This window comes from Triplophysa rosa, linkage group LG2 (assembly GCF_024868665.1).
Source record: "Triplophysa rosa linkage group LG2, Trosa_1v2, whole genome shotgun sequence".
NCBI classification, from domain to species: Eukaryota; Metazoa; Chordata; class Actinopteri; order Cypriniformes; family Nemacheilidae; genus Triplophysa; species Triplophysa rosa.
Genome location: NC_079891.1, coordinates 4,332,714 through 4,569,196, shown reverse-complemented (window position 1 = coordinate 4,569,196; position 236,483 = coordinate 4,332,714). Strand labels below are relative to the sequence as shown.

Genomic DNA, 236,483 nt, shown 5'->3' with positions numbered 1-236,483 from the left:
GGTGGTTTGAAGTCCCGGTCCTCTTTGACTTTGTTTCTCATTGAACATAGGAGAAACTCCCCTGACAGCAACATTCTTAGTTGTCATGAATGCACATATAGTGAAAAACAATTAGTTTGATCCCTGCTCACAAGCAACATTGTTTGTCTCATCGAGCACTTATTTATATTTAGAGAGACATGCAAAAATGTCAAGGCCACACACACTTTTTGAAAGTAAATTACTACGAGAAAAATGACTTCTGTCAGTCAGCTATTACATTTTGATTTGGACATTTACACCTGAAGCTTTGTGCCCTTGAGGCGATCACTTTTGCAAACATGTTTACTGCTTCTGTTTTTTTTATGCGGAGCCCAGGATTGCGCTTCATGAAGCCCAGTAGTACCCAGCTTTCTTTTTTTCTCAGAAAATCCCTCAATTCCTGCTGCTCGTACAAAGTCATAAGCAACCTTCTGGACGTCAGGTCTTATTTGGGGAAATCCCCTTTGAGAAAGAGTGGTGAGCAGGCCTGCAAGCTCCTTTTCAGACTCCACGGTTTACGCCCAGACATATGGTCAGCACCCTGTACTTTATTTTTGACTCTCCTCTGCAGGGTGCTAATTGGCACATTCCATGCCCTGGCTAAGAAGCGCACATTAGGATTTTTACCTAATGCCTCCTGCTCCCTGAATTCATTAACTGCTCCTCTCATCATATCTTCATTCCATAGATTTATTTTCATTCTTCGCCTTTCTCTCTGCTTTCCATCTCTGACCTGATATTCCCGACTGCACACTAATTTTCCTGTAAATTACACATAAGGATCATAAAATGACCCGTGAATGTCAATTTATTTAATGAATGAAGGTAGAATTTTAAAGATTATACTTGCCGCACTTTACCTAACACATTCAGCCAAACTGAGCCCGCAAAATGTTAACGTCTCACAAGAAAAACGAATGATAGTTTTTTCAAATAGTTTTTACATTTTAATCCCCGTTACCTGCAGCAACACATACAACAAGTACTGTCACAATAACATTTGTTTACCTTTATTGAGAAACCTTAAAAGTTGAAAATGAAAATCTGAATGATAGAGGGCTGACTGCCTCTACATCCCAGCAGTGTTGACAATTGACATGAGGGAGTCCTTCTTTGACTTGTGGCACTACAATCATATTTCTTTTCTTTTCTTTTGTTTAATGGCGGTTGGCAAACCAGCTTTTGGTGCATATCCGCCAACATGGAGTGTGAAGATGAAGGAGGAGGAAATGGAAAATACTACCAGGCTAAATCATCTTAAAAAACAAAACAAACCTAAAAATATTAGCAAAATTTATACTATTTCCTTATAAACCTTTATACATATGTATATTTAACAACCTTAAATTCTGTGTAACAAACGTGACTCTCTCAGAAACAGGCTATACTCTAGATTGTTTCTGTGCACTCTGGAATAACTTTTTAATTGTTAGTTGGACTTTCAATTTTTTAAGATCTTCAACAAGTTGAGCTCTCTCACTACTATATTACAATCATATTGCAGCAGCCAAAACTATTTCACTATTTAAAGAAACAGTGTCCCTTCAAAGGTCCAGTCAGTGAAATCTAGCGGCAAGCTTGCGAATTGCAACCAACCGCTCACTCCACCCCTCCCCCTCCCTGTCAAAACACTACGAGAACATTGCGAGTTACATACAAGGGGACCCGCGGTGTATGTAGATAGAAATAGCTCATTCTAAGGTAATAAAAAGATAACGCTTCATTATGTAAGTTCTTTATACACCTCTGAACACATAGTTATGTATATTATATTGCATTTCTGTCAATAGATCCTCCAAAAAATTACATTCTGGACCTTTAAGATAAGATAATTAATTTGCTCAAATGGTGTATACTCTTTCAGCACAATGCAATCAAGCTTATGGCCCACTTTACCTGTAATCAAATTAATCTAAATTTTTAAGAGCAGCAGATTTGACATTCTGTTTATAGAAAAAGGACCGCATTTCTGGGACATAGTGTTTTGTGACAGCGCCACCTACTGGGTCTGGATGACTAAAAAAGAAAAGTGCAACCAAGTTAGTATTCCCACTATATACAGTACACAATGACGTTGAGTCAACGTAGAGAGCATTTGATTTGAAGCAGAGTTACATGCATGTTGTGCTATACATTCGTTTTTTTACATTTTTATTAGTCGGCGCATTATCAGCCAAAATCTCAACTGGATGTTTTAAATGTTGGAGAGATAGAACAAGAGTGAATCTGGGGTCACATTCAGGGCTGTAATGTGGGCTATTTTATAGAATAATATATAACAATGAAACATCCAAAAAAGAAAAAGGCACATTTAAAAATACAAGGAGAACATGCTGACGCTTCACAGAGTTTTAAGCCTTTTGAGTCAGTCTGGTCTCAAACCTTTTTCCTGTGAGGTAACAGTGCTACCCACTGAATCAATGTATTTTGAGGGATCATCATTTTTGAGGACTCGTATTCCCACAAGATATGGAATAATGACAAGAACTGTTTTCAAATCAAGCTTTATTGAACTTTTTTCAGATAAGGTTTGCAGCTTCAGATTTATTACGTTATACCTACAGTAGTAGTTTCCTCTGCAGTAACCTCCAGACTTCTCCATCTGCTGCCAAATGGTGCTCTTGACAGAGGCCTTTTCCTGTACAAAGTCCAGTCAAGTCGCATCAAGCTATTACCTTAATCCCTTCTCTTAATTCAGCTCCACAACAGAAGACTGTTAAGAACCAGAGAAAAAACGTCACCAATCTGAAGACATCAGACGCTTCATACACATTCTTTTCACTTTCACAGAAAATATTCATTTTTTTGCTCTGGACATTGAGGATCTAACTGGAATATGGCAAAGCTTGTGACAGTTTTCTTCGCCACCTCACAAGTGTGTTTATTTTCTTTTCTGCCCATTGAAAGGACTATCAGTGGAATATGACAAGCGAACACATTACGTGGAGTGACATGTTGAAGACTTTAAATTGAAGAAATTAAGAGTCTTTTTGCATTTTCTTGGTTAGATACACCCACCAGGTGAGTTTTATGTTTATATTTTATATGTCTTTTATGACTTAATGCTTAATTCAAGTTAAACTAAAATTTCTTTAGGCTAGTTCACTGTTTTGCATTGTTGCAGCAGCTTTACCGTAAATACAGTTCAGCCAGTGGATCATATATAGAGAGAGAAATATATAGATTATATGGTATAGATTCATGGTATTATTGGTGATTTTTTCATAAGTTGTACATAAACGTTTGAGCTATTACTATTTACAAAAATGCTTAATATTACGTTGATCAATTAAGACATAAAAGTGTAACCAGCCAAAGATTTATTTGGACTTTGTTTTTAAAAAAGTCATTACAATTTGTACAAGAAATATGTTTATAAGGAAACTTGTTTTCTATTCGTTTGGAATTCATAAACATTATAAAAATAATAGTCTTATTTCTTTCATTTAAATAAAAATGAATAAACATGTTAGTAACAATTAAAAGATGCATTCCTTAAATAAAAAAGCAATGACTAATCTGTATATGTTTTTGCCACCAGCCTAGTGTATTTGCTTATATGTTAAAATTGTTTGTGATGTCTAAGTTAATGATCCTAGGTATTCAGGGCACTTTTTTAATAAATATAGCTGAGCCCTGCTGATGATACGTTGGTTTTCTCCAGATAGTTTCCTATATTAAGGTTTGTTTAGAGTCAGTGACAGACTGAAGCGTCGGAGCTTTCACAGGAACACAGGTGTGTGTTGACTTAGTCTGGTCTGTAAAGATGAGGATTGAGACCAGTCTGTGGTCAGTGCAATAGAAGAATGAACTCAGATTAACTCACTCTCTCCATCTTCTTAACATACACAACAGTGTGACATTTGTTGGAGTCTGTGTTCATGTCAAAAGCTCTGCAATATGTTGATAACCTTTTTACCATTTTAATTGCCATTACCATTCTATTTGCTGGTCTGAGTTATTTCTGTTATATAAAAGAACGTAATAAGGTCTGAATTCGTCTTACAAAAATACACCCCACCTCCACCCTATGAAAACCAGATGAATAACATTCCATTTCATATTCGTATAACATAAATTAACAATATTAACCATTTATCAATTGAAAGCTCTCAAGAATATAACTGTAATGATGAGCTTGGTCAGGTGGGATCTAGTTGCAAATAGTATTTAATTCAAACGTAAAATACAAGGCCCACAAAGGCAGAGAACAAGGCACACCGACCACATCACAATATGAACAATACCGGACAACTCACACAAGAAACACAGGCACTATATACACACACACACACACACACACACACACACACACACACACACACACACACACGCACACACACACACACACACACACGATAACAAGACACAGGTGAACGCAATGATGGCTGACGAGTCCGGGCAAAGGGTTATGAGAAATGTAGTGTGAAATGAAAGTCCAAGTGATGAGGTGAGTGCCCTCTTGTGGAGCACGAGGGCACTGCGGCTGACAGACGTTACAGTAACTGTATATTTAACCAATCTAACACTTTAGTAAGTATACCATAATCACTTTATTATATTCAATATTTTCCGTGACTTGCATTTAACAGAAAAGAAATACTGAATTACGTTTTTGTTAATTATGTCAAACGTTACTTATTAAACAAATGTTATATGTTATTTACGTAATGAGAAATGTATTTTCTTTCTGTCTTCAGTTGAAGCTATGGGGAGTGGGGTGACAAAAACAAGTGAATTCAATAAAAGATATGACAGAGGTAAAACAATTATTTTGCCACTTAATTTGGCCAGTGATGTTTGCAGTTTTGTTTAAATAAAATTCACTGTAAAAAAATCCTGTAAAAAAATAGTATTGCTTGTTCTGTCAAATGACAGGGTTTTTTTACAGTGTAGGCTATATACGGAAGCAGTTCAAAAAGTTTATGTGGTTTAAATATAATTATTGAATCGTCTTTTTTTATAAAACAGATGGAAACGTCATCCCAGGTGAGATTTTACCAGTCCAAATATTATTAACCTAGTTTTTTTCAAATATTTGTAATTTGTCAATAAATATGAGTAACACTTTTATATGTAACAAATGTTCATGTTTTTCTTTATGCAGCGGCCTTAAGTAAGTAAAATCCTACTGTTTTAAGCACTGTGACATTTGTGACATCTCTCACTGGCAGGAACAGCATGTTGGCACCATAGCTGCAGCTGTAGAAAATCCTGATAAAACATCTGTTTTTTCAATAGACCTATTTCAAAGTACAAACCGGAAGTAGGGTAAACGCTTGTCCGGTCAATGCTCTGGCTCCGTTCACTACACAGAACAGTTGCAGAGACTAGAAGAAGTTAGGCATGTGGCGCTCCCTTTATGCTGATTTGTCTAACATATACCAAACCTTGATAATAAATAAATCACTAAAAAACAATGTTTTTGTAATGTTTGTTTTCCCTATTTTTACTCCCAGTAAATCATCTCCCAGTAAACCATGAACAAATCTGACAACATATCCTACTTTTGCTTTTGGTAAATAAAATGAATGCCTGTGAGAAAACAAGCTGAATGAGGGAATGAATGGCTATGGCAGCAGTGCGGCCGGAAAACGTTTTTCCCTACTTCCGGTCTCTGTCGCCATTTTGTGAAATAGGCGAATTGGGGCCTGTGGTTATAGCATCTCGAACTGAAATGACTGCACTGACAACAAACAAATTTTACTTATAAACCATAGTGGTGATGGTAGTTCTTCTGTTCTCTTAAAGCAATGAAGGCTGCAGTGATGATCCAGCGTTGGTACAGACAGTATGTGGCCCGTATGGAGGTGAGACGCAGATATACCTGGAACATCTTCCAGTCCATAGAGTACTCAGACCTTCAAGACCAAATCAAAGTAAGAATTCAACAATGAACTGGTGACGGATGGACGGATTATCTTTATGAATACTGGGAAAACTGACATAATGTGATCAATTATTTTGTCATTTCTTTACAGTTATACAACTTTCTCGGTTACCTGGTGGATAACTTCACTCCATCCAGCAGTGAACGTAAAAAATCCTGTCACACACAATTGACACAGCTCCCACCAAAAACCTCTCTGTATAAACATATCACACATATTCTTTCCTTTAGGAAACCTGATCTCACATATCTTCAGAGAGAATGAGGTGTGTCGAGATGCAGAGTGGGAGAGATATTTCAGCTACGCTAATATTGAAGTGCCGGACATCTACTCTGGCCCACGGTTATCCTTTCCACTTGACATGGCTCAAGTTGCTAATCTTGCAGAGGCCTTCAAAAACAAACAGGTATTGATGCTTTTCTAAACATTTTTACATCAAAATCTGCCATCGTCCTCATCTTTAACCACACACCCTTCTGGCTTCTCCAAGCAGCAGCTTCACTCACGTTACGTCCTTCAGCTTCTTCTGGAAACGTGGAAGCTCCTCCGGGTGTTGCCAAACATCAACCGGGTCTCCACATGCCATAGCAAAGAAATCACAATCTGTGGTGAGTGCCTGAAACATTCTTTCAACTATTCTGTCATAACATTATGAAGTGGCACTTCTGAATCTTCTGAGACCTTTATTTCAGGTGATTTACATGGACAGTTAGAGGACTTGCTACTGATATTTTACAAGGTAAGTTACTGAACTATTACACACAGCTAGGAGCCTGAAACAAACAGTTGTCTGAAGATTTGGATTTGTTTCTTCCAGAATGGAATGCCATCACTGGAGAAACCTTACATTTTCAATGGAGACTATGTGGACAGAGGCAAAGATTCAATTGAGATTCTCCTCATATTGTTTGCGTTCCTACTTGTATATCCTGGAGATGTTTATCTTAACCGAGGAAACCATGAAGACCACATTATTAATTTGAGGTAATTGAGGTACAGTATTTGAGGTAAACAAAAACATGTCGAAAAGAGTGTCCAACAACAAGTTTATGTGCATAGAAGGTGTAATAACACTATTATTTCGTAATAATAGGTAATTATTTTTACCTTACTTCTTGACTGACTTTCAAATGATTCATTCCACAATTCATCTGTCTAATCCCCTAGCCTAGTCTGATGTGATTGGTCAGATGGTCTAGTCTGCTGTGATTGGTCTACCGCGAATGAGGCTCACGAGCTACAGGTTGCGTTCGGAATCGCATACTCAATGAGTAGGTACTTAATTTCAGTAGGTACGTACTCAACAGGGCTAAATGGGTACGTACTGTGTTCCCTGAATGGGTGTAGTATGAATGCGATCGGCCGTTGTCCACCATATTGATGATCTTCTTTTCCTTTTTAATAGCGGGGAGCAAATTACGTTTGTGGTGCATATCCGCCACCTGCTGTACTGGAGTGCACATGGGCCAGAGATTAACTATGCGACGTAATAACAAGCGCAACAATTTATGTTATGAGAAACAGGTGCATTAACATCAGTAATGCTATAACGTTACCATCCATGAGTTTTCCCAGCATTTGCAACATGTTTGTAATGCCTTCACAAAGGAGACGTCGGGCAGCTGCTCGACGATCTCGCCTTAGGAGAGCACTGCTGATTTTATTGTCAAGGAATATAAGTATTATTGCTTATAAATTAAGTTTACCCTAGAAATGCATTGCTAGCCAACACCTACACTTGTGCACAATATTATTGATAAGTGCTGACCAATACTTATTATTTTTTTCCTGAAAATGATACATTGTATTAAAATAGGCTACTAAATGTAATTGTATTACTATATGCCATCTATGCATTAATACATACTACAAAAATGTGAATGCAGACGTTTTCAGTGAAGCAATGACATAATACATGAAGTAATGTAATATGTTTTATTAACAAATTAACAAAGTTTAACTTTAACAAATGCGACTGCAACGCAAAGAAAAGCATTAATTGTTGGCTAGTAATACTCATATTTGATAACACCTGCCTCGCAGTTCTCCTCCATGCTCCTGTATGAACTTATCCTGTCCCGTTGGCTCATGGGATAGATAAGTATCCCAAGTATCTGTCGCTGGGTGCTGAATGTGGGCGTAACCAGTAAGCCATCCGGGAATTTCTCACCTACTCTTTTATGAATACTGAGGATTCGGACATACTATATTGTTTTCTCTTACTATATAGTAGGTGAATTCGTACGCTACATTAGTATACACATACGTCCAAATCTCACGAGAAATAGTGCACCAGCCGGGAATTTCTCGCCTACTGAAGACCGAGGTTTCGGACATACTATTCGTTCGCCTACTGCTTTTTGCCTACTGTATGAAAGTATGTGATTCCGAACGCAGTCACAGTGTTTGGGGGGAGAAGAGTGAAGTTTTCGCGGGCAGTCCTAGCAAAACGTAGGCGGTGACTATATGTAGTGATGGAAATCCGCGGCGGTTCGCGAATCGGACTAGGGACGACTCGTTTGAGTGATTCAGAGTTTTCCAAGCCAATAACTTTGTTATTCATTCACCTTCAGATTTACAACTTGGCAGACTGCTTATTTCAAACACGGCAACATTACACACTGCATGAAATGTCATTTTCATGATCTCATGTTATGTACTCTTAAAACTCTTAAAAAAATAAGTATTTCATTAACAAATTATATTTTTAATATACACTTAATATTTTTGGTGAATTCCAATAAAAATATTGTAGTTACACAGATTAACTTATATTTTTTACTTACAATCAATTTAAACAGTATATTTAAATGATTTTACAGCTTTAAAGTTTACTCAATTTTTTTGAGTGTAAATTGTTTAAAGTAAAATCGCAGTTAAATGAGTGTACTCACCTGAATATTACAGTACTTTATAGTTAGAATAATACTTAGAATAATTTAAAAAATACTTGTTTTACATGCAGAACTTCCAAGTAATAGCTTTTAATAGTTTTAATTACTCTTTTATCTTTTATTACTCTTTATTATACTGAAAATTTGAATTCATTTTTAACACATTTTTGATTATGCTTATTTAATATTATGTACTTTCCAAATTGAATATTTCAACTTTTATTTAAAGGTATGGCTTCACCAAAGAAGTGTTGAAGAAATACAAGGTAGGATAATGTTGCCATATTTTTCTTACAGAAAAGAAGTTTATTCAATGTGTGCTATTCGAATTAGAAAAAATTAAAAACAAGAAAGATTTTTAGTCTACTCTTTGAAGTAGATTAAAATGAAGTAGGCCTATACTAGTTTTGTAAGGGTTATAATTCCCGAGGTTTCATAAGGTGCTTGTTTACGATGTGGTGTAGTTCATCTCCATTATGAAACATTAAGGGATATCCCAACCCTTTCTTTCCACGAACAGCTTCTATTTATTGCAAGTGGACAACTCGGGCATCAGGCTTATATCTAAAAGAAGAACCTGTTCAGCTCTGTTGGGGTTATTTGTGCAGACATGTGGGTCAGCCTATGATAAGAGGATTACACTCATTACGACAAAAAGACAAGTTATTTTACTCATTAAATGAGTAAAGACAACATTGACAATACATCAAAAGAAGAAGAAAATTAATCTGTGACCAGAGTACACTGTAAAAGAATCCTGTAAAACAAACTGTAATTTTTCGGCAGCTGGGGCACCATGCGCCGTCTATTTGTTAGATATATTCTCTGAAAATAACACTACCAGAGCTATTGGCCAATCATCATCAAGGAGCAATTCAATTTTAATTCATTTTTCACAAGCTCTGTTCTTTAGATTCTTTTCTGTTCTGAATTTCACATCATGTTTGAAATGATTTGATTTCAATATCTGTACATCCGTTAAGATGCACGGCAAGCGTATCCTCAAGTTACTTCAGAAGATCTTCAGCTGGTTGCCGTTAGTGACGGTGATTGACCACAGAGTGCTGGTGGTCCATGGAGGGATCTCAGACTCCACTGATCTCTCTCTGATAGCTCGAGTCGACAGACACAAGGTGAGTCACATAAATATTCAGTCTTTGAAACCCGAACCTATAAATGTGACCCCTTGCTTTCTTTAGTACGTCTCTGCCATGAGGCCTCCAAAGAAGAGCAGTGCTTCCCGCACTAACCTGTACAGACCTGCTGTCTACGATGAGATGATGATCTCTAAAAACAGACGGGGTTCCCTGATGTTTCCCAAACCATTGGGCTCTCGAGACAGTTTCCAGAGACGCTCTCTCCAGAACTTCTCATCAACCATTACTCGAACCGTCGAGGAGGAGCTGGAGATCCGCCGCAGGCAATCAGAGTTCAGTCTCTCCAGCTTCAGCAGGTCTCACCAAATTCTCAACTTGTCTCTGTCCTCCGAGTCTGAACCAGATTCCTCAGAATTCACGAATACTAACAACGATGAATGGAAACAGGTAAGTTATATGTTTCATTGCGGTTAAAGGGATATTTTACTCAGGTCATTCAAGATGTGCAAAAAAGTCAATCATTTAATATATCGATTGACGCCTATAAAATCAATAACCAAGAAACATTATTTGTACAGCTGATGGTTGGTTTGCATTCTGTCTGATCAGATTTTGGACCTGCTGTGGAGTGACCCCATGTCTCAGGATGGTTGTATTCCCAATGAGATCAGAGGAGGAGGATGTTACTGGGGTCCTGATGTCACAGAGGACTTTCTGAACAGACACAACCTCCAGCTCATCATCCGTTCACACGAGTGCAAGCAGGACGGATACGAGTTCTGCCATAATCGTAATGTGAGACATGGATTAGTCTTTTAAAACTAAAATAATGACAGTGTATGGTCTGTGAAAACGGGGTTAGAAACTGTTAAATACAATGTACATACTGTTTAGTTATTTAACTATTAAGTGTTGATTTAATGTTATTTTAGCAGACTAGATCTGAAACAACTTCATGATTGTTGGTGCAAACATTTCAATATGAATTGTGGAAATTATATTTCCTATTTTAATTTCGTGTTCTTTTCACACTTACGTCAATGTTAACCAATATTTGAGAGAATATTTTCTACTATTTTGTTTTTTATTTTAGCTGATTGTTAGAGCCATTTCGATAATTCAAGTTGAATCGATTTTGCAGCTGACCAACGAATGCTACTAAATTCAGGAAAGAATTAGACAAATATATTTATTACTCGTGTTACATAAAAACATATCATATCAAATAAATATCAAAAGAAAAGTGATACACAAAATGCCAGTCTATAAAACGCAACTATCTTTTTATAATGCACAAAATTGAACAGATTATTATAACAGCTATTTACAAGATTATTTACAAAAATAATTTTGTTACAAAACATTTGTAAATTAAATAATTAACTGGATTATAAAACAAAATAAAATACATGTTTTTACATGCCCCCAAATATTTTTTTGCACAAAACATTATTTTTAAAAAAATGTGTCACATAAAATATAATATACTAAAACAATATTTTTCATGCACAAAAATATTACTTTCTGTTGCACATTTTTTTGTTTATGGACAAATTTGCCGCATCCCATTGTCTCTGTCACACCTGCAGAAATCTCCTAGAAACACAGACAATCACTGATGAGTCACTACACCAACACAACACACTCAATGTAGAACACCAAAGCCCACATCCAAATATTTCAAATCTTAAAATAATCTTCTCCAATAATTAAATGTTGATGTGATGACAGACAGCACGAGGACTGACCTCAGAGTGCAGAAGCGCAGGAGATCATTGGTGGTGGGGCAGCTTAGACCTCTCAGACTCCAACAACCGCTCGGCTTATTGAGCCAAAAACCACAAAGAGTTCTCTGTGATTGTTCAGAGGAACTCACCTGCTGCAGTAGAGAAAGTCATATGTGAGGACACTTAGAGCATCAGAGAATAAGACGATTCATTTATTTGAACATTTTAATGAATTATCATTATTGCTTTCATATTTATAAAATAGACTGAAACAGCTGTGAAATCTTTTAGTACCTGCTGCACATCAGCCCGTGTCATAATGTCAGCTCTGACAGGTGAGATGTGCAGCGTTTGAGAGGCTAATTGCAAAAAAAACACAACAATCAAGAACTCTCAAAACTAGACGTGTAAAACCACGAGAGGAACCCAAACTCACCCTTATGCAGAGAAGCCCACGTCTCCTTCAGGGTGGTCAACACTGGCTTGATGGTAAATGGAGCTGAGGGCTGGACTGTATCGGCCACAATTTGGTCACCTGACCAGGAGAATGACATTGATTGTCTTATCAGATCTTAAACTGTGTGTCTGATGTCATGTGGAGAAAATGAAGAATGGGATTACTCACTCTCAGGAACAGCCTGTATTGCCAGACGAGGGCTGGATGTGTCCTCAGAGGTCCTCCTCGCTTGACCCGCAATCGTGTTAAAGACGAGGAGCCGCTCACCTTTGGCAGATAAATGAGAACGTGTCAGAATAACGCAGCAGATGTACAGAACTGAAGTGGAAGATGGATGGAGACTCACTGTAAAGAAGAAGATCCTCCTGGATTCTCACGATCACAGTTATGGTGTCATCAGAGGAGCAGCAGAACACAGACACAAAGGCACCATCCATAACCACCATCACCTGAGAAGAGGACAGATGCGTTGTATGATTGCTTTTCAAAACCACAATTATTTCTAAAAGGTTACACGCGTCAACAACAGTGAAATCCATGACAAATGAAGAGATTTCTCCTACCTTGGAGGTGTTCATATTTCTAGTCACACCCAAACCGTTACCAAACCTGTCGTGAACCGCAACGGCACCGCAGGTCTCCGACACTCCAGGAGCATCAGTGGCTTGGTCAGGCGTCATCTCTGACATTTCCAGTTTACCAGTCTAAAACAACAAAATCATGAATTAAATATGACGCAACAACAAATGACACAATTATTGTGATCATTCGGTATCTGACAGAGGAATTGGATAAGCAGCACTGACCGGCATGCAGGGCGGCTCCGAGTCAAACGTGTCTGACAGCAGTGGAGAGACCAATAGGAGGAACCTCTCACCTGTGACAGTAGAAACACATTCCGTATGTCAGAGAAACTACTGAGAATATGAGCAAAGAATGATTTTACTAATAACTATAAGAAATATAAAGACTGAATCTAACGGACCATTCAGGGATGTAAAGAGAAGCTACTCACACTGTGGTAGGACACCATCTGCATACCAGCGCCTGCTGGACACAAGACAGGTGGAGAGATGGCCGAAGAGATGCTGACCGGCACTGTTACGAGTCTGTGCAAAAAACACATCATTGAGATATTTGTTCTCTTATACAACCAGAATGAGTATAAAACCATTTACATTTATTCCTTAAATACAATTACATTTATTCAGTGGACACAATGATACCGACTGTGACTTACAGTGAATTCAAATAGTCAACCCCCTGACTTTTTGACTTTAGCTACAGGAACACCATGTATATAACTTCACATCTGACCTTCGGAACAACAGCACCAAAGTCTCCAGATAGCGGAGAGCTCAAGGTGTCTGATGTTCCAGAAGCGTCAGACGTTAATTCTGGCACCTCCTGGTTCACACTCTGCATGTCGGGCACCACTGAGTCTAACAGCAGCGGAGAGACCAGCGGGACAAGACTCTCGCCTGTGACAGAAGAGACCAAAGAATGACGCTAACAGCAGCAGAAACATGAGGGCTAAACTAACCCACCATCATTTAAATCGTTCTTACACTTAGGCAGGAGACCCGCTGCATCCCGACGACAGCTGGACACAAGCCGAATGAGGCTGGCGAGCTGCTGACCAACATTGCTGACAGCCTGTCAAACACACAGAATTATGATCAAAACATGCACGAGGATTTGTTTCATTATACATTTCTGCTTGATATGTTACTGTGGCACATCTGACCTGTGGAACAATCCCAAAGTGTCCTGAAGGAAGCAGCGACTGGTTTTCAGGAGGTGATGCACAGTCGCTGACAGACACTGGCGTATCCAGGACCCGAGAGAAGGCAACATTCAGACGTCTGTTGGCAATGACACGTCCGTCCATTGCCGAAACGGCTCGAGCTGCAGCTTCGGGGCTCTTGAAGCACACAAAGCCAAACCCTCGGCTGCGCCCGCCGTTCCTCACCACCTTGTAAACAGTCACCGAAACATCTGTAAGTCACATGATGTATTTGATCTGCTTTAAACGTAAATCCCAGATAACGGTACTGAGTTTAAACTCTGTTAAATGTCTCCCGTTCCTTTAAATAATAAGCATCGTACTGTAGCATTGGTGACGGCCCCGAACGGGGAGAACGCTCTATGCAGCTGGTGGTCCGTCCAGCTGTAGGGCAGATTGTTGACATAGAGATGCACTCCCTGAAAACACAAGTCAAATGAGTCTAATGAGAAACATTTCACGTGCACTAAAGATCTGATCACGAATAAAGGGTTTCGTGATTAATACCGGGAAGAGGCTTTGGTAGTCCTTCTTCGTGCGGTCAGGTTTGGATTCCCTCTGTGCCTGACGCTCCTGGAATGATCTGAAGTGGCTGATGGACCTGTGGACACAAACAAACACTGTTAGTCTATCACATTCAGTTGAAGAAGTTTACAAATACTGTTTACTTTACATTTGCCAGTCAAACTTACACTGGTTGATCATTCAGCATCATCCCATTGAGTTCCTGAATGGCTCTTTCAGCGGCTTCGTAGGACTCAAAATGAACGAAACCATATCCTCTGGAGCCATTCTCATCAGCAACCACCTTAAGGATAAGAGACATTTGTCCGGATAAGCATCAAACTTGGATGGTTAACTCGGAATAATAGAAGGTAATACAAGTCGGTTACCTTGCAGGATAAGATGGTGCCGTAAATAGAGAAGGTGTCGTGAAGTGCCAGGCTGTTGATGTCCTTTGCCAGGCCCTGAATGATAACGTTGCCAACGCCGGTGGTCCTCAGTGTAGGGTTTCTATCGGCCCACATGATGCGCATGGCCTGACCCACGAGGAGACTGAACATTAAGATCTCCATTGCATGTTCAGCTAAAAGAAAACAACGATATTCTCCTGATTAGATCAGTTCAAACATGCTAAATTATGTACATTGATCTCATTTAACTTACCGTCCGAGCGGTTGACAAAATTGACATATCCGTAGCCCAGAGACCTGAATGTGTTTCTGTCTCTACACACTCGGGTGGAGTGGATCGGGCCAAACGGAACGAATCTGTCGTACAGCATGACCTCTGACACCTCCGGGTGAAGATCACCGACGTACAGAGAGGCCACGCGAGCAGACGCCGATCTCATCTTCAGATGTCCGGTAGAAATGTAACGTCAACTGGAAATATGTCGATGGAAGAAATATTTCGCAGGAACTCTAAATTCAGACGTCTTGATCAATGAAGAACGAGATTGAATTAATTTCGAAGAGAAACAATATAAATCAGGAGATAAATCGCACTACAAAAATCTGCGAGCAGCTGATTGATTGATGTGGCGGTTAAAAAAGTTTAAACGGTTAAATTTCGAACGTAAATAAAGTGACGTCACCGCTGGTGCCAGTGCGATGTGCGCCCGTAAACAAAAAATACAATATTTTATTTAAGCCTAATCTAGACGTGTTTAATATTAGTTCCTAACTTTTTTGTACCCTAGCTGTAATGATAATAATAATAATAATTCCAGTAATAATCTTATAAAAAAGTACCTGTCCTGAAATCCGTCAAAATCTTTGCACTTTTTCCTGTGGAATTCCTTTTAATTGTCTAACATTGCTGTAATTACATCAATTTAATGAGTTTAGAATTTCTCTCAAAAATCTTAATTACAGATATGGACATTAAAATGCGCGTGAAAGAGAGCGCTGTCTTGCACGAGCCTTCACTACCCCACGGCGTGTCGTGCTCGTGCAGTTAGTCGGCGCTAGGTGGCAGCGTTTCACTGTTTTTACTAATGCAAATACTAGTTTCTAATGCAATGTACCACAAAACTTTCTTTAAACATAATTCAAGTGTGTTATTTTGTTTGATTATGTTATGCTTATAATTCTTTATAACCCTCAATGTATCACTTTTTTTAACAAAATAAAATTAAAGGGGCCTGTTCAACCTCTATATTTTTTCTTCTTTTTGGGCATGTACATTTTTTTTCCACTTTTGTTTCTCTTGTCCAAATATTGCATTATAAACATGAATGTCTCACAATGAACAACAGTCTCACTTATTTGACAAATTGTCATGCATGTGATTTTCAGGTCCTCACCATTTTTTCAGCCTCTAACTACTATGAGGTTGGCAGCAACAGAGGAGCTTTTATCAGACTTGGTCCTGATCTAGTGCCTTACTTTGTTCAGTATCAAGCCACCGGTATGACCCGCGGCCTTAGCTTTTCACAGAGGTAACAAAACAGATTATGATGCCTTCAGCCATTTGACAAAGGATGTGATTTTCTTTCAAAATATATATAGCGTTTGGGATGATGTTTCTTAATTAAAGATTAAAGTGGTTTGTTTATCTTCATATCGTGTGTTTTATGTCAATACTGATTTGCTGTACAGTTTCATTGTCGTTTCAGCTCTTTCTGCCTTGTATTGTTTCAGCATGAAACGCACAGAGCACACGGCTCTGAAAGTCCTGCGAGAGCAACTGTTTGCGCACAAGTCTGATCTCATCAGTGCCTTTCAGGTGTTTGATAAGGAGAAGACAGGTACAGATACTTCCTAAAATAAAGTTTTATTATCTATGGTTTATAAATAGTGTTTCAAATATTGTTTTGCATTTCTTCTCTAATGAACAATCACATGAAATCCATTCTGATCTGTGATTTGGAAGAAATAATCGTTGTTCTCGCAGGACTGATCTCTTTGGACAACTGGGCCGCTGCTATAGAGCGTGTTCTGCGCTTGGATCTTCCCTGGCTTGTCCTCCATGCCCAGTTAGTGTCCAACACCTCTGACGACCTGCTGGACTATCACGCCTGGTTCCGTGACCTCGCCCTGAAAAAGCCTGGATGTGAGGTAATGAATGTATTTCCCTTTATTATACAAAAATGGATCTTCTGAGCTTTTGATTGACTGTTTACTTTCTTACTTTGCAAAAAAGCACATTGAACAGACTTTACTGGAGGCACTGTACAGACATCGATCCACCATGGAGACCATCTTTAGAATAGTGGACACAGATAATTCAGGTAGGGAAAATGTGTTTTGATGATAATAATACAGCAAACTTATTTCAAAAGAGTAAATTTGTGATTTATTGGCTGTGTGTCTAAAAATAAGGATTGCAAATGAAAAGCAATGAATTGCAAATTGCATGTATTACGTTTTCACTCTTTTGAAAGTTAGAATTTGGACTGAAATATTAGGCAAGATTCTCCATTTTCCTTAATCGATATTAATAAAGGTAAAAAAAGATTACGTTTTTTTTTTACACGAGACAAATATTCTATGGCCTGGAGAAACTACATGAAGCGGGTCCTGATGCTGTAAAGATGTTTGTGTCTTGTCTTAAGGGCTGATGCTTGTGTATCTCACAGGGTTCATCACTTTTGAGGATTTCCGCCAGACGTTGAAACTGCTCAGTGCCTATCTGAACATTGAGATTTCTGATGAGGCCGTCAATGAGCTGGTTATCAACACAGACACGAATAATGACGGGAGCATTGACATCGACGAGTTCATGGAGGCTTTTCGACTGGTGGACAAAAGCAGGCTTGAGAGAGGCAGGAGTCTATTAAAGTTCAAGCAAGAAAATCAGGACCTGCCTCAAGAAGAGCAAACCCCACAGACTGCTGAATCTGCAGCTTCACAGAATGTTCAATCTCCAGATCCAAAGACTTCAGATTCTTCAGATCCACAGACTGCTGATTCTTTAGATTCACAGACTAGAGACTCTCCAGTTTTACAGAGAGCCGATTCTTCATATTTACAAACGGGAACTTCTCAAGATTCAAAGACTGCTGAATGTTCCGCTCCACAGACTGCAGACTCTCCAGGTTTACAGACAGATTCTCCAAGTTCACAAACTTCAGATTCTTCAGGTTCACGTACCTGAAGAACTAACAGTAACATTTCTTTTGTAACAATTATGCTACAATAACTGTAAAAAAAATGACACTGTTGTCATGTATACTTCCAGATGGAGCTTTTCTTACTTTTCTCACAATCTGGACAGAGTTTTGATGCTCTTGGCTAGACAGAAGCTCAAGATCATGTAGTTTCAGCAATGGGTCAAAGACATCGTTTTTTCGTCTAAAATGTGTGACAGCATCAAGCTCAGGTTAAGATGTTCTTTAGTCAATTTAATCAGATTATACATTTTTTACATCTTATTTGACTGCATGCATTACCAACTTCAAACTATTGGTCCAGGATTATTACACCCACAAAATGTCATGTGAATGTGTGCGGGCTAAGAAAATAGTAAAAATCAAGATATGTTTTCATTAGACTTTTATCATTTGCATCTGCAAAAGAAGCAAATACTGTGAGCTTTTCCGTATCGAAATGAGTTGACCACTCATATAAGAATCTATGTTGTATTTGATTTCTGTGTAAATGTGCTGATCATGCAAGTTAGGATGTAGCTGAAATTCGTGTCAAGAGATTTTTGTAATAAGACAAGGGGCGTTTTGACATTGGGCCCTGTACTATTACACAAAACAAATTCGCTCTATAAAACAGACCAGACAAAAAGCCATGCCACATGCTGATGTTTTTTTTTGTTATTAAAAACAACAAAAGTGTGTCTGTTAGATGGTTTACGGTTTTCATTGCAATATTTGTGCAGCTTGCATTACTGAAAATGATTTATCAGGATGTGCAGTAGTTGCTGAATCAGAGCAACATTTTGCTTAGCCATAACATAATAGAAGGACGTTATAAGCATTTATCAGTGGTGGAAAATGTACTCAAGTCATTTTTCTGTGAAAAAGTACAGCTATTACACCACTATAGGCTAGTACTATAAATGTCACCTATTCAATTTTAAGTTTGTTTTAAAAATACTTAAGTATCCAAAAGTTAAACTATGAATTAAGTAAAATCTGAAATTCAAATTCTAAATTCTGATTCTCTACTTTACAAAATATTAAGGAAAAACAGTAGCACTTTACAGCAAGATTGTGCCCCGGTTTCACAGACAATGCTTAAGACTAGTCAGACTAAAATGAATTTTGAGCTCTCTCAACTGAAAATAACTTGCCCTGACATATCTTTAAATATGTCAGTGCCATTCTTTTGTCTCAAGATGCACATCAGTAATGTTTTTTTTCTACGGCATTTTAATAAAAGAAAGTTAAATAGCCTAAATTAACTAAGGCATAGTCCTGGTTTAGGCTAAGCCTTGTCTATGAAACTGAGCCTGTATGTGTTAACATACAGTATGAACGTACAATAAACACAAACTTTTCAATGCTGCTTAAATGTTCCATAAATGTATTTACACACCAATCGCATACCTAAATAAGGTATATGTTTTACAAAGAAACAGAGAAGCCTAACTGACTGCTTCCCCCTGTCATGCATAAGGCGTGGGAAATGTCCTATTGGGCAATTCAGCTGTGCTGAAATAATGGGATTATAACACCTAGACCCGGTTTCACAGACAAGGTTTAAGGCTAGTCTCAGACTAAAATGAATGTGTGACCTGTCTTAACTGAATATAACTTGCCCAGAAATATCTTCAACTATATCGGTGCCATTGTTTTGTCTCAAGATGCACAACACCAGTAATGTGTTCTTCTAAGGCATTTTTATAAAAGCTACAAAAATATCTTAATTCAACTAAGGCATAGTCCTGGCTTAAACTAAACCGTGTCTGTGAAACCGGGCCCTTTAGTCCTATTAAGCGAATCTTTGTGCAGAATAAAGGGTATTTATTTGGGGGAAAAAAGTAGCGTAGGTTCAATCAATTTAAAAAGGTAAAATATGTGCTTAAGTACATTAACGACGTCATTTCTAAACTTTTAAAAATAACTTTTTAAGATTTTAAGTTGAACTGCAATTTTTTTCTATAATGACATAACATGTTGTTCTGTATTTGTAGGTTGGTTCGGCCTCAGTGATTATACTTTTTTTGTCAGTGAGCACAGTGAGAGACAGACAGCACAGTGTGTGGGCAGGAAAAGGTCTGAACAAGTTTAGGGCAACATCAAAGCGCACATGTCCTCACGAGCACACCAGTCCTCACATGTCTGCTGAATCATCATGGGAAAACTTTTCATTCTTCAGTTTCATAAGATCTCTCCCTGATTTCTCAGGTAAGATGAGAATCAACACACCTTAGTGTAGTTATGACCAAATGAGTTAAACGTTACATTCTACATAAACAATTAGCCTAATACTAAAGAAACTCAATGGACAGGTTGAAATTTTAGTACATTTAGTACACACCTACACCTCTACAAAAAGTTTATTCAAGTGTGCTGCTAGTACCTCTTTAAACAAAAAAATAAGAAAGTATACTTTTAGTCTATCTTTTAGAAATATACTCAAACTACACTATTCACATGGTTACAGAAAAGACTTTGACAGAAAAGCAACGGCAACAACATAAAACAAACGTTATGTGGCCCAAACTTTAGGCTACTTCTGGTAGACCTCAAACAATCAACAACCGTAGGTTTTAATTCAATTTAATATATTAAAATGCCAGAAAATGTTTATATACATTAATATAAATGTAAAATAAGATTAAATAAATGCACTATATGCACGCGTTACTTCCGCGTTTCACAGGAAGAACCCTACGCAGTTTCCGGCTGGTTAGACTTAAAGCAGAGAGAAATGGAAAACTGAGAAAACAGTTAAATTTAGCCACACCGCAGTGGTATATAGAAGTGCTGTTCTACCGTATTTGAAACGATACTTCAATAAGTTTACATGTCGTTATAACTTTAAAATACGGTAGAACGCCACTTCTATATACCACTGCGGTGTGCCGCATCTGCTAAATTGAAGACTTTTCTCAGTTTCCAATTTATCTCTGTTTTAAGTCTCCCCAACCGGAAACTGCATAGGGTTCTTCCCATGAAACGCGGAAGTCACGCGTGCATAAAGCACATTGTTATATTATAACCAAGCACAAACCGGAAGTTAACTTCGGGCCAGGCGCGTACATCTGATGAAACGGTCTTCTAGCTGTATTTAGTCTTTTGACCGAGTCGCCTTTTAAATTGTTTGCACTTTTTCCCACTACTGGGAGTATACCTCAGAGTGTACTTTCCTAAACTAAAAAAAGTATTGAACTAGTAAACTAAAAATACTCCTATAAGTTCAGAACAAGTTAAAGATGCAGCCGTAAACTAGCAGTGTACTCAAAATGTACTACTGTTACATAAAGTGTACTTTTATAACCTAAAAAGCGAGTAATTTAGACCCAAGAAGTAATGAAATAATACTATTAATGTTAGTATCCTTACTACAGAGAATGTTTAAAAATGTATTTGAACCTCATCAAGTATACTTGTAATGTAAACTTCACATTTAAAGTTAAATCAACTACTGCAAAGTAGTATCTTAAAGATGCTGACACAAACAGGTCACAAAGAAGCCAAAGGGCAGGACATTGACAACATGACAGGATTTGCAAGATTTTCATAATTTGTTTATTTTCGAAAATAACACTAAAAATAGTTACAAAAGCATTGTAGAAAGATTTGTGCAGTGTAAATTATCATAAGTAAAAGTGAACATTACTCGAAATGATTCTGCACCTAACATGACACAGGGATTGTCATTCTCAGCAGCAAAAACACATCTCAGGAGAAGATGAAATGTTCAGTGTTTTTAAGTCCACCCTGAAAGATGCCGGGGCGCTAAATTTGCCAGCTCTGAAATGAACGCAGAAAGAAATAATGCTACTAAAGCAAATGAAATAAACAGGGTGGTATGGCACCAACCGCTCATGCCTGTAGGAGGGCATCATTCATCTAAGATAAAAGAGGTTAGATTGCCAAGGAAACTTCCCTTGTTCCGATGTGGCACCACAGCAATCTCCCTAAACAGAAGTCAAAGACACTCAGCCTTCCCTTTGTTATTCCAGTTGGACAAAACAGTGAGCTTGAGAAGGTCGTATAACATGAGATCATTACACACGATCGGCTCAAACCCCACAGTTACAACACAAGCCTTTCTCAAAATTACAATTTCACCAGCATGTACACTGTTCAATCTTGGATTTAGCACAATATTCACTTGGTACTACTTCATAAATCTGTGTAAGAGGAAAGGGAAGAAGGAAACAAATGTGCTTTAGGACCCCACTTGAATATTAGAAAATAATTAAAAATATATATAGAAATGAAAAGGACCAAAGGAAAGACCTTAAAAATTCTGTTAATGTACATACCGTTGAACATATGAATACATAAATATTGTTTGTCTGATTACAAAACCTTTTTCACTTCATTATAAAATTTGCTTTGTACATATTCTTGTATTGCTGTGTCAATACATAATACTGAGAGTTTATGTGCACACTGTGGCAACACTTTATATTTTAAGTTCTTTGCAGTATCTAACATATTATAAACTCACATAGTATGTCCTGGAAAATATCGTGTGACTTTTAAATCACATCTTTTCCCAATTCGCCCTTATAGATGATGAGGGCCGTGATGCGTTTGTAAATGGTAAATCGATGGCACTGTACATATCACTGTGGAAAGTAAACAAACCAGTTATCTACCAAACCAATGTATCTTTGGTCAAGCGTATAGGGAGGTGAACAAGGGGCAACACGTTTCGAAAGTCACCGAAAGGAATCTGGTAACCGTGCAGAAATGGCTCATGTTGTAGATCTTATGTCACACGGTCCAGCAGAAAGCTGAACAACAAAGCAAAGCCATTTTTCTACCAAATATATTCCTGTGTGCTAACAGCAAGATTTTGTAATTGACTGGAGGTCAGTTACAATAAACCTTGAACTACTTTTCCTCCGTTTCAGTTTTAACCTTATGCTAAATATTTACGATTAGAAAAACTGTGGCATGAAATGTGTGCCACAATGTGCGCCGAGATCCACAGAACCCTCGACTGCGGCACGTAACAGATCATTTTACGTCAGGTAACTACAAATCTTCATCTTTCTAACCACTGCTTGGCATCGGATTTGTTTTCAATGCTTCCAAAATACACACATTTTCAAAACAATGGCCATAAAATAACATGGGTCATGGCAATGCAAAACAAATGCATGAGCGTATAAAAAGTGTGCAGTCATCACATCCTTTTGATGTATATATGGCCTCAATGCATTTAGAAGCAATAGTCAAGGCTCTGATCGACGCAGACGGCACGAAGAAAACTCAGATGCGCGTAATTCAAGTGCTAAAGTCTCTTGCCCAGCGCACAGAAAAAACATGTGCAAACGTCACTGATAACTCTAAACCTGCTAAGTCTTAACCCAGGGCTCAGTGTAGCTGTGCTCTCAAAACAGACGCTTTTTGCTGTAAACGGGAGGCGCGTTTCTTGACATCGATTCGCAAAACCCTTCTGTCAGAGGTAGGCTGACGTTTTTCTTCGATGCGATTTCGAAAGAGTTCCGTCACGTGCCTTCCGTCGCCACGCAGCAAGATCACATTTTGTGTTCGTAAGTGTTTTTAAGGCAGAAAAAGATTCAAGTCCACTTGTGAGTTTTCTACATCTGATGTTCTTTCATTACAAAAAAGACGAAACGCCAACGCATGATGACTCTAGGTTTTGCAAAGCTTCTAGGTTGAGGGAATTCATTTGGCGCTAAACGCCACTGGATGTGACACGCGAGGGTGAAATGAAAGACCGCTCAAGTCACTAGTGTCCACTTCCTGTCACTCTGCATCATGCAAAATGGCGGGCCGCGACCCACCCGAGCAGTTCACAACAGTGTGACAAAACATGCAAGCATAGACATTGCCTGCTAACATACAAATACAGCACACACACTGGTATATACAATCATACACACAAGTCCTGGTTTGGACCCAGGTTTTTTTTAGCATATTAGACCTTTTATCCCTCTAAATACACCTAGAGGTGGTAAATCGATAGTTTGCACTTATCCGCTCATTATCAAAGGGTTTGACAAATAAAGAGCTTTGTTAGTTCAATGCCCGCCTGCGCAGACAAGCGTACAGTAGTGTGGGAAGAGATTCGCTTTAAGAGCGTAGACGGTCCTAGACATGAGTGTTTCCAGCAGCTCCAGTGAAAGCCCCTCCAGGGTTTATGACCCCTTAAGGAACTCTGAATTCTGTGAGCGTGCAATGCATATTGGTTCTTTTTGAAGGCAAGAGAGCTTATCGAGGCCTCTCATGAGTAGGCAACAGATATATCCAGAAACTGATTCGGGATGCAACTTTTTGTTTGAAGATATGGCATGTTGGAAAGGCCACGCTCAAAAAAGTCAACCTTATGCTGAGTGGCCTTCAGCAGACGTAGGTGGGTGTTTGGGGACTGGCCCCCGAGGACAAATTGCACAGTGAAAAGTCACATAAAACGAGTCGAGGATCTTCATCAACACTTTTGGGCCTCCACTGGCGACATGGCGATATAAGATCCATTCCTTAAAGGCTGACTGCGGTTCTCGGGCGACTCCTCCGTTTGGTTGCTGACCTGGGTGTAAGCCGTTTCGTCTTTCGCCGTCTGAGGGGATATTAGAACAGGAACATTAGCGTGTACGCCTGCGCTGTACGTCTAATCATAAGAATGGGTGAATTTCAACATAAAACACCGCGCTAAGACACCACAACAGTATTTTGTCCAAACAATGCATGTAATACACTGGAAAATGTACAAAACAATAACCATGCAGGAAAAGCAATAAATAATGATAGGTGTCAACAAATTCATGTTACTGTTCAAAACAATAAGAATGGCATTTGTATGAGCCAAGTATGCAAAACTTGATTAAAACGAAAGCTTCAATAATGACATAACAGGCAAATCTCAGCAAAATGAAAGTAAATGTGTGTGTAGGGGAGAAATAAGGACTTACAGCAAAAGAATGAAAAGCCTCAGTAAAATCAATACGTTTTACTTCGTTCTGAATAGAAACAAAAAAAGGGGAGGAAAACTGTTACTGGAAATAAAAACAACTGCAATAAGCAATGGCAGATTTCATGTAATAAAAATAAACTTTAGATTCATCATTAGTATATAGTATATAAAACAATAAAACATTTTCATGTTAAGTCAAAACCAATCCAAACTAATAACTACTGTAAACTGCAAACACAAAGTATATAAAATAACACATTTCATAAAGTAATACATGCACAAGAGATTAAGCGCATGCAGGTGCACGTGTTGAAATTAAAACTAAGGTTAGTGCCTTTCAGGATAGTGACATGTCATAACCTTTCCAGCAAGTGTTTAAAGATAAAAATGTGTTTGGTATTTTCGGAGAATATGAACCATAATGATCGTTTCAGGAAAAGGTGTTGTTAACCTATGTACACTTAGGCCCGATTCACATTTCGCGTTATTTTAAATGCGCAAATAGGGGGCGACGTGCACATTTTTGCGAGGCGCGTCATCGAGATGGAAATAGTTCAACTTTTCAGAGTGCTGCGCACGCAGCGCGGGTCATTTGAAGAGAGAAAGCGGCGCGTTTTCCGCACGGTTTTAGACAGGAAATGTTAATCGGGCCTCTGTCTTCCCTCCATTCATTGCAAATACAGGAAAGGGAAGATTTTTAATTACCTTTCTCTGGCGGTTCCTGCAGACCAGGAAGATCAAGACGAAGAGTAAAATGACCCCCAGCCCCACAATGATGACAGGGAAGTTGGACACCAGCATTACGATCAACAGAAGCGTTCTCATCTGGTTAGCAGACTCGTCGTCAATAGTTGCCGTCTAGAAATAGAACAGAATTCCAGAGCAATGAAGCAAATGCTGAGGACTGTGAAAACATACTTTGTAAATGAACAGGTGCTAGACAAACAAGAAAACAAAACACTCACCTCATTGACATACATGATGGGGAAAATCGTATCATTCAGGAATTTTGTTTTACTGAAAAAGGAAATTTCATAAGTTTAATATTATTCTCAAAGGACGACATTGTGGTTTCGATAGTTTTGGGATATGTTTTACTTACGGGAAGCCGCTGACTCTTTTTAGGATGACGTTAAGCTGAGCTCGTTTGCAGGCACGGATCGGAACCCCTGTGGTCTGCAAAAAAGCACAATTTTCCATTAAATCTCTTATAATATTTAGAATATTTCACATACACTTTCATCAATTCCACTAGCAAATGTGTGTTAATATGTTGGTGCTAGAAACAGGATGCAAGTTACTCATTGGGGGAAGTTTTCATCACAGGGAATTGATTGTGGCTTTGTCACCCAGTTTACAAAACCACAATGAAACAAATCAGTGATCCAAAACATACCGGGTTGATGTCGAGGAAGGTTTCGTGCTCTTCTTCGTTTGGGTTCATTCCTTCAATGGCGTTGATGTATTCCTCATCAGCTTGGTAGAAATGAGGGAAAGACACAACAATGGGAGCACCTATGCATAAAACAGAAAACAGAAACGAATTGAGTAAAACATGTTTGTTGACCATCATTTCTAGAGCGCCTGTCTTGTCACAGTTGGGAAGTGAAAGGGTGAATGTGAAGATGCAAAAATAGTAAAATAGTCCTTATTCCCTTCACGGTGGGTCATTTACTAAAGAGGAGTAAAGTCCAACACAAATGCGCTTTTTAGATTTCACATGTCAACTTTTTGAAATTCTGTGTGCTCTAAAATAACAATACTTGCAACAGTATTTTAGGGAGTTTCAGAAGACAGAAGGGACAGAAAATGAAACATCCTCTATTGACAGTGACAACAGTTCCACAAACGGCCACCAAATGCACAATTGCTGTTATTATAAATATCATGTTATCTTAATGTGTAAGACCACTAGTAAAAAAACTGCTTCCAGTGCATTTCATATATCAAATTTAGTACATTTTCTTTTTTTCTTTCAAATAATATTATCAGCACAACAAATTGCCTTAAAAGATTAACAGTAAAATGTTCACAAATTCAATCCTTTCTTAGTATTTGGTATGGCCTCATTTTGCTTCAATGAAAGCATGGACTTAATCTGACATGGACTTTACAAGTTTGTGCAAGCCTGTTATCTCAGCGTACTTTGAGAATGCAAAGAAATCTGTCCCGAAATAACAGTCAATGTCACAAATTCGCTCATTTGATTAGCGACCTAGAAATAGGGCAGAAATTTAAACATTTCATTTTCATTTTATGATATACACTTTAGGGCTTTAAAAATCGTAACTTGTTAATATCCACGATTTCAACTGGATTTTGCATTTCAGATTTCAAATATTTTCTAATTGCATTTTAGGACGCTTAGACTTTCTGAACTGTAGCATGCAAGTATCCCATTGCTTAATAATGTAATAAATATAACCATTAATAACCCCTTCTAGGAAAGATGACTAATCAAAGCATGCGCAAATATAAACAGCTGCGGAATGTTAGGAGTAGTCGGAAGATAACAGTGAGAGTTTATGATGGTTCAATAATAATATTAGCTGAATAGTTTATGGCGGAAGCAATAGAGGTTGATATAGAGCAATTTGTTGGAGGTCACCTAAAGCCAGTCAAGTGATTAAGTCATAAAATTTTACTAAAAGTTACTCATTAAGCACTAACCACTGATATCTCTTTCATAGTCCAGGAGTGAGCAAACAAAAGCAGAGCTATCTATCATGAACCTGAGTTAGAAGGGTCACTATCGGACACCCAGAAGTTCAATTCTATTTACACACGCGGTTTATTTGAGTTAAACATCAGTCTAGGTCGCCTATTCAGGTCACTGTAATGTCTAGCACGTGATTTATGTACCTGAAGATGTAGAAACCCCTATATATTCCAAGCAAAAGCAAATTCTCTGCACCATAAAACGGTTTATTCTCTGCATCGTAAAACCGGTTGGGACTAAACGTTCATACCTTGTCGACAAACGCTGACTTTCAGGACTCCCTTTCCCAGGCAATCCCCGGCAGGTACGCAAAAACCGGCGTTACTGGGGTTCTCAGTGGGGGGGGCTAAAACATCTGAAGGAGGAGCGAAGCGGAAGGCAGGTATCCCCTTTACCTCTTTGTCGCTAACGTATGACAAATGAATGGACCTGCCGATAAAAAGGTATGAGTGTGCGAGCAACACAGTGGCTGAGTTACTTGAAAGAATTTAAACACGCTGCATACCGGCACAGATCGGCAGCAAAGATGTAGAGGAGCTCTTTCCTGGACAGGAAGGTGTGGAAGACGCTGCCGTCGGTACCATTGATCATGTTGCTCTGGTTAGAGGACCACCAGTTCATCTGCCTGTGGGGGGCAACAGTAATAGATGGTGACCACGTTGTTTATACCGTGTTAAACAGGGAGGTTGCTGTTTGTTATCAAAACTAAAATAGAGAATTCTGCATGGTTAGCGATTTGACGCAATGAGGACTGTGAAATGCAATATGACCTACTTTTAAAGTATGCAAGTCCGTTTAAGAGCATTGCAGTGGCTGTTTTAATGGACTTCACGCTCTGTTATTGACCCGTCCACCACCGAATGCAAGCGTTCTGTTTGTGTGACCCAATTTTCAAAGACGCTCAAAAGGCAAGTGAGTGTGCAAATATCCTCACTGTGTCAGTAAAGCAAAGCGGGTTATGCAAGAATCGTACCTTATTCCATTCCACGTGTCAATTTTTCCATAGTCCATGTAGTTCTTCTCTCCGGTGTGGAAGACAAATTCTCCCTCATGGGTTCCATTTTTCTGTAGCAAATAAACACACATGGATTGAACACAATGCTAAAACTCCCACACAAAATGTATCTGAGCTACTGGTTGCCTAGAGGTAATGGAGCTAGCAGGATATGAATGCAAAGAGAGAGTCGAAATGTTGTATTAATGAAAACCAGAGTTCAGTGCAATGACACTGCTCCAACCACTGCACAAACTAAGGCTCTTTTTCTAAATCTAATTCGATTTTTAATCCCTCAAGAGCATTTCCAACCCATCACAGTAAACCAGGCCACTGAGTCAAACCTGGTAAACTGGTCAACATCTGCTGTGACTGACGGATCATAAAAAACGTCACTTGCTTATCCTGATATTTACACACTAGAGGTTATCTGCATATCATGCCTTTCGTTCAGCACATAAGACCCTAGGTGAAAAGGGCTCATATTCTCAGGCAAAATATAAATATTCAGACTTGTTACTAGTTTGAATTACGTTTTCATTTTCATCTTAATTGGCAAAACCGTTATGAATAGGATTAATCTTGCTGTCTTACATTGTACATAAGGCCAAAATACTCCTCCACTTCTGGTCTTAGGTTGTGGAGTTTTGTCAGCAGCGGATCTTTGAAACCCCAGAGCATCTCGTGGATGGTACGATTCGTGAACACCTCAATGCCCATGGAACCCAACATCATAGACACGCCACTCCTCAGGAAGAAGTTGTAGGACTTCAACTCGTTCATCACGGCCTGAATGAAAGCAAGAAAATGTAATCAAATTCATTGCGTTCAGAGTTTAGAAAATGTCAAAAATCCTACGAACAGAAAAATGTTCAATGATTCTTACAATATAGGGAATGTTAACTGTTGTCACATGGTCAACCTCGGGATCTCCCACGGACATGTTTCGCAGAAACACAAAGCTCTTGGGATTCGTGGCAAAGATTTTTGTCCCGTTTTCAAGGAAAGTAACATTTTCCCTTGGTCGATATTCCCTAGAAGAGAGAAACATTTGATTTAATGTTAATGTTAAAAATTGAGTCTTTAAAATATCAAAATAAAATAGAAAATGCTTCTACAAGTGCATCAGTAATATTTGACATTTCACTTAAATTGGGTAGGCCAACATTTCCTGTTTCCTATCTTCTAAAATGCACGAGTCACTTCCTGAATGTGGCGCCCAGGTTGTCACTGACAAGACCGTAAAATTCAGAAAACAAATGACGTCTGAACAATTTAACAACAGAATACAAAAAGCAGATTTTTATCTGTTCACCTGTACGTATACGGTCCCATCTGAGTGACTTTGGGCTTTTCTCTTCCAGCCAAGAACTCGTCTGGATTGGTAATATTAAAGAAGAAATACTGCATGTAAACGGGAGGCGGTGGGTTCATCCAGCCCTCCAATACTCGACTGTTCTGACCCAGTGTGATCTCCTGCAAAACAAACAAAATCAAAGATCAAAAAGAGCTTTTCCCTTAAACCTATAGAGTCTGAGACATCTAACTTTCACAAGTTGAGACGGACACAAGCTGAGGTCACACTTTGAGCCTCTCTGTCACTGTTTTTCTAGGGAAGAAGGAACAGAAAATCGTGAAAATCTGTTGAGAGCGGACTGAAGTATCAAGTGAAATGTCAATGACCCAGCATATCAGAAAAAGAGCAGACGTAAAGGGAAAAAAGCTGGTATGAGGGGAAAAAGAGCAAAGCACTCATCTGAGAGTCGGCTGATTCATAGTTAAAGAAGAAGAACAAACAACATCATCAGCATTCCTGGCCAGACAGAGTAACGCAAACAAACACGTTTTGTATCAAAATGAAGGTTCAGCAGTTGCACTTCTTAATTCTTGAGCGTCGTCATCTGAATCTTAAAGGTGGAACAAACAACGTATAAAGTACATCAATGTTGTTTGTGACTACAACATAGGTGCATATAGCAATGGACAAAGCATGGCTCCAAAGAGTGACTCGAGATAAACTCATAAACAACCTGAAGGTTTTACCTTGAAATGCAGATAACACTATCTGGGATCAGGAGCCATGGCTTTAGCCACCTTCATAGGAGTTACTTTTATTAAGCTCTTTCTTTTCAGAAAAAGTATAATACTACAATTAATCAGCATATTTAGAAGGACCTAAAATTCAAGAACTGTTTTCATTTTGTTTTGAAATCAAATTGTTCAACTACTAGCTAATCCGCGTCAGTCACATTATTAGTCACAGAAGCATCATTCGAAAGTTTTGCAATATCTGTGCCGGGAAATAGAAACTATTTGCGAATAAGCAATTCACTATTGTCAAACTTATATCAGTGTCTTATTATAAGAGCAAATCCATATCAAAGTGTCCCATCTTTGTTAAAACACATCAGATCACCTATTAAAAGGACACCTGTTTTTTGAACTGAAGAATTTGTCACATGAATGGGATCTTTCGGTGGGAGTCACCCTGCGCTCTCTCTAAACCCAAAACAATGCTGAAGAAAATCCAAAGCTATTCAACTTGTTCGACCATGTGTGGTAATATCAGACTATAGCTTTACTTTAAAGATAGATTGGGTTGCGTCACGCTCATTGATTCAGTTCTCCGTTTCAGCATTTCTGAGATGGTTTGTCTGGGATTTTTGAAACTACTGCTCAGCTTTTAACTGTTTCTGATGCGAAAAGAAATTTTTGCTCATACAATTAATGACAATGAATATTCAATAGACTAGAACCAGCACACTGACACCACACATTTTATTTTTACATTTTATGGTTACAAACCCGAAGCTCCTTTGCAAGCCCAAACATTTTCCTTTTTAATGCTAATAGTTGAATAGCCAGCGATTTGCTGTCCAGGAATAAAAACTGTTAAAGAAGAAATGTTCCTAAACTCTTTCATTAACCTTCTGTACTTGACAACCTTGAGAAAGGACGACTTTGAAGGTCCTCGCTGGACATGAAACATTTTCAAAGCCTTGATCGAAAAACTAGAGCCAAGGTAAGAAAAACAAAGCATGTTTTTAATTTGATAGTAAGGTTGTTTTCCTTTGTTGTATACGTGTCAGTCAACTGAATATAAAACATTCCCTATAGTTACGTAAAGATACCGGCCGCAGCAGAATTATACGTTTTATTTAGACGCAGTTTACACTTTTACCATTACACTGACGGACGGGGCTCCAAATGCTGTTTGAACTGAACTACTTTATACCAACAAGAAATAAATAATAAATAAACTCATTTACAAGACTATATCAAAAACTGCTAAAGGCAAGTAAAGATGTTAAATCGTCACAGTCTTTTGTAGAAAACTTGCCTCACAGCTACATACTGTCGGTCACATGTACAGCTCTAAAAACACAGCAGCCACTCCACACCCTGCTTTAAGACACGCATGACCGGAGGGCACGAAAAAGTTGTTTCGTCAGGTCTAACAGATCCTTGTGACGAGTTTGTGTCACTTCAGTGCCAGAGAAGATAAGAAAGTGGTTATATGAACAAACACACAATGTATCATAAAGGTCAATTCCTAGAAGTCTTCATAATGTGTATATAACATGCAACTACCAATGTATCATCTGTCAACACCTAAACATAACAAAATATAAACTCACTCCCTCAATTACAGGTTTGAGAAGTTGACCAGTGAATGTTGTACCTGGTTAAAAATACTGAGGGTCAGAATTCCAAGTATTTTTTCCAAGGAGAACCGACTGAGACCCTCCCCCACATTCACAGTATAGCACCTACCCCCCCACCCTCACCCTATACGAGCTTATGTGTGAACGTACAACATGAAATAAGAGGGATTGATTCACTGTCAGTAACTTGAGCATTTCATTCACTCGTTCTTACTAACGTTAGTACAAAGGTGCGTTACGGAAAGAAAGCATTTTCCGCAATATGATCCGATGATATGTGGCTTGGTGGTCAGTGACCAGCCCACTTTTACTAACAAAACCACATTTGCATCACGGTAATGTGATATCACGTTTTTACCACCTACAGATCTAACCTTAAGGGGGAAACATAAAATGCCCCAAAACATTACGATCTTTGCGTAAAATGCGGGGCGCGTACACCAAACAATACAACGCGAATGCGTTACCTGACAGGAAAATATGTAGCCCGGCTCACACCTTAACAACTTTGCCATTTTTAGGACAACCATATGACTGAAAGGACTTTTGTGTGGCGATAATTTTGACTTGTTTACTAGAGATAAGATTTCGCAACCGTTATATCAACTGCCACGAGCAGCTCCGCATGACGCTCCACAGGAAATCTCGTTCATGACATTTTTGAAAGCCGGGTACGCGTTTTAATGTCAGCTTTGTGTGCAAAGAGGTTGGTAGAAGACTTACTTTGAAGAAATCTTACCTTTTTTATCCGTTCTTGAATCATTGTTTGGAAGACTTGAGCCACAAGCAGGGCGATTCCCAAAATGAGTAGATGCGCGCACACGATGCCGGTGGCGTAAATGGCACAAGAACTTCTGGTCATTATTGGCGGTTTCAAATTGGCAGATTTATACCGAAAAATACTGCGATACTCCTGTGGCAACTGTTCACCACCCGGTCTGTCTTTCTCCTCTGAAAGAAAGCTGACGTTAGAAGCTACTTGTTCTGAACTTCGCTAACGTTACTTGAGAATCCCTCGATACGTCTCCGTTTATCCGGTGGTATTTCAACTACAGTCTTGTTTCCCCCTCTATCACCGATCCCAATGATGTCCGGTTCACGGGAGTGTTTCTCGGATGCTGAGATAGACTATCAGCTTCAATGCCGAGAAACAGGGGATCTTCTCCTCTTTCCTGACTGGATTCAAATGAGCCAGTCATGCATGAGAAACACACTTTTTGATCCGAGGGGCGTATCCAACTGGCATCAGAGCTGAGCTCATATAATTAAAGGGGGTTTAAGGCGGGTTAACATATTCAAATGCCCGAATTAAACATAAACTCTTTTTGTGGAGTCGATTTATAAACAAAATAAAAAAGAAGACTACGGAGATGATTAAGTATTACCAGGAAAAAAACAGGACATGGTTATATTTCATGATGTTTCATTGCTAACTAGAAGTAAAGTCCAGCTTTGTATTATGTTACATTCTGTTCAAGTTCTCGCCATAGTTCGCGTCTTATGCAATACATGCATTGAGATCAAGTTAAATAGTTAGATGCATTTTGAATCATTCATTTAAATATGAGTGTTGTTGAAACACGTGTACTTTAAAAGTGTACAAAGATTAAAATTGCTCTAAATCAACACACTGGACGGACGTTACGACACAGCGGTGCGTCTGTGTTTAAAAGGCTTTGACACGCAAAACCGTTAAGTCTCTTATTGTGCGTTCCGCTATCTCCTTAGTGTCTCCTTAAATTACTCTTCAATGGCGATGAATAATGGGCGGAGCATACGGTACACGATGATTGTCGCAAGCCTTTTGTTCGAGGAACTCCGGATTCTATTGGATGACGTCTTCCCGGACCACCGTTCTGAGACCACCCCTTGATGAGCGTGATTGGTCGACCGCCGGAGAGTGCGATGCTGAATTTGATCGACTGATTTCGGGGCGGAGTTTATTTAAAGGCGGCTTGACGCGCCGCTGCGCGCTGCAAATCTCGTGGTTGTCTTGCACAGAATGGAAGGCTTGAGTTTGATGGTGTGTTTTAGAATTTACAATCGTTACCATGGCCAAACTCACATGTTTAACACTGGGAAACATTTTGATATGGTCAGATTTTATTCTAAGAACAGTTTGTGTCAAATCTGTTAATATTTTACTTTAATGAGTCTTTTGACCCTTATTTGACATTTAATGCCCTCACACGTTTTTGTTTGAATGGCTATTAATTAGCAAAAGCAAATAAAAACGATTAGGATTCTTCTTAGGAAACACATATTTGGTGCTTAACAAGCTAATATCATGATAAATAGGTCTTAACTCAAGTCCTCACCTGTATTTTACAGATTAACAGTAGAAATGCAAATGACTAAAGTACACTTCTCAGAAGAAAAAACTTATCGAAGGTTCTATACGTTTTGACAGATAAAGCAAAATCATAAAGTCTAATGATTACAAAGTTTACTCATGTTTAAACCATTGTGAACTTTACTGCTAGTTAACAATATGTAAAAGTGAATGAAAAAAACTGGGGTGAGCAATTGAGTAGATATCTTTTGGGGGGATTTTAGGGATGCTCAGGCCAGAGAGCATCTGTGTAAATAAGAGAAGTGAAAACAAACTATTAAAAGCACCAGGAGGTGGAGGGGAAATAAGTTGAGTTTCTTTCTATAATGACATCTTTTTATGAATGTGTGGAAAATAAAAATGTTCCAATCAATTTCATCATTGTTTTGTCCATTTATCATCACTGCATTTAGCTATTTGCCACAAAGCAAAACATTACATGCCAAAAAACGGCTTGGTCACCAGAGAAAACAAACTCTTTTTGTAAAAAAAAAAAAATATTGTTCACAAAATGTGAGTACTGATGTGCATATTGTGTGACACCGATGACGCAAATACAATTTGGTTGCATCCTGTTGAGTGCAGGAAAAGGAACTCTCTTATAAGTGTTTGAGCAGGTTGCGGTAAACATTTCCTAATTAAACATAAAACGTCACTTATTGACTTATTTTTGTTTTGCTTTGTGTTTTAGTTTTGGAAGATAGTAGAAAACGAAGAATACATTACCTAGCTGTGACCTCACCGGAGCTGAACGAAAGTGTTTCCTTTTCTTGGAAAGTAACTCCAAGTAACTTTCATATCTTGCATGTTTACCATGCAAAAGAAGGAAACATTGTTTTACCACCTCGACTATAGCTGAAATGTGAACGAATCAGCAAAACATAAAGCAAATGAAAAAAAGCTTAATATCATATAATAATAATACATAAATCAGAAAAGTTAAGAAAAGTTATGCAAAGAGTTTTTCCAAATGCAGGATGAGATTAATACAGCTATTCACCAAATACAAAGGTCTTTTATAAAATGAGTTTGCTGCTATGATATCTGGTTATGATTACACATTCTCCGCCCGTTCCTCCCTTTACAAAAATGCATTTTTTCTCTGTGTACTACACCTCCGCATGAGACAGTCAAGATAAGTCTGATGATAAAAAAAACACAGCTATTAAATATTCACTTTTGCACTAAATTGTGCGCTACTTTTCTCGGAGGGTTTGTGGTACACGTGTCATTTTTAAGACTGAACTGAAACCAGCGCTTTACCCCGGCTCATGGAGAAAAGTGTTAACCTATAACAGAATCTAGTTAGTGTGCATACAGGCTGTCCTGTTTTTGTTGCATAACAAACACAGTGCACCAGGGGCGGACTGGCCATCTGGCATTCCGGGCATTTTCCCGGTGGGCCGCTATCGTTTGGGGCCGGAACGGATGCTTTGGCCGCTCAGACGGACGTATTATAAATGCGAATGCACGCAACGTGAATGCAAAAGACACGTATGCATTCCACCCCCATCCCCGTCGACAGATTTAACTATGCACCACCACCAACACCCCCCCCCCCCCCCCCCCCCGTCAACAGAAATGTTGTAGGGCCGATGTGGGCCAAAAAATGCCAGGGCCGATTTTTCTTCCCAGTCCAGTCCAGCCCAGCCCTGCAGTGCACTTTATTCCATTCTTTTTTTAATTATTGATGAAGGGAGGCAAAAACAGCCAGTTTGGGCATCTGACAGCTGGAAAGTCTTGGAGAGGGCTAGGAAAACCGGTCCCTCCATTCAAATCATTTGGTTTGTAAATGATAAAGAAGCAAAGTATCATGCAAATGTGAGAATTGTGTCATTCATTCATCCTTTAACAATCACGTATACTTTAACCTGATCTGCGTACATTGTCTATTTTTGTCACTGCACGTGTTTAAACATTCTATTGTTCTAGTACCAAGAAAAACAAAACCCTGAAGACGCATCAATCCCATTGCAGGCATTAGGAAAGAGTGGGGCGATGCAGCTCTGTACCGCATGGTACAGTGTGTTTGTTTCTCCAGACAGGCTCTTGGCAGCATCCAGGATGGGCCGGTGCAAGCCCGTGTTCAGGAATGATCGTGGGAGTACTGAGAAACGCTAGACCTTTTCAGGAGATGTGATTGATGCCACCTCGGGCCGTTTAGTACAATGTGAGGAAAAGTACACTTTATTTATATTTGTGAGATTCTATTGTCATGCTCACCAAGGACACAGAGTGCAGTTTGAGAAAGCATTGGAGATGATTTGAACTAATCACAGATATGGTTGAAAAACTGACCGAGAGCAAAAGATCAAAAATATTCTCATATGCGTATAAACAAATGTAAGTTGTTTTGTTGTGTTCCAAATCTTAGAACTAAAAGACAAACAACACAAATACAACAAGGCATTGCTTTGCATGGAGGTGAATGAGCTTCCCATGGGTCCTAGAGTTTGGGCGAATGTGGGCTGACCTAGTGTGCTTGTCTAATTTTGAGCTTTATTTCAACAAAAAAGTCGCTTCCCTGGGGAGAGGTGCATGTTATCATAAGTTAAAAGTCATGCCATCTTGAATGCTTGGAAAACCGACAAAGTACATTTCTGAAAGGAGTTTAAACAAATGTGTTTTGTTCGTTCCGAAATTTAATGTTTCCTTTCTTTGTGTATACTGACAGACAGTCCTCTCTAAAGATTTGTGTTATCCTGTTATTTTGTACTTCTGTGTCTCTAAATACCAAAGCTTAGTTTAATAAACGAGAGATTTCAGGGCCATCGCTAAGACTCCCAGGGCTTAAATATTTATGGGCGGGTTTCATCTCCATAAGGCCTGATGAGGTGAATCATGTACTTTTGCCGGTATCTATTCTAAACTTGCTGACCTTTTAACATGGCAGCCATCAAAGGGAGCATTCCTCTGTTGCATGCTTTGTCTCAAAACTTACATAACGCATTTGTCTTTGTGGGAAACTGGAGCTCCCCAGTTTCTGGCACATCACATGCTCTGATAAATGCTTTTCATGGGGTTTGGCTCTGAGGAAATTCTTTTGAGTTTGTAGGCCTATTTCTACCTGTCCAGGGGCTGTAGTGTCCCTGGGGGAAATTATCCTACAAACAATTACCGGCTTTGAACAATGCCCTCTGTTTGCTTCATTTCTCCCGAATCTATGCTTATGGCAGAAACTTCCCACTCAGGGGAAAATTCTCACATAAAATTAAAAACTTGCTCTTTCTGCTCAACGTTTAAAATGAAGGCATGCCACATGAACATGATACAAAACTTAATGAATCCCCAAGGGGAGATTTTTATGCTCGCTGCTATCAATCATTATTTGGAGTCAGGTCACACGAACGCGCCAAATGATGGTTAATAAAGGCGTGTAAGAGTTCAAACAAATGAATAAACTATTTAGTAAGAAAGATTGATGTAATGTTCAACTCCTGTAAAGGAGTCAACAGGCCACACCCTGAACACACACAGATTCCCGGCAACAGTCACGCCATCACGTTACTTCTGAACAGTCATCTTACCTCTGAACAGTCTGTATGTTACTTCTGAAGTTTGTCTTCAGTGTGTACAGAGCAAATATAGCACATTTAAATTTGTGTTTATCTCACAAATGTTTAAACGAATTGCCATTGCAGATATAACACCCAAGTATGACATTATTGCGGAAAGCAAGGCGAAATGAGTTACACAGTTATTGTGGTTAAAAAGCTTGTTTAATATCACATGCTGCATATTGCAAATATATACGATATTTTACATTACTGTAATGTATGTACTGAATCTTGAAACATTGATGCTTTGAACACAAAATTAGAGATTTTGGATTAAAATGTAGCTTTTAGTCCACGTGCATGGTGTACTCTTAATCGTTGACTAAATTAACTTTTAACTTTTTCTAAGATGTAAAAAGTAAAATCATTCACTCACAAATTGGCATCACATATTGATGACTCATCAATCAAATGCTTTCTAGAATATAAATGTAACAAATTATGGTTAGTTGCTATTTTGTAAAAAGAAGACATGGCCGTTGATATGCCCCACCCAGACTTCATGTCGAAACAGGTAATACATCAACACAAAGTTTGTCATGGGAATTCAAGGCGTCTTTAAGTTAATTTATAAAATATGAATATAATCATTGTACTTCATATTCATGGTACTGACTTGTGCAGTTTTTAACATACAAAATTATCCTGTGATCTTGGAGCATAAAACACATTGATTTTAAAGGAAAAAGAGGTTGTTGGCTCCAAAGAGCTCTGACTTATTTTATTCACTCTCATTGCGTCATTTCAATATATGTATATGCTGGCTTGTTGCCAGACGTGTATGATTTCTTTATGATTTAGATTTTTCAGGATTTCTTGGACAAAAGGTTTGGGGTTGATTTATTCAGAAAGCTTTAATTGTTCTAAAAGGGTGTTCTAGAACAAAAGTTCAGAACGGCTCATTCTAAGGACATTACTGTGATGTTTGGAACACACGGACAGTATTTTTCCACTTTAACTCTTTAGCTATTTCATAAACAGCGAGTTGCCTAAACAGAGCTCACTCTGTGCCTCCTCATTCCTCTCTGATCATGTGTAAACTCAGACCACGATCATGTGCACAGCTTATACATACAGCTTTTCCAGCTCGACCGAGCCGATGGGTCATTGGTTTAATTACATTTTCAGCTTGTTACAAGAAAAGGCAACGACGCAGACAGAAAGTTCCTTGACAGAATTTCAGTGTTGTCGTTACCACGTCCTGTTCGCAGCATATCATTCATGCATAAGGCAAGTCACGCCACCCAATGAATGCAAAGCTATTCTCATTCTACACAAATCTATAAGGCAAAACATTCTCTTTGCATGTAAATACCATTGTCTTCTCTTCCTGTCCTGTCCCTTACCTAAACAGAAGGGGAACAGTTCCAGGATGTAGGCTAGTACAGGCCCAACGACATGTAGCCTATGGAACGAATCAGTACTTTCTTCTCATATTTTTTGTTTAGTCTAAGATTAACAATAATATAAATAGAATTACAATGGCATAAGATTTATATATTAATGTTTAAAAATAAAAATGCTAAATAAATAAGAAAAAAGAAAAGGGGTTTTAGAATCAATCGAAAAGCTGAGATTATAGCATTAAACTCTTACAAATTGTTCATTGTATCTTATTTGATAACGTATTGTCTAAGCAAAGCAGGTTGTGTGGCATACTGTTAAAATAGCATACCTCGGATTAATATCCCAGTGGCTTTGCATTAGCCTAATGCTTCAGTGTAAATGTACAAAAAAATGAATGAAATAATGTTATATTTTACTTCACACTATTTAGCACTGACCAGAAAGATCACATATCATTTTATTAACACTGTTACAATCACAAAGCGCCCTCTTGTGGTGAAAAGGCGCAAAAACCGCAACCTAGAAGAACCTTGAGAATTACAAGCACCGGAACAATGTCGTGTTGCTAGCAACGAGCCACGCGCTGCACCTCACTCGAAATCCCGACGAGAACTTTCATACGTTAAGCACAATGATGTTAAGTTCATAAAACGTAAGCATTTCTGATTTAAATGATTAATATAGAGGAGTGAAATGTCTTTGAAAACTGGACCGGTGGAAAACACCAAATTCCCGTGGTAAGTTCGGAACTGCAGTTATTTTACATTTTGTATTTTACATCTTATAGCAACATCTTTCGTTTCCTTTCATTCCAGAGTCAATTAACATTAATTGGATATTTACATGTTACCACGCTATTAAAACGATTTGTCATGGTTTAACTACAATAACCAGTCTTTTGGTTTTGTTTGTAGTTAAACCATAGTAGGCCTATTTTTTTTACAAAAAAAAGTTGAATCAGTTGTGCTACTAGTATAAGAAAGTGTCATTTCAGTCTACTTTTTATGTACTTCTCAGAACTTTTTTTAATATTTAGCTATATTGTTTTTTATAAACTAAAAAGTGGGCCAAAGTAGTTCCAAGTAGTATTGAAATAGTACACTTACAAGTATACTAGTAGTATTACTTACACGAAGTATACTTTCAAACAAATTTGTACTTTGTATGCATGAAATTCATTTGATGGATACTTATTTTTGTATAGGTTACCACAAATTTACGATGGTCTTACCACAATAATCATAGTTAACCATGGTATTTGTAGTTAAACTATGGTAATAAAAAGGGTACACTTTTACTACTTTAAAACCATGATTAAATTTCTTATGGGTGGGAATACATGTTTTAAAGTACCTTGATGTAGGACGCATAGCGTAGGCCTACTATAATATGGTCTTTACATTGTCTTGTATCACGGAGTATTTTTGTAAATTATTTAAAGGCACGAGAAAGCACTCATAATCAACTCGAATCGAAGTTCTCTTTGTCCTCAGGTATAAGGAAAGACTACAGACCAAATATCTTAGGGATCTAAGCAAAACGCAACAACTATCTGGTGCATTAGATGGTCGAAGGTGGCGTTTTCTGTCTCCTGGGCTGGATGATTTTAGAGATGGGTATCCTACTGTTTATGAAGAGCTATTTACCCGGTGTGACTGTGGAATGGCACCTGCAGTCTTCGGGATGCCGAAGCACCCGTGTGCTGTGAAGTTACCGCAGAAGACGTTAAGTAAAGATCATGCGTGTTACTCAAAGCAGAATCCGCAGAGTCAAACCCAACGTGAGTTCATCGATGCTGTAGAGCACAGACTGAAAGAACACCCTCTGGCCCTTTATCCTCATCTGGAGAGCGGTATGACACCAGAGGTAAACACATTTTAATTTAAGTCTAATTTTATTTGGGAGAATGAAGAATGTTAATTAGGTTTTGATCCAATTTTTCCATTAGTTATTTGATCAGGTGTTGGCAGTCCTGGACCCCGATATGTGTGTGAAGGAAGATTTGTCCACAACCTCTCCAAAAAATGAAATCCATCTAGAAGACAGCAGACCACAATGTGAACTTTCACCTTCAGTGCTCCTCAGTGAGACTGTCGCACCGTTCATCAGCATCAAGTCATTTTTCTTTCTCTAAATCTTCTGGATTTAATCAGATAATTACATAAGTACATAATGTATAATATCATTCCTGAGATAACATTTCCTACTTTTCCCAAGACCTCAAAAGGAGAAATGTAAAGACAACAGACCAAAAAATATCTATAAATGGCAGAAACCTAAAGAGACTCGTCTGAAAGATCACATGACCGATGTTAAACACCTGCAAGATGATGTCAAGCTGAGGATTACCAGGCTTTTCTGTGAATGGATAAATTCACTGGTAATATTTTAACATATAAAACAACGATCATAAGCTTTAGCTTTTAAGTGTGTGAGAGCATTTTACATGTTTTCTCAGGGTGGAGACACTGGTGATCTGACAGAGTCAACCATCCTGGATCTATTCAAAAGTGACTATGAGAAGAAACCACTATTGACCCTTATTAAAAATAAAACTCCAGCAATACTCTACAGCTCTGCCGTGGACCTGCGTCCTGATGCATTTAAGCTGAGCAAGGTTGTTAATGTTATTGTGTTTAACATCTACAGTCTTAATGCAGAAATAATGTAGAAGACTATACAACTAGATGCACACATTTTTTCTAGTAATATAATTTGGAAAATACATATTTCATGTATAAAGACACAAAGGCTTTGTTTATTGAAAACTGTGTGACTGTCTGTAAAAATCCAACTTCGAAATGTTCTCCCAACAAAGGTAATTTAAATTTGAAGGATTTTTTTAGTAGGAAGAATACGCTTATTTATTAGTCCTCAACATTTTGCTAACAAAGATTAATTTGTTGACCGGACAAAGATACTTAATTGTTTGTTCAAGTTACATTAAACAAAGGTTTTCAAAGTTCCAACTGGTTAGTATTTCATTAAAATGAGTTACAAATGAACAAAGTTTCGATTATTTTTAAAGAGTTTATTTTTCATATATACAGTAGAGTATTTTTTAGATTATAATTCTAAGTTGCTTAATTGTTTTAAATTTAACACACATTGTAAGGGCGCCGGCAGAAATATTCCGTAAAATAAACAAAAAATTCTACTACACTTTTCCCCTGTTTTTCTGTAATTTGACGGTTATTTTCCAGCATCTGGGGCACCAGAAATATACCTGTAAAATGATATTTTTCCTGTTTGTAAATTTGCAGTCTTTTCTGTAAATTGACAGTATTTGACCGTATTTCACAAATACGTGAAAAATCTGTAAAAAAACAGTAAAATTATGTAAAATTAGCTACATTGTATTACAGTATATTGTCTAAAATCTTGTCCATGCCTGTCTGATAGGCCTATGAACTCAACAGACCTCAGACATCCCAAACCTGCACAAAAAGGGCTGCCAGCAACCTTTTGAGAAGTCCGTCAGATATCACAGATAGCCTGGACATTGAAGGACAGTTGAGTGAGGAGGCGAGTATCAACACACATATAGCTACAAGCAGATCTAAATCAGTGTTGGGTGTAACTAGTTACTAAGTAATTAGTAACTGTAATTAAATTACTTTTCCCTTGAAAAAGTAAAGTAAGGGATTACTCTGATTTTTTCTGTAATTTAATTAGTTACTTCTGATGTAATTAAACTAAATACTTTGTGTAATATATGTGTGTGCAATAGTGGAATTGACATCAAAATTCAAAGTCTAACTTTGAAATCCGTGCTTTAATGTATAATTCTCACATTTGTAATACTTTGGTCAGTTAATAATACTACTTTATGTAGTTTTATATTATTTATTTGAATGAATTAAGAGCCGTTTCATATCTATCCTTGAATCACTTAACTAATCAAGGTTGATATAGGATATAGAAAGTAATAAGTAATTCAATACTTTTTGGAGAGAGTAATTTGTACAGTAATCTAATTACACTATTGAATATGTAATTAGTAACTAATAATTAATTACTTTTTCAAAGTAACTTGCCCAACACTGATCTAAATACATATGGCCATCCATGGGACTAATGATCGTGAAGCATAACATCACCCGGCAACAGCCTTGGATACTGGTTATAAAACGAGCAAATAATGTGACAGAAGTTGTATTATATTCCCATCTCCATTTAGCTGCTAAAGTTCCATTCTTGTTTTGTTTCAAGGACAAGGAGCTAAAGGAAAGGTATGCCATTCAGGCATTCCGACAGTACATTATCAACAAGAGATTGGAAATGCCGAGGGTAACCCTTCATAAATATGTATAGTAAAATAGATGTATATTTAAATACAGCCGCAGAAAAAATTAAGAGACCAAATGTTTATTTAATCAATATTTCTAGATGTATTGTGGTCATTTCAGTCCAGTGTGAATTTCAACAAAATCAAACCTCAGGAGTGACAAAGTCATCCAACAGCAATGTGAAAGACTGACAGCATGACAAGACATGTAATCTGACATAAACATCCAGGATATCATAAAATATATAAATTTTTTACTTTTCTTAAAGACATGTAGAAATATTACTGTTGTATTGCTTAAAAGTCGATCTGAACTTGTTTTCTATTTGAGGTTTGAAAAAATACAGAGCATCTTTTATGTTATTTTGACCTGTTTCTCCAGTCTTCATTTTCTGCTAATAAATGCAAATAGAAACACTATTTTTATTTCAAATTTGGGAGAAATAGTGTTAGCAGTTCACAGAATAAAACAAAAACAATCATTTGCAAAAGTAAATTTAGAAAAACAAAAAATTGTTTTAGAAGTCTCATAATTTTTTCCCGGCTGTATATCTTTTTTTAGACTTTGTTATGATCTGTTATGATGTACAGGATTGTTTGTATCATTATTTTGTGTGTGTTCTCCTGCAGTTTCTCAGTGTTCTGTTTTCTGAAGAGGAACTGAAAGACAAGATGAGAGATTCAAACTCTACTGGTTCCATATTAACATCTAAAAGCAGAGCCTGCCAGTAAACACCTTAAATAATCGAAATAAATACTCGCATGAATGTATCATGCTGGGTGTAAAGCCACAGTTGACTATTTTAAAGTTTAAAAGACGTTCCCCATTAATAAATAAACAACAATAATAGAAGCCACCTGTATTCTCTTTGTTAGTCCACCAACAGCTTTTATAGTCCCAACTAGTGCAACATTTAGCATGGTTCGCTTTTTCCATTTTTTAATTCATTCATAAAATCTTCATTGAAAACAAACATTCAGCATCGGGGTGGGAATTTCAAGGGCTTTCTTGAGCCTTTTTATGTAAAAAGAACCAGCATGAAATGTGTTGTTTTAATGAACAACAAAATGTCAACAAGATTAAGATCAACATTGTTCTGTAATAAAAAACAAAACCATTTGCTTGGGGAGCTCTTTGTCCAGCCTATTCCTTCATCAGGTAGGATCAGAGGTGAGGAGAGCATGCACAGGAGACCTGCGTCCACAGAACACGTCCACTCCAAAATCGAATGCGTTAACTGTATAGAAAAAGTCATTAAACATTTACTTACAAGCCACTAAACAATGAAACCATAACATCAAATCTATACAAGTTCAGGTTTGTTTCCCAACATTGATCTGTGTAGCAGCAAAACTCACAGTGTTCTGATAAACTGCTGCTGGGATTCTGCTGATCAGGTTTAGCGCTTCTGAGGGAGCTCGGCTCACTGTATCAGCACACATGCAAAACAAGCAGCACATGCATTAAATGCGACTCGGAGCGCTGACGGAGGCAAGGGAGCATTAATCACTGCAGCCAAGCACTTCAGTGTTACAAAACAACTTTACTGAAGCAAAGGAGCTTGACGTGCCAACATGTGTCCATGCATGAAACTGCCAAACTTTTGAAATTTTTAAACGAAGCTCTCACGGGTTAGATTTGCGTTCTTCCTCTGATTTCCCCAAGCCATTGTCAGCGTGTGGTCCGTGTTCTTCATCAGCCCCACCACCCTGCTGTCTTGCAAAACTCTTCGGCTCCACAATGGGGTCATGGACTCTGAGCTGGAGAGATTCCAGAGGAAAATCCATTCCAGCACATCCTGTCAATTCAGTGTGTGGGTGGAAACGGGACGGTATTCTTGCTTCCATTAGGCCATTAACATGGCACTGATGGAGACCGGCTGGAGATCTGGAGACATTACGACGGTTCTGGCTTTGCAGCTCCTTATCAAAACATGCAGTTACATACCAGCAAAAGCGTAAAAAAGTTCAAATGACTACTATAATTCAATAAACATTTTAAAAACTCCAATCATTACCTTTAAATCTAAAGCGTGCTGCAGTTTCAACCTCATGATCTCCTGTTCTTGCTCTTGAATAAAATCTTGGCATTCAGCAAAACTGTCTGACATCTGTACAAGATAGAACAAAACACAATGTTATGGTTTTTGCATGATTCACATCTTAAAGAGGCAAAAAGTGACTCTGGTAAGACACCTTGTATAACGCTGCCTCCAGTCTCTCTGCCCTGCTTTTCAGCTCTCGTTCTTGTGAATAAGATGCCTTCACTTCAGCCTCCAGTGTTCTTCTGATCTCACTCTCTGACATCAACTCTTGTGTCTGCCTCTGAACCTCTAATGCCTGCTGGTGCTTGTCCTGTGATACAGAGAACACACACTTAAGCTGGGGCCACACCACAAGATTTTTTAAAATCTTATAAGAGTTTTAAACTGAGAGACCACAAACATGAGGAGAAAAAATCCTAGATTTAATCGTTTTGCTCCTATAATGTGTGGTGCGCCGTGATGGGACGAAGACAGCACACCACACACGAACAGATTTTCAAACAGAGTCCTGACTGTGAACACAGGAAATCTCGCAAATTCTCGCGAGATTTCAGAATAAGTTTATTATTATTTCACTGTAGGCTATAGCTGTTTCTGAATTCGCCCCCTATCTCCTATATAGTGAGTAAACAATTCATTCCCTACATTTGTCCACTACTTTTTTAGGTTACACTTTATTTTACAGTGCCCGTGTTACAGTGTAATTATACATTTAAGTACTGAGTAATAAAAAGCAACTACATGTACTTACTATAGGGTTAGGATTAGGGTTTGGGTCAGGGTTAGTTACATGTAATTATGCATAATTTATAGTAAATACTATAGTAAATACATGTAACATGCGTAACAAGGGCACTGTAAAATAAAGTGTTACCCTTTTTTACCCACAATGCATTCTGATTTTGAGTGTACATCCGATACTTTAATTTTTGCAATGTTACGTATCTAATACATGCATGGGCAACTTATAACCCACCAAAGACACAGAAAAACACGTATTGGCACCATATGATCCCTTTAAGTAATTTTATTAAACGTAATAGTAAATAAACGTGGCAAACATTTGTTTTGTTCTCTTTATTAAAAACAAATAGCCTACAATAAATGTGACAAATAATGTAATAATGAACTTTACCATTTCACAAAACAATCCATAAAGCCACACAGGTGTAATATAAGCGTTATGAGGAATGTCCGCGACAGTATTGTCAGACACAGGTTATATTACGTCAGTGTCTGAAATTGTTCACTCATTTTTCATTCACTTCTTCCCCATATAGTGGACTATTTACCATTCGCTATATAATGAATAGTGCATGAGTGAATTCAGACGCAGCTATTTTATTATACATGTGTTTATGTGATTTTAAAAATATTATTTATCATGGGAGAAATTTCTCAAGCAGCGTTGTCTAAAGCATTTAAGCAATGTAATTTTATTGCAACTCAAATATTGTTGTATTTATGTCTTCACAGTAATTCAAAAAGAATATTAATACTGTTTTCTATAAATACTATTTCTATAAAATAGCTGCTGACAGTATCACCTGAAAGAGTCTACTGGCTCCACTAGCTCCACTGGACCTATTTTTTCTGTTCTACCTTAATACATCCGCACACTCGGACTCCTACCACTACCGTCACTTGCACATAGCCTGTTTTTTTTATTGAAATTATTCGCAATTGTGATAATAGTGTTTTTAATGCTTTTGAAAGAAAATTGACAGATAAAAGAAAAGGGTTTGGTTGAAGTCATGACAACGGTTGTTATGCTTCTGTCAGCTGGCTTTCTGATTGGGTATTGTTTTGTTCCACGTGACAATCAACGGAGTTCTTGTGCGTTTGTCCTCAGGGTTTCCCCCACACATCAGGATTTCTGATCGTGTTGAATATTTACGATTCGCGATCGGGGCGGCTCCGATGTTCTTCCGATGAGGAATCAGGATCTTCCGTTCATTCCCTCTTAACACACACCACACCACAAGAAAATCTGATGAGATAATCTTTAGAGCCGTTTAAGATCATCCTAGGATCAAGACCTAGGATTGTCGGAAGGGGAGAAATCGGCCTGATTATCTTGTGGTGAGGCCCCGGCATTGCACATGCATGCACACAGACACAAGGCGGCTCTGCCTACCGTCCAATAGCTATGTGTTTTGATGCTAAATCCATTTTAGTTTATTAGCAAAACACTTTACCAGCTTGAGCTTTTCTACACTCTCCTCCAGCTGCTGAATCTGGACCTGCAGGAAATCAATCTGCTCCCTTTTAGCAGTGATCCGTCTCTGCATCCTCAGCGCAACCTTAAGACCTAAAATGCATATAAAACACACTCTAATCACTCATGACAAATAAATAACAATGTTTACACTTCCAAATCTAAGTTTGATTTTCAATTGGTTTTTGTTAGAAGGATAAATACTTAGGTCACAAGCAGTGTTGGGTAAGTTACTCTCAAAAAGTAATTAATTACTAGTTACTAATTACATATTCAAAAGTGTAATTAGATTACTGTACAAATTACTCTCTCCAAAAAGTATTTAATTACTTATTACTAATTACTTTCTATATCCTACATCAACCTTGGTTAGTTAAGTGATTCAAGGATAGGCATGAAAGGGCTCTTTTTATTCATTCAAATAAATAATATTAAACTACATAAAGTACTCTTATTAACTGACCAAAGTATTACAAATGTGAGAATTATACATTAAAGCACAGATTTTAAAGTTAGACTTTGAATTTTGATGTCAATTCCACTATTGCACACACATATATTACACAAAGTATTTAGTTTAATTACATCAAAAGTAACTGTAATTAAATTACAGAAAAAATAAGAGTAATCCCTTACTTTACTTTTTCAAGGGAAAAGTAATTAAATTACAGTAACTAATTACTTAGTAACTAGTTACACCCAACACTGGTCACAAGCATTGATGGTTATTTTCTCATTTTTATGCCAAAACTGTGTTTGGCCCAGTGTGTGAAATTTAGCAGCATCTAGCGGTGAGGTTGCAAATTGCAACCAATGGCTCACTCCACTCCTCCCTTTCGAAGCACTACGGTGGCTGACACAGAACTAAGATGTCATCACGTTTTCGCTTCTTTGCCAAAGGAGAAACAATTTTTTGTGAACTATTTCTTTAAAATGTTCAATGCATTATTACGGTTTCACTCTGTATGTGAAGTATTTGACATTTCATTTTTATATTCGTTATTATGTCAACTTCATCACAACGCCACCAGAAAATAACGTCCTATTCTGGCAATCTATTGTCTGCTATTCAAAAGGCACGTTGTCTGCGAAACCAATGAACTGAGGCTTACGTCATATGGGACCATTTTCCCATTCTGCGCTCCTCACAATTGAATGGGACAAACAAACAATAGAGGTTTACATAGGTCTGGCCTGAGAAATCATAGCCACATTATCTACCAGCATGCAGTGAAAACAAATGTTCTTTGACAATATCGTCATACGCTGATGTCAAACAGCTGAGCGCATACATAAATGTAAAAGAAATACTTTGTGCAAATCATGTAATGGAAAAGTACATAGTGGCATAACAGCAGGTCTATGAACTAACATGGTTCGGCTCTATAATCTCAGTATGCTGTCTTCCTGCTATTATCCACAATGGCGAACAAGTAAAACATGGCCACATGCTGGCTCTCCTTAAAGAAAGTAAACCACTCCAGCAACATAGTCTTCCGTCTTTTATTTTATATACGGTTGGCCAAGTTTTGTTTGTTCCTGCGGAACACTGTGCACTATGGAGGATGTAAAAAATCCTCTCTTATCACTTATATATCAGTTATGCTGTGAATGGACACGGATGTCTATATTTGTATTTGAGCGTAATTAGAACTTTCCTGAAACTTTTTCAAAGCTTTGATATGTGTAAAGCTGAGGTGCCGGTCCTGTGAGGTCACCGAGTGCATAGGCGGGTGCTTAAAGTGATAGTTCACCCAAAAAATGAAAATTCTGTCATCATTTACTCGCCCTCGGATTGTTCCAAACCTGTATGAATTCCTTTGTTCTGCTAAACTCAAAGGAAGATTTTTGGAAGAATGTCAGTAACCGATTCTTCAAAATATCTTCTTTTGTGTTTAGTTGAACAAAGAAATGTATACAGGCTTGGAACAATCTGAGGGTGAGTAAATGATGACAGAATTTTCATTTTGGGGTGAACCATCCCTTTAACCAGCAGAATAATTATTTTATCAGCTTGCTTCGTTTTAAATGTGGTCTTAAAATATCACTGAAAGAAAACGTTTTCTGTGTCCGTACCATGTCCGTCAGCTCCCTCCAGTGTACTCAAAGAACTCTTGGTGTGGGCGAGCTCAGCCTGTGCGGCCTGCAGCTGGGTCTTCAGTTGAAAGTTTTGCTGTTCCAGGTCTCCGGACTTACTGCTCAGCAGCTCATTTAAAGCATCACGCTCCTCTGATTGAAAACACAAGTCATACCCGTCAAACAGAAGACAGAATATTTATAATAGAAATAGTTCACCCCAAAATTAAAATTCTGTCATCATTTGAATGACATCACAAGAAGGTTGGTAACGTACCCATTCACTTCTATTGTATAGACACGAAACCAATGCAAGTGAATGGGTACCACCGTTGTTTGGTTACCAACATTTTTCAAAATATCTTCTTTTGTGCTCTGCGTAAGAAAGAAAGTCATACAAGTTTGAAATGACAAGAGGGTGAGTAAGTGATGAAAGAATTATCATTTTGGGGTGAACTATCACTTTAAGATGTTGAACTACACATGTGCTTATTCTACTAGAACTTGTGAATATATCCATTAATGACAACGGGCCAAATTTTACGAAAAGGTTTAATATTTTATTTCTAATGCAATTAACCCAAACCCTAGCCACAAGATCTGAATTTTGTGATCTGCATCTCTGTACCTTTCAGTCGAATAAGCTGCTGTTTGGCTGCTGTGAGCTCATGAACGGTACAGATCTTCTCTGAGAGAGAGACCTGCTGACAGGTCCGCTCTCTCTCTATTGTGCTGAGTCTGAGCTCTGCTTGTCTCAGTGCAGCCTATTCGCACAAACCGTTTACAGAAAACACACAAAGGAACATTTATGAGTAGATGTGTGATACAAAACCCTCAGCTTACAGCAAAATCACTGTGTCATAGCCAGGTGTTATTTTCCGGGTCTCACTATGAAGCGCATGAATGGGGTAATTTAATCTATAATGAGTTCTATAATTTCGGCACAGAACTCACAACAGATCACTATAAGATATTGTGATAGTAGGAAATCTGTGGAGGTCAATGTTGAGGACCGGAAATTTTATTTCACCTTCAGTTGTTGATTTTCCACTCTAAGCGAGTCAATCTGTTTGGTCAAGCAGTGCTTGTCCACACTGAGGCCTGCTCTCATCTTTTGGTCACCTTCAGCAGACCCTGAGCATCCTTTTAAAGACTGTTTAACTTAACTCCCCAGCACTCTCCTCCTGAATCACAAAACACTAATGAAGTCAAAGACATACTGTAAACAACAAAAATACAGATAACGCCAAGCTTTTATTCTTAGTAAAAGAAATAAAGCATATGCTGCTGTTTATAACTATAAATTGGCTATGGATGTGTATAAAAATCCCAATCTTTTGGGCTAAGAGGCGTCTCCCTCTCATGGCCTCACACCTTATGAGACAAAACAAATAAACCATTGTCAGACTTATGACCACAATTTCTTAGTTGTTTCTTAGCCTCGAGCTCACCCGTGTGGTTTTATCACCCGTTATGTTTCTCAGTCGATATCACCCCCTCCTGGTCATGACCAGTAAGTGCTTATTCTTAATGACCGTGCAACTCAATGAGAGGAACACATTGAGACAAGAGCATCGAGAAAAATCACACACATTCGCTAGAACTAAGGAGAGAAAAAAATCAGAACTTATACGATTGGAATGTCCATCCATGTGTGTAGTTTACATTACATTAACAGCCATTATGTGTTTATTTATTCTCACATACTATTAGCTACTGCAGCTCATTTCTGACATGTTTTCTATCTGTCTTCTAAAGTTTTGTTTGCTTGAAAGCAGATTTAACCTTTTCAAACAAACAAAAATTTTGCTAAGGAATTTAGCTCCTTGTCCAATTTAAATATGCTAATTTAACCCATTTTTTAATTGTCCCAACTTGTTTTTTGGAATTGTGAAAACTGGGCAGAGGATTTCCAGTTCCCAGAATTTGTGTTAGATGGCATTAGGGGAGTTATTTTTAAAATAAAGTGTGATTAACTCATTCGTGTTAAGGGTTTGAGTTTTACAAGTTATATATTTTTATACATTTTTTTCTTTTTTTTTTTGTTGAGTTTTTGTTCAGAAGAGTGGTGCTTGACTTGTGATTAGGCTGTAGGAGGTTAAGTTTAAAACCGTAAATTCTGTTAACTTTGTCTTGTAAAAGATAAATGAAAAGTTTAAGTCACATAAAAATCTGAAAGTTCTACAAAGGTTCTTTAAAAATCATGTTTGTTTAACAAACATAAATTAGGAAACTTGAAGATATATGAATAATGTTAAGTTAACATAACTTTTGTACAGTTTTTATGTTCTTCCAACAGATTTTCAGTGCACAGGGGTCACTACAGCTATTCAAAGATCCACCTCTTGTGTATGCATGGGTTTTAATGGCATAGATGAAAATCATATGCTGGTGACATTTTGAAAATCTCTTTGGAAAATGTGTATAAAAAATCAAATCATATAAAAAAAATCTTGTCTAACAACTGACCTCTCTGAGCTGCTTTTCTACAGCTAATACCTGTTTTTTATTCTCCACTATACATTCTCTGAGATGCTCTCTGCGCAAATTGAAGATATACACTTCAGGTCAGACTCTCTTGTAACATTGCAGAAGAAATCCATGTGATTGCAAAACTCCTTTGCAATCAAAACATCAAATGCATCACAGGAAGACAGAAGAACTACCAACATCATCTTGTGAACATGCACCTGCACCTATCTTCCTCTCTATAGTGTGCTGCTGTGACCAGCTTACTGCAGTTTTCCTCACTTTAGCCTGGTTACCCACCCCCCTCCATGAGTTTAACATTAGATTTACTTAAAGAGCCAAGGAGAAATGTTTTAAACAAATTGTGATCGTTGATCGCAACTAAATATCGCAAAAGGTGTGTGCAGTATAGAATACATTTAACTTACGCTTCTTTTGCCTGCCACGCAGTCATTAAGATATAAAAGAAATCGCTGCATAATATTTACACACGACTTTTACAGAATATGGAGAGGCTTAATACATCTACAGACAATGGATGAAATAGAAGAGAGTTCATGTTAATACAGCTAGGACAGATTTACTGATACTTGATAATTGGACAACTTACATAACACGTTTAGAGGAGTTGATCCGCTTTTTGAAAGATGCTTATTCACAGGTTTACTATGGGTGATTCTCAATTCTTATTTGTGTATTCTTGTTTCCTCTCCTCGCTAACTTTCCTAGCGTCTTAGCTCCACCCCGTTTGTTCGCAAACCACGCCCACAGTCATGACTCGTGTATCTTGCTCGATTTCATTGGTCAACTCTGTCACGTAGTCACCTGAGAAGTTTAGACATCAAATCAAGGCCGTTGGTATTGTATAAATGTAAAAAAAACCTGCAACGACTTTTATCTGCAAATGTAAAATAGACAATTAAACCGAACCATATTTATTTATTTGTGTTTTTTGTTGTTGTGGTTTCTTTATTTCCTCTGGTTGGCTACCAAATCAAGCCTGTTGGACAATACTGTAATAGCCTATGTTATATAAATGTAATAATAAAAAAGCCACCGACATGCCGCGCCGCATCCAGTGTGGGAAATTTTAAAGGGTTCTAATGTCTTTTGTCGCGTGTAGACACGGTGTTAAGGACTTGCAATATAATCTGCAAATGAGAGTATGCTTGTTCTGGCTGTGATGAAGACATCTTGACAAATACAAAATTCGAATTCAATTGATTTAATGTAACACTTATAATTTTTATTTGAATAAACTTGGTTTACTGTTATGTGTAAAGGAACGTTTAATAAAGGAAAGGGTGAAAAAGGTTCATGCATGATCAATCAGCGCTGTGATGTAGTCGACCAATGAAATCGAGGCTGAGACGTGAATCATGGATGCGGGGTGGTGTTTTCGGATAAGGGGCGTGGTTTGCGTTTACTGGGTTCGGTGAAAAAAATCACGCACATTATAACGGTGACGTATGTACAATCAAGTTTTATAATAGTAATTTTGCGGTTGCTCTAAAATTAGACACATTTTTTTGTATATATGTGGCCAAAACTGACGTGCAAGCGCCATTCAACATTTAATATATTATCCAATTATCCAACAATAATGTTAATTTATGGCACACTAAATAAAGTTTACAATAAATTCGCTAGATTGCGTTAGTTTCAAGGGAGCGGGGCGTGTGTTGCCTTTTCCCACGCACGCACCCCTCCCCCGCCCCTCGCTCAGTTAAAAAAAAAACATGTGAAACTAAATCCGAGCAGCAGCCAGCAGGTCATAGAGACTAGTTATTTTAAAACCAATCTCAACTACCTCGCGAACATGGAAGACGCAGCGAACACCTTGTTTAAAGAAATAATCTTCGCGTTGAAAGATAACAGAGTAAAATGAGGGAACGGCGCTGTGCTTGTTTAACGCTTGTTGTTGTTTGGCTCCAATGTCTCTGCCCGTAGTGTTGCCCGGATCTTGTTGTCGTTTGTCGGGGGCCGCTTTGGCCCATCATTTCGCAAACAGAAGTCGCAGCCGGTGCGCGACTGCTCTTCCTTCCCGCATGTCTGGAACTCAGACGCGGCTCATCCCAGCGCTGCTGCCCGCTCGCCCGCTGCTCTCACTCGGCTTAGTGCAGCTGGTGCTCGGCTGCTCCATGGTGGCGCTCTCTTTCGGGGCTCTGTCCCTTAGCAATTCACCCCCGATCAGAAACTCCTGTCCGTTCTGGGCCGGATCTTCAGTGAGTATTACATTGCTGATTGATTAATCGTAACATTTTTAATTTTACGCTTCAAACCGCACATTACACGCGTGTACAGAAATAGTCAGATCGCATCAAAGCGTAACTTAATATGTCACTATGCAACTCGAATGGTTATTTATTGACCCGCTCTGAATTTACATGTAAGTTACAGTGGAGAACTTTATTATGGTCTGCACATTTTTACACCCTGAGATTAAGTGGCATGAATTTTTCTTTGTGTGATTTCACTGTCTGTATAGTCTGTATTTAAATATCCAAAATGCAACATGATCAGATCACAGGTCTGTTATTAATTTGCAAATGTTTGCTCAACAACTAGTAAATGGGGATCAACAGATGACAATTGGTTACAATAATTTACAGTTTTAAAATTACATGTCAACGTTTTTTTATGCAGTAAATAATATCCCATATTACGTTGTTGATTAGGGTTCAGGTTTATGTAACATTTTGGGTTAAGAGCACAAGGGTCATACTGATAAAATGTATATCTTGAATGCATAGTAAATTGCAATGGATAATGCGGATAAGGAGATAATTCCTTCCAATTACTTACGAACGGTTTGTGTTCGGGATAAACTTGAGTGTGACACTCAAAATTTGTGATTATATGTAGAATTCATTTAAGGTGTTCTGCATGATCGCTGTGGCGTTGCTACAGGTGGTTTCTAGGGTGTTCTGGGTGATCGCTACGCCGTTGCTAGATGGGTTCTGGGTGTTAGAGATGGTTGAATGGCTTTGCTAGGTGGTTTCTAGGGTGTTACAGGTGGTCACTACACTTTTACACCCTGTCAACATCAGACGAGAGCAGCGTGACGTGATACAACAAATGTCTTGTTCTTAATGGGTTTGTCATGTTGCATCACGCCGCATCCAGTGTGTACAAAATCTTAAACTTTCTAGGGTGTTCTGGGTGGTCGCTATGGCATTGCTAGGTGGTTTCTAGGGTGTTCTGGGTGATTTAGGTCCGGTTTCACAGACAAGGCTTAAGGCTAGTCCTAGACTAAAATGAATGTGTGACCTGTCTTAACTCAATGTAACTTGCCCAAAAATATCTTAAAATATATCAGTGCCATTGTTTTGTCTCAAGATGCACACACCAGTAATGTATTCTTCTAAGGCATTTTTATAAAAGCGACATACTTTTCTTAATTCAACTAAGGCATAGTCCTGGTTTAATATAAGCCGTGTCTGTAGCACAAATTACAATTTGCAGAAAAAAACAGGTTGAACACAACCATACATTCAATCCCTTAAACTGTTTATCTTTTGTTAGGTATTGTTTATGATTAAAGGGCATGATAATTATAATTTGTGTTAGCTGCCATATTATATATCCACCATCCACCCACTGGTTACCAAATCTGTTGTGTCTCTATGCAAAAACTGGTTTTCAGGAGGACAATAGGATGCAGTTAACACTAGTTACCATCTTTAGAAGCTGTTTGTAAATTCTGTTTTAATACACTCACTCACAGCCTTCTGTTTGCTACCTCTGAAAAAAATGAGGCAAACATAAAACTTATACTGCAGTGGCTCTCCCACAGCGTTTGGTGTAATCGACAGGAAGTGGCAGGAAATGCAAGAGAGCCAAGTGTGGACAGTGGTATTTGAATGAGTCAGTCAGCAAGATTACTGGATTTAAAAGTATTGTAGGCCTTTGTGAAATTGTTTAGCATCTTCTGGGTAACAATAGGCTCATTATCTGTTAATCCAGTAGTTCTCAAACTGGTGGCCGTGGCCCCTGGGGGGGCCCCGAGATGGATCCATGGGGCCACAGATTTTGTGGCATTTTATGAAATATAGAAATTGATCATAGATTTTATGCAATCAAACATCAGAAAAATAAGACCACCAGATAAAAGAATTGATGTTTCAGCATTGTATAACCGAATATGTTTTTGTTTAAATAAAAATGTTAAATTTAAGATTATAAGTCTTTATTTGGGGGGCCTCAAAGCGACGCACTCTACACAAAGAGGCCTTACAACGAAAAAGTTTGAGAACCACTGTGTTAATCTGTCTGTTTGTCTCTGTGTTTGCTGTCTGCAGGTTATTCTCTCTGGCATCATAGGGTTGACCACATGGAAACGGCCGATGCTTCTGCTGGTATGTGTGTCTTGCCAATCTCAGACAAATTTTTTCGTTACTTTAGGATAAATGGCCTTGCAAAAATTCTTGTACATAATACGGATAAAGGCAATTTTTGTTCCCGATTTTGCTGCATACATTATTTTTGTGAAAGTCGTTCAGTTAAGGTCTTGATGGCCTCAGGCTAACCTTGGTCTTAGATTCTCCCTTTTGCCATTTAAATAAAAGTCCTTTTGCCATTCAAATAAAAGTCGTTTTGTCATTTCTAATGAGTGAAGCATAAATACTATGTTTACTGAGTGATATTAAGGTTTGTCTGTACCCCTCATACAGGTGAACCTGTTTGTATTGCTGTCAGTGGTCTGCATTCTGCTAAACCTGGCGGGGTTCATTCTCTGCTGTCAAGGAGCTCAGCTGGTCTCCAGTACCATCAACTGCCAGCTGGTGAGAAATTGGTCCACTACTTGCAAGTGAAAAGTGGCCATGAATGAATTTTTTTCAGTATTTTTTCAATATGTGAAAGAATGATCTTTCATCAACTTCAATTCTCATGAAAATGTCTAGACAATCTTAATTCTTTATATTGCATGCAGTGGTGGAGTATTTATTGCACATTGTCATTATAGGAGTCTTGCTTCTGTGGAACATAAAATAAGATATTTTGAGAAATGTCTCAGTGGTTTTGTGTTAAACACAATGGAAGTCAATGGGGTCCAATGTTGTTTGGTTACCAGCGTTCTTCAGATATCCTTCTGTTTTGTTCTGCAGATGAAATAAGGTAACATGTTAAGTTAATGATAAAAAGCACTAAATGAAATAACGTTTGTGTTTCAGAGTGAGCAGGGTGACCTTTGTTACTGCTGTTCGGAGACCCCAAGCACCGAGTGCCAAGAGGAGAAGTTGGTAAAGATCTATGCAGGCCATGCGTGTGGCACAATGAGAATCCTGCTCAAGGTGTGTGTCTGTGGTCCAAAATCTAATCTATGAGTTTAAAAAGGCTGAAATCATTTTGCTTCTCATTAGTAGACAGCACACAGTTTTTCTCTTTCAGAAAGTCCTCTTTGCGTTGTGTGCGCTCAATGCTCTCGCTACAGCTGTGTGTTTGGTCGCTGCGGCGCTCAGATATCTCCAGATCTTCTCAACCAGACGACCCTGCATGGTGAGGAAACATGTCACACAGTAAATAATGTGTGATGTACATCTTGGTCACATCCTGAGGAATCTGAATTTCCTCAAACCTTGGAGCTTGATGTACTATTTAATTTTAAGACGGAATGATGGCTGTCTGCTCTGGTGCGTGCTAACATTGCTGTGATTGGTCGTCTTTGGTAGGAAGAAGCCAGGCCGGTTCCAGAAGAAGTGGAGGTGCACACTCGTCTCCCAGACCCCGATGAGTTTGTTGCCCCTGCGCCCCCACCCTCTTACTTCTCCACCTTTTACTCGTACACCCCACGCCTGGCCCGCAGGTATCAAAAACACAAACCTCTCTGTCTGTAGTCAAACAGTCTTCCACACTGTTAAAATATTTTGTCATGTAGCCTAAAATAATTAGCTTGTTAGTAAAGCAAAATAATGTGCTAGTATTAACATTTATACATTTGGCAGGTGCTTTGATCCACTAGCAAAAGTTGTAATATTATATACAGTATTGCTTAACATAAACAAAATAATTCTTTGGCCAGGTCAAGTTAAATAGTTCACCCCAGAATAAAAATTGTTTCATCATTTACTCAAACTCATATCATTCCCAACCTGTTTGACTTCTTTCTTCTGCAGAACACAAAATATATTTTGAAGAACATTGGTAATCTATTGAAGTCAATTGGACCCCATTGACTTTTATTGTATGGACACAAAACCACTGAGATATTTCACAAAATATCTTTTTTTTTCCCCACGGAAGAAAATCCTATAATAAGTTTTGACATGAACATGAATATATCATGACAGAATTGTTACCTTAAGGTAACATTTTTTCAGATTCACTTAATAGGAGTAGGTGTTATAATCCCACTATTTCAGCACAGTTTAATTGCCCAATAGGACATTTCCCACGCTTTATGCATGACAGGGGGAGCAGTCAAGAATATGAATAGAGGAAAGATGGCCCGAGGTTCCACTGGGTTCGTTGGGTAAGCATCCTCTGTGTTTGGGGGATAAATGATTATAGAAATACATAGCATATTTATACTTACCTTTCCTTGCTATTATCAGAGAGACATCTTATGAGATGTGTGTCTGATCCCACTTTCATCACATCCATTATCCTGGGTGAAAGATGCCTTTTAGTGAGGTGCTGCTGATAATGCCCTTTGTATGGTTCCCGACAATGCGATACATTGTCAGTTGTGCACCTCAACCTCATTGGGTATTTCGGCCCTTTTCACAAGACACCCTCAGCCAAGGGAGGTCCACCGCAGGTTGATCAGACCTGGGCGTCGCACTGTTACATGGTCATTTGGCAGCCCATGCTGTGTCCATACACCTCAACCACAGCCAGTGGCTTCTTCTTTCCGCACCACTGGCCAGTTCTTGATTATCCTCCACTGGACCTGTCCTCTGAACCCCACTTCCTGTGTCAATTAGCTCATCCAGATTAGTGGCTGCAGCCTCAACAACACTTGCTTTGCTGGTAGCTCGGTGGCATCACACCTCAACGCAACCACACGCACCAACCCTTTGGCTAAGGCTATTCTAGCCACACTGGCACCGTTAATGCATGCTCAGTACCCCTTGTCCCGTATGGCATAACATTACAACACAACACACAACACCATTTTATTACGTGGTCATTTGGCATCCCATATTGTGTCCTTCTTCTCTCAGCAACAGTGGCAAGTTTTTTGACTATCGTCCGTTGGGCTTGTCTTTTGATCCCCACTTCCTTAAGCAGCCTTGTAGTGGAATTGGAAACAAAGCCCCTGCAGCCCACTTCCACCGGGAACACTTGCGCTGTCCAGCCCCAATCTTCAGCCTCCGCTGCCAAGTTGGCATACCGGAGATTCTTTCTTTCAAATACTTCATTAATGGCTTCTTTCCAAGGTACAGTCAACTCAACTATGATGACTGTCCTACTGGAGCTGGACCACAGAACCATGTCCGGCCGCAGATTGGTTGCTGCGATTTCCAAGGGGAAAGTAAGTATGTGCTTTAAATCAACTCGCATTTCCCAATCCCTGGGTATACTCAGCAGACCTGAATCTGGAGATAAGGGCTTGGTGCACTTTTTCTGCCCCTCCCGAATAAAGGGTTGCCTTTTTAACGAGTTAGCCTGGGCGTTTTGGGGGATGGCATTTGCTGCCACTCTCTTGGTCTCAACTGCTGCAGTCAAGCACTTTAGTACTTGATTGTGGCGCCATGTGTATCTCCCCTGTGTCAAGCTCTTCTTACAACCCATACGAATATGTTAAAGGTTTGCTGGAGCTGCACATAGGTGGCAGGCTGGATCGCTGTTGCTGGGTTCCATTTCCTCCCTGTCGCTACTGTTGGAGAAGCATCTCTTACACAGGGATCACAGGATTCTTTGAGCGCCATCTCCAGCCTGTTTTGGAGCATTTATTTTCCTCCACAAGGCTTGAAATGTGAAAAGAGAGCAGTCCATTCCCTTACACCCCTATGTTGCTGAGGCATCTTGGTAGCCCAAGCCATTTCCTCACTTGTGTACTCACCTATCTCTAGGTTCTTGGCGTGAGACACCGTGAGCTCATACATAGGCCACATCAGGCATGGCAACAAGCCAAATTGGAAGCACCAGAGTTTCAGCTTCCCAGGAAGAGCTGTATTATTGATTTCTTGAGTCCACTGACTGTCTCTTGCCTGAGTTGTTCCACCTGTTCAAGATCTGTTATAGGTACTTTAAGGGTCCCACTTTTCTCCTTGCTAAAGATGCTACTGACGAACTTGTAAGGATCTTTGTAGAAAGCGGTCCTGGTTCGCTCCTTTTTCTCATGTTGCTTTCTCAAGCTCTCTGCTCTTCGCAGCGAGGCCAGGCGACTTTTAATATCGCCTTGTAGTGCCTCTAAGCCCTTCCTTTCCTCTTCTGTGGCCTTCTTCCTCTGTTTTCTCAGTCTCCTCTTTTCTCTCACAACTCTGTCAATCTCTTTTTGTCTCCTGGACTTAGGTCGGCCAGTTGTCTACTTCTGTGACCTTGGGTTCTTGCTTTTCACTCCAAATCTCTCCACCCTATAGGTGTAGATGATTTCCCTCATCTTCTCCAGTTTTCTTTCGACATCTCCTTTTTGGCCTGCTAATAGCTGGACGAGATCCGAGTCAATGGTTGCCCACTCTTTGTTGCAGGATTTAGGCCAATATATCTGAGGTCTTCCATCCATTTTCTTTTCTACTGCTTGCTGCGTTAACATTTATACAGTATAATCTTTCTTTCTTGAAAAAACAGTCCATGAAATTGTAATTACAGTATATTTACCACGTATTTATCCTCATCTGATCCATATCTTGCATAAAGAGTGAATTTTTCACAGAAACAAATGCGCTTTGTCTGGATCTCTTTTAAAGAAAAAATGCGGTAGCATTTATTAGATGCGGTATGTGGGTGGCGGGTTTCAGGTTTGGCAGGCAACCAAAATGTTCTGGCAACCAAAAACAGGACTGAAGTTTTCCTAAAAAGCTTGTGGGAGCCATGAATATAATTTAATGATTTTGAACCCATTTTATGAGATGTTCTGATCCTGCTTTAATGGATTTAACTAGAATCAGTTGGTATTTACTGTAGTTGTGTTTTCTCATGGGTTACTAATAGTGTAAACGTATGTGTTTTGGCAGGATGTTTGGTGACTGCACGATTCCTCTTCCTCATATATATGGCGCCAGGATTAAAGGTGTGGAGGTCTTCTGTCCACTAGAACCTCCTCCACCTTATGAAGCTGTTGCATCACAGCCAGCAACACAGGTATGAGAAAAAATACGTCATCATATTCCATTTGCTTTTATGATGCTTTTATCTCTGTACTGAAGGTATAAAGAATACATTTAAGATTGTATTTACACCGAGAGTGATTTCATCACTGGGGTCACCAGGTTTCTGTGCTGTTGGCCTCATCTGTATAGATCGGATGCACGCGACTTGCCTGAAGTTAACTTCCGGTGTTTGGTTATAATAACAATTTTTGTTTTACATTTAATTTAATTTAACAATTTTTGTTTTATATTTAATTTATACTAATATTTATTGAATTCATATTAATATTTTATTGTGTATTATTAGTATTAAAGGGTAAGTTCATCCCAAAATCAAATTTGTGTGATTTTCACACCCACATGACGTTAAACATGTTTTGAGACCTCCCGGCGTCTTCGGAGCACAAATAAAGATATTTAGGTGACATCCGAGAGATTTCCAGGCCTCCTCATAAACATGATGGTTATAGTTGTTGTCAAGGTCCAGAAAAGTACTAAAGACATCGTTAATTTGCTCCATCCGCTCATAGTGGCTCAATTGAATTTTTTTGAAGCGACGACAATACTTTATGTGGGAAAAACAAACCAAAATAACGACTTTAATCGATATATTCTCCTCTGGCTTGTCAGTCTATGGTGCGCGTTCACGAGAGCACTTCGATGCAAGTGCAAGTCTTCCTCAAGATAAAAATCATCAGACATTTTGCGAAGATCAGCTTATATACAGCGTGCGTCTGCTTGTAAACACAGAACGCCGGCGTCTGCCCTCACCGAATGCACATGCGTCGAAGTGCTCTTGTGAAGGCACACCATAGACTGACCTAAATATCTTTATTTGTGGTCCGAAGACGCCGGGAGGTCTCAAAACATGTTTAACTTTATGTGGGTGAGTAAAAAATCACACAAACTTGATTTTGGGATGAACTTTCCCTTCAAATTAAAACTACTCAACAGTTATTGATTCTTTGTGGAGGTTTACCGGAAGTGAAATTTGGGCCACATAACATTTGTTTATGTTATTGCTGCTGAAACCGCCTATAGCCATACCTGTTACTGTAACATTATTGGTGGGCCGCACAACAGATCATAACTATTGGAACAAGATGTACGGTAGAGGCCAAAAGTGATGTATGACTTTGGACAATTGACATCTTTGCTCTTTATTGAAATATTTTATTAAACAAGCATTGCACATTTTGTATGAATGTTGCATTGGCGTGTAAACTGAAGCTCAGCTTTGAGAAGAATTTAAGGAGGCTTGGCCAAAAAACATTTCAACATAAGTCCTCCCCAAGGCACTGGAGAATGCCTACAAAATATTTTCACAAAAAAGGATCAACAAATATTAATATAAAATAAAATGATTGTCAATGTTTGTTTTTTTCTATGCATTTTTTGTAGAATAAAAAACATATTCCCAGAGTTAGATTTTGCCAAATAATTTTGTCCAATAAGTACTTAAAAGCTTTAGTGTTTTGTCTAATTTGTACCCATACATCTCATATTTTGATAATTTAATTGAACCTGAGGGGACATTAAAGGCCAAAATTGTACAAATATGCCCCCGTACATCACTTTTGGTCACTATTGTGTTTTGACTAAATTGACATTTAGCAGGGGAAAGTTCTCACATTATAAATAAAATAATCAAACTAGCGCCGATTTTTATTACGTCGTCTCTCTCCTTTGCGTGGTCGGCACATCACACTGATGCTCATTTGCGTAAATTAAGCATTTTCTCAACTTTGTGTCATTGGTTGTTGATGCTCTATTCTCGGCAACAACAACTCAACTCATTGACTTCTCGCTGACTTCTCAACGTCACTTTAGGTTGCAGGAGATTGATTTAGAATTTGACCTTGCTGAGCTTGCATCAGTGGACATGCCTGACTTTGTTCCTGTCTAACAAGCATGACGTTCTGCGGCTTACATTGCCTGCAGCTCAGTCAGATAAAGTCTCCGCCTGCCAACTGACTCTCTGTATTTCTATCAGGTCCAGCAGGCTGAGGTGCAAATGTCTGACCTGACAGAGGTCCTCACAGAGGCCACAGAAACAGATACACCCACTGATGGTATGAAAAAGCTGTATTCCTACTTTTATACTTGTGTATAAGATCAGTTTACATGATCTGTAAAATGCAAGCATAAAGTCTGCTAAAACATTACTGTTGTGGGGGAAACATCATTGTAATCACTTTTATGAATATAAAACCTCCCTCTGAAGAAGTTCTGAAATGAAATGATGAAAAGTTCACTTGACACATCTTGTAAAATCAGTTGACTGGCCTCTTATAAATAAACTCAAGCCCCCTTACAGGCGTGTCAGTTATCCATCCATAGTTATGTCATCTGTATATTAAAAGATGTGTATTTTGGTGGCATGGGTTCGAGGGTTCAGTGTCTTGTGTGTTCACCAATGAGGGATTTATCTTTTTATAGTCTGTATACTTCAACAGATTAAAAGATGTTTTGTGTTTTACAGACAACAATCTTTCCCCTCATCTGTTCATAGCCATTTCAGCTTGGTAGCTGACAAAATATTTGTCAAGGCCAAATGATGTATGTAGCAAACAAATGTATTACGTACAATAGATCAGTTTTTATTTTGCTTTAATGCCCAGAATTAAATGCATAGTTCAGTCAAAAAAACAAAATTTTTCATCATTTACTCACCGTTGGCACCCATTGACTTAAAAACCAATGACAAGTCAATGGGTACAAAGGTTGTTTGATACCAACATTCTTCAAAATATATTTTGCAGAAGAACATTATACAGGTTTGAAATGACAAGAGGGTGAGTAAATGATGACAGTATTTTTATTTTTGGGTGAACTATTACTTAAAATTGGACATTCACAACATTAAGCTTATAATAATGATTTATACACAGTCGGGTACACTTTCATGCGATATGTCTGTGTGACATCATTTGATTTTAACCCATGTAAAGAAAAGTACGTAAAATAACCTGCAATTTTGTGTTTTTAACAGAGATGGCGATAGAGAGTTATGAATCGTGGCAATAACTAAAATAGTTCTGCTCAAGTAAAAAGTGTATTGTCTTGGCTTAGTATTAGGGCTGTCAAACCATTAATTGCGATTAATCGCATCCAGAATAAAAGTTTGTGTTCACATAATATATGTATGTGTATTGTGCATATTAATTTTGTATTCATAAAAACATACACATACATCCATATATTTAAGAAAAATCTAAAAATGAATAAACATTTATCTACAATTTAAATTATTGGTATATATAAATAATAACATTTAAATATTTACTAAATATGTATACATGTATGTGTATGTGTTTATAAATACAAAATAAATGCACACAGTACAGACATACAGTATGTAACGTAAACACAAACTTTTATTCTGGATGCGATTAATCGCAATTAATCGTTTGACAGCCCTAATACTAAGACAAGACGAGACGATTTATCGCGATTATTTACAGTTAGTATGTACTTTATTTAATTTGTCTGCCTGTTTTATTCAGACAGGTGCCGTCAGACGGCCATACTGAGCTCCACCCCACCATCACAGTCCAGACAGCCTCACACTGCAGTTTCCCCATCCAGAAGACCTCAAAGAACCTGCCTCCGCAGGTCCAACAGTGACCCTGTCCTGCTGGACCTCACTGCCAAGGGTAGGCCAAGACATTAAGTGTACTATATAGTCCACGTGGACTGAGATATTCTGTTTAGTGCAGTGGTTCTCAAACTTTTTCGTTGTAGGGCCCCCTTTGTGTAGAGTGCATTGCTTTGCGGCCCCCCAAATAAAGACTTATAATCTTAAATTTAACATTTTTATTTAAACAAAAACATATTCGGTTATACAATGCTGAAACATCAATTCTTTTGTCTGGTGGTCATATTTTTCTGATGTTTGACTGCATAAAATCTATGATCAATTTCTATATTTCATAAAATGCCACAAAATCTGTGGCCCCCCTGAATCCATCTCGGGGTCCCCCCAGGGGCCACCGTCCCCAGTTTGAGAACTACTGGTTTAGCGACCTTGTCTGTCAGCAGCTAATATAAGAGCTTTTTAAATATAGGGCTTCCTCTCATAATCACGCATGGGCGGCCCAGGGTGCTTTTCAGATATCTGCAGAGATCTTAAATACATGAAATTTTCAGTTTTCACTGGTGTTTTCCACAGCAACATCATTGTAGACATATTTTAAAAACAATGCATTTCTTCTGGTTTGGGCTGTTCAACGGTTAATCGTGATTAATCACATCCAGAATAATAGTTTCTGTTTTCATAATGTATGTCTCCTGTGTACTGTGCATATTACTTTTGTATTTATAAACACATGCACATACATGTAAAAAATATAAAAATGAATAAATCTTCATAGATAATTGAAATGATATATACAGTACATATATATTTGTATATGTATGTTTGTAAATACAAAATAAATATGCACAGTGCACTGACATACATTATTACGTAAACGCAAACTTTTATTCTGGATGCGATTAATTTTTGAACAGCCCTACATCAGGTTCAAAAGTGTGGAAAAAGTGCACCTTTAAAGGGATAGTTTCCCCAAAATGATATTTTCAAGAAAATTACATAAAAGAAGATATTTTGAAAACTGTTCAAAATATTGGCCCCTATTGACTTCTATTGAATGGACACAAAACCACTGAGACTTCTCCAAATATCTTCTTTTGTGTTCCACAGAAGAAAGAGTCATATACAGGTTTTGATTGACATGATGATGAATAAATGATGACTATTTTTATTTTTGTGCGAATGATTCCTTTAAATAACTTTGACATACAGTGCTGAGTTTGTTTATTTTTTTTCTCTGTCCATTACAGTAATAAGTTGTGAGGCAGCTACACAGACAGAGTTAGGTCCAGGTCCCGCTCCTGGATCAGTGACAGGAACGGTTACGCTACGACGGGAGCGTGGCAAACGGAAGCCCCGCCCTAACTCCATGGTGGACTACCAGAGCTATAAAGACACGAAACTGCTGGTGGCACGGTTTTTGGAGCAATCTGCCTGCAGCTTAACTCCTGAGGTACAGGAGCTGGTCAATAGCATTAAAACCGTGCTGCGCTCCGATGAGGAACACATGGAGGAGGCTGTCCGATGTGCCAGCTTCATTGACCAGGCAAGTGACTTCCATCAACATATGAGCTTGTTACAGGGACAGTTCACCGAAAGCATAGTTCCGTCATCCTCATGGTGTTTCAAAACCACACAATTCACCTTCTTGCATAGAAGACAGAATGTCCAAGCAGTTCTTTACAGTACCATGAAAGTGAATAGAGACTGGAGCTGTGCCCCAGTTCCCATCCACAGTCATTGTATTACATTTCTTTCCATCGAGACATATGTAATAGATAAAACATGAGCTAAGTTCTGTTTTGTTATCATCTGCAGGCCATCACTGTTTCAGTGACGGCACCGGCGCAACCCACCCGCAGCAAACACGTGCAGATAGAGCCCGCCTCCAACACGCTGCCCCTGCGTAAGCGTCCGGGCATCCTCCACCTGCTCAGCTGTGGCGACCTCAGCTCCTTCACTTGGGCGGAGCTTCAGGGCGTGCCGGAACGCAGGCCGGCCCCTTATTCCCGAACAAACTCCAGGACGGGCTCTCGGGCAGGATCCCGCCGCCTGGAACAGGAACGTCCACACAGCCTTATAGGAGTCTTCAGAGAAACCGTCCTCTGAGTGACTCAAACATACTGTTACAGTAAGAGGGGAGAAAATAGACTCCGCCCCTGCTGGATGATGGTAAAGCACCACAACATTATGGATGCACAGCAGTTTGTCCTTCGATTGTATCGTGCCTGGTTGTGGTGTCAGTGACTACTTTTCTGTTTTTACATTTTTAGTTGAATTGTCTTGGATTTTTAACAGTCTCGATGTACTGTTGCTTTTATTAACTATGCATTCTTATAAAACACTGGAAAACTGTTTTATTTACCCTATGCTACCTATTTAAAAATATATAATTTACTTATATAAAAATACAATAAATAACCATTGTACAAAAAATGTAAAGCCTTATTTAGGTTGATTTGCTGTAGGGAATTAACGACCGCTGATTAAATCAGCATATTGTGAGGGAGAGGATTTTTTATTTTCACCATTTTAGGTCATTTTACTTTGCCCAAAGGTGCATTATTAGTGAATGAGATGAGATGTTTCTGTGCATTCTATGAGTTGAACTTACATCACAGAAGATTCAACTTCAGTCAGAAAATCTTCATTCAAAAAACCTGTTTGTTTTAAACCTGCATGTGAAAGCTTCGCAGGGAATAGATGGTAAATAACTTGTAAAACACTAATTATTCAAATAAATTCACCACGGCTTCAGGAGACTAGGAATATTTGCACAAGTCATATACTGCAGACTTTATGAAACTTATGGAACTTAAAGAAAAAAATGACAGCACACTATAGATTCAGAATAACTACGTTTTTTGGGTGATCTGCTCCTTTAACATGCAGAATAAAAAGCTTTCTATCAAAATGTTACAAGTTGTGTTTCTTTTAATTACATATCAGCACAAGTTCTGGATGAGTACACAACAGCCAGTTTGGATGTGATGAACAACTGTAAAAAAATTGATATTTGCTTTGTGTGAGATTAAAGAGACATTCTAGGTTTGTTGCGCACTCCGTAGTGTATTTAATGTTGTAAATACTGTTACAAACATTCCTGCTATGGTGAAGGAATGTGTCTAAATAGTTGAATCACAGAAAAGCTTTCAAATAAATAAACAATTTTGCTTTACAGAAAGTGTGTTTTTTACTGTAGACATTGACAAACATTTTAATTACATTCAGAGCAAGTGCATTATAAATACTAGACAAACCACAACATTGCTGAGGCCTTCTGTTCTACAGTCTTGAGGTGTGCATCTGTCATACCCATTCTGTTTTACATACAGTGCGTACATTGATATTTCGTAATTGGTGTCATTTCAATAACACAGTAAGCCACTTGTTTTGCTTCTCTGATGCAGAATATTTTTAATTTTTCAATTTTTCAATTCAGGGATAGTTCACCCAAAAATGAAAATTCTGTCACCATTCACTCACCCTCATGTAACTTCATAACTTCATGTGTAAATGGCACTGTACTGATGAACACAGAACGATATTTGGAAGAATGTTAGTAACTTTCAGTTCCGGGACATCGACTACCGTAGTAGGAAAAATTAAATGGTAATCAAAGGTGCCCCAGAACTGTTTTTTTTTTTCTAAATTCTTCAAAATATCTAATTTTGTGTTCGACAGAACAAAAAAATACAATGTTTGTTGTAGTGTAATGTATGATGTCCCAGAAATGAAAATTGCTAACATTCTTCCAAATATTAGAACAAAGAAATTTACAGGTTTGTCACAACCCGAGTAAATGATGACAGAATTTTCATTTTGGGGTGAACTGTCCCTTTAAAGCTCGCAAATTAAAATACAGAATGTCCCGTACTGTATAGTGCAGAAATCTCGGACACTAGATACTGAGATGTACAGTTGATACGCGGTCAACAGAGTTTGCCTCTCTTTACATTTCAGTTTGTTTTACAGTTTAATGAAACCAGATTTTGCTGTCAGAAAAGAGCATGACAATAGCTGACCGATTACGCTGTGGCAAAAGCTGCAATGTTATTTAGCCCAAGGAAGCTGCTTATGAACGTTTCGCAGTTGTTGAAGACTTCTGCACAGTTTGCCTTCATTATTATGTACGTTATATATTCATCAGATATATTGTGTATATGATGCTCTATTTAAATAAATAAAAATATATTTATATATACCGTATGTATTTATATGAAAATGTTAAGCTGGTTGTATGAAGTCATTTGTAACCACGTCACCCTCTCACATGAATAAATAGCAAAGCAGACCATTGAGAAAAAATACCATGCTTCATCTAAAAACAAAGAACAAAACAACAAAACGTGAATCCCTTCATGTGTGTTTACATTTCAGTCAGTAAAATCAAATGCAAATGAGGTCAGAATGGGATTTGGGGGTAAAACACATTTTAAGCAACAAGAAGTACTTTTTCCTACCAACTACAGGTAAGCAGCGACTGGAAAACTAACGTCTCAGATTTATAATACCAGGCAATACATAGCAATAAGATTGATCACAATATTTCTGTATCGATACAGATGTAACACTGTGGTGATGTCCTCGTGTTGTGACATCATCTATATTGCTGTACGATTCATTTGATGGCAAGCTTTGCAAAACGGTGTTTCAATAGCGGGTGTGTTTAAAAATAGAAGCATTCCAGGCAACACAAGTACAGTTAATGGTAAGGTAGGGGAATTTGGTCAATAAGCATTGAGAAAGCTTCTTCTCGTAAGCCATTTACTGATTCTCGGAAAACAGGCATGTTTCATGACCGAAGAACGAATTTATAATGTAATATTTTAGAAGGAAGTAATGGAGAGAAATAATACTCTGTTGATTAATAGTTTGTGCACCAGTTCATGGTAAGATTCGTAGTATTGTGTATTAGTATGTGAATTACACAAAATCACCCACGATGAACATCCAAATGCAGCATACAGATGGGTGAATACGGTTTTAAGACACATTCTGTAACGAGTGAAAAAGTAGCACACATGAATTAAACATAGATGATAAAAAAGACAGTAATGACTTGACTTCATAACATCCGGTGAGGTAAATTGAATTCATAAAACTCCAACACAAGATATCAACACAAGACCTCTATTATATCCCCAACAAAAGTTTCACATTTTTTTTCAAGTATGAATCGTTAAAAAAATTTGAATGCTAACAACGTGAGAATATTTAATTTGCAATATCATTTTGCAGATGAAATATTAAGTCAAAAAGGGGAAAGTTTTCAGTGCATAAAAACGAAGAATGCAGCCATTTACAACAAATAATATATTGCACATCAACGTCAATTAAAAGATAAAAACAGGAAAAGAAAAAACACAAATATGATGCTTAATTGTTATGATGTTTTCTCCTCATTAACTGAGTATTTGCGTTATATAAGTTTAGGCCCATAATTCAATTATTCTGTGATCTACAAATTTCCTAAATGTAATTTTAGTTCACCCCATTAAGTCTGAAAAATCCTAAATCCTTTCACAATATGGCATCAACATTCTGTAAGGCATTATCTCTATTTAAATGTGCTCTAATACATACAGTACCTACAACACACTTCTAGATATACTATTTTGATATTGTAATTGTAATTGTGTGTATTTGCATGACATTTGCACCTTTGACGAACCGCAAAACTGTTTTGGTCCATTTCTATACACCAGTACTTCTGAATTTTATGCATAAACATCAAGCCATGTTTTATAGTCAGACTCTTCTGCCACTCATCGGTTGCTTTTGCACTTGGAGGATGCTGGAGATTTCTCAGTATTTCAACTATAAGCAGGTTGAAAATGTTTTGAAATGTGCCTGAATGTTTTTTTGTCGAAAAAGGAGTTTCAGACTGACAACGTGTCATCCAATCTCATACCAAGAAATCTCTGCCCTCCCACAAGTGAGGATAGCATTTGGATGGTTGACAAACTGTGTCTACCAACTAAAAAACATGTCCAGATGCTCCAGGAAAAACTCGTCTACAAGACATTCCACGATGCCCCTACCATTCCACCATATTCCTAACTGAGTTGAATCTAAACGCTACCCAGCTCAAATAAATAACAGCGTACAGTACAAGTACAGTAAGGCAAACTCCTTTTTCATTTTACCGTCACATTTTTGTCAACCACGAAGCGTTGTGTTGTAAATATAATGTGAGTACAAATTTGGTTTTAATAGTTGAATAGTAATAAAGATCCCCATGCAATGGGTCTCTACATTTTTCATGCCCCCTTCTCGCCATTCGCTCCTGTCCTTTACTTTCACAACCAAGCTGAGCGCACACAGAAGGAGGTATGACACGGCACAGCATACTCACTCACAGAAACAGAAAAAGATGAGATGACGGGAGCAGTGAGGAGAGACCGAAAGCGTCACGGAGAGCCGCGTTTAGCTGGATTCAATCACACAGTCACCAGTCCACAGGGCTCAGAGTTTCACATCAACATTAAGGTTATATCTGGTGACAACAGGGCAGGAGACTTGAGAAAGCGTTTAGATGTAAACTGGTTGCTCCTGGGCTGTTAACAAGCGGTACATGGCAGCCGGCATAGTCTTCATGTGAATCTGTTTGGAGTGAGACGAAATTCAGCGATCAGCTCACGTTTATCCAATGCGACTTTAAGGCACATGCAGTTTTATTACTATCCAAACTAACTATGACTGTGTCAGCAAGACTTACCTCACCGACCGCATTTGACAGAATGTGTACAATCTTCTCATGAGGCGTGGCCACAACACTCTGACTATTGATTTCAATGATCCGGTGTCCGACACGCACCCCACCGCGCTCCGCTATACCTCCTCTCATGAGACTACAGATCTGGAGAGCACCAAATACATTCACATTCTGTAGATCACAGTTTCACAACATGTTCTCAAACATTTCAAGTTGTCTCCTTAAAATACCCACAATGCCGTTCTGCACACTAAAGCCCAGCTGATATCTCAGGTCTGGTCTTCTGATGAGAACGGTGGTCACGGGGGGACATCGGACAATGTTCAACTTTATTCTAGATTGGTTCTTCAATCCCTGAGAGAAAAGAACAACATCTTGGATATAAAATGCGTGTATTTGCTATTACAAATAAACGTCGGCTCTTCGTTACACGATACACTTGTACCTTGATAATGCTCTGACAGGTGGAGAGGGGTAATCCCACCAGGCTGGTGCCGTTGATAGACATAATCTGATCCCCGATGTTCAGCCTTCCGGACTTCTCCGAGGGACCGCCGTGCATCATGTTTGCTATGATAACAGTGGGCAAGATGGAGCCCCAGCCCGACTCCACGATCACCAGCCCGAGAATCTCTCCCTTCTGCTTCTCTATGTAAACCTGAGAGCAGACAAACACCACGGTTACATCTGTTCAAACACTACTGTTAGAAAACGAAGGCGGAAGAAGGTATATGACGTCACATGAATGGCAAAATCGTCACTTTTGTCTCTTGGGTCTTCAAAGCGTGGATTGTCTACTTACATCTTTGCAGTTTTCAGACTTTGAGAAGTGAATGAGGTCATCATTGTACATGTCCTGTGTGTTGAGTAGGTCGCTGTACTCCTTCTGGCTCAGATCTTCTGGATTGATGCCGTTGGCACGCAGGAACTCTTGGTATGCCACACTGAAGGCCTGGCCGATGGATTGTGCTATGAGCTGAGCCTGACGAACACAAAAAATTGGAAAAGGTTTTTGCAGACATATTGCAACTAGTACACAATGAAGCAGGGTGTCTAAACTCATTATAATGTGTAAAATATCTTCTTTTGTGTTCTGCAGAAGAAAGAAAGTCATACAGGTTTGAAATGACAAGAGGGCTAATAAATGATAATAGAATTGTTATTTTAGGTGAACCATCCCTTTAATTAAGGGATGTATTTATGTATTGTGCTTATATCAGTATTTTACCTCAACTTCTAATGCATTTATTATTGTTTAGCTCATCTGATTTGATACAATTTAAAGAATGATGCAATAAATTAAAATGAGGTTACCAAAACAGCTAGCAAACCAGGTAAGGTCAAAAAGCATGTCATGGATCTGGCTATTTCCTGCTGAGATGAGACTTGTATGAATGCCATGCTCTCTCAACATTTGATAAGGTCACCCCTGACTGAGTTAGGATGAAAACTTCAATTCAATTCAATTCAATTTTATTTATATAGCGCTTTTCACAATGTGCATTGTTCCAAAGCAGCTTTACAGGAGCAAATAAGAAAAACACAGAAAGGTAAAACACAGCACAGTGCATGGTGTTTATAGACCAAGCAAGATCATTATAATAAATAATATCTAATAAATAAATGAATAAATAAATGCAGTCTCCCGGTGAGCAAGCCAACACTGCACTGCTCTGCTGTGGCGAGGAACCCAAACTCCAATGATGAATAATGGAGAAAAAAAACCCAGCCGAAAACTCACATCTTCAGACTCAAACACGTGGCAGATCATCTTGTATTGGCGCTTCTCATCCTGGGCTGGATCAGAGGCCTCCATGTTCTCCTGTGAGTCAGAACGGGCCATTCTCCTCCTCGCCATCAGCACCACGATGTTCCCGATGTCGGCGATGTACGAGATGGTCCTTAAAGCGTGGTCCATCATGGTCTCCTGTCGATCAGGAGGGGGAGACGAAATGGTGAGACAACTCATGAAAGAACCATGAAATGCTTCGGATGTGTTGGTGGGGCACCTGTGAGTCTGCATTGAGAACTTTGATCCTTTGCGTGGAGATGAAGAGATCCACTTCGGTCATGGGTTGAGCTTCTCCTTCAGGAGCCTGAAGACACAAAGATCCACCAAATGTCAGATGCTGAGACAGAAAGAGCTATAAAGAGAGAGCTAGGCCCAGAGATACCATGAAGGAGCATGACACTCTTTTCAGTTTGCTTTAAGATGAAACTCAAAGATACTTGTCACCATCAAGATCAAATGTTAAAGACGGAAACAACTTTTCCGTTTTATATGATCTCCTTCATTGAGAACTCTGTTTTGTTCTGTGTGTATTTTTCAAATCCAGCTTGCACGTGGTTAGTTGGTTAGTTTTGTTCTTCATTTTAAAAAGACTTAGCGAGCGAGAGAGACAGAGAAAGAAGAACAGAGATGACTTTCAGACACCACCAAGCGATGTATTAAAAGTGTCAAACATGCCGTGCCAGAGACACACCTTTAAAGACAACCACAAACACGGAACCTCACAACCAAAAAGATAAAGAATAAGAAAGAAACGCTTGCATTTTCTGTATCCAGCAAATAACACTTTCCCGTAATGACCTCAATCCTAAATTCCCCCGTCTATGCGTACGGTTTGGTGATAAAACTGAGGTAATGTTCGGTGTGGAATGAGCGATGACTAACAGACTGTGCAGACAAACACAGGCACGTGACCAGTTGCTGGATTCAGAAAAATGGCAAGGACCGACAAGAATTATGAAAACACCAAGTGCTGAAACCAAGCAAAACTAGACGAAGAACAAAAAAAAAACACCAAACCCATGAGCGGTTACTGCACCTTCTTCCTGTTTTTGGCTAATTTCTGGGCCGTCTGCTCAGCATGGAACAAACAGAGACAGGAACATTGTTAGATAAAGCAAAGCTCAGCACGCCGGACACGAATCACATTCTTGATCCACAGTGGATCTTTCACGAGACCTCTTGAGATCTCTTTTGGCTCAAGAAGCTGCACGTATGTGATTTTTATCCACGAGGGAATGACTTCATATGACATCAAGCCAAAAAGCTGAGGACACCACCCTGCTACAATATGTCGACCTGATACATGGGAAGCTGTTTTTTATTGTAATTTGCACTGTTGTCCACCAGGTGGCATGTTTGTTCTTTTATTATAATATATTGAATATATGTGTGTTATATTACTGTTTAGCGTTGATAAATTGTCAACTATAAAAATGAGAAAGTGGCTCTGCTGAACATTAGATTAAGATTTGCCATCACACTGTGAAAATGGATCAAACTGGCCATCAAAAGAAGACCTACGTCTGCTGAAGCAGGGTGGACTGACTCAGATGTGGATTTTGGTCTTTATGCTTGTTTGAAGGTGATGCTCCATTAACAAATCCCAAAGTGTGCCAGTGGATTTAAGTCTATAACGTTATATGTTTAATAATGTATATATGTTTAATAAGGTATATATAGAGAACCACACCTAAAATTCAAAGGCAGAATTTACCTACTGTATATGCAAAGTGACATCTGAAGATCAAGTGTGTATACATAATAAAAATAGATTTGATTTATTTGGCCCACATTGAACTTTCATAAATATATGAAATCTTATACAAGATTCAAGAGAGCAGTGTTAGGTGTAACTAGTTACTAAGTAATTAGTTACTGTATACTGTTATAGTAGTGCTTTTTGTCCTTTACTGAGGACACTAATGGACTTTTTAAGCTATACGGTTGAAATACATTTGTAACATTGTACATTTGTTTGAGCGAATCTAGTTTCAAGAACTTGACCTGCTTGAACTGCTCCCACCAACATGTTGTATTATTTTAAATGCAGGTTGCCAGGTATTTACCAAAAATGAAAATTCTTTCACCATTTACTTTCTTATTTGTGTTTCTTCTGCAGAACACAAAAAAGATATTCTGAATAATGTTGGTAACCAAACAACATTGGCCGCCATTGACTTCCATTGTATGGATACATTTCTCAAAATATCTTTTTTTGTGTTCCATAGAAGAAAAACAGTCAAACAGATTTTGAACAACATGAGGGTGAATAAATGATGACAATTTTTTTTATTTTTGGGTGAACTATTTCTTTAACAAGCAACCAGAACAACATGTGAATCTACTGTATTGGTAGTGCGTAGGTTTCTGTTTCCTGTCATACGATATTCTGTTATTAAAAATGCCATTTAAGGTGTTTAGACAAAATATTTAGACAAAATGTGTTCAGTGATGACACAGCGAATTGCAGAAGGACACTAAATGGACAGGTATTGGGTTCACTGCATTTTTTAAAGGTGCAGGTAAAAAATGCTGAGTAATGCATCTGACATGGAGAATGGCTGACTTATGCTCCAGGTGGATGAACAGGAGGCAGTAAATGCTTCTATTCCTTTACAAACAGGAACAGGATAGCTTCCTACTGTACCTAAGTGTTTTATTATTGCATTCTTAAGCATCCGTCTTTATCTGTTCACCTCGGCCAACATTTGAATATAAATACCAAAAAAACACTTTCTGTTTGAAAAACGCACCTTCGCCTCGTATCCGAGGAATGAAACACTTGTGCAGTAAACATCATTTATGCATATTCTGAAGGAAATGCCGTAGTAGGTTAACAGATTTAAAGAAGCCGGGCTTTACGGAATAGTTTCACCTCACCTTAATGCGACTCACAGCCTCCTGGGCCTGCATCATGCGCACGTTTTTAGAGGGCGTCTTGTCTGAGAGCAGCTGGGTGGATCCCAAGTAGTTAGCAGCGAAAATAATACCATCTATGAGATCCTCTGGATCACAAGGTCCTGGTACTGAGAGATGAGAGAGGAACATCCTACATCATTTTAAAACAAATTTAGGATTGAGTGACAATTACAATGAACTAAATTGTGCAAAACCGAATAAGCTCAGTGACAATCTCACCTTCCACATATGTTGGAAATGAAGCGAGACTTTTCCTTGACTGCACATACAAGAAAAAAATCAAGCAGTTACTATAAAAAAACATAAAATGGCAATATTCCAGCAACTGGGGTGCCAGAAAAACATAATATAACATTTATGTTTGTCATGTTATTTTACACCCCACATGTAAATTTGCAGTCTATTTATATAAATCTGATATGTTCAAAAAATACATGAAAATTCTGTCAAATAAAACTTTAAAATTTTAATAATATTATAGTGTTTTTACAGTGTAGGTTTGGCATATGCATGTCACTTATATTATCTTATATAAAAATATATATTATTCTTACATATTACATATTAAACTGTGTATATTTTCTATGCTTCTTCACTGCCCTTTAACTGAGAAATTAGTCAGTAAAGGCTGTTAATTTATTGATTAATTTTTGCTTTTAGGATTTTCGTATTTAATCATTTTTATTGTACATTTCATATTCCAACACCCAATATTTTTTTAAATCAAAACCTTAATATCAAAATGTTTAAAAAATAGCATTACTATTTTTTATTTATCATGCGTCAATTAAAGTTAAAATTACCATACAAATACAGTATATAATGTATTTAAAGCCCAGAACAAACTTTAAAAGAAAAGAACACTTTAAGTAATAAATGAAGAGTTTGCTTCCAAAATGAGATAACTGTTTTTTATTAAGTTATCAAGTTTTTATTGTGTTTTATTGTGTTAGTTAGCTGTATTTTTTGAGTTATTATGGCTTTAAGTTTAATCAAAACAAAGCAACTGCAGTTTGATTGATATTAATTGGAAAGCACAATAAAAAACCGAATTATTTTAGTTATATCATTTTGGAGCCAAACACTTAAATTTTTTGTTATAGCATGTGTCCAATTGATTTTTTCCTCTCTTCAAAAGCATAACTCCAGCCATATGGCTAAATCCATGTTAAACAAAGATTACGGCAAAGGAGAAATACACCGTTTTAAATTTTAATCTGTTCCAATTTATCTACTCTAACGGTATGCTAGATAATTTATAACAGCTTTTAAATCACACTGAGCACACACTGAGCCTGAAGTCTAATTCTAAGCATAGTATTCCCAACACTAATAAAGAACCATCCAATTTTAGCCGATCGCATTTCAAAGGCTTTATTGACAGCCCCCTACCTCTTTACTGACTGGAGACGGAGACTCAAAGCTGTCACTCCCCTCATGTGAAGGCAGGTGACGACTGGAGGACTCCGCCCCCTGCGGGGAGGTGGAGCCAGAGCCTGGAGACTAGAGAAAAGAGGACATTAATATTTCATGCTTCACGGTCTTTTGTGAATACCTGAGAAATATAAGCAATTACTGTACGTATATGAATGTTTGCAATATATTCTGTGACATTGAGAGATGTATCATAATCATAACATGAACAAATGAAAGAACAACATTTGAAGTTTGAAAGCAAAGCAATATGGGTGAAACAAAAGAGAGTGATAAAATGAAAAGATACTGTGCATGCATTTTATACTTCATGAAAGTACTAAATATTGTCAGAGGGATTTAAATGACTGTTGTTGGCAGTGGGTTACGATAACACGTCAAAAAAAGCCAAGAAATCTCCACAGAGAAGAACAAAAAAAGATTCTTTAGCACAACAGATTTGCTCATTTCAGCGTAGATGCATAACTGGCTCTAAAGTAAGACTCGTGTCTCAGAAGAGGCCACGTCTGAATCATAGAACAAGTGACTCATACCCTTAAAATCTAGGAGGAAGCAGGACAGAATTATATTAAAAGATATTGCTCTTGATTGTCATAACATATAAAGTAAACCATATAACACGATGCCATACTAAAAAAAACAAAAAAACATTTCACTTCATACATACAAATACAGATTTTTGTTATTCTACAAATTCTTTAAACACAAAATGATCAAATATCTAAACCCTTAACTCAACTCCTCACCTCATCACCATGGCGATGATCTACCTGATACATCCAAAAATTTTCCATATCAATGCACGCTTCCAAAAGATCAGATAAAAAAGGCAAACAGAACAGCAGATGTTGTACTCTGGACACACAGACGAGTCACTTCTTCTCTTGTCAAATGCAGAAACGGTCACAAATGGCCCTAGACAACAAGATAGGACACAGCTCTGGTTACATCCCTACCTGGGAAAACTGTTCCTGGAACAGCTGCCCTCAAACGTCACAGTGACCTGGTCCAAGATCAAACAGCTACACAACATCACATAGCACCAACATTTGTGCTAGCACTAATAAACTTAGAGTGACTATTAGTTATTCCTACATTTTTCACTTTTTGTCCTCGACACACCAAACACACTGAACGTAAACAAATGTAACACTTATTGTAAATAAGTAGTGCGAAGTGCCTTAAGCATTAATGCAGGCCAGTTTCTTCTTCTCTGGTGTTATATGAACCTTACTGAATTATTTACAGGCCGTTTCTTTCTGTGTCTCCCGACTGCACTAAATAAATCATATTGTGGAGGGGAAAAATAACAAGCTTCCAACAAATCGTCAAATTCTGAGAACAACAGCGAATGACAGCCGGCATCACAACGCTGATCCAAGTTAAGCAGATCTTTAATGGGAATTGCGGTACGTCGAGAAGTCTAAAGAGGCTTCTGGAGATGAACAATTGTATAAAACTCCATGTTGAAATCTATCTCTAGCACCTACTGAGAACGGAAAAATACGGTCATCGAAAGAAAAGTTTTAAGGGGATAAAGTTTCAAAAAATGAAAATTCATCATTTATTCACCTCATGTCAAAGCAAACCTCTGTAGAACACAAAAGAAGATATTTTGAAGAACGTTGGTAACCAAACAACATTGAACCCCATTGACATCCATTGTATGAACACAAAACCACTAACACATTTCTCAAAATATCTTCTTCCACAAAAGAAAGAGTCATGTACAGGGTTTAAATGACATGAGTGTAAATGACAGAATTTTCGTTTTTGGGTGAGGGTAAAAAAAAGCATCTTTAAGTATTATTAAAAAAAGTGTGTTGTACAGGTAACTTGTTTGTGTGTTCCTTGTATAAAAAGCTACAGTCTAACTAAATGTATAAAAAAGTCAAGCAAAAGAAAATCCAGTTCTAACCTGGTTTAACTAATCTGGGATATAAGCATAAAAGCATGAATCTGCACAATCATTTACACACGCAGCTGTAATTGTGGCACGCGGTGGCTTGTGTCTCATTTAAAAGCCATTGGGTGTTTTCAATTCAAGTGCAATTGTTTCTCTTTTTCTCTAAATGGCACAAAGAAGTTTCCTCTCGTCGGTGAGGGAAAAGCCCCAGTTCCCAAAGAACAGCCTGTGAATGAAGCCCTGTGCTCACGAATGCTTCACAGACAAACAATGGTGATTAATTAACGCCACTGAAATAGGCGACGGAGGAGTCTGGTTTTTAATGCGCACCGTGGAAAAAGTTGCTGTTTGTTCAGCGAGACAGAGCGTGTGTGTTTTTGTAATTTGTCGGTACAACGTGACTGATTCAGCCGTGATTGATCGACTACAATTATGCAGCACGGAATCTATTAATTATGCAAATGAACAAAAGAAAAGCTATCAAAGATCTCAACCACACAGTGTGAGACGATAGCATTAAGTCAATACCAACCGTGGGCGGACTTGAATGACATCTACTCATTATTTCAATAAAAGGGTTATACTTATCTAGGCTAAGGGAGGGACAAAAGAGGATATCTAAAAAATGTAAGAAGTGTGAAATAAGTAGAAAACGTAGTCTTTATTTTACTCATGAGGTGCTCATCTACTTCTCCTCAGACCGGGTGTGTTGGGGTTGAGGAAAGCTCAATTTGCACGCTCATGCAGCTTTCACGGAATACAGATGAGGCCTTCGGGCCGCACATAAGGAGAGCTGTTCTATGAGTGCGAGCCGTTTTCATTTCCCGCTGACATGCAATTTGTCGGTCGCAGTGACAGGCGCCACTCATGAGAGAGAGGCTGGCGTGTGCCGTCGTCCTCTCCAGAAAAGAACAGTGATAGAGGGGTTAAGTCACGAGCGGGGGAATGATGCGATTGGCCATGTGAGGAAAACAACAAAGCAATTGTGCGTCCTTTCCCTCAGAGATTTTTGTTAGTAATCTGTTGCACCTGCTACACAGATTGAACAATGCACTGTGTTACAGCGTAAATATAAAAAGATATAACATAAATTCAAGCTTTTGTAATTGAACGAAATTTTTAATTGTTGAATCATTATTTCACGAGTTCACCTGAGCAGATAATGAAGATAGCAGGGGTAGTAAAAAGTATGCGTGTTTGGCGTGCTGTCCGGGGAGCGGGTTCCGAGCTTGGAAACGGCCGAACCGGAGTCCTGCTATCAACAAGAGCTCAAGTGGAGGGGCCGGGGAGGTGGTGGGATGTGTAATCCTTTAGAGATGGCTTCAGGTAAGAATCTTTGTCTACTTATGTGCTGGTTCGCTTGAGCTGATAGGGTAGAGTCTATGATTGCTGATTGCGAACCAGCCGGTCTTAATTATATGCTCTGGCTTCTCCCGAACTTTGTTAATCGTTAGTCAACCATTAACATCATTAGTGGCCAACTTTTTTCAATAGGCAAAAACAAAATTACAAAACAAGTCAACTTTTATGCCGTACAGTATAAACAACATCAAGCTGGAATCTTTTTGGGGTTAAAAATAAACAAATAAGTAAAAAGTAAATAAAAATACAAATACAAAAAATAAACAAAGTAAAGAAAAAATAAGTCTGCCTGCAAAATACACCACCAGCCAAAAGTTTAAAATAACGTTATTGATTAAACCGTTTTAAAGGTAGTGTTCTAGAGTAACACAAGAACAGAAATGTAATGATTGGGGTGACAACTGAATTTTTTGGCTTTCAAACCCTTGTTACAATTTGTTTAATTTGTGATGGCTAAAGAAACAAATAATGTAAAACATCAACCAAGCAATAAAGGGCGAGAGCGGCCACTTCTGTCAACTAGATAAGTGGCCACAAGCATTAGCAGATGTTAACAATCTCAAAATGACAAATATTGATAGTGACAGTAGGTCAATTTGTGGTTAACATTTTTTTTTGTGCTTGTAATTAAATTTTAACCATATAATGGTTTCGTGAACAAAAATAATTAAAAAGAGCAACAAAACAGTGGACATGGTAAAAAAAACATAAACTGAAGCAAATGTGACATTCTACGCATAACGGCTCATACTCACATCGCCTCCTAGAGACGGCTGCACGTCAGATTCTGCTGTGGGACTCAGGTCTTGTCTCATTACCCAGATGGGTTCTTTGGGCTCGTCGGGTGTGTAGGGCGAGCGAACCGTCCTTGTCTTCACCTCCTCTATTGCCTCTTTGATGTCTTTAATAGCTAGTGAGATCGCGTCTCTCTTGTCACGACTGCTCTTTACCGGACCCGACTCCTCTGAGGGGCTTTTGAGGGGCTGCTCCCTGCCCTCTCCTTCACCCTCTTGCTCTGGGGGTTTGATCTCCTCCATTTGACCGTGGGACTGGTGCTCAGACTCGGGCCAGTCTTCTTCCTCCTCCCCGTCTTTGTCTAGACCCATGGCAACACGCTCCAGGCTTTGCGAGCTAAGACTCTCCTTCACCTCCGCCACGATCTGGTCAATGTCCTCGTCCTGCTCGCAGCTATCCACACGGGGGTAGGGGGCGAACTCTGCTTCCTTCTCCGGGCTGTCCGACTCCCCATCGGATCGCTCGTCGTAGTGGTGGAGCCTGGAACCGACAGCCTCCTGCTGCTGGTACAAGTCACGCTCGAAGAGTCTAAATTCCGCTTTTCGTTGCTGAGGCGTCTGACCCTCAGCTTTGGACACGGGGGCGTCTGATATCTCTTCATAAACGTGCTCCTGGACTGAGTATTCAGCATAAGGTTCAGAGTAGGGCTCGTCTTCTGTTGCTCCACCCTCGCAGGGCTCTCCTGCTCCGGCAGGGTTATGGTACACGGGTTGAGTGTAAACATAATTGGAGCAGTTGGGATTTAGCGTCTCTGCATCGCGACTGTGTGGTCTCTCTGCATTGGGCAGGGGCTCTCGAGGTAGAGGCGGAGGCTGAGGTGGGTACTGGGGCTGGGGGTAAGCTGGACCACCATGCTGTTGCTCCGATTCGGCACTTTCTGTGTACTCCTCCGCTTCAGGGCGAAGCGGGATGCCGTACGTGCTTTCGTCCTCTGGCTCGGCATCCATGGCCATGACCGCATCTCCTTCTGCTCGGTCGGTGTGGTTGTGGAAGCCACTCTCAGTACTTGCAGATCGGGCCAGCACGCTGCCTCCTTCCCCGTCGTCCTCTTCGGCATCCTCCGGCTCTTGGGCCGACGGCAAAGGCTGCGTAGGGGAGCTGAGACTCTGTTGCCTGTGCTGTTCGGCTCTTTCCGCATCTCTCTGCTGCCTCTCCCGCTGCCTCTGTCTCTGCTGCTGCGCCCGTAGCCGGGCCTCGTTGTCCCCCTGTCTGCGGTAACGCGTCACTGCGGGTCTCGGTATGGGCTGCTGCTCTGCACTGCCTTCTTCAGTCTGCCTCCTCGCAGCACGTGTGCGGTTCGTTCCTCCGTTAGATCCCTCATACCTACGGTAGCGTTGAGCCCCCTGCTGTTGGGACTGGTAGTGGTTATTCTCTGTACCGTGATTGCTGTGGTGGTTACGGGTTCGACCGGATCGGGAGCTGCCATCTCCATTGTCATGGCGTCTACGGTGGGATGAGGGAGGCTGCTGGCCCTCAGGGCCCCTGCGCTCCAGATCGGCCTCAGCCACCTCTCTCAATTCCTGGCCATGTGGCGCCTCCTGGTGGCTCATGGTTGGGACTGGGGAGGGTCTACACGCAGAGCATTCCTTCACCCAGATTGGGCTCCACTTTTTTCAGCTCAAGCAAAACCTGCAGTAAATATAAACAAAAACAGAGATTAGCTATAAAACAGCAACAAATGTTGGACTAAACAGAGGTTTGTTACAAAGCCAGTTGCATTTCCATTGCGTAGTATTTACATCGTATATTGTATCAAGTATCTGTCTTTAGTGAGAGCTCATGACACCTCACCATACACAATCTAGAAATGGGAAAGAGGTCTAAAAACTCTTAAACATCCTATTTTAGAATTGTCTGTTGTGCGCAATGCTTGTACGTACTGTCATCCACATTGCATGGGTGTCTATTATTTGTGAGGATTTATAATTTTGCACAATAAAAGCGATTGATGTTTTGATGTTTTTCAGCATCTTATATCTAATTATTTAGAGCTTCCTCAAGATTGTGACTAGTTGACTATAAACGTTGTCAAAAGTGATGTTCAAAAAATGCATTTCTGTACAGTATTTGCTTTTAATGACCTCTATTTTCGATTAAACCATCATAATATGTGATGTATGGTATAAAATGGAGAAAACGCAAAAAAAAGGCATTTTTTGACAAAAAATAATGTGGCAAAAAAGCTAATTATAGAGTATCACGGAATATGGGCTTAATATACAAATAAATAAACAAAACACATAACAAAAAGCAAACATTGAGGTTTAATAATTTATTCTAATTATTATTTGTTGTTGTTTCTCTTGTCTCTGACTACAGTAGTCATTCACATGTATTGTGTGTATGTTTTGCCAAGCCTCTTTATATTCTCTCAAACCTTCAGTCTACACTCAATTCTGCAACATATAACATTTTCATGATATTTTAAATAATGCATTTAAATAAAAGGCAAAGATATACATTTTTAGACATTAATCACTTTTGGGCACTTGTGTTTTCATTCAGACAATCCACTTACTAGTTGATTGTAAAAGTACATAGTTTTGTGCATCCCAACTGATGGCTAGTTAAATAATTGACGGCCCAAATGTCATTAATAAATACCAAAGTTTTGACATTTCTGGAGCATCTCCGCTTGTGATGGTTGACATTTTGCGGCAGACGCTTAAAAAAAGCGCCGATCTTATTTTAATCAGCACAAAGAACTGAGCCTGACAGCTCGTCCGGATGAACAACAGTGTGTCTGAGCCTCACATCTCAACCCGAACAGAAGAGCAGAGAGGCGATGGAAGCACACAACAGTGCACAGCACACTAACAACATCCACGGCAAACCTGATATCTATTTCCATGCATGACGATATGTGGCATGTTGGTAGAGATATCATGTCAGAAAGAAGTCACACAGTTTTTGTTCTCGTAAGGTGGGATCAAAAGCGACAGTGTGCATATAGACGCATCAGAAGGCAGCAGTAATTGGTCTAGACGTAACAAAGTGGTGGAACGCCAGAGGGTGTTAAAATGACAGTCTGCCCACCCCCACCCAGAGGACGTTTTATTGCTCATTATAGTCTCAGTTGCGTTTCCTTTACTGTAAGTATCAACCCAGTCTCAGATGCTTCTCCTAAATTACTTCGTAGAAATACAAATAAACTAAATGAGACAATAGTTCAAATACATTAAGAGTTTGGAATGAATTATATAGGTAAAATAATCTGGATAATCTTGATTTGATGAGAAATGTTTGAGTTCATACTGAGACCTTCAATAATATTGATATTTGATTGCAGAATTGACAAATCTGAGCTCAGTTTGTGACATTGTTGAGATGTCTTCTGAAACTTCTGAAACCCTAAATTTGTGAGATTTCTGGCTCTTATTCTCATGAGAAATATCTGGGACGCAAAAGACAAGTTTCCATTTGTACTTCAATTAAAAACACTGATATAGAAGAGAAATAATTCAGATATTTAAGAGACCTCATCTGTAATTTTTCTTTCGCACAGACACCACAGAGCATCAAAAAGTGAATGTTTTTTTAATCACGTTCACATCTATGAAGTAAATTGATGTCTATTGGCTATTGAAAAATTACCCAATTTCCCTTTCAGAGTTCCTGGAAAATCCCCTTTCTCAGCCTGATAAAAACGTTAAAAATCTGCAAAAAATATCTACTCTGAAAAACGTCCAACACCTCCCATCTGTAAGCAACTGACTCACCTGGGCTCCTTCCTGGAGACATCCCAAGGAGATGAAAGAGAGTATTATTGGCATTGGTGAGTCAGTCGAATCAATCAACAGAGTGACAGACCTAACAATGTGATCTCAGGGGGGCGACTGTTTACCATTATTGATTCTGCACGCACATCATCTCAGAGTCACAGGGTAACTCCTCCCTCCAGCAAAAACACATCTCTTTTAGAGTATGCCAGCATTTTAAGAAAATATTAAACAAATTAACAACCCACACGTAGCAAGAAAATACAGCTTCCAGAGGAAGAACATACGCACTTTTAAGGAAAAACGTACTATCAACGTATTTTCAACACAGAACAAACCTACTGCACTGTAGAGGGCTAAAGTGTGCTGTGCCAACACCTGCAGATACTATGCAAATGAGTTTTCTAAAATAGCTCCATGAAAAGGTAATATCAGCTGTACGTGAATCGTGGGCTCAAATCAGCAGGCCGTGATACCTCACATGAGCTGCAAAGAGACAAGGAGAAACAGAACTGGCCTGATAAAGATGATGAAGGTCACAGATGAAGGAGGAAAAGCTGGGACACGTTACAAAAAGGGTGCAAATAAGGAGGAACACTGTGTCATTTTCCATCTGTCTGGTTCGTTCTTGCACACATCGAGGTTCTCACACGTCGAGTCTTCAGCTTGTGGGGAGCAGGTTTAATCAGAGGCTGTTCGCAGAAACCAGAAACCAGTAGAGGTCTCACTCGTTGGCCTACCCACAAGCCAGCATGTTGTCTACTGCATGTGTGGAGATCTGGGACAATGCAAACATTGTATTCTTAATTACTGTCATTGTTTTGTTCCAATTTCTGTTTGTCTGCCCTGTCTGTGGATGTGCAAGTTTGTCTTGTAATGCATAAATTCAAAAGTTCTGAACAAAAAATCAGCCATTTAAACAAGAGTTGTTTGAATATATGCAACAACAGAGAATACTTAAAAATGATGAAAAATTAACCGAATTATGTAATATTGTTTAGAGGGATAGTTCGTCATTAAAGTTCTGTCAACATTTGTTTTCTCTGATGTCATTCAAAACCTGCATATGACCCTTTTCTTCTGTGAAACACAATAGAAGATATTTTGAGAAATGTCTCAGTGGTTATGTAATGGAAGTCAATGCGGGCAAATGTTGTTCGGTTACCAACATTCTACAAAATATATTTTGTGTTCTGCAGAAGAAAGAATGTCATACAGGTTTGAATGACAAGAGGGTGAATAAAATGATACATTTTTGAGTGAACAATCCATTACACCAATCCATCAACACACAGTAATATACAATACCAATGGTTCCCTTTCTGTCGGTCTCTCGACGTTATGTCGAGCCGACAGATGGGGTTCGTCCTTGAGAACCAATCGCTTCCAACTACTTAGAAAAGGCCAATGAAATTGGCGAATGAAATTTGCATGCCGGACTCCACCCCCAGATATCCGGGTATAAAAGGGAGACGGCGTGTCTCATTCATTCACCTTTTGTTCTTCGGAGCCTTCGCTCATGAATTGCAGACCTTCGCTACTACTTAGCAACACAGACTGCCGGTTCTACGACGTGGTGCAGCGGACTGTCCCTCCTGCGCCGACTTCCCCTGGGCGTCTCGGTGGTTCCAGAAGTGTTCGAATTTTTCTCTAAAAGAGCAAATTTCTCCAGCGTGGCATGTCCTGCTGTTCTCGTGGGTGCAACACACTCATCGAGGAGGGGGACGGACACGAGGTCTGCTTCCAGTATGCTGGGGCAGCCCTTGTGGATACGTCCTGCCCGCACTGCGGGTGGTTGACGATTCAGACGTTGCGTCATGGGTGGCTGTGTTCCCACGAGACTCAGCCACCACCTCGTCTGCTTCCCGTTCCGTGACAGCAGTGGCTACGGCCCTGCCGTCCGCTACGGCGAGCAGCGAGGGTGATATGAGGATTACTGTGAGCGCTAATCCGTCAGCCACCGGTTCCAGTTCCATCACCCTTTCTTCCCTCGATGGTGGGGCAGCTAGAGGATACATCGATGTCCCCCAGGGGCTCGACCTAGACTCCCGTCCAAAGCTAGTGTAGGCATGTAGGTTTTTCGGCATCTTAGGTGTCGGGAGCTTACTCTGCTGCGGGCCAAGCTGTCCCCTCTCTCCACGCTATGGCCATCAGGCCAAGGCGTTGAGAGAGCTCCACGAGGGTAAGACCGACCCAGCGCTTATGCAGGAACTCCGCGCTGTCACCGACCTCACTCTACGGGTGACCAAGGTGCTGGGTCGGGCGATGTCCACACTTGTGGTCCAGGAGAGACACCTCTGGCTGAACCTTGCACAGATGAGTAATGTTGAGAAAGTCCGCTTTCTCGACGCACCCATCTCGCAAGGGGGGGGGGGGGCTGTTTGGTGATACTGTCGAGCCGCAGTTCTCGACAGTAAAGTGCGGGACCCAATGTCGAGGATAATCATCAGCCTAAGCACTCTCAATAGATGGTGCCTTGTGCTACATCATCGCCAGGCAGGTAAAACAGCAGAGCCGATCTCCTCTCCGGGGGCCCCCCCACGGCGAAGGATCCGTACTGCCAGCCATCGAACCACCCCCCGGGAGTTCGATGAAGCAGAACGTACCCCTAGCCTCCCTGTCTCGGTCCCTGGGAGCCTGACAAGAGCTTCCCAAACCGTCACGGTGACTACGGGATACGGTCCGTCTCGGCTACACGGTCCAACTCCCCAGACGCCCGCCCAAGTTTTGGGGCATCCTCTTAACCTCAGTCAGAGGCAAGGATGCTTCCGTGCTTCGGACCAAGGTCGCCACCCCTCTGGAGAGGAAGCGATCGTGCTCGTCCCTCTAGCCGAGATGTTCAACGGGTTTTACAGCCCGTACTTCATCGTCCCAAAAAAGGGGTTTGCTAGATCTGCGTACCCTGAACAGGCACCTACTCAAGCTGCCGTTCAGGATGCTCACGCAGAAGCGCATCCTGGTATCTATCAGATGTCAAGATTGGTTCATGGCAATTGACCTGAAGGACGCTTACTTACATGTCTCAATTCTCCCTCGTCATCGCCCGTTCCTACGGTTCGCTTTCGAGGGTCTGGCATATTAGTACAGAGTCCTCCCTTTCGGTCTGTCCCTGTCCCCACGAGTCTTCACAAAGATCATGGAAGCCGCCCTCACTCCCCTCAGAGAGAGAGTTGTGTGCGGGTACTAAACTATCTCGACGACTGGCTCATTTGACACACTCGCGAGATCTGTTATGTACACACAGGGACCACAGGTCAACCGGGAAAAGAGCAAGCTCTCCCCTGTGCAGAGCATCCTCTTTCTTGGTATGGAACTCCACTCTGTCTCCATTACAGCGCGACTGACTACAGAACGTGCTCAGTCAGTGTTGAACTGCCTGGAATATTTCAAGCAGTCAGCAGTCCCCCTGAAACAAATTCAGAGGCTCCTGGGCACATGGCATCCACATGGTAGTCATTCCATTACAAATATTGTGAACCAACACTAATTATTCATTTAGCTTTGTTTGCTTTGCCACAACAAATGTATCTTAACACATTATCTCAATGGCCAAAGAAAACCTAACTTATAAGTGAAATGTAACGGTCAAGAGCCCAACTAAAGCAAACACTGATCACAATAATGGTGGATTAATACGTTTCAACATTAATTGCAGGTGCAAAAGTGATATTGATTCAATGCAATTATAGAGATCACCGGAACATCAAAATCAGAAGTCCAGAAGACGTCATAAAAAGACGTTGTAAAAACTTTCATTCTGGCTCCTCAGGGGACGTCTCTTCTACGTCACCAATGATGTAGAAAAGACGTCATTTGGACATGCCTTTGTTTAGTGGGAACAGTTCACCCAAAAATGAACATTTTGTAAATGACTTTGTTCTGATGAACACTGAGAAAGACACCATTGACTACCATAGAAGGAAAGATGCTTTATAGATTTCTTTGTTCTGTTGAACATCAAAGAAGATATTTTGAAGAATGTAGGAAAGCACTTTTGACTACCATTGTGATTTTTCCTAATATGGTAGTTAATGGTGGCCAAGAACTGTTTGGTTAAAAGCATTTTCCAAATATCTGTTAATATAATAATTAATGGACTAGGCAAATGAAATGTGAAGATGAACAAAACGTGTCCGTTACAGCATTACGTTCACGTTTGATCACGGTGCATCAAAGATTTTATCCGTCTTCACAGCGCTGACCATCACAACCAATCATACACATCGCATGAACGTGATGACCAATCAGAAGTTTAGATTAGTCACCGGCGTAGTAGATGAGTTTTGTTGCGGCTCGCTCGCAAAGAGCAGATACGATCAGTCAGACCCATTTACGTTATTATAACGTGAGTTTGATGCAGTCCGTTTCATCCTTTATAACGCGAGATTATAACTGAAGTTAATAACTGTTTTTTGCTCGCTTTCTGTTAATTCCCAGATTAAATAAAGGTTTCTTTGAAACATATGACATGATCACATGCTCCTCTGACTCAAAGACATCATCATCAGTCTTAAAGATGAAAATTCTGTCTCAGCATTACTCACCCTCAGATTGTTCCAAACCTGTATAAATGTCTTTGTTTTGCTAAACACAAAGGAATGTATTTGGAAGATTGTCAGTAACCAAACAGATCTCATCCCCCATTTACTACCATAGGGAAGGTATTTGTAATCAATGGGGATGAGATCTGTTTGTCTTTATCATTTATGTTTAATGTATAACTTGCACTTTCAATTATGATTAAATACATTCATCTTACATTATGTAATATTGGTGTAAATATGGCACATTTGACCAGCATTAAACAGTATGCTGCTGCAGTTGAAAGATGGCTTTTGTTGATAACATTTTACTGTCTACAGTTTGTCATTATTCTTATTGGTTGAAATAACTGATTAAATTTAAGTATTTGAATACAATGCATATAAAAGACAAGCTTCTAAGCCAAAGCTATCTAAGATTTGGCTACCTAAAATTAAGAAAAGTACTAGAGATGTATTTTAACATTTCAGTAATGTTTTACACACACAGCTTGTCATACGTGCTCAGGAATCAGGACAATTTCTACAACCATGCTGTATGTGTACACATACTTGTTTGGGGCCAATTTTCTTTTTCTTTTTGATACATAATTGTAAAAATATATAAAACTAGTTAATGGTTTGTTAATAGCGAGAATTGCCCCCTATACTGAAGTGTTTTATTTGAATTCATCTTTTATCAGATTTACCAATTTGTACAATTTTTATTTGTGCTGGTCAATTAAAAGTAAAATTAAACTGTTGGAAAACCTTGGGAGAAAGAGAATTTGGTGGGGCTCAGGGGCCGCTGCTGAAAATTTGATTGGCTCCTCTCCTAACAGATGTGATCTCACTCCAAACTTTTGATAAAATTTGAGAGCCCTGAGCATAAGTTTGATTTCCACCAATAACTTCACTAAAGTTTTAATCTTTGACATGTTCTTATTCAGTCAGTATTTTAAAATATCAAGGTTATATTTTCACAGAATGTTCTTTACATTATGTAGAATGATTTTATGTAAAAAACAGCAAATCAGCAAAAATGAGAAAAACTCAAGTAAACTAGATTCAGACTTTAGAGACAGCATAACATCACATCTAATGATCTAGAACAAATTCAAGTGTGCTTTAAAAATAACTAATGAATCACCACTGAATATTTAATGACTACATAACTTAATTCTTAAAAAATAATGAACATAACTTTTTTTAGCTGCTCTAGCAGATGTTACCACACGCACAAAATTGTGGGATATCATAGGCACAGAAGGATGCCCACAAAAAGGCATCTTAAAGGTCCAATGTCTCATTTTTTGTGGAGGATATTGACAGAAATGCAATATAATATACTGTGATGCCGTGACTGTATAATAACGTCATCACTGGAGCGCGAGCTCAACGCGGCTCTTGGTTTAGAGCGAATTTTAATACCTTACGGTGTCATGTGGAATTATTAATGACTTCTACATGTATTACATCTACTGTGTAAGTCATATTCCTGTTACAGTAGGATATGGTTTTGTGTGATGTGTATATATGATTTGAAGAGACATTTAGTGATTGTTTCACGTCTTTATTTAGAAGTATTCTTGCTTTCCGAAATCGTCCATGTGTGATTCCAGGTCTGCTACGAGACTGGTAAAGTCAAACCATGACTTTTATGACATTGTTTAGTGTCAGCAGTTTTTCTTTCATTGTTTAAACATACGTTGTTCGTTGAACATTTGTTTTGTTACTTTTATTATTTGTTTAAATTATACCATTTGAAAATTTCTTTAGATAACTTACATCTAAGTTTGTTCTGAGTCGTCTCCATTCTCCCATATATATACATTTACATACATATATACATATACAAGCTTATTGCTTTTATAAAACAGTTATTCCATATGCTTAGCAAGGTTTCATAAAATAAAGTAAATAAAATGATATTTAGGCTATGTGGTGCGGTCAGCCGTTATATATTGGGGTATTTTATAACGGCTCAGAACTCGGCTCAGCCAATCAGAATCAAGGACCAGAACTGACCGTTTTATAATCTGACATATACATAACTATGTCTTCAGAGGTGTATAAAGACCTTACATAATGAGGCGTTATGTTTTTATTATCTTAGAATGAGCTATTTCTATCTACATACACTGTGGGTCCTCTTGTATGAAATTAGCCGTGTTGTCTCTACAGCAGCCCTAAACGGACAAACTTATCTTAGTCCCGTGTCAGCCACCGTAGTGCTTCAAAAGGGAGGGGTGGAGTGAGCCGTTGGTTGCAATTTGCAACCTCACTGCTAGATGCTGCTAAATTTCATACATTGGACCTTTAGTACATGTTATGGAAACTTTCGACATGCCTTGTTGCTCTCCCACCTCACTAATAAGGGGGCATTTTATTGTTACCAAAACTAGCATGTGCATGAAAAATTCGCTGAATTAAAGTTTTCTATTTGCAACAAAACATGAGAATCTCAGACTATACAATTAGTCACAGCTTCTCTTTAGACACAATGACCGAATTATCAGCATTAGCATCTCAATGCAGACAGTCAAATCAGATTTTCTCAATGGACTCCTCAAGGCTGGAAGTGAATTAGAGCTGTAATTCCAACCAATATGAAACCAGTGTGACTCTGAATAAGATTATCAAAAACAACACTTTACGAGTGCACTCCTGTACACCAGTTGCTTCCGACTCTTTTTATTGCCTTATTACACAAGCATGCACTAAAAAGCGCACAAATACACAGCCAACAATGAATAATTTCTCCAACCGGATTACCACTGCCAGATTTAACTGATGTAGTATTGGCAGACGTGGTTGGTGGAGGAGAGGGAGGGATGGGCGTTGGCAGAGCGAGGGAGAGAGAGAATGCATAATGCACAATAGCGCTTTCAGTATTCTGTCAATGGTAGACTGTGTTTGGGTGCGACGTGCCATTAAAGGTTTGTATCTGGTCATACAAGACCATTCAAACCAGTCAAACTCCTCACCCATTGATTTACTGATTCAGGCTTATTAAGGTGCATCGCATTTACACTGACAGATGGCATCACGCTACGACACAAACCGATGTCAGCTGATTTAAAATGTGCTGTATTTAGCAAGCCAAACGAATGAACAGAACCGACTGTCATATCACTGCTGCCACCAACCTACAACATCACATGTAATTTCTCCGCTAATACATTTTAATAGGCACAGTTATGATTGTAAAATGCATTTTATTCCACGCAGATTTCCCAAAAGGGCGATCTATTAAAATGACAGGGTTCTCCTTCATTGCAACTGGTGTCTTGGGAGACTTTAAGAAAAGACACAAATAACGACGTATTAGCATACATCTCTAACGCGGCCAATCAATGGTATGGATCTATCCTCCCCCACCCACTCACGTCGGCCTCCGGCAAATCAAATTTGACCTGTGACTCACTGTAACCGGATCAGCCAATAAAAACCCTCACAGCATCTGAAATAATTTGATTTGGCAGAATAATGAGGGACGGCGTTACGGTGACTCAGTAGGTCAAGGACATGATGGTTTCTGCAGAACTTCTATTGCGATTTTGAGAAAGCTGCCTACTTACAGCAACAAGAATGCATTTTCATCCGTACAATCCCTTGTTATTGGATTTACAGACTTAATCAGTGTTCAGCGGGGTAAACATTAAAAAATAAAGATGCTTTCTATCATGACCATTACGGCTGAAGAGAAATGTAAAAAAATTTCGGAATGCACCGAACATTATTTTTGCTGCGCCTCTCTAATTATTTAACATTTCTGGAGAGCTGGTAAGACCTTATTAATCCTCCCCTCACTCTGGATTTACAGTAGTTTTTACTCAGTTATACAGCCTTCAGTACACACGGGAAAGGTCACTTTTTTGGTCAGGTGTATTATAATTTCTCTTTTTCTGCTTATCACCTGCAGCCCCCTGCACCTTGGGAACTGACGTAAAATAACCTGCAATTTTTTGTTTCAAATAGAGATAGCGAGAGAGACAAAAGTTATGGATTGCAGCTTTAATGTTCAGTCTTGAAACGTGTTGAATGATTTCAAAATTGATCGGACTTATTGATCAAAGCTTGTGATCAAACAGACTCAGGATTTTTGCTTGGTAGATTCTGAAGATACATCAAGTACAAAACTCCCATATACTGTATATATGAGGCAGGGAGCTGAGCCAGATCGAGAGCCCAAGATATTATAAACTCTTGGGATTTATACCTGATCTAAGTAAGCAACCAATCAAAACACCATAACAACCAGCTAGAAATGTGAACAGCAACCATTTAAAAAAACTCATAACATGTTACTAATAGCATTACTCGTAACAGCAGCTGCATAGCAACGCCCTGGCAACCACCTAAAACCCTATCACTGTGGAAGAGTTTTGGACAGAAAATCAACACTTCCATTTTCTTCATAAGGCGTACTAGTCTAGTTATCTAAAAATAAATTTGACTATAGACACTTTATATCGTTTCAGGCATGGGTTCTCAGCCTTTTTGACCCCAAGGCCCCCCATTGTATTCAGCAATATTTAAAGGCCCTCCTCTACCCAATTTCTTCCCAATAAAATATGCTTAACGTTAACTGGAAAATGTTTTATTCATTATAAAAATGGCTAAATAATAATCTTGTTATATCGTTATATCTTGTTTTTAAGTCTACTTTTAAAATATTGGTCATCTTGAGGCCCCGTTGGAAGTCAGATGTGGCCCCCTTATGGGCCCCACCCCACCTATTGAGAACCACTTGTTTTTAGGAAATTGAAGCAACAATTTTAAAATCCACCAATAGACAAATTCCAGTTTTTCCTTGATCACATAATACAGCTGAATCTCATGTGACTTTTTCATGTCATCTAATTTTCAATGTCAAAACACAGACTCCATAATGCTCCTCGACAAGTGAATGTCCCATCTTGAGATGAAACCTTTCACCTTTTAAAGTAAATTTCATAAAATTCATTATATATATAATGTGAATAAATAATGTACAGTCATCTTTCAGGGTCTGCTGTGTTTAAACCTGTAAAAGCTCTTATACACTAAAGATGTGCCCAGTAGGAATTCAGGCTAGTGTGAAAGATAAAAATAAAACAATGACACAAACCCTCCAGTGAAAGGCAAATGGATGCTCACAAGACCTGATGTAATTGAGTTTAGTGACTATACCCCTCTTATGAAAATGGTATGTTCCTTGTCTTCTGTATACTCACTATTTATACCACACCACAATGCACAGCTGTTGCAATGACAAAAAAGGAAAGAAAAAAATGACACAATCTTGCAGACAACATATCTCCTCTCTAAGCAGAGTGGAAATCAGAAGGATAAGAATCAAAACCAAGCAATCTGATAGAGCAGATTAATAAAGCAGATTAATAAATACAGAGTATAAGGAAGAAACAGCATGTGTCTGGTGATATTATTCACAGACTCTCATTGCTCAGATGTACATCACACCAATAATATGCATAAGGATATGCATTTAATATATAACATTTAAGTCCACAATCCATAGATTTTGCCTCTATATTAACCAAATGACATCAAAATCTCATCAAGTGTTTTGCGTTTCAAATATTTTGTACATTGCTTGCAAAATAGTGACTGCAGCAATAAGCATATTTTTCTACTTCTTTTCAGACCATTAGTCAATAAATCCTCATTCAACACTGCAGGTGTGATCAAGGTCACGGGCACTTTGAAATGAACCCACCTAAGTGCACACGAACAACCTGCTTGCTCACAAAAAATGTTTCAAGCCATTTTAGATTCAGATTGACTTTACCCGGAATAACAGATTTTAACCCAAAAATACATCCAAAATATAAAATTTACTCACCCCAGAGTTTATCCAAATCCGTATAAATTTCTTTGTTGTGATGAACACACAGAAAAAGATATTTGGAAGAACAGTTCTTGGACCCCATTGACTATCATAATAAGAACAATTACAATAGTCAAAAGTGCCGCAGAACTGCTCGCTTTCCCACATTCTTCAAAATATCTTCTTTTGTGTTGAACAGAACAAAGAAATTTATAAAGTAATTCTTCCTATAGGGTATTCATTCAATGGTGGCCAAGAACTGTTTGGGTTCATCATAACAAAGACATTTATACAGATTTGAAACAACCTGCGGGTGAGTAACTGATGACAGAATATCCTTTAAGGCCTCAAAGAAAACTCTAGGAGCTCAAGCTCACTGATGTAAGGGATGCATACAAATTTCCCATTAGAAGGTATTTAGGACATTTTTTCTTCACTTCATGTGGTGTTAAAAAGCACAGATTCAAGCACAGATTTTACTCAAGCAGTGGAGGAGAAAGCTTTCTTTGAAGTTTCTTCCATAAACTGTCAGGAACACGCTGAAAATGTTCTCTCTCTCTCTCTCTCTCTCTCTACAGTCCATCTGTTCACTTTGCACTTTTAAACCCTTGAGTTTTCACGTACGGTAAGAGTGAGATACGACAAGAACGTCTACAGAGAATCTGAGGACTTGAGATATTTGATCTGTCAGTTACAGTGTGACAGGTGCTCACCTCCCAGGCTCATCTATCTTTAGGGATGAAGGATGGGTGGCAGTAACAGGGTAGAGAGAGATGTGGAGGTAGATGTGCTTTTGGTTGCTCCCCTGACCTGGAGGCAGGAGAAGGGGGATGATGAAGCAGCTCAGCTCCAAGTTGGTGCAGGGTCAGACGGAGCCAAACATTTCACTGTGAACACAGAGAGTATGCGAATATACATTTTTATATTTCACATGAATACTTGAGATAAAATTCTCAAGAAAGTAAGTCCAATCTAACTGATGCCACATAAGCAGAACAGACTGAAAATACAACGATAATTTGTCAAAAAAGTGATGTCAAATAGCATTTGTTCCTGCATTTTCTATTTCTTTATGTTGAACAAAGGGACAAATGTGCAAAATTGATTGCTTTGTGTTCTACAGAATGAAACCATATGGGTTTCGAACAATGTGAAGGTTGACACAATTTTAATTTTAAGATCAACTATTCCTTTAAGAGTTTCCTCCAATCTTTCGAAAACAGATCTGGTTAGAGGGAAAAATGCAAATAGTAAGACACAGCTCTAAAAATAGCACAAGATGTACACTCAGACACAACACTAAAACGGCATCCTCCACAATTAATGATGCACAAGGTGGCCTGAAGCACCTTAAATGCGAGTTTCACTCATACAGAATGAAAAGGGAAGGACCGGCTGCGACTACATTCGAATCCACAGTCACACCAAACTGTCAAAGCAATCAAGAATGCAAGAGACATGCGAGGAATTTTCAGACGCTGATCCTAAAAGCTGACTTTGCTCACGATACTTTTAAGGTAAATCCCCAAATGATCAAACAGATAGCTTGAAAGTGCTTTTAAAATGTGTTCTGCATTGCATTTCATATTTGAGAAAGGTTAAAGTGGCCATTTGTGCTGATCTTTCTCTTGGATAATTTGGAATATTTTGCTGCCCGGTTATTTGACTAACTATGTATATATTACTATATATTTTATATCGTCGCTGTCCTCCCAAAACGTTGTATCTCCATATTTTGTGATTTTTATTTGTTGTCATAAATCATTGATGTTATTATACACCCTATATGTTTGTCACTCAGTTCTTGCAAAAATCTAACCATTAAAAAGTCAGCTTTGTCAACTATTTTTTAAATGAATAAATACTGTGTTGTCAGTATTTTTTTCCATTTCCCGAAAAACAGCTAATTTTGGACATATGAGGTTTCAGAAGGACAGCGACGATATGTTATTGTCCTTTTGTAGTGAACCATGAGGCAAAAACATCATAGCATATAATCGTACGTAAAGTTTCTGGATCTAGCCCCACAAGGAACAATGTCATTACAATTGAGCCCTCGAGCGAGGCACTTCATGTTATGCTTCAGGGGATAGTATGTGTAGTCAAGTAATTTTGTTTGGATAAGAGCATCTCCTAAATCAGTGTTTTAAAATCTGGGGCTGGACGATTTGACTTAAAATCAAAATCTCAATTAATTGAAGATTTTATGTTGATTACGATAAATGAACAATTAATTTTTTGCATTGCCTTTTTGTCCTCACAGTTTACAGACTAGGGCTGTGTCTGAAACCGCTCCCTATCTCCTATATAGTGCACTATATTGGGTGTCCGCCATTTTGTAGTGGTGTCCGAAACCTGAGTGAACTACTTCATTCCCTACATTCGTTCACTCTTTTTTACCCACGATGCACTCTGATTTTGAGTTTACATTCGACGCTCACTCACTATTTCCCATGATGCAACACGCGATGATCGCTTGATTAGAATCAGCCGGAGGAGAGTGACCGTTAATGCTTTGGTTCTTGTTGACAGTTATTTTCGTGTTTTTTTAGAATAAACAGATTAAATGAATGTTATAGATAGTGGTGCTTTATTTTGAATATATGAAATAATTTTATTAAACGTAATAAATGTTAAAGTAAATAAACGTGGCAAACAGTTGTTCGGTTCTCTTTATTAGAAACTGATACAAAAACGTGACAAATAAGGTGAAAATGAACTTTACCATTTTATTAAACAATCCATGAAGCCACACAGGTGTAATATAACCGTTATGTCGAATGTCCGCGACAGTACTGTCAGACGCAGGTTATATTACGTCAGTGTCCGAAATCGTTCACTCACTTTCAATCACTTCTTACCCATATAGTGGACTCAAATGTCATTCGCTATATAGGGATTACTAGTGAAGGAGTGAGCGAGGGAGCGGTTTCAGACACAGCATAGGTTTATACTTTATGATCAACTAAAGGTGGGTATTTTTTCTAGTGAAAGAGTGCATTTCTTATTTTAGTTATTTAGAAAACATTTCCTCTACTGAAGATGTGAACATTATTGAATGTGTCGTATCTTTTACCATGTAATGCTTTAAGCACACAGATCCTTTTAACAATTGCATTTGTATTAAAAATTCGTAATACATAATACATACAAACAATATAATGTATGTACATTATAATACATACAATAATACATGCATGGGCAACTTATAACACACCAAAAACACAGAAAAACACGTGTTCGTGCCATATGACCCCTTTAAAATCACCACCGGAGTCACAATCTTTTTTCTAAAGTGAAAGTAAACCCTTTTCTCTCTGTACCAAACCGATCCGATTTCAGCTGGTTATGTGTCAGTTCATACACTGTATGTGTAATGTGTAACACTCTGGTTCTATGAGGCATAACATTTCTTTCCTAAATTACTCCTTACTTATCAGATAAATAAAACCCATTCTCCAGTATTCAATAATTGACAGCCTAAAGAGAGTCCCTAATGTAACTAACACACATCGGTGTACGGTAATGTCTCTAGACCACTGTCAGTATCTAGGCCAGAAGGTCCGTCATATCTGTCCTCAGCTGACATTCGCCGTTAAATTTGTGTGATGTGAAAGCCTCTCCCAGGCATTTTTTATTCACCAGTTAACAGCACCGCTACCTCGGGGTGTGCGCTTGTTTGTGTGCACACGCGTGTATGTGCGAGTGATGGATGGCGTCATGCTTTCCTTCACTATCTGTTCTCATCCAGCGCTGTTATTTCGTGGATTCCCATTGCTCAGCTACCAGGAAAAAATATTCCTAATAAGACATGACACGTGCGGGGTGAAAATTGGGTTTTCTCCTCATTTTATCACTTATGTACTGAACAAGGGAGCAGTAATCGACTGAAGGGAGTTCCATCCCACATGTGCTTATTATGATAAAAAGCCCCTCAATGTATATAAATGCAAATATTTTAAATAAGATGGGATTTAGAAGAGTTTGCTTGGAGCAGCACTGCTTTTTCAGATTTTGAAGAGAATGTATTTGCATTTGATCGTCTTGAGTATTTATTCCACAAAATAATCATTACGTTTCTGCTTCTTCAGTTGAAACATTCATGTCAACGTTGCATGTGCTAATAATGTACCAATACTGTCAAGAATAAGCAGTATTTAATGAAAGGCAGTGTAGTCACTGGTGATCTATGAATACGCTCTGGAGACGACAGAGAGGGAGGGAGTCTATTCGACATATTTTATTTCGCTTATTCAAGCGTGTCAGATTGGTCTAACACGAGAGGCGGAGAAAGCTCAATGTAGAACGATATTATACAGTATCTGGAAAGGCATTTGCCGTATCTCATTTTTCCAACAACACAAGCCGACGGGAAATCGATGGCTGTGTGTCTCTTTAAGACAAGCCTGCATACAGTCTGCATTATCTTGTCGAGTTTCTAGGATTTGAGGCCACACAGTCACTTTATTGAACTCTTGTGACATTATGTGTTATCTGACACTAATGAGTTATAAAATCTTTATGTTATGTCATGTCTTGTCTTGTCTTCAAAGCATGAAGGATGAATTTTGAAAGGGATAGCTCACCTAAAAAAAATCTGTCATCATTTATTTACCCTCAAGTAGTTCAAAACCAGAAAAGAAGATATTGTGAAAAATGTCTCAGTGGTTTCGTGTCCAAACAATGGAAGTCAATGGGGTCCAATGTTGTTTGGTTATCAACATTCTTCAAAATATCCTCTTTTGTGTTCTGCAGAAGAAATTCAGACAGGTTAGGAATTACACAAGGGTAAAAAATTGATGAAAGAATTTTCATTTTTGGGGAAAAAACACATGTCTGTTGTAAAAGATGATAATGGCAACGGTAAATATTTCAAAGATACGTGGTGCATCATCACTTTCACACACAAATTGTTTAAAACAAATGGCGAAATGTTAGTGTATGATTGAGGAACAAAGGTCATCACCCATAAAGGTTTAAATGTATATTCAAAAACAACAATTATAACTACTGTAATGCACAGAATAAATAGAAACCTGGCCATTTCATTTGTTCATTTTACAGTATGACACAACCTCCCTTTCCTGAGTATCCTACAGAGCAAAGAGCCACAGTAAAGTGAGAGAAATTACTGGTCCAATTTAAAAACTGTCAGAATAATATTAAAACGCATAAAACAGAGAAAGGCAGCATGTGTCCCAGCTGAGGGTGTTCTGTGTGAAGAGGGAGAGGGTCGGACGAGAGAGGCGTGGGTGGTCACGCTGGTCTATAATTACTCCCCCCGGATCTGCAGGTGAAGAGCGATGACCTTTCCACACACACACACTCTCACACACACACTCGCTCACACACACACTCACTCACGCACTCACTCACGCACGCACGCACGCACACACAAATCACCTGACATCTCATACAGAAGACAGACATATCATGTACAATTTCTACAGTTGAATTATGATTTGTTTATTACTGGCACATGACGTCTGCATTGTTTTACTAAAGGGATTTCCTGAATCAGGTAAAACATTTATATCTATGCATTTGGCAGATGCTTTTAAAAATTGTGCGCACTCAATCTATGCATTTTATTTTATAAGCATGCATGTTATTCAGGATTGAACTCATGATCTTTATAATACAACGCTTTACCAATTGATATAATAGCACCAGCACAATGATCATTTAAACTTACTCTTGAATTGTTTACCATCAGTTTTTATCAGCCTGAATTCATAACATTTCGTATTAATCCGTACAATGTGAATCATACAAAAACATACAATTAGTAGAAAAAACAATATTGAAGTCCCACCTCTAAACATAACCGTCACTGGTGCGAAAGCAAATCTTACTGAAAAGTATAATGAGATCTCACAAATTCATATGAATTACTTTGCAAAACAGTTACGAATTGCAGTGAGATTGTGACTTTTTCATTAAACACAGTTTGGTCCAATCAGATTGGTCTAGTTATATAAAAAAACAAGGTGTGTTTGCATTGGTTTGGTAAAGTATTCACAGATTCTTTACTTATTAAATGTAATGAATTTTACGTCACGTTTTCATTGCTCAATCTGGATTCCTTATGGACTAAACACTAAATCCAGTTTTCACAGAACATGTTTTCTCAGGGCTCCGCGAATTAAACTGGGCTAATCTCTGCTATAGTGGCTGACTGAGCCACCACACGGCCCTAAAATCTACTGAGCATCTCTGGATCCCAGACAGAGCAGCTCTCATGTGGAGCGACCTTCAAGTGCTCGTGAATTAACACAGCGGGCTATAAACACAAACCCGGACACACACGCTATAGCTTCGCTGAGACAATGACTCGCCAGCCGTGAGAACTTGGAGAGGCAACAAAGAGAAAACCCGGCTTTTGTGTAATTCATACAATCCAACACTGTTAATCTCGAGGCCTGTATGTGTCATGAACAAAACCCATACAACAATGTGACTGTCAGATGGTCTAAACCGAGATCAGTGTGCCAAACATCAGAATTAGTCTCTGGTGAGAGGAGAATGACAACCAGAAAATGTGCCAAACGTAAAATGAAATTGAGTAAATAGAGCGGTCACATGGTGATTGTCAATGACTGCTGTCTTCCCATCAGCCTTGTGCTGACAGTAAAGCAGAGACGGAGATATTTTGATCTAGAAAAATCCAGGACACCTGTCCTCCCAAAAGGCTCATACAGCTTTATAATCTGCAGTCAGATCGCTGTGCTGCTAATGTCGCTGTTAGATGCTATATGATCATTAAAGGTTCAGTGTATGAAATTTAGCGGCATCTAGAGGTGAGGTTGCGAATTGCAACCAACGGCTCCCTCCACCACTCCCCCCTCCCTTTCGAAGCACAACGGTGGCTGACACTGGACTAAGATGTCGTCACATTTCCGCTTCTTTGCCGAAGGAGATAATGTATTTATGAAACGCTCTCTGTAGAGCAGTTTGTCCGTTTAGGGCTACTGTAGAAACAAAATGCCGAATTCCATGGAAGGGGACCCTTGGTGTATGTAGATAGAAATAGCTCATTCTAAGGTAATAAAAACATAATGCTTCATTATGTAAGGTCTGTATACACCTCTGAAGACATAGTTATGCATATTATATTGCATTTCTGTCAATAGATCCTCCAATAAACTACACACAGAGAGCACTTTTAACTCTTTTTATTGTTCATGCGCATTGGTGGATGTAAGAGATTGTTATGATTGAATGCCTATATCTTCTAAATGTTGTCAATGTTTTGGACCACACTAGTTTATAGATATCCTCAAGGTTAAGGTATTCATACTTCATTTTTTTTCATTCTTAAGTCTAGACTGTCAAACCATCTTATAACATAAAACTCCCCCCTGCCTGATTTCCTCAATTAATTTTGCTGCAGTGCCTTTTTCCTCTAATAATACATTCATTACAATTCTATGCAAGGAAATGAGAATCTAATCATGGCCAAAGCTCTTCTTACAGAAGCCTCCGTAATTTAATGACTCCCCGATAAACAAGAATAGGAACAAACACACCACTGCCAGACGGCGGTTTTGGCTTTTGATAAGAGAAACTGTCACGATCCTGTCCTCCTAGTAGTTTCTCTTGTTTTGGCTGACAGGATCATGATAATCCCATGTCTTGTGTCTGTGTTGGAAGCACATGGCCATTGTTTGTGTCTTTGTGCCATGTGCTCTCCTGTCTTTCATCTTAGCCCTGCCCCCTTGTTTCCTTATTCATTATCCTGTCATTATTTCACGCCCTACACCTGTCTCCCTCGTTACCTCCTCTTAGTTTCTTCCCTATTTAAAGCCCTTGCTTTTGCTGTCTTGTGCTGCACCGTTTTGTGACCCCTCCTTCATGTTTTGTCTGCCCCGTGAGTTGGTTTAGTTAAAGTTGAGTTTTGTTTTTATCCTGTCATGTTTCGGTTCGGTTTCCCCCCCGAGGGATTTTTAGTTGTGTTATGTTTTCATGTTGATTAAATAAAGACTTTTTGGCTACGTGCTGTCTGCACCTGGGTTCTGTCCCTCGCAATCCTGACAAGAAACCTTTTATCTCTGAAAATTTCCATCTAGGTCTTTCATTCGATAGATACTGGACAGCCCACAGTTATCAGCAGACTATAGATTTATTTATGATTATATAATAATTATTTAAAATAATTTTTCACCCAAAAATTCTGTCATCAAACATGTATGACTTGATTTCTTACGTAGAGCACAAAAAAGATATTCCGAAGAAACTGAACAGCGACAGTACCCATTCACTTCTATTGTATGGACACAAAACCTGTGCATGTGAATGGGTATTGTCGCCGAGTAAAGGATGACAGAATTTTTGTGTGGACTTGCATGTATTTTAAATAATTATTATATAATCCTAAATAAATCTGTAGTCTGCTGATAACTGTGGGCTGTCCAATATCTATTGAATGAAAGACCTAGATGTACCGGCACTGTTTGGTTACCAACTTTCTTCAAAAAATCTTTTGAGTTCTGCAAAAGAAAGAAAGTCACACTGGTTTGAAATTACAAGAGGGGTTATTTTTGGGTGAACTCTGTCTTTAAGGTTGTCAAGTCATAGATTTAGTGCTTCTATTGAAATAACCAACAGCCATCAGTTAAATGATGGAATGAAGTACCACTGGTTCTTAAAAAATTGACACATTGTTTAAAAAAACAAACACATTGTGAATTAACTTTGAAAACATAAAAAAACTGATCTCACATCAGCATAAAGGGCATCTGTATCTCCATTTATGACAGCATGTGAAATGTGCTGTCCACGGCCACACGCCCATTACAGCTTCTGCTACTTTCACGCTGACATTTAAATCACGTCAAAGCACTTCATTAGTTTAAATGCAGTGTTTCTTTACGCCTATAATTCACTAAATCACTTCGCTGTAATGAATAGCATTTATTAACCTTCACTTAGTAAATGTCTGAATATGACTATTGATAAAAAGTATGAGAAAACAGATGGCGTGTTGACACAAGGTTGTGACTTCTAGCAATGGAGGTGTTCATGGTTCGAATACTCCTAATAAAATACTTTTTCAGGTGGGGGGACAGACAGAAAATATGTTACTGCAGTCTGTTCTGTCCATGCCTGGGTCCATATCGCCAAACATCATTAATCACTCTGTCAATTTCAAATCATATTTGTTTCAAGTTATTTAGACACTACCTTGGACCAAAGCTAGTCTGTTTTGGCCCTAATGGAAAAAGTCAAGAAAACGACTCTGAAAGCAGTTTAAAATTTTCTCTCACTCTGGTGACAAACTTTTGCTGACTTGAAAGGCCACACAAGACAAATAATGCATGAGAAAGCCGGCCCAAGGCCACCGGTCTGCTGATACTGGTGAAGTGCAGCTGTTTCGTTTTCAAGATTTCATACGAGGCCATTTAGACAAAACTCAACAGATACAATGCTTAAAAATAAATAGGTCCCAAACCCTGATGCCAGCTGCTTCCTAAGTAAGATATACTGTACATACCCACATGCTGTTTTATCATTTTTCTCCAATGTTTTTACACGTGTATAGTGTGAATTTAAACTCTGTCTTTGAGAGCAGGTGCAACACGGCACTGGTGATGAGAGTTTGAGCTGTAAATGCATTTCGCTGCTGTCATTCTGAAACCTCGCATCTCCATATTTCACGTCTTTTATTTTTAGCCATAAATCATCATTAATATTTACCCTTTATGTTTTTTACTGGGTTTTGCAAATATTTAACCAATATAAAGTATTAAAAAGCACTTGTCAACTTTGACAACAAAGTATTTAATCATTTAAAAAGTAAAGTGTTTTTCCATTTCCCTAAAAACAGCTAATTCGGACATCCAAGGTTTTGTAAGGACAGCGACGATATATGCATGGAAAAAAATAATAATAACAGACATAACAAATTAAAATTCATATAGACTTTAAAATATGCATAAATACACTTCTAAATCTAAAACCTATAATCTATGGACTAAAAATATTTATGATGTACTTCAACATACTCGTTCCTCTCATTATTATTCTACTCCCAAATAACATAGTGTAGAAATCATGGTTCACAATGCTTGGTCTTGATCTATGGACTATTAAAAATACATCAACACAGAAAACAGATTGTTTTTAATACACAGTATATAAACACATAGGAACTCTGGACTTTTTAAAAAGGAGCTTTACAGCACCATAGAAGGACCATTTTTGGCTGAATGGTTCCATTAAAGGAGCAGTGTGGAATTTTTTGGAGGATCTATTGACATAAATGCAACATAATATACAAAACTATTTCTTCAGAGGTGTATAAAGACCTTACGTTATGTTTATATTACCTTAGAATAAGCTATTTCTATCTACACACAGAGCGGGCCTACATACATTGAAATCGCCATGTTGCGCCGCCATTTTGTACAGTAGCCCTAAACGGACAAACAGCTCTACAAAGCGCACTTCCTCTCCCTCTACCCTGCGGTACGTAGTCCGGTTGTCCCTGATTTTACAAAGGGGGAAAACATCTACTAACTTACTCCTAACTGCTATCTTGCTGTCAGATCAAACGCCTTTAACAGCGTTGCTATTTACTGTTAGCTAGCTCTGCCCTCAAACATGCGGTGCAATGCAAGCATGAAATGCTTAGCTTTATTATAGCTTAGACCACGCAAATAATAATGCAAATGAATAAAATAAGCGAAGATGACACAAGTATATACAAGCAGCACACTGGTTCCAGATAAACAATGATGCTCAAAACTGCTCCGTTACACAGCTAATATTACGACAACCTCATATCTTGGTTCTAACAGAAAAAACAATGTTACTCACATACTTATCTGGATCAAAGCAACCTCCTCAGGGGTGATTTTTATATGATCTTTCTCTCCAAAGTCTCTCTGCTGGAAAATATCTCCAAAGATATCTATGAGTATCTCCGCTAAAAGCCGTAGTACTAAGTCCTTACGCGTCTCTGCTGGAAAGTCTTTATAATATTAACGCAGGTCCTTACTTTTATCCTTCTTTTTATACTTAAAATTATGTAATAAATAAGACATTGCTCTTTCTACAGTCTTTCTAATGCCCGTATGATCTCTTCCCTGTGTCAACATGAGAGAAGACATGCTCCCTGCATTCCAATTCGCCTACTTATACTATGCCCTAATAGTAGGTACTGTTTTTGTGTTGGAATAGTAGGTACTTTTGAGTGCATGGCAAAGGAGATTGCACACACTGGGACATATTAACAGGAAGCGGAAGTGGCCGTTGTTGCCTAGACAACATTGTGGCCAATAACTGTCACACACATCAAAATACAGCTCTTCTTTACATTAAGGTATTTATTCATTCATTATTTCGTATGTAATGTTTTCTGTATACTTACAGAAAACTTTGTTAATTTAGTGATGCATCAGTTATATAATTTATTAATGCAGTGGAGCGTCACTAAACTCGGCCTACTCGCGGTGAGTTGTGGTTATAATTCTGCACTTCGAATTTCTACTGGACGTAGTAGACCACCCGGGAATCTTTGGAATACTTTTTTCAACATACTACGATTTGGGACATAGTAATTCTACTTTCGAATACTATTAGGACGGATAGTATGCGGATTGGAACGCACGGCAGGTCTCAGCCGATGACATCTTTGTGTACTGTGGTGGCCACCGTCCTGTTTTTAAAAGGAGGGGCCCGCGGAGGACTGAGAGGTTGGTTGCACTTCTCAAACTCACCGCTAGTGGCCGCTATAAATACCCCTCTAGACTTTTAAGTGACCTTTCTGTTTCACGAAAGGTTCTTCTTTGTAGTGGAAAATGGTTCTTTACACCATGGGTTCTCAACCTTTTTGACTGTATTCAACAATATTCAAAGCCCCCCATTTCAGAGCTTAATACGAACTAGAAAAGAGTTTATTTAATATATAAATGGACAAATAATACGACATATCTTGATTTTTTGTTGTTTTAAAATGTATTCCAATGCTCGTTCAGTCTCATTTTAAATTAGTTGTCATCCTGAGGCCCCTTGGAAGTCAACTTGGGCCCCCCTGTTGATTTATACTATAAAAAGTTAAAAAAGGTTCTTATAACAACTTTTGAAGTACCAAAAAATGGGGGAACCAAGATTTTTGAAGAACCTTTTGAGGCACCTTTATTTTAAGAGTTTAGAGAATCTGCCTAGAAAGTCCTGATGCCCAAAAAGAGAAAGCAGTATCCAATAAACCCATAATATTCAAAAAGAGCCCTTCTGGGTGGAACATTTCCCATTCTCTGCTGTTTTGCTTAAAAGACAGCTCTCTGCATTAATTCCACTCACCAACAAGAGCTTATTCAAAGCCATGGCCGGCAACAGAGAGATAAAAATCACATAGTGTCTCTAGGGAAATTCAGTTTAGAATCACCTTTGATCCCTTTTCTCCATGTGCAGTATACCCACATGCTTGAAAGCGTCTACAGCAAATAACCTCTAAAATGTCTTTTAAAACAGCCCAGCCGCAAAACATTTTACTGCAGGTCGGCACGGCAGATGAGCAAGAGAAATTGATGTCTGAAAGGCAAACAGGAGAAGGTTTGCTGTTTCGCTGTGGAATAATAAGAGATGCTTGTTGTACAAACCCTTCGCCACAGAACATTGGCTAAAGATAGTCAAACATCTAAACCAAATCTTCATATCCTTTGGGTAACAGACTTGCAGACCCTGTTCTTGAAGCTAGAAATAATAACTACCCATCCTCCTCCTTATTCTGCGATCAAGAAACAAATAAAAATTCTTTAACTGGATTAAATGATAACTGCCCTTTAGATCCATGTACCCATTTTCTAGATCATTTTATTGATTCAAGTGTGGCTGTGTAGACTAATGAAACTCAATACAAAGCATCCTATTGTGTAAATGCACCTTTAAACATCAGATCTGTAGAAATCGGAACATTTACCGATCTATAGCAGGATAAATAATCTATATTGCACATAACCTCTTCATTACATATTTAATGAAGATCAAATTGGCAAGTACAATTCACCAGACCTTGACACAATGTCTTGTCAAAACAGGCACAAATCTGCATCTGACAGGTAGTAAAAACCGAATGCATTAAATGCTCCAGTACAGCGATGCTCAGCAACTTTGTGCAGGACGCAATCACAATATGTTACGTTCTAACAAATGCTTGCCTTATTTTCACGAGTCCATCTTCACCTGAGCATTACACATGATTTATCGCTGATGGTGCCCGAGAGAATGCACAGATGTCAAATCCATCCTCTGGTGTTGTTGCTGTTATTTGCACAGTCATGGCTTGAGAGTCGTTTGAGAACACTCCCATCTCCCCCGGTGTCTCAAAATTTTGAAATGACAGCATTTTCCTCATTAAGCATTGAGCAAAAGTCTTCCTGCTCTATTATATATTAGTCAAGGTGGGGTCGTTACTATCAAGATCCTATTCCCTGCATCCCCGACGTCCTCACAACAGCGTACTGCGACACAGACCACGACATTTTCACACAAGTGCACTGAAAACTAAACATACCAGTCATTCGCAAACTTAAAGCGCATACATTTTCAAAGTTGCAGCTGAAACGAATGCTCGGTACGCATCAAAACATCAAAGCGATGCGCGTTTTCGCAGCCCTACCTGCATAGACGCCAGCATCAGCATCACTCGGAGAGTAAAGGTGTGATACTGCAGATGAATGTGGCATCTATCCCGCGCATCTCTCTGTACCGTCTATAAACGACGACTTTTTAATATCAACAATCTACGAGACTTGTCCTGTCGTCTTCTTTCCAATCGTCTCTCCCACCTGCGCAGCATCCATCAGCGAGTCCGCATCCAGGGCATGCATTTGGCTCCGTGATGCCTAGAGCGCAAGCGTATTCACAGGACGCCATTCAACAGAGCACTGTTTTACAAAAATAGCGAAGAAAGAGATGCAAGGGGGTACGTTTACAATAACACACATATATAAATATAGACCACCGTGTGTTGCAATAAAGACTGCACAGTGAAATGTGGTTTGGTACAGTTGCACACCCTCCCTACACAAACATTTGGATCATACAACACGAATGCACGCGCATATAGAAATAAAGTTAGTTAGTTAAGCGCCTGTCACCTCATCTGAAGAGAATGGCACTGATTGATTTTGCATTCAGGAACTGTTGCTGAACTTTACCGTTACGCCGTCACGTTTCGTCTGTATCGCATCCGGTATCAGGGTGTGATAGTGATACAGCACAAACATCGGCAAAGAAAACGCATCGTCTATTCGCACCCTGAGCCAAGTCTGTCTTACAGGAAGCGCGCCACCGCAACGCATTAAACGCATCCAAACCAACAATGTTCTTTCTCATCATGTGTCAATTCGAGACAACGGTTTACTCAATGACATCTCTTTTAATGTATCCCACCTGTATTGAATGCGGTTTCCAGCGATCTAACGGTTCACCCGATGTGTGTCTGATCCACCATCTTCAGCTCCTGCCTTTCAGCCCGAGAGCAAACGCGACTCCTCCCATCACATATCCAAACAGCCAGACCACACCAAACCCTGGATGATTTCTCAATGAATAAACTGCTACTACAACTAAAACATGGCAAAATGAAGCACCACCTTGCTGAAAAGGAAAACAATATAGAAATTCTAATGCTTATCATGGGAGTTGTATTGGTTTAAATGGAAACTATAATGGTCTCTTTGGATATGGTAATGGCTTATATATCTTATGTGGCTGATGAGAACCAACGGAACAATATTAAATCCTACTGAAATTAAGGCCCACAACACTATACAAAAGGGGACTTTGGAATAATTTTATTGGTAAACATTACCAAGAGATTTTTTGGTGCATATTGATGCAATCTAGTGTCATTTTTTGCCAGAGCCCTTTCAGCAAATGAAGAGCAAAAAGCACAATGGCACGAGGTAAAACAAGTACACTGGTCACAAAATGACCACAAAGCCTCTCACGCGAGAAAGAGAACAAAAAAAGGAATGAATAAACATTATTATTAAAATGGGTTTTGAAGTTTAAGCTACATATTTTGTACGTAGTCTTTGTTTAGGTGTTCTGACCACATTGCTGATAAAGCTGTCGTTCTCCTGAGAATCCTTCCCAAATCACTAAAACGCACGACACTGTTAAAACATCAACAGAACACAATGGCCATGAGTGCAAAATGAAGAAATAAAAATGAGATGGACCTTTTTCACCGATGCTTTATTTCATGTGGTAGCGATTGAAAAACTGCTACGCTCAATACAGTTTTTATTTTAATACAAATAGATATAAATACATAATATATAGGATGCTATTGGTTATTGTGGCTGTAGAAAGCTACAGTACCTAATCATTTTATCAATACATGAAAACAATGTCATTTGTTCTTTCTAGCTAAAGCTTAATGGACTGTAAGACGCTTCTGCATTGACGTACCAGTTTTTAAGTTCCTTATTTTTGCTGTACTGTGAAACTTTTGGTTTCACACGAAACATGACCTTTCACAAGAAAGAAAATTGACTTGAGAGAAACACTGCTTCCTATATCCAATGACACCTTTAAGCCGCCTATGTTGAAACCAAGCAGCTATTAATCCAAATATCTGGTAAAACCGTCTGATTTAGTTAACAGATAAAATAAGGATTCTTACTACAAGCATTGCTTGCTACTTTCTGCGTGTATGAGTCATGAAAAAGCAAATCAAATACAATAACAACATGAGCTTGATCCCTATTTTGACAATACAGTAAAATGTAATAAACATGCAAACAGATGATCAAAGAGGCATATCATGGATACGGGAATAACATTAGCAAATGTTTTTATCGAATATATATGCACACATTTAAAAAAGTGAGCACCAAAAGACCAATTTTACAAGGAATTCTTTGCTCTAAACATTCATTCCAGTTTTATTTTTCGGCCTCTATCTGAATCAGTTTAACAGCAGATGGAGGGAAAAAGATGCTAAAACTTTGCAATGATGCCATCTTAAACAAGTACACACATTTGCATGTACTAGTGATAATTGTTTAAAAGCTGTCAGTTTACTTATATTTTGTCTATACAGAGGAATGCCGGGGGAAAAAGCTGGATTTATATTTTAAAGAAGTCTAATAAAAAAATAACACACCCCATTCTGCGACTGCACCTCAAAAACCTAAGCATTGCAGAGAGATCTACTCTGAAACTGTACTGGATATAGTCTATCAGTCGCACTAGAATTCATATTACTGAAATAGTTTCATAAATCTAGTGCTTGTGCAAAAAACGAAGGACAATAATACACGTATAAAGTGAAACTTAAGATTGAATTCTACAAGTCTTGTAGATATACTAAGACATGGACTTATAAGTTCTGCTACACTGTTGAAACTTATCTAACTAAAATAGTTGCATATATAAAACAGGAATTTCCTGATTTAAGAGCACACTATAATCTATGTGAATTTTAACACCTTATAAATAAGTTGTGAATGAATTAATTTGTCAATGCCAAATGAAGCCTGTAAAACTTGAAAGTTTATTACAAGTTAATAATTATGAGTAACAGCGAGTCAACCATAACTGTCTTAATAGCTTATTAGCTATCATAAATCATGACATAAGTGAAGCTAACAACATATTACTGTCCAATTTGCATAAATATAAATTAAAAATAGTGTTAAACAAAAAGCAGCATTTGTAAACCCAGTTCCCCAGTGCAGAGAAAAAGCACCATTCTGCACCAGATGGCCATGAACATGGCAGCTTGTTGTTTCTTCAGCCACGATTGGGCCAAGCTGAGAATAAGAACGACTCTTGCTTCGGAAATTCCCTTTCATCATGAAAACCCACGCATCTGCGAGACCACCTGGATGAACGCTAAACCAAAGTTGTGCTTAAAAGCTGAGATATGCTTCACTTTTATTTACGATCGCTTCGCTTGCCCTTCGCTACTGAAATGAATGATGAATGTGCTTGAGGAGCATTTATTTATTCCTAAACATCCACAAATAATCGCCATGAACGGATGAAAGACTGATCTCGCTACGGGTGTCATATTGTTTTATCACAATACAAAAAGCCTATTCACCTACAAATTTTTCATTGGTTCGATTCATTTAAAAGTCTCATGAAAAGATCTGTCTTCAGCTCTAAATTTTCTTATCCAATGGCTCTAAGAATCCTTAGTTCAGTGATTGTGCTCACGTTACCAATTGTAGCAAATCATCTAGATATTTGTAGTAAAATGTCCATGCGTCAGTATAAAAGTTCAGAGAGGAAATCGTACGCACGATTCAGAGCCAGTCTGGCCTCAATTAAACAAAAGAGGGAAACTGGGTCAGAATCACATTGGGCTCTAAGTGCTCTCCTTAGTGCGCACCACAGCGTGCATTTAAGACTCCCGACAGGAATCATAAAACTGCAGACAGCATGACGAGTACACACTGTAATTGTTTTGTCGTGGAAGACTTTAAATGATATAAAAAAAAAAAAACACAAAGAAAACAGTCGTAAGGACCGTAAGATAATACACAGACCTGAGATATCCAGTACCTGAACTAAAAGACCGGTCATGGGTTTTCATCACGAGGTGGAATTTACTCCAGCAGAGCGCCTCTAACAAACCAGCCATGGAGTCCAGCCATTTCAGAGACCAGGACGTGGGTGGTTGGAGCCAGAAATAAATTGACCTATCACAGCTCTCCCACCTCATGGTGGGCGGAGTGTTCCTCACGCTACTGACCTATAACAGAGTCCAGCCACTTTCTGTAGGCAACGGCAAAGCGGCTTTGCTCGGGGCTTCGGCAGCCTGTGAGGATTCTAGACACGAACGTGTGCTCGGAGGAAAGTCCAGAGTAGGGAAAGAGGGGACCCCGCTTTAGTCGCTTGCTGTCCTGCGTGTAGCTTCCGTGTTTGCCCCCATCTAGAACGCAGTCAATGTCCATGGCCTGGGAGGCACTGCCGTTGTCACAGGTCTCCTCGCTGAGGAGAACGTCAGTGTGGGTAAGAGGTGGGGAATGTGAGTGCACCCCCAGATCCTTCCTCCACTGATGCCACAAGTAGAAGACATGACGCCTGATGAATTAGAAATGCAGATGTTTGTGTTTTATGTAGAAAACAGAAAAAACACAAAACATCACATTAGTTAATGCACACTGAACGAAAACGAAGATTTGTAAAACAAAGATTGCATCAATAAATTCATCTCACGGTTTTAGAGGGGTCCACCAAGATTTACTATAACGCCTCATGCTCCCATTTCCTAATCATTAGTATTAAGTACGTTGAACAAACACAAATTGCTCATCTCTTCAAACTAACAGCACAACTGTCAATGAAACAGATCTGCTACCATGATGCACTTCATGAGGAAAACACAAGCTAATAACATAAACACCATTCAGGGAACAGCTGCTCCTTAACACATCCACAAGGGACGGGCTGGTGAGGGGGAGTGAAGGAGCTAAAAAGACAACTAAAGAACCGTTCGGCTCTCCCTCTGTGCACACTGCAGAATAGGACCATCCATCATTTCATAACACTAAGCCATAAACACATCAGACCGTCCAGCTGAGGGCCAAGGACAGACTTTTGGCAGACCAAATCACTGTGCTCACACCTGGCAGCGCTGATGTTGACTGATGCAGTTGGAAAGCTTCAAGTGCTCCTTTATTCATCTCACCTGTGGCACCACAGTGCCTCGTGCCCCTGATACGACTCGATGAGGTCTGTGCAGAGCTCCATCTCTTCATGGAAGAGCTGGGGGATGACATCGCTATGGGGACGATCGTCAGACGCGGTTGCCGTGCCCTCTCTGTTGGCCTGCTGGTCCCTCTCTCCAACCTGGCTCAGCTCTCTGGCCAGGGTCTTCAGCAGGTGCTGACGGTAGTGGAAGCCGCTGTGATCGGAGACGTGCATGGACACCCAGAGCCTGGTGGAGGACAGCTCATCGTGCAGAATCTGGAGCGATTAAAAAAAAATTCATGTGAATAAGGCTTGTTCTGTTGAGATGTTAACATTATGCACATGATGGAAGACAATGTTAGCATACAGCATTTAAAGGTCCAGTGCATGAAATTTAGCAGCATCTAGCGGTAGTGGCATAACGGCATAGTGCTGTAGATGCTCTTCCTGCATGTGCTGGTTGAGAGCAACGTGATCGTGCTGCTTTCGTATGCAGTGTAAAACACATGAAATACATTCTTGATGTGCCAAATTCAGACATTATCACTCACAACGGGCATGCAATAAAGCCGCTAGGTTCTGGTGCTTCCGATGGCCAGCCCGCGTCTCTTCGTCAGCATTATACTCAACATCACGTTGCTTCTCGTGTTGCAGGCAGCCTCGTTTCACCGCTCGACCACAACTCGCCATTAGATATTTACTCGTGGGGATGCATTTGTCTATCTCAGCGCACAGACATCCAGACAAACAGAGCCAGTTCAGAGAGTAATTAAGCACACGGAAATAACTTAAACGCAAAACCGCAATTCAGTTACGTGTATTGAACAGTGGAGGTCGTACCGAACGGTTCAATATTATATTGAGAATTGTAGCATCCCTACTTTATACACCTCTGAAGACATAGTTATGTATATTATATTGCATTTCTGTCAATAGATCCTCCAAAAAATGACACAATGGACCTTTAACAGTTTAACAGAAAAATAGTTAATGTGCGATTTCTCAGTAATATCTGGTTCTGAAAACAGTCCAAGTGCTATAGTCTAGATCAACAGGGTCTCATAATTATTCATGAAAAGCCTTCATCTATGAGAAGAAACTGCCTCATTAATTATTCAGACACTGTGTGACCTTTTCCTATGACAGGCATTTCAACCGAGTTGATACCAGATACTTTACTGAAACATGGCTCTCGTCATTTGCACGGTTTAAAACCACGGCATGTTAATATAAAATGATACATTTGTGAACTGCAGCGTTTTAACAACGTTAACTTGTTTTGGGAACAGCAATGACATGACAAGACGAATGGAGTAAAAGCAGAATGCACTGGGAGCGTGAAAATATGATCAACATTGGAAAAAATACTTTACTGTAAAGTGACTTAAATTACGATCCATAAATGGAACAGAGAGAAATATACCACCAAACAAGACCACATGGATTCAACCCGAAAGCCACATTATTGCCCTTTACTGTAAACCAATTACCTAAAACAGCCTATGAATGGCTCAGATTTGGCTTAAGTTTGTTTTGGATCATTAAATCTACAGGCTTATGCTTTTATATGAGGGATTTAAGATCGGATTGAGCCTGGCAACATTTGCTTCATTTCGCATCCAATTAAGAAAGGATAAGCGCACATCAAAGGTCTGGCTCTTTGTGACCCGCTAATAAGCTCTCCTGAATAGTAGCACTCACATCCAGCTGCCCGTAGTCTAGCAAAAACTGTAGAGTCTGCTAACTCAAAATCAGCAGCCTCATAAATAACCCCATGTCATGTTGCTTTCTTTCGAACACGGAGATGGATATCATTCCAAACAATTATCAAAGTAGCTGATCTGAGATGTACACAAAGCCATCTAGCAGACACACGTGTTTAGTCATTATGATGAATTACAGTGAAGCAGTACAGTGAAGGTCGCTCTCTACCTTCAGATTGCCTTTAGCCATATGCTGCAACACCCAGATGCGATGGGACCAGGCATTGTAGTTGCTAGGGTAACGGCTGGCTGCATCTCCGCAGACCCTCATCTCTTCCTGCAAGGCTCTCTGCAGCCGCTCGCATTGCCTCCTTTCAGCGTCTCCCCTGGATCCAGAGGGAGAACACTCCTTCTCTAGCCACTGCAACACCCATCGCCTGCATCCACAACACAAGCACTCAATAAACTTGATAATTTACCTGCTGCTGACAGTTTAGCAAAAATCAACATGTATTAAAAACAAAACAAACCAAAAACGAATACAAAGTCCTGCATTATCAAATATCAAGAGCAAAAAATTTCCCTTCCTTAACAGGTCTGCACTAGCCTGAACCCATTTATCCTAAAATATCTTATGATCTTCTTTAGTCTCTTTGTTACAAGCACCATTATGGATTTAAATACGGATGTCTCAGAGTTCTCTTTGATAGCGCTGTGGTTGCAGACACATGCAAGTTCTAGTTCTAGCCTTTGTCCTCACAGCGGTGATGAAATTCTGCTTCGGCTTGCATGTTCACATATTGCAAGAGGACTGCAACAGTGTCATTTCATGGTCTCCCGGCCACTGCTTCCATTGTTTCTGTACGTTTGCAGACCATCACAGCTACTTCAACTTAAAAGCAGAACACATACTTTATCCTGTACTGAGAGTTTAACCATTCCATTAATATTTTTAAGCCTACTTTATTATTAGTTTTTCCTCTTAAGATCACTATTTGAATATTCAGGCTTACATAATCTAATGGTGAACAACGCTCTTAAAACTAGAACACTCACAACCGTGAAGACCTCATTGAACTCTAGCCCCTCAAAACAGAAACACTTCTACACAATGATCACTAAAAATCTTCTGCCTGTATTGGCTTTCACATCAATGTCATAAGAAACAGTTATGCAACATTCCATCAACACTTCACCTTGATTAATTCCTCATATTCATTTATTTCAATGACTAAATTTTTTTTAAATGGTAATCTTCTGCATGTATTGTTATACATAACAGCAGACAGCACCATTGCTAATCTATCTCTGTTCCTATATCCATTTTTACAACCTCTACAATGACTTCAGATGACCCAAAACTTGTGAAGAGATGACACCAACCTCTGCAAGGACTTCATATGCCATCAATTTCGATCAATACACAAAACTGCCCAATTTTACATACATTGTAATCATTTTGATCACAACATGTACTCATTCTTCTATTGCGGCTATTCTGGGTTTGAAATATAGAAACATGCAATTTCTGTAAAGCAGCTTTGAAACTATATAAACTGTGAAAAGTGCTATATAAATAAATGTGAAATTAAATGACTCCTCTCACCTGTGGATCCATGTTTCTGGGCTTTTCGGGTGCTTTGTTAGGGCTAGTTTGCCCAGGTAGAGGTCCTTCTCAGGATTTAACACACCACACTGCAGGAGCTCTTTCCTACACAACAAAATGTTCATCAATATCAAGACTCATTTACTCCAGTGGACATAAGGTATGTATAAAAATCACCATAACAATGCGTACAGCACCACCTCCTGGACAAATGTTTTCCCCACAAAACATTATAATAAAGCCATTAAATTTAGATTTTTGTGCAATTTTGTATCATTCTTACAAATATTATTTGTGCAATAACATATAATTTTACCAAATCATTATGTTGGAACTTGGAAGAGTAGACTAAAATAGGCAATAATTACAAAATTCTACATGGGTTAATGGATCATTTTTTTCTAAGTGCTAAATGTTCCCAAGGAGCAGGCAATGAATATTTAATCTCTTTATGGAATGATAAAAACAACAGTCAACGTTTAATGTGGCACCAGTTTTCTGATGTCCTTTTCTTAAATTAAACTTTCTAAAAATGGCAACAATGACACATTCAGAGCAATAATGACACTGATGCCTAACATCAAAAATACAGTTTCTAAAAATACAGAATGAATATCAATTGAACATTAGTTGTGCATAAAAAAACAAAAATCAGAAATAACGTGAAGGTTAAGTCGGCTACAACGCATGTTTGCTCAGGTAATGCAAGTAAAACAAAAAGAATCTGTACCTGACATTCCAAGCAGTGGTAAAGTCTGGATTTAAGAGAAGCAACGTGCAGGTTATATCTACCAGTGCTGGAGGAGAGAGAGAAAGAGAGAGAGAGATTGTTTGCCACTGTTCTATGAGCAGTCATCTTTCAATACAGACTAACAATGTGAGCTGCCTTAAAGAGATAACCCAATAAAATATTGTCCTACCTTCCCGGTCTAACCATTGCTTCCTCTGCCGGTAGAGCAGGAGTTTATTATGCACATAGGGCAAGAGAAACTTGACACACCAGCTCTCCACTCCCAGCTTATTCGCCACCAGGACGATGGGGCTTCTGTTGTATCTGGCCTCCGGGCAGGGAACGAGTCCGATCTCATCACTGCCAAAACATTGCAAAAGTACAGAAAATAAGGGAAGTCATAAAGGCATTGACATTGTGTACTGTTGAATAAACAGCAACATTTAATGATCAAAACATCTCAAATATCGCATTATAGACGTGCTGGTACCTTTTTGGCAAAAACACAACACTGTCATAAGCGAATGGTCAGATGATACCTTTGGGACAGGGCACTGACCTTCACGGACAGTAAATTCATGCATTGTCACTGTAGGTCACCGACCTTTTAAAAATCCTCTTCAATCATTTCCATTTGTGAAGTAAACCACCCATTGCAGTGATACATTTAGAGCCAGACCTGCAATACCTGAACCTTTCACCGTTATGCTTGCAGCAAAAAACAAGTTAAAACGAACATTGGCATAGAGTTGTGATTAAATGAATGTGTGCGACTGGTACATAATACGCTCTTACGTTACTGTCCGGCGATTTATAATAATTTACAGTAACTCTACAAGCTAATAATCGTATAACGTTACTTTCCCACTCCGGTAAACTTAAGAGCGCTGGAAACGAGCAGAAAACAGCCTCAACTTTAACAGGCAGCACAAAACAGTTAAAGAGCCCAGGGCCATATTTGACATAAAAGCGATGCTGCTAAACTGTAGGACAGTGGGTTAGTGATGGTTAGCTTAAATAAAGTTTAGCCAGTTAGCCAGTCAGTCAGTCAGTCAGTCAGTCAGTCAGTCAGTCAAGCGCCGCCTGCGCGAGTTAAGCGGGTTTTATTATCCAGTCCTTCGAATGCAATTATGTACATCGCTGAAACGCGTGACTAGACGGCGTTGTGACAGACAGTTACGAGAGGTCGCATACGTACATGTTGGGGTTCCTTTTGAAGGCGTTATTGATGTCTTTCACAACTCTCTGGACCAACACATCCACCTCCTCTTCCGACTCGGCCATTTTCAGAGCGCGAGTGACGTCAGCCCGGGTGACTCCACCTTATCCGGGATCTTCACTGGCGCCTGTTGCGCGGTAACCGTACAGCGTCGTCTGACGCATTGTTGCGATGTTAAAGCTGATTTTTTTCTTTCTATTTTTTGTTAAAACCGGCATGAAAGGGAAGTTGTTGTGCCGATGTATATCTGCGTGAAACTCAAGGGGCAATCTTCCGGTCTCTCTCGTGAAACCAACACGGAAGTGACTAAAACTGCAATTCATCGACTGGCCGCTAGAGACTGGCTCCAAAACAGCAGAATCTCTTGAGCCCGATGTTAAAATGGCCAACTTTACAGCACAAAAAAACATGTTTACAGCCTGGTACAAAAAAATATTTTGGTCTATATAGGTAATTTTACCCTTCATGACAACTGTGAGTAGGGTGATTTTTGTATAACTCACCCGTTTAACTTATATTAAGCCTTAAAATTCTGCAAAATAGTTGCGTGGCCACTTGAGTGACAAGTGGTTTCAGCCAATCGGGCGCCTCAGCTCCAACCACGTCCCGCCTCTTTGCCCATTTACGATTATCCGGGAGTGACGCGCGATGCCAAGATGGCGACGACCGGCTCCGCCTACTTTAGGTTTCATTTTTCCTGTTCACAAACCTACGGGTGACGTCACGGACAGTACGTCCATAGTCTACGGTGAAACTGCTTCTCTAATAAGGACAATGTAGGGCGGGGCTTATTTTCGTCCTGCGGGAACTGATTGGAGCATTGAAAAATTTAAAAAAAATGAAGGAAGAATGAAAAATATATGAAAAGAATGACATATATTCTGTTTGTGGGTAGTGAAAAGTCAGGGGAAAAGAGGGTAAGTGTATTGTTACATCTCGAATCTGCCCCAAAATCGTAGTATCTCGCTTCTCTCTTTGAAATGTGTCATGTTTTGAAAAGATGAAACATGGCATGTTTTACAGGAATGACAAGAAAAGATGCATGTCACAGAAAACAAGAGTAAGGAGAATCAAGGGTAGAAGGTGCTTGTGTTTTGTGTGTCTATGGCAAGAAACATATTTTACATAAGCACATAAACACAGATGTGAATTTGTTCTCATCACATCTTGTTAAAGGGATAGAGATTTCTGGGGCACCATTGACTACAACCAGTGTTGGGTAAGTTACTCTGAAAAAGTAATTAATTACTAGTTACTAATTACGCATTCGATAATGTAATTAGATTACTGTACAAGTTACTCTCTTCAAAAAGTATTTAATTACTTATTACTAATTACTTTCTATATCCTACATCAACCTTGATGAGTTAAGTGATTCAAGGATAGACATGAAACGGCTCTTTTCATTCATTCAAATAAATCATATAAAACTACATAAAGTATTATTATTAATTACAAATGTGAGAATTATACATTAAAGCACGGATTTTAAAGTTAGACTTTGAATTTTGATGTCAATTCCTCTTCAAACACACATATTACACAAAGTATTTAGTTGAATTACATCAGAAGTAACTGTAATTAAATTACAGAAAAATAAGAGTAATCCCTTACTTTACTTTTTCAATGGGAAAGTAATTAAATTACAGTAACTAATTACTTAGTAACTAGTTACACCCAACACTGACTACAACAGTAGAAAGAATTACTGTTTATTCTGTTGAACACAAAATAAAATATTTAGGAAAAATTTAGGAAAACACCCTTGTCAGCGATGTCCCAGAAATGTCAGTTGCCAACATTTGTACAAATATTTTTTTCTGTGTTCAACAGGACAAAGACATTTCTATAGGTTTGGAACAACTTAAGGTGAGTAATTCGTGACAGAAGTTTCATTTTTAGGTGAACTATCCATTTAAAAGGAGACCATTTGAGTTGCTTTCAAAGCTTCATTTTTTGCTGTTTTAAATAATCATTAATAATAATTTCTTCATAAATACTAAACAATAATATTTTTGTTGCATTAAAACAGAATTGTAAAACATAATGCACTCTTTTGTGTTTTTAAAACTATTAGATTCTTCCATTTACATTTTTTTTCAGCAGAATCAGCACCACACAATGAAATCTTAAGTGGTCAATATCCCCAATATCCTTCAGTTTAAATTATCCCAACATACTTGTGTCATTGAGAGGTGGACATATGGCGTGATGTTGGATCCTGATTGTTTTTACATTTACTGCCAGTAGAGGGAGGCATGAGTTTTTTGGGTCTGGTGTGTTGAGATGGTAATCTGGAACACAAGTCTCAAAGCCATCAAATGTTATAAAAATAATTAATATAACAATAAAAAAGATAATGTGATTTGAATTATAAATACCTCTGAATAGGCTACATATATTATTCATTTTATAAACAAAAGAACCTTAAATTGTAACATACATGTATTTTGTTAAATCCCTCATATTTTAGTGTTTAGTTATATATTTTTTCTTGACTTGGAAAAAGTGAAAACTTCCTGATGTTAGAGAAAAGTTGGACATTTATCATCTCGTATATATTTAAAGGCAGAAGGTTTTTTATGAACATGTTTTACTTATTTCATAAGTCACAGGAGGTTACTAAGATCCTGCACTCAGTTTGGCTGACACATTTCTTTTTGTCCTGTTTTTAGGTCATCAGCATTTGAAGGAGTTATTTCCTGACAAAGAACATTATTACACACTTTAAGAGCTCAATAAAAGATTTTTTAGTTAAAGGGATAGTTCACCCTGAAATAACAAAATGTCATCATTTATTCACCTTCATGTCATTCAAAACCTGTATATGACTCTTAAGGAAGATCTTTTGAGAAATGTCTTCTTCTGTAGTTTTGTATCCCACACAGTCTTGAAAATATATTTTGTGTTCTACAGAGGAAAGTCAGGAATATATGAGGGTGAGTAAATGATGAAAGAAATTACATTTTTGGGTGAAATATCCCTTTAAGACTAATTTTCATTTGGAAATTGGAAAAATCTGGCATCACCTCAGCAGTAGTGAATCATCTCAATCAAAGGACAACTTCATCTGGAAGCATTTGCTTTTATCTTTTATTAGATTTTACTCTATTGGATCATCTCCTATGGGCAAATTTTTTTTTTCGTTCTTGTAATAGTATAGTGCCCTAAATGTGGAGCTTACCTTGAAGCCCCAAGGGACAGTATCCGCTCCAAACAGTTTCTCCCAGAGCTTCTTCTCATTTTGAACAGGAAGTTGAGATGTGGAGAACTGGACTGGGAATTTCCTGTGTTCATTTGTAGGCTATTCACAAAAACAAGCATTCATAGATTATAGAAGCTGTCAGTGTTTTTTTGTTATATAAATGTTTATGGAGTTACTCTTCATACAGTGAAAATCCTGTCTACTGAAACCTGGCCGCTCATCCTTCTTTGTTGACAGACCAGACAGATCATTCGTGATGGGGCGGAAACAAGGCTGAATGTGAACTAGGGCATTTGGGGCCACTGACATTCAGCACTGACCTAAAAACCTATTTTTGCAACCCTTTTTCACATAAAAAGAAATATTCTTTTTCAGGTAACATGCTTTTTTAATTATAGATGCTTAATGTACAAAACAATGTTTCCTGCAAAACTAATTTGACAAATGATTCAAATTAAGCTGCACAAGGCTGCAATGTAATGTCTAAACATTAATAATTTACGATAAAATTGGATCTTGTTCTCATTCCAGACAAATGCAAGACATCTACTGCACATTTCCTTTGGCTTTGTGTCTTTTTTCTGTACAGGTCTTTTGTTGCTATGGCCGATTTGTTGTGCGGCAACTCATCGGGAGCCATGACATCATTTTCCACTGCATTTCACTGGTACGTCTTTTTTAAGAGAAAGACACAATATTACAGTGGAGACAACCACAGTATCCTGACTCCCTGTGAGTGACCCACATACAGGCAAGTGTGTCTGGCGTTTTGGAAGCATCATGTGCTATAACTGTTTCAAGCTGCATAACTTAATGAAGTATACAGTCCTCCTGTATAAATCAGCGTCTCTAGTTTATGTCATATCACCTGAGGGTTGGCGTTGAAAGACAGCTCTAAGCAATAAAACAAAAAGAAGTTTGCCTCACTCTGGACTCTTTGCAAAGAGAAATGAAATACTGAAATACTACTGTTTACTATGGTTAGTGTATTTTAAACCTAATTGCTCAAAATTAGTTATAGATTTAAAGGGAAAGTTCACTAATGAAAATTATGTCATGAATTACTCAACCAAAAGTGGTTCCAAAACTGTAAAAATGTCTTTGTTCTGTTGAACACAAAGACATAAATGGGTGAAAATGGAACGTCTAAAAGTTAGAAAATGGTGAGGAATGACAGAACAAAATAATTTTCACTGTATATCTTATATAATTTTCTTGCTGTGGTTGCATTAATCATCCGAGACATTACTTCACAACCATCGATTTTGTGGTCAACCCAGTTGAATGAATCACAACATGTAAAAACGCCTCTGACCTGCTGGAGACGTGTTGATTGAGATCATATGGATTGAGTGTACAAGAGTTGGTAACTCTACGTGCTCAAGTTTTTTCGTGAATACATCACTGTAATACTTCCAAAGTAAGGAAGGAAGGAGGCGGGAACCGGCGAACATTAAATAAACTTTTAATAAAATAAACCAACAACAAATGAAAGTAAAGGGCCGACAGCTACCTCACGGTCAATTGCCACACAAACATAAATAAAACTTAACACAATGTCCAGGCCTGGTCCTCTCTCGTCGTACCTTCCTGTCGCTCCTCTTCTTATGCTTCCGTAGCTCCTCCATGAGAGATGCGAGACCGGTGCAACGCGCAGCTGACACTCATTATCACTCGCGTCACCGGCCTCGCACCGTTCCCTCACGGCTCTCGTCTCGCCTTCCTCGTTACAATCACAAAGCTCAAAAAGTTAATCTGACTTCACCTCAAGATATGCAAATGTTGTGTTTCTGGTGCACAATAATTTAGTCCAAATGAACTACAAACACTTAATAAGATAACATTTTGATAATGGCAAACATGCACATTTGGTTTGTGTTAGGCACGACACAAGCAGAATATAATCAGCAAGCAGACATAATGTGTCAACATCTGTCTCACACATTTTAACAATTTGAAAAGGCCACTGGAAGAATATGTGTCAAATGATGTCATATTTTGGAAAAGGATGTTACTATGGTTACTATGTAAGCTCAGCAGCTCCATCAAATATACCCACTGAACTAAGGTCTAAGGTCTGTTTAATACTGGAACAAGGTATCAAACTATTGTGCAACTATTCTGCTCTTCCAGTGAGAAGCTTCACCACACTTGACAAACAGGAAAGCGCAAGATGAACATCATAGCGTGATCATTATGTGGTGGTGTAAGCTATGATGTGTCCTTGAAGGTTTTATCTATTATTTTGTATAACACGGATTCCATCTGCAGAATCTAAGCAGAAATCTCAGGCAATCTGTAAAGAAAAACAATTCTTGTATGCCTTTGTGTCTATGGATTGTTGACAGTTGATGGTCCAACTGTGAAAATGGAGTAGATAAAGAATGTCAACAGGACCTTGTCAGTACTGGACAGAACGTCTTAACCACATGCCTCTAACTGCTGTGAAGACCTGCAGGTGGAAACACAATTATGAAGACAGGCATCTGTTTAATTCTAAAATGATTTACTAATAGATCAAGCTACATTAATGCTCTTTTCTATTAATAGAAACATGAGGATAACTTGTAATGAATTATGATTTAAGAGTGGTGACTCAAAACAATATGGGGAAAATCTGAAAACTAAGTGAGGCTATTTGTAACTATTTGACATTTTAGCATGTCAAATTATTTGTATGTTTTAATCCGTTTTTCTGCTTTCGCCCAAGTGACAGTTAAGGGGTGCAATTCCAGAAACTGCCACTGTAAGATCATATAGCCTAGTTTCAAACATTTTCAAACAAGCTTTTTTCTGTAACAGCAGTTGTTAACATAATGCATTAAGCATTAGTTAAAGGTATAGTTCACCCAAAAATAAAAATTCTGTCATCATTTACATTTAAAATTTCTTTGTTCTACTGAACACAAAGGAAGATATTTGGAAGAATGTCAGTAACCAGACACATCTCACCCCCCCCCCCCATTGATTTCCATAGTATTTATTTTCCCTAAATGTTAAAGGAGTAGTTCACTTTAAAATTAAAATGTCATAATAATTCACTCACCCACATGTCAAACAAGCCGTCTGTGTGTTTATTTCTTCTGTCGAAAACAAACTGAGGCTCATGAGGAAAGCTTTCCAAAGACTTCTCAATATAATGGACTTAAACTAAACGTGGGACTGTTGGTTAAGGTCCAAATATTTTCATCGCAGCTTCAAAAGGCTCTAGCCGTTGAATAAGGGTGTTGTCTAGCAAAACGATTAGTCATTTTCCAAGAAAACAAAAAAATGGTATACTTTTTAAACATAAATACACGGCTTGCACTGCCTCCGCGATGCATGTCCACAACATTTGTATTATGCAATCACGTTGGAAAGGTTACGCGTGATGAAGATTTCAAAAGATTTAAACATCCCTGATATGCACACGAACAGACCACTTTAAACAATAATCTTGCACAAAGACATAACGTGTCATTTAACATCCAGGAACTTTTGAACGGTCTGCTTTCTCCACACACTGGGTCGGAACTTCTGATTACGTCACGCGTGTCCTTTCCAACGTAATTACGTAGAACGTGAAGTCGTGGACGCGCATACTGAAGGTAACTGTTAAGTAAGGAATAATTGACTCCGGGCCGTTCAATTATTCGAACGTTAATGCACACCCATTAACGTTCGAATAATTGAATGGACCGGAGTCATTTATCCCGCTTATACCACGGTTACCACACCACAGGACATTGTTTAAATGTTTCATTTCAATGTATGTCATGTTATCGTCTTTAAAATGCTGTTGATGGTAGGACTAGGACTACTTTCTTGCCCATCTCATTTCCGTTAGAGCGAACGGACTCGGAAGCTTGAGCCACGTGGTGTGTGTGTGTGAGCGAGAGATCGCATGCACACCTGCGTGTTTGCAGTAATATGACAGAAAAGCCAGTGATAATAAATTTATTCCTCGTATTGTTTCTATCTCCAGCTGTAAAAAAAATCACGCAAGCTTTTGAAAGAGTAGTCTGTCAAAATATATGTGTTATCAGTTATAAGCAGCATGAAGAGGAAAACGAAACAGTGGGCTATCAGTGATAATGCATTTTGTTTTTCTATTTAGTTACTTTATTCACTCGATTTCAGTATATGTTTTTCTTGTTTTTGAAATGCTTTGTTTATTGAAACGAAACCGCACACATTTCCATTAACAGTAAAGTTTGACATTATAAACGTCAGATCAAGAGCAGGGTGCTGTGTGCGGTGTAGGCTACACTATAACCTTTCTGTTGTTTAAACTTGGCGAAATGATATGGAACTGTAATGCGGCATACCTGGAACACCTTCATAGGTGTGTATACTGAAAGTTAATGCATACCCATAGTACGTTTGTCAACCAATCAGATTGAAGCATTCAACAGCCCCGTGGTATTATAACATTAGATTATGCACTGTGAACTAACATGAATAATCACATTGGCATTAACTAACATCAACAAAGATGAATCAATTCTAAAAAACTTTATTGCTCATTGGTCGTGTTAGCTAATGCATTTACTAATATTAACAAATATTTGAACCTTCTTTGAATTCATATCCTGTTTAGTAGTGTTTTTGAAACCAGGCTTGGTATGTTTTTATGGCTGTTACAGAATTCATCCTTCGCCAATCCCATCATTCCTGTTTTCTGGGATGTGTGTGGAAAAGTTCAATATTCCAAGCTAAACACATGGTTAGTAAAAACCCAAGAAATTCACACAGGGCTGCCTGAGAGAGGGCTTCCTGAAAGAGGGGAAATTTAGAGAACACGGGCCAAGCTCACTCTCTGCGTGGCAGGGATCAAGTAGAGAGAAGTAAAGGTAGAGAAATTACACTTTCTCCTTAATCTGAGTGCAATCTAAAAAATGAGTTTCCTTTGCCTCTCAGTGTAGTCTGTGCACAGTAATCTATCGTAACCATGTCAGTATTTCAACAAGATTCACGCAGGTGCAATAATTCTTTTCAGCTGAACAACTATCGAATGATCTTAATTTGTACATCTTTATGGTCACTTCTCCAAACAGTGTGAGCGTGAAACTAAAATCTTAAATACATGTGTCAACACATTCTAAATACAAAAGTTCACATATGTCTCGTGTTTATTAAGACCATCAGTCCTAACTGTGACTTACACTAATATTTACAAACTAAACACAAACAATTCCGCCTTGGTCATCATTTTTACAGCAAGTGCCAGATTTTTTACCTCAGAAACAAGATGCAATAGAAACAATATTTGAGCACACACTCAAATATTGTAAAATCAGATTTAGTCATCAAACAACACAAATCTGTGTCTCCATTAATACAATCAAGTGTACGTGTGACTGAGGAACAAATTTTCCACGATTTGTAAGCTATTGCGCTTTCTCTTCCCATGGAATGTTTTCAAGACTGTTATTAGCAGTACAAAACCTCTGCCCTAAGAATAAAGCTCCCACACTAGGCAACCCGATGAGTTATGGCCCAGAATTACCACAATCTTTGTGCATATGTAGTGGATTTGGGGTTACAAATGAAGCAACTGCCTCTGAAACAACAGCTTTGTTTAAAGCCGGCAGCTGGGTCTCTGTTTTTATCTGTTGTACTTTTATTGGGTAGATTACAGGGATGAAAATGTTCCGGTCAGAATATCCCGTTTTATCAGTGTCTAGTGTACATTTTTTAAACAAAATGACCCTTTGTTGCTTTTTACTTCCACTAGAGCTCTTCATGAAAGCACTTAGGGTTTGACTCTGCCCCGATGGATCGTCTTGACTGTGCCGGTGTACAGGTTGGTTTAGTTTAGCTTACACCAATAAAAGTCTTGTTCTGTGACCTCATCCTAATTGTTACTTAGTCTGGGGAAATGAGCAGGATGACAGAATGGATCTTCAGGGTAATTTTGAAACATACCGTATGAGAAAAAACAAGTTGGATCACAGCATAAAATGCATAAAATGTGCATAAAACAAAAAAGAGTATACTTGGCAATTCTGGCAAATCACTTTTTGTTTATTTTTTTAGTGTTCAGGTAGGCAAAATTGTCTTTTTTTATTCGTTTCAGTTTGTGACAATATTTCTTCCAAATTCCAAATAGAATATTGTTATTTGCATTTATGTCAATACTGCTTTCAATGTTTGCAGACCTCGAATACTGCACAGAAATCTACAGTAGTTAATATTAATTTTTAAACAACCCAATAGTAATGTTTTTGCATAAGAGTACGTGCATTGGCATGCTCTCATTCTTTACTTATAATGTTACGTCACTTGCTTTGGTTGGAATTCAGCAGACGTGGAATGTAGCCTACAAATATTAATTATACAATTACTGGCAACAGTTAATAAGGAAATTCATTAATAAATAAATAATAAAGTATTGTTTTTTAAATTGTGTGAGCATTGTCTGCTCTGTCTACAAATACATTTCATTTCAATTGTTAAATATTTCTCAATGACCTCCTCACCTAAGGGAGTAACGTTATTTCAGTGATTATCCGTCTGTCTGCGACGAATACAAAAAAATGGCATATTGCGTCTTCACGGAGGGAAAACTCCTTACCTAAGAGTATTAATTCTAGCCTGCTCTCAAAAAAGAGACCTCAGCAACCTCTCCCTCCTCCCACTGTCTGTTCAACGCTGCCAAAGTCAAAGCGGCATGGAGAGTTTATACAACAGCGCGCTGTCGTACGTAAACTGCGTTAGCGAACCGCCACTCTTCCATTCAGCATCCCTCCGCAACCTCTGCCATGAGTCTGCTTCACCTCTCAGTACTCCTAGGTAAGTTTGAACACGTTTGAACCCTTAACGACATTTATAAATAAGCACTGGCTTGATAGAGAAATATTTGCTCATGCATTTAAAGTTGCATTTATTCACGTGCATTTTTGTTGTTGCTACCGAATGGAGCAGTTTGCATGTTCGCGTCTACTTTAAAGTGTTCACGAGTGTTTTTTTTTAATAATTATTTATTTTATACATGTGTTTATTGTTTGTGTATTGTCATCCGTCAGCAGTCGCAGCGGTAGTGAGCACCGAGTCGCAGCTCCTGCCCGGCTCCTGCAGTTTCGAGTCGGACAGCTGCGGCTACAGGTCCGATCCCTCTCATGCTGCCTGGACCATAAACGAGGAAGGTATGAGAACCCCCTTTCGCCAAAAAACTTGCTTTGTTGCGAGTGCAGAATTCGTTCATTGCAACAAGTTGCATGAATTCGAATAGGCTGCCCACTGGAATCTTTGCTGTTTTATTTTGGCAGGGAGACAACTAGTTTTTAAAGAGTTGCATAACACTTTCAATGAAGCCTATGTAATGCATTATGAATAATGCATTGCAATGCATAATGCAATACCTTTTCACAATTTTACCAGCATAAAAAAAATGCCATTTAAAACATGAAACATGTTAAAACATTATGAAAACATTGCAATGTATTAATATCTTTGTTAGGCAGACATAGAAAAGGTTGTCCTTTTTTCCTGTGTTTATACTAGTTGCACATCTGCACTTCTTTGTGTGCTGTGTATGACACAGCTATCTGATCTCTGATGGTCTCGTTCTGACACAAAACAGCTGCTAAGAGTTGCCATAGATCGTTTTATTGGTTTGTGTCTTGCACATTGGACGTCCTCGTTGTCTTATGAATTCCCTTTAATGTTGAATTCAAAAGAACAAGCATTTATCATAACTGAATTGTGCACTAAAAATAGATATTGTTATCATTGCTTTAGCTGAGAACTACTGGGTGGCCTCAGCTGTTGTGTGCATAACAGAGGATATGCTTGTGACTGTCTGTGAACTGAGGTGTATTGAAGGAAGTATGGTCTTGTATGTCTGTGCATGTGGATCGTGTGTACCGAGTTTCTCCCCACAGGTCAATAAATAGAACTATAAAACAAGACCGGGCTACCAATGTGTGTCTCTGTTTGGTTTCCTGGACAACACTGACTTTGTAGTGGAAACACAACAGACTTTCTAGTTTAGGAAAATCAAGCACTTTCCTAATTTATTTTAATGATTGATTCAGAATTTCAGGTTGATTTTATCCTTTTGCCATAGTAATTATTGCTATTTTATGAGAAAATATCTAATTGTTTATGTGACAGATGCTTAAAATGAAGTATTCTGTTAAGCACAGAATACAGAACATTGGAAATATGGGTGAACGTTTTCAGAACGAGACCGAGAAGGACCCTGTAGACCTCAATAGTGGATCTGGTAACCTTTTCAAGTTGCATTTTCAGACAGCTGTGTAAATAATTTTAAACATTTGGAGATGCACAGCCATCATTCACAGAGCTTAGCTTAATGTCCAACCTTTACTATAGAGACACAAAAGTGATGGGAATACTTCAAACCAGTCATGATCTTCTGCTATGTGAAATAACAGATGCTGCAGGGGCTTAAATGTGCAGAGATGACACATTGAGACATACAACACACATAATGTATACCTTGAATAAAGGTGTCTGCCAAATGCATAAATGTAAATACAATATGCCATCTGTATGAATTTAAGCTCTGCCTTTCAGTTATATTTTTTACTTGAAATAAATGAGTAGTTTACGAGAACAAAAGAAACAAAACAGCAAATATTTGTTTGTGTCTGTTGGTGGTCAATGACATCATTCTTTTTCCTTTTAGTTAATTTAATTTCATGTCATTGATTTGTACAGCACTTTCACAATACATTGTTCTGAAGCAGTTTCACAAACCCCCAGTAAGCAAGGCATCAATGGAAAGGAAATAGTGCCTAAAACTGTTCAAGTAAGTGGAACCCTTGCAAGGAATCAGTCTCAGCAGGGGAACCCATGATGTATATAACACGTTTATACAAAGTCATACTTTTTGTGATGTTTGCCATCTCTGTGCTAGTCTTTAAGATAGTGTAAACTGTGTGGTGACCTTTGACCTTGACCATGGTCTGTGACTATACACAGCACAGTCTGTTATACAGTGTGATACACCCATGTCAAATGTATGTCCAAACCACATTTTACTTTAGATTTTATTATTTCAAAAAGAATGATCAACAATTTTTTAAAATGAGGATGAATATCGATGGACCTTACAAACGCGTGACTTCACCATCGGAAACATACTGTAGGCCATAAGCTGTTATGAGCCCTGGCTAAGAACATCCGGAGGTCTGAGAAAAGATCACTTGAGTCAGCAGAGGCCAAACACTCTTACATCAAAATGAAGTTTGATGCACACAATGTTAAACAAGCGGATAGATTCTTAACATCTCTTGATTACTCTGTTTTTTATTCTCAAACTTTTTATCTAACTTCAAATGTTGCCAGCTTTAAGAGGTTTAGTTTCTAAAACGTCTTTCCAGCAACGATTCATGATTTCACAAGGAGTCCTTTGGTAATTCAATTTCACGAATATTCATTTAGAATTTTCAGTCTTTATGAACAATCATTTCTGGTCTAGACCTGGTTCGTGGTCTGTTTAAGTTGAAAAAGTTAAATGAATCTCAGGGTCTCCAATGATTCATCGTCCTTGTTATTGTGTACATTACATTTCTGTGAACCGCACCTGTTTTTTGGCTAAATGTGGTGCGGCAGAGACCACCCGTTCATTTCATTTACTTTATCGGTTGATATATCTGCTCATTACTGTTGAAATCTGTGTTTATATGGATCATGAGTTGTCTTTAGAAACCCTGACTCCATTGTTATACCTGTCAAGCTTCCAATGAAAAAAATAATGGAGACAGTGTTTCAAACAATCACAAACACATTTTCAATCCGTTCTTCAACCTAATGTGTAGGCCTATTTCAAAAAATGTATATCATTCATCTTGTAGGTCGCTTCATCACAGCAGACTCTTCTGTTGGCGAGAAAGAAAAGTATGTCCTGATCAGTCCAGAGCTGGATCTTCATGAGTGGAGCTGTGTGCGGATAGTCTATCAGATCACCGGCTCGGGGTTCCTTGAGCTCCACTTGCGACCCGAGGGCGAGAACTTCGACTACATGCTGTGGACGACCAAAAAACCTTCAGACAGTTGGCTTATTGCCAGCGTGGATCTTCGCAATATGACTGGGGCTTACCAGGTATCAGCCTGAAATGTTATGGTTCCTTTCAGAGCATTTGAAAGAAAAATAACAAAACAAAGGGTTTGTGTATGTAATGTAGTCCCACTATTACCAGAGTACTGTATTCATAAAAAAGGGTTTGAGTGGAGCTGAAGGAAGAAAAGAAGCCTTTGTTAATACTACAGTGAATACATACGCCTCTGCTCTGATCGGATAAGCCACTTGAACTACTGTAGGTTACAACACTAATTATGCGTTTCTGGAAATTACATTTGAGAACATTGGGTAGGTGTATATATTGTCCAATGTAAACAAAGCATTTAGTTTTCTTAAAAGCAGTATGAAAAAATGGATCCATTGGGGTTTTATTTTCGGTGTTTAATGTTAATATTCTAATACAATATTTATTTAAGGGTAAGGGTAAACTTTATTTGTCCCCGAAGGGAAATTTGTCTTGAGCAAAGTGCTACAGTGTCGCTACGTACAATAATAATAAAATAAAAAACACAATAAAGACGTACATTAAAGTACAAAACACATTAAATTGCTATTGTGCTGTAAGTGCATTGTTCTTAAATTTCAATTGATAAATAGTCAATTTACTATTTATAGTTAGAATGCGTGTAATACTGGAAAAATGCAATGGACTTTGTATATTGATGTATAGTTCAAAAGACTGCTAGCTTCTGAAATGCTTGTATCCTTTCATAATGACTTCCATGTTTTTAGTTTAAACGGGCTATTGGTCAAGTAGGCTATTGGTATACTTCTTTTAAAGATCCAGTGTGATTTGTTTTGGAGGATCTATTGATAGAAATGCAATATAATATACATAACTCTGTCTTCAGAGATGTATAAAGACCTTACATAATGAAGCGTCATGTTTTTATGACTTGTCCTGTGTCAGTTGCCATAGTACTTTGAAAAGGAGGGGGTGGAGTAAGCCATTGGTTGCAATCCGCAGCCTCACCACTAGATGCTGCTAAAATCTCCACATTGCTCCTATTAAACAAAATAAGAAATGTATACTTTCAGTCTACTTCCTGTGCTTCTCAGAAAAAATGTAGTTACACTGTTACACCTAAACCATGCTTAAAAGTACACTTTTATAAGCTAAAAAGTGTCAATTTAGTCCCAAGTAGTATTGAAATAGTACACTTACAAGTACTACTATTTACTACATAAAGTATATAAACTTTGCTTTAGTACACCTAATAAATAAGTCTACTTCTTTTCTTAAATGATAAGAAATAAATTAAAATTAAAAATGTTAAAAACTGACTTCTTACCTTTCCCTGATTCATAGCGGTATGCTTATAATAATGATTTATAATTTGAGCTGCCAGGATCAGATTTCTTTTTTGGAATGTTAGCTTGGAGTAATTTGACTTTAACCAAAAATAAGTGCGTAAGAACCTGTCATTTTGTTTCATAACAGAGATGGCGATATAGAGTCAAAACAATGGTTCAGGACAGCCTTTTACACCATTTCACATTAATTGCTTTCATTTATTTTTCATATTCAGCTATTATTTGAGGGCAAGCCCAGCAGAGGAATGGGAAACAGCGTTGCTATTTTTGAAATTCACATCATTCCTGGATACTGTGTAGGTAAGTCCTGTAATGTAATACTTAAAATCTTACATAAATCCATCTACATACAGTATATGCATAAACAGTATATTGAGTATTATAGATACTATGTAGCTTTGCTACACCAACAAATCTGTACTTTGACATGTCATGCTAATGCCATACTGTCCTCCAAAAACTATATTAATTCATTATGCATTTTATTTGAAAGTAGTATACATTTATTCATTTGGCAGACGCTTTTATCCAATTATTTTTTCATATAATAACAGTCAACTTGAGATATGCTGAGATGCTGTGACCCTGCATAGGAAAAGTTTTATAGAAAATGGATGGTGAGAATGTTTAACGTTGTCCATTGTGTTACAGAATGTAACTTTGAGGAACATCACTTGTGTGGCTACAGTAATCAGTGGAATCCCAATGTGAACTGGTACGTAGGGGGAAGCTTAGCGCGGGACCCTCAGTCAAACCTTCCTGATGATCACACCATGAACAATGAAAGAGGTAATACACTCAGATTATCAACCAACTTCATACTGTACAATAACCCAGCATCTGGAATGACTCATTGTGACCCAAGCGTTCCAAATAGACCAACAAGTTTCTCCCAGTGAAACATGTCTGCTCTCCTGCTCTGTGTTTTGTGAATTTATCCTTTGTTTTCATTTTTCCACTCTGAACTAGGTCATTACATGTATGTGGACTCGGTTTACGCTAAAAGGTTCCAAGAGGTGGCCAAGCTGGTGTCGCCAATGACAACAACTCCAATGATGGGATGCTTGTCATTTTACTATCAAAGGGATCAAGCTATTGGCAATTTCTTCTCCGTCTTCACTAAAGACCAGCTGGGACACTATGAGGAGATCTGGAGGCCGGATGTGTACGCAACACCAAGGTGGAAGTTAGTGCAAGTGGATATCAAGGCACCTCATCCCTTGGAGGTCAGTGATGTTCTATATGTCCTCCCAACATTTACATTATATTTACACATTTGACAGATGCTTTATCCAAAGTGAGAATACGGTACATTAAACCTAGTTTCAAAACTCCACTGTGCAGTTTGGTTATGCTACTGTTCAGATCATATGTACAAGTATTATTGCACTGAAGCATTCCATGATGTGATGGATAATATCATTAAATTCAACCTTTGTGGTTTCAGAAGATGAAACATGTTGACCAATTGTTGCCACTTGATTTTTCATCTAAATTCTACAATACAATAAGTAAATTTTGCCTTAGTATGTGCTGGAATGCAGGACTCAGTAAATAACACCTCAGGACTGAAACACATGGAAACCCAGACTTAGTAAGAGAGAACAGACGCTCACAGCCTGGGCCGTTACATAATATCTGTTTGATAGGTATTTATTTATCTATCTTTAGATTACATTAATGTTGTTGTGAAGTGATGTAGTAAGGCATAATGTCTTGCCTTTGTTTTGATCAGATGGGGATATTAAAAAAGCAGAGGGTATAAAACAACATTAACCCCTTAAACCCCTTATTTAACATTTCAGACTACTATACAGTATACTAACTATACTGCAAAATAAGTAACAGCAATAGTAAATTAAAGAATAATGACAAAAATCTAGAATACAAAAAATACATGGAAATAAAGTCAAATGCATCAAGTAAATTGATTTAAAACAGCTTGTATTCATTCATTTTTCTGTAAAATAATCTATATTGATTTTTAAATAGGGCTGTGAAATGATTAAACGCGATTATTCGCATCCAGAATAAAAGTTTGCTCACATAAATGTCTGTGTACTGTGCATATTAATTTTGTATTCATAAAAGCATACTTGCATAAATTGAAGAAAAATATTAAAATCAATAAACATTTATATATCATTTAAATGATATATAAATAAATACATGACAATATTTCCTAAATACAGTATGTATACATGTACTGTGTATGTGTGTTTATAAATACAAAATTAACTAGTTAATTTTAAAATTAAACACAAACTTTTATTCTGGATGCGATTAATCGCGATGAATCGTTTGACAGCCCTATTTTTAAATAAGATGTTTATCACATTTTTGGTTGTTTTATTTGCCATCACATAAGACAGACATTTACATGTTGCTGTCTAAAAGTAATGCTCTGTTTAGAACAGGTGGTATGTTCAGTTTGTATATCATTCAAGTTTTAATGACCCATGATATATTTAAGCCCATTTTAAATATACTTTCTGACTTTAGAGTCACCCACTAGAACTGAAACCTGACGTACTGCCTACTGTATAAAGAAGCCTCTTTAGTTACATGTTTATACATTTGAAAGATGGCAAGTTGAAGTCCAACAAATGCAAATGATTGCAGTTCTTTACATCATAAATATATTTACAACTCCAGTTGATAAACGGGTAATATGATTATACAATTAACATGCATATTTAATATACATTTATTATTTACAATCACTTACATTTATCCCAGTAATAAACATATAATTTTCAGCATATCGTTAGTGATTTAGTAAGAAAAATGATTATAATATATTACTGATAAAGTCTAATGAAACAAAATTCTAAAGTAAAACCATGTAGCAGAATTTCTATGAGAATCAGTTGTAACGAATTGCAGTATAAATATTACTACGAAGTCCTGAATAAGCTTGGCACGTTCATATAAACTTCATAACTGAGATTTCCAAATGTAGTCCACAGTGTTGTCTATTTCAGCTCGGCATAACATAATCTCTTTTCCGAGGAGAAAAAAAGTGTTTGTTTTTCATCTGTAGGACTAATATAAGCACGAAGTGCTGCGGCGGCCGTGTTTGAGTGTGAGCCGCCAGTTCTGGGAGACAGTGTAAATAATGAGTGCGTGAGCGAGTCTGGAGATCTTCTCTGTCTCAAGTGCTCCTTACAGAATTATAACACCACACACACAAACTTGTAGTGCGCGTATTACTCTGAATTACAGCCTTCTGCAATGTAGCAGAAGTAATGAAAGTGAAATCAAACATTTTGTGATTGTTGTATTTGATTTATTAGGTGGTTTTTGAGGTGGCCTTCAACAGTGCTCGCGGTGGCTACGTTGCTGTGGATGACATCTCGTTTTCCCCTGAGTTCTGCCACACAGAGACAGGTCAGTACGCTGATGATAAAAGCAATATCATACTGGCAGATGTGCTGGAGTCCATGGATTCAGAATCTGTTCCAGTATGACATCAGCACTCTTAAAGGGATAGTTCACCCAAATATTTTTGTCATCATTTACTGTGGAACTCAAAAGAAGATATTTTAAGAAATGTCTCTGGTTTCATGTCTATACAATAGAACTCAATGGGGTCCAATGGTGTTTGTGCAAAATATATTCTTTTGTGTTCTGCAGAAAAAAGCAAGTCATACAGGTTTGGAATGACATAAGGCTGGAAATGATGAAATATTTCTTTATATATTAATTGGCATTTAACTTTGAATAGCTTGTATTGTTAATCTTTTAGTGTCGGTCAACTGGAATAAAACATTTGATGTGCATAAACCGAATTTTTTTAATTGTTATAGTTTGTCTTTGAAGTTATAGTTTTCTTTTCGTTGGTTGGTTGGTGTGAACAGGGCTTTAAAATGCCTTTCGTCCAATCAGATTTAAGGAAGAGAACAAACACTTGTACAATAAGCAATAACAATCAGCTAAGCATCACGACACAACCTGCGTGTGTTCAGAGCTCTAAATCCCAGCCAGTTTTTATAAGTATTTTTTAGAGATGTCTTTTTGGTCAGGATTCTCCAAAATTTGCTTTATAGTTTAGGTACTGTCATGCTTATCTGATCATGCGAATCAAATGAATATTGTTCATTGTTTCATACATTTACATAGGTAAAATCCTAAACGTAAAGTCCTTTTGATTTTTTGTCTTCCAGTACTAAATAACATAAAATCTCTCATAATTTGTCTAAAAACGTTGCTCACACGTAACTAAAATTGGGGGCTTTAAAACAGCTCAAAAGTGCTGTATAAGGAAATGTTCCTGTTTAATTAGCAACCACCCTAAACATTTCCTTTTAAATTTGCAGTTTGAATAGATTGGCAAGTTTGTTTTGTGTGATTCACGTTTCAGAGCCGGCCTTTGACCCCTCAATTGCAAACTGCGACTTTGAAGAGAGCCTGTGTCAGTATTACCAGGAGGAAACTGGAGGTTCGGTGTGGAACAGGGTCTCCGTAAAACCAAACGTTTACCGCATAGGGGATCACACCACAGGCACTGGTGCGAACGTGAGGCTATTCTTCCATTATTTCTTGAGATGTGTAAAGTATGACAGGAAGAAACTCAAATTCTATCTCAATCCTCATATAGTGAGGCATTGTTGTTTATCTGGAGTAGTTGAAAACTCACTGTGAAATCGTATCTCTTCAAAGTACCAAATTGTGATCATTTATGGTAATGAATACTCACTGAAGACCAACGAGAAAAACTTTAAAAGGCTTTGAAATATACAAAATTCTCTCTGATGTCAAATACCAAGGTCTAAAAGCAAAAGCAACGAAAGCGATTGCTTGCATTGGGTTATCTCTAATCCATGAATTATATCCTCAGGGTCCTTCCTCCTGGCCAACACACGCTTCACGTCTCGTCCAGGGTATGTGGGTCGCCTTTTCGGACCCACCCTGCCGGGGAACTACAAATACTGCCTCAGGTTCTACTATGCCCTGCATGGCTTCGTGAAAATAGACAATGCTCTTGCTCTCTACATCTATGACGAAAACAAAGTCGCTCAGGAGAAAATCTGGACCGTGTCTGAGAGGTCTAGAGATGTTTGGACGGAAGTGGAAGTCACGTACACGAAGCCAATGCCTACAAAGGTAAGTGTAAAATGGATGGATTTGTGTTCGGTAAATGTGAGAAATACGTAACTTTATGCTTTTCATAACCATAGCTGCGTTTAATTTATTTCAGTGTTCAGATGTTGATAAGCTGTATGTAATAAATTCGTCTGATGATAAACAACATTATGGTTTTGGTGTTCTTTAGATTAGGGGTAATGGAAGGACATTGTGATAAGTGCTATATCATCAAATATAATGATAAGTACAAATACAGTTTTAATGCTTCTTTGTTTTGCTAAAGCATTTGAACTGATAAGCCACCACAAATCATTCGGTGTACTTTGGGTCACCCCGAGAACGAATATAATAGGACTTCAAATGGAATTCTTGCAGTAATCTCAGGGATTGTGATTTTGAGCAATAATAACTCAACAGCAAGTCTTCGGTGAATGCTGTGTGCACGTTCATTGCTTTCCCCATTGTTGGTACCATAGAAAGTTACGTTTTTAAATAAGTTCTTTACATGGCAAAATACTTGTGGATTCGCAACGGAGTGGCCCATCACTGTTCGCTGTTATCGCCTGTGTTAACTTTATATTTTCACATATCATTTTCTGGTTTAATGTTTGCTAATGGCACCCGTTTTGTTTTTGTCTCGGTTGATTTGGTCTTTCAAATGGCAAAAGCTGCATTTCTTGCTCGAAGCATGCAGTTATATTGGCATGAAGAAATAATTGACATATTTTACTTTAATTTGTGAGCTGGTCATTTTTTTGTACTATCCACATTTCACAATAGGTTTTAAATATTATAGATTGACGTTATACACTCACCTAAAGGATTATTAGGAACACCTGTTCAATTTCTCATTAATGCAATTATCTAATCAACCAATCACATGGCAGTTGCTTCAATGCATTTAGGGGTGTGGTCCTGGTCAAGACAATCTCCTGAACTCCAAACTGAATGTCAGAATGGGAAAGAAAGGTGATTTAAGCAATTTTGAGCGTGGCATGGTTGTTGGTGCCAGACGGGCCGGTCTGAGTATTTCACAATCTGCTCAGTTACTGGGATTTTCACGCACAACCATTTCTAGGGTTTACAAAGAATGGTGTGAAAAGGGAAAAACATCCAGTATGCGGCAGTCCTGTGGGCGAAAATGCCTTGTTGATGCTAGAGGTCAGAGGAGAATGGGCCGACTGATTCAAGCTGATAGAAGAGCAACTTTGACTGAAATAACCACTCGTTACAACCGAGGTATGCAGCAAAGCATTTGTGAAGCCACAACACGCACAACCTTGAGGCAGATGGGCTACAACAGCAGAAGACCCCACCGGGTACCACTCATCTCCACTACAAATAGGAAAAAGAGGCTACAATTTGCACGAGCTCACCAAAATTGGACAGTTGAAGACTGGAAAAATGTTGCCTGGTCTGATGAGTCTCGATTTCTGTTGAGACATTCAAATGGTAGAGTCAGAATTTGGCGTAAACAGAATGAGAACATGGATCCATCATGCCTTGTTACCACTGTGCAGGCTGGTGGTGGTGGTGTAATGGTGTGGGGGATGTTTTCTTGGCACACTTTAGGCCCCTTAGTGCCAATTGGGCATCGTTTAAATGCCACGGCCTACCTGAGCATTGTTTCTGACCATGTCCATCCCTTTATGACCACCATGTACCCATCCTCTAATGGCTACTTCCAGCAGGATAATGCACCATGTCACAAAGCTCGAATCATTTCAAATTGGTTTCTTGAACATGACAATGAGTTCACTGTACTAGAATGGCCCCCACAGTCACCAGATCTCAACCCGATAGAACATCTTTGGGATGTGGTGGAACGGGAGCTTCGTGCCCTGGATGTGCATCCCACAAATCTCCATCAACTGCAAGATGCTATCCTATCAATATGGGCCAACATTTCTAAAGAATGCTTTCAGCACCTTGTTGAATCAATGCCACGTAGAATTAAGGCAGTTCTGAAGGCGAAAGGGGGTCAAACACCGTATTAGTATGGTGTTCCTAATAATCCTTTAGGTGAGTGTATAAGATTACTAAGGAACAGTTATGAAGTTATCAGTTCAAAAGTTCAAGACGACCTTTTTTAACTATGATGTTCATTTTAACGTCATTATGGACCATTTTGCAAGACACAACACTGGTCCAGAATCACTTTATTTAGGACTTAATTATATATGTGATAAAAAAAATGAAATAAGAATTGCTTCTAAACCAGTGTTGTTTACATCTTAATGAAATCTTATTTGAATATTTTTTGTCTTAAATATTCAAGAGCCAATTTAGTCTTATTATTTTGTATTCTTATCTTTTGGTACCATTTTAAGGTAGCATTTGTCAGCATCTGCAGAAACTTCTGGGACTGTGGACTTCTATCTCTGGATGATATCTCAGTGACCCTTGGAGACTGTCGGGTTGCCACGGGTATGTAGAGTTGTGGATGAACATCCTCTATTAGTGGAACATTTTGTTGGAATGACTGTAACATAAATTGAAGAATTCACAGCATACCGCCACGTGTGCATGTTAATGGAAAGCATGAACTAAATATATAAATCATATTTTCAGTCTTGTTAAAGGGTGAATTACTGAAAATACAGTTTTACCATTTAACGTGGCTTAGCAGACCTTACTTGTTTTAAATAATGTGGTTTTGAAAATGGGCAAGGCCCTTGTCTAAGATTCCTCAATGTTCTGTTTATAGACCTATATTCCACAGCAATGAAGAACATCTGCCCTCACAAACATAGAAATTAAATAGGCTGTGCTGGTTTTGGTGGACAGAAATAGACAGGGTTTCAACCAGTTTACTGGCCTACCATGTTTCAGATGCGAAATGGCTACAAAACATTTAGTTTTACATTACTTCTATATTTTTAAATAGCTTTCATTATAGCTTGTCTCATTGATTTTTGCTCCTTGTAGGACCATTGAAGCCTCCTCCTGGACATTGTAACTTTGAAACCGGTGACTGCGGCTACACCCAGAAATCGAAAAGCAAAAAGGGACATTGGTTACGACTTAGGGGACAGACACCTACATCCTATACAGGACCTAAAGGGGACCATACCTTAGGGGTAGGTGAGTCAACTCTACATCTTAGTGTGAATGCAGAGATGCTAATTTCATTCCTATTCATTGCTGGCTTTATACGTTTTTCTTGTCCTCTAAATTCAAGGCTACTTCATGTACATTGAGGCGTCACACATGTTGGCCGGTCAGTCTGCCCGACTGATGTCGACTGAACTCAGGGGGTCATCCGGACCACAGTGTCTGATCTTCTTCTACCACATGTACGGCTCGGGCACAGGGACCCTGAGGGTGCTGCTGCATAAAGGGGGCAGGGAGCAGTCGCTCTGGATGAGACAGGGAGAGCAAAGCGTGTCCTGGATGAAGGCCACAGTAGATTACGAGTGTTACACAAGACATTGGGTTAGACTCACAACACACATTCTTTCTTGTCGAGTGATTGTTTTGCATGTTAAAGCTTCTGTAAAGGTTTAATGTCTGGTTATTTTTTGCAGATTATATTTGAAGCTGTCAGAGGATCATCAATAAGAAGTGACATCGCTGTTGATGATATTATGTTTAAAAAGGGACCTTGCAAAGGTGAGTGGACAAAAAAATGTAGCTAAAATGTAAATGAATACAAATGGTTACATACAGTAAATGACTTCCTAGTGCTGAAGTTCTATAAATTCAAATAAATAACCTAAAGGGTGGACAGAAAGTCTCAGTGGTTCATGCATCACAGCATCTTCTCAAACCTCACAAAGGCTTCATTTACTTGATTTTAATTGCAGCATCCTCATATGGAAGAGAATACTTAAGTAACAACAGTAATTTGACATAGCATAGTGAATATGCACATATTTGATGTGCCTTCTAACTCTTATCCTTCTGTGTGTTTTTCTTTAGATCCTGGAGATAGCATCCCATATTCAGGATTCTCTGAAAACTTTAATGAGATCGAGTATTGAGTCCTAGAATGATGATGTCTGTTTGTTTTTATGTTATTTTTGACTTATGGTTTATTACTGAGAGGGAGAATGTTTGTTTTCTAGACCCAACAGTGTGCATAAGACATTTTCTGGTCATGCATGAATATGCACTTCTTTTGTTTTTATAAGTGGTAGAATGTTTATAGGTCATATAGCCTGATGCTTGTAAACGGTTGTCCTGTTTTTGTGTATTATTTTAAGAAGATACTTTTTAATGTGTTGACATTGCCTTGCAGCGTGCTGCTAGGTAGCATTAATGTTTGACGATCTATTTGCCGACGTTAAAGTTTCTTGCCTCTTTTTGCACTAATCAGTGTCGGAGAAACTTCAGTTCATGAGTTGTATACATTTTCACTCACAATGTTACATTTATTAAACAACTTTTGTTTTTAATTACAACGTTTTTGTCAGGTTTTGCATACAAAACTATCAAGACGCATGCTCTCGTGGAGATTCCCAGAAAGACTACAGCAGCTGTCCTCTTTATACGAGTATTTGCTGCAGTATATATACAATATTATGTACTATTGCCATCTAGTGGACATGTTATTATGACACACAAACCCTGTGTTCAGCGTTACTATATTTTCTACATGATAGGAAAATGCTGTTCTTTAAACGCTACCACATTTTACTCCTCCCAAATATAACACAATATTTTTGAGGTATTTTATGTTAACGTCTAATAGGCATACAATACATTTGGTGTCCTAAAACAGTACTACATTACCCATGATTCACAGAAACAGGTCGAACTGGACTGTTCAACGACGCAAAGCAGTGCAGACCAGCGTGCAGTCGATGTATGTTCTTTTTAACATTCATGTAATGAAGTTTTAATTCCGTTTTAATTCGGTAGTTGTATGTAAGACATTTCTAAGACACAAGTTCGTGGACATAACAGGACAAGTCAACTCGAGATATAACGTTACACGAATATGGACACGCTACAATTGTTATTGTAAGTATTGAAGATTTGTTGTGAACGTGTGTGTGAGTGTATGCTTCGTACCTTTTCATGTAGATTATCGTAAAAAATATTTATATTTCCATTTGTTTTGTTACGGCAGAACGACGTAAATTGTCAAGCAGAGACGTTCGACTTCTTGCGGCGCTGCAGTATGGAAGGCCGTTTTGGCAAATATTTCTAAAAGCAACACAAGAGAACTTATTTGCTTATGGTTCTCCCGTGTGGTTGATAAGCTATCAGTGTTGTAAATACTGTCGCTGTATAAGCTTCCCCGTGGGCAGCGCAATACACGTGAATTTGTTGACTAAGCAGAAACCGCTGTTACATTATGTCACTTTATAAACGGTGGATGTACTAAAGCACTCTTTTGACTCCCGCGGGGTATGCTACTGGGCTATACTTAGTACTCGAGTTGAGGGGGGATGGCATCCCCCTTTGAATTAAAGATGATCAAAATCATCCCCCTTCTAAAACGGCCACCCCCCCTTCCCATCCCCTGTTATTTTATCAATGAATGTGTAAATATTACCAGTGGTAATTTACCACTACTTCAACATTTAGTTTTTGCGAATATTGAATAGGCTAAAATACTGTGGACGAGGGGAACGTGCACATAATGACACGGCGATTTGTTTTAAATTGACGTCACATCAGTCAGCGACATAGCAGCGCAGGTGCTGGTGATTTCAGCATCATGGTCAAGCGATATGGACAGCTTGACCTGAGGGACTTCGGCTTTAAGAGGGCAAGAAGTAGCACTGAAGGTAAGTCAAGAGTCAGGAATACTTTTGATATCTGGACAGAGGCGATAACAACACAGTTAATGATGTTAGTTAGTTTGGAGCTTTTTTTCTTGTTAGCTAACGCCAGCTAGCTAGCTAACGTCAGGTTAGACTTTACATTGACAAAAGTTAATGTTAGATTTGGTTTCTGTTTCACCTGGAATATCTTACTGCAGGGTTTCCCACAGCACTTTACTAGTACTAGACTAAGTAGAATTTTTTTTATTTTTTATGAGCGTTATCTGCCGTGTTACTCTGTGAAAGCCTCGCCAACAGCCTTTAAATAATCACCTTAAGGCACATCACGTGCCCACTTAAATTTCATTAGCACGCGACCACTCACATTGCCTATGGGACATATTCACACCAATTCCTTCACAATATAACACAGCCCAAGTCCATGACAAATGCCTTGCCATTTACCTCCATGAAGAGACTGACGCTATACCGTGTGTGGAACTGCAAAGAAGCTTCCGTTCTACTTTTTGAATAGAGAAATCAACATTTACCTGTTATTTATGAAAAATATATGTTTAAAGTTCTTTCTTGAATGAGAGAGACGTGGTTGACGGACTGTATTTGAAAGATCGTTCCAAATACAAAGACAACTTTGAAAATTTTAAACTAATTTAGGTAAACTAAATGCATCATATACTGTATAAGCTGAAGTTCGTTGTTTACCTTTGAAATTATTCTTTCTATTTTTATTTATGTTTTTTATTTATATATTTGTATTATATTGCATTTTGAATGTAATATGGCAATGGAATGTACTAAATGGGTTTAGTTTTCACAGATATTAATGTATGCAATTTCAGCAATAAAAATAAAAAAAATTCTAAAAAGGAAACAAATTAGTTGTTCATTTTAAGAGACCTGTCTTATTTTCTCTTGTATACTTAATATTGCTCTTTAATAAAGAAAAAGTACTTGTGTATTATCAGAGTACTTGATTAATCGATGGAATAATTGGTAGAATACTTGATTACTGAAATAATTGATAGCTACAGCCCTACAAAATATACAAAAAAATTCACGTGAATCGGTGTCAATTGCAATCTATTACACTTACACATGACAAAATAGTGTAGTATGCTAACTAGCATTTGCTAAAGTAAATTTTAGTAAATTTATTAGATATTACAGTGTTTTTGAACATTACTATAGTAAATGGTACTATAGTATTACCACAGTTTGTCAGTTCACAATATTTAGAATAGAACAGAATACTGCAATATACAGTACATAAAAAAATATAATTTCCATAATACAGCTAACTACTGCTTAATATCACTATATACTGGTACATTACTATAGGCTACTATAGTAAACACTAGAGTGCATTACAGTATTTTTTATGTGTGCTAGTAAACGTTTTTAAGAATGTGTATGCAGTTTTAAAGCCATAATTTCTCTACCTCTTGTATTTTGAAATGCCCTCTTCCTTGTCTATGTCACTATGATGTGTATTTAGATAGTGCTTACCTATATGGAAAAACGTATGACATAAGACCACGTGCAATGTCACGCATGAATGACACGTGGTTAAGTAAATGATGACGTCACTCACAACTATTTTTAATACATTTTATGGAAATTTTCCCATTTTGGGACTTGCCATTGGCTAAAACAAATACGTCTGTGCACGAAATTACATCTTTAGGTGCAATAATGTATACACGCGTTATATCATCTGTACACTTTAAATCTAAAGACATTTTTGAATAAATGGCCTGCAATACTGCAAAGACCAGTCGGCGTATAATTACCCTACCACGAGAGCTATGGTTTCAAATTGCTCTTGCGGTAGTGTGATGTCATGATCCGGTCGGTCTGCACAGCGCCGTAAGAAATCTGATGCGTGTATTAATGTAAATATACATATTTTAAGAAGGCATCAAATACATCTCAGTAAAATATAGCCATTAATAGTCTTTATGCTTTCTCAGTAGTGAACATTTCTGTTGAGAAAAGGATGAAACTCTAAAACATTTTTAATTCTGAAGCCAGCTTGTCAAACTTGTCTTTGTGTGTTGTGTAAATATTCATTTTGCTGCAGTATTGTGCTATCTAATATAAAGGGTGTCTGCTTATTCTAAAACTACACTACGATTGAACATTGAAATTCTAAGGAAGTTGTAAAATTCAAGTACAACAGATTCTGTTATAATGTTCCTTACAAAAATTAACCATGGTTTAACATTAGTAGCCATAGTTTGGGTTTTATTTGTAGAAAAAACCATAGTAACCACCCAAATACTATCTCACAGTTTAACCACAGTGTTTGTATTAAGGCCATAGTAATAACAATGGTAAAACAAACTTTTACTATAATAAAATCACAGTTAATTTTCCTAAAGGATGCCCTATGTTCTGTGTCCTGAATTAGGTCACACTAGCCTGCATACTGTGACAGTGTTGATAAAGCCAATAGGATGTGCCTGTTGGATCTGTATGCTCAATAAACACCCAGCTGTCTGTTTAGCTGCTGTAATACAACAACAAAACCTTAGATTTTTCTCATACAGCTCAATAAACAATCACACATGATCACTGGAAAACATGTAGGGTGTTTTACAGTAACCTTGAAACATGATTACAAAAAACGACTGCATGTTCACAATAAGCATACATTCATTGGAACGATACATTCACAACCACATAATGACATGTGAGCAAAGCTGTTAACCAAATGTTTTTAACTTGCATTTAATTTGTCTTCCAGAGACAAAGTGGCTGCACGTTGAGGAATTCAATCTTCAAAATCAAGTTCGTTCTGGTCAGTGAGTGCCTCGGCCATGTACATTACACCTAAAACAGCCCACTTCCTCCTAATGAGGTGAAAGGTCAAATGTTTTTCTGAAAAAAAAGTTGTATACTGTTGTAACAATGTATCAGATCGTATCAGCAACGGTTGGAGATATTGGCATTAGTGCTATGAGCCCTTATTCTACACCTAAGCGGAAGAGAGTGGGCAGACATAGCCGTCAATTAATCGCAGCGAGTGCGCTTGGATTCATACTTGTTCTTGCTGCCATTGTAGCGTGGTGCTACTATTCCGCTTCTCTCCACAAAGCCGACCTTCTGACGACTGAACACCTAGACCTTAACAAACATGGTTATGTAATCCGGAATCAAGCTGGGGTTGTCATATTCAGAATGCAATTCAGGTATTTTAACTTATCTGCGTGAGTTTTATATACAAGATTGTGCTCAGGAAAGATATCGTGTGTTTACAATAATTTACTTTGCATTTGTATTATCTTAGGTCTGGAACCCTAGACTTGGATTCCTGTTCAAAAGAAGGAAAAATAATCAGCTGTGACAAATCCAATTCTGGGAATATCAATTTCTTCATAGAAACCGTAAAACCAAAAGACACGGTTACGTGCTATCGCGTGCGTTGGGACGAGCTGGAGGAGCGTCGGTTGGTGGAGCATGCCATGTCCTGCGGCGGTTCACATTGGTACGGTGGTGCGGAGACCTGGTCGCAACATTGGCCGATCGCTGTGAAAGGACAGAGATCCCCCGAGCCTTTCATTACAGGTGACATCTATTTGAATCATCAAGCTTTTGGTGGCATCTTGGAACGCTACTGGCTTTCTTCCAATGCCACAGCCATAAAAATTAACGACTCTGTTCCTTTTCACCTCGGCTGGGATGAAGCCAACAAAACTTTGCTGTTCCAATCTCGATATGACAAGAGCCCCTATAGGTCAGACCCTGGACAGTCCAATTATGTTACACTAAGTTATCGAGTCTGTGTTGGGCTCGACATCACCTCCATACATAAGTACATGGTACGCCGATATTTCAACAAACCAAATAAGGTTCCTTCGGAAGCTGTCTTCAGACACCCAATCTGGTCTACACGGGCTCTAGCAGAAGTTAATCAGGAAGCGGTTTTAAAATATGCATCTGATATTCAAAAACATGACTTTAACTGCAGTCACCTGGAACTGTATGATGGATACACGAGCGACTATGGAGACTTTGAGTTCGACACCATGAAATTCCCAAATGCCTCAGCTATGTTTCAAAAACTATGCACAGATGGTTTTCAGGTAACCTTATGGACGCATCCTTTTGTCAATTATAATTCTTTAAATTTTGGTGTTGGAGTAGAAAGAGGTCTGTTTGTAAGAGCGCCTAGCGGCCAGCTTCCTGCCCTGGTGCGTTGGTGGAACGGTATTGCTGGGATTTTGGATTTCACGAACACGGAAACCCGTGACTGGTATGCCTCTAATCTCCGCGCTCTCAAGAACAAGTACGGAGTGGCTTCTTTTAAATTTGACGCTGGGGAAACCAGCTACTTACCTCTGGATTTCAGCACCTTTATTCCTCTGCACGATCCCAGCACTTTTACCCGCCGCTACACTGAGATGGCAATACCGTTTAGTGACCGAGCAGAACTGCGCTCGGGCTATCAGTCTCAAAACATCTCCTGCTTCTTCAGAATTATGGACCGTGACTCTGTATGGGGATATGACTTGGGCATCAAATCTATAATTCCAACCGTACTCACTATAAGCATTCTTGGCTACCAGTTTATTCTACCTGACATAGTAGGTGGAAATGCACACACTGATAGAACCGGCGGGCTTCCAGATCGCGAGCTTTACGTCCGTTGGCTGGAACTCTCAGCTTTCATGCCAGCTATGCAGTTCTCGCTGCCACCATGGCTCTATGACGATGAGGTGGTGAACATAGCCAAAAAATTCACAGCCCTCCACGAGTCTCTAGTGGCCCCTAGAGTTCTTGAACTTGCAGGGGAAGTGCTGTACACTGGTGATCCTATCATCCGTCCTCTTTGGTGGATTGCTACAGACGATGAGGCGGCTTACAATATTGACTCTCAGTTCCTCATAGGAGATGACCTTTTGGTAGCTCCTGTACTTGAACCAGGCAAGCAGGAAAGAGATATATACCTTCCCACCGGCAGATGGAGAAGTTACAAGGGAGAATATTTTGACAAAGGCCCCATACACCTTACTGACTATCCAGTGGACTTGGATGAGGTTGCATACTTTGTGTGGTCAGGATAATTGTAAATAGGTTGTGAAAACAAAATACCAAGACTGTGAATTAGGATATTTTTAATAAGAAGGTTTATTGATCTAGCCATACTGTACTCTAAGTTATTATTAAATATGACTAGTAACAGTGATGTTTATTTTGTAGTTTTACTTTATATGTCGAACATTTATATGTATGTATATAATAATATATTATACCACGGGCAAACGTTCTATGGGTATGCATTAACTTTCAGTAAATGCACACCTATGAAGGTGTTCCAGGTCTGCTGCATTACAGTTCCATATCATTTCACCAAGTTTAAACAACAGAAAGGTTATAGTTTAGCCTACAGGCCATCACCGCACACAGCACCCTGCTCTTGATCCGACGTTTAAAATGAATGGAAATGTGTGCGGTTTCGTTCCAATAAACAAAGCATTTCAAAAACAAGAAATACATTTACTGAAATCGAATAAATAAAATAACTAAATAGAAAAACAAAATGCATTAACAAACACTGATAGCCTAATGGTTCGTTTTCCTCTTCATCCTGCTTATAGCTGATAACAAATATATTTCGATAGACATACTCTTTCAAAAGTTGATTTTTTACTGCTGATGATAGAAACAAAAGGAGGAATAGGAATCACATACCATAAATTAAAACAACCCTGCAACCCTGGCATTATATTATTTGCATTAAGGTCTATGTTGGCCTTTTATCAGTATAAAAAGTAATAAATACTAATATTGCTAGAAATTAAATCGTTGTTTGTTGCAAAGCTGCTCTGTGAATGGACTTTAAGTGATGGAGAGGTCATTGCAAAGATCTCCCCACTAAGATTTGAACAAACGTTTAAACATGTTACATCAATAAAGGACTGCCGAAACCCGGGATCGAACCAGGGACCTTTAGATCTTCAGTCTAACGCTCTCCCAACTGAGCTATTTCGGCTATCAGATCACTATATGATTCTAGTGCGTCAGACCACATTCGTTAAATTTCTATTAACATTAACATTTAGTCATTTAGCATACGCTTTTGATATAAAATATAAAAAGCTTCATATTTCGATCCACTGACCGTAAAAATAGTTAACACCAAGATAAACACTGCGAACTTGACTGTTCTGTCATACTTTTGTTAAGAATCACCACAAAGTTCCCGCAGTAACAAACCTAATGCAGGGCTCGTCCGGGATTTGAACCCGGGACCTCTCGCACCCGAAGCGAGAATCATACCCCTAGACCAACGAGCCAAACTATGATAGATAGCGTCTGTAATTTTCAATGTTCAACGTTTATTTATTTATATTTTATTTATATTACTTATATCTAGCACATTTACAGAAAGCCACAGTAATAAAGCACACACACCTGCTCGAGCTAACACATGACAAAGAGACCCGCCAAAATAAAAGGCCTTTTGATTACGTTCATTACGACCATTAAAAACGGATTTCATAAGGCCTTTACTATTAAAATCATTACAAAAGTCCCTTGTGTAGTCTGTTTTAGGCCTTATTCCATGGTGATATTGCTCCCTATCTGCCTGATAACATCTCACCAAAAGAACCGAACACAACTAGCTGAGACCCTAACTCAACAATCCCAAAAAGGTGTAATTTAATTGTTCTACCAGCAGATGGCACTTCTGTCACATCTATAGAGGGTATGCATTGACGTCACCACGTGAACACGCCGGGACACGCTCCCTTGAGTGGTAAAACTAAGGCAAAATGGCTGCATTCAGTAGGAGGAACAAAAAAAACGGGACTAAAACACGCAATTATTTGCTGAAACTACAAGCAGCTTGACTCGATGGTGATCCTTACCTTATGAATTACAAAGGAATCAGGTGTTCTTAGACACTGAAATGTTGCGCGGAATTGCGTTTAATGATATTGTAACCATTTATTTTGCCCAGTGTTTTACCACTCAAGCAGGCGCGTTCCGGCGTGCTCACGTGGGAAAGTGACGACACGTGCATACCCTCTATACATTTCAGAGTATGTGGTTGTCCAGCCTGCTTAGATTAATGTTTTCTACAGTAATAACTGACTTTTGTTGGTGTTAAAATTCTTTGTTTTGTGCTGTCAAATAGCTAAACTCAATTGTTCAGTGAGGTAAAAATGCCATGAGATTCGATGGATTATGGTTCAGAGAAGAGTTAGCCCATATAAAGGATAGTTCACCCAAATTAAATTGTTGTCATTATTTTCTCTTATATCATTAAAACCCAATGACTTTGATCTTTGGAATAGTAACACACATTTTTTAAGTGTTCTAAGATTTTTGTTAACTACGGTGTTGGATTGTGTCATGCTTCAAGGACGCAAAAGCATCATTAACCAACCCCACAGGTTTTGTTACATCTTTAATTGTAATTAAATTAATTATTGGATACAGTTGTTAAATTGTTTGGACAGATTAGTCGTTTCACTTTTATGTGTAAAACTTGCCTCCGTGTTTTCAGTGGCTGTAATGGAAACAAAATTAAATGTTTGTACTTGTGTGTGTTTTTTACACCACTATTTTTCCCATATTGACTTTCTTTAAACTTTTTTTTGCAAAATTCTATAAAATATTATACTCTGCGAAGACCGTCTTAAAGTGATAGTTCACCCAAAAATAACAATTCTGTCATCCTTTACGCACCCTCTTGTCATTTCAAACCTGTATGACTTCCTTCCGCAGAACACAAAAGATATTTTGAAGAATGTTGTTTACTGGACCCCATTCACTTGCATTGGTTTTGTGTCCATACAATAGAAGTGAATGGGGGCCAGTGTTGTTCGGTTACCAACTTTCTTTAAAGTATCATCTTTTGTGTTCTGCAGAAGAAAGTCATAACGGTTTGAAATGGCAAGAGGGTCAGTAAAGGATGACAGAATTTTCTTTTTTGGGCGAACTATCATTTTAACACTTGATTTCCTTCACAAGCACAACCATACTATTTCATACACATAATTCGAATGGCACTGATCAAACATATCTGATTTTATAGCCTCCGCTTTGCGCTTTTCCAAAGCTCCCTTCTAATATGCTTTCATGCCCTTCTTGCCAGAGAACAAAGAAAAAACTGACCAATCTCATCTAGCTTTACAAAGCGGAAACAAAAGGACACAAAACAAGAGATTTCACCAACCCCAACACAGCGGCAAATATTTCAGCTCGTCTGTGCCAAGTGTACAGTTCACTGTCCGGTCACATGAATCTGTCAGTTTAGCACTCCTAAAGCAGCACTCAGCACCCGCTCCTGTGTGGATGCCACGTCCTGAGGCCCCAAACATTGCCTGGCTCATTATTCCAGTAGGAAGGTCATGGCCCGGCCCATCAGACTGGAACTTGCCCACTAATTAAGCATGCTGTGTTGGCACTGTGCGTGTCATGCATGTAGGATTTTTTATTGGGATTAAGGCGGCTCGTGTTTGTTTCTCGTAAGTGGGCAACGCAGCAGATTTAGACCATACCCTCTTCTTCCTCTCTCCACCCCTAGCCTCTTGAACTCATGCTAGACCAGACAGATCTTGGTGTTTGTAAACAACGCTGCTATCCTGAAAAGACTCGGTGTTGATGCTCAGCTCTGCACGCACAGGTAGAAACGGAAGGTTGAAGAGATGCTTCTCTTGTAGGAGGTGCACAGTGTCTGGTGTGATGTACCTCCCCTGACATCTGAAAATGTATCCTTTTATTGATTCTCTCTCTCTCTCTCTGCGTCTGTGTGCAGGGGAGACATGCCAGTGAAACAGGCCCACAGGCGTAGACTAGATAGTACAGTGCAGACCGAGTTTTTGCATTTGCACAGTTCAACCAAAGAATTGATTTATGTTCATTTAAAAAAAAGTTTTGGGCAGTTACAGTAACATTGTTTCCTACAATCTGTTACATTCTCCAGTCATCTATATTACACCCATTTCATATATCAAACTATATGAAAATGCTTCTGCTATCGTGTCATATTGAAAGAACATCTCTGATTGGCTACCAGAGACAGTAAATAGATTACACTAGTTTGTTGTACTTGACATTTGTTTACACAAATATTTGCCAAAATACATTATTATCTGTTTTAAAAGCAGATTATTACAAAATTGTATATAAAATCAAATTGATTTAACATAACATTATGAAGTAACAGTGTGGCAAAAATAAAAGAACCAATGAAATCTCGTGGTTCAAATGGCCTATTCACATAGCTGTATATTAACATATTGACTGTGATTTTGTCACTTTCTAGAGAGTTAAAAGCAACAAGAAATAAAACAATGTAGCATACTTTAGTAAACTATAATATAATTAGATACTGTAGTGTTTTTTAACCATATTTAGTAAATATCTATAATATTACTACTTCCTATAGTTATGTCCAAATATTACTACAGTTAAAGGGATGATTCACCAAACAATTAAAATTCTGTCATTATTTACTCACCCTCAGATTGTTACAAACCTGTATACATTTATTTTTTCTGATAAACTCAAAAGGAGATATTTGGAAGAATGTCATTAACCAAACAGATCAATAAACGCAAAGAGGTCTGCACATCCACGTAATCCAGATTGGGCTCAGGTGCCGCACAACAAAAAAGGTAAATCACAAAAGGAAGAAATGTGTAGTCCGCACACTCATGTAAAATGCTCCAAAGTTTATTAAATAGCGCAATGTTTCGACCGTCAGGTCTTCATCAGGTACATGGATTGGAAGAATGTCAGTAAACAAACAGATCTCATACTATGGGAGTCAATGGGGTATGAGATCTGTTTGGTTACTGACATTCTTCCAACAGTATACTGTAAAAATGTAGTATGTGATTGTGAACATCCTACAGCTAAGCTAAAGCTGAACACATAGCTAAGTGTTTTCCATGAGGTTTTGAAAAGCCTTTCAGAGCCAACAACCCACAAAAGCCACCCTTAATTTCATCTGCCGGTCTGTTGAGCTGTGCATTCCTCCTCAGTGATGTGGCCTCAAATGAAGACAGATCCTGGGCTTTTCAACACCACTTCAGACTGATGACAGAAGATTTTGTATATACACCATCCTCAAATCTACATGGTCTGAGATTATAACCCAATGTTTGTGGTTAGATGGTTAAATCTCACCAAAGCCAGCATTTGTCATCAATGTTGAATTTATGAGAGGCAGAGGTTTAACGCTAATGATGAATTTGATTAAATGTACTACACAACACAATGACGCAAATGATCACTCAAAAGCAACAAAATATGAGACATGTCTTGTGGTTACTGTATTTACTGCTATGTTTTTAATATCTGCAAAACGTTACACAATTGTAAAAAGACGAAAGAGACAATTGGCTGCGGTGTATGATATGCCCCATTTGTTGCTGAAATTAAATCATGTTTAATGAAAACATTCGGAGCGGTGTTTGCTGTGTGATGCAATGTGTCATGTGGTGTCTAGATGGCACTCTTCCTCTAGATTGTCCAGTAACTGGCCAGTCTTTCTTTTCTAGTGTATTTTCTGATTTAGGTAAAGTCAGAACTGCACAAAGGTCAGTTTGGTATCATGTGCAGAACGCCAGACGTGACCTCTTTTCATGAAAGCCAAACAGGTAGGCCTGGCTCATTGTGACTTTTAGATATCTCTGGTTTAATCTTCATCTCCAACAATAACTTGTCGCCAGGTTTTGTCAGAAAAACCATCATGTAATTTGTTTTCAATTTCTTCGAAAAGTTTAGAGACCGTCCCTAGAGATGGTACCCAGCGATATCTATTTCTAGCAAGGTTAAGGCAAGAGGCTGTCTTACTGCTGCCCTTGTGTTCTCATGGTTTTATATTCCCATTCCTCTCATTATGTAAACAGCGATCGTGTTGCATCGACTTCCCAATGTATCTGCACAGATACACGATTTATTTAGTTATGCATGTCTTACAGTGGTTATAAACTTAAATATGAAATATGTCAATATTTGTGTGCAAGTAGGCCTACATAACAATAAGGCCCAATCCCAATTGTACCCCCTACCCCTCCATTTGGCGGGGTGACTAAATTCTCATTTGGTTGGAGGGGTAAGGGGAAGTGCCAGCCCTTCAAACGAAGATTTTTCGAGACCTCACTTCAAACAAGAAATTTCCAACATGGCTGCTCACTCGAGCAAGCAGACCCAAACGTAAGTCATTTTTTGCCATTAATAAGGATTTTTATGACAAGTTTTCATTTTATGTATGTTACATTCAATCTTGTGTTCGTATTTACGGTGATGTTCTTTTAACGTTTGCAAAAAAAATCGCTAAAGTTTGCTAGCGGACAGCACTGATTGCACGATATTAGAAAATATATTTTTATGTCATATACCCGGTGCACCGGCGCATGTCCTCTGACGTAACGTACGGAGCTAGCAACGACGTACGATGACGTATACCAGTGTAGTAGTGGCGTCCCATTTCTTAGCGGAAAATTTGTAACCCTTCCCCTTGCCACTTTGTTTCAAGGGGAAGGGGCGATGGGTAGGCGAAGGGGTAGAAAATAGAATTGGGCCTAAGTGTTGAAAAGTGTCTCCTTACCTCGTAACCGATTCACAACGGTATAAGCTTATAATATTTAAGCCATCGGGTCTGATTTCGTGGGAAACATACGCTTGACGTCATTTGACATTATCCCGAGTAACGACAAGTACGTAAAGTAACCTGCAATTTTGTTTCAAACAGAGATGGCGATATAGTCTACCATATTGATTCTACAAAAATCATGTTTACTTCTACAGAATACCTTCTCTAAATTCTTTCAATATTTTTCTCTTAGACTTTGGCAGAGATCTTTACCGTCTTAATGGGTCCTTCACTCTTAACATGAAGTCAGGTGTAGTTCAAGAAACTCCAGGAAAGCAGTTGTTGACCAAGGCAGCTGTGTCTGCCTCCCACACTCATCTTTGACAGCAGCGTGACTTTGCATGGATTAACCGGAACGCTCTTTCCCACAGCTCGCACACCGTGTACAGCCCGGGCCAGATGTGCCGCTCGGAATCATTCATCACACTTTGTGCTTTGTCGTTTCATCTTTGGGTTTGGAGAGAATTCAATAAGGAAAGAATTGGTTGCGTTCCTTGAATTTATTGTTTTTTGGCAGCCACGTTAAAAACACACTGTTGATGCACTGGAAAATGGGAATGAGGTTTGCATTTGGGGGATGGGTGAGGGGAAGACGAGGGCAGAAGGTTGAAGTCATGGCAGGATGTTCAGTCCATAAATGATCATTAATCTTTATCTCCTGCTTACTCCGCCCCTAATGTCTTCCTCTCTCACATCAGGCTGTTTCTCTGTTTCTGTAGAAATGGTAATGCAGTATGTTATACACAGCAAATTTAATAATCGAGCGTTTGAGCTCGGAGCTTTTATTTAACATTTATCAGATGCACTTTCGAGCCCCAAATGAATAATTAAACTGCAACAGGTTGTTAATATTGTAAGAAATATGAGATTGTCAATAGTCAATAAGTTTTTTTTTTGCTAGGAACTAAACTTCTAGCAATAACTTACTAAATGCCTCTTTCAGCATTGATCGTAAAGGCCTCTCTGAATTTCTGGGAGTTTTTTTGTGCTGCCTGCATGTGCTATTACGATTCTCCGTCTTTCTCTAGGTTTGTGCTGAGTGCATAGGCATGTCTGTGAATAACTTATCCTCTCCAGTCATGATACGTGTGCTGCCCCTTTAGGTGGGTCTCGGCTGAATGAGGGTCCCGTCCGACAGCAGTCAATCAGTCTGAAGTCTCCTTGTGAGCCCTGAGAAAAACCTCTCCAAAAACACATTAATGCACACAGGTGAAGTTCAGTACTGAAATGTGTGGAGTCGTTTTACACTTTAGATTTAGAATAAATGAACAGTTTAATGTCATCTTATACCTTTAAAGTAGGTTAAATGCTACTTGTTTTACATTTATTAATTTAGCAGGTGCTTTAATCCGGACCGACTTACTAAGAGAACATTTAACGTTTTAATTTAAGAGCCAACAATAAGCGTAGTACACAAAGCTGCTTTATTTCTATGGAGATTTGAGTTAAACGAGCCTAAAAAAGAACCAGCATGGACGGGCTGAGAAACCCGTGTAGACCCAGTCTACTCTAGTCTAGCAGAGTTATCTTGAATATACTAGTCCTTCCGAGCTTGAAAATAGTTTCAATTTAAAACAAATTCAATTTAAATATTTTATTCACTGAATGCTGACGTTGTTAACAAGTTAAAGTAGTTCACCCAAAAATAAATCTATAATAATTCTGTCATCATTTACTCATCCTCTTGTCATTTCAAACCTGTATGACTTTTTTTTATCTCCAGAACACAGAAGATATTTCAAAGAATGTTGTTAACTTGCCCCCATTCACTTGCATTGGTTTTGTGTCAATGCAATAGATGTGAAAGGGGGACAGTGCTGTTTGGTTACCAGCTTTCTTCAAAAAATCTTCTTTTGTGTTCTGAGGTAGGAAGAAAGTCATAATGGTTTGAAATGAGAAGAAGGTGAGTAAATGATGACAGAATTTTCATTTTTGGGTGAACTATCACTTTAAGAATAAAGCCTACAGTGAGCATGCATGTCAATATTAGCATGTCAAGCTTGAAGTCATGCTAAGTCATAATTTCTCACCGTACGTTGTTCTGAAAATATTTTTTTAATTTGCAAATCGCTAATAATCTAAAGTTAGTACATACATATTAAAGTATTCCTTTAATACCATTAAATAGTCCTATAGGTTGTGAGAACTAGAGACATTTACTGTAGCATCTCAATCCAACATACACACATTCACATCCACCTGTGCTTATTAAAAAGGGGAATTGTTTCTACCAGGTTGTTGTGCTGTTTGAGGGCTTGAGTTTGTTGCTTTGATGCTGTCAGGATGATGTGGAGCAAAGCCATCGTGAGATGTTCTCCACTTGAGCAGTTCAGCATGCTGAATACAAATGCAGTTCTTTGATCTCAGTTAAAGTTTTAGTAACCACAAGGAAATCATACGCTATCTTTACAGAAAGCAACAGAAAAGAATTTTACAAATGGATTCAACTATGTTGCATCAGTTTGGGGTCGATAAAACCTGCATATAATCCTTGAGTTTTTGGGCCTGCCATTTAAATAATATTTTTTGAACATGCTTTATGACCTGACTTACACACAGAGACAGAAGCACCTGCTCAGTATCCACGGCGACAGAAGACAGAGCCATGACATAATATGGGCCTGAAGCTCAGAAGGACCTTAACAACCCATCATCTCCAGGTCATGTCCGGTCTCCACAGGGGCTGCAGTTTAATCAATATAATGAGCAGAAGTGATAACATGCAGGTAATCCTGGCAATCCCATCCCATCTGTGTCTGTCCATAATAAGTGCCTGTTACAGTGTCTCTGCTCCAATATTGAGCAGATTACAATGACTATCTCAAACATTAAATTCAATTTATTTTCACACACCCCACCAAATAGATCTGAAAGTGTTTATAAGTGTTCTGTATTTTGGTTTCAACTCTGTTACCACTGCGTTTGATTTTTCTCCTGATACAGAAAATGAATTTTTTTCTAAAAATGTAGCATCAGAGTAGGTTGGGCTATTTTTACAGGATGGCTGGAAGACATTCAACAATAATCATATACTATTTGGCTGATTTTAACAGGTTTTTCTGTGTTGACTGCATTTATCAATCATTCAACCGTGTTGCCCTACTTTTTACATTTAATTCATATGATATGTGGCCCTGGACCACAAAACCAGTCATAAGTAGCACGGGTATATTATTGTAGCAATAGCCAACAATACATTGTACGGGTCAAAATGATCGATTTTTCTTTTATGCCAAAAATCATTAGGATATTAAGTAAAGATCATGTTCCATGAAGATATTTTGTAAATGTCCTACCGTAAATATATCAAAACTTTATTTTTGTGAGTGGATGCAGCAAAATCACGAAAAATGGCCGGAAACGCCTGTAAACATCGCTCGCTGTTGGCCGCGTATGGGAATTACCCACTCAAGTTTGGTTACCCGCTCTCCTGTTCATCTACTCTCCACAACGTCATTACAGCGGTAAGCCAATAGAGAGCGTTAAAACAAACCTGTTTCTTCTTAGCAACGACCTCTGATTAACAACTTTAAAGGCGATTTTCTCTATATCTTGATTTCTTTGCACACTCAGATTCCAGATTTTCAAATCTCGGCCAAATATTGTCCTATCCTAACAAACCTTATTTATTTTTAAGTGTATTTATTCAGCTTTGATGTATAAGATGACGTATAAATCTCAATTTTGAAAATTGTACCCTTATGACTAGTTTTGTGGTCCAGGGTCACATGTTTATTGATAATATGGCACAATTCTAGATTTTTAAAAACAGTTATTCTAGCCATAAGCACGCAAATGTAATTGTGGTTTGTATTGAAATTTGAATATATAAATTCATGTTTAATTTTATTTTGCGTTTCCAGGTAGGTGGAGATGAAATTTGTGACCATTGTGGCTCTTAAGGCAAAATGTTTTTATTATATTAAAACAAAAAAGCAATTAAAAGCAGTAAGTGGAGGACGTCCTTGAACTGTCCATACAATAAAATATGAAAACAATTTTGCTTTAAGTCACTTTGAACAAAACTGCTAAATGAATACATTTAAATGCAACAATTGTGATTTCAAAGCGTAGGCCTATTTACTTGTCTAACATTTTGGTAACGGGGTTGCTAAAACAACACGGCTTACATCAAATAAAATGAGGTCTGGAGTCTGAGAAAAAGAATGAAAATTCTCTAAAGGTTAAAGTTAACCTCCTTTCACTGGCTGTTCTTTTCTCTCTTGTTAAATCAGTTGCTTTGAGGCCTCCGCTGTCGACTCCCTCGGACGGCTCTGTTGATAAAGAGCTGATGATATGAATAGGATCTACACAGGAATAACAAGGTGAGCCATTATTCCAGCTGTTGATGTAGCTGAAGGGGCTACAATCATGGCTAATAGCAGCACCTCATCACGTTTCAGCACGTAAACAATTCTGACAAATTACAGCTCGAATGCAACGAAACATAATCAGGGTCTCTTTGTGCATGCTCGCTCTTCAGGTGGCCATTGTACTGATCTACGGTCAGGGAACAAAAGATCATCACCTTCTGTTATTCACTAGATGGATTTCCTACAAGCCCTATTGGTGTGTAGTCCAAAGTGGAAGATTTGTCCTCCCTTGACTGATCTAGGATCAGTTTGTCATTGTTTATCTATCATCTCGCACTATGTGTTTCAGCATCGCCATCATTGCTTTGTTAAAACGGGAATGATGTAAAGCCCACCACTGCCCCCAGATAATAACACGTCACTATGATAGAAGGTTCGGTTAAATAATAGGCAAGATGTTATTACATGCTCGATCATCGGAGAGGATTTTGTATACCTGTCAGCATGAAATAATGGGATTGTTTAGAGACAGTGTTTCCCTGCACAGGTGTCGTTCTGTGCCAGAGGAGTTGTCTCACGCAGGGCTCATTTTGGTTCCCGGTCCGGTCCCCTTTCTTCCATTTTCCACTCCAGCGGGACTCGGGAGAAGAGCACTTCTAAATCAAAGGGAAGGCAGAGCGAGAGCTTTTAAGCAATCATTCTGGCACTTCGATGAGACTGACTCACATTCTGGCGTTTTTACGTGTTCAGCAGCTGTTAGCTTCATCTGAAGAACATCTGCTTTTGTCTTTCTTCTCCTTACAGAGGAGAGAATCTTCACTATACGTGTCTTTGACAAGCACATATGGCTCGCCGTGTGGTTTTGTCTGTAGAGATGCCATGGTGCGTTTTCAGGCTGGGGTTTTCATATTCCCTTTTGTCTGCACACGTACATTTGTAATGTTTATAGATTAGAAAAATGAAAGGTAATATGTTAAGCATAAATGAGATTTACAGATGGGTTGTTGCATTTGTCTGTATGATGCCAAATGACAAAAATGTTTTAGCTAAACAGTATTTACGAACAAATGTGATATGCAATACCTTGTTAAATGTAGCAATATAGACCTCTTCGCAAAATGTAAACTGTGGTACAGAAGCACTTCCGGTTTCATTTTTATTTGAGTATTTTTAAAATCTTAATAGTTGAATATTAAAAATATTTATTTCGCATTTTGATTCAGTTATACATGTTCTGTTGGTTGTATTTTGTTCAAACGTTTTTCGCAGCGTGAGCGGTGGACCAGCTTTGTTCACGTCTTCCAAAGTGGTCTATATCAAAACTATAATGCTTTAAAGGGATAGTTCACCGTCCCAAAAAAATTGTGTCATCGTTTATTCACCCTCATGTCATTTCAAACCTGTATGACTTTCTTTCTTCTGCAGGACACACATAAGAAATTTTGAAGAATGTTGGTAACCAAAAAACGTTGGGACCCATTGATTTCTATTGTATGGAACACAAAACCAATGCAAGTCAATGTGTACCAATGTTTTTTGGTTACCAACGTTCTAAAAAATATTCGCAACTTTTAGAAGTGTTTAAATCATTCAGTTATTGCAAAAAATGGTGATATATTGATCATATTTTGCAGCCCTATTTGGTATGTTGTCAGGTGTCTTTTATGTCATATTTCTGTACATTTTAGTCTCTGTATTTCATTACCATAATTGATCAATTTCCTTCATTTAGTCCATAAAAATCACAATGGTGTGTCCCCCTCCACCTCCCAGTTTGATTTCAGAGTCATTTGCTGAGCGACTAATGCAGGACAGGTTGAATTTCTGTTGAGAGAGGCTTTCACAATCACTGTAATTGAAGTAATTATTGGTTCCGTCTGCTCAATGTGGAACAATGCTCTGTAAACACTGTCACAGGTAAAATTATGACAGACAAGCATGTGGCACAAGTGCCCGCGACCAGTGTTTTTCAAGCTGTCTGAAGCATATGAAAATAAAGGTTGTTGCCATATGGTTTGCAATTCTGGTTTACGGCGCTCACAATTACCTGCATTTCTGCCATTGTTGATGGTCAATTTTGATGCTTGCGATGTGATAAAAGCGTGCTCATTTGCAACTCTCCAAGCTTGACTGAGAGGGGGAATGTGCGTATGAAAAGTGCTTTCCATCTATAGTGTGAATAGACTAAACTGGTCTCAATTGTTCTGCAATTTGTTTAATTCGATTTGCTTTCCTGTCAAAATGCTGAAGAAAATTCAGCTATTGTGTGCGGGTTTTCATAAAAGTAAAACTGCTTATGATGCATTTTCAAAGTGATTCCTTTCTACATTTAAATTTATGCATTCGGTAGACGCTTTTATCCAAAGCGACTTAAATTGCAGTATACTATACATTTGTTTCTGAGTATGTGCAATCCCTGGGATCGAAACCCATTGTGTTGCTAGCACCATGCTGTAACCACTGAACTGCAGGAAAGCTTCTACTTAAAAAACTACAAATGCAGCATTCGATCTTGGCTTGTTTTTTGTTGTTTACTTTGAACTAAGTTTGAATCTATTAAACTCCTATATTCTCGTATAAAACCTACCTTTTTTTGCCATACTGCCATGAGCTTTTTGCCTAGGCAATCTTACAAGCGATAATGTCGAGGTAAACCACCTCATTTTCCAGTGTTTAACTCCATTTAAGCTGCGAATCAGAATTACGTGCCGTTGTTTTCCGATGACTCTTATCTGGTGGATAAAATGAGTTGTGCCGCCTAATGAGAGCAGTTTGTTAGACTTACCATGGTGATTTAAGTAAATGTGTTTCATATTGCTGTGTACAGGCCCATATTTGGCGTGTGGCTTTCTCCGAGTCTCTTGTCTCTTTTGCATCTGGATTCCATCAGATTAATGTTACGGCTTGTTAAAGTCACACACTGCCTCCGCCAGATTGCAGACTTCGAAGGAAAAACTGGGACAAAGAACTTTCTTACATCCCAAAGCCTGATGTTCTAATCCTATATTTATATCAGAGGGGTGAAATCTGAAGTTGAAACGCTCTGTGGCGTGATCCTCATACTGGTGGGCCGAGGACACTTATCTGACGCAGAGGCGCTTCATTTGTGCCTTCGGTAAATTGAAATGCACAATGGGCGGCATTGATATCGGAGGAAACGTCGCAGATAAGCGCGGATGATCATCTTTGTGATTTCGCGTTTGATCGTGACAAATTTACGACTGTTACTTGGAACTGCAGCACAGCTGCGTTTCAAAAGGATAGAGAGGGAAAATAAATCTTTGATCGTGTTCTGTTCAAACGGACCGATAATGAAATGCCTTGATATGCTAACATGCCCAAGGCACCGATAGTAACCCTCGTTCTGCGATGACCCATCTATTTCACTTCACGACAACATCTCCAGAAGACAAATTGAGAAAACACAGATTTTTAAGAGATCCATTCATATCTAGAGAAAGCAGGACGATTTTTCTAAGAACTGGAGTCTGGAGCAATGGAGATGTAAGATGCAGAGCGTGTTGGGTACCAGCCATCTCTGTGAGTTTCTGGCAGGAAACACGGCCTCTCGTGTCAGGAAGTGAACAGCGTGCGTGAGGTTCGCTATTGACCTGGGTTGGTTTCTGTTTGCAGCAGTAGCTGGACTCAGGCTCGTCCCCGGCACATGCATCACTGTAATTACTGGGCCGGGCATGGCCGGTTATTAGTTTAGGGAATGTCAGGGGCGTACATCAAACCCAATTTGCTCCCTTGCTTGAGAGGTCACCCATCTTCCGCGCTCTCTCATTGCCTCGAAGGCTGTATTACAACCACAGAGCTGTTTCTCTTTGTGTTTCTCTTTCTGACTGGTGTGTTGCGATTCTGTTTTGCCATGATGGTTTGCTGTGTTGCTTTTTCATTTTGAATACCTGATGTGTGTTGATCCAGTGCTGAAATGCTTATTACAAAAATATCTGAATTTAGTTTTTGTAGGGGTGGAACGATTTTTGACATCAGGAGAATCAAAGTTTGATTTCAGTATGATTTCAATCTTTGACACGGCCTTACTCAAAATTAGCTGTATTGAATTACTCTCCCTCAAGTTATTCCAAACCTGTATACGTTTCTTTGTTCTGTTGAACACAAAGTAAGATATTTGGAAGAATGTTAGCAACTGACATTTCTGGGACATGACTGGTAGTCAAAGGTGTCCCAGAACTGTTTGCTTTCCTAAATGTTTCAAAATATTTTATTTTGTGTTCAACAGAACAAAAAAGATACAATAATATTTCCTCCTTTGTGGTCAACAATGTTATGTACAGTATATCATAGTTATGTAGTAATGTATATTATATGTATATTATATTGCATTTCTGTCAATAGATCCTCCTAAATATCGCACACAGCACCCATAGTTAAACTCTGAAACTCTTAAACTCTGAATCTGAGATGAACTGCTGTGATTTGCTTAATAAAGCAGAACTTTGCACTCCATTCCCAGCGGTTCATAAAAGTTAAGTCCTGTGCTTTAGTGCTTGTGGGTTGGGGCGTTTCCATTGATGATAAGAATCCAACGTGTGCAATAGACTAGAAGCTGTTACATCATCGCCAATGAAGCAATAACTTGATAACAATTATGTCATGACGGGCTGGAAATGCTGTTGCATTACATGTAGGTTATCTATAGATTTTCTTACACTCTTCATGTATATACCTAATACATACAGTATCTCAGAGAGACAGACTATAAGAACCTTCCACGGGATCGCTGCTTACCTCCAGGCCAACAGGGGGCGATCCTCTCCGGATTCATTCTCAACGCCGCTCTAATCAAGCTTGATGTGTTACACCTGGGTTTTAACCCTATTTAAAGGGGTAGCATAGTCTAGAGCCTATGCTACCTGTTTGTTGCGGAAAGTAATATTGTAGCAGACTATTGTTTTTGGATTCTAAGTTTACCTTTTTGGAATACTGCTTTCGTTGTTGTTACTTCCCTTTTTTGAGTAAACACTACCTGTTGCTGGAAAACTCTTGACTCCTTGTTTTCGCTGCCTCCGCTCTTGGATTCGTTAAAGCCTACTACCTAGCTCAGTTGGTAAAACCGGTGGCTATACAAGCGGGAGAACCGGGTTCGATTCCTACCTGGAGCAGACTCCTTACACAGACAGACACATCCTGTAATTAATTCCCAGTGATGTTTCACTTGACGAGTACGAGACCCTAAAACCGAATCCCCTCTGCTTCACAAACTCTGTCCTTTGGATACACATTGTCCTTTGAAGCCTCGCCGCTTTGACGGATCTTTCCAGCTTCATGCAGATCCAGCGCTCCTGTGATGTTTGCTGCCAGGTGGTCTCAGAGGCGACCAGCGGAGCAGCCATCCCTCTGACGGCTGATTGAAAGCTTGATGGTTGCCTGGAGCCCGCAGAGGGCTCTCTCTAAGGCCATGAGTGATCCCGTATGGATCACAGGAAGGCACCAGATGGTACACTTGGCACTGCCACTGGGGTGCAGGAGAACGGAGGGTCTTCACTTCAGGATGGTCTGTTGCCCATCGAATGTCTCTGGAGGTACCTGGTGGGCATCTGCAGAGCCATCTCACTCCTGTCCTGGACATTACATACAACCCCATGTTAGAGTAAATACTGTAATATTAGCACCTGGCAATTATTTGTTGTTTTATTAGATTGATTGACAAGACTTGCACCCTCAAGGCAGAACACTGAGGTCTTTCACCTCGAGCGTGAGTTGCGTGTTTACCGGCAAGAATGGGCTGTTTGTGTGGCTTGCGTGTAAATATTCTCGGTATGCGGACCGTTGGCCGTGAGTCCCGCTAGAAGTTGTTTGCTATGAATTCTGACCTTTCAGCTTACAGACACCGACCGACCTCCACAAGGGAGCATGCGCTATGAGATTTATGTGCGTTTTTACAGGTTGTTTTTCTTGCATCCCTGCTGGCAACAACTCCTGCTTTGCAAGTATAACTAGAAAGCTGCATTCAGAGAATATTGATTCAGTGCCAAAATTACCAAAACAAGCCTCGTAGGTCTTTATAAGACATGACCACTGTGCCCTAATTTTACATTTAGCATGTCATTAGTGATTAGACTTTCCATTGTATTCGTCAGTATTTGTGTTTGTATCTGACCGTAAAATTGAATAGAATTGTAAAACAGTTCCAGCATTTACCAGGTGGCGTTTTTTAACGCAATAGACTCCAGTGTTTCATAGGTGTCTATATTTATTGCCATATCGCTGCTGTGTTATTGTCAATACAATACTGGTGCTCGCTGCCTCAGCTGGATTTCTAGCATGTTGGCTTTCTGCTAGCCCCAGGTGTCATCCATGCATATTGCGCTACGAATATTTTTCTTCTCATTATACTGTAGATCTCAAAAACAACACGCCGGTGAGGAACTGCAAGAATGAGAACTGTCGGAAGCAGGGTTGGAATTGTCTTTGTGTGAATTGTGTATCATCATGCGGCACCACATGATCTGAAAGCATTAGATACATCAGGTAGAGGAAATACATCACAAGCTTGCTCTCAGGTGCTGTTTTTTCCGTACCCATTTTTTCTTTTTCTCAAAGCTACAATGGAACAGAGGAGGAATATTTTGCTTAGCTATTTATTATTCATATGGTCATAAGTTTACATACATATTGCAGCATTGTCAAAATGTTCATGTAAATGAATAAAAGCTTAATATATTCATATTTTAATTTACATATAATATAATATGAAATATACATTAATTAATGTATTATCTGACGAATACATTATAAATTAAATACCAAATTAATGTTAATCCATAATGACAGGAATCGTGTTATCTTAATGATAATACAGAATATTATATGCGTTTTCTCCATGATATTAAAGGCATTATGATGCAAAAAGATAGACAAATGTGTGAGAAAAGAATATTTTGAGTTTATTTAGAAAAAAATGAAACCAAAACAAACCTGTAATCCAACTATGGCAACAAGTCAATAACTTGAAATCTCATTGGTTCTTGTTTGCCTTTTGACGAAACATCGACACCTACAGTATAAGATTTGCGAGAACCAATGAGATTTGACGTTATCAATCATTTCTTATTTTTTAATATAGCACTGTCTCCTATTGGTTTCAATTTTGCTTATCGAGCTCAAAATATTAATTTGGATTACTTTAATGATAGATGCATTTTGGGACCTGCTATATATATAGGAGATATATATACGATTGGTGTTCTATTGAAGAAAGGAAGTCATATCCATCTGGAGTCAATTTTCAATTTCAGTTTTCAATTTCAGGTGAAATACGCCTTTAACTTCTTGGTGGATTGTCTGATTATACTCAACTGTATTGGTCCGCAATGGCTTTTTCATCGACACATCCTGTTCTAAGCAGAAACTCTATATTCAAACGTCCTCCTCATCCTTTGAAGTCCCCTTCTATTGTGAAGGTAAAAGAGCTTTCATCTTTAGACATTGTACCAGTAATTGGACTGTATGAAAGTGAGGTTCTAAGATCCTTAAACATGAAAGTGCCAGAGCGGGAGAAAAAAGCGAATCCATAGGTGACAGTAAATGAAAGGATCTGTGGGCCCGTCTGTTGCTGACTCGGTCAAATGTAGTCAAGCATCTCTAGATCTGAGCTGTGGCAAGACAAATAACTCGAATCTTCAGCAAGTCCATTAGTTCAGAGCCTCTAGAGTAATATTTTTCTTTTGGCAGGGAGTTGTCAGCAGTTTGGCCCACATCTGTCTTCGTCTGTGATCGCTGACAGACGGTTTATTGGGGAACGTCTGAATTGTGAAGACTTTCTGCCATTTTGTTTGAATTACAAAGAGTATAGGATTCTGTGTAGTTTGTATCGGTATGTTCAATATATGGTTTTTAAAAAGGCAACAATCTTGGATGTTTAATCAATTGGTATAGCTTTGCATTTGCAGTGCAAAGGCCATGGTTTCGATTCCCAGAAACAAAGACACTGAATATAAATAAATTTGATATAAATATTAAATCTGAAGATTACTGTATTTTGGTATAAACTAAGCAGCTTCAATTGTGTTTTGATAATATGCTGTGCAGATCTAATTGTGTTTTGGTTATATACTGTGCAGTTTTAACACTTTTGTGGAATTTGGGTCTGTGGGGCATTTTTATTGTTTGCTAAAAAGATTGTTTTTCATCCTTAGGTTCAGGCATGTTTTGGTTGCAGATTTGGTTGTTTTTTTGTTATGTGCTGTGCATATGCAAATTCCAGTCTGTTTAAGTAATATTTTGTGCAGATGCAATCGTTTTTGGTAATATGCTGTGCAGATTCAGTTGTGTTTTGGTAATATGTTGTGCAGATTCAGTTGTGTATTGATAATTTGTTGTGCAGATTCAGTCGTGTTTTGGTAATATGGTGTACAGATTTGGTCGTGTTTTGGTCATTTGTTGTCCAGATTCGGTCGTGTTTTGGTCATTTGTTGTCCAGATTCAGTCGTGTTTTGGTAATTTGCTGTGCAGATTCAGTCATGTTTTGGTAATTTGCTGTGCAGATTCAGTCGTGTTTTGGTTATATGCTGTGCAGATTCAGTCGTGTTTTGGTTCCATGTAGTGTAGATTCAGCTGCGTTTTGGTAATACGTTGTGCAGATTCAGTCGTGTTTTGGTAATATGCTGTGCAGATTCAGTGGTGTTTTGGTAATATGCTGTGCAGATTCAGTGGTGTTTTGGTAATATGCTGTGCAGATTCAGTGGTGTTTTGGTAATATGCTGTGCAGATTCAGTCGTGTTTTGGTAATATGCTGTGCAGATTCAGTCGTGTTTTGGTAATATGCTGTGCAGATTCAGTCGTGTTTTGGTAATATGCTGTGCAGATTCAGTGGTGTTTTGGTAATATGCTGTGCAGATTCAGTGGTGTTTTGGTAATATGCTGTGCAGATTCAGTGGTGTTTTGGTAATATGCTGTGCAGATTCAGTGGTGTTTTGGTAATATGCTGTGCAGATTCAGTCGTGTTTTGGTAATATGCTGTGCAGATTCAGTCGTGTTTTGGTAATATGCTGTGCAGATTCAGTGGTGTTTTGGTAATATGCTGTGCAGATTCAGTGGTGTTTTGGTAATATGCTGTGCAGATTCAGTGGTGTTTTGGTAATATGCTTTGCAGATTCAGTCGTGTTTTGGTAATATGCTGTGCAGATTCAGTCGTGTTTTGGTAATATGCTGTGCAGATTCAGTTGTGTTTTGGTAATATGCTGTGCAGATTCAGTCGTGTTTTGGTAATATTTTGTGCAGATTCAGTCGTGTTTGGGTAATATGTTGCGCAGATTCAGTCGTGTTTTGGTAATATTCTGTGCAGATTCAGTCGTGCTTTGGTAATATGTTGTGCAGATTCAGTCATGTTTGGGTAATATGCTGTGCAGATTCAGTCATGTTTTGGTAATATTCTGTGCAGATTCAGTCGTGTTTTGGTAATATGTTGTGCAGATTCAGTCGTGTTTGGGTAATATGTTGTGCAGATTCAGTCGTGTTTGGGTAATATGCTGTGCAGATTCAGTCATGTTTTGGTAATATTCTGTGCAGATTCAGTTGTGTTTTGGTTATATGTTGTGCAGATTCAGTCGTGTTTGGGTAATATGTTGTGCAGATTCAGTTGTGTCTTGATAATTTGTTGTGCAGATTCAGTTTTGTTTTGGTAATATGTTGTGCAGATTCAGTCGTGTTTTGATAATTTATTGTGCAGATTCAGTTTTGTTTTGGTAATATGATGTGCAGACTCAGTCATGTTTTGGTAATATGTTTAGCAGATTTAGTCGTGTTTGGTAATATGTTGTGCAGATTCAGTCTCGTTTTGGTTATATGTTGTGCAGATTCAGTCGTGTTTTGGTTATATGTTGTGCAGATTCAATTGTGTTGTAATTTCCTTGCCTTTGCAACAGTTGTTTGCAGCAATTAGAGAATTTTATATACGTTATGTTTAACTGAGAAAACACTTACAGCTGTGCTCCTCGCAGTATGTAATATATTCCTCCTGAACTGTAATGGCATATTCAAGAAGGACTTTCTCTTTGGATCTCTTGAGACCCACCTCAAAGCTCCCACTGATGGTTAAAAGGCTTCAGGCAGTCAGTTAACTTGAATCATCTTGAGACAATCTGTAGGCCTGGCAGATTTTCAGGGGAATATGGAGGCTTCTAAGGTGAAAAGTTAATTTAGGAGGCCTGGGCATCCTCTAATCTTCCATTGCTTTCCACTGCATGCTGTTCACAGTCTGGAACACTAACGAAATGTGTGTAGAAATACTGAATAGTCATTGCTTGGCAAACCATTTCTGATATAAAGTATGAAACATTTATAAGGCAATGCTGGTTTGAAGTTATAGAATATCAGTGCTGTAATAGCCTCCATTGTGAAGAAATTAGACACAGTATGTTTGAATTTTGTGTCTGAAAATAAAGACACATTGCCCTTATTTGGTAGAAATATGACAAAATATTACCTTATTTAGTTGAAGAACAATGTGAAAACATGTTTGCATGCATATAGGGCGTTGATGATAAACACTGGCTTAGATCACCATCGTCGATCCACATGCATCTTCATAATTTTTTTGTTGTTTGCTAAACCAACATCAACAGTTCCCATAGTATAATTGTCATGAATCGGGGATGAGAGACACGGATACACAGACAGAGGACCCAAGTGCAGACAGGGTAAGGGGTAAACTAGACTTTTAATAAATAACAAAACATACAAAACAAAGACCCACGTGGGGGTAAAATAAACTGTAAACATGACATATAACAAGAACAAGGACTTACTACACTAAACTAGAAATAACATCTATTACATACAACAAAAGACTAGGCTACACTTAACAGGACAAGAACTCACCCACACGAAACACGACAGAGTACAATGAACCAGCACGAGACAGAAGACACAAGGGCATTATAAAGGGGATAAATCAAGAGGGGACAGGTGCAGGACATGAACTAATTAACAAACAATAACGAGGAGACGAAAGGGCGGGAACAGAGACGCCACACCGGAGAGAGGGAGTATATGGAATGCCAAAACTGACTCTTTCCACATAAAACAAGAGGTTCTATCATGGTTCTGCCACTAGGTCAAGAAAAGCAAGACAAGGTGGGACAGAACCATGACAATAATAGAATCAAAGATAAATATTGACCAAAGGCTGCCAGCTTTACACGCACTCAGAAGATAGTACTGCTGTAAAATATCTTGTTTTTTGTTGCTCATCAACTTCTGTCTCTGCTTTGTACTTTAATCTTTTCCAATCATTGTGGCATCTGACTTAGTTTTGGAGGTTTGGAAAGAGGATGCATCTCTATGCTAAAACAGTGGTCGGTAATATTTTGATATTAATAACAAACGTTGGTTATATAAATAATATGAATAAATTCACAAATTAATAATTTGAGTTTGTCCATCCTTACATTTACATTTATTATTAGGTACAAACAAGACAATATATTATTATATATGTTTAAAAACACAGAATCAATGTAGAATCACAAATGCATTATTTATACATTAGTATACATTATACATTAGTATTCAGTTTGTTAGACTTTGTCTCATGTATAGCTATGGCATCAAACCGACCTGAGGGTTTTTATGTTGCTGTACATGTAGGTGCGAGCGTTTCTATTGGTCTCCGGGTAATTGTTTGTCAAGTGGGTTGTTCCTCGTTTCTTATGCTTTGCTGGGGGTCGACAAAACATTTCATCTCAAGTCTCCAGTTCATTTCCCATTTTCAAGCTATTTCAACTTCATTTCACAATAACAACAGGGAATCCCGTGAACCAATTTGAATTTAAAGTGGATTTTCCCTCAGTTGTTTCCCTGGAGAGTGTTGGCTGGTATTGAATGAAGGGGGACTGGGCACCTTACAGGCGTATTCATTGAATTTCTGATGTAACGGACCAAAAGTCTTTAACCTCACCAAGATGTGCCTTCTTTCCAAGATATTTATTTCAAATGAGTACTGGCTATTACCGTCTGGGGCATGTTTAGAGCATTTTCTATTCACAACATCATTTTTATCACATATAGCCTTGTGTTTTTCTCTTTTTCTTTTGAGGTCAATGTTACGACCAATGTTTTCTTTATCCACCCTTACATACCAAAATCTCTCTTTGTTCAGTTGTAGTTTTAAACATCAAAATTATCAATACATTTTTAGTAGGGCTGTCAAGCGATTAATCGTGATTAATCGCATCCAGAATAAAGGTTTGTGTTTACATAACATATGTCTATGTACTGTGCATATTCATTTTGTATTTATAAATACAAACACATACACAAGTATACATATTTAGGAAATATTTACATATATTTATTTATATTTACCAATAATTGAAATGATATACAAATGTTTATTAATTTTTAGATTTTTCTTAAATATATGCATGGATGTGTGTGTGTTAATAAATACAAAATTATTATGCACAGTACACATGTATTATGTAAACACAAACTTTTATTCTGGATGCGATTAATCGCGATTAATCTTTTGACATCCCTAACTTTTAGTGGTTTGACCAAATTTTTATATAAATGGACATTTTTTGGTACTCAATTTCGTACCTCAACAAAAATGTAGACATGCAAAAATGCAATGATTGCAAAGTCCTTGTATTACAGTATAGTTTTTTAGCATTACTAAATAGACAATGGGCCTAGTGATTTCCAGGTGAATCCTCTTTGATAGAGTTAAAAGAAGACAGCGTCTTCATTTAAGCATTAAAATAACATATGTAACAGCTTTTTCCTATGATAATAATTTCCATATGCCTTAAAATAACTTGAATGTAACTACGCCCCTGCCTCATTTGATATGGATATGAATATGCACATTACATTGCAAAAGATGACTTTCTTACTTAGACACAAATTCACTGAAATTTCATATTTTTTACTAATAAAAAAAGACCCATTTTCTTAGGTCATTTTGCTCATCAGGAAAATGCATTTTGATTCAAGAATTTTTATCCATTTGTTCTGAAAAACAAGACAAAAATACTAAGTAAGAAAGTCATTTTTTGCAGTGTAGTCCCCACCTCCATTCAATCGCGTGAGCTCGGACGTTGATAAGAGGTACATAAATGCCTCATTCGACGTGTGAGCAGCGCATGCTCGTGTTGCAGAAGCAGAGCTGAAACAGCAGCACCGAGTCTATGCACCATCCTTACATGTGGCTCAAATCTGTTAACGTGATTGGTTACAGGGTTATGATGTCATAAATTCAAACTTCATTTTTTAAACCGTCTTTGGTAAACTGCAGTTTTATGGGAAAAATTCTTTGCATTGCTTTAAGATGATGAATTTGCACAAGCATATTAAAAACACTACATAGACAACATTAAAAACTTGATTTTCACCACAGGGGGACTTTAAATGAATGATCATTTGAAGGCCTTTTTTGCATGTTTTGAGAAACAAATATTTGCCATTAATTCAAACAACAAATCAGCATTTAAAGGGTTCATATGGTGCGAATGCGTGTTTTTCTGTGTCTTTGGTGTGTTATAAGTTGCCCATGCATGTATTAGACACGTAAAATTGCAAACATTAAAGTGTCGGAACAAAAGATGCATTCTATCTGAAAGCGAATGCTCACCCAGACCTGCCTGAAACGCCTCGTGTAACCACACCCCCACAAATCTACGTCAGTTCGTGGCATGATTTGACTAAGACCGCCCAAATGTATACGCAAGTAAGGTGGGCGTACCTGGCAGTACAATTGCTTTGGAACCTGATGTTCCAAATATGGTAAGAGGCGTTACATTTCCGTCACATGCTTTCAGTATTCGACTAATCACTACGCACTGGTTAACTGGCCAATCATAGCACACCTCGCTTTTCAGAGCGATGAGCTTTGTAAAAATCTGCGCATTTCAGAGAGGCGAGAGGAGATACAAACATGCACGGTATGTGGAAAATACAGCGTTTTTAACTTTAAATCGTGTAGAGACATTGCATTACATCTAAAACAAATGAAAATATTTATTTTAACCGTGCCATGTAACCCCTTTAATATCAGTTATCTATGTTATCATTTACAATCATATGAGAAGATGTCAACATTGCTATAGCTTCACTACATGTTATATGAAATTAACATCTGTGTTCCCTGAATGAAGCCAGACGGGAAATTGCTTTGAGCCTACTGAGAAAGTCCAGTTCAGCTGCAGGATAAGGACATGATAACATTTGCTCATCTATATCCTGCTGGATCCCTCTGTAACAGGCCTAGTGGACCGTGAGCTAGCATATTCCACCCACCTTTAGCCACTCTTGGACGGCTTTCCCATGCTCCAGGCTGCAAGCACTTATAAAGCAGTTAGATACGGTGGAGGTGAGGTATGTCATCTGGAATAATTTCACACTTAAACGTATCACAGAGTACCATGTGTGCCCACTAAATCAAGTCTTTGGCTGCCCACGTTACAAATTGGTCATAAGTCCGCTGTAATGGAGACCATGTGAGGCCCGGAGTCCCATGGCATTTTTAAACTGCCCCTTCTGTGAGCTTGCCAAGTTGAATAGTAGGAAGAAAATGGCAGAATATACAGACTCTGTAGTGGGTTACAGCAAGGTTTGACTGTATAGCCAGCATAAAGAACTTACCCATGAGATTGAAAAATCACAGACGAGATCTCTTTCATGGAGAAACATCTCATAGTTGAACTGAACTGAGGACTCCTAAGCTATGAAAGAGCAACCTGTGAGCAATACATTTTATTTCTGGGTGTGACAATTGCTAATTTGAGGTTTGATGTTCTGCCAAAATAAGGTCTTAGAACTTTCAAGATGTATTTTATTTTTGGATATCCAGTGGACCACATTGACCTCACCACCACATACAGTAGAGGCGTGTTACTGCTTTAGTAAAGATTTCATAGCACAAAGCTAAATTCAGATCTCGGTTACACTGTGGTCTTGCTCTGATGGGTGTCCTTCAAAGCCACAAGATATTATTATTCCCTTCACCTCGAGCTGCTCTGCGGCCATCCAGAAACGGACCCCCGCGATGTTCCGCTTACACCAGCAAAATTCTGTTACAAGCAGGTACGAGGAACCCCCACGGCCCTCCTCCGTCCATCACCTGCGTTCGGCTTCTCTGCCAACCGCCGTTGTTTACATCTTCTCCGGCTTCCTGTAGAGCGCCCAAGAATCCAGACCCAGCCAGCTGTTTACACACCTGCACAGAATGAAGCAGACCTCCAGCCTCTATGTCCTTGATTGAAATCCAGAGAGCTAAGAATCCCATGACCGGTCCTCGCTCGGCTGTTGAATCAGGCAGCCGTTGCTCCTGTGTTCTGAAGAGTGATATGTTTTGATCTGCTGACCTTCGTGCCCTCAGCGCTCTCACCTCCCTCACTGGTTCATGGGTCTATGCAGTGTCAGTAAAACAAAAACATCCATCATTCTCTCGTTGGGCGTCTGTGGGACTTGACTGTAGTGGTTCAGAGGCTTTGCATGTTGTGGAAACAGATACATTTGTTCTGACAGCGAACCTGCATGAGGGCTTCTGTTATGCATGGATGGAATCCACACTCAATGAAGAATGTAAACATTTGGCCAGGGCTAGAATGTGTTTTATTTACTTTGTTTTGACTATATGTTCTCATTTTGATATAGAAATTAGCCATATACGTTTTACATTTGGGCATTATGACGGACGGTTTTATCCAAAATGACTACGGTGAACTTTTTAACCAGTTTGTATGTTCTTTGGGAGTCAAACCCAAACCTTATGCAAAGCTCTACCATTTGAGCTTCAGAAAATATATCTTTTTGTCTGTCTTGTATTTGTTAAAAAATATAGATGTGTAAATGCGGTGATACAGTTTACCTCCATTTCACGTAATCGATTATTTCTCCCATCCTAAAATGTTCTTCACAGTGATGCCATAAAAGAATCATTTTTGGTTCCACAAAGAACCATTCAGTCAAAGGTTCTTTAAAGAACCATCTCTTTCTTACTGACGACATTTGCTACGTGTGTTATTGTGAATCATTCATGTTTTTATTCATTTTTAAATATTTTTATATAAGCTGAATATCAGTCAAATACCTTTCTGGACAACTAGTTTGAGTAGTAAAGATGAGGTCTCATACAGACACCTTTTTTTAAAGCTGTTATCTGTAACCTTTTTAGGTAATTTTGTAATTTGTTTATTTACATTTTTTATTTATTATTATTTGATTTAACAAGTTGAGTTGTTGAGTGGAATTTTATGCTTAATGTTAGTTCGACACCATTTGACTTTAACCCACATAAAGCTAAGTATGTAAAGTAACTTACAATTATATACCGTATGTTTCAAACAGACATGAAGATAAAGAGGCAAAAGTTACAGATTACAGTTTTAAAACACACCCCATGCAAAGACCTCCAGACCTAGGCAAATGTAACTATAGCAAATGTAAATAATTATCAGTTGAAATGCATTGATATCAGAATGGAGGAAACCACCCTCTCATACCCCTGACTCACCATATGAGTCACGCTGAGGCCTCCCTGTGCATCCGCTCCTGCCCCAGTTGACTGTTGTCTTGGTGATGTGGTGAAAATTGGAGGACGCTGAGCCGTGAACTCCCCGTGGACCTCCTCAGCTGCACCCCTAAGGATGGAAAAGCCAGACCTACATTAACCCCTTGCAACTCTCATCTCCTCTTCCGTCGTGGGGCCGGGGGCTGCAAAGCGCCCTACATTATTCATGTCCTACAGAAGCGATATGCCATCTACCTGTGACCAAACCTAATGAATTCTGACACTGTTTAGAATTCTAACAAGCCTCAGTAGTAACCTTGAGGAAAGATGAAAGATTACGCCCCTTATCTGCTCTCTCTCACAATGAGCACAGAAAGTAATTTTTTTCTGGAGAATGGTCATCCACTAGTTCATACAGAATGTGTTTTTAAGTAGTTTTAGTCGTTTTTCTTTTAAATCAATGAACTTGCAAAATCGGAGGTTCTTACATTTTGTATGTATTACGTATCTTACAGTAAGAGCAGATGGAGAGTGCAAAACCAATTAAAGGAAGTTATATATCATTTTTGTCACACGTGTTTTGCGCTTCCTATCTTAAAGAACCAGGACTGGTTAAAGTCATGTGGAGGCCTGAGCTCTAGAGATATTGGTCAAATCAGTTAGGAGTATCTCAGAAAAAGGGGGATGGTGGTCCGGTGTCCTCACATGGGGCGCCCCTTTCTGCCTGAGAGGAGATGCGCATACCAGGAACTTCATCAACAGTGGAAGACATCCATCATTCGCCCAGCACCATTATAAACAACCCCAGACCCAGCCATGGAGAACCCCAGACGGTGTACCACCTCTGCTCCGACAAGATAGATGTACCCGCTTCTTGGAACGGGCGTTTGGCGAAGTGCAGACAAAACGTCCCATCTGCTGGCGGATTAAGACAAGACGATGTGATTTATTGAATATTTAGATGTGCGTGTACACAAAGCGTTATTAGCCATTTGGAGGGCGTGCCCCACTGGCGATGTAATTGCTATAAATGGCCATGTATAATGAAAGATTTCCCAGTGCTAAAGCAAAACGCTACCCCGTTGCTAAATTATCGGCATTAAACGCATTTAACATGCAACCATATGCGGTGGTGTTCCGTTGCAACGGGGTTGTTGCATTTACATAATTACTTTTGCTGGATTTCAATGACTTAAACCATCAGTATGAGCAAATGAAGAAGAAGAAAAGATGTGCAGTTACAAACCAGCATTTAAAGTGAAGAATCATGTTTACTGGAGCACAGATTGTAGAGAATGTTTGAGTTCATATTCATTTATTTTTAAATGCAGGCAAATCTAAGCTCAGTTTGTGACATTGTTGAGATCTCTTTTGAAACTCTAATTTGTGAGTGTTTTTGTGAGAAATATCAGAGACACAGAGGATTTAAGCAAGTTTTCATTTGCTTTCTATTTATTCTCAATGATGTCTAGGATAAATGATTAAAATATTAGAGTGAGATAACATCTGTGATTTTTCTCATATGGGATGTTATGGAGCGAACAGCACATGCTCTTGTACACGATGTGTTATTTGCTCTATAACATGCTTTACTACAATCAATTTCCATTAAAAAACATATTCACACCCACAGTGTGGCACTTCTGCACACAGCCACCCTTCAAGTAAAGACAGCGGGCGTTAGAAATCACATTGAGGACGTGGCATATTGATTTAAAGGGATAGTGTTCTCCATACGGTGTGTTGTGCAAAAATACATTTGGTACAGTTCATAAAATGTATGCCAGAATGCAGATAAGAAATATGAGGTTGATGAAAAGTGTTTGAAAAAACAGGCCGCGCTCTGTCATTGTGCTGTCAAAATCATATGTTACTTGTATTGAGACTCTTGAAAGTAAATTAATCTGGATTCAGGATCTGTTTTAAAGGGATAGTTCACCCCAAATTTAAAATTCTTTCATTTACTTACCATCATGTCATTCCAAACCTGTATGACCTTCTTTTTTCTGCAGAACACAAAAGAAGATATTTTGAAGAACGTTGGTAAGCAAACAACACTGGACCCCATTGACTTCCATTGTATAAACACAAGACCACATTTCTCAAAATATCTTCTTTTGTGTTCCACTGAAGAAAGAGTAATTTGCGATTATTCACATACGCTGTTTTCATTTTTAAGAGGGTCTGTTATAACCTCAACTGTTGTGTAACACATACACCACCTTAATCCTCTAAACCACGTTTGATGTTCAGAGAAAGCACAACAGCGCTCTCGCGGCCAGATTTTTATTTGAAGGACCATGTAAGCGTAGCTTTGATGTTTTATTCACCTGCCCTGCTCTTTAGACCTCATTAATTCTTAAAGAGGAACCGTAGAGAAAAAAGGTTTAAGAAAAAAGGCTGATGTGCGCAAATGTGACTTCAGCGTGCACTGTAGGTTTTTCAAAAACAGCAACGCTTTACTAATCTCTCAAATGGATGGCAAAGCTTTGACCAATCACATGCTTTTTTTCTCCCTTGGGACTTGAATCACAATGGCCGGTCGCGTGCCCAGCTGCATTCGAATAACCTCATTATTGCCAAATATCATATACATTTCAATATTCATCTCAATGTCACACCATACCAGCAACTGCTCTAATTTTGAGCTAATTCGCCTCGACCACAGTGAGAATATTTATATATATATTAACAGACCATGCGTATGATTTTGCCTGCGGGGGTTTCGAGGGGCATTAACTGATGTTAAGCTAGCCTGAAGCCCAGGCACCTGCTCCCTCTCTTTGGCATATAAATGAGCTTTCTGTCTCTCTGTTGAAGCGGCAGGAAGTCTTGGCGAGGGGCAGAGCAAACGAACGACGTGTGTCATTGCCGTTTGTCGTACACATCAGTTTGAACCGCTGCGCCAGTTTGTCTATATTGTTCGGGGAGTTGCCGTTGAGGCCTGACAAGAAACCGGTGTGGGAGAAGCGAACGCTATTGATTTACTGTAGTTTTTTTCAGATTTAGAGTAAATATGTTGGTGAAAAAGAGACGCTGCTGCGTTTATTTTCAGAAGTAACACTTCCAATTATTTCTTCCTCTTTGAATGTGTAGTTGCATCCTGCAGCTGTCTGCTTTGTTTGCGTGTTTACTCTACCGGTTTCGAAAGTCTGGATAATGATGTCTGGCGTTTTAGCAGTGCGTAGGACATTTTTAAAGTTAGGAGAAGTTTCTTAGCGAAAGAGAAAGCTGGCGGAAATAGCCCTGAAATATTGGTATTCAGTTTTTCCCTCTACGGGAAAGTTCACCCTAATATTGAAAATTATGTCATTATTTACTCACCCTTAAGTTGTTCCAAACTTTCTTTGTTCTGCTCAACATAGAAGAAATATTTTGAAGAACGTGGAAAACCGAACAGTTCTGGGGCACCATTGACTTCCATTGACTGCTATAATAGTCAATGGGGCCCCAGATTCCTCCAAAAATCTTTCTTTGTATTTTGCAAAAAAAAAAGATGAGTAAATGATGACAGAATTAAAATTTTGGGCCAAACTATCCCTTTAAATCATGGAATCCATTGGCGCTCGGTCAAACAAAGGGTGGATTGATATGGATTTGTAATCCGCCAGCAGCTGTATCCTCCTCCTGTTATCCCTGGTCACATGCTGGAAACCCCAAACTCACATGAGAGGATCGTTATAGATCCCAAACACTGCTGCTTCTTTATCCATAACTATCCCATCCCATCACCCCAAAACCCTTTTTCTAATGAACTGGATTTTCTCCAGCTGGATGTGTAGACTCAGGAGCACACACCTTATCTGTCAAAGAAGATCAAAGGAGCTTCCAGGTTCAAAAGTGAACTGAAGGATTCAGCATTTAATTAGACTCTAATTGGCTCACGACTAAACAGACCGACTGAGCAGGTGTAAACAAGCTGGAATACGATCCATGAGGCAGCAGGGAAATCTCCAGGGAAAAAATACAGGCTGCATGGTTCTGGACAGATTGGACAGATCGTATTATGGTAAAACGGGCTGATGAAATTACAGTATTGACTGTATTACAGACCCATTTCTAAGGTTTCTTTTCTAGAGAAAATGCTGGAGATGGTGGTTCTCAACTAATTGTCGACTTATTTGAACAAGTATGACATCTATGATACTTTTCAGTCAGGTTTTAGCATAGTACAGAAACTGCCGTTCTCAAGGTGACTAATGAATTTCTGCTGTCGGTAGATTCCGGGGATTGTACAGCGTTAGTGCTGCTTGATTTGAGCGCGGCTTTTGTCAATGTGGATCATGAGATTATTCTCGATCGCTTGAGTAGGTGGGTGGGTATAATGGGTAATGCACTGTAGTGGTTTGCATCTTATTTACAGGGGAGAACCTTTGCGGTGGAAATAGGGAGCACTGTTCCCCTATGGGGGTTCCCCAAGGTTCGTGTCTTGGCCCTGTTTTATTTTCTCTGTATATGCTTCCTCTGGGTTTAATCTGTCAAAAACATGGTGTGGTTTATCATTGTTATGCTGACGATACCCAGCTGTATTTTCCTTTGAATTGTAGTGATGCTTCAAAACGGTCAGTTCTGCTTGACTGCCTGGACAAAATAAAGCTCTTTTGATTTCTTCAAATTATTTACAACTGAATGAGTCCAAATGTGAAGTAGTTATCTTTGGCCCACCAAGGTTAGCCGAACAGCTTTCAATTGATTTGGGCCCTTTGGCCTCTAAAGCTAATTCTCAGGTAAGGAACCTCGGTGTAATCTTTGATTCCAACCTGAAATTTGACAAACAGATCAATGCCGTGGGAAAGGGCAGCTTCTTTCAGTTAAGGGGGATTGCCAGATTGAAGGGCTTCCTATCTATCTAGAAATTGTGATCAATACATTTATCTTGTCTAGGTTGGATTATTGTAATTCTCTTTATTTGGGTTTATCTAAGAACCTTCTTTCACGGCTGCAGCTGGTGCAGAATGCAGCTGACTTGAACTAGGAAATACTCCAGCATCACTTCGGTGCTAGCTGCTCTGCACTGGCTCCCTGTCGAGTACAGGGACAAAAACAAGGTTCTTTTATTGGTGTTTAAAGGCCTTAATGGGCTTGCCCCAGTGTACATCTCCAATCTTTTACAGTATCAATGTGCTGACCACTAAGATCTTCTCAAAGTCTCTTGTTAAAAGTCCCAAAGTCTCTGTCTTTTGTGGTGGCTGCACCACGTCTCTGGAACAGCCTACCTCTACATGTTAAACGCTGCGATTCCATCAAGAACTTTAAATCCCTGTTGAAGACTCATCTTTTCACTGCTGCTTAACCATTAGTAGCTATGTGGGCGTGTTTGTATCTCGTTTTATGTCGTTTTAATTGTAATTTTGGGTCTGTAAAGCACTTTGGCCAACGTGTGTTGTTTTTAAATGTGCTATACAAATAAAATGATTGATTGATTGATTGACTGTGTATACAGGAGATAATGTACAGATGTAAGCTGTTTAAAGTTTTCATCTCGAAGCTTCAATTAGGGCTGCATGACAGCAATTGTGCATATAACAATATACATTTTGCAATGGCTTGCAATCACTGAAGGACTTCAATATTCTTGAAAAAGTTATGTACACTCTAAAAATGGGTAAAAAACATATTTTATCTTTTAATAACTTTGAAAGAATAAGTCATGCATTTTTTACATCAAGGTTAGACTACTGCAATTCACTGTACTACAGGGTTAGCCAATCAGCTTTATCCCGGTTACAGATAGTACAAAATGCAGCAGCAAGACTTCTGACAGGTACTAGAAAATGGAACCATATTACTCCAATATTACGCTCTTTGCACTGGTTGCCGGTAAGATATCGTGTTGATTTTTAAATTCTTCTCATTGTGTTTAAGTCGTTAAATGGTTTGGCACCTCCTTACGTTTCGGATTTACTATCAGAATATTGCCCAGTTGCCTCTCTCCGTTCGTCCAATCAGAGACTGTTCCAAAATCAAAATTAAAAACAAGGGGTAACCGTGCTTTCTCAGTAAATGCTCCCAGATTATGGAATGCACTACCCACTGCTATTAGATACGCCTCTTCAATATCCGTTTTTAAGTCAAAGCTAAAAGCCTACCTTTATGAATTGGCTTTTGGAAATTGAGTACTGCTATTGCTTCTAATATGCAGCAGCTGCGGGTGTAATTTGTATATCTATGCACATGTATGTGTATTTTAAATGGATATATTTATACTTATATTATTATTCTTCAGTTTTCTTTTCTTTTTTTTCTTTTCTTTCTATAAACTGCCTGTGATTTCTGTGATTTCTCTCACTGAAAACACAACGCAAGGACGTGAATGTGTTTAGTAACCAATGAAAATAATTTTCTGTAGTTATACTTTCGGAAACACACTCGCGACCAGGCATTGTGCTTTTGTAATAGGTGCAATCACCAACTTACACTCAACTCGCTATGGGAATAGTGCCGATACCGATAACATTAGTCTACGTGCATGAACTAAGGAATCAGCACTTTTGACCATGAAACATTTATTGTGGTTTGGTAGTCATCGTTTACAAGCATAACACTAAATTCATGTCACGAGGCACAACCATGCTACGTAAGCTATTGAGACCCGGCAACATTACATTATCTCTAGTCTACATTACGGTTATTAATTGTGAATGCACTAACGTTGCGCCAATAAACAGCCTGAGCACAACCTAATAACTAATAAGCTCAAAAGTACAGGACAAAAAGAAAAGATTTACATGTTAGGCTTTCAAATCCAGTAGCAGGAAGGCTAGGTCTCCATCCGTTGCCTCTTGCAGCTCGCGCCACCGAGTGTAAGTCCGTCAGATATTGACTCGTGTTCGGGCTCGTGTCCTATCACTCTCTCTCTTCCCCTCTTAGTTTTTTTTGCTGGCTCTGCCATGGTGATGGTTTGGAGACTTGCGTTGAACTAGATTGTTTCATCTTATTGTTAGCTGTTGGCTAACTCACCCAGGCAGGCTACATGTAAAACGTGATGTATGCCGTAAAGCAGGTGATGGGTGGGGCTTGTCTACCTACCCGCACACCAAAATTACAAGTGTGATTTCAGCCGATAGAGGGCTGCTTAGGTAGCAGCGGCAGTAAAATTCGTCCAGTTAAGAGTTGTGCTACAACTAAAATAATTTTGGAGAGATTATTTTAAGGTCGAAAAACTCCCTAGTGTTGCTTTAATGATGATTTTTGCACTATTCTGACACATTCTGGCAAGTCTGCTGTCATATGCTATTCTGTGTATTTAAATTTTCAGACAGGATATATTATTAAAATGTGGACATGTGGCTCTTTAATCCTTTATTAATGGTAGTCAAAATTTCCTTCTAAACCTGCCCCTTGTGGTGTTTTTTCCCCTCTTTTGATAAAAGAACGCAGCCCAGCTGCTGGCCTGCTGTTCATTTTCTCAAGACATCTCAGAGAGTGTCACTGAAACCAAGCCAAAGTACTACCTAAACATAAGGCTAATAAATGAGCAGGCCTAATCCAAATAAAAAATTATTTTGTCTGCTTTTGCTGAGTAATGCATTGGCTCATCCCTCATGGAAGCAATATTTCCATTTCAAACCGTAATATAAAGTACGCCTTCAAAGTGTTCCTGTGCTCGGTGCCAGAGATGGAGGTACGAGATTGGTCTACATTAAGCCCTGTCAGGACAACGGATGATGTTTATTCACGCCCTCCAAATAGATCATGGTCTTGTATTCTGCCGTTAACTGTAAACAGAAAGGAAGAGAGCTTTTAACCTCTCACCTCGGTTAGATTATTTCAGAATAATGATCAAACCGCTAAAACAACACGGTTACGGTACGACGCACGGATCTGCTCATAAAAACTGATTTACACGGTGACCTGTGACTTAGGACTGTGAGTGGCTGCCTGATTTTTCAACAAATTAAACATTTCAGTAATCATTTTGAATATTTAGGATTAATGAGGACGACAGATTTGTGTTAATCCAGGCAGAGCGGAGCATATACGCGGTAATGAGCTGACATATTTCATCACGCGCTTGTAATTTACGTGAAATGTGTTTATCTTGCATTACAGCACAGTGAGACATAGCGAGGAGTGTAATGGGAGTGAACTCACTCTCATAGCTTCATGTTCACCAACCTGAGATGAGATAAAAATTATTTTAAAAATGTATAATTTTGTAAAAAAATAAGTGACCATAATTTAATATTGCGGTGAGAGAGTAAAACTAATTATTTGTTTTTACATTTGCATTAATGACTGTAAAATCACTAGTTGTACAAAAAATGCTTCTTTGACTTGAAAAGCCAATTTGTTAATTAAATGTTATTTCAATTTACTATTTAAAATTTAAACTCATAAAATGAAGTTAAAATCGGATAACATATTTTGATAAGTTACAGGAATTTACCACTGGTCATAATTTACAATAGCAAATTGAACTTGATGTTGAACTGATGACTTTTGTAAAACCAGTTTGATGAACCGATATTCATCTTTTTGTTAGCATATTAAAAATCCACCTTAAAAACTTCCAATTTCGTAAATTCAGTTTCTGCTTTAAAGGAGCAATGTGGATATTTTAGCGACATCTAGTGATGAAGTTGCAAATAGTAACCAACGGCTCAATCCACCCCTCCCTTTCAAAGCACTACTGTGGCTCTCACAGGACAAAGATGTTGTCACTTTTTCTTTTCTTTGCCAAAGGAGATAATGTATTTACGAAACGCACTCTGTAGAACAGTTTGTCCGTTTACGTCTACTGTTGAACGACATGGCAAATTCCATGTGGGACCGGCGGTGTATATAGATAGAAATAGGTCATTCTAAGGTAATAAAAACATAACGCTTCATTATGTAAGGTCTTTATACACCTCTGAAGATATAGTTATATTACATTGCATTTCTGCAATAGATCCTCCAAAGAATTACACACTGTACCTTTATTTTTAAGTATCATTAAATTAGCTGTAAAAAATAGTGAACATTGAAGACCGCTCAAAAAACACAGAGATTCAAACGCTGAAACGAAACATGTTACAACACTCCGTGGTTTCCCCTACATGAACTGTTCGGGTTGTAATACTAGTACAGTACAATATTGTTCAATTATATGTTTCCTCCTCTGTCTGAAATCACAGCTTGACAGTGTCAAGTCTGAAACTCTGTTCCCCGAGGGATTTCCATCTCTTCCTGCTCAGTCAACACATTCATTTATATGAAAGCTTGTCTCTGAGGTGGCACAGCAGTCTGAAATATCATGAGCTAATGAGTTTATTCGCAACACACCAGCGCTCGTCATTGAATAATTTATTGTAAATGTGTCAGATAAGCACCTTGACTAGACAAGCGTATTATTTTTCCAGATAGCAAGCAGATTCACTTGCCAGATCCTGATTCTTGGTTTTTGATTTCATATTTCAAATGTCTGTTTTGCAACTAAACATCTCCAGCTGTATTATTGATTTGCATAAGGAGCGGATTTTCAGAAAATAACTGAGTTTGCCTTCGGAAGTTATAGATAATATTTGTTATATTATATTTTCAGTCACATTGACATGCGTGAGATGGAGAACAAATCTGAAGGTTTAAAGGGCCGTGAAGCATTTGGACCCCTGCCGGTTTGTACCAGCTGTCTCTCTTAACCCAGCACTTGAAAAGAAGGATTAGAGCTCTAGGTGTTCATCTGGCTATTAAATCGGGCCTCACTCATGGCCACATTGCGTTTTATACCTAGCATTGACCTTGCAAGTGATTTCAAATGTGGTCCGCTTTGAGAAAGAGTTGAACAGACATGGTGGTCCACGATTACCCTGCGGAACCGTACGATGTGACCGTAACCACATGACCTGTGAACATGTGATTTCAGCTTCCCAAAAGAATCATCTTCAGTTAAAGCTTTTGTTTGTTGAAAGTCAATTTACATCCTGATAATAACCAACAAGTTTATTTATTTAAAGCTAGCTTGCTATTTCTAGCTTCTGTGAAACTAGTTTTAACCCTTGTGTGGTGTTCCTTTGATGTCATAAATTGTTTTGGCATCCTGAGACAAAATTACATTTTACAACCATATCATAGGTTTTTAAATAAAAAAAGCACTTTCATAAAAGTTATTTAACAGAGGTAATTGATAAATATTACTATTTTTGTATTTTTTGTGGCTTATTTAAGTATTTTAATTTGACACAATTTTAAGTATCTGTACTTTATGAGAGTGTTTTTCCTTTGGGAAAAAATACTGTGTGCATGTATCATATGTTTTACTCCACTAAATTTCATAAATACATTTTGACATGTTTTTTTTTACATTTAACACAGTACTTAAGTACAAAGTAAACTTAAGTAAAACGTTAAAGTACTAGATTTTAATGTACTTCAATAACAAAAGGTAAAACATAACAACTTTTTATTATGAAATGTAGTAAAGTGAAAAGTATGATAATACTTTAGAATGTGGTGAAGTAATTTCTTTACAAAGTAAAAACACAGTAATTTCAGCATTATGGACATGACATAAAAATGCTCAGAGAATGTATTTGTTACAAATATAGTGAACCATCTGTTATTTTACTAAACCCTTGTTGATAGTCTACACATCAAAATATCAGTCTATACACAAGTTTTCTATTTAAAAAAAAGGAAAATTAACATGCGTTATGGATGTGACAAAAAAGGACACTGTCTTTGGGAGATGACAAACTTTTTTTAAATTAAAATGCACAAACCTGAAGCAATTATACCCAAAAAATGGGGAAAGGATGTCTCTTTATAGAACATAAAATAGTTACTTTATTAAATTTTTTATGTGGCCATTTTTGAGGAATATGTACTGTTATGGATGTGACAATATTTGTGCTGTGAGCATAGTTAAAACTTGACTTTTCACAGAATTGCCCTCATACAGATATTTAAAAATATACTTGAAAGTAAAAATATGTAAGCACTATACACCACTGAATATTTCTCATATTTTATCCCAAATATGCTGTCAGCGTTGTTTGTAATAGGGAAAAAAGGAAACATATGTAAAGTATTTTATTTTACACACATTTAATGGCTGTATTATTTTAAATATCTAACACTGCTGTGAGTCCATCACGAACACCATACAAAAGTTAAGAGAATAAATAAGAATAACTCCGTGAGAATCCTTTAGCATGTTTGTATAATTTTGTTTATGAAATGCATTTCGCTTATACCAGCTGTTATTCCTCGCATGCTCCGTAATGATTTAGCAAGCTCAAAGTTTACCATGACTGAACCTATACTTAATGTATGACTTGATTTTCAGAGCAGCAGGCGATCCAGGCTCAGGTGGTGGAAAATACTCACCCATGGGGTTCTTCGGAGAGAAACACAGACCCCCAACTCAGCTGCCAATTATCCAGTGCTGATAGTCCAGCGGCAGGTGCATTTACCGGAAATAAGAGAAACAGAGGGACTCTGGGCCTTTCCCACATCCCTCACTTAACATTTCCTTAAATCACCCGTTCTCTTGATTTCTCTCAGCGTGGTCCTGTCAGATCTCCCGTTTAATTCCCTTCATCGCTCTACGTCTTTTGTTTTCTTTCTCTCCGTTGCTAGACCTCGGATAGTTTCTCTTCTCCCTGGTAATCCATCCTGTTCTACATGGTAATGGTCCATCAGTGGCGATCAATATTTCATACAGAAATAACCCAACTGGAGTGTTCTTGTCGAAACCTCCCTCCCCCCAGCCTTGGGGTCATCAAAACTGTTATTTCAGGAAAAAGAGCCCTGAGTGTGCATTAGGATGTGGAGGAGAAGGGCCAGGCATCAATCATTCATGATACACCGCTGCCTGCTAGGAGAAACACAATGATTTATGCAACACTTGTTATGACGCCTAGGTACAGTCGGGCTGTTGCGCTGCGATGCTTTGTGTTTTGCAATGATGGAGCGACAAGCCAGTTTTGAACACATCTGATGTTGGGCTTTGACTGGGATCAGATGCTCATATGAGACCTCTTTCCTTTAGTTAGTTTCTCAAACACACTATTTGTAAATGTACCATAGATGTAACGTGACTGTTTTGGAAATAATGCTCAAGTCTCCTGTCTTTCTGTCAGATCAGTATTATCTACAGTCAGTGAAATAAGTATTTGATCCCCTACCAACTAGCAAGAATTCTGGCTCCACAGATTGGTTATGTGCCTATATGGACCACAGATTAGTCCTGTCACTTTAAGAAAGTACTCCTAGATCAGCTTGTTATGTATATAAAAGATGCCTGCCAACAGAATCTGTATCTTCCAGTTCAACCTCTCCAACACCATGGTCCAGACCAAATAGGTTTTAAAGGATGTCAGCGACAAGATTGGAGACCTGCACAAACCTTGAATAGGCTACAGACAGAAGCTTGGTGAGAAGGAGACAACTGTTGGTGTGATTATTTGGAAATAGAAGATATACAAAATAACTATCAAATGCCCTTGTTCTTGAGCTCCCTGCAATATTTCCCCAATGGGGTAAAGATGATCATGAGAAATGTTAAAGATCAGCCCAGAACTACACGGAAGAAGCCTGTTAATGATTTCAAGACAGTTGGGAACACAGTTAGCAAGCAAAACATTGGTAACACATTGGTAACACGCTATGCCACAGTAGACTGAAATCCTGAAGCACCCGCAAGGTCCTCCTGCCCAAGAAGGCGCGCCTGGCTCGTCTTAAGTTTGACAATGAACATAAAAATGATTCAGAAAAGGCTTTGGCGAAAGTGCTGGCACTGCTGTGAGACCAAAATGGACTCCTGTGTTTGGAGGGAGAGAAATGCTGACTATGAGCCCAAGAACATCATGTCTACAGAGAAGCACAGTGTTGGAAACATTCTGCTTTAGGGCTTTTTCTCTGCTACAGGTATACAGGATGACTTCACCGCATTGAGGGGCTGAGGGACGGGCCCATGTACCGTAAAATCTTGGACGAGAACCTCCTCCCCTTAACTAGGTCACTGAAGATGGGTCATGGATGAGCCTTTAACATGACAAAGACGCAAAACATATTGCCAAGACAACCAAATAGTGGCTTAAGGAGAAGCACATTAAATGTCCTAGCCAGTCTCTAGACCCTAGTCCTATAGAACCTCTGTGAAGGAGGCGAAAACTCCAATTTGCTGAGCGACAGCCAAGAAACCTTAAAGATTGTCAGAGGAGTGGACTAAATGTATCCGGACACATGTGCAAACCTGGTGACCAACTATCAGAAATGTCTGACCTCTGTGCTTGCCAACAAGGGTTTCTCCACAAAGTACAAAGTTATGTTTTGCTTGGGGATCAAATACTTATTTCACTGACTGAAATGCAAATCAATTTATAACCTTTATATAACATTTTTTCCCCTGATTTTTTTTAATATTCTGTGTCTATCAGTTAAAATAAACCCACCATAAAAATTATACACCCTTCATTTGTTTGTAAGTAGGCAAACTTACAAAATCAGCAGGGGATCAAATACTTATTTCCCTCACTGTATATGTATTTTCATCTCCAGGTCTGTCTTTCTAAATGTATATTCATCTGTCTGTCTGTCTCTCTCTCTGCCCATCTGTCTATTCATCTGCCCGTTTTTCTGTCTGTCTAATCATCTGTCTGCCTATCTGTCTGTCTTATCCTCTGCCTGCCTGTCTGTCTGCCTGTATCTATTTATTCATCTGTCTGTCTGCCTGTTTGTCCATCTGTCTATTTATTAGTCTCTTTGACTTTTTATTATCATCTGTCTGTGTGTCTTTCTGTTCATCTCCCTGTCCATTTTTATCAACCTGTCTGTTTTTCTCTCTCTCTGTCCATCTATCTATTCATCAGTCTGCCTATTTGTCCTTCTGTCTATTTAGCTGTCTCTCTTACTTATTTTCAGCTTTCTATTTATCTGTCTGTCTATTCATCTGTTCATCTCCCTGTGCATCTGTTCCTCCATTTTTTATCAATATGTCTGTCTGTTTTTCTCTCTCTCTGTCCATCTTTCTATTCATCTGTCTCTCTGTCTGCCTATCTGTCTGTCTTTCTGTCTATCTAAATCTCTGTCTGTCTGTCCGTCTGTCTAATCCCCAACCTGTCTGTCTGTCCATCTGTCTATTCATCTGCTTACCTGTCTGTCAATCTGTCTTTTTATCTGCCTGTCTGTCTCCCTATGTCTGTTTAGTTATCTGCCTGTCTGCCTATCTGTCCTTATGTCTATTTATCTGTCTCTCTGACCAATTTCCAGCTTTCTTTTAATCTGTCTGTCTGCCCGTGTCTCTGTTCATTTATCTATTCATCTGTCTGTCTGTCTGTCTATTTTTATCAATCTGTCTCTCTGTTTCTCTCTCTGTCTGTTTATTATTATCTGTTTATCTGTCCATCAATCTGTCTATTCATTGGTCTTTTTGTCTGTCTGCCTGTCTCTGTCTTTTTCTGTCTATTTGTCCATCTGTGTATTCATTGGCCTGTCTGTCTGTCTACCAATCTATTCATCTGCCCATCTATCTCTCTGTCCCTGTCTATCGGTTTATTTATCTGCCTGTCTGCCTATCCATCCATCTGTCTATTTCACTTATCTGTCTGTCTGTTTGACCTATTTTCAGCTTTCTTTTCTCTGTCTCTCTGTTCATGTATTTATTCATTGCCTGTCTGTCTGTCTGTCTGTTTGTCTTTCCACCTGTCTAATAAGCTGTCTGCCTGTTTGTCTCTCTTTCTGTCAATCTATTTATTTGTCTGTCCATCCATATGCCTATTCACCTGCATATCTTTCATTAATCTCTGTACCTTTATTTATTTCTGTCCCTCCATTTTTCTGTCTGTTCATCTATTTGTCTGTCCGTCGTTCTTTTCTTCTTTCTTTTAATCTATCTGTCTGCCTGTCTATCTGCCTATTTGTCTGTATGTGTTTCTGTCCATCTTTCTATTCATCTGCCTGTCTGTCTTTCTATCCATTTATCTATTCATCATGCCTGTCTGTCTGTCTAACCTGTTTTTTTCTTTCTCCACATTTGAGTCAAGCTATCCAATCGAGCCAATTTCATAACTATCCTTAATAGGTGAATAACACCAATAGTACAGTAGAAAGCTTCCACCTTCCACCATTTTTACTTACAAACTGCTTTATACTACATGATCGTAGTCTGTTTCTCTAGTTCTTGTCCAGATGGAGGATATAGGCACAACTGCAGCTTTCCAAATACCTGCAGAGTATTCAGATGAGAATCATTAAGGACATAGCTCAGGGCATTAGGCAGGTATAAAGTACTAGACCTTCCAGAAAGCATCTCACACAGGCTGTGTGCTGGATTGCGAGGTAGCTCTAATGTTATTTCCAACCAGTATGCAGTATTTTCAAAATAAATATTAATAATGGTGAAGGAACAATTTCCTTTCACTTACTGTATTTTTGGAATGAGGTCTGTGTGGGAATAGACACAGTTATCAGGGTATGTTGAGAATTACAATTGTAGTTTTATAGAACATACGTATGCTCATTCACGTGCTGTGGATATGACGTCAGTGTCTTTCTCAGTGCCAGCTGGAAGCACCTGCTCATATCAGTCTTTAGCTAAAAGAGAAAAACTGACTATTTATCATTTGTGTATTCTTTATATTTTACGTAAATATACTGTATCAATGTAAATATGTAAATGATATTTACAGTAGTGGCCAAAACTGGTTTCCAACTTTGGAAAATTCTTCTGCACTTTAGGGTAAATTCTAGGCAATGGGTTTAACAACTTTGAAGATGCTGAAATAAAAAAATTGGATCTTATTTTTTATTCTTTTAGTTGCAACATACTTCCACAACATAGTCACACTGGTGTTATTCTATACTGGTGTTTTAATGAATTTACTATTATTCTAAAATGTGGGGGAAATATATTGTAATAGATAAATAATGACGTAAAGCTTTGTAACCTACTCATTCTTTATTAATATATTTTTCCACATTGTACACTAATAAAAAGCTCATCAAAACTGTAGAATCACACAAATGTTAACATTGGATTGTATTGTTTTCAGATCAACAGGTTTTTAAGATCATGACAAACATATAATTCATGTGAATGGTATTATAGTCATCAATAGCTCCGCATATCAAACACACTCCACACGTAACAAAAAAAAAGAAAATATCATTTTTATTATCACTCTCACTATTCACAATGAATTTAAATGAACCCCAAAACTATAAGTGGGTTAAACCTGTATCTCCTCTGAGATACAGGTTTCTCTCTGAGAAGATTAAAACAGCTCACGTCTGACCGCTCCGTGGGGCTTTTTCTCTCTTTCCACATGTTGCTTTTAAGTCTGATGTATCAGAAATGCACAGTGTGAGCATCGGCGCTGTCAGGTTTTCTGAAGAACTCTGCTTTGGAGGACCATCAAAGAGTCCAGATAGACCAAAGTGTAGTCAGCCTCTTCCTGCTTCTCTCACCACAGGCTCTCGTCTAAAAACGCTGCTCTAAAGCGCTCTGAGTGACAGAGGGATCGGACTGGATCTGTCAAGGTCTTGGCTGTCCGACCATCAGCGGTGAAATTAATGACGGCGCTGTAGCCGTCTGATGTCTGGTTCACAAAATGTCATCATCTCCCCCAGATACACAGTCCTGACACCCCCAAATTGATACAGGTCAGATCAAATCTCTCCTTACACACATACAGCACGAACCGGGGCCTAGAAATAAAGCTTGATGTTATGAGTCTGGTTCGGAGGGAGATTGAGGAGTGTTTATGAGCTCATCCAAAAGAGTTTGATTTATTCGGTGACTCGACAGAAACTTTTTAAAAAAGTGGTGCGCCATGTTTTGCATATAAACAGATGCTACATGTCAGTGTGCCAGTGTAGTTAGCGATGTGGTGTACAGAAAGTGTGTGTGTGCGTGTCGATGTCGGCGGTGGTGTGTGGTGATGTGGAGCTGACAGGCATGGACGGCAGCCCAGACCTCCCTGTGTAGGAGGTTTTAGGCAGCCCAGGCCTGATTAGGCAACATGAGGCAGGCTGAGTGTTGACGTCATCCCTTAATAACTCCTTCACTGTTCAGACACACACCGCCCACGCACACACTTCCTGCCGATCATTACCGCATACGCCCTGGGATAATAAATGTGACACCCCGGAGCGGAGTACGCCTGATAGGGCGACACCTGTCATGAACCTTCACTTTAGCCAGATCGCCATGATACATTCCAATTGCAAAACCGTCTAACCCGAATTAATGCTTATATGCTTGTCAGGTCATCAGAAAACGCACAGTTTGTACAATCAAATCTTTTTTATACTCTCCTCAGTTTTCACAGCAGCAATGCCATTTCGGAATGACGTTAGAAGCTCACATCTGTCAGAAATACAGTCTTCATTGCACCTACATAAAACCAGGACACCTCGTTCACTCCTTGAACATTCCTCAGACAAGCCGTCCAAGTCAAACACGTCTGCCTCTCCGCCCAGCTTCACCTAGGTGGCCCGGCTTCTTTGGGCTCTTTGTGTGTGTGGTCCCTGCCGAGGAGGCAACCGCACGGCTTGAAGCCGTCCTCCGCGCCGGCCCCGCGTGCTGCCTGTCGGACTCGCCGTGGCCCGCTCTCCGCTGCTGCCAGGCCGCCCATCCCTTCACAGCGACACCAAATATTTACATAAGGACTGCTGGAATGCAGGTCTGTTGTAACTGTACGCAGTTCAAAACCCTGCTGAAATAATAGCCGGGGGTGTTTTGACTCATCGGAGAAGCTGTGCCGAGCTCTTTTGATGTGGCCGCGAATTTCACTTCGTTAAATCAACCGTGTAACGTTCCCCTGGTTCCATTTGTTTAAAAGTGGTGACTAGCCACTTGCAACTTTGCTGAGTTTGAAAATGAAATTAAGATTCGTCATTAGTATTGAAAGAGTGGCAAGACGGCAGTGAGGCAAGAAAGAATGTGTCTACTGTCTCGGTTTATTAGAAAGACCAGAATCTTTACGTTGGCTGAAACTATTTCTTCTTATCTGCTTTATGTGGTAACATACAAAAGTGCCTCAGTGAAATACAATTAACCTTTTAACAAGATAACGTCTGTTTACCAGGCATCATGTGTTGGTTATATTCCTGCACAATGCTATGTGTCTCGTCTTTTCTCCTGCAGGTGATGGTGTGACCTTTGTTATCAGCCTCCTGTTATTTCTTTGTCTTTGCCAGCTCATTCCGTATCTCTGTATTAGTGGGTCTGTCAGGGGACTTGCTTCTAAACCAAATCTCAGATAGGTTCCATAGAATACCTGACACATGAGACTTGACCCCATTGCCTTTCTAATATTGGTTTTACACTAGGTTTGTTTGGTAGACCAACAACAAGGATTTCCCTGTTGGGAAAAGAAGCATAGCTGGCCATCAGCACATTGTATTTTAGATAGATGAGTCTTTACTGAAACAACATGGGTTTGTGTTGGTCTTCCTGCAGAATTTGCAAAGAGTAGGCAATGTGCTTTTCTTATTCACTATCGGTAATCCAGTTTAACCAGGTGTTGACATATTTATATCGAGTCATGTCTTGTCATGCTTCTTTTATATTTAAATTCAGCGCATATTAGATTCCAATAGCAAATGTGCTATTGCCACCTAACAGGTGTTTTTTTGGGGTGTGGTTTTGCTGTTTCCTGATTTGCATTTTCGGTGAACGCAACTGAAGCAACACACACAATAGTAATTGATGAAACAGTCACAGTGCTGAATTATATTACAAAAACTAAAAAAAAAAAAAAACTTGAATATTTATATTTATAAATAAAAATGTAAAAATTAAACAACAGATTCAAATTAGGTCTGTCAAACGATTAATCGCGTTTAATCGCATCGAGAATAAAACTTTATGTTTACATAGTATGTCTCTGTACTGCATGTACATATTAATTTTGTATTTATAAACACAAATGTATACACATTTAGGAAATATTTGCATGTATGTATTTATGTTTATCAATTTAAATGATTTATAATATTCTTATATACATGTATTCATTTTTAAATTTTTATAATTTTCTTAAATATATCTGTATTACCACACAGAATAGTACCACCGTGTGGCAACAGCTGGAGATTGGCATAATGGCAGGTTGCACAATTTCACCACTGGCTTTCACAATGGCAATGGAAATAATAATCCGGGCATCGTGTTGGGTTGGAGGAGAGCGTTTGAAAAATGAGTTTCGCCTACCTCCAATCAGGGCATACATGGATGACATGACAACCATCACAACAACCAAAGCATGTACAGTACAAAGTGGCTGCTGGATAAGCTCCAGGAGAACAATAGTTGGGCACAAATGGTCGGTCAAACCCAACAAATCCCGCAGCATTTCTATTGTCAAGGGCAGGCTTACCGGTTCTGTATAAAGGGTGAGCCCATACCAATGGTCACGGAAAAGCCCATCAAAAGCCTTAGACGATGGTACACCGCAGACCTTAAAGACTCCGAACAGGTGGAACAACTCAGGCAAGAGACAGCCAGTGGACTCAAGAAAATCAATAATACAGTTCTTCCTGGGAAGCTGAAACTCTGGTGCTTCCAATTTGGCTTGTTGCCACGCCTGATGTGGCCAATTTCTATGTATGAGCTCACTGTGTCTCACGCCAATAACCTGGAGAGATTGGTGAGTACACTAGTGAGGAAATGGCTTGGGCTACCAAGATGCCTCAGCAACATAGGGCTGTATGGGAATGGAGCTCTCTCTCTTCCCATTTCAAGCCTTGTGGAGGAATATATATGCACCAAAACAAGGCTGGAGATGACGCTCAAAGAATCCTGTGATCCCTGTGTAAGAGGTGATGCTCCAACAGTAGCGACAGGAAGGAAATGGAACCCAACAACAGCGGTAGGAGATGCAAAGGCAGCCCTCAGACATAAGGACATCGTGGGACAAGTGCAACATGGCAGAGGGGGACTTGGTTTGGCATCAACCTCACCCATGTGGCGAAAAGCGACACCAAAGGAACAGCATCACCTGGTAGTTGAGGAAGTTTGGCGTCAAGTGGAAGCAAGTAGATGCGCCAGAGCAGTCTCTCAAGCCCAGCGAGGCCGTTGGATGAGGTGGGAAGGCATTGAACAGAGCAAAATCACTTGGAGTGAGCTTTGGAGTATGGAAACAAACAGGCTAAGTTTTATCATAAGAGCTACATATGATGTGCTGCCCTCACCAACAAATCTGCATGTTTGGTGTGGACAAGATCCAGCCTGCCACCTATGTGCAGCTCCAGCAAACCTCAAACATATTCTTGTGGGTTGTAAGAAGAGCTTGACACAGGGGAGATACGCATGGCGCCACAATCAAGTACTAAAGTGCTTGGCTGCAGCAGTAGAGACCAAGAAAGTGGCAGCAAATGTCATCCCCCAAAATGCCAAGGCTAACTTGCTAAAAAGGCAACCCTTTATTCGGGAGGGGCAGAAACCACGGGCCAAGCCCTTAACCCCAGATTCAGGTCTGCTGAGTATAGCCACGGATGGGAAATGCGAGTTGATTTAAACCACAGACTTACTTTCCCCTTGGAAATCGCAGCGACCAACCTGTGGCCGGACATGGTTCTGTGGTCCAGCTCCAGTAGGACAGTCATCATAGTTGAGTTGACGGTACCTTGGGAAGAGGCCATTAATGAAGCATTTGAAAGAAAGAATCTCCGGTATGCCAACTTGGCAGCGGAGGCTGAAGATCGGGGATGGACAGCGAAAGTGTTCCCGGTGGAAGTGGGCTGCGGTGGCTTTGTTTCCAATTCCACTACAAGGCTGCTTAAGAAAGTGGGGATCAGAGGACAGGCCCAACGGACGGTAGTCAAAGAACTTGCCACTGTCGCTGACAGAAGCAGCCACTGGCTGTGGTTGAAACGGAAGGACACAATATGGGCTGCCAAGTGACCACGTAATAAAATGGTGTACTGAGCTTGCATTAACGGAGCCAGTGGGGCTATAACAGCCTTAGCCAATGGGTTGGCGCGTATGGTTGCGTTGATTTTGGTAACGTGTTGTAATGGTATGCCATGCCATAACAGTAATAGAGAGTCGGACTCGTGACCAGAAGGTTGCCGGTTCGATTCTCAGGGCCGGCAGGTAACGACTGTGGTGCCTTTGAGCTGCAGTGATAGCTGCCCACTGCTTCTGGTGTATATATGTTCACGACTTGCAGTGCGTGAGTTCACTACTCTCGGGACGGGTTAAATGCAGAGGTCACCATAGCTGACACATACTGTAGGTCACTCTCAGAGGACAGGTCCAGTGGAGGATAATCAAGAACTGGCCAGTGGTGCAGAAAGAAGAAGCCAATGGCTGTGGTTTAGGCGGATGGACACACCATTGGCTGCCAGATGACCTTGTAACAATGCAACACACACCCAGGTCTGATCAACCTGCAGTGGGCCTCCCTTGGCTGAGGGTGTCTTGTGATAAAGGGCCGAAACACCCAATGAGGCTGAGGTGCACAACTGACGATGTGTCGCATTGATGGGAACCATACAAAGGGCATTATCAGCAGCACCTCACCAAAAGGCATCTTTCACCCATGGATGTGGGACACACAACTCATGAGATGTCTCTCTGATAATGGTATGCTATGTATGCTATGTATTTCTATAATCATATATCCCCCAAACACAGAGAATGCCTACCCGACGAACCAGTGAAACCTCAGACCTCCTTTCCTCTATTCATATTCTTGACTGCTTCCCCCGTCATGCATAAGGCGTGGAAAATGTCCTTTTGGGCAATTCAACTGTGCTGAAATAGTGGGATTATAACACCTAGTCCTATTAAGCGTATCAAAATATACATGTATGTGTCTGTTTTTATAAATACAAAATTAATATGCACAGTACACAGACATATTTTATATTACATATGTAAATACAAACTTTTATTATGGATGCGATTAATTGCAATTAATCGTTTGACAGCCCTAATTCAAATGAAAAAGAGCTCAACTACATAACTGTAAAGAACGATAATAAATAATCAGAATGTTTTCAACCTACAGTATATTTTTATTATAATATTTTTATTAAAATATGTTTCTATATTTTTTAGAAAATTATTGAATATATTTAGTAAATATTTTTCTCAATATATTGTATAACTTCTTCCTGGAACGTCAAATAGACAAACAAGTAAAAAATAGATTTTTTCCTTGTGATCATGCAATCAACAAGTAAAACCTAAAGATGTGCTTATGTGTAATCAGGCAATCTCGGACCCTCTCCCCACACCTGACCTCCATTAAGATGATCTGAATGAGTCTCAAATCTGGCATTTGCTGAATTTCAAACAAACAGCATTGCACATCAGAACACTCTTCATTGATCACACCCTCATTTTGCTCTCCCATCTTCAGAGGCCCATCTCTCCCCACCAGCACTCCAGAAGAACTGTGTAAATTCAGCCTGAGTCAGTGTGAATGTAAACCTCCTGCTTCAGTTATCTGTCAGAGAAACGTAAACACACGGGAGACCTGCACGCACGTGCAGCGCGCAGGAAAACCAGCCTGACCGTGAATGTTTATACACTCTGATTATGGCGGTTAATGCCCCTGTGTGATTTACAAGCTGTTCTTGAAATCGAATGTTTAACATTGCCCAATAAAGCTGTTAGAACCAGCTCATGACTCACATTTACTGACTGAACATATATGTGCAAATGTGTTTGGTTTACACAGCTAAGACCACCATCATGAGATTCTAAAATATTGAAAGTAATGTACGTTTGGTTCAGAAGAATGATGTTTTTTAACAACATGGCCCTGGTGTAACATAGTTTAGATTTTCTGCAGGCTGTGTAAACAACTGCACAGAAGTTGAAGACAGCACTTTCCACCTGCTCTAATGCTAATGCACCTCCAGACTTTTAGAGCCCAGTGGAGAGCCTGAAATTCAGAAGTTATTCAGGACCAGACATCCTGGGGTCTGCTCAGCTGGAGCTTGGATATGATTCAGCCTCGGAGTGTTGAAAGCTCTCGGTGGAGCTACATTCGAGCGACCCATGGTCAAATTCTCAAACCAGAGAGGGCGTCTATAGTGCCCCGAGTGTGCTTGTCACTCATGCTGTCTCCCTGCATGGCCTATTACAGTTGGTATGGGGTCAGAAAATGGTCAGACAGACAGCAGGGGGTAAAGAATCGTCAACGTTGCGCATGAAGTAAGACCAGGCCAGAATTCAGGACTAGACGCTAGAAAGCAGGAGAGTGCAGACTATAATGCTGTTGCTTGTCTTTGGAGTACTCTCACATCCTTCAAACTCCTTTAGAACTGGGTCGTGCTGAGCGAGAGAGAGAGAGAGAGAGGTAATGGCTCATGGAAAACTCTTTGAGTGCAAGTGGGACCTGTAGGATATAAAAGCACTTAAATGGGATAGTTTTGTCGTTGTCAGGCAAAGTCTATTTTAAAAAAATTGAGGGTGATATCTTGACCTGAGCAGACTATACCGAATGTTGTGTATGTTGAGTAGTGCACATTATATATAATGTAGTGTAATATTGTACACTACTATATACAGCATAAAAAGTTCATTTGACAAAACAGATAACTTTTTAAAAAATTCAAAAATCATGTTTTTGTGCATTGCAAGTAATATCAATCAAACTGCAATTGGGTTGTTTTAATTATTTAATAATAACTCAGAAATTACAGCTAACTAACAAAATAAATGATAACATAATAAAACACATGCTTTTTACTTTTTAAAAGATGGATTGATCTGTTTTTGCAAAAAAAAAACCTCTTCACATAAAAGTAATAGTTCACTGAAAATGTTGTATTTCATAAAAATATATGTACCATAGGCCTATTTATATGTCCCAATTATTGAAGCTACAAAAAACGTTCATCTGTCAAAAAGCACAAGTTAATTATTTTTAAAAAAATCAAACAAGGTTAATAAATGGCTTCTGAAGCAAAAGTTCTGCATGAGAAAAAGTTACAAAAAGAGCAATTTTATCAAAACTGAAAACAAAACACGTTGATAAAAAAAGTATTAAAATAAAAACAAAATAAATAATAATAATAATATAAATAATAATAAAAATAATATATAAAAAAATATAGGTGTAATCTGCTTTACAGTTTATGCATGTGAACAAGCATTTCCTTTTTCAGTTCTGATAATATTTGTGCCAGAGAAATGAATAAATTCATATTAATTCTGAAAGATTCATGTATCAGGTTCAATTTGCATGTCTGGCTGTCTGTTTGTTTGCTCAGTGTCTAGAAGTAGGACATCAGGCTCATTGAATATTTATGCTGCTTAAATGTTTATAATCGACACCACCAGCGTATTTCCTTAGGAGAGAATTCTTTATTTCTTTTCCAAATCCCACACCCATGTTTTTTCTGTGTAAAACTGCAGCATCTGCAGGACTGGCGCAACATTTCGTTTGTTACTCTTTTATTGTGTTTCGCCTGTTTTCTTCGTATACGAAAGTGGTTTCGGGATGCATTAGTCCCCTCTCTGCATCTGTCTTCTCCGACAGCTCAGGAGTGAAAAGAATGAAAGAGAAGATGAGATAAGACAAGCCAAAAAGCAAGTGAAGTCATTCTGTTCTTTGTGGCTGCTGCTTTTAGTTAGAAAAGCCTTTATTCCCCAAATTCTGCAGGTTTGCATTATTCATGAGCGGAGCACCGCTCACGTATAGGCCTTTTCTGCCCCCTTTCACTTTTTTCTGTATACTGTTGCTCTTTCTAGCCCTCGGTATCTACCGTCGTCTGTCTCTTTTCTTTCTTTCAATACATTTTTCTCTCTCTCTCTCTCTCTCTCCGTGCTTGCTCTCTCGTTCTACCCCTCCCTCCCTTCTTGTGTTGCCTTGTTGAAACACTAATGGCTCAAGGAAGTCATTTTCTTTCCGAGTACTAACGTGATTATGCTATTTTTGTACTGTGTTTTTTCGCTCTTATGCCTTTTCTCCCCATAAACAAATTTGTCAAACAGAAACAAACATCACATGACCCCCACCGAACGAGCTGGCAGCACAAAAAGCCTCCATGCATAAAGCCACTTGCAACAACAGTCAATCTCTTTAATTACACAGCTATAGTCAAAAGGCTTTGAACATTATGCACATCGTGCTCGACTAATGTGCCTCGTACGGACACGATCGCGAGTGGAGCTGAATATTAAGCCGGTGATGTGGACACTGATGATGCAGAACATACTCGGGCAGAAAACTGAAAACAGAGTAATGGATTTAAAATGACTATTGCCTTCTTAAAAGCATACTTGATATTCAGAGCTGTCTGAAGTGAACTTTAAAGTTTGCAAGTATATATAATGTTACACAAAATGTTCTTTGTTGCAGCTTCTGTTTTTTGACTGAGTGAACCAATACATTCACATTGATCCAACACACTAAAAGTCACTGGAACCATTACAGTCTCTCCAGTAATTGAAATCAATCAGTCCTTTAGGTCTTTGGTTCTCAACTGGTTTGGCCATGGGACCCACATTTTCCCCTGATCATCAAGCCACAACCCACTTTTTTAGGATATGTGACATCATATGTAGTTCATACGAGTGACTAATACTAAAAGACTAACAAAAATTTGTGACTAATATGACTAATGCTGATAAATGAACAGCCTATAAGTTAAGGTTCTTAAGGTCGAATATTTAAACAATAGCAATATTTAAGGTTGGCGGAATGAAACTGTTCCGGGCAATCTCTCCACCTATCCATGCAGCCTTCCATGGACACAGCGGGAGCGCAGTAATGTCCCCCCACCTGGGGAACCAGAACAGTTCATATATGGAGGCAGATATGGAGGAGATGACGATGGAGGTGGGTTTTGAGTGCAGCACGATTAAGCAGCTGATAAGGAGCAAAGAAAGGCAACTTAAATAGGACAGAGTATAGTATGAGTAATGTTGATTAGCTGCACCTGATGTGATCGGCTGAAGCAAGCTTGACTCACGTGACCTGCCAGCTACGTGACCTGCCAGCTACGCTTGATTTAAAGCTATTACTGTAAATAGCAGTCCCAAACTAGTTTTTTTTTAATTAATGTTAGTTTGAGTCACCACCGTAATATTAACATATGGCAATTGGGGGTTATGGAAACAAGAGTTACCATGGTGAATACATAACACTAACATGAACTGTTAATGAACAGCTTATGAGAAAGCACACCAAGATTGTCGGCGTAGTCCAGGTCCTCCAGAAGCGATGTCAGGGTCCACTGGATGCCTTGATGTTTTCCTTGGGTTACGCTACGCATCAGCCAATCGATGGCCAGGGAGAATAAGATTGGAGACGGGATGCAGCCTTGCCTCGCTCCGGTTTTCACTGGAAAAGGTATGTCAGCTCACTGTTATGGATGACACGACACTCAAAGCTCTCGTATAGTGACTAGAGGACATTGACCAGTTTCTTCGGAATGCGATAATGTCAGAATCTTCCAGAGTCATACACAATGCAGACTGTCAAAGGCCTTCTCAAAATCGATCGAATCGAATACAAGATATAATGGGCTATTCCATTCATGTGACTGTTCTAGAAACTGGCATAGAACGAAGATGTGGTCAATGCATGAACGTCCGTTCCTAAAGCCAGCCTGTTCTTGCCGAAGGATGCCGTCCACTGCTGCTATAATGCACTGCAGTATGATACGGCTGAAAATCTTGCTGGTAAGAGAGAGTAGGGTGATACCTCGCCAATTGTTACAGTCCCCAAGATCCTCCCCAAGATTCTTGGCAAGCTTGTTGATGATGCCACTTTCGCCCAAATGTACTGTAGGATGCATTGAAGGATCTGTGGCGTCTCCTGCCTTAAGCATCTCAGGGCACACACCATCCAGTCCTGGAGCCCTTTTCATTCTTCAGCATGTTAATGGCTTCCCTGACATCTACTGTGATGTCACCGGTATTGATATCCAAGTCCTATTCTGCCTCTGGTATGTCAGCAGGTACTGGTGGATCAGGCCTGTTCCGGATAGTCTTGAAGTGTTCCCTCCACCTCTCCAGCTTGGCACGTTCTTCTGTGATGAGATTTCCATCTGCTGCCTTTACTGGGATGTCCTGACTTTGTCCTCGGTCGCCCCTCAGCTACTTTGTAATCATGTACAAGGTTTTCATGTCCTTCTGTTCTGCTGCTTTTTCTGCTACTTCTGCAAGATGTTTGACGTGCTGCCATTTGTTTCGTCTTGCTGAAGTCTTTACTTCTGTGTCCTTTTCTCTGTACTGGGCTGTACTCTCTCTGTACTTCCTCTTTCAACCTCGGTGACTTGGTGTCAAGCAGCCTTTGCTTGATCTGTTTTCTTTCTTCTATGGCTTTCCATGTGTCCTTAGATATACATTCTGACTTTTTACTCTTCTTGTATGCGATGGTTTCTTCTGCTGCCTCAGTCATGGCTTGATTGAAACTATCGATGGTCAGCGCTGCGTCATCCTGAAGGATGCTGAAGTAATTCTTCAGAGCAATGCTGAAATCCCTTCCTCGTTGCTGTTTTTTTCAGCTTGGCAACATCAAAGCCTTGATTTCTGCTGTCTCCAATCTTTGCCTTTTTCAACTTGAGAGTCAGCTTCGCCATAAGTAAACTGTGGTCACTACCAATGTCCTAAATTGTGGGAACAGCCAGTGGTCCCTCCCCCAAGGGAAATGTATTATTAAAGCGGCCCTAAAACACGCAGTTTCTGCCAATCTCATATTAATCTTGAGTGCCTATAGAGTAGTATTGCATACTTCATATCTTCGAAGAGTATTTAGTTTGATCACATTTATAAAAGATAGATACAGCTGTACGATTTTTTCCGAAAGCATACGGCGCGTGTGGGGGGGAGGGGTAGTCTGAACTAAAGCACGTGCACACCCATTGCCAACAAAACACAGACATCAGTTTCACTCACCGCATGCGGTTCATGTCCGGCATCTTTTAGCGCTGGGACGGCTCCATATATCAGTTTCAAACGATCTCCAAATCCAGCGTTATATCCACCGTTTATATAACATTCATCACCCAAATGCAGTGAACAAACAAACACCTGAACTTCGCGAACGTATGCTCTCTCTCTCTCCTGCACACAAGTGAAAGTGACGTCTGCGCATGCTCTTTCTCCTGCTCTCCTTGCTGCCGCGTGCTTTTCCGGGAGAATTGTCCAATAAGGGACTAAGAAAATTTGTTACGAAACAGTTTTATATGTTCAAAAAAAACTTTCCGAAACCTGTACGATCGCTGGGGGAGTGTTTCGAGCACATAAATACTACGTAATACGCCCAACTCGTTTTTTGACAAGTTGACCATGTTAAGCATGAGAAGACAGCACGTTTAACATGGTAAAGAAGTCAGAATGTATGACACACCGTTGCAGCACCGCTTTAAAATTAAACTATGCTTGTTTCAAAATGCAAAAAAAGTTTTTGTGAGGGTAAGATGCTGTACAGGATAGAATTGAAGTATTAGTATTCATTTAATTACTAAAACTGTATTTAAGCTTTATTAATTAGCCGTACAGTAACAGTAATTTTCCTATACACAGAGATCCTCTGTAGACTGAATAGATTGAACACATAGCTGGCTCTCAGTCTCATCCAGCTTTCAGTCTGAATGTTGTCAGAGCTGTTTTCAGACTTACACTTCAGAGAGGTCATGTCCCAGCGACCCTTAACAATATGATGTGCAGCTAACATCAGATACATTGAAGGTGCATAAAGCAGGTAATTCTGTTTACCAGGTACATTATACATATTCAACACAGAAACAAATGCATAATTCCTGAAGAAAAGATTTCATTAACGTCTGCTAGATTAAAAATAATTACTCAGAAAAGTAATAAAAAATCTCTCCTACACATTCTGAGGTGTCCATAGCACAAGCAATAACAGTGCCCTAGCAAGCACAATTAACAACAAGCCCAGTCAGGTCTTCATATCAAGTGTGTGCTCGATTAGATAATAAAACATAATCTTTCAACGTGTGTTTCACAAACTGCCATTTTAAATAGGTCTTAATGGACAGTAAGTGATTGATCTGGGTCATTATTCAGCGGTTACGGTAATTAGCTGTTCATATTCGGCTCTTTGCCACAGTCAGTATGTTTGCTTATTTACAGTTATTTATTTTGGAAATCGAAATTAATTACTGTTTTGAAAGATCACATACTGCATCGTGGACTATGAATTAAAGGTATTTACATATAACATAAGGTGCATTGCTGAATGTGTTTTGAAGATATGTGTAATATAAAACAACAAACATGTTTTGTGAAATGTTATTAGTCTGGTACACTGTAAAAATGTTATGATGTCTATGCGTGAGTGAATGTGTGTGTGTGTCCCGGCTGTCCCGGCACAGCTCTGCTTTCTGAGTTCACTTCCAGCTGTTTCATCACTTGTAATTTGAGTTGCACTGAATGAACCATTTCCTGTTCACTGGAAGCTCTGAGGTTTGATTCGCTTCTTATGGGCATTAGCAGATCTGGAATTATTCCAGTTTATTCCAGCAGCACCAGCACGATAGAACCGCTAAGAGACAGATGACGAGGAAACAGTGAAAGACAAACAGATGTTGCCATGGCGATATCACTACTGGTATGACATCACGTTCGGTCATTTCCTTTGACTAATGAGCATACATACAACAGATCCATCATTCGATTCAAGGACGCGTCTCTCAGACAACCATTCAAATTAGTAATCAGCGTTTGAAAGAAATCTTTATACAGACATACTTTTCTCCGGGATATTGTAAATTTCATGTACTGTCCCGTGAGCCAGTCTGTGATTTTGTGAATAAATAACTAACATGTTCGGAATGGGTGGGTATTTTTAGGGGAACAGTTTTATATCTCACATTACGAGCCACGCAAATAAAATATTGAACTTTCAACACCTTGCAGGTGTTTAACTGCAATGCGTCCCATGAGTGGGATTGAAATGTTTAATGGTTTGTTTGGTTTGGAGTCTGTCTGGACTATTCTTAGCCATGTCTGGGGAACTTCTCAAAAACGTTCTGGTACCACCCCTGCAGACATTCTTTTAATGTTTTTAACCAACATTTATTATTGATCTGCATGTAGAGTTTCAGAATATATTTGCTGAATAATGTTCAGTTTTTACCTTAAAACAAATGAAACTCAATACTCACCCAAAAATGAAACTTATTTTGAACTCCGGTATATTCTAAGTGTTCTAAAGGTGTATTCTTGTGTGACCGGACTGTACTCCTGTGGTGAAAAATAAACAAATATTCGTGATTGAGCAAGTACATAAAAGTGTTGAAAACAGTCTCCTTATCCTACCCCGATTTACAGCGGTAAGCTTGTAATAATAATTTATAAACTGTTTGATGTCATTTGACTTCAACCCATGTAAAAAAAGTATAAAGTAACCTGCAATTTTATGTTTCAAACAGAGATGGCGATAGATAGTCAAAGTTGAATGTAGCACCCAAACCGTTTTACAATATTAATGTAAACACCAAATAAACATTTATTCAAATTTTACAAAATAAAAATTCTGTCGTCATTTAATTATTTCAAACCGGTATGACTTTGTTTCTTCCACAGAACACAAAAGAAAGTTTGTAACCGAACAGTGCCGGCGCCCATTTACTTCTATTGTGTATAGTCACAAAACCAATGCAAGTGAATGGGTGCTGGTTAACAACATTCTTCAAAATATCTTCTTTTGTGTTCTGCGGCAGAAAGAAAGTCATACAGGTTTGAAATGACAAGAGTAAAATGATGACAGAATTTTCATTTTTGGGTGAACTATCACTTTAATGCAAATTCTGGAGGCAACATAAAACAAAAGGATTCTTGGTTGAGCAGTGCAGTGCATACAGATCAATGCATGATATCAACAAAGACAAAAGACGTAACACGCTGATCTCAGAACAGCTCTTCCTATTGCCGCTTTGTAAAAGAAACTACAAAACTGGCCTTAGATCAAGATAAATAGACATCGTCTGCCAACACCCATGTTTCAGCTGCAATCAATAATGAGTGCTGAGCTCTGAGTGATGCCCTGCTGGTCCAGTCCTGCTCAGTCTAATGGACTGGCCCTGACCTGGATTCTCCAGACCCATGTTCTTCTGGGAAAAAGATTTGGCATGGCCTGCAGTCCTCTGCAGCTGCAGCGTGTGTGCGTGCGTGCATGTGTGCGTGCGTGCGTCGTGCGTGCGTGTGTGTGTGTGAAAGACAGAAAGCCAACAGCCGTTAGCACTGGTTGAAATGAGAACATCCTTCAGGGGATTTCCTTGGTTGATGGAAAGAAGCTGTTAAACAAGTTTGCTCTTAAATCAGGTTCATGCGCTTAACACTGTTGCGTTGCCGTACTGCATGACATTGAACTGTGAAACCACGTGTGTAATGTAAAATGGAAGACATACTTACAATGAGCTTGCGTGTTTTGGTGTTATAGTTAACATTAATTAAACAATAGTTTACCCCAAAGATGAAAATTATTTCATAATTTACATGATGAAACATGTTTATTCCAAACCTGTATTACTTTCTTCTGCAGAACACAAAAGAAGATATTTTAAAGAATGTTGGAAACCAAACAACATTGGACCCCACTGACTTCCATTGCATGAACACAAAACCGCAGGGACATTTCTCAGAATATCTTCTTTTGTGATCCACAGATAGATTAAAGAAAGTCATACAGGCTTTAAACAACACGATGGTGAATAAATGATGACCATTTTATGTTCTTTAGAACTATACCTTTAAATGTTATTGAATGCAAAATGAATATTTGATAGTTTATTATATCTAATGAAACTATATGTTCACGTATGGTAAATAATTTTGTTAAAATGTTACCAAAATTAGAAATCCTTATTAAACTTGGCATTCCTTTACTAAATAAATTTGACATAGAGTGATTCATCTCACTTTTAATTGATAACTTTTTATCTCTTAACCCTGTATTTACTGTATCTGGGAAAGTTTTTTGTACACATTTAATATTGTAAATGAATGTTACAAAAGTCCGTGTGTTCAACACAACTCATGGCAAAATTCATACAATCTCACGTTTAATCTCACATCTGATTTCGCACAAATGACGGTTAGGTTTAGGGGTGGGGCTTTAAGTATTGCTTTTTCTAATACTGGAACGTTATTGTGTTCACATCATACAAATTAATACGAATTAGCCTTCTCATAAAGTAGTGATTTGCCGTGAGATCAGGTTGGTGCATCACTGGTTCGGAGTAGGTGTGAGGTCATTCCCCGGGTGCCAGTGATGTATAAAGTACCCAAAAGCAATATTTGAGTAAAAGTACAAATATCTTGCCAGAAAATTACTTTGGTAGAAGTGAAAGTAACCTTTTTACGGTGGCGCATTGCTGCCACGTACATTTGATTTTTTTCCACTCAATTATGTCGTTAAAACGAGATAATATGTCGTTTTACACAGTCACAGCTACCACAGTGACGACCGGACCATATTCGTTGCCACGACGTACCAAATAACGTTCCCGTGACTTTACTTTGTGATTCCCATATTCGTCGGGATGATGTAACATTGGACATTGCTGGGACTTGCAACGTACCAAATAACGTTCATGGGACGTGACGAGTACATCCCAACAACCAAACAGTTAAAATCGTTTTTCTAATTGTATTTAAACACATCCTTCCTCGCATGGATTAATTTGTGATTTAATCTGTGCATTAAAGATTCAATTTTATGCTTAATTTAAATAATTTTCTAGTTAAATATGTATTATACAAAATATGACGATAAATAAAACTTAACACAGCACTGTACATCAGCATCAGACACTTTATTCAGATACTGAAGTAAATGACACATATAACCAAAGACTTCAACACAATGTGTAGAGGATTCAAAGCAGATATTTATTGACAGAGGCTACATGGCTTATCACGCTGGCCTTCATCTCAGGCTGCCCCCTTTTTCTAACAGTGGAGGGTGGGGGAATCCTTGCCTTTTCATCTTTTTCATCCCGCAACAAAATTCCTGAGGTGAGCCTTCGTACCGAAGTCATACAAGACGATTACTGTAAGATCTATCTATTGTACAACAGCCCATATTGAACTAAATGAATTCAGATGTGTGCAACTTAATGTTTGTGTGGCTTTTGAAGTTTAACTCCACATCTTCAAAGTTGTTCTTTATCGCAGATATTACTTTTTTTTCTCTCCGCTTAGCCTCTCAGGCAGCTCTTATAAATTAAAGTCAAAGAAAATCAATGTTCTCCAGCGCTTTATGGACAAACTATTGATCATTCCCCTTCACCATCCTTACCAATTATCTCCCAGATTATTCAAAAACCCACAATTTGGTTTCTGAATGCCTGTAGGTCATTAATCAAAGGCCCAGTGTTTCGAACGACGAGCAAGATCTGCTTAGTGAAGATCTTTAGTAGGCACTGAACAGGGTAGGGTACAAAATAAGGCCTGAGAGTGAAATGGGAAAACTTCAGAAAATGTTGATGATCCTCAGGAGGTCAAATTAAAGGGATACTACACCAAAAAATAAAAATTCTTTCGTCATTTACTTACTGTTGTGTCATACCAAACTTGTATTACTTTCTTTCTTCTGCGGAACACAGAAGAAGATATTTTGAAGAATGTTGGCGACCAAACAACGTTGGCCCCCATTAACTTCCATTATAGACACAAAACCACATGGACATTTCTCAAAATATCCTCTTTTGCGTTCCACAGAAACAAAGAGTGACGTGAAGGTTTTGAACGACATGAGGGTAAATAAATGACTTAAAATATGATTAAAGACCAACAATACAATAATTTTAATAAATACCAGGGTTGCATTTACCTAACATTATTCATGGCTCTCGCAAAACAAACAAAGAGTCATATTTGTGCCAATGCTCTAAAAAGTCATGAGACAGCAAAATATACATTGAATCCGTGCAAAGAAGGAACAAAAGCAAAAACTAACGTCGCATAGCGCTTAAAGCAGATTCGGGTCTCTATCGATGCATTGAAGTGTAAATGAGATAAAGGAGCATGTTGTCTTAATGAGCTCGGGATGAATTTTTAACTAAAGCGAATGCCGATGATAGCAGAGCCGTGTGCGCTTTCTCTCTTTTGTCTCCCTCTGCCTATTGGCTCCCTCCGCTCCCCTCAGATGTTCAGCCCCCGCCCCCCCCTCCTCCTGCCAACCGGAGGCATCAGCCTCACAGCGGATCTGTCATCCTGTCAGTACAGGGGTTCAATTAAAATCCAGGTTTGAATTAAATGATGGCACAGCCAGCGTCCGTCAGGTTCATTTATTTCTAGTTTGACCTTGTGCCGCGCCCTTTAGATGAGCGATACTGTAGGCGGCTCTGGCTGTTTTTCACATCATAATCAGCCCTCTGCATACCCCCCTCCTGCGCTGTCAATATTTCCAAAGACTCCACGCACAATACCGGTGACTTTCGGCTCTGGCTGCTTCTTGTGCAGATTCGCTTCTTTGTTGGCTCAGACTCACGGTCTGGTGAAAAGAATACGTCTGGGCCTTGAATCAGCTGAACCTGTCTCGTTCATGGTTAGATTACAATTTTTCGGAAGGCTTTATCTCTTACCGCACTTCTTTTCTAAACCCTAAAGATAAATGAGGTTTCTGATGGCTGCAGTGTTTATACAGAATAATAGGGAAGGAACGGCGGTGCAGCATAACGCCCTAATCTCAAAGACCATTATACACCTCACGCTCAACGGATTTTCGTTCGTTTCCAAACAGACAGAATGACTTTTGACCTATCTGGCCATTTCAAGGACCTTCCTCTTCCATTTTATTCTAGTGGAGATGTATTGATCTCCATCACATGGGGAAATTGGCTGTGGTTCAGTCGAAAAAGGCGCAGGGCTGTGGAGAGGTCATAAAGCCCGGGGCAATTTATTCCTGTCGGTCAAAGGGCACGGATGAAGAGCATCCTTTTGTTTGTACACATTTAAACTCACGTCTGTCTAAGCCGTCCTTTTCCAATTGTTTCACCTGGTTTAAAATTGAAACCATATCACCATTAGGTCGCTTTTTGCCTTACATGTGTTTGCTGAATAAGTTCTTGTTTTTAACAAAGAACGATAAGATAACATTTATTATAAGCTCACACAATGTAGTTCATTTTTCATTTTCATCATTTTTAATGCATAAGCCCATTGAATGTTAACGGATTATCATTGCCTGTCATCAGTTTGAAAAAAAGATGCAGAGAAAGTGATCCCTATGATAATACTTCAATTTAAAACAATTTAGAAAAAGATTGCTACCTACAGAACCTATTTCTTATTAATCTGACCCCTAAAATTACTTTAACTGGTTTAACCCATGAATTCAGTTTGACTTAAAATGATATAAATTTTAATTAAATCAAAGTTCACTGTGAAAAACACCTTTAAAACGGTAGTATTTCGGCAGCTGGGACACCAGAAAAATATGGTAAAATAAAAAAAATTGTAAAGTAAAATGATAAAACAATTTAGAAAAAGATTGGAACCTACAGAACCTATTTCTTATTGATCTGGGCCCGTATTCACAAAACATTTTATCTTAACACTAAGAGCTCTCCTAAACAGCAGTAAAACCTATCCTCAATGCTGCTGAGAGCAACTTTTACAAAGGAACAGAAAGAAATCTTAAGCTAAGAGAAAGGGCGGCAGCGGGGTTGACCTCATTGCTATGGATGATGTCAGCAAGCTTACTGACTATGACCAGAGTGATTGGCTGATAGAGGATGGGTCTCTGTCAGTCATTTAATCATAGAAATATTATAGAATGAGGTCTCATGCTGACATATTTAAAATAAAAATTTACTCATATTCAAATAAAATATTTTAATATATAATTATTGCCGTATTCATACATTAAGTTACTAATTCAACAAGTGAAGAGTTCATCTACAAAAACAGATAACTCAATTTTTTTTCAAAATTCAAGTTTCTATTGTGCATTCCAATTAATATCAATCAAACCATTTGTTTTTTATTAAGTAACAATAACTTTAAAAATACAGCTAACAAATTCAATAAAACACAACAAACACATGATAATACAATAAACAACATGATTTTTGAACCATTTAAAAAAAGGAGTTATCTTTTGCAAATAAACTATATGTTTATATAAAGTATGTAAAGTATATGTTCAGCTAATACAGTCTCATAAACAGTCAGCAGATATCAGTTGTCTTTATGGTTAAGCTCATTGTCATGAAATCTTTCTAAAATGTTTAGGTTTCAAGGCAGACTGCCGGTGTTACAGCCATTTCAGGATTGTTGTGAGCTGGTCTTAGTGACTTATGAGTCCTCTTCACTACTCCTAACGTCTCACAGGTTTAGCTAGTTTTAGCGCTAAATGCTTCGTGAAATACTCTTAGCACAAAAGTTTAGAAGTCCTATAATTAGGACTGACACGCCCATTATTTTAAGAGTGTCTCCTAAACCAGCAAGTTAGGAGCTACTTTTAGCCTTAAGATGTTTTGTGAATACGGGCCCCCACCCCTAAAAATACTTTTATTGGTTTAACCCATGAATTCAGTTTCTGTTCAAAAGTAATATATTTTAAATCGATCAAACTTCACTGAAAAATACCCTAAGCTGAGCTGAGGTGCCAGAAAATGTTTTTAAAATATTTTTTTTGTCAAGTTCAATGAACAAAATTGTAAAATTGTAAATAAAACAGTGAAATTCCATAAAGTTTTATGTGATCCCACAGGTGACACATCTTTAGATTATCTGACAAAGCTTTTGCACTTGTATTAGGATGAATGTATTAAACAAAATAATAATACTTCAAACGCTCTCTCAAAAAACGGATATAACAATTTTCAAATAAAATTCAACATGTCGGAAACTCAATCAGTAATGCAATGATAAATGTTTTGAAACAATAACATCGTTCATACAAGAATCCGCTGTAAAACTATAAGCATTGTTGGCAAGTTAATTCTTGAAGGTTGGGAGGTGCTACAATACTTTTATGAATCACACTTTTAAATATGTTGTGAAATCATATTGTTTTCACAAGATCTATTTCAAGTGTTCTGAAAAACCACGCCAGTATCCTAAAATCCATCTATAAAAACAAACAACACACTAGGCCCGCATAAAATCCTGCACATAATTTTTTCTTACACAGTCCTGTCATCGACGTCCCACTTGACGCATGTGTCATTACTCATTTCATCCATCTGAAGGTACTTTAGCTGCACGGAAACCTTGGCAGCGCTGCCAGGAATCAAGAAAGAGTCAAGGTGAGGATGTCATTATGGGAGTATTATATCTGCAGATATGCTGCGGTGAACTTGTCAGGATTTATAATGCACGCATGAGGGCTCCTCTGGTCTCATCATATTTCCTAAGACTATTCCGGATATCATCCCACTGACTGGCAACCGAGTCTGCATTTGGAATGACTTACACATACAGTGCAACCGAGCATCTCCTGCATGAGCCTGTATAAGGTCACAGAGACTCCCGGATGCCAACATAGGACATCCTTCAAAATTAAGTGAGAAAGACACAGTCTTGTGCTCTTTGATTTAATTGGAAGGTCAGCAGCAGCAGCTATCCCATAATTAGGTCGTTGGAATCATTCTTAACCTGTTTAAATGACTGCTTTGACCCCCACAATGACATTCTAGCATGCTAGCTGACATGTAGCGCACGATTTATTTGTTTATTCCTCGCAGCAGGGATTGAAATCTTTATGGAATTCTTCGTTGGTGACCAAAAGGTGGAGGGATTTTAATCTGGGGCTGGTGTTGCTCACTGGGTTCCATGATGAAACAAAAGAGAGAAAATCCCTATCCCTAAAGGTCCGTTGACACCAAGGACCATAACGATAACAATTTCTATAAAGTTAAGAGAGTTTAAGAGTCTATCGAACCACAACTGCAATGATAAACATACAGAGGAACAATATTGTCAGCATCACTTTTAGAATGTAATACTGCAGTGTGAGACTTGGAACATAATATTTTCCACCATTGGGGTTGACGCTAATACTTATTGTTATATTATCGTATGTTATTCTTGTCTTTATACTTATTGTTCTGAGTGTGAACGGGCCTTTATTCCCTTCTGTTCGTCCCAGGATGTCCTTGTGTACACTCATATATATTCTCTAAGTCATTGCCCTACAGAAATCACAAAAATAAGAAGGAATCTTATGAAAAGAAAATTCAATACACAAATGTGCCGAACGGTCTGATTACAGACCTACAGTACAAACAATTATATTAACAGCTAGTATCGATTATGTAATGTGCACCTTATGAAAAAATTGCAGTAATTGCACGTATTCTATAGTATAGTTCTATTATAGTTACGTATATAGTTCTATATGTATTCTAAATATTTCATATATTTTTTATATTTATTAATATTATTTCATTTCTTTATTTCGATACAGTTTGTTTCCTTATGTCTCTACAGTACTATTTAATACTGTATGTATTTACTGTAAAACTGCTTTGCACCAATGCCCAACTGAAAGGGTACAGACAATCGAATTCAATTTAGAAATGAGAGCTCTTTTAACCCCATTTACTTTTTTAAGATTCACATTTTTCAGTCACGATTTATATGACGTCTCGTCACTGCATCTATGAAGATGGTTTTTACCCGTTCAGATACCCCACAGATCTGGATTTAATAATCCTGCTTTATGAGCCCAGAACATTGACATCTCAGTCAAGTTTTATGTCAGTATGTGTTATTCAAGGTAGCGTTTGTGTCGGAACATTCCAGAGTGTTAGTAAAGATAAACTGATGGCTTGGAGAGAAAGCAGGCTTAGTTTCATCCTGTTATTGGCTTGTAGAGTGTGAACTGCTGTCATACCAGCACTTTTATCCGGCGGTGGGGCCGGGATTAACTTGTCATCGCTTATATTCCAGAAGATGCACTCATCCGCGTGCAGTTATTAAAGAATGCTGAGGTGTTTTTTGACCTTGATCGGTCAACTGCGAGTTACGGGGTATTGAATGTTTTGCTTTGGAAATACTCTGCATAAAGTCAGTGCACTTGAAAATTGATTGTGAAACCACGTTTACCACTAGATATGACAGAGAACGTGTAGTGCAATGCTTGAGCTACAGAAACATATTTAGCTCTTTAAAATGAATCTTGATGATGCTATATGGTGACATATTTCACTTTGTAAGGCTGTTGGAAAAGCAATTTTTTAAATTGTTCATTCCCATTTTACTCTTGTCTTGTAGTTTAAAGGGATGTCAAAACACTTCCCGTCCATCAGTGTATTCGGTAACATTTAACATCCAGCGAAAACTGGCTCTTTTGTTAAATCCATAATTGAAATTCAGGGACTGAATATGGGAGCCATTTTCGACTAAATGATCCTTTGTTAGCCCCTCTCTCATTTAATTACATACAATACGTTCTACACTGTGACCCATCACGCCGGTCTGAATGGTTTGACTTTATTAGCATACATAATGAATTGAAGGTGTCGGCTAAGAAAAGTAGCCCAAATTTAATCCCAAATTCACAATGAATATGTAGTGCCCTGCTTCTGTCCTCAGCATGTGAAGCGGTGGTGTTCTTGTCGAGCACCGCGTGTTTTAAAGACCCGGCGGGTCAACGAATCCTCTCGTGGAGACTGAAGTGGACAGCTGGCCCTGTTAAAAAGGTCCTGAGTGTTCGAATGATTTGAATATGAACCAGAGAGGATTTTCGAAAACCATTGATATTTCATTTGGTGTGATGGAAAATCCCTCATCCACAAAATGATGTCTTATGTTAATTGGTTTCCTGAAGAGTGAAAGGAATATGAGAGCAAACAGATTTGAGAAGTGTAAATATTGATGTGGACACAGTATAGCCATCATTGTCTCGTCGCCGGCTCACTGACAGAGCGCAATGACAGACTGGAGCCGTCGCTCTTTACACAGCGAGAGGAGAAATGCTGATGGCTAATCTATCGCCTCCATGTGAGGTAGAAATGGAAGAACTCTGTTTGCTTGTCAGTCTTTGCTGTTCGACGTGAGAATTAATGTGAGAACGGCTCAGCTGGCCTGAAATCTTGGTTAATATGCAAAGCGTCTCTCTGCTTGCAGCCCAGCGGCTCATCAAAGATATCATCAAGACGAAAAAGCCCCGATCCAATCCTGTAATGACTGAGATATGCTAATCTGGGCTTTCTCCATCATCAAATCCTCCAACAAAAGGAACGGACTGCAGGGGGTTTCTCTCCAGATGAGATGCCGCTTAACTGAGCAGTTTGTGTTGTTTAATTACAACACATGAAACCGAGGCTATACAGCGGTTTTTAATTGCCACTATGGTGGTACCTTGTTGGGTAGAGATAGATGAACAAAAGAAATTTGAATTATTAATCACGTGCGGTTAATTCTGTGTTTTTATGGGGTATTTGCATATGTTATTTAGGGTTCCCTGACATTTGTCACTCAAATGTCCACTAGACAGAAAGAGAGAAAGTTATTATGCAGTAAAGGTGCAGTATTTGTGTTTAAGCGCAGCATGTCCTGTGGAAAAGTTTCCTTTATGTACTGTGAAAAGTGCACCGAAAGGAATATATGCTATATTGCTGTGATTCATAAACCCTCTGCTCTTTTGCTTAGTCTGTGCCAAAAGAGCATATATAAGGTCAGGTGTGGCCAGACACGGCTGTTGGACTATAAAACCTTGATTCAGCCGAAACCGAGTACAACAAATTTCAGTGCTGATGTCAACATAAAACAAGAACACAATCAGCATATATACAAAAAAATGACCAAGTGAAGTTGGAAAAGCTCTACTTTTTTAGTGGAATGAGAGTTTTTAAGACTTTAGTCTTTCATAGTGTGAAAAGAAATATAAAATAATAAAAACAATCGGCACGCTGGGAAAAAAACGAACAAGAGTTTTAAACATTGCAGTTCAACTTACATTAAAGAAATAGTTTACTCAAAAATGTCAGTTCTCATAATTTACTCATCCTCATGCCATCCCAGATGTAGATGACTTCCTTTCTTTAGATGAACAATTTTTTTTATATTTCATGTCATGTTCTTATATGATATTCAAAATACCAAAGCTCTAAGAAGCAAACACATCCATCATAAAAGTAATCCAAATAACTCCGGTGAGTTAATAAATGTGTTCTTTTGGTAAATTTGCAAAATTGAAATGTAAACGTGCGGATCTTGTGACTAGGTGTCATATGGACTGAAGAATGGACGTCATATACATCAGGGATGGCATGAGGCATTTTTGAATGAACTATTCCTTAACTTACACACAGTGTGCGCATTGGAGCACATTGTAAACAGATCCTTTTTTTAACAAAAGTGTCATTATTCCTATCCCCCTGTGTTTCCACGTCTGAGTTTGAGTAACTGCTCAAAATGTGCTGATCTGACTCTCCAGTTCAGCTGCCTCAGTAAATATTTTGCTTGAGCAATTCCTGTGGAGCCGTTTGGCATCAATGTGAGACAGGATTTGAAGAGATTTACTGAGGCTTTTGTTTAATATGCATTCAGACGGATTTTCAGTGTAAGAACTGATTCTGTTCTGATTCACAAGCAAGGGCAGTTTATCCCTTTATGTTCATTTGAGCGTGATCATTAATTTGCTTCTTTCGCTTCTTACATTTGTTCAACTTTTCAAATTGTAAATTTAATTTAACATTTCAAAGTAAATGTTCAAGTAATGCCTATAGAAACTGCAGTACTGTTGAATATTTAAAGGGATAGTTCACCCAAAAATGTTTTTTTCCATCATTTACTCAACCACATGTCATTCAAAACCCTTATGGCTTTCTTTCTTCTGCAGAACACAAAAGAAGATATTTTGAAAAACATTGGTAACCAAACAACACTGTCTCCCATGGACTTTCAATGTATGGACACAAAACCACTGATATATTTCTCAATATACTGTATCTGGTGAGGATGTTTTAAAAAATGTATACACAAATTTTACATGATAGTTTTGAAAATTTACTAAAGCAAAGATTTACATCAACATTTTTAAACCTCTTGTGCTCCTCATATAGAGGTCACATCTAAACTTTTATTTATTTGTGAAATGTAATTTTTTTTTCAATAAAATTTTGAATTTAACATTTTAGCGTTTTAAGATTCTTAGATTTATGCAATTCTTTTTAACTTTTTTTTTTTCAATGAGATACAGTATTTTTCTATTTCTTTTATTATAATTTTGTTTTTCAATTAATGCAGCATTTTAGGTTAAAGTATAGAGAAGTCCTTTAAAATTAATTCTGCTGCCATCTCTTTTCCAGCTAAATGACACACATACCTGACTCGGTCAGAAAACAGTTTTTTTGTGTGTGATGAGCTGCTTTGCTAAAGAGCATTACATTTATTGTGTTACTTGCATTAATGACACAATTGATGTAAAATCTTGCTATTTTTATATTCATTATATGAATTATTATACTGTATAGTCTAACTGCACTTTCTTTAGATCACCAGCCAGTTGATGACCCCCAAATGCACACCCTGTAACCTCCGCGTGATCCCGTGTCGAGGTGACTGCTGGAAATGTTTCCGAAAGGAAGAGAAAATGTTCCGTCTTTGCTCCCATGCAGCTTGGAGAAGCAGCGCTCTGATTGGCTGTTAACCTCAGGGGGCGTCAAAGACATCTTATGTTACACTCTATGGACCAATTACTGCAGAAGGAGGAGGTGCCACCCAGGTGTGACCATTCACAACGTAATTTAGGTAGCTTTGCATCACTGGAAAAGCATTAATATGGCACAAACAAGTGAGAGAAATTCAACTTCAAAGCTCTGAGGGGATGATGTGGAATTATCGTCCTGCTCCAGCGCTGATCCTCAATTTAAGCTGTGCTTCTGGAAGAGATCTTCTGGCTTTAGGAAATGAATGCAGATGTATTCAGCTTATTAACTGCCGTGGTCATGTGGTGATGTTTGTACAACAAAAGACCCAGAGCAGAATATACGGAATCTTAAAAACGCTTAAATACGGATTATTCATGACAAGCTGTCTCTTTCACAGGCTAAAATGTATGCTAATCTCAAAGTAAACAGCTTTAGCAGATAGCGTATGCTCTAAGGTCAGAAGTGGAGTATCAGCAAAGAAGTAGCTAGTCAAAAGCTTTACCTTTAAAAAGTTTAAGAAATGCCTCGAAGTGGATTTTGTTAAGGCTGCAATCCACGTTTTTGGATAAAAATATAGAAAAATCAGAAATGAACCAATGTAAAGATAAGTAGGTAAAGGAACCTGCAGTTTTATGTTTCAAACAGAGGTGGTGATAGAGAGGCAAAAATCACAGACTTAGTCGTAAATCGTGCAGATTTAAAAAAATGTGTGTATTAGCATCTCAGATCTGTATGTCATGTCAAGTCAAAGTCAAAATCAAAGCACCTGTTCCGGAAAAAAATGTGTTAAACAAACATAGAATAAATGGATGACTTTATGTCACTCCTGAGGTTTGATTTTGTTGAAATTCAACAGACACTGGACTGGAATGACCGCAATACATAGATATGATGATTTGAAATGAAAATTTGGAATGGTCTCTTATTTTTTTCCACGGCTGTATATCTATATACAGTACATATATACACACAAATATAGGCATTATAATACTATATTATATTATAAAACACTTGGCATTTGGCATAAGATTATATAAGAGATGATGCATTATCAACATTATGAATAATTGTCCGTGGGTTTTGGAGTAATATCATGAACTGCACATATGTACTATTTGAATAAAGAATGCACTACTCAATTGTTAATGAAGTCCATGCTATAAATATGTACTTCAATATGCAGTATAGTGTGTAACACTCTTTAAATACTATGAATACACACTATGTTTGTTTGTTGTAGTGTATTCCTGAGCCTTAGCATTGCCATGACTGATTCTCCTAATAAATCTTTCTTTCAAATCTGATTGCTCCTTAGCTCTCATGGGCTTATGGGATAGCAGATTGTGTTCACAGTTAAAAAATTGAGCATGTTCACTATATGCCATTTTGGATTTGTTCAGCTATCGTAAACACTGAGGTCCTGTCTTTAGCATACTGTGTAGAAAGGAAGAACTGCTGTCTCAGAAAAAAATGTATTCACTAAGCACATACAAACGAATGGATGAAATAGTCTTTCTAAAGGTTGGTCGCTTTGAAGAACTATAAAAGGAAGGGTCTTTTGTCAGGGAATGTTGGAGTGAGATACCGTATGGTGAAGCACTTTAGACTGAGAAGCATTATAGTCTAACTGCTTCATCATCACAGAGCGGTGAATAATTCAGCCCCTTACCACAGTACATAAGGTACACACACACAGAGACACACCGACAAACGGAGGGAGAGGTCCTTTGCTAGTGAATAATGAAGCAGTGCTCTTCAACGTCGCCTGATGCTGTGCGCTTTTTCAATGAAAAAAAAACCAATGTTTGTGACATGAATTAAATTTGTCTGGGTGAATTCGAGGACAAAGGCTAGAGCGGTCAGTCTGTCAAACAAGTGCTTGATCTGTGTGCAAAGACGTTTACGTCTCTATGTGGAAAATGTCTCTGATTTCATGTGCTGAAAAGACATGCTGGGCTACTTACATTTACGCATTTGGCAGACGCTCCAAAGCAATGTATTGTATTATACATTTTTGTTTCTGACTATGTGCATGCCCCTGGGATCGAACCCATGACCTTGGCATTGCTAGTGCCATGCTCCACTGAGCACACAGGAAAGCTATAACCAAGACATTGGTTCTAATCATTTTAGGATTTACATATCTGAAATAGTAAGAAAGGCAGTAGTCAGAGTGGTGACTAAAAATGTCAATAAACATTTTTAAGTTATGATTGTATCAATGTTTCCTGTATTTTAATCATTTGAGCACTATAGCTTAATATTTATTTGACTTTGGTGATTTTTTTGTTTTGTCTGTGCATTCTTATGGATTTCTGACCCCACCTGACATTTAGAAAAACAAATATATCATTGCCTTTTTGTGGTAACAAACACATTAAGCATCTGTCACATTCAGACTTTTATACAACTTTTTAATGACTGAAAAACAAATGACAGTTTATTTGATATCAAAGCCTTGATATTTCTTTTTCCCCCTCTTAGATATTAGGACTCACCTTGACCTTGAACCTCAGGCAGAGGGCACCTGTGTCTGTGCTGAGAAATTCTGCTGTCTGTGTTTATTGCCCTGACTTGATTTATGGTGCCCAGGGGGCCTCTGAGCCCGGGGGCCGCCACCGCCGACCTTCCACTGTAAACCTCAATCAAGCAGACATGGCTTCATTTAGACAGGAACACGAGAAACTTCACTTTTCCAGAAGGTAAAACTTTTTTCTATGTTTTTTTTCTATCCATAACTTGCATTCTTAAACCTGCATATGAAATGCAAATTGTTAAGCCAAGAAGTCTTTACTCTAACGAAGGGGCATACAAACACAATGTGTAAAAATAGTCATCTAGGGAAGAACACTGGAATACTCGTAGCATACCAACAAGGAAAGGGATCATATGGTGCGAATGCGTGTTTTTCTGTGTCTTTGGTGTGTTATAAGTTGCCCATGCATGTATTAGACACGTAAAATTGCAAAAATTCAAGTGTCTGAACAAAAGATGCATTCTATCTAAAAGCAAATGCTCACCCAGACCTGCCTGAAACGCCTCGTGTAACCACACCCCCACAAATCTACGTCAGTTCGTGGTATGATTTGACTAAGACCGCCCAAATGTATACGCAAGTAAGGTGGGCGTACCTGTCAGTACAATTAAAGAGGAACCTGATGTTCCAAATATGGTAAGAGGAGTTACATTTCCGTCACACGCTTGCAGTATTCCACCAATCACTACGCACTGGTTAACTGGCCAATCATAGCACACCTCGCTTTTCAGAGCGATGAGCTTTGTAAAAAAATTGCGCGTTTCAGAGAGGCGGGGCAAAGAGGAGATACAAACATGCACATTATGTGGAAAATACAGCGTTTTTGAACCTTAAATCGTGTATACACATTGCTTTACATATAAAACAAACGATAAGATTTGTCATATGACCCCTTTAATAGTAAAGGAAGAAATTTAGTCGTAATAAAATACTGTGTCTGTATATAGTGTTCATAAGCAATGGTCACTACTTAGTTTTTTTAGTAGACAGTAAATAAAAAAACCTTTTGTTTCCAGTGTATGAAATTTAGCAGCATCTAGTGGTGAGATTGCGAATTGCAACCAACGGCTTACTCCACCCCTCCCTTCAAAGCACTACATTTTCTCTTCTTTGCCGAAGGAGATAATTTACGAAACACGCTCTGTAGAGCTGTTTATTCATTTAGGGCTACTGTAGAAACAACATTGCGAATTCCATGTAAGGGAACCCGTGGTGTATGTAGATAGAAATAGCTCATTCTAAGGTAATAAAATACTTAAGGTCTTTATACACCTCTGAAGACATAGTTATGTATGTTATATTGCATTTCTGTCAATAGATCCAAAAAATTACACACTGGACCTTTAAATTGTTTTTTAGTGATCATTAGTTAAGAAATATAAAAGATAACACTGGAAGTACTTATCCAACCACATTCAACCCCACGTTCTAGAAGGGATGCGAATTTTGACATTAACATTTAAAATAGTTTCTAATATAGAATCCTGTCGCTTGTTGCATATCATCATTGTTGCTGGTTAGGACAAAAAAAAAACATGGAGAATATATATTTCACAATGTGTTGTGATGTCACGTCTGGTTAGGACATGATGCAGTCTTTAAAAAGATAATCAGCAAATGTGTTTTAGCCTCATCTTGCAGGAATACGTAACTATTTAATGATTTTAACAAGTTCTATTTTATATTATTTGTATACATATTTGCACAATTACAAAAAATGTACAAAAAAAGCAAAAACGAAAGCCCACCCCTAAACCTAACTGTCACCGTCAGATCACAAAAATGTACGAATTTTCATAACTCTTAGTTATGCCATCTTGTGTTATGTAGAACATCAGTCATAAAGTCTGTGTCAAAACAATTTAAGTTCTCAGCTTTATCTCAACTCATTATCTGTCTATCTTTTACAAAAAAAGTTATGAAAGATGAGTAGGAGAGAATGATGTAGATAAATGGCTTTTAAAATATACGTGCCTGCTATTATTTTTATAACCGCACAATTGCATCTTTTATCTTTGGTGGAGGTAGATCATCCATTACCCTGTGACAGACACTAATGTAACAGATTATGCTGTTTAATAAGGTTTGGTTCATGTGGGTGTGGGTGTGAGAGACGGTGTGTTGGAAACGACATTCTCTTTCACCTGCATTCAGGACGGACAGACGCCTAAAAGTGTCCCAGAACACAGGTGATGTTCAAACATCTGCGGTCACCCTGAAGTGACCATAAATATTGTCAACACGGCCGCCGGTAGCATCAGCAGCGCCCAGGTGCACCGCCTCAGGACACGATCTAATATACAGCGGTGACAGGAGCATGAGGAACATCATCTTGAGTTTCACACGTCAGGGGGTGTGACAGAACATCTAACTCATCTTCTCTTGCCTTCGGGTGTGTTGCTGGCAGGTTCGTCCCACTTGTTGTTTTTTAAATGCTTTGCTTTTTAATTATGGTTTTATGTTTTTAATCTCAACACTCATGTTTTAATATATGATTTGGAAATATCTACACCCCTGTTGTGTGCAATTGCCAGGCAATATCTCAGAACCGTTTCACGCTGCGCCTTAGAAATGCTGTTGTGCAACAACCTCATATTATTGTTCTAGGGATATATTACTCGTTCAAAGTGATACAGCTCGCTGTTATAAAAGTTCTGACCACAAGATATTGTTGTTTACAGGGGGAAAGAAATAAATCCAATTTCTTGTGGTCACATGCTTACTGGAATCTTGTCCAGTCGATCCATTATTTGATTAATGCACGATTTATATAGACCGTAGAGATTTATTCATAGTCACGGATGGGTCACGATGGCTGTCTGAGGAATTATAAAAAGAGTGAGAGGGCCTGACCTTTTAAATGCAAGTTGCCTTCGCAGTGTTTGGCAAAGGAAGTAGGAAACACTGAGATGTTCAGCGTGGTCAAGGCAGAATACATATTTGGATAACTTCAACACTTCTAGAATGGGCTATTAAAACTGGTAGCACATAAGAGCTATCCGTCCACGCAACACCATAATTCCTAACAAATAAAGCGATGTGAACACGTTAATAATCCTCACGTTTTGCTAATACATACGGTGCAGCTCTCAAGTAATAAGAATGAATATGGGTTCATAAGACCTGTTTTATTCTTTCACATAAGAAGCTATTAAAACTGTGTGAGAGAAGTTATCCAATAATGTTATAAAAACACATTTTTCAAAACCGTTTCCAGGTTTACTCTGGCGTGTTCACCAAAACTGGACGTTGTTCAATGTGTTTTGTGTTCTCTGGAGACTAGAATGATGCTCTTAGCCAGATTCTGGACCGAACATTATTCTCAGGTCGGTCTGGCAAATCACTCCTTTCATACCAACCTTAATGACTTCTCTTCCAGCCAGATGAGTGAATCTTAAGCCAAATGGCTGCAATTATGGTTTAATCAGACACCCACCATCTCTCCATTTAGTGAGATGTGGAGGAAAGGGGTCTTCTGTAATTTTCAATTCACCGGGGAGTATACATGTAAATGGGCCATCATTCACCGCGTGAAGTACAAGGAGCCATTATGCGCACTTAAATTGTCAAATACGCATTAATGTGGCAAGCCTTAGCAGCAGAGATAGCAAATTTGGACAAAAACCGCAGTGATATCACATAAATAATTATTTGACTAATAACAGAGATTCAAAATTGGCTTAAATGTTCTACCATACTGCAATTTGTGGTTTATCTGGAGTCAAGCAATGTTACAAATATCTAGATGACCTTATTATTTTTTCAGATGCGCTTAATAGGAATAGGTGTTATAAATCCACTATTTCAGCACAGCTGAATTGCCCAATAGGACATTTTCCACGCCTTATGCATGACAGGGGGGAAGCAGTCAAGAATATGAATAGAGGAAAGGAGGTCGGAGGTTTCACTGGGTTCGTCGGGTAGGCATGTTTGGGGGATATATGATTATAGAAATACATAGCATACTTACCTTTCCTTGTTATTATCAAAGAGACATCTCATGAGTTGTGTGTCCCACATCCATGGGTGAAAGATGCCTTTTGGTGAGGTGCTGCTGATAATGCCCTTTGTATGGTTCCCATCAATGCGACATATCCTCAGTTGTGCACCTCAGCCTCATTGGGGACAAAAAGCGCAGTGATATCACATAAATAATTATTTGACTAATAACAGAAATTCAAAATTGACTTAAATGTTCTAGCATACTGCAATTTGTGGTTTATCTGGAGTCAAGCAATGTTCCAAATATCTAGATGACCTTATTATAGATACTTGTTTTTTATAAATATATTTGAAGAAATATACAAAAAATAAGTAAATTATTAAATTATAGAAATAATGATCTGTTCAATAAATAAGAAAGTATTATTTATTAAACAGATTATTATTTATATAATTAAATAATTTACTTCATTTATTATTATTTATATATTTAAATGTAATTAAATAATGTACTTATTTATTTTACTAAATAAATATAAATTAAATAATAAATGATTTGTGAAAATGTATTATGTGCAATATTAAACTACTGATTAAGTGCATAACGATATATCACAATAAAAAATATATAATATGAATTGTAGAGATATGGCCATTTATGTTTTGTTTGTTTGTTTGTTTGTTTGTTTGTTTTGTTTAGCATTCTTAATTCCTTTCTTAATTTTCATTTCATGTTTTATTTTTTTAGCAACAGTCCTATTCTATTTTTACTAATTTACATAGAGAAGGTTCAATTAAATCTTGAATGTAGTCAGTTCCCTTTCTGTCGGTCTCTCGACGTTGTGTCGAACCGACAGAATGGGGTTTGTCTTGAGAACCTATCATCTTCTGAGTATTTAGAAAAGGCCAATGAAAATTGGCGAATGAAATTTGCATGCCGGGCTCCTCCCCGGATGTCCGGGTATAAGAGGGAAGCCGGCGTGCTCATTCATTCACCTTTTGTTCTTCAGAGCCTACGCATCTGATGAGCTTCTCTACGATCTGGGGATCATTCTTTCTGCTGGAATCTACGACGTGGACAGCGGACGGTCCCTTCCTGCAGTGACTCTCCCCTGGGCGTCTCGGCAGTTCCGGAGGTGTTCGAGCAAATTTCCTTTTCTAAAAGAGCAAATTTCTCCAGCGTGGCTTGTCCCGCTGTTCTCATGGGTGCAACACACTCATCGAGGAGGGGGACGGACACAATGCCTGCTTCCAGTACGCTGGGGCAGACGTTGTGGATACGTCCTGCCCGCACTGCGGGTGGTGACGATTCAGACGTTGCGTCACAGGTGGCTGTGTTCCCACGGGACTCAGCCACCACCTCGTTTGCTCCCCGTTCCGTGGCGGCAGGACTACGGCCCTGCCGTCCGCTATGGCAAGCAGCGAGGGTGATATGAGGATTACTGTGAGCGATAATCCGCCAGCCACGGCTCACGGACCGTTCACACCTCGTTTCGCTCGTCTGACCGTTCCCCAAAAAAACCGGTCCGCCGTCTTATTCCTCAATCACGTATTCGGACACGATGCGTGATGATGAGATGTCTCTTGCAGCATCGGGGGGTGACGTACTGCCATCCGACTCCGACGATTCCTCGGGCTCCCTCCCTCGGGGGGTCGAGCCCAGGAAGAAGCGGACGTCGAAATGTCAGCCATGCTTTCCCGGGCCGCCGTGAGTGTTGGGTTGCAGTGCCCGCACTGCCTCTCCCGGCGCTCGCGGCTGGCTACATGGCACCTCGGGTTTGAGCGCGGCTCCAAGCCGCGCCCGCCCCCAGTGCCGTGTTTACCGGAAGTGCATGAGGAACTTAGTAAGACCTGGAACGCCCCTTTCCGGCACGTTTCACGTCAAACAAAGTTCCGTCACCCTCTCTTCCCTCGAGGTTGAGACAGCTAGAGGATACGTCGATGTCCCCCAGGTGGAGTATGCCGCCGCGGTGCACTCGTGCCCGTAGGTGGCGGCCACCTGGGGGGGCTCGACCTAGACTCCCGTCCAAAGCATGTGGTGTCTCGGCATCTCTGGTGTCGAGAGCTTACATTGCGGCGGACCAAGCTGCCTCCTCTCTCCACGCTATGGCTCCTGCCAGGCCAGGGCGTTGAGAGAGCTCCACGAGGGTAAGACCGACCCAGCGCTTATGCAGGAACTCCGCGCCGCCACCGACCTCGCTCTACGGGCGACCAAGGTGACCACGCGGGCCCTGGGTCGGACGATGTCCACACTTGTGGTCCATGAGAAACTCCTCTGGCCGATCCTTGCGCAGATGAGTAACGCTGAGAAGGTCCGCTTTCTCGACGCACCCGTCTCGCAAGGGGGGGCTGGTTGGTGTTACTGTCGAGTCGCAGCGGCCCCGCTCACCCCCCGCCCGTCGGGGGCGCGAGACCCGCACGCTGCCTCCCCCGGAGGGTTCTCGACAGTAAAGAAGCAGTCCTCCGTGCCGCGACTCGGCCGCCTCAGCCGTCGAGTCCCGTGCACTGCCTGCTTCCCAGCAGCCCTGGTCCTCTTCGACGCCCTCCAGCTCTGGCGCCCCCCCCCTCAGGCGGCCCCCCCTGGAGGAGACAGCGAAGAGGAGACCATCGCCACATCAGCAGCCGCGGCGAAGCGGCCCTCATGGGAAGACCTCAGGGGGATCGAGGCTACCATTGGGCCCGACCCCAGCCACATCGCTGGGAAGTCGGATAGGGACGGATCCTGCCCCGTCTCTCCATCTGCTGGCCCCCTCCGGGGGGCTAGCGCCCACTTACTCTCAAAAAAGGAGAGTTTCCTCTCTCTCTCTGGGTTACCACAGCCGCTCTCACCCTCTGCACGACGGTGAACGGCAAACTCGACGTTGCGTCATGGCGAAGCGCAATGTCGAGTATAAACACCAGCCCTCAGCACTCTCAGTCAGACAGTGCGTTGAGCTGCGCAGTCGCCAGGCAGGAAAAACAGCAGAGCCGATCTCCTCCCCGGGGGACCTCCCCCGGCAAGGAATCCGTACTGCTAGCCATCGAACCACCCCCCGGGGGGACGATGAAAAAGATCGTACCTTTAGTCCCCGTCTCATTTCTGGGAGCCTGTCCGGCTTCCCAGGCTGTCAGGCTGGCTAGGGAAGACGATCCGTCTCGGCTACGCGATCCAGTCGCCTCACGCCCGCCAAGTTCAGCATCCGATATACCTCAGTCAGAGGCTAGGATGTTCCCGTACTTCGGGCCGAGGCCGCCACCCTTCTGGTGAAGGGAGTGATCGAGCCCGTCTCACCAGCCGAGATGTTCAACGGGTTTTACAGCCTGTACTTCATTGTCCCCAAGAAAGGCGGGGGGTTGCGCCCTATCTTGGGTCTGTGTGTTCTGAACAGGCACCTACACAATAGCTGCCTTTCAGGTTGATCACGCAGAAGCGCATCCTGACGTCCGTCAGGTGTCAGGACTGGTTCATGGCAATCGACCTGAAGGACGCGTACTTCATGTCTCGATCCTCCCTCGACATCGGCCGTTCCGACGGTTCGCGTTCGAGGGACGGGCATATCAGTACAGGGTCCTCCCCTTCGGTCTGTCCCTGTCTCCACGAGTCTTTACGAAGGTCGTGGAAGCCGCCCTCCTTCCCCTTAGGGAAGGAGGTGTGCGGGTACTAAACTATCTCGACGACTGGCTCAGTTTGGCGCACTCTCGAGATCTGTTGTGTACACACAGGGACCTGGTGCTCCGGCACCTAGATCGGTGGGGCTACAGGTCAACTGAGAAGAGCAAGCTCTCCCCGGTGCAGAGCGTCCTCTTTCTCGGTATGGAACTCGACTCTGTCCTCATGAGCGGCCCCGCTCACCCCCCGCGGGGGGCGCGAGACCCGCGACGAGGAAGCCCGCACCCACGCGGCCTCCCAGAGGCAGTGCGACTGACTACAGAGCGCGCCCGATCAGTGTTGAACTGCCTGAAGCTTTCAGACAGTCAGCGGTCCCCCTGAAACAATTTCAGAGGCTCCTGGGATACATGGCATCCTCGGCGGGGGTGGTCCCCCTCGGGTCGATGCACATACGACCGCTCCAACACTGGCTACAGAGTCAAGTTCCTTGGAGAGCGTGGCACACCGGCAGCAGGCGTATGGTCACACGCTTTTCTGCCGACACACCCTAACCCCCTGGTCTCCATGACCTTCTTGCGGACAGGGGTCCCCTTTGGGATGCCTCCCTGCAAGGTTGGGGTGCCGTGTGCAACGGGCAAGCAGTGTCGGGGCGGTGGACGGGCCCCCGCCTGCGTTGGCATTTCAACTGCCTAGAGTTGTTGGTTGTGCTACTTGCATTGAGGAGGCTACTACCTCTCGTGCAGGGCAGGCACGTGCTGGTCCGGTCGGACAGCACAGCTGCTGTGGCGTATATCATTGGATTCGCTCACGGCAGCTAAACATGACTCGCCCGGCGCCTCCTCCTCTGGAGTCAGCAGGTGATCAGTTCCCTGCGAGCCACACACATCCCAGGCGTCCTGAACCAGACAGCCGATGCGCTCTCTCGTCAGTCGACGCCTCGCGGAGAGTGGCGACTCCATCCCCGCGCAGCCGGCTCATTTGGGAGAAGTTCGGCCAGGCACAGGTGGTCCTGTTGCCTCCCCGGACTCCACCCATTGTCCGCTTTGGTACTCCCTGTCCGAGGCAACCCTTGGCACGGATGCCCTTGCGCACAGCTGGCCGCGGGACAAGCGGAAGTACGCTTCCCCCCAGTGAGCCTCATTGCACAGGTCCTGTGCAAGGCCAGGGAAGAGGAGCATCAAGTGGTACTAGTTACGCCCCTTTGGCCTAACCAGGACTTGGTTCTCGGAGCTGAGGCTCTGACAACAACTCCCCCCTGGCCGCTCCCCCTGGCGAACAGCTTCCCCAGGGGAAGGGGCACGTTACGGCATCCCAGGCAAAACCTGGTCTCCATGTCTGGACGGGACGAGGAGATCCTGAGTGACCCACCCCCGGTCCGGTTGGGACGTCACTCAGGCTAGGGCTTCGGCCACTGGGCGGCTATACGCCCATAGGTGGCGCCTCTTCTCGTCCTGGTGCTCTTCTCGGCGAGAAGACCCGCGGAGTTGCTCGGTCGGGTACGAGCTGTCCCGTCCTCAAGAGAGACGGGGGAGTAACCTCTCCCCCTCCACACTGGGAATGTATGTAGCCGCTACGGCCGCTCATCATGACCCAAGTGCTGGGTAGCCTCTGGGACAGCACGACCTGGTCATTAGGTTCCTAAGGGGCGCGAGAGGGTGACCACCTTACCCGCGCTCCGTACCCTCTTGCGACCTAGGTGGCGGGCCTCAAGAGGCCCCGCCCCCTTCGAGCCTCTCGGGGTTGCCGCTCTTTCTCAGTCTTGATAAAGACGGCTTTCCGCATGGCGCTCACCTCCAAGAGGGTAGGGGATCTACAAGCACCCTCCGTGTCCACAGATTGCCTAGAACTCGGGGCCGGGATTCTCACGTTATCTTGAGACCCCGCCCCGGCTACGTGCCCAAGGTTCCCACCACTCTCCCGAGAGACCAGGTGGTGAACCTGCAGGCGCTCCCCACCGGGGAGGAAGACCCAACCTATCCGTGTTGTGTCCAGTACGCGCACGGCGCCTCTACTTGGACCGCACGCAGAGCCCAGAAGCTCTGAGCAGCTCTTTGTCTGTTTCGGAGGTCAGCAGAAGGGAGGGCTGTCTCCAAACAGAGGCTGGCGCACTGGATCGTGGATGCCCTCGTTAGGGCATACCGATCTCATTTCGCCCCTGCCCGTTGGGAGTGAGGCACACCCCTCATGGGCACTGGCTCAGGGCGCCTCTCTGGCAGACATCTGCAGAGCTGCGGGTTGGGCTATGCCCAACAACTCCGTGAGGTTCTAATACCTACGCGCGGAACCGGTGTCAGCCCGCATCCTGGCAAGGTGTGGGACCGGCAGCCGGTAGGGCGTACGCCTGCGGAAGCCCTTCCCCCTCCGGGGGGAGCAGTGGCGATCCCGCCTCACTTCTTTCCCCTCGGGTAAAGAACAGGCATTCCATCCATCACTAAGCACCCTTCCAGGGGACAGGCTGGGCAGAGCAGCCCTGCCCCCTTAGGCCGGGGAACAGTTGAGTTATCTCCCACATAGCTCTAACCGGACCTAGTGCTCCAGACGTGGTAACCCCCCCTCCGTGGGCTGTTCCGTCTGATGTATCCTCATGAATGGTTCCCACCTTGGCAACCCATGACCTCCCCAGGTGGACTCCCACCTTGCGGTTAACTCCTGCAGTCCGCACATTCCTCCCATGAGTTCTCCCCTGATGGTGAGACCATGTGGTGTCTCCACTAATTCCTCCCTACGGTAGGTAGTGGCCTCTGCAGCGTTTTTCCCCCAGGGGGAATAATGCTTACCCAGTGGCCCGTACGGTGCCGGGCGGCTTCTCGCCATTTAGAGAATTAGGCCTCCGCCCGTGACGGCCGGCGTTAGGGGGCTTCCCAACTTTTTGTGGAAAGCTCTGGGTCCCCCTTCCTCTCCACTGGAAGGTCATAATTTCGCGTTAGCGTGTTCGTCTGACTCGCCCAGGCCAGTCAACGTCGCTCCGCAGAGATTGTGACGCGGCTCAGTGCTGTGGCGTTTTCCATAGGAACCCCATTCTGTCGGTTCGACACAACGTCGAGAGACCGACAGAAAGGGAACGTCTTGGTTACGGATGTAACCTCGGTTCCCTGATGGAGGGAACGAGACGTTGTGTCCCTCATGCCACAACACTGGCCGCCCACCCCAGCGGTCGGGGGAGGATGCTTTAGGCTCCTCAGACCAAAGGTGAATGAATGAGCACGCCGGCTTCCCTCTTATACCCGGACATCCGGGGAGGAGCCCAGCATGCAAATTTCATTCGCCAATTTTCATTGGCCTTTTCTAAATACTCAGAAGATGATAGGTTCTCAAGACAAACCCCATTCTGTCGGTTCGACACAACGTCTCGTTCCCTCCATCAGGGAACCGAGGTTACATCCGTAACCGAGACGTTCTATAAGGATGTGTTAAATAAATGTTTTGTTGTTGTTGCTATTTTAACATAAAATGTGTCGTTTTAACATATTATTGTCATTTTGCGTATTTTATGTGGTAAATAGATAGAAGGGACAACAGAAGTTGAGTAAAAAGTACAAAATGTGTTGAACAGTTCTTCGAGTGTAACAACATAATAATGTTAATAAAAATTGCTATGTTGTTACACAATCGTATTGTGAACCAACATAATGTCACTGGAATTCATAACTATTTTACAGGTGGCTAATTCCTATGAATTTGCACGATCTTGTTTGTACGTTTTAGTACAACTGGCTTTCACGCCAGTGACGTTAGGTTTAGGGGTGGGGCTAGGGTGAGGGGCTTCAGCATTGTTTTTTTCTAATAATTGTACAAAATTGCTGTGAGATCAGGTTGTGTGATGAGATTGTGTGTTGTATTGAATCGTATTGAAATATGTATTGTTACACACTTACTATCAATATAAAAGGTTTCTCCGGAGGCACACACCTAGCCCGAAGTTAACTTTTGGTCTGTGTTTGCTTATAATGTAGGCGGTAGCTATTTATTTTATATTATATTAATTTATATTTTATTGTATATTAATTGTATTAAATTCCTTACAACTACTCAACAGTTGTTGATTTTTTGCGGGGTCTACTGTAGGTTAAGTTTGGGCCAAATAACTTTTGCTTATGTTGTTGCTGCTGAAACCGTCTATTATAATTGGTCTGTAATAAAAACCCTATCCCTTAAAAAGAAAAAAATTAAGCACATTTCAGACAACACTGCCAACATGTCTTGAAATTGCCAGCTGGAACATGGTTTCATCCATAAGTCTTTGTTTGCTTACAGAGCCTCATAAAACACGACTTGATGTTTGTGTCAAGCTCAGCTTACACATGAAGCTTCAGGCGGGCTCGCAGGGGCAGTGTGAGCTCCAGCGCAGGGTCCGTCTTGTACCATAATCGCACTGATACTGTCTGAAGATCACGTGAACTGCTTTTAATCCTCAAATGATTGCATGCAACATAGCAAAGTAACACATCATTAGCATGTTTGTGACGTTGATGCATTTTGTTCGGCTTTGTTGTCTCCATAAAAGCGTACAGGAGCCCAAGCACCTCTGGAAGACCTCCTCTGCCTAACAAATGACATAAACACTTCAGATCAGGTTGTGGAGTTCGTGGAGTCTCTGCCAGCGCACATTTCACAGGCCTCAGGTCAGAACAGAAGCATTATAAATCAACATGCCTTTATATTTCAGAGTTCTGGCCTGATTTCCAACTTCGTTCTCTTTGCCAATCCGGATCTTCTACACTGCCGATCCAGCTTTTAAATTGAACTCTTACATGTTTGAGTCATCAGAAACTCCAAAGCTATAAGTGAGAAATATTCATGTTCAATTTTCATTGTGGATTCAAGCAGTAGCCAGAAACAATGTTTTACACATGTTCATGAATTCTTCTTTTTTTATTTGAAGTGATTATTGTTTCATAAATGTTTCCCGAGTCGACTGGGAGCAAAAAATTGCAATTTGTGCATATCATCTGGACGGAGAAAACTGCTGTATGGCTGAATCAAAAGGCAATATCTTCAGTTTCAGTTATTGTGCCAGAATAATTGATTTAAATTGACAGACTGATTAAAAATTTACAATTATGAATTATTTAGGATGTTATTTCAGCTATCAAATCCCGGGGGAAAGTCAAAAGATGATGTCAGCTTGTTTCAAGCCGCAAGTCAAGATAATAACGGCATCAAACGAATAACTCTGCAGTGTTTATTTGCTCGTTTCTGTGGAAATTAGATTTTCAATAGAACATTTGATTTTCGCTGCAGTATAAATAAAACAGTTGTTATATGAAATCATGGGATTCTCTGAATCTAATATAGCACACACACTTATCATACACAAACAAAAAATGAAATACGGTGGGGTTATTTGGGCAAAGAAACTCTTTTCCTTTACAATCAGAAGAGAATATTTTTTCTGAATATCACTAGCACTGAGCTCAAAGTCACTGAGGCAGTTGTTAAGGAAGTGGAGGGGGGTACTTCAGCAATCCTTACGGAAAACACTTGTCTTATCACCATCCTCCTGGAACTGACAAACACACAGATAAACAAACCTCCTGCTTCCACTTATATTCCAAAGACTTGACAATTCCCTCACAAACCTCCACCAACTAGATGATATTCCTATACGATATGGTTTACAGGGGGTAGACCCGGTTCCCTAACCCGCCTGTGTGGGAATAATATGCTATGCAGCTGACACAATGGGCAGTGTCTCCGGTGTCTGAAGCGTGTGCAGACGTTTCCATCTCAAGGAACCGGGTTACATACGTAACCAAGACATTTCCTGTCGAGGGAACTTAAT

The 236,483-nt window shown here is 39.2% G+C and overlaps 10 protein-coding genes and 2 non-coding genes across 25 annotated transcripts; 5 read left to right on the top strand and 7 right to left on the bottom strand.

The window, feature by feature from the left end:
• Positions 1-2,949: 2,949 nt before the first annotated feature.
• Positions 2,950-18,668, top strand: ppef2a (protein phosphatase with EF-hand domain 2a). The gene is made up of 19 exons (XM_057350426.1): positions 2,950-3,042; positions 4,722-4,781; positions 4,993-5,010; positions 5,129-5,137; positions 5,773-5,900; positions 6,003-6,057; positions 6,143-6,318; positions 6,406-6,520; positions 6,605-6,651; positions 6,730-6,896; positions 9,036-9,072; positions 9,790-9,939; positions 10,006-10,350; positions 10,513-10,698; positions 16,174-16,316; positions 16,519-16,625; positions 16,772-16,935; positions 17,021-17,108; positions 17,457-18,668. Exons 2-19 carry the CDS (start codon positions 4,730-4,732, stop codon positions 17,972-17,974), a joined length of 2,505 nt encoding a protein of 834 aa, XP_057206409.1. The 5' UTR covers positions 2,950-3,042; positions 4,722-4,729; the 3' UTR covers positions 17,975-18,668.
• LOC130564378 (polyadenylate-binding protein 1-like) lies at positions 11,085-15,814 on the bottom strand. 3 transcript variants are annotated; one of them, XM_057350393.1, is made up of 17 exons: positions 15,628-15,814; positions 15,041-15,311; positions 14,767-14,960; positions 14,566-14,681; positions 14,381-14,474; positions 14,197-14,292; positions 13,835-14,062; positions 13,656-13,743; positions 13,405-13,568; positions 13,103-13,196; positions 12,894-12,964; positions 12,434-12,791; positions 12,256-12,354; positions 12,067-12,165; positions 11,925-11,989; positions 11,652-11,782; positions 11,085-11,499 (listed from the first exon to the last, which is right to left on the bottom strand). In XM_057350393.1, the coding sequence occupies exons 2-17, from the start codon at positions 15,225-15,227 to the stop codon at positions 11,481-11,483; spliced, it is 2,103 nt and encodes a 700-aa protein (XP_057206376.1). In that variant the 5' UTR covers positions 15,228-15,311; positions 15,628-15,814; the 3' UTR covers positions 11,085-11,480. The 3 variants fall into 3 exon arrangements, with proteins under 3 accessions (XP_057206376.1, XP_057206396.1, XP_057206386.1); XM_057350413.1 differs by lacking the exons at positions 11,085-11,499; positions 11,925-11,989; positions 15,628-15,814 and having other exon boundaries at positions 11,660-11,779; positions 15,041-15,492; XM_057350403.1 differs by lacking the exons at positions 11,085-11,499; positions 11,925-11,989; positions 15,628-15,814 and having other exon boundaries at positions 11,660-11,782; positions 15,041-15,491.
• Positions 18,669-21,522: 2,854 nt separating the features above from the next.
• On the bottom strand, positions 21,523-33,469 carry scarb2a (scavenger receptor class B, member 2a). Its single transcript, XM_057320581.1, has 13 exons — positions 33,012-33,469; positions 29,923-30,083; positions 29,494-29,641; positions 29,202-29,396; positions 28,587-28,678; positions 28,119-28,238; positions 27,864-28,042; positions 26,291-26,409; positions 25,997-26,070; positions 25,860-25,911; positions 25,600-25,752; positions 24,893-24,940; positions 21,523-24,540 (listed from the first exon to the last, which is right to left on the bottom strand). The coding sequence occupies exons 1-13, from the start codon at positions 33,132-33,134 to the stop codon at positions 24,412-24,414; spliced, it is 1,593 nt and encodes a 530-aa protein (XP_057176564.1). The 5' UTR covers positions 33,135-33,469; the 3' UTR covers positions 21,523-24,411.
• Positions 33,470-40,046: 6,577 nt separating this feature from the next.
• zgc:158260 (uncharacterized protein LOC571389 homolog) lies at positions 40,047-44,533 on the top strand. Of its 2 annotated transcripts, none has more exons than XM_057328743.1 (8): positions 40,047-40,245; positions 41,002-41,374; positions 41,457-41,623; positions 41,726-41,888; positions 41,967-42,125; positions 42,911-43,033; positions 43,721-43,798; positions 44,427-44,533. In XM_057328743.1, the coding sequence occupies exons 1-8, from the start codon at positions 40,202-40,204 to the stop codon at positions 44,526-44,528; spliced, it is 1,209 nt and encodes a 402-aa protein (XP_057184726.1). In that variant the 5' UTR covers positions 40,047-40,201; the 3' UTR covers positions 44,529-44,533. The 2 variants fall into 2 exon arrangements, with proteins under 2 accessions (XP_057184726.1, XP_057184729.1); XM_057328746.1 differs by having other exon boundaries at positions 40,986-41,374.
• Positions 44,534-44,918: 385 nt separating this feature from the next.
• LOC130551216 (coiled-coil domain-containing protein 158-like) lies at positions 44,919-53,544 on the bottom strand. 3 transcript variants are annotated; one of them, XM_057328766.1, is made up of 10 exons: positions 53,215-53,544; positions 51,166-51,334; positions 50,764-50,899; positions 50,136-50,288; positions 48,040-48,152; positions 45,993-46,151; positions 45,815-45,907; positions 45,427-45,719; positions 45,156-45,223; positions 44,919-45,034 (listed from the first exon to the last, which is right to left on the bottom strand). In XM_057328766.1, exons 2-10 carry the CDS (start codon positions 51,244-51,246, stop codon positions 44,952-44,954), a joined length of 1,179 nt encoding a protein of 392 aa, XP_057184749.1. In that variant the 5' UTR covers positions 51,247-51,334; positions 53,215-53,544; the 3' UTR covers positions 44,919-44,951. The 3 variants fall into 3 exon arrangements, with proteins under 3 accessions (XP_057184749.1, XP_057184740.1, XP_057184759.1); XM_057328757.1 differs by having other exon boundaries at positions 51,166-51,319; XM_057328776.1 differs by lacking the exon at positions 45,156-45,223 and having other exon boundaries at positions 51,166-51,319.
• A 775-nt stretch (positions 53,545-54,319) lies between these two features.
• Positions 54,320-67,569, top strand: fam189a2 (family with sequence similarity 189 member A2). The gene is made up of 11 exons (XM_057355267.1): positions 54,320-54,829; positions 56,906-56,962; positions 57,278-57,388; positions 57,779-57,898; positions 57,996-58,103; positions 58,277-58,410; positions 61,727-61,853; positions 63,855-63,933; positions 65,368-65,517; positions 66,707-67,002; positions 67,275-67,569. Exons 1-11 carry the CDS (start codon positions 54,539-54,541, stop codon positions 67,563-67,565), a joined length of 1,764 nt encoding a protein of 587 aa, XP_057211250.1. The 5' UTR covers positions 54,320-54,538; the 3' UTR covers positions 67,566-67,569.
• A 4,378-nt stretch (positions 67,570-71,947) lies between these two features.
• On the bottom strand, positions 71,948-110,972 carry apba1a (amyloid beta (A4) precursor protein-binding, family A, member 1a). 6 transcript variants are annotated; one of them, XM_057355211.1, is made up of 14 exons: positions 110,852-110,972; positions 97,168-97,341; positions 82,343-84,011; positions 78,278-78,388; positions 77,105-77,144; positions 76,847-76,992; positions 75,003-75,035; positions 74,184-74,270; positions 73,916-74,101; positions 72,977-73,156; positions 72,620-72,832; positions 72,409-72,528; positions 72,178-72,318; positions 71,948-72,062 (listed from the first exon to the last, which is right to left on the bottom strand). In XM_057355211.1, the coding sequence occupies exons 3-14, from the start codon at positions 83,930-83,932 to the stop codon at positions 71,991-71,993; spliced, it is 2,919 nt and encodes a 972-aa protein (XP_057211194.1). In that variant the 5' UTR covers positions 83,933-84,011; positions 97,168-97,341; positions 110,852-110,972; the 3' UTR covers positions 71,948-71,990. The 6 variants fall into 6 exon arrangements, with proteins under 6 accessions (XP_057211194.1, XP_057211204.1, XP_057211212.1 ...); XM_057355221.1 differs by lacking the exon at positions 110,852-110,972 and adding an exon at positions 110,076-110,506; XM_057355229.1 differs by lacking the exon at positions 110,852-110,972 and adding an exon at positions 101,041-101,160.
• Positions 110,973-111,259: 287 nt separating this feature from the next.
• ptar1 (protein prenyltransferase alpha subunit repeat containing 1) lies at positions 111,260-120,478 on the bottom strand. The gene is made up of 7 exons (XM_057325336.1): positions 120,349-120,478; positions 119,341-119,510; positions 119,151-119,217; positions 118,421-118,525; positions 117,044-117,251; positions 115,110-115,387; positions 111,260-114,502 (listed from the first exon to the last, which is right to left on the bottom strand). Exons 1-7 carry the CDS (start codon positions 120,432-120,434, stop codon positions 114,163-114,165), a joined length of 1,254 nt encoding a protein of 417 aa, XP_057181319.1. The 5' UTR covers positions 120,435-120,478; the 3' UTR covers positions 111,260-114,162.
• A 9,759-nt stretch (positions 120,479-130,237) lies between these two features.
• Positions 130,238-144,390, top strand: mamdc2a (MAM domain containing 2a). 2 transcript variants are annotated; one of them, XM_057363482.1, is made up of 14 exons: positions 130,238-130,348; positions 130,582-130,701; positions 133,381-133,628; positions 135,137-135,221; positions 135,573-135,710; positions 135,891-136,147; positions 138,218-138,311; positions 139,285-139,431; positions 139,762-140,027; positions 142,340-142,436; positions 142,938-143,093; positions 143,191-143,444; positions 143,537-143,621; positions 143,931-144,390. In XM_057363482.1, the coding sequence occupies exons 1-14, from the start codon at positions 130,318-130,320 to the stop codon at positions 143,990-143,992; spliced, it is 2,040 nt and encodes a 679-aa protein (XP_057219465.1). In that variant the 5' UTR covers positions 130,238-130,317; the 3' UTR covers positions 143,993-144,390. The 2 variants fall into 2 exon arrangements, with proteins under 2 accessions (XP_057219465.1, XP_057219473.1); XM_057363490.1 differs by having other exon boundaries at positions 130,296-130,348; positions 130,585-130,701.
• Positions 144,391-144,752: 362 nt separating this feature from the next.
• Positions 144,753-151,429, top strand: si:ch211-117c19.1 (myogenesis-regulating glycosidase). Of its 3 annotated transcripts, XM_057349083.1 has the most exons (4): positions 144,753-145,747; positions 148,491-148,544; positions 148,809-148,935; positions 149,034-151,429. In XM_057349083.1, exons 1-4 carry the CDS (start codon positions 145,678-145,680, stop codon positions 150,808-150,810), a joined length of 2,028 nt encoding a protein of 675 aa, XP_057205066.1. In that variant the 5' UTR covers positions 144,753-145,677; the 3' UTR covers positions 150,811-151,429. The 3 variants fall into 3 exon arrangements, with proteins under 3 accessions (XP_057205066.1, XP_057205049.1, XP_057205058.1); XM_057349066.1 differs by having other exon boundaries at positions 144,753-144,974; positions 148,491-148,935; XM_057349075.1 differs by having other exon boundaries at positions 145,717-145,747; positions 148,491-148,935.
• A 237-nt stretch (positions 151,430-151,666) lies between these two features.
• trnaf-gaa (transfer RNA phenylalanine (anticodon GAA)) lies at positions 151,667-151,739 on the bottom strand. Its single transcript has one exon. It is a non-coding gene; the product is annotated as a tRNA-Phe (tRNA).
• Positions 151,740-151,971: 232 nt separating this feature from the next.
• On the bottom strand, positions 151,972-152,043 carry trnap-cgg (transfer RNA proline (anticodon CGG)). The gene has a single exon. It is a non-coding gene; the product is annotated as a tRNA-Pro (tRNA).
• Positions 152,044-236,483: the final 84,440 nt, after the last annotated feature.

Excerpts from the sequence above, each read along its gene's own strand:
- ppef2a (XM_057350426.1), top strand. The coding sequence starts at position 4,730 with ATGGGGAGTGGGGTGACAAAAACAAGTGAATTCAATAAAAGATATGAC. Across the intron at positions 5,901-6,002 it reads ACCTTCAAGACCAAATCAAA|TTATACAACTTTCTCGGTTA; the intron begins GTAAGAATTCAA and ends ATTTCTTTACAG. Across the intron at positions 16,317-16,518 it reads GGCCTTAGCTTTTCACAGAG|CATGAAACGCACAGAGCACA; the intron begins GTAACAAAACAG and ends GTATTGTTTCAG.
- LOC130564378 (XM_057350393.1), bottom strand. The coding sequence starts at position 15,227 with ATGAGATCGGCGTCTGCTCGCGTGGCCTCTCTGTACGTCGGTGATCTT. Across the intron at positions 14,475-14,565 it reads ATGCTGAATGATCAACCAGT|GTCCATCAGCCACTTCAGAT; the intron begins GTAAGTTTGACT and ends TTGTGTCCACAG. Across the intron at positions 13,744-13,834 it reads ACTTTGGGATTGTTCCACAG|GCTGTCAGCAATGTTGGTCA; the intron begins GTCAGATGTGCC and ends TGTGTTTGACAG.
- scarb2a (XM_057320581.1), bottom strand. The coding sequence starts at position 33,134 with ATGACCAGAAGTTCTTGTGCCATTTACGCCACCGGCATCGTGTGCGCG. Across the intron at positions 26,410-27,863 it reads AGTCAGCGTTTGTCGACAAG|GTGCTCCCATTGTTGTGTCT; the intron begins GTATGAACGTTT and ends TTTTATGCATAG. Across the intron at positions 24,541-24,892 it reads AGGCTTTTCATTCTTTTGCT|ACGGCGAAAGACGAAACGGC; the intron begins GTAAGTCCTTAT and ends ATATCCCCTCAG.
- zgc:158260 (XM_057328743.1), top strand. The coding sequence starts at position 40,202 with ATGTCTTTGAAAACTGGACCGGTGGAAAACACCAAATTCCCGTG. Across the intron at positions 41,375-41,456 it reads AGAGCGGTATGACACCAGAG|TTATTTGATCAGGTGTTGGC; the intron begins GTAAACACATTT and ends TTTTTCCATTAG. Across the intron at positions 43,799-44,426 it reads AGAGATTGGAAATGCCGAGG|TTTCTCAGTGTTCTGTTTTC; the intron begins GTAACCCTTCAT and ends GTTCTCCTGCAG.
- LOC130551216 (XM_057328766.1), bottom strand. The coding sequence starts at position 51,246 with ATGAGAGCAGGCCTCAGTGTGGACAAGCACTGCTTGACCAAACAGATT. Across the intron at positions 46,152-48,039 it reads GTGTAGAAAAGCTCAAGCTG|GACAAGCACCAGCAGGCATT; the intron begins GTAAAGTGTTTT and ends TCTGTATCACAG. Across the intron at positions 45,720-45,814 it reads AGCACGCTTTAGATTTAAAG|GAGCTGCAAAGCCAGAACCG; the intron begins GTAATGATTGGA and ends TGTTTTGATAAG.
- fam189a2 (XM_057355267.1), top strand. The coding sequence starts at position 54,539 with ATGTCTCTGCCCGTAGTGTTGCCCGGATCTTGTTGTCGTTTGTCGGGG. Across the intron at positions 58,411-61,726 it reads ACCCCACGCCTGGCCCGCAG|GATGTTTGGTGACTGCACGA; the intron begins GTATCAAAAACA and ends GTGTTTTGGCAG. Across the intron at positions 63,934-65,367 it reads AACAGATACACCCACTGATG|ACAGGTGCCGTCAGACGGCC; the intron begins GTATGAAAAAGC and ends TGTTTTATTCAG.
- apba1a (XM_057355211.1), bottom strand. The coding sequence starts at position 83,932 with ATGAGCCACCAGGAGGCGCCACATGGCCAGGAATTGAGAGAGGTGGCT. Across the intron at positions 77,145-78,277 it reads CGTCTCCAGTCAGTAAAGAG|TCAAGGAAAAGTCTCGCTTC; the intron begins GTAGGGGGCTGT and ends TTGTATGTGCAG. Across the intron at positions 74,271-75,002 it reads TAGCCAAAAACAGGAAGAAG|GCTCCTGAAGGAGAAGCTCA; the intron begins GTGCAGTAACCG and ends TTGTGTCTTCAG.
- ptar1 (XM_057325336.1), bottom strand. The coding sequence starts at position 120,434 with ATGGCCGAGTCGGAAGAGGAGGTGGATGTGTTGGTCCAGAGAGTTGTG. Across the intron at positions 117,252-118,420 it reads CCAGAAACATGGATCCACAG|GCGATGGGTGTTGCAGTGGC; the intron begins GTGAGAGGAGTC and ends TTGTGGATGCAG. Across the intron at positions 114,503-115,109 it reads GAGGCACTGTGGTGCCACAG|GCGTCATGTCTTCTACTTGT; the intron begins GTGAGATGAATA and ends CTAATTCATCAG.
- mamdc2a (XM_057363482.1), top strand. The coding sequence starts at position 130,318 with ATGAGTCTGCTTCACCTCTCAGTACTCCTAG. Across the intron at positions 133,629-135,136 it reads ATATGACTGGGGCTTACCAG|CTATTATTTGAGGGCAAGCC; the intron begins GTATCAGCCTGA and ends TTTCATATTCAG. Across the intron at positions 139,432-139,761 it reads GGATCACACCACAGGCACTG|GGTCCTTCCTCCTGGCCAAC; the intron begins GTGCGAACGTGA and ends TTATATCCTCAG.
- si:ch211-117c19.1 (XM_057349066.1), top strand. The coding sequence starts at position 148,655 with ATGTATCAGATCGTATCAGCAACGGTTGGAGATATTGGCATTAGTGCT. Across the intron at positions 148,936-149,033 it reads ATATTCAGAATGCAATTCAG|GTCTGGAACCCTAGACTTGG; the intron begins GTATTTTAACTT and ends GTATTATCTTAG.